This window comes from Centruroides vittatus, unplaced genomic scaffold, assembly GCF_030686945.1.
Source record: "Centruroides vittatus isolate TY-2023 unplaced genomic scaffold, ASM3068694v2 contig_926, whole genome shotgun sequence".
In the NCBI taxonomy this organism is placed as follows: Eukaryota; Metazoa; Arthropoda; class Arachnida; order Scorpiones; family Buthidae; genus Centruroides; species Centruroides vittatus.
This window is the reverse complement of record NW_027122612.1, coordinates 1,362,385-1,650,742: the sequence shown is the minus strand read 5'-3', so window position 1 is coordinate 1,650,742 and position 288,358 is coordinate 1,362,385. Positions and strand designations below refer to the sequence as shown.

The 288,358-nt window shown below is 29.8% G+C and overlaps 7 protein-coding genes and 3 long non-coding RNA genes across 21 annotated transcripts in view; 4 read left to right on the top strand and 6 right to left on the bottom strand.

The window, feature by feature from the left end:
- The window catches only part of LOC136984703 (secreted frizzled-related protein 5-like), a 19,211-nt gene extending 3,453 nt beyond the window's left edge, over nt 1-15,758 (bottom strand). Inside the window, exons 1-2 of the mRNA XM_067281796.1 lie at nt 14,560-15,758; nt 2,616-2,693 (exon numbers count right to left, since the gene is read on the bottom strand). Of these exons, the coding sequence (XP_067137897.1) occupies nt 2,616-2,693; nt 14,560-15,037 (556 nt within the window). The 5' untranslated portion in view covers nt 15,038-15,758. The remainder of the gene's footprint in view (nt 1-2,615; nt 2,694-14,559) is intronic.
- Nucleotides 15,759-16,375: 617 nt separating this feature from the next.
- On the bottom strand, nt 16,376-68,286 carry LOC136984705 (E3 ubiquitin-protein ligase Siah1-like). The gene is made up of 8 exons (XM_067281801.1): nt 68,111-68,286; nt 67,971-68,042; nt 54,796-54,869; nt 50,677-50,847; nt 44,798-44,930; nt 38,206-38,312; nt 26,514-26,706; nt 16,376-16,941 (listed from the first exon to the last, which is right to left on the bottom strand). The coding sequence occupies exons 3-8, from the start codon at nt 54,851-54,853 to the stop codon at nt 16,764-16,766; spliced, it is 840 nt and encodes a 279-aa protein (XP_067137902.1). The 5' UTR covers nt 54,854-54,869; nt 67,971-68,042; nt 68,111-68,286; the 3' UTR covers nt 16,376-16,763.
- LOC136984710 (uncharacterized) lies at nt 31,550-32,173 on the bottom strand. Its single transcript, XR_010882226.1, has 2 exons — nt 32,019-32,173; nt 31,550-31,765 (listed from the first exon to the last, which is right to left on the bottom strand). It is a non-coding gene; the product is annotated as an uncharacterized lncRNA (long non-coding RNA).
- Nucleotides 68,287-72,834: 4,548 nt separating the features above from the next.
- On the bottom strand, nt 72,835-89,343 carry omd (integrator complex subunit 5 omd). Its single transcript, XM_067281792.1, has 4 exons — nt 88,329-89,343; nt 82,861-83,051; nt 73,542-74,669; nt 72,835-73,447 (listed from the first exon to the last, which is right to left on the bottom strand). Exons 1-4 carry the CDS (start codon nt 89,248-89,250, stop codon nt 72,902-72,904), a joined length of 2,787 nt encoding a protein of 928 aa, XP_067137893.1. The 5' UTR covers nt 89,251-89,343; the 3' UTR covers nt 72,835-72,901.
- Nucleotides 89,344-101,218: 11,875 nt separating this feature from the next.
- On the top strand, nt 101,219-107,303 carry LOC136984720 (uncharacterized). Its single transcript, XR_010882229.1, has 2 exons — nt 101,219-101,361; nt 106,802-107,303. It is a non-coding gene; the product is annotated as an uncharacterized lncRNA (long non-coding RNA).
- Nucleotides 107,304-108,012: 709 nt separating this feature from the next.
- LOC136984721 (uncharacterized) lies at nt 108,013-108,812 on the top strand. Its single transcript, XR_010882230.1, has 4 exons — nt 108,013-108,308; nt 108,397-108,463; nt 108,571-108,642; nt 108,740-108,812. It is a non-coding gene; the product is annotated as an uncharacterized lncRNA (long non-coding RNA).
- A 2,120-nt stretch (nt 108,813-110,932) lies between these two features.
- On the bottom strand, nt 110,933-112,354 carry LOC136984665 (uncharacterized). The gene has a single exon (XM_067281740.1). It carries the CDS (start codon nt 112,352-112,354, stop codon nt 110,933-110,935), a length of 1,422 nt encoding a protein of 473 aa, XP_067137841.1.
- A 93-nt stretch (nt 112,355-112,447) lies between these two features.
- Nucleotides 112,448-113,752, top strand: LOC136984664 (uncharacterized). The gene has a single exon (XM_067281739.1). The coding sequence runs from the start codon at nt 112,448-112,450 to the stop codon at nt 113,750-113,752; it is 1,305 nt and encodes a 434-aa protein (XP_067137840.1).
- A 1,301-nt stretch (nt 113,753-115,053) lies between these two features.
- On the top strand, nt 115,054-116,251 carry LOC136984640 (alpha-ketoglutarate-dependent dioxygenase alkB homolog 3-like). The gene has a single exon (XM_067281708.1). It carries the CDS (start codon nt 115,141-115,143, stop codon nt 115,945-115,947), a length of 807 nt encoding a protein of 268 aa, XP_067137809.1. The 5' UTR covers nt 115,054-115,140; the 3' UTR covers nt 115,948-116,251.
- Nucleotides 116,252-119,831: 3,580 nt separating this feature from the next.
- LOC136984696 (DNA-binding protein RFX2-like) lies at nt 119,832-282,508 on the bottom strand. Of its 12 annotated transcripts, none has more exons than XM_067281782.1 (18): nt 282,412-282,508; nt 256,585-256,803; nt 227,859-228,105; nt 226,101-226,227; nt 221,066-221,171; nt 214,442-214,594; nt 206,491-206,601; nt 191,937-192,134; nt 162,006-162,187; nt 157,158-157,274; nt 156,319-156,571; nt 156,148-156,239; nt 155,941-156,086; nt 148,022-148,119; nt 144,389-144,538; nt 133,324-133,532; nt 126,580-126,733; nt 119,832-121,965 (listed from the first exon to the last, which is right to left on the bottom strand). In XM_067281782.1, the coding sequence occupies exons 2-18, from the start codon at nt 256,723-256,725 to the stop codon at nt 121,624-121,626; spliced, it is 2,826 nt and encodes a 941-aa protein (XP_067137883.1). In that variant the 5' UTR covers nt 256,726-256,803; nt 282,412-282,508; the 3' UTR covers nt 119,832-121,623. The 12 variants fall into 12 exon arrangements, with proteins under 12 accessions (XP_067137883.1, XP_067137880.1, XP_067137881.1 ...); XM_067281779.1 differs by having other exon boundaries at nt 256,585-256,748; nt 282,412-282,506; XM_067281780.1 differs by having other exon boundaries at nt 133,324-133,526; nt 256,585-256,748; nt 282,412-282,506.
- Nucleotides 282,509-288,358: the final 5,850 nt, after the last annotated feature.

Here is a 288,358-nt window from a genome sequence, read left to right as displayed (position 1 = left end):
TTTCTAATTATACAGTATAATTTTTACACTATACTTATATGGAAGAACATAACCGAACTTTAAACGTGTTGATTATTATTTGATACTATCGATAGTTTAATTATTTCTTGTTAATTAATTTTTCACGGATATTAACATTGTCGTTTGATTAGTGTCTATAGAACATCACGAAATTCAATTTTATCATGTTTACATTAACGCTTTCCTTTTAAATTAATACAATTAGAACATAAATCTGTAAATCCTCTCTCTCTGTTCTTAAAATAAAATGAAAATTAGCTATAACGTTAATGAAAAAAAAAAAACTAAAGCGGATATTAGTAGTAACGATAATTCGAAATTACGCTTTTTACAAAGGTTAATGTAATTCCTAAAGAGAAATCGAATTATTACATTTTAACTAGCGAAACAATAGCCTATTAGTTTTCTGGGAAATGTAATTGTCAATCAGTAAATCAGCTGAGAACACTCATCTAGGAAACCATCTTACATAAGCAGATTATCGGGAATTATATGAATTCCATTTTGCAAATTCGAAGTATTCTCCGCAGAATTAGAAGCGGGGGAGGAAAAAAAAAACGTAAATAGCGTCATAATTTATACTTAATAGACCGTTAATAAATTTATCTTTTAGAGATTAGGTTAGAAAACTTAAAACTGTTTACATTAATGAGTTATAAACAGGACGAGAGTTAATAAGATTATGGAAAAATGTACGTATGCAGATGAGTTCCAGTAAAAGCGTAACGCTTTCAAGTTCGTGGTAAATTATATGTATTCGTTTTTGTAGTATCCATTAATTTGAAATTAAAAAAATAAAAAAACAATAAATAGAAATAAAATTGTGATAGATCGTTCTTCCTTTTTTTTAACTTAAAAGTGCGAAACATTTTGTAAGAACTTTGGTAATTCGAAAGTTTTAAAAGTTACTTCGAAAAAAAAAGAATTTCGAGAGAGTGTGGTAAGTGCCGTACTTTAAATATTTCAAAACGAAATTCTTAATCTCATCTCCACATTTTATCTGAATTTTTCACACTTAAAACAACCGCATAAAGAATTGCCTAAAATAATCGATAAGCTTATAAATAGAAATGTAATATGTCATACATCATTCACAAAAATGAAATTTCAAATATTTATAAATCAAGTTAGTTAAAATTTATTGCTAATTCCACGAATAAGACAAACAAAAACAAATAATTCTACAGAAATTTATTATTATTATTATTATTATTTAAATATGAATATTTTAAAGTAATTAATCGAAATTATATAGTTTATGCAGTAAACTTACTTCGAAAAACGGTAATAAATTCGCATAATTAAAAAAAAAAATATATTATGTAAATATTCATTTATTACAAAATGCCACTTGATATTTTCTCATGTATTTCAGAAACGAGTGGAATAAATTATTTAAATTTTACGTTGAATAATATAAATTAATATTAATTATTCAGTTAAAGTATACTGAAATGATATAAGCAATACATTTTGTGCAGAGCAAAAAAATTATTATTATTATTTTTTTAAATGTTTCTACACTATTATTATACGGTCTGTTTTTAATCTAGACAGGTTCTCTTTAAGCTAAAATCTGTCATCTTTTCAAACTTAAATTACACGTTTAACCGGGAAAAAAATTCTATTTAGTAAAAAGTATCAGAATTCTAGAACCAGTATACAATTTAATTAATCTTTTTTAGCCTAAAATTGCTGTTACTTTTGAATTTTATAGTTTAACACGTTGCATTATCATCTTCCATTTCACAGCAGCAAATTTTTCTAATGAATGACTTCTAATTTTTGAAATAACTATAAAATTTTATCGCTATATGTATATATATTTTAAATATTTTACATGTTTCCTGCGGCTGAAAAACCAGTCAAGGTTTGTTCCCCCTTTTCTCCGTGTGACATTGAAACAATTAGTCAGGCTACACGTGTTAAATTTTTATCATTCTTTTGGCAATAAAGCCAAAACCGATTTATAAAATTACAATATATCTTAAGCAAAAGTTTCATCGATTATTACTTTAACTGCCGACAACACATAAATAATTCTATTCATCACAAAATGAATTGAAGCCGATTAAAGTTTATTATGTAAAATGTTATCATCGTTTCCTTACAAATAAATACAGTAATTGCAATTTTATAAAGAGTTAGATAAGAGAAAGTAACCATAATATTTATGGAAATATATATATATAAGCATCGAAATTCTAACCGATAACATTATCTTTTAAATCGAAGATAGCGAAATAATGACAGGACATATTTAATTAAATATAATGGAGATAATTTTATGAATGGTGACAGAAAGTAAAGAAGAAAATAAAGTTTACAATAAATTGTGAATAATGCGTATTGAAAAGAATAGGATTATATCTTTGGATTTATCTTTGCAATTATTTTAAATTATTAAAAATAAAAATGACATAATTATGAATATTCTACAGGTACCAGAAATAAATTACACGAGATTAGATTTTCTTCCTATTATATTATTATTTCCTTTTTTTTATTATTGTTTTACAATAAGAATTCTCGAGAATAATTTGCATTCGCTTGAATAAGATTTAAAAAGATTGCAGGGGAAAAAATGAACTTACCAAAATCGGCTCGACAGAAATTATCGATGATGTTCTCGTAGGTTTCTGCTTGATTGCATGCGGTACACGGTGTGGTTTCTGAAAAAAAAGCATAAAAGATTTAGAGGAGAAATGTTCAATTTTCTTGCGGGCATCAACCATTAGCTAAGCTTTATGACCCATCGAATCTTGTATAATGGTTGCTTAACAGAATTAATGTTAATAAAAGCTGATGACAAGACAACATGCTACTTGACAGAATATTTTAAAATTTTCTTTAATAAATTTTTCACACATTTAGAATTTTTATTTATTTATTCCAATTTTAATACACGCAAATTTTAATTACGTTTTTGTTTTATACACGTATGAAACGACCAAAACATGTTTCCTTCATTTCAAGATTCTAACAAGTTTTCAGTGGATAATTTACATTTAGAAATATCACAAAGTTAAATTATTTCATTAATATTGTGGCAAGATATAAAATATATGATGTAGAAAACATTTATTTAAATAAATGAGCAAATTATGTTGCCAATTTGAGTAACAACTCTGCTGTGAGTGTGCTTCGATACAAATCACAAAAAAATAATTGGTTATAAAACTCTGGACGTAGAGCCTACAGGTAATAAAATTTACACGGTAGTAAGAGCTATTTACAGAAATATATATACAGTATATATTGATTTAAGTAGCAAATTAACGACAGAACTGGAGATCCATTTGGGACAAATAGTGAAAATGTTCACTTTAATTCGTTAATATCGCATCGGTATTTTATTTATGATTTCAAAACCTAAATAGCCTTATTTATTTTGAAAGGCCAAACACCCATTATAATTTCTTATTACACTTTTCAATAAGCGCTTTAACGAAAACACCCACGTAGTTATAATTTCATTTGAAAACTTTTCTGAGAAGCCTGGAGTTATCTAATGGATAAGTCAACATAATGTTATCTTTTATGGATTAAATTCGAAAACAGTTCGAGAATAAAAATGATTTTTTCGAAATTTCATCATGGATGATAACATTATTTCATGAAAGAATAAGGGCATACGTACTGTACATACATGTTTTGTCGTAAGGGTATTTTTGTAATGGAAATTTTGTTCCAAGTAAGTAAGCGCTACAGGATAAACAAAGGAGACATTTTTCTTTCGATTCATACTTCTATTGACCCAATACGAAATGGAATTATCTATACTTTCACAAGTTATTATGGAGGAAAGAATAGTATAAATTAATCGCCATAAAAAAGATATTCGTCTCAACGAAAATAATAAGACCATTGCTTAGAATTATTTTACAGAAAATGAAACTCTAAACACAGAATTTAATTAACGTATTAATAATCTTGAAATAATTGATAAAATTTTAAACACGAAGCGGAGAAAAGCCTCAAAATAAAATATATAAAAGGGTGTCTTTATAGACACCCTTTTTTATATTTTAGTGTGTTTCTTCTAATGTTATGAATTTTAATTATTTATTACTCTTGAAGTAAAGTTAAAGAAGCAAAGAAACACTTAATTGTGATGGTATTACTTAAGTGAAATTTGTTGTATAACCGATTTAAAAATAAAAACTAAGAGGATAATAAAAGGATTTCTTTACAATCATTTTTTTTTAATTCCTTGTGTTCATAAAAGATTCACAACTTATTTAATCAATATATATATTTTTAAAATCTAATTGATGGAGTGACGGTATTATTTTCAATACTGAAATATGTGATGATTCTTTAACTACATACTTCAAAATTATATATACATTTTAAAGGTCTGTCCATGATATTAATTATCATGGACTGGTAGAAATGGAAAATCATATCACCAGAAACAATTTAATAAATCCATTACAATTTAATTTTAATTACAGTTTCTGTATTTCCTATTCTCGAAACAATCACACAAATCGAAACCGAAGATTAAAATCACCAGTTTAATTAAAATTATGTTTTTTTCCTCCCAACAAAAAGTTGGATTTTTATGCATTATTATTAATCTCGAATCATTTTTAAATAGTATTTTTTTCGTTACCGGTAGGTTTACGTCACAATAATCCAACTCTGCGCGCGTTATACAAGATATTAGGTATGGATTTGCATAATGAATATAATGAATTTGATCTTATTCAAATAGGATCGATACGACGATAATAATTAAGTAAAATCAAAATTATTGCTACCTACCAGAATAAACGTTATATTAAATTAAATATATTCTATCAAGGAACAACATAAATTTATATTAACCTTTCGTGCAATTTCCACTTGTATTTAACACAAGAAAAATTTCAAAATCAACTCAATAAATTTTAAAATAATTCTAAAAAGACAGACAGACAAACAGACATTTTCGAAGAAAATTCGTTTAGTACTTGAAATACACATAGGAATAAGTATAAAGTAACGATTCGTTTCGTAGAAAAGATGACATCTATAAAACTAGTACCGAGATAAAAACTACACAAACTATAATTAGTATTAATGATATAAACTAACCACGTTGCATGCATCTGGTATATAACAAAAATAGTGAATTCCCTCACGTAAAGAAATTTGTCCATTCGACAACCGAAGTCTAGACGACGAAGCTAATTCCTAAAGCAATTAAAATAATAATAATCTGTAAAAAGAAATTTACTTTCAGAACAAACAACAATTTGAGAAGGAAATTTCTGAAAAGTTTAACTTTATTTTATGCCAGTTATATCTTAAACCAACAGAAAGAAAATCTCTTTTTGATTTTCTAAAATCATGTCTGGTTTATAGCGTATTAAAAATTTTATTATTATTATTATTATTATTATTTAAATAAAGAACGAGAATTAAGATAAAAGAAATGAGCCTTAATCGATCGTATAATTAAATATTTCCCGAAAGAAAATTTGAAATCAATGCTAGAATTGGGATTACAATATCATAGTGATTAAAAAGAAATTGGGAATAATACTGGTATTTTCGTAGACAATCGAGACAGGTTAATAGTCTTATTTTCATAATTGCCGAGTTTATAAAAGGCCTACCTATCATTATCATTGAATTTCAATTTCACTCTGTTGTTTTTTTTTACAATAAAATATTGTTTTCCCCTTCTTTTAAACGAAGATTTCTATGAGATTAATGATTTTATAAGTAATCAAGTAGTAGAAAATAGTAACTAAATCGACATATTTGATGTATTAAAGTTTTAAACTAAGTTTTAATAATTTTGAGCTATATTTCATATGAATATTTAACTTTATAAATATAAATTAAAGTAATTTCTTATTTAAATTCTTATAAAAAATGTCAGCTGGTTTCAACGCTTTTACACAATTATCATCACTATTTTTTATTGATAAACTGTTCACAATCCGATGTCTCTCTTTAATTTATTGTACTGTAGTTATTATTATTATTATTATTAATGCAAAAACTTTTCATTTGAAATATTAAAATAATATTTTTATCGAATTTTATTTGAAAAGTACGAACGTTTTTAAACAGATGTTTTAAAGACGATTTGTATCGGATAGCAATTTCAACATCACTACTGTTACAGCCCAGCTGAAATTCTAACTTAGTGAGAACAGTTCGAAAGAATGTATTGTATTCAGCAGTTCGACGATATCTGTTGACCTTTCGTGCTATTTAAATAAACAGAAACATGGAATTGTCAAAATCAGACCGTATCATATACACCATATGGCATATTAAAAACCGCGAACCGAATTCTAGAAACAGTAATTTCATACAAAGTAATTTCAAACCCGCACATTTCTTTTTTCAACTTGACAGTTATTTTCGAGAAGTCAGATAATATAGAGCCGAGTAATCTCTCTCTCTCTTTTTTTTTGGAACAGATCACGGTTTCTAATATCGATATTTACTACAGTATTGGCATACCAGCGACGAACTTACCCACAATAAACCCGAAAATTTCTGGCGGAAAATGCAATGCAACAGATACTTTAATCGATTTTCTATATTAAATATATATACATATATATTTCAGTTTCCTAAATCGAAAAATTATTATAGAAGAGAAAAGAATGTAGATTAGATAAAAGACAGGCAAGATATAATCAGTAAAGACAGGAAAAGAAAAAAGATGCAGATAGGAGGAAAGGATAAGAGAGATGCCAAGCATATGGAATAAAACGATAATCGATCATTTTTACTCTATAACAAAATTCGGTTGTTCATACAACGACTAATCTTATTACTAATAAAGAAATCAGAGCTTTATAAAGTGGATACGGTTCAATTAAATTGATACTATTTTTTTGCTAGAGTGATGAAATCTAGCATGGAACCTTCCTAATCCTCATCGATCGTCATCTTATCTTCTGAATGACTCAGCCTGAGAAATCCCGACAAATCCTCTACATAATGGGAATTTCAAAAGAAAGCTTTTGGCAAGCTGATTTATTCTCTGCAAAAGATAACTACTATAATTCTTATCAGCTGACAATTGTTAGGTAATTCCTATTTAGCCAAAAAAAAAGGTTCCAAACAAACAATAGAAATACACAGACTTACAATAATCAATGTTACACTTAAGTTAAATTAAAACAGTGCATCAGAGATAATTAAAACCGAATTAATTAAGATTTTATCTAATACAAAAAATGAAATAAATCAGAACGATAAAACACTTTCAAACAATAACTAAATACTTTTATTCTGTCTTACCTGAAGTGTAAAAAATTATACTCTGCGGAAGTTACCACAATATTGTAAAATTAACAACAATTTTCATTGCCATTCATGTTTTATTAATAATTCAACTTTTCATATAAGAAATATTAAACTATTTCAACTGTAATGTGAAGAATCAAGCCGTCTTTTTACTGTGATTTTAAATTCAAAGCAATTTTTACTTGCTTCTCGTTTGACCTTATGAAAAATACATAACAAAATATAAATTATATATTTGCTAGACATTTTTAGTAGACTACCGAGAGTAATACAATGTTTTATTTCTGAATATTTAAATGATGAAACAGCATCAATTAAAATACAACGAGAATCTAATTTCGTTTCCATGAAACTATTATCATATTACGAGCCTATAATTGAACTAACCGTTTTATTACAATAGAAGTTCTCGTGTTATTAGCATATTTTAAAAGTTCTTTCGAAAGAACGGGGGGAAAAAAACTTTAAAATGAGCTGCTAAAACTTCTTTTTTTCTTACAGCTTTTGCTGTTTTATTCAATACTAAAACTTAAAATTTCTACGCTGTATTAAATTCCTTATAAGCACCGAATTCACCAAACGTAATATGATATACTGTATTTTATAATTAGGTTTAATATAATATACTATAATGTTTTTGTTTGTAAAACGATACGCAGAGATTAAAATTTTATAAATATAATAAATATTTTGTATAAAATTATTATTTTTTGTGGAAGAGGCATTCATTACAGCTTATGCACTGTTTGTATAGGAATTATATGATTTATGCGTAATAATTAAATAAAAATTGAAAAAGACATTAAGTCAACTTATTACACAAAAACCCATTAAATTCCATAGACCAAAATGTTTTCGATTAAATTTTATAACAAACATAGTAATTAAAAGTCATTTATTTATTTTTAATATAGAAAACTTATAAAAAGAATAATAAATAAAATTTTATTATATTCATGATCAATAAAAACGTTATTCAGACAGTTTAAATTTCAACTGCCTGCATATCAAATATTAATAGAAGATGGAAGGAACTGTAAACTGATACAAAATTAAAAAACCAAGACCGCAATTGCATATTTATTTATAACTAAAAGCCCATTCACCGATAAAAATCAATTTTAAACGTGCCTACTGTTTCATTTTGCAATATTGTTAATGTTAAGAATTGTTGCCTTTTTTTTTTTAATCTTTTATTTAGGAATTCTGTTTTTATCGCCGTTTTTAATTATGTTACACGATAGTTATTATATATCTAATTGCATTATCACTGACGTTGAATGATGAATGCAGCATTTTTATGCCATTCACTTACTCCTATGGCATTGCAACTGTTATTCTACTACTCATAACCGCTTCACTAAATAATGATTCATTTTCTGGTGAAGGGAAGAGGTTAGGTCTGGCTAACTAGTTAACCGATAAGGAATAAAACAAAAATCCAAAAAATAACTACAAGCTTAATAGATCTATCTATAATAGTAATAAAATTACCTGCTCTCATTCTTCTCCTAACTCGAATTGTGCCACCAAATTCTTGATTTTAACAATAGAAAATCGAAAATTCGGAAAAATTTGTGAATTATTTAAAAAAAGGAAGAATTTTCAAAGCCGAACCTGCTACGATTTAAAATTTAAATGGCACAACTCGTCGTTATTGTAATTGGAAGAAAAATCATTACAATTACAAAATAAGTGAAAAGCAAATTAAATACGAAAAATGCAAATTTATCGTATTTATTATAATTTTGTATCATTTCTATAAGTATTTTAAAAGAAGATAAAAATACTCTTATCGAGATCGTCCATTACAAAAAAATTGCTTTTAAAAATTCACGTCAAACAAATTCCTTAAAAAAAACTTCGTAAAGGCAAATTAATTTTTATTAGCGACTTGTAAAATAATGAAAAATCCATATACATCGATAGGCTTTTATTAGTAAAGCCCCCCATTGAAACGACTCGAAATTTTCAAAATGAAAATTACATTCTTATCTCCTAAGAACACAAGAGCATCATTACACGAAGATTTAATTGGGCATCCACATACGAAACCACTTGAATCATTAAAAAAAAATTATGAAATATCCTTTTGTCAGCTTTAATGTTCTTTTCAGATTATTTCTTAAATTACATTATATGTATTAGAATTTTGTTCGGCAATGTAACTAAGCAGAGTATCGATTTTAAAATTAATTATGATGCTACGAGAGGAACCAAATGTATACAGATAAACTAAGTACATGAAGAGGGTTAAATCCCACTCGGTCGTTTGGTAGACGATATAGAAGCAAGAAAATGATTTGCAGTGGAGAAAGAAACTTAGGAATAAAAAAAAAAAAAAAAAAAAAATGGAGAGGAGGATTACAAGTTTCGTAACGGGGTATTTGGTATTCTATCTCAGACATGACAGTCAATCCAATAAAATGGGACAGAAACCAAATCTTCAACAGTCTGGGAGATTGAGAGGGATCTGACAAACGAAGACGGCACTAACGGGATTGAAAGTCTACTTCGTCTTTCTTGTCCGATAATCCCTTAAAGGATTATTCGATCTGCAACCTTTAATGCTTTGCTTCTCCTACAACAATGTTCAATGCAAAAGATTACAGACAAATATTGTTTTTGTGTCGTCGTAATTGCTTACTAAGCTGTTACTCGAAGCTTTCTTCGTAGCGTAATATGAAAGAAATTTGAAACTGTTGACTTCTTTTAGTACTCATCTTTCAAATATTATCGTCACGCATACGTATGTATAGACGTCTTAATATAATAAAAATAAGAATATTTATATTATTCGTTCTTATTTAATATGAAAAATATATTATTAAACTCGAATAATCGTTCATATAAAACTGTCAAGCATTATATTAAATGTTTTAAAAACAATTTTTAGCAGTTACTCTTATGTTTGTAAAAACAATAATAGACATAATTTTACAAATAAACAATCCAAACGGGAATTTATTTAAGTAAAAATAAATTAATATAAAAAGTAAACAATAGACTCATCGATTATTTGATGAAATATTATTCCAAAAGAAGAATTTGTAAAATTCTAAACAAAAAGAAAAATTGCACAAGTATCCCTTCCATACGTGGCTTGTAGAATTAACATACAAATCACCTTAAAAATTCGAAATTTCTTTAGAAATTGTTAAAAAATTCTACACACATTATTCAATTTTAATATAAAACATTAAATATTATTACGAACAGGACTACTTGAAACAAATATTATAAAATATAGAAAGCGAAATTTTGCAAAAGGATGCCGAATTTTATCGTTGAAAGCTGATATATTGGATAAGCAGGATTGTAAAATTCGGCAAGAAACTTTTGATTACTTGAATAATTTGATTCTCTTCCTTTACTTTTTAATCCATTGCGGACATGACTGACTAAATTTTTCGCTAAGGTCTTGTAATATGTTTTCTACATTTCATTAAATCTAACTTGCATATCCTTTTGCATGACATTAAGTACGCCGATGTTCCTGATAATATTCATGCGTTAATATGATCGTATTTGAATTTTAATCATGGAACGAATTTACATATTTGTAAACTTTACGATAAATTAATTTAGAAGATTCATATAAATGATGTTAGAAAACATTTTCATTATATAAATTCAACTAATTTCGTTTGTATCATAAGAATTAAACAAAATTCTTTATTGATATTACAAAATTTTAAAAGTTTGTTAATTGATTTTTTCACTTAATCTATCGATTTTAAACTAAAGACAAGATCAAATTATCGGAAAATTAGCCTTTAAAAAAAAATATATATATAATATTTACGAGAGAAAGTAAAAATACATATTAACTAATTCAAATTAGAACCTTACAAGGTTAACAAAGAGTAGAATTTAATACTTAATGATAACATTTTTTCATCGCTGTAATTAATCGAAAAAATTGTCTCCATTTATATCAAATTAACTTTAATAATAAGCAAAACAATTTAAATACCGTGTGCAGAAACTTATCTAGAAATTAAGCTAACAAATAAATGGTTTTTATACGTTTTAATAATACAAACGGTTATAGAATAATAATAATAATAATAATAAATACTAGGAATTTTTCTAAAAGCTACCTTTTTCTTCCTCTAATCTTTCTTAAAGCCTAATATGATTAGAAAGAGAATTAAAGTTTTATTTATTTAAATTAGATTTTTTTTTTCTATAATGCAAATTGACATTTGAAAATAATTTATTATAGTTAATAAAATAACTTTATTAAATTTTATTTTACTCATTTTCTTAAATTAAAATTTGATTTTATTTAAACTTAGTAAATGAAGATTGAATAAAGCCATACTTTAATCTCGCATCAAACACTAACTAATGATTTACCACTTAAATTAAAACAAGAATTAACACGATAAAACCTGTCATTTTTTAAAATTTAATTAAAAATAAATAATTACATTTTATAAATTTTAGAATACCGAAGATAAAAATTTACAAATTCAACAGCAACGACATTTAATCATTTCTACATCTCATTAAAACTACTAAAGCAAGTGTTACTACTTCTTTAATTAAATTCCAGATTAAAAAAAAACAAAGTAAAGCTGAAGTAGCAAAGCGCATTTAAGTTTTTAAATTAAACAGAAACTGATTACAGAACATAACTATGTTTATATCATTACAGTATTGCGGATACAACAATTACACGCTTGGAATTTCTATGAAATATAAAAGGACAGGCGGTTTTATTTATAATATGACAAAAAAGATTTTTAAATTTTCAAGTATTCTACATATTTAACTCGCAATAAAATAGAATATAATTTTTAATATTTATTTCATGCACGAAAAAATTAAAGGAATTTTACGTAATTAGGACTAAAAATTGATAAAGGCGGGCCAAAATAAGATTTCCTTTCCTCGATTCAATGGTAACAAAGCAGAAGGGAATTGCCAGTGGATATCATTTTCATTAAGATATTAAAATTAAATTCGTATAAAAAACATCAAAATTTTATACAAAATTTCGACTCACTTTTTCATAAACGTTCGGGATTTTTAGATCTTTTTTTTTTCTTCTTAAAAGAAAAATTTAATTAAATGGATAATTTCATTTTTATTAATTTTTGATCAATTTATATTTTCGTAGACAAAGTTCTTGCTGATTTTTCATCAGGCCAACTATTTAATCAGTCCATTTCCTCTCAATTTCTTCTCAATCCAATGGCTATTCTAATTCCACTTCCTCGCGAAAATTCGAAAACGTAGCAAAACAAATTAACCTACGAAACTCGTTTATAAAACAAAGGATCTCAATTTCTTTAGCAGTTAAAATGTAAAAAAAATTCTTAAAATTCCTTACAAAACTTACGCGAAACTAAAAAAAAAAAAAATGTTCAATAAAACGATCTTTTGAAAATCACAAATAGATTGATAAATAATAATTACTACATTTTGTAATAGATTAATTGGAAATTCTTAATATTAGAATTCTAAAACGAGATCTATCGAATAAATTCGATCAATTTACTAATTTTAGAAACGGCGCCAACGTCAATTCCTATTCTCATTAAGTAAAACATTTTGAAAAACTTCCCCTCCAAAATGCATCAATAATCTAATAACAGATTTCAAGAGTTACATGTTACTCTCGATCAAAGTCAGATAACTAGATCCTATATTCTGCCGGCTATTTTCTCTCTCTCCGAAAACAATAACAATTTATTGTTATAATTAGACAATTCCGATCCAGTTTCTGTAAAGTTTCGAGATAAAAATCGGAAAACAAGAACAGGTCTCTATCAATTCCTCCTCTTTTTTTTTTTTTTTTTAATTATTGTGTAAGATTCCCTATAAACAGGACCTTTATAAATTGACAAAATATATTAATTATCTATTGTTTTATTTGCAATATAACGAAATTCCATTTCTGTCAGCAGTAATTCATCGTTTTCGGTGGGAAAAAACTCGGGTCAAATATAGAAATTCGGAATGGCAGGGATTTTTATCTATCATCTCTCGTCACAAGAAGTAAAGTTTTAAATTCCACTCATGGATTTCATCTGACGTTATCTCTCCCCCTCAAGATAAACTTCAAATACCTTACTTTTGTTCTCGCAGATAAGAACAAACCGGGGATAGCCTAATAAGAGTTTAGTTAAAGGAAAGAAAAAAAAAAACTAACACCACAGAAACCATGAAATTATTTATATACGACCGAGAAAAGTACTTTAATAAAAACTAAAAAACGTTTTCGTAACTTTAGAGTTTTGTAAACACCGGGTAAAATTTTCTATTAACCATTTTCCTAAATTAGACATTTTAACAAACTTGTTTCGCTATTTCAAACGTCAAAGATGGGTTCAGAATGAAATTCGACGACATCGATTTCTTCGGAATGGCATTCCACAAGGAATTAGCTTGTAGCATCCAACTGTCTGGACGAGATTTTCCTCTAGTCTTAATGAAGGAAGTTATTGTCAATAGTTCAAAATACAAATAACAAAGCAAACAGAAGAAGAGTGCTAAATGATTCCGGGCTGTCAAAAAATACAAATGTTTGCTTTTAGCGTCTCAGTGGGTGACAGAGAAGTAATAGATCCTCACCGTTTTAGTTTACATGTCAGTCTTAAATAGCTGTGCACTTTAGCCTTAGGGATGAACAAAAGTTCTGCAGTCTGGGTACGGGTCGGTCCAAGGTTCCCATATCTCTTCCATCCAGGTGGTCCATCCTCGTTCCCATCTATCATACAACATGTTTAGAGACTGTCTAGCAAAATAAACGTAGTAGATAAGAAAAAAGTCATATTCAATGTTTTCTATCTTGACTTTTCTCCACTTTCCCACACTGCCTATCGATTTACGCCACAATTCTTAATTCCCAATTCGCCAGGTGTGGCAGAACCGGGTAATTTGCTACAAGAAGAATGGGACAGTGAGAGATTGATAGGGTGGAGCCACCAACCTGGATTGCAACTTAATTGTCAGGGGAAGGAAGTGATAATGACAGTTGCAGGGATATGTCAACAGGTATACGCCAATGACTGATGATGGCTACTTTCTCTCTAAAATGACCTATTTGTTTCTCTATTAACACATAGTGACCATACGACGATAAATTAAGCTATGACAAAAATTTTTTCTTGATTAAGACAGCATTGATGTAAAATTTATACCATTTCCATAGTTTAAAGTTAGTAATTAACCGTTAATGTAAAACAAGCACAGTTTTCTATGTAATATGTATTAAACTATTATAAAGTATGATTAGTTAAAGAGGAATGGAAAAGTACTTACCTCCACTATCTTGCGATTGGATTGTGATGCACATGTCATTGTCGTACGGAAACTTATCACATCGAACCATGTCGGGCCAGGGAAAACCGTACGTGCTCATCCTACCTTCGCAACCACGTTTGACAGCTTCACATAGTGATCGGCATGGATATATAGGCCTATCTAGGCAAACTGGAGAGAAAAGGGAACATAGGAAGAGTTGGGTATCGGGATGGCATTTCAAATTAAAGAGAGGAACCCAGGAAATAGCCTGCTGAGACACTTCAGACATACTATCGTGATCCAAGAGATTCGGCAGCCTCATCTGGGTATAGCCTATGCCGTGACACAGCGTCAAATTTTCGGGAATATCGACACATGTCGGTTTGTTCATTCTTGTTCCGGCTGACGTCCACTCGGAGATGTAGGAAGACGACGAAAATACGCCATCGAAGAATGTCCATCCCGCCAGCAAAAAGAGGAGATGACTCGAGGCCATCGTGTCAGCCGGCGGGAAGCCAATAGCGCTTTATTGATTACTCACGAGACAGCACAAAAGTGAAACAAACAAAGGAAACAGGAAAGTAGGAAAAGTAGGGAATTAGATTTTATAGCCAGCCAAGTTATATCCGTGTAGTGCAGTGCATTAGCAACTCTTTAACTGTCGAGGGACTGGCCGTGTGCGACTGACATCCAACCCTCCTCCATCACGTGACGGAAAGCTAAGACCAATCGGAAAGCGGCGCCACCAGGAGAAAATAGGGAAAGGTAATGTGCACAGCTTACAATGTGCCACCTCTTAACACAAAAATTTGAAAGAGCAGTGCAGTTAGCCCGGGGAGACAAGCAGAGAACTGTCAACACGTCCGTTTAGTGACAGGAGGGCTGAATAAGCGGAGGTGTCAGAGCGCAACTTATCCCGACAGGGGTGTACAACCAGATGTGACAAATGGTCTTTTAATTCCGTTCCCATACAAAAGAAGGGAGGGCACATTGTCAGGGTAAATCCTCTCCAGATGAAGTGCGCGACTTCCCATAGGAGAATGCTACCTCGGGGCTGCACTTATTCTTGTTACATCCTATTGTTTGTACTTTCGATGGTTCCGAGAACTATGTTTGTATAATTGGCTCTGCAGAGATGTGCCACATAGCGGAAGAGAGGGATTACGTGCTCCGTGTTCCTTCTCTCCTTTGTGATAACAAAAGCAAATTTTTAGTAAATCTTCCTCTGTATATTTTCCCTTTAATTAACGTGAGTGATGATCGTACTTTTTACTAATAAAAACTATCCTCTAAGTGATTTTAAAAAAAACACCGGAGCGTACATTTCACGAGAAACGAAGAAAAATAAACCAACCGAAGAGAATACGTGCTATTTTTTTTTAAAGATATTTAAATCTTAACAATAATAGATTATTTTTAAATTTCTGTAGAAAAACACGGGTTAATTATTTTTAAAAAAATTAAATGATAAAATATTTTTCAATGTAACGAAAAAAAAATTAATTTGGTAACATTATTCCCAATTCTTATTGTTACACATTAAATAAGATAGAATAATAAATTTCTAAGAGTGTCATCGATCCAAGTGTCCGATTTTCATCAAGGCAAATCTGACTAGTAAACAAAATAAATATCAAATTACATGCTCGATACATATATTTTACCTTCTACTCGCGACTTCTGAGTTTTTTTTTTTTTTTTAAACATGAATATTCATATGCAATTATTTTAACCACATGACAAAATTCGCATTCCTTACTAAATTACTAAAAACTTTTAACAATTTAGATATGCAATTACACCCGAGTATCAGAGCAGAAAACACATAGAATCATTTAAATAGAAAAAAGTTATTTATTTACAACAAGTGGTTCAAACTATTGACATATGGGTATTTATAATATGCACGATTATTTATGTACAAATAGTATGATAGATATAAACAATGTTACGTTGAATGGGAGCCTGACACGGTCCAATACTTTAACCATACAAACGAATAAATAGGCCCGTACACGGGGTACACGAGATAAACGCGACAACAGAAAACAAGGTCATGCCAAATCATCCTTGGACAAATTGAAGACGAGATGGTAACCATGGCAACCGGTTTTCTAGGTACAGACATATACGAAAACTAAATAGAGGACCGAAGGAACTAGAGCGGGATCCGGGGGTGGAAGACTGGGAGTGGCCAATTAACTGTTAAAAGGCACATGGCATCAACAGACGGTGATGGTGACGTTGATACCCAGGTTACCGTTATCAGCGAAAAGCTGGGCTACGTTGTTATCGAACACTAGACAGTCGCTGTTCATGATGGCCGACTGCACTCCTTCGTGGATGCTGCGAGGCGTCGCCTCCCACATCAGTCGTCGTTTCTGTGTATTCAATTCCAACCTGGTAATGTAAGAAACAAAAGTTACAACTTCGTAAAGACCCTTCGGTTAAACAACATACAAGAAACACAAGTTGAGCCGAGTCTCACCAACAGCGCAAAATATAAAGATCGATGAGAGCAATGAAACACTTTTAACCTTAATTTTTTTCCCCCTATAATATATATCTAGGAAGAAAAGACGAAAATTTTCAATTTAAACGGAACGTACTCTTCCGGATAAAAATAGAAATAAAAATTGAAAAGTCTTCCTTCGGATTGCAATGTCAGTTGGTGACATTCCATCCAAGAAAAATGGAAAAAGCAATGCACAGTCAGAATCTATTTTCGAAGAAAGAGTGGTATGCAATGCTGAGCCATAAATTACAACTGTTCTACCTTCATCTTGACCTCTAAAGTGCTAGCCTGTAGTCATATAGACAGCATATTATGCCTAATCGTACGTTAACGATTCATTCGAATTTTAAACTTGATAGTATTCAAAACTTTATCTAAATAACTTAAAAACGAGTGGAAGGCACAATATCAACTTTTCACAGAGAGAAAAAAATCAATTCTTAAATATTATAAGAGAAAAATCAATATGAAAGCAGTATAAAATTAATATGTAATAATTCACTTTTCTGTACACGTTTTAGAATTTTGTTTATATACTTAGTGTAAGAGACACAGGAGCCAATAAAAATTTAAACGCAAGAAGTGCCATCTGTTATCCTCAACTTGAACTATAATTTATATCACAATGCTTAAAGATAACTAATGCATTAAAAACTAAAGTAACTTCTGTATCCATACAGAAATATTTTATAAATAAAGCAATTTAAAAGTTAAAGTGTTTCATATAATAATTTGCACTGTAATTATTTTACGTACATAAAGTATAATACATCTGTGTATAGATTTATGTCTAAAGTTTCCTTTGTAAAAATATAACCAAGAACTAATTTATGCTGGACTAGTAGTAATAAATTCTTCATAAATATCAAAGATTTATTACTGAAATCATTAAAACATACTAAAGTCTATGTATTAAATATTTACTTATGTTTTAGACTAATCACCTATTTAATCTTCTGGAGACTGAAACTCATAATTCAGATATAATTTGATATCAATAGGCTATCTGAATCATTCAATGAAACAAAAATAAATAGATTATTATTTTAAATAAATACTTCAAAAATTAAAAATTTCATTGCAATTCAATTTCTCTTTATGAAAAATATGATTTTTGTCATTCTTACCATGTTCAAAGTATGTGCTTAGTTTTTATAAAATTGATTAACAACAGAAATATCATCTGCATAACATTTTTTACAGATGATTTGATTTAACCAATTGACTTACTGTAATTTTTGTGGGAAAGATTAAATAAATCTTTAAAATTAAATGTTAAGAATAAAGATTAAATAATTACAGTATTAGTAATCATATTTAAAAATTTAACTTAATACTGTAGTACTTAAAAATTACGTAGATTAGTATCGTCATTGCGATTAAATAAAAAGTTAAACTGAAACTTTAAGTATGCATTATTGTTCATTATAAAGTATTACAAAATACAAAAATTTTCACTCATTTTCATAATTTCTATTATTTGATATCTTAAATAATTGTTATTAGCAAAAGACAGGTTCGTGTTAATCATCTCACTAATTGATGTTAATCCATTTTGATATACTTCTTTAACAATGTAAGCGTTTGTTTTATTAACCTGAGTTAAAATTATTGCTTTCTAAAACATTCATTTTTAGAAATTTAATTATGACAATTTTTTTTTAATTTAGAAAAGTTTTCCATATAAAATCAATGCACGAAAAAAAAATTAATTTTTTAGCTGAAATTAAAATAAAAGCAAATTTTATCAAAACAAAAGAAAATTCCTTGTCTGTAGTAAAAGTTTGTTCAATTAGCAAAAGCAGATTAAATTTTTTCTCCGCTTTCTGTTTACAACATTAGAAGGAATGTCTACACTCCAGCCGATTAAAAAAAAATAAATAAATTTATCAAAAAAAAACTTTTTTAAATTCATTTCTTTAATACCTCAGGCTGCATTTGTTTAATCTTTATTTACTTTTAATTAAAATATATTTTCAACTATTTATTTTTAATTAATATCTTTTTTAATGAAAACAGAATTAAAAAATGCAAATAGAGAATGTTTTTTGTAAACAACATAGATTTATTTAAAAAAAAAAATAAGTGTTATGCCTAATTATTCTTCTTTAATAAACTGAAAAAAAATTAAATACTTTTATTTGAACAGATTAAAAATGGTTTTAATTTGAAAGCATGCAAATTTCAAAGTAATTATTTTAAAATATATATATGTAAATGACAGAAATTAAATAAGAAAATAATATTATTATAAATTGTTTCAGATCATTTTATTTAACTTTAGCACAGTTATAATTTCAAATAATCCTCTGAAGCATTTAATATTCCCGATGTTTTTCAAGTACAACTGAAAGTTAATGATACTCACAATGATAAAACTTTAAAGCTATGAAAACTATTTATTTATTCAATTGCTATTTATCCTGTTGAGAAAATTTATTTTATATAAAGTAGTCATTAATCATGATAATTATCATTTCAGAAGCTTATAAAGATTTATTTTGAAAAAACTACATTGTTTCCTCCTTGAGTATCTTAAAAACAAAATAGCACTATGCCCATTGTGAATTTCATAAATAAATTATATTATTTATTTGTTTAATCAACAGTTGCCTGTATTGTGTGATGCAGTTATATTAGTTTTGCATAGAAGCAACATTGCACCAAATCTCATTCTTACATGAAAACCGCCTTTATAGAAGAAATGCTATCCTTGAATTGATGATAATTTTAAAATAATTCTGTTAATTCTTTTTTTTTTTAACACTATATAGATAAAAAAATATTTTGTACTCTTAACTAGAAAGTAGATAATAAAATGACTTTTAAAGTTGTACATTTAAAAACCTGTAATTATTATTAAAATTTTAATCAAATTCTTCATTAAATACAATATTAACAGATTTTTAATTAAAATCTTATCATCAAATATAAATATGAACAGAATATCAAATTATTCGAAACAGCTTGTAAGTTTTAAATAATAAGTCAATTATGTAACAATATTAAAATGTTTTACTCAGAGAAAAAAAAAATATCGTAGATTTTGTATAAGCAGGTCTAAAATTATAATTAAAAACTGATTTGAATAATTAAATTTCATAATTATAAGTAAAAATGCTTCCATTTAAAAAAACACATTTTAAATATTTGTAGCACATATTTTACTTTCAAGATGCATATTCAATGTCTATTTTCTTTTTGTTTTAATTTTGTAGTATATATCATAAATATTAATGATTACATAAATTCATTTTACTTTACTTAGATCTAAAAAAAAAAAAAAAAATTCTTGAAACTAAAGGAAAGCTGTAGAATATATTAAATTAATTTAATAAGAAACATACAAAAGTATTAAAAATACATTCTAAGTATTGATCTTATTTTTTAACTATATAAAGACAAAATTTTGTTAATATTCTAAATACAATTAATGCAAAACAGAAATTATGCATAAAAAAATATAGAATAAAAAATATTTTATTATAAAATGTATTTGTAGTACTTCAATATTTTAAAATTTTATTTTAAATTCGAATGTTAATAACTTAGTTTGATATTCATTGAAATATTTAATTAGAAATTAAATAATTCAAAAGTGATCCTTGCCTTTTCCATCAAAATATATCTATCCTTAAGCCTTTTCAAATGTAATGATAAGCATACCAGTGTGTTTAATGGATTCTATTCTCATTATGTTGTAAATAAAATCAAATCAAGTTGCAACTTAAAATATCTTTTGTAGCATATAATAAATATAAATCAGAAAAATTATTCTGAATTTTATTTGATATTTCATTAAATATTTCATATTAGCCATAAAACTGGCTATTGTAATAATTCTTATTTGAAAAACAACACATTCTTAAATAATAATAATAATAATAATAATTAAAAAACATTCTATTTCAAATTAAAATCTGAAAATTAATATAAAATAACAAAAATATTAACTAATCGAATTTAGTGAAGAAAACTGAAGATATATAATTATATGCAAAATGGAACCATCTTAATAAATAATAAAAAGATATAACAAAAAAAAAAAATATCTTAACTTTGTACTAATTTCATTATATCTAAAGCAAATCAAAGAGAATCAAATAAATTTGTATTCACAGACACTACTTTGAAAAATATGAATACATCTGACAAAAAGATGTATAAATAAAGCAATATGACATTTATAACAATAGTATATTTTAAATTTATTCATTATTTTATTTAAAATAATGTTATTGATTATTATAATTATTACTTTATAAAAATTTAAACTTTCAATTTTTGAATAGAGAATGTATACATGAAAAACAGGGAAATTTTTTGTTGTTTATTAATATTTCAATTCATTAGATTAAAGTAATTATTTTATTTTTAACCACTCGGCAGTGAGGGACGTATATATATGTCGAGGGCGATCATGTGGCAGGTGTGGTGAGGGACGTATATATCCGCTAAATTCTTTTGGGGGTATCGCCAAAAACTACCGCAAAAAAAATTCACATAAAAAATGAATTATGTAACAATAAAAAAGACTTTTCTTTACTAGACATAACTGTTCACAAATACTTTTCCCAAAACAGAAATTAAAAAATTGTGTGAAAAAATAATTAAAAAATTTTCCAGGTATATTCTCCACTACTAAGGGATAGAACCATACCTGACTCTCCTACTGCTAAAATAACCTTTCAGCAGTAGGAGAGTCAGGTATGGTTCTATCCCTTACATTACAATAATAGTTCAAAATTAACATACATTTAGTTACAAATTTAATAAAATAAACCAACTTTCAACATTTTTATAAATAAATAAATATATCACTTTATATATTTTAACTTTAATTTCGGTCCTTCAAAAGATTTTGAATTTTTTATTTTCTACTTACATTAAATATTTATTCTTTGTTGATGCTTGTAAATAATTTATTTTTTGTACACATTTATGGCAGTACTAGGATATGTGAATGGTATAGTATCTAGACTTAATTCTACATATAAGTATAATAAGTACAATATGTTCAAAAAAGTAGTAATTTTTTAATTATAAACTGCATAAATAATCAATTCATTAAATTGTGACCTTTTGTTAGGCAAAATAAAATATATTAGACACAGATTTATCTGTAAATTTACATACTGTATTTGCAATTTTTATACATTCAATCAACTACTGGGTTTAGAGTGAAATAGATTAAGTTGAGTTAGTTGAGTCTTCATGGAAAATATCATTTAATTCAGACCTATAACACAGATGGAATCTTACTAAATGTAGTTACATATTAGTAATCTGACTATTTCTGGAAAGAAATGACAATTAAATTTAATGAACTAGAGCATTAATGATAAAACTGACTATTTGAAAAATCCAGTTTTGGCAATGTACCAATAAAATATCTATTAACTAAATAAATTGCCTACTATTTAAGGCACTAATGGCATAACAATTGTGTGATCTGGAAAGTAGATGAAATATAAAGGACAAAAATTACTTAAAGTAGTGCTTTGTTATTTAATGTGACTGGTTTAAATCATGAGTGGCAAAAATTTAAGATTAATAGATGTGTCAAATGTTACTACTTTTAATAAAATTAAGGTGACTTATATGGATAACTTTACTTCAATTTATAAAAGTTTTTTGCTTAAGATACAATTTCTACATTTATTACTGCTTTACTTGTTTGTTTATTTGTTACTTTGGCTTCAAACAGTTATAAAGGACTGTTAATGAGTCAAATCTGCAGTTGAACCAATTACGCCCAGAGTCAATTATCCATATTTTTTGTATGAAATAAACTTTTTGTTAATTTGTTTATCTGAGAATTTAAGAAAATAATCTGCCATAAAATGAAAGAATAATGATGTATTATATTTAATGAATTTTTTTGACAAAGTTGTATGTAAATAAATGCTTTCTTTATGAATATAACAAATAGTATAAGTAGCTTTTTAAAATAAATTAAATATATATATTTAAAAAATATTTTCATAAATTTTTAAAACTTTAAATAAAAAATAAAACTTATTATCAAGCATTTATTAAGCAATAATATTTTAGGAAGTAAAAGTTAACTTTCTATCACTTGTCTATAATTTTAATGAATTACTAACACTTGAAACAATGACAATAACGCTATAATATTTTAATTTTCTATCAATTTATTTAATTTAAAAGTGAGCCAAAAAAATAATTACTAAAAATTTATACTTTCGTATATACAATTTATATTCTCTAGAAAATATGTTCAGAAGTTTGCAATTTTATCCAAACTTTTCATAAAATAATTTATGTCAAACTTAATTTTCAAATTTACATTTTAATTAAAACACTATTCATAAATGATATTTTTCATCACCGTCCTTGTTTTTAACTTTAATTAACTTTTTTATTTAAAGTTAATTAACTTCTAAAAAACAAGAATCAGTTTTCTTAGTTCTCTTAGCATTTTATAAGTTATCTCTAATGACCTTTGCAAATTATCTATAATTAAGCCCTGATAGTCATTTCAGTCTTATATAATGAGTATCAGTTTTCAACAAGAAAATAGTATATTATAACTTTTGTATTTTTGTTATACAGTAGTGTCCCAGTAACTTGACTCTTGATAATTATTATTGCCTTACTGTCCTTATTTAATTTCTTATTATATATTTTGTCAACGTGGACATTAATTATTATTAACAGGAACAATTATACTGGTGTTAAGCATTTACACAAGAATTGAGGAAAAAGTTCTTAAAGAAAACAGACTTTCTTTATTAAGCTACCTGACTTGACTCTTGATAATTCAACATTATGTAAAATTCGTCATGTGATTTAAAAAAGATCATCTAATTTCTACCTCTATAGCTTAACACTAGGATCAAATAAGTTTATTTATTTATTACAATTACAATTGGAAGTATCATGTATATGATGTAAGATTCCTTCATCTAACAATAGAATACATGAAATAAAATGCATAAAAATACAAAAAAAGTGAGTGAAAAGCATAAAAAAAGGAGGCTATGATAACAATAAAACAAAAATATTAACAATAAGAATTATAAAGGATAGATTTACAAATGCATTTAAAATGATTAAAATCTTTGTGTAGTAGATTTTCAATATTTGTCATGTTATAAATGTGATAGAAGTATGATCTTTGCAAAATGGATAGTATGTAAAAGGGAGTAAAAACACATGATGTATTGGGTAAATTTCATTAAGGTATTCTTAAGTATACCCAATACCACTGTACTGTACATTTCCATTAAAATATTTATGTTAAGGTAATTAGTTGAAATATTTAACAGATTCTTTAAAGATCAGAAGACCCAATCTATCAAGTTGTTATTATTCATTGGTGACATTTGATAATAGCATCAATTTCATGTGTTAACAAAGAATGCAACCGTTTTTCCAAGTTGCCACTGCAAAACACCATCATGAGAATGTCATTAACTCAAAAGTAGCCTATGAACAGCTAATAGTTTTTTTAATTAAAGTTTAACTACAAGTAGAAATAGTCACTATTGGTATGTAGTTAATACATTAAATATATGAATTTGCAAAAATTCTTCACAAAATACCTTTACAAAAATTCTGTTATTTAGACTAGCACCATCAGTACATTATAAAACTAGTCATTTTCAGTAACTAATCACCTTCTCAGTCCACATTAAGCCAAGTTTGTGGGACTCTACTATATAGTTATTTTATATATTGATTGGTATCAAGCATTGAAACATTCAATTCTTGGATTTATTGAACATTTTTTCTCTCATGATATTGAAAATCTATGGACCAAATATGTTCAGGATTGCATTTCTACAAATTATACCAAATTATAAATTCTATTCTTGTAAATTATAATATGTATGCTGTTTCCACATACACAAAGTAATTGTTCTAATCCTTCTTTCATAAAGTAGGAATTCATAAAGATGCATCCCATAATCCATAGATGCAATGTAATAAACATGTCTTCTGTTCTTAATTATTAATTTTTCTTATTGAACACTTTAATAATGTTAAATAAAGAATAAAAAAGCAATAATTAATGCATAAGTAATCTTTTATTTAAAATACAAAATGAAAACACAGCAAAAAAATATTTGTTGTAGATACAGTAATATATCAGATTACCATATATCCTAATTTTGGAAATAATACTAATTGTTTTCATATATTTTCATGAATTCTCTAATTTGTATTTCTAGTGATTAGACACTTTTTCTTCACTCTGGAAGTAGCCCATTAGAGAAGGGAAGGAAAGGAAGTTTACATTAGAGAAAAATGGAAAGATTTTTCTCTAATGTAAACAGCACAGTGTTAAATTTAGAATTCAGAAGTTGCCTACCTAACCAATTGCATCAGAAATAAAGAAGCATTTCCATTTCCAATGTTACATTTTTATCATGTTTTTGCTTTCTTTGTCTGATTTTGATTTTCATTAGCAACCTGCATCAATTTTTGGTCACATGTGGAAGATTTAGAGTTTGTTGTGTTTACTATTTATAATAATATATAGTTTGCCCATTTATATTTATCAAAGAAATTTCTTTTTTTAAATCAACTGATCATGTCAAGTATCTAGAAATAAAGTTTTATTTATTATAATATACAGAAAAATAATAATTGTTTAAGGAATCTGAAAACACATTAATGATCATCTAGTGATGTTTCAAAAATGTGGCTTTATATTGCTTGCATAATGTTAATGATTAATTTTAATTGTTCCAGATGATCAATGAATATGCTGAAGACATAATGCAAATTTACAGTCAAACTATCACAAAAATATCCATGCTTTTGTCCTGAAAAACAAGAATGGGAAACACTGAATATATTACTTTTAATACATAAACGTGTGTTTCAATTGAAAACCATGAAATGCTAAACTTAGAATTGCATAATACTACTGAGAAACATTTAAAGTGTGAGAGAAACTTTCCTCTCCGACACACTTTAAATGTTTCTTAGTAGTAATATGTAATACTAAGATTTCATCAGAAAAATTGACAAATTTTCTTTGGACTGGAAGACACAGCAAGTGTTGCTGAAGGTGCTTTGCTTTCCATACTGTTCCACATTACTATAATTTCAGTTTCATGGATTGTATACCAGAATTACTGAAAAAAATTTTCTGATTTGAAAACAGCAACTAATGTGTCAAGTGCTAGTTCTCTATTCAATAAAAGTTTTGATAAAATCTCTTGCAAATATTTCCTTTTTTGGTGTTTCAATTTATTCAACAATTTCAATTTATCAAAAAAATCTCAGAACTTTCATTTGTCATTTACTTTAAAATCAGTGATAACTATATATATATATATATAAATTATTAAGAATTTAATCTTCATAATTATAAAATTTTGAAGTTTTTTTTAATACAAAATTTAATTTTTCCATTTTTTTCTATAGCTTAATTTAATAAAAGTTTTTGTTAATTCCAAAAAATTTAAAATAATTAACTAACCTATAAATAAAATTTTCTGCTTGTTTTCGAGAGCCAATTAGCTGAACAATGGCAAAGAATTGCTGATGACCATCATATTTTTCTTGTTTTTCTAAAACCAACATGAAGTGATGACCAAAACACGATTGCATCATTACCCAGTCTACTGCTCCCGGAAGATTGATATCTGTAGCTAAGAACACAATATCTTCTCCTAGGTGATAGAAAAATTTGAGAATTCAAATTATATTACATAAAAAAAATCATAAATTTTAAATAAAAATTAAGATATATATTTTTGAAAGAATAAAATTCATTTTACTCTTAAGTTTTAATACAGTTAATAAAGTTAATTTTTAAGCAACAAACTGATTCCAATTTTTTTTTTTTTTTAACTCACAGGTATGACAAATTTCACTTTCCAAAGATGTTATTTTTTATTACCATTATGAAGTTGAATATCAAATTAAATTGAAATTTTTAGACTTACACTCAGAGAATATATCTCATTTATTTGAATTTCAGCAATCTTTCTTTCAAATTACTCAGAATAATGTGATGATGATACATCTTTAACAATATGTCTTATAATTAAAGATGACTCCATGAGTATAAATGTTAGAAAAAACTTGAAAGAGTAAAAGGAGTCAGGATATTTATTTGCATTAAACCTTTATATTAAGGCTTAATCCAAATAAATATCCTGACTCCTTTTACTCTTTCAAGTTTTTTTCTAACATTTAATATCTTATTAATTATATAGTTGTCAGCTTCTAACAATAATAATACATTAACATTCTGTAATAGAGATGATAATGTATCTATAGGATTTAGTGAGATACTACAAATACAAATTCAGTCCTAGCTTTTCTGTACAGGAAAACCTCAATTTAAGGGAATGTAGATTTAATGATTAAACAATTTCTGTCCTACAGGAAAAGGTTTAAAACCTTTATTACTCATAAACAGAGGATGCTAAAAGATGGAGATAATAATGTACAGCGAGTAATTTATAATAATTTTATTCATACTTATATATTATAACATTTTAACATATCTTACACATTTTAGGTTTGTTGTTAGCATGTTTTTAAAACATATTTGTAAAAATTTAAAGGACTTAGCAGTAGCAGACATCCTTTCCCCAATTAGTCAATTAAATTGAGGGTCTACTCTATTTGGAAAATATAATTTTTTAAATAATGATTAATATCTTACATTTGTATATTTCAGGATATTTTTAGAAAGCTTTGAATAATAATAGTTTAAACCAGTGGTGGCCAACTTCAGAATGGCTGAGGCCAATAATTCATATCTATGTTATCAGAGGAATAGAGCTTTGAATTTTGTGTCTTAAATAGCTTCCTTATGAATAGTAATAAGAAAAAAAATGTTGTAAAAGCATTACACTAAAAATTTAATATTTATTTTCTCAGAAAGCATAAATCAAAATAATTTAAAATTATTACCAGCTTATGTTGTTTTTAATGAAAACATTCAGTAATTCAAATTTAAACAACAACTGTATTTCTCCAATCTCCTCACAACTGAATAGTAAATTAATTTGATTCTACTTTTATCTAATGGCAAAAATGCAGAAATTAATGTTTTCATTTATCAAACAGTACAACTATATAACAGATTAAACAGAAATTATTCATTTCTGTCTTGAAAATTTTGATATTTTTAGCATGAACAGGTAGATAGATATATATAATGCAAAGTAGTCATGTCATGAATGTAATGTGTAAGATTTGCCAAATTATTCAAATTTCTCACTAATAAATGTACAAAGATTACCAGATGTACAAATAACTGAAATTTCATCACCATTGAAATAAATTATGTCATGTCTAAAATATTCCTTTGAGTAACTCAAGAATTAACAAATCTTTGTATGTGGATTCTCCTTGCTAGTCATTGGCTGATTTCGACTATGGGATATCGGCTGTTTGAAAGGGTGGAGCTAAAGTACTGCATGAGCCATAAAAAATGGTCTGCTGAATCAGATCTAGCCTGCATATTGCCATTTCTGGTCTAAACAATTAAAGTTTATATAAATTCCATTTGTATAGTAATAACAATATGCTTTTATTTTAATATTTATATTTTTCTCTAAAACACAAAAACAAAATCATTATATTTCAAATATAAGAGTCTAATAAAAATGATAACTTTAACAATAATGAACAGCAGCACCATACAGAATTTTGGTTTATAATTTAAAAAATTTTCTTGAAGTTAATCTAAACAATGTATTTATTTGAAAATATTTCGTATGATATGAAAATCTTTGTTATCACATGCTGACAAAACATTAGATCAGATTATTTTATTCTTTTTTAAGAGTAAACTGTATAAATTAATTATAAATCATGATAAAATGTATGTTTAAATCAATGAAGTAGAAATTTGATGTTTGATAAAAAAAAAACAATAGGATTTAAATAGATAATAATATTACTTTATAGATAATACTTTTCTAAGTAAAATAATTTTGCATAAAAAATATTTAAATAAAACCCAAAAATTGCAAAATAAATTATTCACTATCTTAACACAATTATTTGATATAAAAAATACAAATAAACTTGAATTTGTCACACAATCAACAAGATATCATTTGATATTAGTATATTAATATCAATATCAGATAATATGATAAGTATTGTAAAATAATACTCTATTTTGTATAAATTATTTTGTTAAATTAATTCACTATCATTTTATGTATTTGTCTTTAGAAGAGGGAAATTATCTTTTGTAAATAATTATTTTGTCTATTTATTCTGGTTCAGTTCACACTACAACAAAACTTTCACCTTTATGCTGAAGAAATTTTTGTTTATAACACACAAAAATTGTATTTTGGCTCTATTCATGAGCTTTCATCAGGTGGTTCTATCATTCTGTTTTAGAATAAAAAAATTCTCAAATGCTTTCAAACCAAATTTTTGAAATTATCAAATTTTTCAAAAAGATAATTATTTTGTTATAGTTGCTGTAAAGTGAAAATTGATGTTTTCACTTTACCGCTTCAAAAAACCTGAAAAAGTGAAATATCTCCAAAACAAAGTATTGCAGAAAAAAAATGTTTAAAATTGAATGTACTTGTTTTAAAGACAGAAGGGTAACAGATTTATTTATTTTTTATTTTGAGTACATTATCAAAGTCATATCAAGGTTAACTTATTTTCAAACAAAAATCTATATGTTTTGTAGCAGCAGCTGAATATACACAAAATAAACAGAAAAATCTTTCAAGGAAAAGTTATCACTTACTTTTAACAACATTTCTCTTTCCAAAGTAGAATTACTATTTTTATTAGCAATACATAAAAATTTGATGTTAATGAGTACATTAACCTAACAAGTGTTCAAAATGATGACCTTTAATCTCAACACATTTGTGGCCATCAGCCATATTGTTATATGTATTTTAGTTATGTTTTTTTATTTATCTTTATATTCGATTCTTCCCTTTTGTCACAACTTCCTTCTAGAAGCTTCTGTCTTAAATCTTATTACCTTAAGGAGGAATTACCCCTTCTCAGAACTCTTGGTAGAACAAAAGGGTAGGGGAATTATCGTTTCTTCGAATTTTTGGGGGAAACAAAATGAAGGCAAGGACCAGAGGCATAACTGCCAATGGAAGAGTCATTCTTGGTCAAGATCTCAGAGTGGACGGCAGGACAAGAGAGTGCTCCAAAGTTGAAAAAGGGACAAAGGAGACTGCAAAGCCAAGGAAAACCGTAGAGGTCGAAAAGAACAGAAAGAGAAGGGTCGTAAGGACAGTGAGTACAACTGGAGATCTACGAGGCACCGTTTTGTTTATTTTCAGAGGAGGGAGGTATCCAAAAGCATAATATTGAAGAGACATCTTCCACATTGGTACCTACCAACTTAAGAAGACCTGGATATTTTCTACCTTCCTCTGTCTACTTGACATACTTCCCTAAGTCTCTGTTTCTTTTCTTTTTTCTTAGGTTTAAGATAGATATAAGCTTAGTTGTAAGTTGGTTGAGTTGATACTGTATGTATACATGCGTGCGTTACCTATATGCTTATGAGAGGACAATAGACCATTCTTTTGTTAATTAGTAATATTAATATCTGTAAAGTTGGAATCTGTACTAAAAGAACCAGTTCAGAGAAAAATAAAGGATATTTTGTTTGTACATCTGTTTTACGTATCCCTCTTAGTAACATTTGTTGGCGGGCATTACTATCTCTCAGTACGAATAACCACACATTTTTCAATCGGTTCAAGATTGATGAAGAAAAAATATGTTTTCAAATGAAAATAAGTTGACCATGATAGGACCTTAGAACATGCTCAAAATAAAAAATAAACAAAATCTGTCACCTTTCTTCCTTCAAAACAAACATTCAATTTTAAACATTTTCCTCTGCAATGCTTTGTTTTGAAGATATTTCACTTTTTCAGGTTAAATGCCTCATCCTATATAATATGATGAATCAAACAGATCTTAAAATTATTAATACGCTACAATTCCAAAAAAAACGGAATTTGAATTTTTGCAATTACTAAGTCTTACTTTATATATGAAGCTTTCAGTTAATAAAAAAAGTTAAATAACACAACAAAAATCATAATTATTATAAAAATGAACTTTATTAAATATCTTCTATAAATTAAAATGATTAGCAAAAGTTCTAAATCTGACACTACAAATTAAAGAAAAATTCTCTCTGTAAGTAGTCTGGTATGAATTTTATTCATTTTTTAACTCCTTACAGGTATCTGTTATTGATGAGGAATACGTATAAGTTTAAATGCACTCTGGTATGACTTGTACAGAGTTAATTAAAAATTCTCTGATGGTAAGAAAACTGGAATCTTCTAGAGAAAGCATCATTAAACATTTTCTCAACGAAAAACCTTTATTCATTTCCAATAAAAATGAAAAAATTGACAAGAATTGTATATCATCAGGTGACAAATAAAACTTATCCTGGTACAACAGTTAAGCAAATTTAAATTTTGTAAAATTCCCATTATGTCCAAAATCAACAACTATGAACTTAGATCAATGTTTAATATTTCAAAAATATTTTATTAAAATTGCTTTTATAATTCAAATTAATGACGACTGTTTCAGCAGGATATTCCGTCGTAACATGTATCCCATCAATACAACTGTAATACTAGGGCAGTTGTCAGTTTTCTTCAAATCCATGAGCAACAAACAGCCACTTTTCTGATAATTTTAGGGCATGAGATATTTGACTTTGAAACTTTCCCAAATGACCTAGGAAAAAATTTTATAGTAATGTTATTTAATTTGATATATATTCCAAATAATTATTTGTAGAGTGCAAAAATTACTAACTCATATTTTAAACAATTTGAAAACTGAATTAATTTATTTTCTTATTTCTTCTTGGCTTTCTTACGTTGACTTACAATACAAATACATGCAGAAATATATAATTTGCATTTTTAAAAAATATTTATCATATTTTTTAAAAATATAATTAGGGAAATTAAATATTTCTGATTACCTAGTGCAAATCTTTTATAATTGCTGATGATGTAGATGCTGATGTTGCTGCACACTAAGATTTTTATATATTTCCTTTGTAGTTAGAAATCTAATTAAAAAATTAATTAAATTATAAATTTTAAAAACGTAGTCAATAAATCAGAATAATAAAGTAACAATTACCTGAGAATGAATCCCTACATTTTTCAGAGACTGTTTCTATCCATCAAGCATTTTTTTTTTACCTTTTATTATAATATACCTAACAGAAGGTCAAATACTTCAAGGATCATTCCGTAAAACTGAACAGAATTAAAATATATTATTTCATACACTATTAGCAAAATTATAATAAATTGTACAGAAATATGTAAGCTAACTTAACTGTTTACAGTAGTTATGATCAATTTTAATTTTGATAAACAAAGTAATGTTGAACCATGTGTAATTTGCTGCAAATTTTATTTCAGACTCAACTTTTATTTTAATTTTTTCTTTAAAATATATTGACAATAACAGTATGAATTGCAGAGAGTATAGAGGAATGACATTAATCATCACATGATCTTTTCTATTTATTTGTTGTTAATAAAGGTATTTGAAGTGAAAGTTTCTATTCATGTGAAAATCCAACAGAAAACAAGTAATATAAAAACAATTTTTTTAAGTCAATTCCTACTTAGGTCAACAAAGAAAAATTTTATTTTAGTTACTTTTTATTAAATAATTACAATTAATATAAATATGTATATACATATGACAGAATCACAATATTAAGTGACAAAATAGAAAGAGAAATCGGAATTGAACCCAAAGCATAAAATTTCTTCAATTTTATTTTTGAGAAAAATCCTTCATTCTAACCACTAAGCCACAACTGCTAACTCACTCTCAAAAATCATTTGGATAAAATGTCTACTTAAAACAAAAATTTTCAAAAATTTATCGATTTTCGCAAGAATTGAACTTGAATTCTTCACCTTCACATGAAAAATACTGAAATCCTTGCATTTTACTGATTGAGCTACTGCCTGTTGATTTCAATTTTCATTACAGACTGCTAAAACTCTATTTAAAGTATTAATAATTAAGTTAATGTTACCCGTGGTATTGAAGATAGCGACGGAAAAATTTTTTTCCCTAGATACTAGACGGCGATGGGGAAATTTATTAATTTGTATAATGCGACAGATAGTACGGGCATGCCCCCTAACATTTAGATCACTCGGTATTCTACTTCGAGATTATCCATTGTTAATCTGCTTCCAGATTATCACTCGATAATCTGATTCAAGATTACCGGAAACGCGGCCATCTCGAACGTAGGGAAAAAAATTTTCCCGTTGCCATCTAGTATCTAGGGAAAAAATTCCCTGTTGCCATCTTCGATACCACAGGTAATATTAACCAATAATTAAATTTAATTAATGAATTAATATTTGAAAAAACTATTAACATCAAGTGTCATCCACTACAAGTTTTAAAAAATGTATTTGAACTTGAGTGGATGAATAAAAAGTATTTTACGATTAAAAATTTGAACAAGATATATATATATATAGGGAGACTGTGAACTAATAGTATGAATTTAATAATAATAATGATAATAATGAAAAGAAAAACTTTTTAAACTTTTCTGTTTCTATTTTAAAATTATTTACTATAAATTTATATATGTGGTAGTCATGCGAGTATACAATAGACCACGAGAGGCAGTACACAAAAAAGATAACAATAATAATTTATTTTTTCCACGTGATTAGCAACATACAGGATTCTTTCGGATTCCAACTCTTAATGTTATACAATATCCCAAACTGGGATGAGGAATTGAACAAATACAGAACAAAAGAACACGCTTGTGACAAATAAGAAAAGACCGACTTGTAATCTTACGACTAACTTACACTAAATTATAAAAAAAAGGAAGAATAGCAAGAAGTTTTAGTATGATAGAGGAGGTTATAAGGAATACCCAGGTTCTCTGTTTGATATTGACGCTCTTCTGGTGAGGAACCACTCTAAAGTGTTTCTTGCTGATCTTTTTCGGATCTCTTCAAAGATTCTCCTTATACAAGGGATGTTGTTGTCTCTCTCTCTTTATGTTAGCAGGGTCCTTTCTCTTTCTGTAGGCCACCTTAGTCTCCCTTTGTCCTTCTAGACGATGAGCAGGAGCGTAATTTTCGCACATCTACATTCACTGAGAGTCCGACCCAAGAATAGACCTTTTTATCATTCTAGTAGCCTCAGGGACTTCACTTCCTATTGTTAACATGGTTTGTGAAAAGGGTTACCCCACCCACAGAAAAGAATGTTAATAGAAAATTTGAGAAAACAAAAGGAAGAACAAAGAAGAAAGAAAACTTAAAACTAGACTTATATCTAATATATACATTAATATGGCATATTGCCTCATATATATGAATAAACTCAAGTTTGCTCTAATATCTACTAAAAAAGATATCAACTGGCTATTATGTTATAGTTCCAATATTCCTAATTCTTGTTATCAACATAATATACTCACTGTATAGATTAAATGGATACAGAAATATTATATGTTCTTATCTCAATCACTTTCCCTAATCTGAATAATTCTTTCTGCCTCTCTGAATTCAGATTTTTAGTAGCTTATTCATCATAAATTTGTAAAAAATTTTCAATGAAGTTTTCAAATTTGTTGAAAGATGAACAAGTTTTCACACATTCCAATATATTTTAATACATTTCAATTTCTCATGTGATTGACATAGCCAAAAGATTTTGTAACCGGTAAAGTGAAAGCAAACATATTTTTTAACCTTACAATGATAAAAAAAGCAGAAAACTAATTGTAAAGATTAATGTTAAGCAGAATTATAGAGATAGCCTTATTCCCTGTGTTATAAGAAAGTACAAACAGAAAAAATAAGCACTTTCAGATAAAAATTTTAAGCTTTGAGTTTTAGAAGATTCTTAAACATTTGATTCAGAAGAGCATGTAGAAAGAAATAAGATGGGGATACCACATAGCTTTCTCAATTCCTGAAAATAAAATTTATTATAAGTAAAAATTACAATGTTTAGTAAGAAAATATTAATAACTGAAAAGAATTGTTCAATAGATATTATGTAAGAAAACGGCAATTTCTGATTTCAAAATTGTTTCTAACTACTTTTCGATAATAGTGAATTCATTACAGTCCATTTGTTCAAAAAATATCCTTTATATAAGGCATAGCTGTTAACATTTAGACTACAGAGTGTACATAAAAGATCTTTACAACTACAATTGATCATAACTTTAAATTGGAATTTGTTAAACAACTTACAATTACAGAATAGGAAGAACAAGATATAAGATCTTTATATGATTCTCTCAGTAAAATGTGTCAGGAAAGTTTTAACTGAATAACTAAACAAAACATGCAAATATAAATATATTTTAACAAGTTTCACTCTTTGTTATTAATATACAGTATTTATGAAAAAGTAATGAGTTAAAATTTTCTCCTGTAATAAAGCACTGGATAAAAGTCAAATTAATATATTATAGCTTTACATGTATCGTGTGTAGTAAAGATGTTTGATTATTTACATATGCCTTGCCGGGGTTTGCGATGGCCAGTTGAGTGCCTTGGGTAGCACGTCGTGGATGCTGAATGCGTCCCCAGCTGACATTGTAATAACCATCGACGGTTATAGCTTATATATATATATGCTGGAGGAGGGGATCGAGCCGAAGGTCTGGGTAGCATAACTGGTAATGTGTCTGCACAGATAGCAGAAGTTGTGGGTTTGAGTCCCACTTCGGGCCGATTCTTTTCTTCCAGTAATTCTAAATTATTATTTAAATTATTTAATTAATTGTAATTATTAAATTTATTAAGAGATGGCACCTAACATCTACCTCTAATGCCAAATTGTCTATTAAATTATTAGTATTATAGCCATATCTCGCCCGATTATATTCAGCTTTGGTTGGTGTATAATTTTTTGAGATAAGAGAAAAAAGATATTCCACGAATAAAATGACACCTGAAAATGTGTTACTGTAAATGTAAAGCCATATTGACCAGATTAGAGTTATTCTTGGTGTATTGTTCTCTTATAATAAGGAGGCACTTCAATCTAATGAATGAGTTAACATAAGCATATCACAGTTCGGACAGAATTTTCGCTTCAAATTTCCAAGTAGTCATATTTTGAACTAACCAAATTTCTTGTACATTTCTATATCCCCAGCTGGGACAAAAGTACAGTTATGAACTAATGGGATTTTAAACTATCCAAGTTTGAATTAAAATATCCTTTGATAAATTGTTTATATTTTTTTTATATCAATCAAAACATTGATTTTAAAATTACAGTAGAACTCTCATTCAATGAACTCAGATATAATGTAATATTGATTTTATTGAACTGAACAGTCTAATCCCAGCAAATATGCTATGTCTTTAATGCATTTTTCATTGAATATAGTAAACACGGTTATAATGGAAACTCTGTTACATTGAACCAAATTATTACAAACCTCTATTAGAGAGACCTCGATCACAGTGAACTCCAACTTTTGCAGTTCACCTGGTAAACCATGAGCTGTTCCTTTTCCTAGAAAATATTTCTTATTTACTAGAAAGTATCATACTGTATTAGTTACTGACATTAACATGGCCAATGACTCCTCATTAACCTAGAATTCTTCACCCTTTTGTATTCAGTCACATTCACAGCTTTGACAATTATCTTGCTACAGAAGGAGTCCTTGTAGATGAAAAAATTTTGCAATCTGTGATTTACACAGAAGAAAAAATGAAGGAAGATGAAGAAGAAAAAGAAAGTGATGAATGTGAAGCAATTATTCCTATTCAGAATACTGAAAAGGTCAAGATGGCACTGGAAATAATACAAAAATATGGGATTTGCTAAATTTCAAGAAAAATCGGATGCAGATATATTCTCAAACAATGTTTAATAATTGGAGAAAGTGCTAAATGAAAAGCTCATTAACAAGTACAAACAAAAGTCAATTAGAGATTTTTATTGAAGTTGTACAAAATTAGATAGTCATAATGGACAATAAAAGTGCTTCATAAATTCAGTTCTGCTGAATATTGAATGAATTATTGCAACTTTCAATGCATTTTAATCATTCTTTTGATACATGGTTATAATGAACTTTGGATACAGTGAACTAAAACTAGTGGTCCCTTGCCTGTTCATTGTATCAGGGTTCCACTGTATGAAAATTTGTCTTACAAGTTAGTTGAAAAAAATAAATTGTATTGGAATGTGAAAAGCACCACAAGACCATTTAAATAAAAAAATTTATTAGTTTAATTTTTCAGTATACATAAAAATTAATTATACTATCATTCATAATAAATTTTGGATACATTGCTTAATATAAATAATACATATTATTATTAACTTATTACAGTAAAGATTAACAAGGAAGCATATAAGCTTCAAATTATATAAATGCAATGTTTTGTTAACTAAAAAACACATCAAATAGATAATTCAAGATGTTATATCATCTTAATTATTTAACTAAAAGTGATTTTATGCTTTAGTGTAATATATAGGTTTTTGTTAGTATTGCAGAAGGCCAAGACTAGAATTTAATTTAAAAAGTTATTTTATTTAATTTGTATATAGTTAGCATACTATTAACTATTATTATGTCAAGATTTTGCACAAATTATTTATATACAGATATTTTTGTATCTGAGACACTTTGAAGATTACAGAACATATCCTTGGATCAATGTTTTATACATACAATGCTTTGTTTTAAAGGATTTCATATATTTTGTAAAATTATTACATGCAATAAAATTTTGATTTTATATTCTGTTATTTAACATTTCATTCATAATATTTCACAATATCTTTCATGTGGTTTATAAAACTGTGTAATTTTCTGATTCTGTAATATCTCCAAATGTTCTACAAGATATATGGAAATATTACTAAACATACTTTACAAATATGTATTCTTTGAATGATTTGGATTGAGGAATGATTAGTTCTAATTCTTCAGAAGAAAAGTGAGACAATATTTTTTAATTACATTCATGATTCCTTTGTTTAAATTTTAATGTTAAATATAATATAGTACATATCTATAGAGTGACTATTAGTTTTAAAGAAATAAAGAATTAACATACAAGTAGTATTAGAAATAAAACTGTAGTAATATCACTATAAGATGTAATGCCTACCTTGCAATGTTGTAATTGATTTATGAGAGTGTAACAGATGAGGCATGACTTGTTCCAGAGAGCCTTGCCATTTACAGGATGCTCCAGGACATGGACATGAATATGGCCTACAAAAAAATTTAAAATAAGTTAGCATATATACAAAATTATTTTAGAATATAATTTAGAACGTATTCATAAAACATTGAAAAATTGATTTTTCATAATAAACAAAATTCTCATAAATATTCATCTTATTTTAGTCTTGGTATTCCACTAAATATATATGTATTACTTGCTTTATATAAAATATTTATAATTGATATAGTTGAATAGAAAGCATCCTTTCTTTATGAAGTAATTCATTTATCTGTAAATGTAATTATACTTGGCATCATAATAATTAATGAATCAAAAAAGTATTGCTATTTTCAGGTTACCAAAAAAGTATATTAAATATGAAATATTTTCAACCAAATATAGAATTATTAGCACTGAATACAAACAGAATGGAATATTTTTAACAATTTAAAATTTGAAACATTTTATTCTATAATATCATTCCATTTGTGTATTCAATGCTGGAGATGATGGCCTACATTAAGCTGAAAATATTTCATATAAAATATATATTTTTGAAAACCTAAAAATAGCAGTGGCTTTTGTATTAAATGATTAATTTGATTATTAGTTTCAAAGTATTTAGAATGTTAAAAAATATATGAAGATGAGATTTATGTTTTTAAAACAGCTTCAAAATGAATAATAATAATAATGTCATTTAAAATTTCATTATTATAAGCAAGTTTTAAAACTGAATTATTATGTAAACTGAAACATTACAAATGATAATGGTAATTTTAAAATATTATTTTTTGTTCAAAAACGTTTTTGAAAATGTATTCACTTTTGATAATAAAATATGTAGTAGCTTTACATTAGTATACCAATAGATAAAGGAATAAATTTTATAAAGAAATTTTAATTTTTATATCTTTTTATTTAGAAGCATTTATACTTAAAATAATTTTATATATATATCTATATATATAATCAAGACGAGTTGATAATAATAATAATAATAATAATAATCAGTGCAGAGCCCAAACGGTTAGGAGTTGAAAGTTGAAATTTGGTACACACTTAGGGTACCAAATTTAAGTACCAAAGTTTTAAGTAACAATGGAAGTGTCAACAATGGAAATGTTAACTAACAATGGAGAACAAGAGAAAGCGACAAGCAAGATTTATGGGCGCTGGAAAAAAAAAAGAAAAAGAGTAATATGTTAGAACATATTCAATTTTCAAATTTAAACAGATTAGTTCAGTTTTTCTCAACCTTTCTTCTTTAGAACATTCGATGAAAATCGAATGATATAATCAAAACATGTGAAAATTGAACAATATTAGAACATTTGATTTTCAAATTCGACCTTTCTTTAGAAATACTTAGTTTGTTGATGAAATTACTCTTTTTCTTTTATGACTATAACGTAATAATCTTAATCTTTGCTATCATTACTTTTGCATGAGCAATGTCGGGTCTACTTGCTAGTATATATAAATTTTTGTTTTGTTTTTTTACAAAAATAGTTTTCTGTTAGATAATTTAATCAATACATTTCTGTGAAAATGAGGATATTTGACCCCACTTTGATGACACCAAATGTAAGATTTGGGTCTGTTCTGGCCTACACCCACTCACTATCAGCACGGTAAAGTGTTATTAATATAGTTCAGGAAAGATTGTTAAGGTCTTCCTTTCTCATCAGCCTGAAACCATTTAGTTATTTATGTGAATTAAGACATGTTAAATTTTTTCTTATGTTCTGAGTGGATGAAGATTTTAACAAATTTTTTCCTGGAACTTAGAAGGGTTTGTTCAATGAGTTATGTGAGGTTGACAATGGAGTTAGGCAATAAGTCATTTAACAACAGTTTAGAATATAACAAAATATATTTATTTAAACATAGCTATTACTAAAGTGTATATATGACGCGTATCTTAGATATAAATGAGATCAAACAAGTAAGTCACTACTTGATATAATCAAAGAGAATTTCAAACCTAAACACAAAATATAATCTAACTTCAGATAATTTACAAGATATGATCATTGTTACCTGACGTTAACATATGTCTGAGGTGATGGAGTTGAGAATGTGTAGAGCATCTGGAGGTTGAGAACTGGGAGTCTGTTGACAGAAGATTCTGGCACTCAGCAAGGGTGCCAAATGAGAATGAGGACTATAGCACAGCTACAGAATAACTAATGTATACAAAAGCAAGGCTAAAGGTACCTTTGCCCTTCTATATGGAATTGACATCCAGTAAGGTTGCTCAAACCTCATACTATGCTTCCGACATGAGGAGGAAGTCAGGCGGACTTTTGGCCAATAGTCAAATGAGATATCATACTTAACTATCATTTTGGGAGGAACTAAATTGTTTCTCTCCATGACACATTGTGAAAGGAAGCACTTCACGTTTACACAAAGATAAATTTTCTATCAGGTTAATTTGAAATAATATTTAAAATATTAATTTAACAAACTTACTAAAATCTCTTCCTTCAACTCCAGGTTCTCACATTTCTATTCTTAAACATACTAAAACAATCTATAAAATAAGTTCAAAATGATTTCATTCTAAGTTATCTTATTCAAACATTTAAATTTCATTATGCTTATTCCATCATTAACTGAATATTAATTTTTTTTATATTTACTCTGTTTTGATTTTTTCAACATTTTTTACAATTACTTTAATTATGAAATTATAACTGAAATATTGGAGATACTATTTTTAGACCTTTGTAAAATTTTGAATGTTAACAGTTTCTATGAATAATGTTAACAGTTCCTATGACTTTCTTGTATCGCAATGAAAAATTTTTTCTATAGAAAAATATAGTCAGTTTTATATTATACAAGGTTTGACAATTAAATTCCAGGACTGGGGTAATAAAAGGACACAAAGAACGTATAATGAAAAACCCTTTTCATATGTTTCAAAGTAATCCCCTGAAGAGCAATGCACTTCTCACAATGCTTGTACTGTACAAGTTCTTGAAACACTCGGCACAGTCACTTCCGTTGACAGCTCTCAATTCCTCGGTCACATTGCGCTCTATGTCCTCCAGGTCGTTGAATCTTCGTTCCTTCAATGTGATTTTGATCCAGTAAAGAGGGGTCATCATCATCATCTTGAATGAACTGTTGACACGCTTTCAGGCGGAGACGCTTTTGGTCCTCAGTGAGGAAGTGCAGAATGAAGCGGGAGCAGATTTTTCTTTTGCCCAAATCTTTGGTAATGATTAAGCTTGTTGTCTCCAGATTGATACCAGTTATCTCTGCTACCATCCAAATAGACATTCGACGGTCATATTGCAGCAAGTTTCTGATTTTTTCAATGTTTTCTGATGTTTGAACTGATTGAGGTCATCCAGGGTGAGCATCGTCCTCAAGGTCTTCCCGACCATCCCTGAAATGCACAAACCACACAAAAACACGAGAGCAGGATAGGGCATCAATCCCATAAACTTGCTTGATGTGGGCATATGTCTCTGTTGCACTTTTACCCAACTTGTAACAAAACTTAATGTTCGCTTTTTGTTCCATGACAAAAACGTTACAGCACTTTCTCACAGCAATATGTGAATGGAGTACAGAAAAAGAACGCGTTATGAAACATGAACAAATCTTTGCAGACAAGTAGCCAGATGGTTGAACTATTATGACAAGCTTAGACAAGTTTCTGCATGCTGATACTGCAGTGCTACATGACCAGTCCTGGAATTAAATTGTCACACCTTGTATTAAAGATCTTAATTATAAGCATTAAAGGAGAATAATTGACTTTCTCAGTGTTGCTTCTACATGGTTTTCTTATCCAAAATATAAACATATATGCATAAAGACACATTTAAATATATTGTTGTTTAAATGTGTCTTTGTAGACATAAGTAGCAAAAATAATTTTATTTATCATATTTTCTTTTATAATTTCCAAATGCATTGAAGCATATTCAATTTTTTTATTGTTTTGTTTATTTTAGTATACATGATGAACCATTTAAGTTGAAAGTTAGGGAAGTTAACTCAACTTCTTTTACAATAGAGGGTTGTGATGGAGATTCAGGAATGGGGTCCCACCATTCACTTGCTTCTGCCATTTACAAGAGAATAAATTTAAAATTATGGTGATTGCTGAAGAACTGTATCAATCCTTCAGATAGTTATAAGAAATAGGTAAAACTGATTATATCTTTCACATGGCAGGATAAATTCCCATATGTTTCGAAGATGGTTGACATCCATTGAAGAGTACAGTTGCCTCTTTTAAACCTTAATAATATAATTGAATTTGGAAGATGGGAAATTGGTTAAAAGTTGTACCTTTATAGAAAAGAAGGGTCCATCAAGATACTGCTTTTGGACTACAATTAGAAATTTTTGGTTAAAACAGTCTAAAATGGCTTTCCATGTGCCTTATTTTCTATTTGGACATCAATTCCCAGAAAAAAAAAAAAAAAGACTGAGTTAAGGTGCAAATCTGGGAGTGTGCTCTTGAGATATGGGGGTAAATATTGGGTTGTTCCCATTCACAGGCATAAATATTATTATAAAAAGAACAGCAAATAGATCTAAAGCTACAGTTGTCCTAGTGTGTTTTCCAATTTTCTTCTCGGAGGAGTTCCAGGAACCCGCGGACTTGATAAGAGCATGGCAATTTTATGGTTAGAGCTATTTGTTCAACTACTAAACTGCAAATGTTCCCCAAAGGTCCTTGAGAGGTATGACAGGTAGACAATGAGAACAAACTATATGTCCATTACCACATTGGTATACAGGTGGCTGCACCAAATTGTAGCAGATTGGGCAACTTAATAAGGCAGCTAAGGAAGAGTCATATTAATTCATTATAATGGTGTAGAACAAGTGTGTAAATGAGAGAGAAAATATACACAATATCTCTTGAAAGAAGTATATTTTTTTTTTTTTTGTGTTATCAAATTATTTAGGTTTTTTTCTGTTCAGCATGAGTTTTCACAATTGCATACTTATGATTGAGTCAGGTGTGTTGATTTCTACACATTATTTACAAATGATTATCATAACATTAAATTAAATTTAATATTATTTGAATATAAAATTTAGTTTGTTTTTTGTAATTAAGTGAGCAAAGTTCATTTCTTTACACTCATTGGACTTAAACTTCTCCTAAACAATTTGGCCTACTCAACCAAATTTTGTATGAACATCAAGTCCAGGTTGGTGAATGTCATAAACTACCCAGAATAATAATCAGATCATGTTCTTGTGAAATATCATAAAAAAACTCTGCTATAGACTTAAGTTGGAATTTTGGGCATGCAGGAGTTCAGCTCCATTTACAAGTGTAAACAAACACACTTAACTTGACTTTTGCTCAGCATTTCTCAAATTTTAAATTATTAAATGTGACAATTGAATCTAAACCCAGCTTAACAGGTCTATATTCATTTGTATATTCATAAACATCACTGGCTGGTAACATTGAACCAGCTTCAAATGCTGTTACATATGAACTGAATTAAACCATTCTGGAGACGTCTGAAAGGAATCATGTTTCCAAAATAAGCCACTAAATCAGATATTATTGCTTCTATTTTGAACATACTAATTAAACTAGATTTAAGCATAAATCTTGCTCAGCTCAATTTGCAGCTGTTGAAAACAACAAATGTTATCCTTGTTAATAAACTAATATAAATTATTTATATTAATAGTCATAAGTATAATAATATAATATATATGTCTAATGACCATATTCACAACCAAGGATTAAGAGTTAGAGTTAGAAGTTAACCAATAAGCATTCACATACTAAAAGTAAAGTGAATGGTAATTGGTTAACTTCTAATTCTTGTTCCTTGATTGTAAATATGGTGGTACCTGTACATCTTACCTCTAATAGAAAACACTATATTAAACAGATTTCAGATAATCATAAAATTCTTAATGTTAAAATTCTCTGGATATTATATATAATGGTTGAACTTTAATCCAGCATTCTATATCTGGCAACTCCCATGATCCTGTACATTTGAAGCTGCTGTCACTAGTTCATAGATCTGTTTTGTCTATTTATTTGATTCAAAACCAAAATAAAAATAAAAGACAAGGTACAAGAAGCAAGCTACATTGCAAAAGTGGATGAAGGTTACTAATAACACTGTCATTACTCATTCTAACACAAAAATCCACTTACTGCATCTCTTTTGCCTGCATTGTATACATACCTTGAAGACACTGCTAATCCTGGATACACTACTGACCATTTTATCTGAACTACAGGTACTACAAGTATTATTTTTGATTTTCGGCTTTAAATTACATAAAACAATAAAAATCTTGTCTGAAACATTAATGGTAGTATTGCTTCCTGTTTTTTAAGCTTGATTCTACATTCAATAACACTGCATTATATATAAAGAGTAAGCATATTGTTAGGTAGGTGATTTTCTTAGGGGTTTCGAAGATGAATTTCCACAATCCAGCAAAAGCCAGATCACAAAGTTGCCGGATTAAGAAGGTTCAATTTGTATATCCAAAATTTATAAACACAAACCTGAATTCACAAGCATCTTCATGTTCTGGTTTATCTGTATGAAGCAACTGTACTGTACAGCCAGATACAGAATATTTACATGGGAACATTACTGTACTAGCCACTTTCTCCATTGCTAAATTACGTATATTCCCTGTAAAAATTACAAATATATTTAAACTAAGTAACAGCTTTGCATAATTCATGATTATATTACAATTTGTATCAAGTAAGCTAAAACATTATTTTAATATCTACATATTTCAGCTTATACTTTAGCTACATCAAGAAATTGTAAATAAATGATAATTTAGTATTTTTGAGAGATTTTCAATGTTGCATAACTTTAAAAAGTAAACACATTCCAAAATTTCAGTGTTTTAATTAGAGATAAAATGCAAAGTATTATAAACTATATTAGATGTTAATACTATAATTGAATTAGTATTAGAAAAAACATATTTGATTTTATAATTGATAATGAAATATAGATAAAGCTTATAAAATAAAGATTTTTATAATTTACAAATTGTAAATTATAAAAATCTTTGCAATATAAGTAATAATTTTTATACAATTAAAATACTCTGGTTCCATATTCTTGTTTTTAGGTACACTATATGTTGTTAATACAATGTCAGACATGCCTGTAGCCAGAATTTTCTTTCAGGGGGTTCATTCCTCAAATTTTATGGTTGAGATCTTAAACAACTTGGTTTTCTGTCCATCATTTTGCTATTGGCAATAGGCTTCTACTAAAGTTCGGAGTAGGATTTAGTCCCACAAGTCCCCTCCCAGTTTAATGTCAGAGGATATGTTCCCCTGAAAGATGGAAAAATTAGATATAGAAAGATTACTTCCCTATAGAAAAATTGATTCTCCCTCTTACAAAGTGAGGTAAAGCCTCATTAATACGGTTCCATTACAAACAGAGAAAGTGAAAAAGTTTTTCACTTTCTCTGTTTGTAGTGATGTACCTTCCCTGTAGCAAACTTCCCTATTGAATAAAACCTTTTAACTTTTTCAAAATATTAATACAAATATATTTTATGTAAAAACAAGCCCTGTATGATCACATCACCCTGAACTTCAAAAATTGTGCTTATTCCTAAAGAGCCAGCAGAATTTTTACAATTTCATGTGGTTTACAATTTTTTTTTTTTTTTTTGCAATTCCAATATTCTCACTTCTTTCTCTTTTATACACTTATCACCTATATAAATTCTGATTATTAGGAAAATTATATTGGATAGGTTAACAAAGTATATTAAATCATACCAGGACATTGCATGACTTTGTTGTATCACAACAGAAATGAGACAGAGCAAGAAGAAAAAAAGCAATCTAAGGGACCATAGGTTCGACTCTAAATTAGTATATATAGGGGCAACGTTGAGGAATTTAAAAAAGAGGATTAATGAACATAAGCAGTCAGTGAGCAAAGCAGTTGATAGTACAGTCCTTGCCAATTATGCCAAGCAACAGGGCATCACGGTCTTTTGGGACCAAGCCTCTATCATCAAGTCTACTAGATCGAAGCATGCGATAAAGTTTTTGGAAAAATTGGAAATCCACAGGGAGCAGAAGAGCACACATTGCATCAACTATAGAGATGCTGATGAGCTTTCCACTGCTTAGAAGTCTTTTTGTGACGTATTGGCATAATTGTAAAATTACGATAATCCTAGATTATTTTATTTTGTTTAAGCCTATCGTTAATTTTTGTATTTTTCGCATTTACGAACAATTATTTAAAATTTAATTTGCGTAATATTTGTTCGAATTTCACATTCAATTTAACAAAAGTAACTGATGATGGATGCTTAATGCGTTTGAAAACGTTCTTAATATTAAAGAATTTGTGCTGAAGTTTGAATGGTTATTTATTTTATGCAATCTCTGCAATTGTTAGGCACAGAAGAGGCGATACTTGTTTCTGATAGACACAGACAGGTGAACTTTGCACTTGCCTCCACAAAAGAAGCAATCCTTGTACCTGTTGGCCATGGAAGGGGTGATCCTTGTACAGTACAGGTACCTGCCAGCCATGGGAGAGGTGATCCTAATACCTGCCAGCCATAAGAGAGGTGATCCTAATACCTGCCAGCCACAGGAGAGGAAATCCAAGAACAGAGCAATCAATGGCAATTGCTTTGTTATTGTATTTTGTTCATTTTTTGTGTCTATTTGGCAAGAGCAAAGCATTTTTTGACCCTAGGCTCAACAGAATTTAGGCCTAGGAGTAAAAAATCTCCTATGTGGCATCAGAGCACAGACACTGTCCCTTTAATACCTCTGTATATTGAAAATGAAGTCATGGACTTTCTATTTTTTTTACATTTAAATAGATCCCCAATATATTTTTGAATTTCTCATTGCAATTAATGGAAAATGACAAAGTTTAATCAAAATCGATCAAACAGATTTTGAGTATGAACACAATTCTGTAATCTACATAGGAAAGGCTTCACTAACACTCTGCCTCATTGATATGGCATGCACAAGATATTGCAACTTACACATCAGATATTATCAATACACACAACAGAACCAACAAATTTTTTTTTTCCTTTTTTAATTGACATTATTTGGTGGTTATACAAAAACTGTTTCTTAATTATACTCTCTCTCTCTTTCTCTTTTCATGACTTATCTAGTACTATATTATATTAGATAATAATTTCTATCCCATCTCTCATGTAGAAAGTTTTTGGAGTTATTTGCTGTTATCATAATTATATCAACAATTTCCTTGTTCCCACAATTGCTTCCTGAATATAACTGACAAAAAAATCTTTTAACTCAACTAGGAACTGATTGTGAAATTGATCGCAAGTGATAACCAATAATACTTGGTTTAGTTATAATACTTAAATTTTCTCTTTTCAAATTCCTGAAACTGCATTCTCCTATTAAAAGTGTTATATGTAGGATAGCTAAAATGATTTACATTAAAAGTCTTGCTAGATATGTATGGGATTGCAATTGTGGGTTTCTGGGGTCAGGCTTTTCTTTAGTGTAACTTGATTCTATGTTACCATTTGCTGTTCTCTCACATATCATCTTTTCATGAGCTCTTGAAATTAATTCGTTTTCTGTTTTTCCTTTTTATTAACATTTCTAGTTCCTCAACTTCTTCTGAGTCTCAAAGCTTCTCAACTTCTAGACCTTCCTTATTTTCCACTGTTGTGACATTTTGTTTTCTAACAGGTGTTCTTCTCTCTTCCTTATATTTCCTATGAGGATGAGAATCAGTTGCTAAATAATTTGTATTTATCTAACTCCCACCTTTGAATTATTTCTAGGTTGTTTCTGGGCTTTCTCTAGAGTATCCCAAGTTTGTTTCATTTCCCTAAGATTTTTATCTTTCTCTAACATTTTTTATTTAATTACTTTGTGTCCAGAACCTTGTTTTCTGAACTTTTTACTTTTATTACTCTACCTTCTTCACTCTGACATTGTTTATAATTTCCTTTCTACTCCATTTCCTATGAAGTCCAATTCATCTCAAATCAGATTAAGCAAGGCAGCAGCAGGCAGTACTTTCTTTTGAATGAAAAAAGAATTAATCCAGTAGATAAAATTGAGTGTTCTTGTAGTCTGAGAATGGAAAATAAGAATTATCATCTGTTTGCTTCATATGATTTTTGTTAGAAAATAAATTTTATATTAATATTATATTTCACAAAGATTTAAATCGAACTTTTTTGTACAATCATTAAATTTACTGTAAATTTTCAGTTTTGTATTTACTCAACTTTGTAAAAGCAAAAGCTGTATCAATAAAATATTACTACTACTAATACTAATACTATAACTACTACTTAAAATTTATGATAATTATAATTTTAATAAATTCACTAACTCCACAGTTAAAAATTTATATAATTGTGAAATCTGAGAAGCACCCCTATTACACCATATTATATAAAAACACCACCATGTTTTTATCGGGAAACACAAAACCTTCAAAATTTTTCCCATGCATTTCTGAACACGTGCAAGCAGACAGAATGTGGGTGGTTAGAGGTGGGAAGATGAGAGACAGGGAAATCCAGAATAAAATGCACTCAACAACAAAATTATACTATTGTGGCTGTACGCCTTTATTTATGTATAGTTTTTAGTTTAATTTATATTCTATTTCTATAAATCTATCCTTCTTTCCAATTTTCTTTGTTTCATTGTCTCGAGCTTCCGAGAACTCGGACTTACCCATAGCCCACCAGGAGGTAGGGGAAACGGCGACGAGCCTGGAGGGAAAAGGGACATTCCACTAGACATTCTTTGGCCGAGACATGAATGAAGAAAGACATGTGGCTGCGAACCTCAAGATTGAGAAATTGGCGAGCGCTGTGGAATAGGGCCAAAAAGAATAGATTGAGTAGAGAATCTGATCACTGGAAGAAAATGCTAGGAAACCGTCATTTTAAGAGAGAGCATACGAGCATTATAAGTGGAGACAAGGATCTGCGTCCAACAACAGCCAAGAAATTGGGTACCCATCTATCCTATAATCCTTCTTACTTCCTTTTTTTTCTTTTATCCCTTTCTATTAGTTTAAGTACGATTAAAATTCACACGCGTTAGTTAAGTAGTATTGTCGGGTGGCATTTGTGACAGAACTGTACTATGCGGATTACGGTTACGATACGAACACCGAGGAACAGCGGGAATCTATAAAGAATTTGTACCATTTATTTCCAATGCAAAATTAAATTTTTAATTGATCAACATGTGTACATGTTTTTCTTTTGTGTCGTACTTTTACACTATAACAAACTATGTTTAGTGACAAGTACATATTTTTCTATGCTTACAAACTAAAATAAATTCTACTTTACATAAAGACACCTGACAATAAAATGGCATACTTATCAATGACACATGTATCGATTTCTACTTCAAAGCTATCTTAACAACTAATTACTACTATTTGCAAGAGAGAGAGAGAGCGAGAGTTTGCATTAGGTTTTGCATGAATAAATACCTACAATGTTGAACAATGTCTTCAATGGCGACTATTTCTCTTGAATCAAAAGTTCTCTATTTATTCTCCATTTCTATCAGTCTTCTATTTCCTTCTGGGTGGCAGTTACTGGGTCAAAGGACAACTTTCATAGTGGTTGGAATGGTTGAATAGCAATGGGACTGAACAAGGACCAGTTGGCTGAACTAGACTGAAGAATGACCACTGAACTGGACATTGTAAATAGGAAAGATCATATGTCTCCTCTTTGGGCAGAACTAGTTGATTTAATTAACCTTTTGGTGCTCCTTTTATATCTTTGGGTCTATTTCTTGAATCAGAACATGTCCAAAAATGGCAATATCAGATGGAGAGGTTGTTAACAACCAATCTGAATTTTTCTCCACTACTTCCTACATCAAGTAACTATCTCCAGAAGAAGTTGTGTTAGAAAAGAAATGTTATCTTTGTCAGTATCTGTTATTTCCTTTCTCTTTTTCTAAAATTTTCTTTTCTGTTAAAATTTATTTTGGCGAAATTATAAAAATACTACTCTTTTTAAAAAAGACTAAAGCCTGGGATCTCACATAAGTACATTTTATAATTTTAAATATTCAAAAAAAGTTTGTTTTTTAAAATTTGAAATTTTTTGTTCTAAAATAATATGAATTATTCCCTATAGATGAAGTTGAACAGAAAGATTCAAAAGCATTTTTCCATTTAATAACAATATTTCTTGCTGCTGGATTATGAATATATGATATTTACAAAACAATCATCATATTAAAATAAGATTTATAATATTACCTATTTATTGATATTGAAATCTTTTATAATTATTTGTAACAATGTAAATAAATTAACAATTATTAACAAACTTTCTGTATTTGTAATACAAGAAAAAAAAAATTAAAATTTTTAAACATCTTACCCATTGGGCCTCTGCATGTAGGACAGCATGTAAGTTTTTGACGACAAGATGAGCAAACTAAATGCCCATTCTGACATTGAAGAATGGGTGGAAGAACATAGTCAAAGCATACTGGACACTCAAATAAACTAGCTAAATCGGTTGGAGGATCTGCTATAGATGAACCAGAAGCTGAAAATATCAAATAAATTTTAAGGGAAACTGCATAACTTAAGTGAAATATATAAATCTTTACATACAATACGTGAAAAAATTCCTTATGACAGTGAATATAAAATATCCACCAAATATTGTAATGTTATTTAATGCAAGATTTGAGAAAGAAAGCAATCAGAAATTTAATCTTCTTAGAAACACAATTATATTTATATATTTACATATTTATTATATATTTATATTATTAAATGTTATAACATTTAATAATATAAAAAACAAAAATATATGTTAAGAATTGCACAATACTTTTTATTAAAATTCTTGAAACAGTCACTTCCCATTCTCAAGACTGCAATTATAATTTTGCAAATCAATATATTAATAATACAGTCAATTCAAAAAGTTTAGAATAATTTAACTCCATCACAATGTGTCAATGCTTGAATGACAATAACTAGGTGAAAAAAAATTATGAAAAAAACTAAATAAGGGTATATTTAACCTTGTCATTTAGCTATATTTTCATCTAAAAATATTAATTTTAAAATAAAATGTTAGAGTCAAAATTTTTTACTTAAGTGAATATGTTGAAAAATTTTAGAATATTTGAAATTGTATTCAAAAAGTTTAGAATAATATGAAGTAAATATTGTCAAATTATAAGTAATAGTGCTTGTAATTTAGTGTAATTATGTAAATTGTATCAGAGATAGTCTTCTGTAAATTAAAATCCAGCATTTGTCACAAAAGCAGGATAAACACCATGAACAAGAAATGATAATTAAGCCCGAATTAAAGAGCCAAAATTATTGATTTACACAAACAAAATACTTAGCAACAAGAAATAGCAAGGAAAGTAAAATTGTTTGCAGTTTAAAGTACAAAAAATAATTCCAAAATTTAATAAAACTGTAAATTTAAATGTTGAAAAACTCTATGGTCATCCAAAACTTACTTCAGAAATGACAAAAATCAGCACTTAAACAAATTGTAAAACAAAATAAACTTGCAAACTTGAAACAGATGTCACAACAATTGAATCTGTGATTGGAAAACCCATTTCAAAAACAACAGTTTACAATTACTTGACGGAGAAAGGTTATAAAGCAACCAAAGCACAAAAAAACTCATCTGAGAAAAGTTCAAAAGAAAAAAATGATTAACCTGGATCAAAAAGTACGTGTTTTACACCCAAACAATGGAAAAAAGTCATTTTTAGTGACAAAAGTATATTTTGTGTTTATTTAAATTAGGTAGCCTGATAGTTCAATTAACGTTAACTTGCTTAAAATTAAACTTTAAAATTTTTAAAAACAGACAAATTTATAAAACAAAGATTAATGAAATTACTAAAAAATTTAAATTTGATTATCTTTTGTGCAATACAACACTAAAACAATTTCTATAGGTGTGTCATCAAGGGAAAAAGTGTTGCAATTAACTAAAAGAATTGTAATTACAGGTTCAAAAAATGCAGCAAAATTTAAAAAATTAATAATAAATAAACAAATTATTATTAAAGATAATAATAAAAATGAAAACTAAATTAATACTAAAAATAAAAAAATAATTAAAACTCTGGCCTTTACACTGTAACCAAAGCTAAAATTAAAATAAAATCAAATGAAAATTAAAATGTGTTTAAAAACTGTTTGAAATTTGTTTTGAAATTTTCAAATTGTAAATCAAATTAATTTTTAAATTTACATTATTTGTGTATGGCAGTGACAGAACATTTTGCTTTTAATATATATACAGATTATGGAGGAAAGTTTTTACTCAACACTGAATGAATTATGTTGAGTTCATTCAGTGTTGAGTAAAAACTAAGCTAAATCTCCAGGTCAACATAATTAAAGAACACAGAATCTATCTGAAAAGCATTCATATAGAAACTTTAGTTAGTGTTTGGAAGTTTGAAAGTAAATATTCTTTCATTAATGCAATTTCTGTTCCATTATTGGGCTGCAGTTTGAAAAAATTGTAGACCTATAAATTTTCACCGTTGTCTGTCTTTCTTTAATCTTGAGAATGAAGTTAGATAGATGAAAAGTGAGACAGACCAGATATGAAAACCTAAGGAGTGAGAGGCCCTGATTAACTATATATGAACATCCGATGCAAACCAGAAATCTTGTTATTTCAATTCAAAACTTATCTATCTAACCCTGAAAGGTGTTAGATAGATGACCAGTACAACTCTATTGTTAAAGAAAAAATATGATATACAGGGGCAAGACCCTACTAATTTGAGGAGGAGAGTATATATTTTAAATGAAATTACAGTAGAGCATCAATTATCCGACCCCCGATTAACCGACTTATCGGTTAACCGACCACATTCTAGTCGGCAAATTCAAATGTCCGCTAGTGATGTGGCACTACAATATTTGGTTATGTCTTGGCTACTTTAATATTATTTTTGTTAAAGTTTAGCATGTTTTAGCTGGCAGCACTGGCTTGCCCATGAAAGGGAAGCTAGTATTTAAACCAGGCCTAATACACTATACTAATAATGTATTTTTTCATACTTTTCGGTTATCCGACTTTTCAGTTATTCGACCAACCCCAGTCCCCAATTAAGTTGGATAAACGATGCTCTACTGTAATTAAAAAATATGATTAAAAATTGCAGTCTGGCATTGTTACAATGTCAAAATAAATAATTGCTTGTTAACAATGTATTTTTTAAAATTTTATTACATTTTAATAATTTTTCTATAAGATATTTTATGCTATAAAAATCATTGCTATAATTACCTACTCAGTTCTAATACCCAATAGCCAGTGAATTAGTGATAATGCAATCTAATATAATATTAACAAAATTAGATCAATAATCATTTTATTAGCACAACTTTTTAACTTAAATTTTTAAAATAATAAAAGAGATTATTATTAAAACATCTTACTTTTTATAATAATATATTATTTTTTTAAAAACAGTACACTCATGCTCATCCAAACCAATTTTGTTTATTTTTCTGATAGTTGTCTGAACAAAAATTAATAATAATAATAATAATCAGGTCATAATACTAAAAACTACAGAAAACACATACTCAAAGATGCAACACTCACAAATGACACATGCAGAAAATGTCACATCATGCCAGAAACTATACAACACATCACCTCTGGTTGCAAGCTCTTGGCACAGACAGATTATTTACACAGACATAATCAAGTAGCAAATATAATACACCAAGAGCTTGCAAAGAAACACAAATTAGTAGACATCCACGAACCATACTACAAATACATTCCACAGACAGTATTGGAAAACAACACGCACAAAATGTACTACGACAGAGCCATAATCACAGATAAAACAATTTACCACAACAAACCAGACATCACACTCATTGACAAACACAATAAAATCACATACATTATAGACATATCCATCCAAACACTCACAATATACAAAACGCATGCACTGAAAAAATTAGCAAGTACACAGAACTCGCCCAGGAAATAAGGCGTCTGTGGAGGATGGATGGGGTGCTTATTGTACCTGTTGTTCTCTCCTCTACAGGTATCATACCACACACACTACACAAAAGCCTGGGCACATTACAATTGAATAGAAACACATACATCACACTACAGAAGGCCACTATATTGAATACATGTCATATTGTGAGAAAATTCCTGAATACAGACACACACACTGATACACTTCTTTAATTTCTGTTTTGGTTACTATGCCTTGACTTTGGTCCGGCATAGTACACAGCCACCGGTGTTAACCGAGTATATCTCACTTAACCCAACATAATATAATAATAATAATAATAATGAATTACTTTTTAAAAACATATCAAATATGTCTGTAATCCTTTTTTACTTGTTTTTTATATAAGATTCCATTAACTAAAACAACCCTGCACAATAATTAGTTTGGATCAGTATTGTCATTAACTGAAATTATAACAAAGCAACAAAAATAATTTTGACTACCTGTATTTGTCAAGTGTCCTCTTCCTTTTGTACATGATTGAACTTGACGACTTGCCATCTTTCTCTAAATATAACTAATAATAAAAATATATGTATATGTATTATATAATAAACTACTTTGAGTATTGTTAATTTATTCAATAAAGTTGTTACACAAATGGTTATATATAGGGTAAATGTACTAAAAATGATATTAACTAACAACATTGATTACTGGTCTATAACTTAGATAATTAAGTGATACCAACTGCTGGTATCAGCATCATAGATGCTGAAGGTGGTTACCTGTTGCATCTGTAAACAGCTGTGCATATTGAATGACATTTAAGAACCACATTGAATCATATATGGGAACATCCAATGTAACATAGTGATGTTGATGATGGTGATTACATGGTTGATGTTGATCCTAGTTCCTGTATTATTTATGAATTTGCACAATATGGGACACCAATGTTCACTCAACACAATGTTCCACTTAACTGATGCAGTTTGTTCATTCCATGTAATACATCAGTACCAGAGATTCAGACCAGACCAGGGCTACTTTTTCTTCCATTAATCTGTATTTTATTTAATATAATTTTACATTTGTAAATTTAGCATTACTAAAATGTAACTAGAACAAACTGAAAAAAAACTATTAATTCTGATATAAGGTATTCTAAATTTATATGATTATTTTGTCCATTTGCTACACGTAAAAAGAAATAGAATTCTTTTCAAACTGTACTTACGAAAAATAACTACACTTTACCGACCTTTAACATGCAGTCTATTTTATTAAAGTAATCTAACGTTTTCAATCAATTAATTGACCTTCATCAGGATTGAACAATTTTTCGATTTAAGACAAACGAAACTGATTATGAAACATTTTTTAACTTTAAAAGTTTTCTCAATGCCTATTGTGCAAGTCCGTAAATAGATAAATAGAATCTACATACTGATAACGTACAAATATACACATACACTAACTATACATATAAAAATAAAAGTAAAAATAAAAATTAATAATAAAGAAATAGATAAATGAACAAGTGATTATATACTGGCACCGACTAGCACCTATCTTTTATCTGTCTGTGCTTTTTTCTGATATGTTCATAGTGCACTCGCTCTCCATGCTGTGAAGACTTTATATTATGATTATAATTAAAAAAATCTGGACTAAAGATAGATGGTTAGGCCACCATCTTGTACTAATATTAATAATAACATTAATTTTATTTTATAATTTAGAATATTTCAGAAAAAAAATCCAATCAATCTGGAGTGGAACTTAAAACCCATGCTCCTTTTGTATCACTCAGCCAGCTTAATCATAATCATCCTGGTATGGTGTTTGCATATATGTATATATAAATTACACATATATCACAAATAAAATAAATTTATCAAAAAGTCATAAAAAGGGTATGTGAAAACAATTAAAAAATTATAAGTTGAAGATTTATTAATAATAATTCATCCAATATAATTTGTGCTTTTGCTTTTGCAATAGTTCATTAACCCATTACAAGAAAATTGTCTTTTTGAATCTTTAATGATTTGTCAGCTTAATTTGTACTGTATTAATTATATCAAATAAACTACAAAATTATTTAACACTATATTTAAGAAATATAAAAAGTTATAAAATCAAATCGGAAAATGTATTTGTTTTATTTGTTGTTCTAGTAAGTTTGATTAGTTGACTTTTTATATTTGGTTATACAGGTATACCTCGACTTACGTCGATAATTGGTTCCAAGAGAGGCAACATAAGTCAAATTTACTTGTGTAGGTACGACGTAAGTCGTAGTTTTGACTTACGTCATAACTAAACGCCAATAATGGAGGAAACGCCAATAATGAGCACTTAAAGACCGCTAAATAAGACGACAACACAGGAACACAGATGTTTTCATGTTTCGTTCTCTAGGATTTATGATGATTATATTAACATTTACTGTAAATATACATATTTTAATATGATTTTATGTACTTTTAACGCTTTTCTAGTGATATTACGACTTCAATGTTTGTGGCGGACGGATTTAAAGTCGAATAAAATGACTTAAACTTGATTTTTATTTTTCCATATACTTTTTTGACAAACGACGTAAAATCGGGAACGACGTAACTCGAGAGGGACGTAAGTCGAGGTATACCTGTATAAATATTTTGAAAAACTTTAATATTAAATATTTAAAGCTGTTTTAATATTTAACACATCCTAAAAAGTAAATAAAATCTCATCTACAACAAATATAAGACAATATATTTTTGTTTTAAATAAACAAAAATCCAAATTACTAATTTTTAATGAAAAATAACATTAAAATACTACTACAGTAGAGCATTGATTATCCGACTTAATTAGGGACTGGGGTTGGTCAGATAACTGAAAAGTCGGATAACCGAAAAGTATGAAAAAATACATTATTAGTATAGTGTATTAGGCCTGGTTTAAATACTAGCTTCCCTTTCATGGTTGAGCCAGTGCTGCCAGCTAAAACATGCAAAAATTTAACAAAAATAATATTAAAGTAGCCAAGACATAACCAAATATTGTAGCGCCACATCACTAGCGGACATTTGAATTTGCCGACTAGAAGGCGGTCGGTTAACTGATAAGTCGGTTAATCGGGGGTCGGATAATCAATGCTCTACTGTATTATACAAAATTAATGTAATTTATTCTCTCAACTTAAAAAATTTAAAAGCTTTTTATTATTTTATGAAACTGCAATTCATCCTTTTTCCAATAAGAAAAATAGCTGTGATTTATGTTAAGTTCAACTGTGAATAAACAATAAATAAAATCATATGGATTCTAATTTAAAACATTTATAATTTAATAAATAATAATTTTTATTTTCAATGTGTTCTACTACTAATTTTTTTATGTAAAATTTTGATATTTTATATTGAATATTCTTGAGTAAAAAAATTGATATTATTGACAAATTTTATAGTTTTTAATCTAATCAATACTTCAGTTATATATATAATTTTTTTTCTATATAAAATTTTTATAAAAGATGTCTATATAAAATTTATTTAAGATGCATTAAATTTATAAATTATATTTAATAAGTTATTAATTTCTTAATTAATTAATTCTGAAATGAGTACATATTTACTGTAAGGTCTGTCAGGAAAGTTTTCAAGATTTTTTAATTACACACCAACTGATAATTGAATCTGAATGCAGCTTGCACAGCTCTCTAGCAGCAAGTTTTGTATACTATCTGCCAAAAGCACTTTATTCTTTGTTTGTTGTGTTACTTTCATTTGTGTAAACACACGTTGATTGTGCTTTGCAATTTTCTTTCAGTGAGTGTGAATGAAGAGCTTCTGGAACAGGCTAGGTCTGATGAAAAATCCATGAGAAACATCATCACTGGGGATGAGACATGAGTCGACCGGTATGACTCGGAAAAAAATTCAGTCATCAGAGTGGGTAGGAAAATCTTCACTGTGACACGAAAAGGCATGACAAGTTCAGTCAAACGTAAAGGTCTTACTCACTGTTTTTTTTCAATTCAGAAACTATCCTTTATCGTGAATACTATCTGGAGGTTATGAAAAGTCTTTATGAAGCAGTGAGGAAGAAAAGACTGACTGCTTGGAGAGAACAGCATCAAGACAATGCACCTATCCATACATCACTGTTGATAACAGAATTTTTGGCCAAGAACTCAACACCATTTGTTTCTCAATTTGTTGGGGCTTAGACCGGTGAACAGCATACTTATTTTTGTTTCCCAAATTAAAATCTGCTCTCAAAAGTTACTGTTTTAAATCCATTGACACCACTAAGAAATATTTGTCAGCAGAGCTGTGCAAGAAGGGTTTCAGAAAGGTCTTTTCATGATAGAAACAGTGGATTTGGTTCATAGACTCAGAAAGGGACTGATTTGAAAGCAACAAAACCAACTGATTTCTAGGTAAATGCAAACAACTTCTATTTGCAATGTTCTTGGACTTTCCAGACAGACCTCATAGCTAATCCAGCATAATACTTTAATAAATCCTCTTTGATAATGGAAAATTGCAAAGATAGTTCTTCCAGTAGTTGTTCATGTTATAATTCTTTTAACATCCATGGTATTTTTAACAGTTAAACATGTAATCAACAATCAAAAATCAGATTCTAGTAGTATCTCAAAGACCATTCATATCGCATACTTTATCTATTGTACAGAAAGTTCTCACTTAACATCAATGAGGAGAGATACAAGTATATTTGTAAGCATTTATAATTATCATTGTTGAATTCTCTTTATAAACAATAAAATTGATTCTACAAGGTAGAAAATAAATGCTACAGATTTCAAACATGATCCAATTAGAATAATATTAACTTTAAAAATTTTATTTATAAAATTTTTATTGGATGAACTGTAAAAGTGTCCTCTTTCGTTGTCTCTTCGTACACCATCAGAAAATAACAATTTTACAGCAGAGATGATCTTTATTTAGAGGCTTTACTTACAGAGGAAACTTTGTAATGTTTTGCATGTTGATGCAGAGAAATAGCTTCCAAACCTACTTTATAATAAATAAATTCAGTAATTTGCCATATACCAACAATGCTGAAGCCGTTAGAGTCCGGCTTAGATTGAGTGATTTTAAAGAATGAATCAAATATTTTGATCATATTTTATGTTTTAAATATTTTAAACGAATTTATTCATAACTTTTGGCTAAAACTAAGAGTTCCTACAACAACAACCTGTAATGATTCATGCTTATTAATGCCTTTTTATCATCTATCCTTGTCCCACATGTCATACTTCTAACAAAATGCAGAAAACTCGAAATCAGTTAAACATTTTTTACATTATGACCTTTTATGTTATAAATGAATATGTCAATGTATCTGATACAACTCTTAACTTATTTTTATAATTTTATATTATATTATATATATTCGAATAAAGGAAATATTCGAGGGGCTTGAATAGAGGAGAACTCACTTTACTTTGAATCTTGGATGAAGACGGAAGCCAGAACTTGGGAAAACTGAGGTAAACGAACAGTGAAGACATCCCCGAGCTAAAGTGAGACACTTGTGTGAGGAAACGTATGGAGCTTCATCTAAAGCTCAAGGAACTACAAAGCTGAGACTTGAAATGTTCAGTCACCTACTGGCAATCTATTGTTTGTATACTTAGCACTTTTATAGCTTAATAAGCTATAAAACTGTTGATGGCAACATTCAACATATCTAATCATAGAGCAAGTATAGCTAGAAGGTTCATTCAGAAAACACAAAAAAATTTTGTAAACATTAGTGACCCTATTGGCGGCTAACTGAATTAGTCAGAACTGCTAGATATTACATAAAGATCACATGCAAGTCCTGAATCATATGATTTAACCTTTATGGGGTACATGTGGTTTTGGTTTACACCTGAAAATTCATTCTTGGTTTCAACTTTCAAGATAGAAGACGACGAATTGCAAAAGACAAAGGATAGAATATCAAGTGTCAAGTGTAAGAGTAATATTAGCTGAACTATATTTAGTTTGGTATAGAAATAGTTAATACTATTGTTAACAAAGTTAACAATAGTATTAACTAGTATTAGTATATTAGTATTGTTAACAATAGTATTAACAATAGTATTAGTACTATTATTATTGCTGTTTTTAAAAGTACAATGTAACTTAATCAGGTTTATGTTGTTAATAAAGAAACATTAAAAACAGTCTATAAATAATTGATTATACCTGATCATGATCCATCGTGACATTTCATTTCATATTTTAAATAAAAATTAGTTTTGTACAAACGTTCTAAGAAATTAATACATATAGAAAACTGATTATTTTTTAAATTTTTATTTGTAATGCACTAAATAATTGATTTATTCCATACGAAATTTTGAAGATTTTAAAAAATACATAAAGTTTGCTATCACTGTGATAAAATATGTTTAGAAAAATTCCTCAATTCATTTTTAAGGTTATACTATTTATCAAAAGTAATTAAATGAAATTGTTAAGAATTAATAATAATCGTATAGTCAAGCGATTTGTTAGAAGTCACGTATAATACATCAAACGTTATGATGACAGCGCACAATAACGCAACGCTTGGCAGAAAGACGCTGATTGGCTGGTTTAGAGAAAACATCACAAATGAAATTACCATTAGGTGAATGGAGAGTAAACCCTCTAGACATACTTACTCTATGTATCTAATCATAGTATATAAGAATTTCAATTTTGATGCACTCTGATTAAAATATTTGTTCTCATAAATGTCAAATGTCACTTGTATCAATTATTTCATCTCAAACTGAAAGAAAGAGAGAGAGTTCAGTATATCAAATTGTAATATACTGAGTAGATGTAAATTGCAGTCACTACTATAAAAGCAATCTTAATTTACTGAATCAAACAAGGTTGAAACTAAGAATGCTTAAGATTTGTTTTATTAGGAATGTTATAACTTCTGATTTCTTTTCATAAAACCTCAAGTTTTCCAAAATTAATTATTATTTTAAAAAACAAACACAATTTTCAGTAAATAAAATACAAAGGAAATTCTTTTATCATTTCATCTAAATCAGAATTTAGAAATAGATTAATATTTTATCAATTTATCATTTACAGATTATCAATAGATAAACTTTAATATTAAAGCAATTATAGAACATCTGTCCTACTTATTCAACTTAATTACTGGTAAATATATTTGTTATCTACAATTTAATCAAGTGCCTAATTCTACACACCACTTGAAATTATGGAATAAGATGATTTAATTTTTATTACATATGTATCAATTAATTACAAATATAATACAGTAAAACCTGTGTAAACTGGAATCACACAGTATCAAATATTTTTTCTGATTTTGCAAATTTTTCTTAACATAGAAAATTGGTCTATTCCAAAGAACTTTATCCATTTAAATAGCTTTCTATTGTAGACAAGTTTTACTGTATTCTATAGTTTTTATTAATCTTGGATTTTGTGTTTTATACCAGTACTTTTTCCATTATAAATTTAATTTTTAAAACCAAATAAAAATATGCAGGTAAATTTTAGTTTGAAAATAAATAACTTAATCAATGGAAACATGTAACAATTAAATGTAATTTAGATAAATATTCAGTCTAAAAAAGTATCCTGCACATTGCATAAATATTAAATATATAAACATAAGTGCAATGATAAATCACAAAAATTAAAGTTCAAACACTGAACTCACTAAAAGAATTTTTTACTTTGTTAATTTTATTTGTTATTTTTAATTGTATTTTATTGTATTTTGGGTAAATTGTGTTATTTGGGGGTGGAAATCTACTGTTCAGATTAAATGTAAAATAAATAAATAAACTATGAGGGAAAGTCATTTAATAACAGGAATTCTATAATAATGCTTTTACAAGGTTACTTAAAAGAATTGTTTATGCCTTATTTTTTTGACATAGTTACCCTGCTTCACAATGAACTTAATTCATCAGTCTACAAGCTTCCACATGCCATCAAGGAAAAAGTTTTTTAGTGTGGCTTTTAAACAAATTTGTACTGCCTGTATTATCTTGGCACAATCAGCAAACTTTTGACTTCTCAAGCGTTCTTTTAAAACTCCAACAAATGAATACGATGCCAGGTCCAGACTATATTTTGCATGTTTCATCACCGCAAATTCCAGATCACTTAGCATATCCACTGTATGTATAGCCGTGTGGGACCAGGCATTGTAATGCAGCAAAACTTCTTTTGAGAGAAATTCCCAACGTTTCAATCGTATTGTGGATTTCAACTTCTTCACCAGCATGTCACTGTATCAAGCATTAGTCACAGTTTGACCCTTTTCCAGAAAGTGCACCAACATAGAGCAACATATGCAAACTGGCCTCTCATTCCAATGTTCATCACTGACAATTTGTTTTCTGTTTTTAAATCTTTCTACCCATTCATAGCCACTTTTCCCTAACTCAAATGACTGCATCCATACTAAACCTTCATTCTACAGATTTCAGATTTTACTCTCTCTGACCATAAAAAAAATCGAGCAACAAGATACTTAACTTTCCCAACAACATTTTAAAATATTTAAATGTTTAAACCATCTGTTGTTATATGATATATTATTAAAAATTTTTTTATATTTTTATTTATTATAAAATGGCAAAAAGCTTAATTTTGAAGATAGGGATGAGTTTCATAAAAATTATAAATGCTAATAACAAGTAAAATCATCATTACATCTGACCCTACTTGAGATATGACACATGACACCACCTTTTTCTCCCCACCCCTCCAACCTTTAACCATCAAAATTTAATAGCATCAATCCTCCTAATACACAAACTTCCCTGCAAAATTTCAGAAATTTTCAACAAAAGACACAGGAGTTATTAAGCTTCAAAGAGAATGAATAAAATTGTACCCCCCTCACACACAGAAAAAAACCTCCAAATTTTTTGTATTTCTGGACATTTCAAGGTCCAGAGTCCAAAAATGTAAAAATCTTGGGGGGCATCTTTTAACCAAAATTATCATACTTTTCCTCTGTTATATATAACAGAGCCAGGAACACTTCTTTGCTCTTCCATGGTGCAATTCAACAGTGGAGCAGCCATGTTGTTTGAAATTTTTCAATGGAAACAAAGCTGTAATATACTAACAGGCATAAAAATCATAGCGTATTGCAGATCTTACTTGCACAGGAATAATATCAGAAACTTTAATAGGAAGGAATTCACAAGTTAAACATTCAAAGTCAAACAGTCTTAAATGTAGAAGCAATCATTTATTACAGCTAAATATTCTGGGATGGCTGTATATATATCTTTAGAAATATTTATAAAAAGTAAAAAGGTACATAAGTTAAAATTTTAAAATATCATTCCAGCAAGTTGTGTCAAAATACAAGCTACTTCCTAAAGTATGTAATCAGTAAAAGGAAAAATGATTACAACCACAGCCGTAAAATGATTTCATTATAGATTCTCGGCAAAAAAAAAGAATGAAAACAACAAGTTTTATTTAACTAATATATAAACATTCTTTTATTTAATCAATGAATATGACTGAATTTTGTCAATTTTCAATTATTAGAATTTAGGTCTGAATGAAAAAACTTTAAACAGTTAGGAATAGGCTAAATTAGAATTCATATTAAAGGCTTTTCTTATATTTTTACAAAACAAAAACATTCTTTTGCTTAAGTGAAAGTTTAGGAAGATTTTATGTGAAATTTCTCTCTTATAATAAAATTTCCTATTAGCATTAAATTATGATTTTTATAGATATTCTAAAGATGAACACCAGGGTCAGTTTATAAATAAATGACTTATTTATAGTTTAGGCTATTTGATTTTCAAGATTGTCTAAATTCTTAAATAAAACTGACTATAAAAACTGCAGTGAGAAGAATAGCATTAAAAATTAAGGATATGTATAAGTATATATATAACAGAATAATATGTTGACATTCTCTAAATGTTAAAGGAAAGAATGTCATATTTAATTGATTTTATACAGAAATTGATTTTGATAAATCTAATAATAGAACGAGGATTAAAATATATCATTTAAAATTATTAAAACATGATATTATTGATATTAAGAGTTCATTCTAATTCTACTCAATGTCATGCTACAAATGATGAAATTAGTCAATAGTAAATTCCCTTTCCTTTTATTATGAATTTTATCTTAAAAGTTTTTTCAAAGTAGATCAGCAGTTATAAAAAATTTATGATTCAAAAACAGACTTATATAACCCTGATAGCTATATATTAAAGCCAAACAATTTCAGAATTATATTGGGCTATATTACTAATACTATTATTAATTAAATGGTAAGTAATTTGGCACTAGAGATAGGTATTACGTGCCATCTCTTGCTAAATTTAATAATTATAATTAAATTAATGTTTTAATAATTAATTTAGAAGGTTCTGGAAGAATTGGTCTGAATTGGTAAGTGGGAGTTGATGGTTTGAGTCCTGCTGCAGGCTGGTTCTTTTCTTCCAGAACCTTCTAAATTAATTATTAAAACATTAATTTAATTATAATTATTAAATTTAGCAAGAGATGACACCTAATACCTACCTCTAGTGCCAAATTATTTACCATTTAATTAATAATAGTATTAGTAATATAGCTCAATGTAATCCATCAATCATTTCACTTTAATAAAAAAGTAACAATAAAAAAATAAGAAAATCATCAAATTTAAAATATTAAAACTAAAAGTGTTTACAATAGTTTCACAATAAGGCAAGATACTGACATATGCATAATTATACAGGTAGAGAAAAACAAATATAATTGCTCAATTTTTTAATTTCAGATGATTTTAGCATAAAATTATCTTTTTAAGTATGAAAAATGATAAAATGTAATTTCTAAGTTTTAATATAAATTAACAATCACATATATATTTTATATAGACCTTATACACACACATTTATTTAATTTAAAGAGCTATCAATAATAGAAATTGCATTAATAGAAAATTGGTTTACCAGTTTATCAGTAATCATATAAAATAGGTATCAATAAATACACTGGTAATTTTATATTTTTTACTGGCAAATTCAGTAAAAAAATAGATATATACCTAATAATTTTTGAAGCAAAATATTTATTTGTATACACTTTTATGTGTACAGGTATCCATTGATTAATGCTACTGCATATATCAAAATTGCATTAATCAAATTTGATATCAATGTTAAGTAAAGACAACTGTTAAAGACGTGTTAATTAAATCTTCTGTCACATATATAAAGGAATTGCTGCATTTAATTTTCTGCATTAAGCAAGGGATACCTGTATTTATATTTTTATTTAAGACAGAAATGTCAAATGTTTTTATGTAAACTGTTGGGTATGTTCATCAGGCACTCTAGTCTTTATTAGGTAGAAGCTGTTGGATCTCGATCGATGCATCCTCATGGGTCAACAGAGAGGAAGAAAAATGAGACTTTCTTGATGTAGCTGACGTCACAACTCACTAGACCCTCTGGTGGTGTTTATAGGCATTTGACCCTCAAAACCATAAAGTAGCTTACGCTTACATTCTTCATCTTTTAAATTACTTCATAGTTTCTTTATAATTTTTAAAATATCATATTACAGCATATGCTGGATAGTTTGGCAATTTGTTTCTTAACCTGTAACACCTAGAGCACAATAACAATTTTAGTCAAGTAACAAAATGGAATACACTTATTTGAATGTGAGTGCTTGCATTGGCCAATTTTTATTTACAGAAACTAAAAAATTATAGCATACTATAATTTTTAGGTGACAAAACTATCTTTTCAATACAGAAAAAAACAGAAATTCAATTGGACATACATTGAATACATTTTAAAGATCTAAACAGTCTTCAGTGCTCTATGACCAATTACTAATGTGCTAACTTTTGTATTTGAAATTTAAAAATTATCAGTAAACTGGCAATGTCTTAAAAAGTTATCATTTACTGATAATAAAAAAGTTGATTAGAGATTGTAAATTTACCAATTTACAATCTCTAATCAACAAAGCAGAAAAAAAATTTTATTCCAATCAAGTAGGACGCATTTCTTTATGCAGCGCTTGAGAAGCACTTTATAGTGAACACTCTGAAACCCGTTTCTAAATGCAGCGTTGCAATGTAGCAAACCTTTTCTAAATGTTTGCTGCAAGAGATTGCTGCAGCAAAGATAAAGCAGCTTTTATTTCTGCTATGCATGTAAAGCAAAATGGATGCTTGTTTATAATACGATATTATGCTGTAAAAATAGAAAAAGTCAAAGTGACTGTTGATAAAAATATTATGTAAAGATTAAGAATTAAATTTTATAAAATGACTATGAAAGTTATCTAAAGAATAAGAAAATACTATATTTTAAATATAATTATACATCTCCTATCTCTTTACTTCGTTCAACTTTTCGGAGAGAGAAATGCTCGATTCTTTATATCTCTTTATTTAAATATTGTAATTCTTTAACTAAAGCACTACTTTCAGCTGTAACTGGAATTAAAGGATAGAATAAGGCATCCACGTTTTGCTCGAGCAGAAAGCATTTCTAAACTACGATGCAGCGACGTGTAGCGATAGCTGCTTGTGATGTCATTTTTGCTATACTCTAACTGCATAAAGAAACGTGGCCATTGTGAAAAATATCGTAACTCTAATTCATACAGCAGGATCAAAACTTTTAATATTAATAGAAGAAACAAAGAAAGCCTATTGTATAGAATTTTAAGAAATGTTTATTTAAATTTATGATAGCAATTGAAACTTAATTATAGTATTTGCAATAATTTGAGAAATGATTATTATCATATATCAATCAATTCATAAAATAACATATTCTTGAAATTAATGCATCTAAACACCAAAAACCTAGTAAATAACAAATAAACAATACAATATTCATTTCTATTTGCATTTCTTCTAGCCCAAAGATGACCTTTTAAAACAAAAAGAAATGTTTGTTTTGTTTAAATATATTCATTATTTGCCAGTTCATTTGCCAGTTAAATATATTCATTTTTTTATGTTTAGGTGTAGTTTTTACTATTTATTACTAAATTACATCAGTATTGTTGTAAGGATATTCTTGAAATTTTCAAGATTACATTAAAAAAATATTAGTTTAAAATGGCTATATGCATCTAACTTATATAAATGTTCATTTATTTCCAGATATTCATAATCTAATTAAGCAGATGCAGTTTGTGTTTAAAGCATAGTTCCTTTCATTATTTCAATAAAAATTTAATCATCATAATCACTAGACTATTCAAAACGATATTTTTAAATTCTACAACACAATACACTCCGAATCACGCTACTCAGATTATAAATGGATAATGAAAACTATAGAATTTAGTTGAAAAAAAAAAAAAAACCTGGATTAATTATATAGCAATAAACTATCATCCAACTGTAATCAAATGTCATAGTATACTTTTACATTTAAATTACTTGAATATTTACTACATCATATTATTTTTGTCCTATAGACATTTAAAGAGTCACTGAAGTGATTGCATTACTTACTTTCAGTAAAAATTTATTTTAAAGATATAACTACATAAAATTAAACTTTTATCAATTTTAAAACTAGAGAGGAAAAAAATAATAATGCAAATTATAACTTTATAACAATTCTGTATAATACACAATTATAATTTGAAGAATTTAGACTTACTCTCTCATGATTAATCCAAATTTATGATAAAAAGTATACAAGTAATTATCCTTAAGTAATTTCTGTATCATCCTGTAAAATATAAACAGACTTAATAATTAAGTAAATTAGACAATTTCGATGGAAAGACCGAACCATACCTCTAACAGTTTATTTCAATAACAATCGAACAATCGTAATTCCGATCTCGCATATAAAACCAACTACATTTGTTTTAGATTATATCTCATATCTTCGTCGAGTGAACTTCGATAAACCTACATCACACTAATAGCTTCCTCTAATAACAGATGGCGACCCTTCGTGGAATTTTTCTTCATCGTTATCAATTCTTTTTTTTTATTATTAATTTTTTTGTATTTTTTTTAAATCGGGAATTTAATTAGAATAAAATATAAAATTACTTTTAAAAGAAAATATTTAATATATTTTTTTTTTAATTTATAAATATTTTATAATGTTATCCATTGTATTATGTGAAATCGATTATAATATATTAACAATGCAAAGTTTTATTATTGATTTGAAAAATTTAATCCTTAAAAGTTACTTAAATATGTCTTAGTCTAAATAATTCACGATGATTATTTTGACAGAACTCACACTTTTTTTAAAAAAAAACTCTTTCCGTCCCTCGGACACTAAGAGGGTCGTTTTAGAAGCCCATTATGTGATCGGCCAAGCCCACAATGGAACGACGAGAAAGCGAGGGTTGGATTCGACATATCCGGATGGACTACACCTAAAATTCATTTTCCTATCCGTCCGGATACGTTACAGGTCCCATAGAGCGGTTGGTTGTCACCTTCACTGCTTGGCCACCCGCCGTTGACGGAAGTCATATCCATGAAAGTTGTTTTTGCGGTTTATACTGTGCAACCGTATTTGATCCGGTGGTTAAATATCGTAAGGTTTTATTATAACAAATAAAAATATGTAACAATAAAGCAAAAACGTATTATATCTTCATCCACGAAGTAAGCGATTCTTCTCTTCCAATCTCACAGAGATTCTTTCATCTTTTTCTTTCCAGCAACGAGTTGCATAACTTTCTCAGCTGTTATGAGATTTTGTTATTAAAAAAACTTTTTGTATTTTTAATTATTATCGATGGCGAAAAGCTTAATTTTAAGGGTAGAGATGAGTTTCCTAAGAAATTGTAAATGCTAATAATGAATAACATCTTCAAGGTCCGACCTCACTCGAGATATGATACATGACCACCCTCTCTTAACCACCAAAATTTAACAGCATCAATGCAATCTTTTTATATTGATCCAATACTGTGTTCAATACTGTGTATAATTTACCCGTGAAAAAGTACCTCCAAAATAAATAATTAAATAAAAATTTATTGACAATTTTTTGTTTCCAAGTTTTGCCCCCTGAAAAATGTTTTGCAAACGCCTATGATTGTGACCATTTAATCATAATTGGGCTGTAATTTAAAAAAATTCGACTTATAAATTTCCGCTGTCGTCTCTTAATCTCGAGAACGGTGTTAGATAGATGAAAATCAAGATTAGATATGGAAAACTTAGGGACAGGAGGCCCCGATTAACTATATAAGAACTCCCGCTTTAAGCCGGAAGTCAGGTTATTTCAATTCAAAAACGTTCTCCCGAACGGAATTAGATACATGACGCCATGACTTCGTTGCTAACAGGAAAAGTATGATGTACAGGGGCAAAACACTAAAGTGCATTGTGACCAAAAAAGTTGCAGCCCGACAATGAGACGATTTCACAATAAATAAATGCTCGTTATGTCTATTTCCTTCGTCATCCTAAATCGTACGCTTTTATAAAACATATTACAAAGGTTGTTATTATTACAAACTAAAAGTAAAGAAACGTATTGATGTTTAAGTGTTCTATGTTTTATATAAACATTTACTTTTATACATTTAATTTTATTTTTGTAATTATATGAATGCAGTAAGCAAAATTTGAATTGATTAATTATTCGAAAATAAGAATAGAAAAGAAAAATTAAATAAAAATAAGAAAGCACGATACAAAAATTAAATATAAAATTATTTTTTTCTTTATGTATCTTGCGGTATATGAGTAAATAAATATGATTTAGTATAAGAAACAATTTTTAGAACTAATAAGTACACACACACACGAGAACGTACTTACGCACGCAAGAACATTTGTACACGCATACCTGTACAAATACACGTGTGTGTATGCGCTCGCGCTTTTTAAATATATTATATACAAGAAAAAATAAATATAATATATTTCTAAGATATGGCGCGACTTAGTCGTATCGCGATAGAATTGAGGCAGAACTGGAAAGAGAAGAGATCCTTGCCCTGGCTGGGCACGGAGAGGCTATCCAAGAACACAACAATTGACGCCGATTGTTTTGTTCGTTTTTGGCACCTATTTTCCCTTAGACGAGAGCAATGCTATTTTTGGGGCCTCTTAAATTCTCTTAGGAGCGCTCAATCGCGGCAGGGAGCGTAGACATTGTCACTTTGATCTTACTTATCTCGAAAACGAACCTCCCATTTTTTATTACAATTTTGTATTCCTCATTGCAATTAATGGAAAATGGCAGTTTTATCAAACTCGATTAATCAAATTTTCAGAAGAAAGGCAATTCTGTAAGCCAAATAGAAGAGGCTCCGCTAACTGTCCGCCTAAATTATTATAAGATAGAGAAATTACATCAGTATTTTAAAATCATGTAATATATGACTTAGTAGATTACCATAGTACTATTTTCATTGGTTCTCATTTCTCATTACAAAGTTCAACAAAATTCGGCAATTCTCTACCTAAATCTTTAATAATTACAATAATAATAGTTTTTCAATCACGTAAGTGATTTTTGTATACAAAATATCTTTTATTTAGTAATGAAATACTTGTTAATTATTATTTTATGGGCTGATAACTTGTGTAATTGCCATTACATAAACTATTGACATTTTAATTATAAATTTTAATACAGTAAACTAATTAACAACAGATTATTAAAATTCACAGTAATTTCGATTTTTACCATGTTTGTAATTTAACTAATACAGAAAATAAAAATGTTATGAAACTTTATGAAAAATGAAGCATTAGAAACTTTAGTTAACCTTAAATATTATCAACTAAATAAAATTTTAACTGTGTTAGTTTTATTCTAAACGTGACCAATTTCATTCTTGTTAGTATCATTAGTAGTTTGCTAGTGAATTTCAAATAAAAATATGGATAATGATACACTAAAATTCAATATAATGAAATTCAAGGGATGTATTAAAACAGTTTCTTATATTTTTGTTACATTTTAAGGGATATTCATTCTAAAATGTAAAGCAAAAATTGATTGGGATGATTCACATACTGTACTGAAATTTGAAAATATTGAATATTTATTAACTAATCAGTTACAGAATATAAAATATATGGTGTGAAAAAATTATACAAATATGCATCATACTTTACATCGGTTGAAGTGTAAAGTAATTTATGACATAATTGAAGTTAGTTTGTGTTTCTACAGAACATCTTTTGTCACAGTTGCTTGTATACTTAAGGAGTCATCATTTATATCTTTTTGCACAGTCCTATGTTTAGTAAGTAATGTCATATCTTCCTTATGCACTTGACAATTTTGGTTGGCGATAGAATTTCAGATGCATTAATGTCATTTTCTTCTTCGCTACCCTCACATTCATGTGATGATGGCCACTTACATCATCACTTTTTAAAAAATGTTCACTTGTTTAAAAAGCATCATCTATGTTAGTCATCAAATGTTGATATTGATGATAAAATCTGATCTGACAAGTACTCATTATAATATTTTATATATACTCTTTTATCTATAAAATCTGTTTGTTGTAAATATTATTTATAGAGTAATTCATTATGTAATTTTCAAAGCCATACTAAAATACATTACACCAATCAGGTCATGATTACCATTTCATTACAAAGAATTTTAACTGTAATAACAAAATAGAATATCTCTATCAAAATTAATTATTGTTTGAAAATAAGCTAAATAATTATTTTTATGGATTTCTATTATTATTTTTTTCATTTTAAAAATGCAATTCTAAATAATATAAATGATTAAAGATTATAAATAAATTTGGCACTTGAGGTAGGCATTAGGCGCCATCTCTTATTATTGGGTTTGATGAGTAAACACTCATTTAAATGTAATTCTAATTTAAAATTCTTAATAAAATTTATATATAATTTTATATTGCTGAAAATGGTTTATAACAGCTGAAAAAGAATTAATTGTGTATTTTAATTTAGTTAAGATCATTGTTTCAAGGAACAGAGCTAAAGTGCCTAGTTAAAGCTAACGAAGCTAGCTGTTCAAAGATTTGAACAGTATCAAACAAGGAACAGTGCACTCATATTCTATGCATTAACAAGCAATAAAATCTCAAAATTCAGATAGATCATTTGAAAACTTTTCATTTTCATTACTTCAGATAGTATAATCAGTATTTTATTCAATTCAATTTAATTTGAATATAATTGAATTGAATTGAGTATAATCAGTAGTGGATAAAACTTCAAGGGCCTCCCTGTACATAATTTTATGACATTATAAACTAATTACATTAATTGTAGCTATAGAGTTATTTACAAATTATGATATACGATTGCAATGGTAAAACTGTTTTATTTTTTTTCTAATTTCAGGATCCTTAAGCTAATGCCTCACGTGCCTAGTAAGCAATCTGCACTGAATGTAATATGTATAAAAATTCTAAATTAATACACAAATGATATGTCAAATTCAAGAGAGGAGTTGCTTCAAAATTTATCTTCTAAGAATTAAAAAACAAATTATTATTATAATAACAACAAATAGCTTTATAATAAAGGTTATAACTAAACATTGATGTTTATTATTACTAAATAGCAATTGGTATACAATCAATTTTTTCTGATTTGAATTCATTCTGAAGGAAAAAATTTTGGATAAATGCTCCCAAACTTTTCAATATTGGCTTGCATTATAAATCTGAGTCTGTCTGTATATTTTTTCTCACAAATAAGTTTAATTTTTGACTCTGATTTCATTTCACTAACATTTTGAGAAAAATCTCTCCACATTCTTCCATTTTTAGTAAGTGTAAATAGAGCTGGACTAGGCACATTATCTTTCATATATTGCCAAATATCTGATAATAAACAAAACATTTCAAATGGTGTAATTGATTGAAGAATTTCACCAATATAAGCTAGAGGAGGTGGAAGTATTTGTCCTATTGCCATAACATCTATTAATCTTTGAGTAATTTCTAATTGTTTTGGACTGTTACTTGTTTTTTTCTCTTGGCAACTTCCCCAGTGCGTGATCAACACGGCCATTATTGCTCGAAGGAGAACACTGCAATAGCAGAGAGAAGGATGAGCTGAGGCTATGAGAAACAGAAGATCCCATAAAACCGGATGTTCATCGAATTTTCGCTTAATATGTAAATCCCTTTCGATTGTTACCTGAAAATAATTTTATAAGTTCATTTTAAATAATTACAATATATTCATATTAAATAACTTAACTATGTTATATATTTTAAAATTCATTAATCACCTTAAGAAAGTCTTCATCAGGCCAAGGAAGTCCATTGAACATCACATCTGGAGATACAAGTTCTACTAATAATAAGGCAACTGTTTTCATATCAGGTCCAGTCACTCTATTAGAAACTTTGTCTAATGGAAATCTCCATGATGGAATGCAGCAAGCTTGAATTGTATTCAGAAGGACTTGTCTGTTAATAACAGTTTCATTTCTAGAAGCTGCATTCGATTTTGATGTCGGCCTTAATCCATAACCAATAATACCAGTATGAAAAACAGAAGAATGATTTTGTGGTAGAGTGATTGAAGTACTATATTGCCTATTCTCAGCAAGAAGAGAACATTCCCATGTTGATTTTTTGTCTTTCAAATTTGGAAAGCATTTTGAAGCAAATAATGTATTGTTATCATCTAAAGCAGTTTCTAATAAAGTCCTCAAGATCATGTTTTGAGTAGCTGTTTGTTGACATAAATTAGTTAGCAAATTTTGGCATATTTGAAGCATTATTAACTTTTTATCAATATCTTGTTTTGACAATAGTTTAAAAAAGTATCCTACCACAGAAAAACTCACTCTAAGTAAAGAAGACATATTCATACTTTCAGGAACCACTGTTAATGAAAGTAATTCAATTACAACATCAGCATATTCACAATCAACAGACATCACCTGCCCAGCTAAAATTTCCATACTTGGTTGAATTGCCTCAATGATTTGTTTACTTCCTTCTTCTAATTTAATTAAATTAATGAAATTCTTAATTAATTGAACAGGTTCTTTTATTCGAGAACATTTTAACTCAGCCATCTGGTTAGAAACTGTTATGTATAATACCTGAGGATGCGTTAATTCCACATGTGCTAAAAGTTGTTTGATGTAAGTTACTTCAGAAATTGTACACAAAAGATGACCTAAAATATCAATACTAGTTTTATCCCCTCCATGAATGCATACAAATTTTAATATGTTTAAAATCCAGTTGGCAGTACATCCTGAATTTTCTTTCAAACAACTGCTAAAATCTGAAATATGTATTTTAAATGACTGAAGTATTGGGATATCTGAACAATCAGCATGAACTCTATGTTGAATCTCTAGAAGTATGGAATCCAGAATCCATCCTGCAGCATCTTGAATCTAAAAACAATCAAATCAAATTAATAAGTAATAATGATTCAATAAATATTCAAATTGTAATTATTATATCTAATTTCTTATGAATACTATTGTTAAATTTATGTATTTCTATGTTAATTTGTTCTTTGTAATTTGTAATTCATGTTTGGGTGAGGCCGAAAACATTTGTTTCCCGAAGTTTAAGCAGTACCGGGGATAGAGGTTCAATGAGTGAGTATGAGATTTTTCATAATATTGGTATTCAGACTAGCAGATATTGTGATTATTGTTAAATTGCATTAAGTTTTATACATGTTGAACTTAACTTCATACTATAATTAAACCATCATTACACATGAATTTTATACAGTATGAACAATATGAAACTGAAATGTTGCTTATTGTTTTTAGCTTTCATTTGTTTTTTCCAGGTTCTCCAGACCTATTGGAATTTTTTTCAGTTTTTCCCAAATCATATGAAGTAAATTGCACTTAAAGTATAAATATATAATTTACATTAAAGCATTCAATTTTATAAAAAATATTTTATATTAATTTCATTAAGTAAAGAATCTCAATAAATTATTTAATTTTTTGTAATACTATCTGAAAAATTTTAAACTTTTATTTCAGATAATTATAAAAATTCTAAGAAGAATTGCACTTTATCATTAATTGTAGATAGTTGTAATTTAATGACACATTAAAGTTTGCTATGCCAAGAAAATATTAGCATTTATAATGAATATATCTTAGTAAATAGAATAAAGTTACATGCTAAATGTTGTAGTGTCTACGAATCACTGAGGGATTCAGACATAGTGTTGGGTAAGAATACTAAGGAATATATCACACTATAACCAATATATAATACAAAGGAATATATCATACTATAACCAATTCTAACAACAGTTTTATGGCACATTTAGATCCAGGTACAGTGTACAAGTCCAAACTTCTTTCCAAGGGTTTTCCCCTTATGTTTTGTTTTTTTTTTTTTTTTTTTTTACAATAATTGGAAGGCTTACACGTATAATCTAATCTACTTATTACTCGAAATACAATTATACTTAACTAACGAGGATATTTACAATATTTTACAGTGATGAGCACATGTTGATATCCATTAATATACTGATCATTGATAGCGTAACTCAATGTCCGTTGTTACTATTGGATGGCAGTACACATTGGTGTATGGCATTAATAACGAAATACCGAACAAAACTGAAATTGGATACAGGTGAATTTCCTCACCTTCTCCAATTCCACGAAGATCCTTGGACTTTTTGATCAATTCTTCTCCCGATGCAAGTGGATTCTCTTCTCCTACCAAAGTCTGTTATCTCGTCCTGTCCTTCCAGTCATACACAGTGACCCTTACTGCTCATGGCTTCTTGGTCCTCTTCTCCAGAGTCTTGCCCAAGCATGGTTCGAAGGAGGGAAAATGAAAAGGGTTTTCCCATGTGTTGTGCCTGTGTTTTTATATCTGCCACCATCCAGGACTTCATCCTTAGACACCTGGTGTCATGATCACCAATCCCAATCAAGCAGGTAGCAGCTGCCAAAGGGGGCACACATAACAAACAAAACAATTTTACACATAGCCTAATAGCGCACAACAAAGATAAAAACCCAATATGGAATGACTACGAATTACCTAATATATAAATGAGGATAGGAATAAAATTAGTGATGGAGCACTACAATGTAGAATAAATCAAAAAAATAACATTACTGTTACTTGGTTGATTTATTTGTCTAATCATCAACTTAAAAACACACTTATGTAAGAACCAGATAACTGGAGTGGTTGATATTAGGGTCACTAACATTTTTGTAGCCCCGTCTGGGCTCTTCTTCAGGCTTTGTAGTAATATATATAAGCCATACGTTGCATTTTGAAGATATTTTCCTTTTGGAAAGAACCGTGTTTCAAATTCAGCCACGTGTAAACGTTCCAACATATTTTTTAAACGAAACGATTGCTGGTTTGTGCACCGTGCATGCGCTTCAAAAAGGTTGATGTTAATTTTTTTTAAATTATTTTCCAGCAGGATCTGCCACGCTGCTGAAAGGGCCAACTCTTCTTTAAATCGCACAGGCATGACCGTTTCCGGTCGTATGCAAGGACCACGTGGTGCACACATAGAACCATGCGTTAAAGAGCGGAGGAGGAAATCAGGTGGTGAGATGTTGTCCCAGCATATCAAGGATAAATGTTGTAATGATCCATGTGGTCCTTGTTTGTTAAGAATCCACTGGAATTTCTTTTGATAATGTCTGGAGAGGTTTCTTTCAAGCTTATATTGGAAAGTAACAATCCTCGTATGGATCTCCTGTAGTAATTCAGGATCCTGGTTGTGTATTTGATTTTCCACATTGATTACACTATTGAGTTTAGAGAATACAGTCTTGCATGTTGAGCGTATCGCCTTTCTTAAACATAATATTCTAAGCTTGGGTAACAACGACTCACATCCAGCTGAAAGACGTATTCGTTGAATGGACATGGGGAACAACCCTTCATTCCTGCACATCGTAAGGAATCTCAGCTTAGCCCTAGCCCTAGTTAGGGCTAGAACCATCTTTTTGTATAACTTAGCCAGCATAGCTTCTATTAAAGGTTAATCATCGACTTGTGTACTGGTGTAATCAAATAATTCACTCCCAACAACCTTTGAAAAAACCAGTAACGTTTTTGACCGTTAACTCAGTCTTCCTCAGGTTATAACTATTGAGATTCGTTACAATTTCAAAACTTTGGTCATGCCTGACATCAAAAACCTCATTTCTGGAATGAATGATGTACACAAGGAATATTACAGATGGAAATCTGCCTTCAAGATAATAGCTGCTAACAACCGGAAACAGAAGGATACAATGTGGAAACAGGTTTCCAAATCCAAAAAAATGGTTAAAGGATCATAACATAATCGTTCTCAAGGTGGACAAAAGGAAGGCTCTCATGTTATTGAAGAAAGAAACATACACTTCCATGATGCAAACATACATCAACAACACAGAATGTGAACGCATCGATGATGGATTTGTCAACAAGCTACAAGCACATGTGAAAAGATTTACACAAACTTGTTTAGCCAGAGAGCTGAACCTTAACAGGGCAGTGGTGCCTTTCCCTGATACCCCCAGGCTATTTGTGTTCGCTAAAACTCACAAGGATACACCATCCTTGAGACCGGTCCTTGACAAGGCAAGATCCTCCACTAGAGAGCTGGATGCGGCAGTGCACAAGCGCATAATTCACGACTTAAACAATTATCCTTGGATAGTCAGGAACCCACAAGAATTATTAGATGCATTGAGACCCCTTAACGTAACTGACCGGGCATACATCACTGTTCTCGATTTTGTTTCATTGTACCCGTCGATAAAAATCCAACCGTGCTTTTGCACGATTAGAGACCTCTTACTAATGTCGCATGGAACGCACCGTAAACTAGTCTTGGAACTAGCCCACATTCTGTGCTACACTTCCTTTTCCCGTTTCGACGACAAAACATATCTTCAGAAACGTGGTGTTCCGATGGGCAGCCCGCTGTCGGGCGATTTATGCGAGTTGGTCATTAGAAAACTGGAACAAAGAATCATACCCCTCTTTAATTCCAACATACATATTTATAGGAGGTACGTCGATGATATCTTTATTTTATGGAAAACTAAGCCCAATATAAACAGGTTCATTGATGCAATGAATAACAACCCATATGGACTCCACATCAAGCTTGACCAAATAAGCAACTCAAAGGCGAACTTCTTAGATATCCATATGCAATTAGATGGCAACACAATATCTACTAAGGTCCATTACAAGCCATGCTACACTCCGTTATTCATCCCTGCCATTTCAGAGGACCCCTTCTCTTACAAGGTAGCTGCCTTCTGGGCCCTTACGAAAAGAGCATTCACGCACCACTCCAAAATCGAGGACACCTTATTTAAAATAGAGCGCATCCAGAACATAGCCACAAGACACGGCTATGTACATTGGTTCATAACCTTGCGTCTGCATATTATACACAAATGCATCATACTGATAACACCAACAGACGCACTAACGACTCCAATATTACTCAAACACGTATCGTGGTTGAATATAATAAACACCTAGACTCCATTTACAGGGAAATTGCCGCATACACCAACAAAAAGATCACTTACAAGAGGCGTAACACTATATATGACCTCATGCGCAATTCCAAGGATAATGTAGATAAAAGAATGGCACCAGGGGTATACTCTGTTCCATTATGGGATGGCAGACTCCAAAGAGAGGTTGTATACATCGGTTCAACAAAACGATCGCTCAACAAGCGTCTACGCGAGCACAAGTATGATATTGAGCGCAACAGAGGCACCACTGCCCTCTCCACGTATGCCTCGACCCCGGGCATAAGTGCTGATCTGCAAAACGCCAAATTGATTAAACTCTCCCACTGATTGGACCATCTACGATCCCTGGAAACTCTGGAAATATACAAAGTTGGACTGCGCACAACCTGCATCAATTCTAAAGATGCGTGTAACATTTCGCAAGCTTGGAAGTTTTGTTACGAAGGGGAAGTTCCCCACAGCTCTATTTAATATACATTCCTATCCCTTTGTTTATATATGGAATGTAATTGCATTGTGTTATTGCGCCACATGTATTATGTATGTCAACAGCACGTATGATTCCATGGCAACACAAACGCGCAACGGTTCTATTCGAAAGTTTGAATACGTTCTGAAAGAGTTGAAATTGTAATGAATCTCAATAGTTATAACCTGAGGAAGACAGAGTTAACGGTCGAAAACGTTTGTTTTCAATTAACTATTACTGGTTTTTTCAAAGGTTGTTGGGAGTGAATTATTAGAGACAGTGTAAATTAACAATGGCTGTGTGGAATGAATTATCTGTTGTCCAGAGAATGGAAGTTGTGAAAAATTACAAACAATTTCAGTCATTTTGTGCAGTTGCTAAACATCATAACTTATCTGCTCAAAGAGTTTGAAAAATTTTAAAGGAATACAAAGAAAGTATGTCTGTTGATGATGGAGTGAGAGGAAGAAAGCAGATGGTAACTACTCATGAAGACAGACGGATTGTAAGAGCAGCAACTATAAATCCTAAGAAAACTGCAAGAGAAATTAAATCTGATGTCTTTGGTTATAAAAAAGAGGGTCTGTCAATTCAAAAATTCAGAAATTGATTACACATGAAAAACCTTTATGGCAAGAAAAAAAAAAAAAAAAAAAAAAAAAAGCCACACTTAACTCCTACTCAAATGAAAGAGATTGAAATTTGCTAAGAAATATGTCAACAAACCAATGGAATTTTAGAAACTGATTATTTGATCTGATGAATTAAAATTTGAACTATTTGGGGAAAGAAGTATAACCTACTGTATATGTGATACCAAAAGGACCAGCCTTAAAAACAGGTTATTTGAAGTGAAAAAATAGTAGAAGCTCTGTAATGGTGTAGAGCTGCTTCTCTTACAGTGGTGTTGGCAATTTGAACTTTATTGCCTCTATAATAAATGTTGTTGCTTATAGATATACACTAGATACCAATTTAATTCAATCGACATCAAAAAGGATCTTTGAAAGCATTAAAGACAATGAACAGAAACACATCCAAGGTTGCTACAAATTTTTTAGCAAAAAAAAAAAAAAATTATAGTACTGGAATGGTCTGGAAGTTCTACCAGTTTGAGCCTGATTGAACATTTACAGTATGTTTTGGATAGGAACATTCCTGCAGAATCATTAAAAAACATTAGTTTTTTTTTTATTATGGGACATATTGTACATAAGAAAATAATCATTAGAACACATTATGAGAAATACCATTAAGAAAAATTAATCTAAATGACTTATTAGAATATATTGGACTTAATATAGCTTTAAATTTACTCAGCTGATAAATAATGATTATAATAGTAACTGATGCAAATTTTCTGGTCATGCACCTTGAAATTTCTTATTTTCCTTTCTTTTTTTGAATTTGTCCATTTTATTGGTCTGCTGTAAAAACATTTGATATTTTTTAGTCATTGATATATTCCAGTATAAATATGTTTTAATCCAGTATCAATCATAATTTTTTGAATTAATTATATCATAGATAAGCATCAGCATAACATTGACTATATTTGAATCCATACCAGCTTCCAATTAGTCAACAATCCATAGATTCTATATTAAGTTACAAATAGTGATGTTAATGTAAAATTCATCAATTGTCAGATGAGAGACGGTTACAGTATGAATATCTCTAATAACATATAAATCTACGTATTTTAATACCACTATTCCTGCTTTACGAGTTCCCAGTTTTTCAATGTGATGCATTACTGCATTGGGGAAGATGGTATTAATCACTCTCATACACACTCGTTGAACCTTTACCTCTGGTACTGCTTAGATTTCGTGAAACCAACATTTTTGACCTCACCCAAGGTCTGTTTCCGGTTAAATGAAAACTGGATTCCAATTTTAGAACGGTTTTTTGAAATACTTTCAAACCTTGAGTTTTAAAATAAATTCTTCATGATATGCACGTGCTACGGAGCATCAGCTCTTTCTTGCTCTTTGCATAAGTAGCGCCAAGCATATGAAAGCGTCTTGCCGTCCTTGGAGTTTATACATCTTCCTGTCCTGCCAGTCCTGTATATTTCAAAGGCTTCTAGGGATCTGACGTGGTCAGTGTGAAAGGTTCTTTTTATCAGTCTGGCGTTGGATAGGTCTGCATAAACCTCTGGGTCGGTGGCATAAGTGGATAGGGCGATGGTGTAACGAGCATGGTCTGTGTCATATTTGTGCTCCTTGACTCTGTTTGATGGAATATTTAGTGGAGCTGATATACACCATTTCTCGCCTAAACCTGTCATCTCTCACAGGAATACTGTATACTCCCGGAGCTCTGAGATTGTCCTGTTTGTCTTTCACATTGTGTTTAACATATATATAGTGGGGGACTTTCAGTATGTTAATTTGGTGCCAGTTGGTGCAACCCATGGTTGACTGATGCATGAGCCACATGGCAAAGAACTAGGAGCACCTACTCACTAATCATGTTACTTATGGTTATGCTGCATTACCTATAATCATTCTCTAGAATGGTTTGTCCATATTTAGCTAATTGGCGGCATTGCAATTGTCATCATTACCTGAGCCAACCCTATTACGAAAAACTGCAAGTGCCGACCAGACTGCACAGATGAGGCAATTCTGGCAGAGTTAGAGACTGATGTCCAAGATGTAGAAGAGGAAGAGAAAGAATCAGTTCCATGTAAACTCCCCAGTATCTTAGAAGTTATTTCTCAAATGGAAACAATTCAACACACATCAATCACAATTCCTGGAATTGGAAATGAACAAATGGCTGCTCTTGATGCAGTTCATTCAACATTTGTAAATCATAGCTTGCAAAAATGATCCAAAGCAAAATAACAAATTTTTAAGACAATATAAAGTTCAAAACAATGTAGTACAATTTCCTGGTTAATAAATAATTCAGAACCAATCAGAGAGCATTATTTAAACTATAGGGGATTAATATTTAAACTAATCTTTACTTTCTTAATGATCTCGGTTCTTAAATTTCAAAACCTCACTATAATAATAATGCCGGTATAACAAAACTATAATCCTGGTCTCCAAAATACTGCTGAGGTTCAGCTGTATATCTTAAAGGTGAAATACTCTGTATATAGCTTTAGAAATGAACAATAGTGATGCTGAGAACAAAAAGATTGAAAAACAATGTTATTAGAAGACAATATAAACAAAAAATTGAAATATCATTGTATTTTTTTTTTGCTTTATTATGTTTGCTTATTTTATGTGGTTAAGTCTAACAATATGAAATAATAGAATATCAATTTGAGATTAAGAGTTGTAATATATTACAAATAATAATAAATAACAGACATATTTTCAATAGTATTATTTTGTGTTGTTAAACTTGACTACTCAAAATAATAGTACAGGATATGAAATTCAGATTTAAAATCTTGATTTTTAACAAATTATTTAGTTTAGTGGTTCAAATATAGAAAAAGATACTTTAACCTGATATAAATAATGTAACCAAATTATTAACTTTCAATATCTCAAAATTATCAATATTACTGCTGAATAAAACTTATTTGAAAATCAATATTTGATGTTAGTAACTATTTAAAACAACTAAGATATAACTTACTGTTTTATTAATAGGATTGCTGGAATCCATAGTGGTAACTATTTTCAACAAACATTTAATTACTTTACTTCCTTCATTACTTTTTAATAGCAAATGTAAGATTAATTGTATTAGTCCTCCTGTGCCAGGAATTTGAGAGGATTTCCATTGATTAACTTGCAAAGATAATTTCTGTAGCAATTCTGGTGTTACTGCAATTAAAAAGTATTCTATTAGATTTATATTAAATATCAAATCTATTAACAGTTTTTTAATCAAACAGTTCAATAATATTTTTTGAACAGATTAAAAATAAGTTATTGTCTTAAACAACTTCACAACATTTTTAATATTTTGTTGATTAATTAATATGCAAAAAACATGCAGTAATATTAACCTACTACTATCAATATTAAATATTCACTGTAAATTTCATTATAAATTATGAACTACTATATTAGAATTAATTTCTTGTTATAAAACATTAATTTTAATAGTATAAAAAAATATATTGATGATATGTTTGTAAAAACAACATAGAGAGTAACAAATAAATTAAGACTAAATTAAAATATGTTTTAATTGAGATATAACAAAATACAGAAATTGGAGGGAATATCAGAAAATAAATCTATATTTATTTTAAATTGAGATTGATTATTATTTTGTATTTAAGATGCATCCTAATTTTAAGTTCAAAAACATGTTTAAAAAGTGCATTTTAAATTTGACATTATGTAGATGTATTTAAATTAGAATTAAAGTTTCCATGGTACAAGTTATGATAAGAATGTCTATTTATTGGACTGCAGTTTGAAAAAATTGTAGTCTACAAAAAAAGTAATTTTATGCAACAAATGTAGAAAATTTAGAACTAGAAATTGTAGAATTACAAAATGACGTCACTTTAAAAGTTATTAACATGGACAAGGAATTTTGGAAATTAGTTGAAGCACCTAGATATCCAATATTAAAAAAATTGTGTACTGAAGCTAAAATCTTTTTTGGATCGACTTACTTAAGTGAAGCCACATTTTCTTCAATGCAATTTATCAAAAATACATTTAGATCACATTTTACGGATGAAAATTTGAATGACAGTTTAAGAGTAGCAGTGTCAAATTACTCTCCTGATTTTGAAAAATTATGTCAAGAAATACAGTCTCGACCTTCTCCTGTATTATGTAATAAATGTCGTTCAATAAAATTGTTATTACAAATTTTTATTATTATTTTAACCTATAAAATAAAATCAAAAAGAATCAAAATTAAAAATGACAAAAATTAAATGAAAAAAAAATCTTAAAAAAGTATAATTAAGAATTAAAAAAAAATTAAAAATAACTTTAACAATAAACATATATGATGTCATTACATATTGTTGGACCCGCAACGTTCATAAAAATTTTTAATTGCACCCTTACTTCCAAAAAGGTTGGCCACCATTGTTGTAGACCAATAAATTCCTATTGCCATCCTACAAAGAAATTCATTTGAATAGCTGTTCAACTTTTTTAAGCATACCTTGGATGCACATGGAATTATTTCATTGATATCCACATCCAAAAGTCATTAACAATTATTTTACATAATAACTAGAGTTCATATATAAGCTATAATATCTACCCCGTGCAATCAAGAGAAAACTGGATTAATTTTACTGTTGCTCCTCAGAGGACAGTATAAATGTGTGGATTGGTTTATTCGAAGGGCTCTGATCGTCATTGCTATGGAAGTTGCTGCATTTGAATATCCCAATTCATTTTTGTAACCTGTTTGCCAAGTGGTGGTAATGTTATTGCATCATACATTATTGATAAAATGGAATATACAAAAACAGAGCAGTGATTGTTAATCAAATTTGCAGCGATGGAGCACAGGTCAGCCACAGAAACAGGTGAACAACTCCGGAAATTGTTTGAGACAGAAGCTCTGAGTCATATGCAAGTGTTCCGTGAAGGCCAACACAGCATGGAAGATGATCCTCATCCAGGGACAAGTCAAGCTGCACAAACTCCCGGAAACATCAAGCGTGTCCATCAGCTTTTGGCCAAGGACAGGACACACAGCACCCAGTACATTGCAGAGACTTTGGGGGTATCAAAGATGGTCGTACTAGACAATCCTTCATCAAGATTTGGAGGAAGTGAAAGTTGTGTGTGCAGTTTGTTCCACACAAACTCATGGCAGAGCAAAAAGAACATCAAATTGTTGCTTCTGAGAATTTTGTTGCAGAAGTTGAGGCAGATTGCACGATCCTGCAAAACATTGTGATGGATGACAAAACATGGTGTTTCGAGTACAAACCACAGATGAAGTGACAGAGTGCTGCACAGCTTGGTCCCAACTCACCAAAGCCCAAAAAATTGAGGTTGCAGAAATTGCGAGTTAAGATGCTTCACGTTGTCTTCTTTAATGCAAAGGGAGCGAGTTTGCGCCGCCTGGCACTACAGTGACAAGGAACTACTATCTTGGTGTTATGAAATGTCTTCTTGCTTGAATTCACATGCCATGTACCGAGCCAAAAACTGGATCCTTCTGATTGATAATGTGCCTTCCCACACTTGTCTCAAGGTGTGCCAGTTTTTGGCCAAAACAGAGATAACTGTACTTGGACCCTATTCACTGGACTTCACTTTGTTCTCCAGGTTGAAACTGGTGCTCAAGTGGCAGCACAACATGGACCTAGAGGGAATCCAGAAGAATGTGATGAGTGTCCTTGGTACCATAACTTCGGAAGAATATTCAAAAATGTTTGAATGGCTATATGAGCAATCCTAAAAATGTATTGACACGGGAGGAGATTAAACTGAATAAAATAAAAAATTTCATTTGAATATCTTTTGTCGTTTTCTTTATATTTAAAATTCTGGTTTTCTCCCAACCACACAGTGTGAGCTCACAATTTAATAACTACATATATAAATGTTAGGTTTTTGGGCTATAAAGGTTTAACCAAGTTATAAAATTTTATTATTTAGTTCCAGTAAGAATTTTGTTTAACCAAGTTATGGGCCAAAACTATGATATTTACATATTTAATTATATAAAGTTCAGTTCTAATCAAAAACACTTGAAATAGACAATATAATTTTAACACTTTTCAATTGATATCAAATATATCCAATATATTTATATGATTTTCCTTAAGTTCTATAATATAATGGTATTTAATAAGTATTTTATAGACTCAGATTTTTTGCTCAACTTAGTATACTCTTTCTCATTCATTAAAAAGTTGTATATATCTTGTAAAAACCTCAAAATTTTGAAATATAAGATACATTTTAACACAATTATTCTATAATCTAATAACGAACAAATGTAATTATGCTTTTATTCAATAAGTGTTTGGAATTAATTTTGTATTGAAGAAATTAGAAATTTTTTTCTTCTGTTGGTTTCATATTTAAATATAGTAATGTTACATAATTTTATTTCTAAACATTATTATCTAAAATAATATTTATTTTGTGTGTTTTTATCAAGTTAACCACATGAAATAGATATAAACAACATCGCTAAACCTGATATATTATAAAACTAGACCCAACCAAATGCCGAAACTCTATTGGGCTAGTTTAAGGCTAATTACTAAATGAATTATGTACCAATTTGGCTCTAGAGGTAAGCATTAGGCACCACCTCGTATTAACATTAATAATTATAATTTAATTAATTAATTTAAATAATTTAGAACTGCTGGGAGAAAAAATTGGCCTGGAGTGGGACTCGAACCCACAACTCCTGCACAGTAAACAGGTGCTGAGGTGCAAGCAATAGTGAGCACTGAAGTGCACAACTACATGTGGAGTGTCAATCAAGGCAAGCAATAGCAAGCCTTGATGATGCAGAGAATAGGCAATATACTGATACAAGTTAAAAACTGACCTTTGGAGACAAATATCTCACAAAGGGTCACATATACAGATATGGTTCTTTGACTGTTTTGCTCGTATAGGGGATCTACAATTCAGGCGCAAAACCCCTCATTTAAAGCTTGAATTTTACTGCACTGACTATACTAGGTTATTTATTTAATTTAGTAATTTTAAATCTTAATGATCTGGCCTTTGTTCATATTTATTATCATTAATATTAACAAAGATTGTGCTATAATAAAACTGATACTATGTCATGCTTTTTTGAGAATAAAGAATATTTTCAAATAGCAGAAAATTATGAAACTTCATTTTCATGTATTCTTGTTTAATGACAATTTTGTATTGTTTTGCAGAAACAGAATATATGGAATTATTTTCTTATGAAAAGTTTTGGCTGTTGTATAGATTGCACCCTATGGAATTTCAGGACTTTGAGTATATATTTGAACTCGGGTAACCGAGACAAGTTCAACAGTACCCTACTTTTGGACCAGAGACAAAAAGTAAGAAAGTTATCATATTTACGATTTCTTGTCTTTCACAATGCATTCTACGCCATTTTAGAGTTTTCCACTAGGTGGCATTTGACTGTTCATGTTCCTGATAGACTCCTCCCAGAGGGAGCTGCCAGCAGGCTGCTGAATGTTTAACGTCACTAGTTACTGATTCACAGTAGTTCTTGAACAAAAGAAAAAAAAAAGGGAAATGTACAGTGGTGCCTCATATAACGTACTTAATCCGTTTCAGGTGCATGTCCATTAAGGGAAAAGTCCGTTATACAAAACGCATTTTCCCATAGAAATACATGTTAAAACATCTAATTCATTCTGCCGCATAAAATAACCGTACTGTACCATAAAAAAAATGAAAATGGAGCAGTTACCAATTATGCTGGGTAGTCAGTTGTTGTGAGGAGGAGGTGAAAGAACACTTTCTTCACACATTCATACAGACTTTGAAACACACTTTCTACACATTGCAGCAGGTCTCTTTTTATTGTTTTTTAATTGGAGTCAAATTCAGGAGAGGCTACTGGGACTTGCAGGGTCAACTCTTGTTCCATCCTTTGTTTTTTGGCAGCTGGCTTCTTGAAAAACATTTCCAAGGTGGTCTGTTTCTCTCTCTTCTTAAACATCTGTTTTCCAAAATATCTACATCAAGAAGCTATTCTGGGAAGCCAAGAAAGGAAAAACATCTAAAAATAGTAGATTGTCAATGGCAACGGCAAAAGAGTGGAAAAATCATTCGCACTTGATCGCAGAAAGTCCGTTGTTCGCAGTGTCCGTTATTCAAGGCACCACTGTATACTGAAGTATAAGCAGCGCCACCTAGTGGAAAACGCTAAAATGGCGTAGAATGCTTTATGAAAGTCAAGAAATTGTAAATATAATAACTTTCTTATTTTTCGTCTCCAGTCCAAAAATAGGGTATCGTTGAACTCGTCTCGGTCCCGAGTTATGATAAATACTCAAAGTCCCGAAATTCCATAGGGTACAATCTATGCAACTTCCAAAGTTTTAATGAATAGAAAAAAAAGAAAATAACTTATTTATCATTACATTTGTATATCTAAATATTTAGCTTTATATTAAAATATATTCTTACCCACTGTTACAAATTCTGAAGTAATAACATGTGACAGCATTTCTGACATTGATGCCAGATGCAATAAAAATGGAACCGTAGCAAGTTGTTCTTTAGTAGGATTGTCAGAAAAACTTTCATGAAATAATGAGAGAAGAGCCTTTCTGATATCATCGCTGTGATGTGCAGCTAGATGGCCCAAGATTCCAACAACAGATGCTATCTTTGAAACATGTTTTCCAGAACCAGAAGAATCTTCAACAGCATCCTGAGGTAGGCAAAATGCTTTTAGACCACAAGCAAGAACTCTAGTTACAACAGTAGTGGGAAAACACGAACCAATATGTGCAACTACCCAATCAAAATGAGGAGAATGTTGTACCGAAGTTTCCAACAAAGCATCGATACACATATCCGGATTACTGCCAATGACAGTAGACAAACACTGGGTAGTCATCTCGATAAGAACTCTGGTGGGCTTACAAGCCATCCAAAATTGGAGCACTTTAGGTAAATTGGAAGCATGTTGCGCTACACATTTATCTGCATATTTACTACTCAAATAACCTAAAAGGTCTAAGGCCCAAGAAGATATGATAGAAGCCCAATAATCCGGTCCATTACTAATAAACTGAGATAAAACCCCGTGTATCTCTTCCACTACATCATCATCTGCTAAAGAATCTACTAAACGATCCTCCAGTTCATACTTTAACACGTAACTGTTGACAGTCTCATCAAACAGGTTATACATATGTTCCAATACGGCATCTCGAGCCGCCGGTAGAGTTTTAAGTAAATAAATAGCAGATCGAGCCACATCAACGTTACGTACTTTAGCAGAATGAGTGGCACCATTCAAAAAAGTCCTTAACTCCTGAAGAACCACATCCTTCTGGGCGTTCAAATGCTCTTTGCCAGATTCAGGATTCAACAGAGCCATCTCTATTTACTTCAATCCATGTATTTTAAAACTAACAAAACACACGTGACACTACCATAAACAAATGGTGGACCGATCGTATTTTCGTTCGCCAGCGCCGCCTAATGAGTATAGTTTTCATGTCATTTCTGATGTAAATACGAGATGAAAGTAGTAACAAAATTTATTACAGTTTGTTCATTATAATTAGCATTTTATTAATAAGAAAATATTAATAAATTATCTAAACTAATAATAAACATTGTCTGCAATAGTGAGCCGCTTTAGTTAAGCCGCTATCGGTTTAAGCCGGTGATGAGTCTTTTTGCTTTTGACTACTTTTTCATTACGACTCAACTGTTTTTATTTGATTGAATTTTTCCGGGTCCTCATTGCTAGCTTAATTCATCGTGACAAACTAAGCTAGACAATCGGAATATAGCTACAAAAATCCAATTTAAATAAAAAAAAAAACAATTTTTTCCAATATTTTAAGAGCCCTGTCAGGCTCCCGAGTGGTATTTGCCATGGTGATATAGAAAAATGGAAAAGTTTGGGGTAAATACGTATAATATCACTTATCCATTTTACTATTAAATCACATTGATGCCATAATGCTATAATAAATAAAAATGTACATTATTATTTATTATACGATCATATACATTTTCCAGCATTATATAATATTATGGATCGTGATCTCTACAATGTGAAGAAAAAATCGTTACGATTTTAGGGGTTAAGGATATGATTTCCTAGAAAGAGCCATCACAGCCACAGATGAAAGCTGTCGCAAATGTGAGAGAACAATAGTAATGCTGACAATTCTAGCTGGACTTAATTAATTATGTAGGTTTGTAAAACTTTTCTATGATAAAAATATTATTTATTACTCTTATTTACATATCATATCAACTAAAAAGTTACATATCTAAGTCACGTTCGAAGTTTGATTCGGGAGTCATCTTAAACTATAGTCGCGTTTGGTTATTTTAATAATTTTAAAACGTTAGCACTTAACGAGTTTTTCTTTATACCCTGTGGCTTAAGATGTGTAATGGTAGGATCCGAGAACATTAAAACATTAGGTAAAATATCAATATTAGTATTTATTCTACAAGTTTTCCGGAAATAACTGGAATTTTTTTTTTTTTTTTGAATTCTCTGTACCTAGTCTTTTGCACTTTTTTGAACAACTGTCTTATTGAAATACCAAAACTATTCAACTTTTGATCCGTGTATTAAAACTTTATAAAAAGTCACGGGCATTGGATAACAATGGTAGAATCATTTATAACTTCGCTGTATCCTTCGTGAGTGTTTCGAATTTACATATATCAATTTCTTAGCCGGATGCAAGTGCTTGTAATATAACTGAAATCCGTTCTATTAGGTTCTTGTTAACACCAATTATTTATGCAGTAATGGTAGAATTAAAAAAAAAAATCTTCCAGTCTATCATTATTGATATTTCTACCATCTTGCTTAGGAGTATCCAAAAGTCCAGTTTTAGTTCTATATCTATCGATAATATTTTTCTTTCTTGTTGACACAGACTCTCTTCAGTCGAGCGCGCTTGTTAATAAAACAAATATTATAATACATAGCTTTGCGATTACTATCCATCATTACAATTGATAAAAACACTCAAAACAGCAAGCGAAAACAATTATTCAATACAAATTCGGAAACGAGACTAACCTAATGTTTCCAACGAGACGTAAAACTTATGTTTCTCTTTTGTTTGTTAACATGACGATGTCCTGTTTGCTTCAGGAGGAAAGTTTTATGGTTAGTGCAAATAGCCCGACCAAGGTGCTGATCTTCTATTTTTCTCAGATTTCCTTTACGAGAGAGGAAGGAAGTCATAATCATAGAAAAGGACAGCAGAGCTCAAGCATTGTGTCCAAAAGGAATTCGAATTGAGCACTGCACCCGAAGTTGTTGAAGTCCGCCGGTGGTTGGAGGAAATTGAGGCTGATCATCAAGTGACAGATTCAGAATTGATCCGTGTCCGTGATCCGTCTATCGGGAGAAAAGACGAGAACCTTTATTTACAAATTACGATATATAAAACTATGTAAGGTTACATAAAATGTAAATGCTAGTTCTAACAAAATATTTGCAAATATTTTCTGAGTTTCCAAGAAATTTTCAGCTCTCAATGGCTTCCTGGCGCTCTATTTGACTCTGGGCTCAAGTACTGTATGAACCATACAGTATTGTACTACCTGAACCTTACTTTCATGGTCTCTGGTGTAAGGAATAAGTTATTGTCGTCAAAATTGAGGATTTTCAACCTGCAGGCACTAAGAGAGCCTTTTTCATCAAGTCTATTGTGATTTCGGCCAAGCTCGAAAAATTTCTGGGATTGGTTTCTGGGTGCATATTTACTTTTCTTGCATTACAACGGCACTTAAAATATTTTCATTGATGCATTTCTACTCGTACAAACCATGCATACCGTGAAGTCACATTTATGTAAATTAACTCAACCTTGCTTATTTTGAATATTTATAATTCTTTCTTATTAAATGTGAGTATATAATAATCAGTAAGTAATTTTATTAGTTAAACCGGTTTTCGTTTTTATTGACTGTCAAGGAAAGGTAATGAAATGACTAATTTTTTTATATTTAAAAATTTGTTTGTTTGTTAATTTACGGCAACGCAAAACTTCGGCAATCTGCCTAGGGGATGCCTTCCGGGAGATATTTTTAAAGGAAACTGGCCGCTATTCAGGTGTTACAGATGTGGGGGAAACTCCACATGGCCAGCTCTCTCTGGCGAGACGCGAACCCATGACCAAACTCCCAGTGTTCAGAGAACAGTACCGCTCGGCCACTGGTGGGCCACATTTAAAAATTAAGCTTATGTGAAATTAATCCTAACGTAATAATAGGTGCATTCAGCGAACAAAAACGTGCAGCGCTATAAGATTAACTGCACATATGTTCGGTTCCTTAACCGACAGATTACAGTGATTCTTCAAATAAATCAAAGCTCCGAAGCATAAGGTTAAATATATATGGTATATTTCTGTATTTGTAATTGATTTTTGTTCTTTCACATTGAAGATTTCGTGTAACAAGAGATAACTTCAGTTGTAAGAGAAGAAATTTCAATCTCGTATTTCTAACACGTCCCGAAAATGTAAAAATCTTTGGGAATAATTTTTTTGACCGATCGTCATACTTTACCTCTGCTATATATGACAGCCGAAAAAGCAATAATATGAGGTCCGGAAATAGCCCCCCAAAAAAGGGGATATGTACAAATTTGTTAAGAGAAACCCCAAGATTATAACTTTTATAAGTGTCGAGTTGGTGACACCGGACTTTGACGTCGACGCTCATAAAGAGTAACGGGAAAAACAAAATTTTAGGTAAAGAAAATTTAGAAAGGAAAATATTAAAAATTTAAGACGCAGTTTAGAAAGCAAAACGAAACTAGAAAGAAAAACAATATCAAGATGAGCGTAGGTGTCATAGTCAACGATTAAACGCAAGCGGAGTCTAAAAGACAGTGTCGAGTAAACCTTCTCTAGCCGACCTTTCCCGTGACCTATACGAAGCTCCATTTACACCTGGAGACAGGTGGGAGACCAATTAGGAAGCGCAGAAGAATAATCTGTCCAATTAACTCCAAGTTGAGCTCGAAAAACTTATAAAAATTCCGACTGCAAGGAAAGAGAGCCTTCCTCTATAACATATCCAGCCTTTTGGAATCGTCGCCCTCTTCGCTCCGTGCTTCTGCTCGTCTCTATCTTGTGTTACGTATCTGTTGCCAACTTTAATACGCCGTCACCCGGGGTCCGCCATCGCTGGACGAAAGAAAACATCTGAAGACATCTAACGGACTGGACGGTGTCTGTAAGGACCTTGTCAATTATATGTAAGCATTTTTCGACAAAAATAAACGGTTTCTTTGTGAAACACTTGTCTTTTCTGCCTTCTCAAAACCGCCACCCACATACGTAGAGCCCTTAGCCTTACCGACGGTTGGGAATAAAACTCCCCCCCCCCATTTCGGCGAGCTTACAATAACTTACACGAAGCCAAGTTGAAATACACACTAATAACTTTAATCTTTATTTATGTAACGTTATGTGACTTAAACATTACAAAATATTGTATGTTCCGGCGTAAGCACCTTAAAGTCGAGTTGAGGAATTCAATTTCGTCTTTGTCTAAATCCTTTATGAGTCTCTAAACTTTCTGAAATGATGATTGTGTATCAATTCGTGAAAAACGACTAGATTGACTTTTTCATCAATTTCTTATTGTTTTAACCAGGGCTGTGGCGTCGGAGTCGTCAAAAATCCCCCCGGCTCCGACTCCTTTTTACTTTCCCAACTTGTTATGTATATAAAAAACGAAAAAGTATTTCAATCGTGTCACATTTGACTCTCCGAGTTTTTTGCAAATCTATACGTTTGGAGATCCTATAAACCAAAAAAATGTCAAATAAGGGGAAAAATTCGCGCGTCCACGCGCCTATGTTGGCGTCTAATTTGTTTAATTTCTTTATTCTGTTCCGAACTATTAAACAATATCTCAGAATGAGTAAAGTTTAAGAAACAAAATTTGGCACAATAGCTTGTGTATAAAGTGCATTAATGCTATTAAATTTTGGTTCTTTATTAAAGGTCGACAGGGTAGAGACATAGAAGGGGTCATGTGTCATATCTCCATTGTGGTCGGACTTAATGAATATTTTACTCGTTATTAGCATTCAGAATCGTATAATATAATCGGGATGGGTTAATAATAATAGTAATACTGTAATAATAAATAATCATAAGCTCAGAGTTCAAACGGTTAAGAGTTGAAATTTGGTACACAGTTTGGATACGTCATAAGAATGTACACTAAGAAGGGACTTTTCGAGGGGACACTAAGAAGGGACTTTCACCTCTCGTGGGGGGAAGAAGGAGAGAGGGTTAAGCATTACCCCGAAGAACTCCGTTTCTACCGTACTATTTTAGATGCGGTGTTTTGCGTTTTTGTGAAAAATCGAACATACTCTTAAACCCATCTAAAAATTCTCTAATTAGTCTCGGAAGAGAGGACCTAATTCTTGCGCCCAATGGAAACGGGTAAAATCGGCTATAATCTAAATATCTTAATCTTCGTTATTGTTACTTTTTGCGTGAGCAACATCTGGCTCATCTGCTAGTTTTTATTTTTTTAATTTTTTTATAAAACTCGTCTCTACCTTCAAAATTAAGCTTGAATTCTAATATAAGAACAGACAGAAAAGGAAATCTTACAAAATTTGAAGATGATATTTATTATGCACTGGAAAAAATAAATCACATTGACCACTCTTCGAGTTTGGATGTTAAAACGGCAATACTGCACTATTCAGTGGCGTAGCGTAGTGGGGGCGGCAGGGGCGGCCCGCTCCGGGCGGCACTTATAGGGGCGGCAAAATTTCACAATAAATAATAATATCTTGTAAAAATACCTAAATAAGGGGGCGGCGAAATTTTCCTCCGCCCCGGGCGGCTGACACCCACGCTACGCCACTGTATCCAGACATTATCCAAAATACAACATTGATTGTCACAGCATTGCCACCAACCAAGTTTCGGCAGAGCGTTTATTTTCCGCTCTTAAAATTATTAAATATGATTTAAGAACTTCAGTGAATGCTGACTTAATAGAAGTGATTTTTTTTGTAAGGAGTAATTCAGATTATAACAGAGATGAAAAATAATAAATTAATCAACGTGGCAAAATAAGCAACCTCTTTTTTACCAGTCTAAATGTTATATTTCTCATTCTTGACTTAGTTTGATGTATCTGTATACTCATATATTACCCAATATACTTGTGTATTATGTACTGTACAACATTTTTATTAAACTAATTTGTTTGTATAAGAATGTATTTACTATTTTTATTCATACATGCTTACCAAATACCAATGCCATCATCAAACGAGTCAATAAATGTGAACTTATATATTCGGTAGATGTGTCAAATTTTAGTGTTTAATTAATTTTTTAAAATCGTTCTATTTTGTATTTTTTTAAAAAATAATCAGAATCGTCGTCATTATTACTTTCCCGGCTGTTATACAGTAAGACCTATAACAAAGGAAAAGATTGACGATCAGTCAAAAAATGATTTTCCCAGATTTTTACGCTTTTGGACTCGGGAAGCCTCGAAACGTAGAGAAGTGCAAAAGCATTCGGGTTTTTTCTGTACGCACGGATGTTAGAATGTGTACCAACCGATTTAGTTGAACCATTTTCAAGCTTAATAACTCCTGTGTTAAACCATTCGACTCCAATTCAAAATCGTGCCTCCCATACAGTCTAACATTCGTACATACAGAAAAAAAAAACCGAATTCTTTGCAAATCTCAACATTTCGAGGTGTCCTGAGTCCAAAAATGCAAAAATTTGGGGTAGAATCATTTTTTGAATGATCGCTACACTTTTCCTCTGTTATAGGCCCTATAGGCTATAACAACAGAAAAGTAAAAATTATCGTATTGACTCATTACTTAGAGGCATATTTTAGCTTTGGAATAAAAAAGTTTATACGTTCTATCTTTATTAGAATTATATTTATTAATGCTAATATTCTGAGGTCACGTGATGACGTCAGAATTTTCGTGCCTACTTTGTTAACAAGTCCGCCCCTGTCGGAGTCGGAGTCGGAGTCGGAGTCGTGTAAAAATCTACCGACTCCACAGCTCTGGTTTTAACGACGGTTCTTCGTCGAGTTTGGGTGAGGATTACATCAGGTTTTCATTTCTGGATGCTGTCTTGTCTACGTCCAAGTTATCGACCTCTCATCTGCGTGGACTGATTTTGCCATTGTCGTTGAATCAACATACCAAAAATATTAACATTGTTATAAAGAAGAGACTCGACAGCGACATTATTAATGTAAAATATCGCCATTTCATCCGTTCGTTGATGAATGAGCTTTCTGGATTGGCTGCAATTAGCTTTGTTGTAAATGACAGTTGCGTGTTTTCGTTGAGAGATCGTCTAATTCATTCATTTTCTCGTTTCTTAACTCTATATGTTTAGATTCGAGCCGACTCATACTCGTTGATGGTAGCATTGCTCGTTTATAGGATTTAGGCATTATTTGCGAGAGATGTTTTTAAAAGATCTTACTCTTTTTGCACGCGCCCATCTTTATTTGTATTCATTGAATGGTTTTCGTTAATAAATAATTCAGAGTAGTTGGGATTATATTTTAATTTTGAATGAGATACGGGTTCTTCCTTGACAGTATATAATAACAGGTTTCTATACTTTTGCTTCTTTTCCAGTTGTTGATTATGTTTCAGTCTTTTAAAAAGTATATTGTCATTTCCATCGCTTATCAGATGTCTGTTAGAAGAAACTACATCTTTACGTAGATTCTATTCTGTATCGATTTTGAAAAGTATTGTTTTTGTTGCTACGATATATCTACGAACTTAAATGTGGTGTCTTCGGACTAGGTGTAGAATTTGTCAAAATTTTTTGAAATAACAATTGAAGTATTTTAATAAAAACTGAAGATCTTGCGACAAAAGAATCGCTTTGAAGCATTTCGACAATTTATATATATAATCGAGATGGGTTGATAAAAAAATAATGATAATAATAATAAGCGCAGAGCTCAAACGGTTAGAGTTGAAAGTTGAAATTTGGTACACAGTTTGGGTACGTCACGAGAACGCACAATAAGAAGGAATTTTTCGAAATTTCCCCTGCGGGGGAGGGGGAGAGGAAGAGGATTAAGGCTTACCCTGAAGAACTCGGCTTCTACTGTACTATTTTAGATGCGGTTTTTATTTTTAACTGCGTTTTAGTAGGGTACCATGTGGAAATGAAAGAAGTGTATTCCTTAACAATGCAAGTGTTAAGAATGGAAGCGTTGAGTAACAATGGCAGTGTTATGAGAAAGCGGCGTGCAAGATTTGCAGATGCGGTTTTTTGCGTTTTTGCGGGAAATCGAACATATTTTTTAGACCCATCTAAAAATTCTCTAATTAGTCTGGAAACAGAGGAGACCTAATTCTTGCATTCTGTGAAAACGGGTAAAATTGGCTATAATGTAATAATCTTGTTCTTCGCTATTGTTACTTTTTCCCCGAGCAACGCCGGGCTTATCTGCTAGTATAAATATATTTTATTATTAATTTTTTTTCATTTCGTTAATTAGTAGTGTGACGTCATTTGTTTGTATCTGAGTAGATTTGAATTCAATCGAGAAAATCATTTCCGGATGTTTCCAAGAAAGAAATTTAAAGTTTGTTGGTGCAATATATTGTCTTCGCAAATAGTTCAAAACTTGGTCTTGCAGATAGAAATACAAATTGCAAATATTTCGGCAACTCCTTTATAGAAAACTCTACATAACAACATAACAATTTTTGCACACTACATAAGATTTTCTTTTGAACGAGATATTCAGAATAACTATAGGCATTTGCGGGGCGGAGAATTTGACCCCAAAACTCGGCAAGACTGATTCCTCTATATATATAGTTGGAAGGAAAAGCAATGAGATATGTGACATACTGCCAATCAAAATCAATTTCATCTAGGGTACGTGATCCACCTTCGACCAATCGTACAAGTCTAACCTCACACTCCCTCAAATCGGAAGTGCTGCCATTATTTCTCCTAACTTCGATGGTTTAGGATAGGATTTCAAATAGGCTACTTAAGGCACATTTGTGTTTAACAGTTGGTTGCGATTTGCATATACAGGTACTGTACAACACAGTTTCGCTCTGACACAGTTCGAGAATTTGGTAAATCCTCCGTACAAAATTTCACAACTTTTAAGTGCAAATTCCGTTATTCGATATTTTTTTTTTTTAATTATTCAAGTAAGCACGCGTATTGTCTCAAAATTGCCCATGGATTTTAGAATATTGAAATTTTCAATTTGTTTTGTGCCTTTCGTCAGGTTTACTTTAGTTGATTATGTAAAGAAAAATTGTAAGATTTTAAATTAAAATTTTATAAGATCTTTCAAATATAATCTGTAAAATAATTCTAATACAGGTCTATCTACCATGTTTACTAGTTATCAAAGTTTTTAATATAAGCGATTATTAAAATTTTACTTCGAACTGAAGAATCTAAATTTCTTGTTAGATCAAAAAAGCAGATATACGAAACAGAAAAAAAAAATTTAAAAATTTGCAATCGGGTGGAAAATGCGTTTATAGTAGTTTAATGACGCAATTTCTAACTGGGAAAAGGAAACTAAAAATATTTTACACGTAATTGCAAAATAAAATTTATATATCGAGGAAAATTATTGTGTCGAACGTAGCAAAAAGTACAAAAGGTAAGCTTAAAGTATTTTAAAGCCTAAAGTTTTTCTTAAATAATGTGAACAGATATTTGAGTATTTGCTTTACATGATAAATATCTTTTAAAACAATTGCTCTACTCTTCAATTCTAAATTTCACACTAATCTTCCTCCAAAAAAGTTTAATAAATATTTACTAAATTTTCTATTTTGATTCGGCTGACTAATTTTCCTTGTTGGTTATTATTTCACTCCGTATATTGAGAAATATTCAAATAGTTTCCGGATTATTTAGGATTAAATATTTCACATTCTGTAAATGTAAAATTCGTCGAATTAATTACAATAAAATGGTATTTATATGAATAGAAACTTGTTTGGGAAAAAACAAATATGCCTGACACAGGATAATTTGCAAATACCTTGGAATGAGATTTATATTATTTTATTATTAATGATATCGTATTGTATATTAATTGAACCTGAATTGGATTGATTTGTTAGAAATTTGGGCATCCGAGTGGATTAGGAACATCAGGAATGTGTTATTGGCGATCTGTCCATCACCACTTATCGTTAGATGGCGGTGATCTTCAGGTTTTCATAGGAACTGGGCCCGATATATCTGGGCCCTCTTCCTTAGCTATGAAAACCCGAAGACGTAAGAGACCTGAAAAAGTCCCTTCCAGTATTCGCAGAGCAGAGAATTTAAAAATAGATCTTAGCTTAGTTTGTAATATCGGCAGAGACCAATCTTATGATGTGTCTTAGTCTATTATCCCAAAGCCCCCATCTTATGATGTGTCTTACTCTATTAACTGACCAACCTTACGATGTAACTTAATAAACGTTAAATATAATAATATAATAATAATCTTAATACTGTATTTTAAAGAATTTAGATGAAGTTCTTTTCTTAGTTACCATGTTAATTAACATGTGCATTACATTTATTTAACTTTTAAAATTAAAGGTAAAATAAATGAGCATTACTGTTATAAACTATATTATTATTGCTCAACTTCATTTTTTTTTTATTACATTTCAAATACCTGTAATTAGGGATATTTTAAAATAGCGTTTATTTATATTTGCTTAAAATTCTTATGCTTATAAAAGTTAAATAAGAATGTTATTTCACTTTTCGATTGCTTATATTTCGGCAATCCCTTTATATAAATACCCGCAAACGATCACTGAAATTTTATGTCCTTGTAGGGCCTATATTTTTAATATTTTGCACGCATAAATATTCATTATATTAATAATTACCATTTATAAAATTTCCGACCTTAATTATAATTACAGTACTTCCTCGTCTATAAATCAATGTATTATTGGATATTTACATTTGCAGCTAAATAAGCTCTTTCGTAATTGTTTTCTTTGGTGTTATTGTTATTTTTGTTTTCGGATTTTATCAATAATATTGATTATGGTAAAGTTCTTTTTTCGTATTTATTACTATTTATACATAATAATAACGAATTCCTTTGAATTTAAGATGTATTTTTTTTTTTTTTTTATGTTTTCTGAACTTAAAATTGGAATAAATTTTGAGTTTCTTTGTCACTCTTGAAAAGTTCATGAAAAGTTTATAGAATTTCCTGTGTATTTTACATTTTTTCGTAACTACATTATATTTTAAATATATTATTAACGTTGATTACTCTTTAATAAATTTATTTCTAATTATTATTTAATTTTTTCCTGAAAATTCAATTTTAAACGTCGAAATGAATCTTAAATACGGTATAATCAATTACATACATATACAGTATATATTTTTTTTCTTAAAAATTTCTATATATACGTGTATTTGAATCTATAAATCTTACAAAAGAAACAACTTAATTAGTTCTTTGCAGAGATCCTTCTGTTTCTCATACGTTTAACGTCACGAATTGAGGTTATGTTGCCCTAAACAAAATTTGAACGATGTAATATAGTAAAGAGGTGGCCAACAAAAGATGTAGTAATTTCATACAGTCATAGTAAAAAATTTTATACCAGTCGTAAAAGTAGAGTTGTAAAAAGAACGGTCATTTTTATTTTTGTTTTATTTCAATTTTTTAAACAACGAAGATAATTTCGTAATTAGACAAATATTACTTTTTAAATATTTTAAAAATAAAATACGGCTGTGTCAATAGAATTATAGCCTATTGATTAAACATTTTTAAAATAAATGCGGAACTGATTTCCAGTGATATAACCATTGCATAAATAATACAATAGTTTATAATTTAACTTACTTTAGGCAATTTTTTTTAACAATGACATTTTAAAACGTCTCCAATTACCTCAATTCGTTTTGGATCAGATTTCTCCAAGACATAGCCTAACTTTTAATTTTAACAATTTAATTTTCATTCACAGTAATGTCTTACAAGAAGAAGCAAAATGTTGGATATAAAAGTAGACGATGGAGCGATTTGTTAGATAACATTTATTTATTTATCGTGTTTGATAAACACTGGCATCGAGCCAATTCAACGTCACATAAACGTGCATTTATTACCCTACCAATGTGACTCGGTTTGTCAATTGAGAAGATTCTATTGTTGGTAAAAGGGATGGTCGCCACTCTCGCACGTTTTTAAAAACCCATTATTTGACCAGAACTTATACATTTTAATGATAAATGTCCGGCTGGTTATCGTGTGTCTATAATATCCAATTGCCATATGTGAAGTTTTTGTCGGAAATTTTTCTACGTGCGTGATTCACTAAATGGTTATAAACAAATACCTCTTTGACAGTATTAAAATTACTTCAGACTGAACCGTTTCATCGATATAAGTCATTGTACAGTACGTTCGTTACTCTTCTGTTGCCAATTTACAGGTTAGTGTAATTGTTTTGTTTCTATTTCGAATTTTTTGAGCTTCTCTTTGTAATTAATTCTGAAGATAGACTAGCATTAAAGTGTACTGTACATTAAATGAGATTTCGAACATTTTAAAATTTATTATTTATATCGTTTATTGAAACATTAAAAACCTTTATAAGTGCGGTAGAAGTGTTCAACGTCAATCGAAACACATGGTTGAGGGGTTTGATGAGTAATGATAGGTTATAAAGACAGTGTATTTGATTTTCTCTCTATCACAGCAAAGTTTTAATTAATATTTTATATTTTTAGAATATAAATTCAAATCACAATACATTAAACTCCAATTATCCGGATCACCCTCCGTCTTAATTAATTCGACAATTGGAATTTTTTTCTTAATATTTCCACACTATTTTTAACTTTTCAGTTACTTATTTATTTTTCAGTTTACTATGATACTTCATATAATTTCATTCACACTATTTTTAGTTTTAAAGAGAATTTTCGAAGAGGGACACACAAATACACACACACTCTCTCTCCATTCTACTTAATTAAAATTATATTAATTGTATTTAATAAGGAAAAAAGTCAGACCAGCAAAATAGTATATTAACAGTATCTGATTACATATCAGTTAACTAAATAGAATGATTTATTTTGCTTAAATTTATATTAATTCCTCGTTCCATGCTTTTTAGCATGTACAGTTTTCGTGATAAACAACCATCTTTTTAAAATAGTAAAAAGTAAAATATAAGATATAATTAATGATTCGAAACAAATAAATTATTTCTACATTAAATATTTAAAATATTCAAATTTCAGACGTTCTGGTGTACTTATTATTCTTTAAATCAATTTATTATTGAATTTAAATTTTAAAACATATTTATATTATATTTTAAAGAAGATTAACATATTTAAATTAACAGTTTCTATAGCTATATTAGGAAATTTTATGGAGAACGACAGGACTATAAATGGTACGACTTCCGCTAAGTATTCTGAGAATAACGCATTTAAAGTAAATTTATTTCGTGGGTTTCTATAAAACCAATAATTGTTTACTTTAATTCAAAATGATTTTTACATTTCTAGACGATATTTTATCATTATTTGTGCTATCAATAGAACATAATGTATGCAATCCTAATCACTAAATGTAGATAGTTTTAAAAGATCCGTGTCGAGGTAAAAGATCAAGGTTTCATTTTTGTGTTTTAATTTAGATTCTAATACTATAATAGTAAATAATAATTAATAATTTAATCAGTTTATTAACAGTAAAATAAATATTTTTTTCTTAGAAAATTGATAAATTTATGTGTTTGGATTGTTTTCTCTCTCTTGCAAATCTATCTTTCAGATCTATAAAATTTAAACATCTGAAGATTGCCTTTGTCGAAGGTTAATTCAAGTTTTGTTTGTCATTTTATTTGTGTCAATGTTATATTTGTTTTAGTTTAGATGGTACTGATACAGATCGAAATAAGTTTTTTTAAAAGTATGCTATCTATATTTACGGTTTTTTATACACAATATCTGAAAATTTATTCCTAGATTTTAAAATCAATAGATTGCATTATCTGTTTTCTATCATTAATTAAGGTTTTCTTTATTTGGTTAACTCCAGTTGAGTGCCAACTGGATAGTCTCGCCGTACACATCACCTTACCGTTGTGAAGAATGATGTGATATAAATCAAGTTCATTTGTAAGAAAATCCAGCAAAGAGTTGCGTAACTTTCTCGGCAATATTTAAAACTGTGTATGGTGCCGTTTGTTAAGAGATTTTATTAAGAAACGTTTTATAAAAATTAATTAATTATAAAATGGCAAAAAGCTTAATTTTTAAAGTACAGATGAGTTTTATAAAAAAAATAAAATTGTATTGCTAATAACGAGTAAAATCTTCATTACGTCCGACCCTACTCGAGATATGACACACGACCCCCTCTATCACTCCTGGATATTTAACCACCAACATTTAATAGCATCAATACCTCTAATAAACAAACTTTCCTGCAAAATTTCAGAAATTTTCGACAAAAGACACAGGAGTTATCAATCTTCAAAATGGTGAAGTAAATCGTGCACCCCATACACTAATATCCATACATACAGAAGAAATCACGTTTTTTCATTTTTTGATGTCGCAAGGTGCTCTGAGTCCAAAAGTAATCGGGATTCGTAATCGGAAAAGTATTTACGTGGACGATCATGTAAACACTAATAAGATGACCTCGTGGTCGTCCACGAGGTCGGCACGTCGAAGTGAACCCGCTTACAGTCGAGTCCTGAGTCTCCGAGACAGTCTCGTCGCAAAAATGGTTTTGCCGTTTTACTTGTTTCTATATATGAGGCATTGATGCTATTTAATTTTGACGATTAAAGGTTACACGGGTGAGAGATGGAGTCATGTGTCATATCTCCAATGGGGTACGACTTAATTAATTTTACTTATTATTATCATTTAAATTTTATATCGTAGTATAATTGAAAATTATCGGACCTCCTTCTTGGAGCCGTATTCTGGTAATCGTTTCTTGTCTTCGAGAGTATGTCTGCATTACAATCTGGTTCTGATTGGCTAAACATTTACTTACGTCCGTTATGTTACGTATTGGAGAACATTCTCCATCTTGGGAAAGATTATTTCGAGATGGAGATAACGCTTTTGATCATTTTTAAAAGCGGCCACTTTACATTTCACTCGGGAGCGCCACTGACTACATCTGTTTTTAAATGATTCAACATCAGTTACTGCACCATTGAATATCCTGTTAATCCTATTCGTTATCCGTCTCTCAAAGTATTTTTCGAAATATTGTCATTTAATTTCTCCTTAACTAAGTACAGATCAGTTCTATAGCTAGATTGGCGGAGCTAGAAGGAAAAATCGTGACTGGTAGTTTTGTTTTTTCAGCCGACCTATTAGCCATTGTTTAAGTGTAAAAATAAGTAACGGTAGCGTAAGTTTACGTGACGAAAGCAAAAACATGTACAGTATATACATATATACTGTAAATAGGCATTATCGATTAAACCGAAGGGGCTTAGACACCTCATAGTCCCAAATTTCTATTTGTCGAGAAGATACTTTGACATTAGAACCCGTAAAAGCTTTATAAAACAAAACGAAACACGTCTTTGTCAAAACAACAACGTTTCTTTTTACCGTATAATTTTGTACTCTGCATTTTCGAAAATTTTAATTTCATTAGTTAAAATTCTGTACTCTGTTGCGCGCACAATAGATCGACATGTAAAATCAACCTAGTAGAACTGTAACGTCAACAGCAAAGACGACACCGTTACGAGTGATCAGAATCGCCTTTGTCTCAGTCTCTCGTATTGACGTCATTCGTCTCCGAAAGAAGAGACGAGAGATAAATTACAGATTTTGAATTACATTACCTGATTTAGGATCTTTCCCAATCAGGTAAGTGATCATTCTGGTCACTTACTCGATTAAGACAGCTCCTGCTGCCCTTAACCTCTTGTCCGGCTTCCAAAAAAGTCGAGCAGAACCATGGAAACTTTTAGTGTTTCTTTTTACGATATTCTCTCGCAGTTAACTTTAAATAATGATAAATTTATAAAATTCAAATCGTGACGAATCTCTGTATGTAATGATTTTATCGAATTGAAAAGAAATGAATTTATTTTGCACTGTGTATTACAGTAACAATTTAAGGATGTTATTCTTTCTGATTATTTCCAAATTTGATCACTGATTTAAATTTTTATCTTCACCCGGATAAAATCTGATTATAATGTTTATAATTGAGAACGCAATAGTTTCATTTTTGGAAGAATAATTATATGTGTGATTATATTAACATCTAATCACACCGACGATGATTAGATGATAATGTAATAATATCGATGATTGATAGCAGCAGAGATTATCGCTTTATGGAAAATAAAATGAAATAAAAATAGTAATGACCAGCAAAATCCAACCGAAATAAAAATAGTAATGACAACATCCAGCAAATTATAGATTTACGGTAATTTCACTCGTTTTCATTACATGGAATATTATATTTGTATAATATAACAAATGTAAGCATATATCTTGACTTTATTTTGAAGATAATACTAAATCCGGTTTAAAAGAATAGGAATTAATAATTTATTATTATTATTTCAATTATTATATGTTAATTAAATTATAAAATTGTAATTGAGGGATGCAAGAATTGATGATAACGTTTAACATTACAGAGAAGTTGAGCTCTGTTTTAGATGTAGTAAAGAACTTATTATAGGAGGTTTCGGTGATAAAGTAAAACAGTTTTTTTCAAGCTATGAGTTGTTATTATTTTTCACAACTTTTTAAAATGTTCTTTATGTAGCAGCATAGCTTACTTGCCAAATCTCGTCAATACGAGTTTGGATCTATTGATATTTGCCACTCTTCAGTTGCCAATTACTGCATTGCGCTGCCTTTAAATTTGTTTTAAAATATTGCTTATTTATTTAACTTTTTACTTTTAAAAATCAACACTAAAATCTATTGTAATATCTGGTTGTGTTGGGAATATGTCAATAGAACTTTTCTTATTAAATTAATATCTAGTCACTTAAAAATGAATCATTTTAAAGTGAAATGCTAACCGTAAATATGAATCATCGTCAAGATCTAGATTATAATGAATCAGCAATACTTTCGATATACTTTATATATACATAAAATCTATATATTCTATCTATAAAATATGTTATGTAAATTATCAAATTAATCGAAGTTTTGTAAAAACAAACGTCCTTCGATGTACAGTACAAATGATTGCCACGTGTACAAAAGAAAAATCACGTAAAATAGTTAATTTAAGTATTTATGTATGTAAATTTTTTATATCAATACTATTGATATAAATGTACAGGATGGTCTTAATTAAACTTACACTACTGAAAGCCTTGTATAGCTCGATCTGACAATCAAAATGGTACTAAATTTGGGGGAACTAATGGGAAGAAGGATTCCGCGAAAAACTGTGGCAAGGGTTCACTAAGGAGCAATGAACCCACTCCACCCTGGGCGCTCTATACAAGCTCTCGACGACCCCTTACTTCATTGTATGTAAGATTATTAGAGTCAGATTATATTAGCAAAGAGGAATTCGTTGATTTTGTTGAAAACTGAAAGGTCACTGTTAGTAATGCCGAATTGACTTACAATGTTAGATTAATTAGTAATTGTAGATTACAAAATTTGGCTAATTGAAACTCGAGTTAGCTACTAAAGACTCGTCTTTCGTAAGTTGAAGCAAAAGTTTTATTTATGTAAATTATGTGTCTTTTTTATGTAAATCTTGTCCGAGCAAAAACAGATTTATATTCTTCAAAATACACTGAAAAATAGAGAATAAAAATTTATTATAGAAATATCATTTTTTTTCTTTCCTGGAAGAAATAAACAAATAATATTTTTTATTTCCAGCATCCTGGTTTGAACAAAGCTTCGTTTTCGCCAGCCAATGTCTTGTACCACATATCACATAGGGCAGGAAAACAGTAGAGCAGCAAGGATGACTGTTCCATCCTTTCGACCCATTCAACCAGGATTTAAAAGTAAACAGTCGCGCAGAAAACTGAAAAAAATTGTGGAGAAATACGGAGAAAATCTGCCACCAACGGAAACAGAATTCGAAGATCAATCGGAAGAATTGGATATTCTTTGCGAAATGATTAGAAAAGACTTTGAAACGAAAAGATTTTTTGAAATTCGAGGATTCTGCTGCCATTGCGGCAAGAAATTCGGAGGAGAATACGACGTTTGTTTACATGCTAACAAGACAGTTTGCGGTGTATGGAACTGCGTTAAATATAAGTTTACTCTGAATAGGACAAAAGTAAAGATTTGGACCGCTTTTCTTTACGATTCGTTTTGTCATGGGTGCGAGAAAGAATTCGACGGTTGGACGGAATTAGAGAAACACAAAACTAACACCGAATGCGGACAAAAGTATCCAGAATTGATTATGAATCGGCAATTACATCTCGTTATTTTTATGAAGAAAAACAGTTATTTTTCTTATTATAAATTGCGTTTTTTGAAGACATTTCGCTTATAGTCTGCATCAGTTTTGAAGAAACTTTAATATATTAACGATATTAAATATATAATTTTTTTTAATGAAATATAACCAAGATTGCCAAAATTGTAATGAAGTATTTAAATTACTTTATTAAAATATCCGATATTTAGATTTTTATTAAATAATTTTTGTGTAAAATATTCTATGAGAGAGTGAATGTTCGACTGGAAGAAATCAAATCCGCTTTCCCAAGTTTTTTGAATTGCTTTTATGCTTATACAGTAGACCCCTATAACACGGATTCGTATAACACGGCGAAAATCGGTATATTTTTATTTGTAATAGAAATTTATTATTTATACACGGAATGACACCGCTACTGCTAAACGCCACTAGAGAGCGTCTGGGCTAATAGAATAGAAGGATTAGAAGTACAAAGTAATCTAATAATAGCGAGGTTGAGGCCGAAGTTTTCAACGCGAAAACGTGTACGTCGGACGTTCGGCGCCGCTTTCCTGCAAGCCTAGAAGTTTGACAATAATGTTTGAAAAGTCTGTGGAATCGTGCTCAACATTCCAAACGCTATTGTCAAACTTCTAGGCTTGCAGGAAAGCGACGCCGAACGTCCGACGTATACGTTTTCGCGTTGAAAACTTCGGCCTCAACTTCGCTAATATCAAGTTGTGATATTGGAAAGACAGACAATCGGACGGCAGTGGAAATTTATAAGTTTACATTTTTTTTTTTTTTTTTAAATTACAGCCCGATTAGAAGCTTTTGCCAATAAACTGCGTAATTTGGCTTTTTAATTTGCATTGAAGCGGTTGGCGTGTGAGATCTGTATACGGAAACAACTCTAGTCACTATGTAAGGGAACTCCCAGATAACATGCCGGTAGACGAATTTCAGGTATATTTTTTGTAAATACGATCTGTAGAGAATAATTTGATACATTTCCACAGATTGATATTAAAAACTTTTATGGAATTTTATAAAGATTCATGCTGTTGGACTACTCGTACTCTGGACCGCACCTAGTTCGAAAGATAGACAGTCTTTAATGGGTAATGTTATTTTAAACTTTTAATGAAAAAACCCACGTTTTTAGTTATTATATAAATGTATATTTAACATTAATTCCAATATACAAGCTCTTAACACCAACATTTAGGAGGTAACAACCCGCAATAACTGCTGTGCTGTTTGTACACATGTATTTGTAACACGTACAGACAATTATAAGGTACGTTTTATGGAGTGTTGTGTATGCTGTTGTATTGTTTACTTTAAATATCTGTTTGTACTCTTTTCTTATGTAAAAAACACCTTTTGTTGTTTAGTTGGCTGAAGAGGGGCATCGGCCCGAAACGCGCGATGTAAAAAGCGTTCCAACCGAATAAAGGATGAAAATTTGCCCAGTGTTTTAAATCTACTGTCACTGCATTGTGTCTTCGCAAGAAAGAAAAAAAAAACTTACCATACAGCACTTAGATATGCAATGGTCAATAAAACGATCATAAAACATATATTTTTAGTCAGTACAACGATAAAAGTACCAAGTTTTATAATTTGTTTTATTATACTTTAAATACATACTTTCCTTCTCTTGCTAGGAAAATATGTTGTGAAGAACTTTACTAAAATCTTTGGATCAACCCAGCCACTTGCTACAAAATTGAGCTTTAAGTGATTTATATAATTTTGTGTGGTTAATCGTAAAAAATTGGATTATTAAGACAAGTTGTCACCATATTCTATCTTCGGCCATGAACTACGATTCTCTAAGAGTCATCTTCGTACACATCAACTCCACTATACGTTAAAATTTTACTTCTGTGCCAGTCGACGTCTTGATTTGTAGGCCTAAGAGTTGTTAAATAAACTAGTAAAAAAAATCCAGCAACGAGTTGTGTAACTTTCCCGGCTGTTATGAAACCTTAATATAAATTTTATACTATTAAATAAATTTGTGTGTAGCACCATTATTTATGAGATTTTGTCAAAAAACTTATATTTTTAGTTGTTATAAAATGGCAAAAGGCTTAATTTTGAGGGTAGAAATTAATTTTATAAAAAATTGCAAATGTTAATAATGAGTAAAATCTTTAAGTCCGACCCTATTCCAGATATGATCCACGATCTCCTCGACCTTTAACTACCAAAATTTAATCGCATCGATCCCCCTAATATACAAAGGGCGCATTTTTTTATGCAGCGAAAGTGTAGCTAAATGACGTCACGAGCAGCGTTGACCATTTAAAAACTGGTTTCAGAGGGTTAGCTGTATAGCGCTTCTCGAGCGCTGCATAAAAATACGCTCCCAAACCTTCCTGCAAAATTTCAGAAATTTTCGACAAAAATCATGGGATTATTAAGCTTCAAATTGAGTAAATAAAATCGTGCTCACTCTACACACACACACATCCATACAAACAGAAAAAACCGCAACCTTTTTCATTTCTCTATGTTTCGAGGTCTCCCCGAGTCAAAAAATAAAAAATGTTCCAATAGTTTCTTCCCCTCTGTTATATTAACAGAGCCGGGAGAGTAAAATGCTTGTTTTACTAGCGAAGTTGAGGCTGAAGTTTTAAACGCGAAAACGTGTACGTCGGACGTTGAGCGCCACTTTCCTGTAAGCCTAGGAGTTTGACAATGGCGTTTGGAAAGTCAGTGGAATCATGCTCGACATTCCAAACGCCATTGTCAAACTTTTAGGCTTACAGGAAAGCGGCGCCGAACGTCCGACTACACGTTTTCGCGTTTAAAACTTCGGCCTCAACCTCGCTACTATCTTTTACACGTAATAAACGTTCAGACGCAAGCCAAACTAAATATGTACATCTGCACAAACACCGCGGTACAAATATGGCGCAGGAAGCGGAGCGATAACGATTTGGTCACATGAGATGATGAGATTATATGATTTAATATCATTAATTTTTACGGTACCATCTACCAGTGCGTCTGTTGAGCGCAGTTTTTCGGCCAGGAACACTCGGGCAGCGGAAAAATTGTCGTCGCTAGCGTTGCTTTCGATAGAAAAAGAGCTTTTAAATACGTTGATGGAGTCGACGACCAGCGACTTTTATGATAAAGTAATTAACGACTTTGCGGAAAAAATCGCCGAATAGAATTAATTTATAAAAAATTAAAAAAACAAGTTTTTCTATCACTGTTTGTATCATATCAATTTGTATTATGTATGTATTAATATAAATCACAACCGTACCCAGCAGAATTAAATAAAAAACATAAACCAACACCTTAATGTTCGCTGAGAGATTTTTTAATGTAACAAACGTTTTCGATCTATTCGTTAGATCATCGTCAGGTTAAAAAGAATATTTCTTAAATGGAACACCAATTTCAAAATTCAAACCATTAATAACCAATAACATTAATAAAATAACTGATACATTATAAAAGATACAACAAGTGTAAAATAAGAACTCATTACCCGTACCCAAGTATTAATGTTACCTATCCTAACTAGAAATAATTCAATTTAAAGTATACTAAAGTTCAAGCGCCTCCTATAAGTTTTTAACGGAATATTTCCAAGCCGAAGGAAGACCCTCCGCGTCCCTTGCGTTAATGCATTTTTCTTTTAGCTTGCTTCTGTAAATTTCCATCTTTTCAGCTGTTCTTGCCAAAGTTGGGGAATGTACCTGTTTTATGATTTTCGCCTCATTCCACCGTACCAAGGATCCTTCAGCTTGCCCCATCTGGGCTAGTACCGTTGTATTGGACCCTTTTCTAATATCATACTTATGTTCCTTCATCCTTATTCCTAGGTTTCTAGTGGTAACCCCCACGTACTCTTTATTAATACCTAACAGCTGGTTCTCGTAGGGAATCTTATACACACCTGCCTTATCTTCTTTTTTAACTAACCCTTTATCGTTTCTAAGTATTTTATACAAATTCGGAGCCCTTTTTAAGATCACCCTTGCATCCTTCATGCTTGCTATTTCTTTCATAATCCCTCCTAGATATTTATTGAATGTAAATTTCGTGTACCTATAAGGCCCTTGTCTAGTGTCTTTATCACTACTGGTCTCAAATTTTCTAATAATTCCCTCGATAACTTTCCTCTTATAACCTAATGTTCCTGCTATCCGTATAATTCTTTCTATCTCCGTAACTCGGTCTATCACATTTTCACAGTATATAAAGGCCCTTCTAATCAAAGCTCTAAATGCCGCTAACTTATATTTATAAGGGTCATAAGAGCTAGCAGGGATATATAGTGGGCTATGCGTTGGTTTAATGAATACGCCAGTGGATATATGCCCTTTGTTAAATACGATATTAATGTCTAAGAAATGCAACATCCTGGAGCTTTTTTGCTCTAGCTTCAGGTTAAGGCCTTCTTCGTTTTCGTTAATTCTATCCACAAAGTTAGCAATTACCCGATTGTTCTTCCATATTATGAAAATGTCATCTACATATCTCTTGTAGTATACTATATCACTTTCGAATCCGCGCAGCACTTTTAATTCTACTTTTCTAACAACAAGTTCGCAAAGGAGCCCCGAAATTGGGCTTCCCATTGGTACTCCCCTTTTTTGCTTAAATGTTTGGTCTTCGTAAACGAAGAAGGATTCGCAACATACTAGGTTAGCCATTTCTATAACCTCTTTTCTGTGCTGTGTTAACGTTGGGTTTTCTTTAAACAAGAATTCCAACAGCGCTTCTACGCAGGATTCAACCTTAATAGACGGGTACAAACTTTCGTAATCTAAAACAGTTCCCACTTCTTCATCCATCAAAGTGATGCTGTTTAGATCTTCAACTACCATAACAGGATCCTTTACCACAAACTTATTACTTTCCATCAGTGTGGAGACGTATTCTCGCAATCTTTTTTCTAGGAAAAATGTAGGAGCTTTTCGTTTTTCCACAATAGGCCTAGACCAGGGCTCCCTAGACTCTTTGCATTCGCTAAAACCCATAAAGAGGGTAAGGAAATAAGGCCTATTGTGGAAAAACGAAAAGCTCCTACATTTTTCCTAGAAAAAAGATTGCGAGAATACGTCTCCACACTGATGGAAAGTAATAAGTTTGTGGTAAAGGATCCTGTTATGGTAGTTGAAGATCTAAACAGCATCACTTTGATGGATGAAGAAGTGGGAACTGTTTTAGATTACGAAAGTTTGTACCCGTCTATTAAGGTTGAATCCTGCGTAGAAGCGCTGTTGGAATTCTTGTTTAAAGAAAACCCAACGTTAACACAGCACAGAAAAGAGGTTATAGAAATGGCTAACCTAGTATGTTGCGAATCCTTCTTCGTTTACGAAGACCAAACATTTAAGCAAAAAAGGGGAGTACCAATGGGAAGCCCAATTTCGGGGCTCCTTTGCGAACTTGTTGTTAGAAAAGTAGAATTAAAAGTGCTGCGCGGATTCGAAAGTGATATAGTATACTACAAGAGATATGTAGATGACATTTTCATAATATGGAAGAACAATCGGGTAATTGCTAACTTTGTGGATAGAATTAACGAAAACGAAGAAGGCCTTAACCTGAAGCTAGAGCAAAAAAGCTCCAGGATGTTGCATTTCTTAGACATTAATATCGTATTTAACAAAGGGCATATATCCACTGGCGTATTCATTAAACCAACGCATAGCCCACTATATATCCCTGCTAGCTCTTATGACCCTTATAAATATAAGTTAGCGGCATTTAGAGCTTTGATTAGAAGGGCCTTTATATACTGTGAAAATGTGATAGACCGAGTTACGGAGATAGAAAGAATTATACGGATAGCAGGAACATTAGGTTATAAGAGGAAAGTTATCGAGGGAATTATTAGAAAATTTGAGACCAGTAGTGATAAAGACACTAGACAAGGGCCTTATAGGTACACGAAATTTACATTCAATAAATATCTAGGAGGGATTATGAAAGAAATAGCAAGCATGAAGGATGCAAGGGTGATCTTAAAAAGGGCTCCGAATTTGTATAAAATACTTAGAAACGATAAAGGGTTAGTTAAAAAAGAAGATAAGGCAGGTGTGTATAAGATTCCCTACGAGAACCAGCTGTTAGGTATTAATAAAGAGTACGTGGGGGTTACCACTAGAAACCTAGGAATAAGGATGAAGGAACATAAGTATGATATTAGAAAAGGGTCCAATACAACGGTACTAGCCCAGATGGGGCAAGCTGAAGGATCCTTGGTACGGTGGAATGAGGCGAAAATCATAAAACAGGTACATTCCCCAACTTTGGCAAGAACAGCTGAAAAGATGGAAATTTACAGAAGCAAGCTAAAAGAAAAATGCATTAACGCAAGGGACGCGGAGGGTCTTCCTTCGGCTTGGAAATATTCCGTTAAAAACTTATAGGAGGCGCTTGAACTTTAGTATACTTTAAATTGAATTATTTCTAGTTAGGATAGGTAACATTAATACTTGGGTACGGGTAATGAGTTCTTATTTTACACTTGTTGTATCTTTTATAATGTATCAGTTATTTTATTAATGTTATTGGTTATTAATGGTTTGAATTTTGAAATTGGTGTTCCATTTAAGAAATATTCTTTTTAACCTGACGATGATCTAACGAATAGATCGAAAACGTTTGTTACATTAAAAAATCTCTCAGCGAACATTAAGGTGTTGGTTTATGTTTTTTATTTAATTCTGCTGGGTACGGTTGTGATTTATATTAATACATACATAATACAAATTGATATGATACAAACAGTGATAGAAAAACTTGTTTTTTTAATTTTTTATAAATTAATTCTATTCGGCGATTTTTTCCGCAAAGTCGTTAATTACTTTATCATAAAAGTCGCTGGTCGTCGACTCCATCAACGTATTTAAAAGCTCTTTTTCTATCGAAAGCAACGCTAGCGACGACAATTTTTCCTCTGCCCGAGTGTTCCTGGCCGAAAAACTGCGCTCAACAGACGCACTGGTAGATGGTACCGTAAAAATTAATGATATTAAATCATATAATTCTTTTAGTACGTATTTGTTCGGATCGACATTAATTATAATATGTTTTATGTTTAAGAGTTACTTGTCAATATAGTCCGGACACGAATATAAATATTGCAATTCGCTACGTAATTTAGATAAATCAAAAAATTTCCCATAAAATTTACTTAATTTATAGAATTAAAACACGCTTGAAAAAATTGTTTTTCATAATATTAAAATTATTAACATCTAAAAGTGATAAAAATTCTAAAGATTTTATGTCTGAAAATCTGTCAATATATTTACAGTATAATTTTAAAAAAATTATAATCAAATATAACTTTGCAAACAAAACGTACTGTACATAAAAATAACATTGAATACTCTCTACTTTTTAAATCTTAAACAATTCACTTAGTCAGATAGCTCCCTACCCAGTGGCTAAGGGATAGAATCGTTGGAAGCGTTACACGTGTGTAGCTTCCACCAGCTAAATCGGCTGAGGTTGGTGCTCTGTAAAGCCAGAGTCATTAGATTAACCTACCGACTCTATGATTCGAGAAATAAAGAAAAGAGTAAACGACCTTCAAATCATTACGACTCGCGATTACATAATATCGAAGCGCAAAGCAGTTATGAAAATGTGCAGTCGACAAACAGCTGCACTTTGTAAACAATGTACACGATGTTGGATCACAACAAATTTATCAGTTACCTAAAGAGCTAGGTGTATTGGATTTCCAAACAAAAACTGGACAACTGATCAGAAATCTTTAAGTGATAATTCTTGTTTGGACCATGGAAAAATGTGCCAAGAAAATCTTGAGAAAAGGGACAAAAGTTTAAAATATGGAAATGATCTGAGTTATAATATGAGGGAAGTAACTCTGGCAGATAATTCAAAAGCAATGGAAAGTGCGACATTTACAAAAAATTTATTTATGTATGAACCAACAAAATTGGAAGAAACAGTTAAAGAAAAGAAAACGAAAAGGATTAGTGATCCAAGATGGCATACATTAAGTACTGAACCTTCTGGAAGATCAGAAATTTATTTTAAGCAGGATTTTATTAATGAGGTTTATGAGAAAGCGTATTTCAATCATCTGAACAAATATATCAAATGGGAACTTAAAGAAGTATGGAATTCACGTGGAATAAAATATCCTCAACCAAGAATGGTGGCTTGGTTTGGCCCTTTTCCTTATAGTTATTCTGGAATGATATTAAAAGCAAATAAGAAGTTCCCAGAAATTGCGTTAGAAATTAAGAACAAAATAGAGGATTTGTTGAAGTTGCAAGGAAGAACTGTCACATTTAATTCTGTTCTTCTGAACAAGTATCGTGATGGAAAAGATGGAGTGGCATGGCACAGTGACAGCAAACTTTCTATGGGAGTTGATCCATTAATTGCTTCTGTATCTCTTGGTGAAACGAGAAAATTTGAAATGAAAAAAAGGTCTGAAGAACCTAACAAAGATTCTGCAGATAATGTAATATATTTAGAATCTGGAAGTTTGCTTTTAATGGATGGTGTTATGCAGCAAGATTGGCTGCATAGAGTACCAAAAGAATATCATGATAAAAGTACAAGAATAAACTTGACCTTTTGAAGAGTATATCCTATTGATTAGAAAAAGATTTTTCAAAAGTTTTCAAGGGAGTTTGATTGATTTGTTTGTCTGACAATTATTAAAAACAGTAAATTACAACTATACATATAATGAACTTGGAATAAGCAATACGTTACATAGTTAAAAACTTTATTAAATTTAAAATAATCAACAAAATATTGAATTTTATAATAAAATTTTAAACTGTATTGTGTATTGTCTGTGAAATCAATAAGATAGCAATCTAGTTCACATTTGAGAAATTATTATGCAAATAAAATTATTATAATTTTATAACTGCTGGTCAAAAAATAAAATAAATAATTATAAGAATGTACTTGTTATAATTAATTCATAATAATATGTGGGTATAAAACCACAAGTAGCTAACTCTAAATTTTTTTCTGTTTTTCAATAATAGAGTACTGTATTCCTATTATATTGAGCATATTTTATTTAGGACCATAAGCAGATACTGTATATGAAATTCCAAACGATTACATAAAATAGTAAAGTTTTTGGAGTGATTAAAACTTATTATTTTTGGTCAATCCTGTTTTCTGAAAATTAGATTCACAGTTAGCTACTTATGGTTCTATGATAATGCTTTTCTTGATTTCCTTATTTTCAAAATTTCTATTAACTGAATATTTGGTTACTACAGTTGTCCTACCAATCTGAAAAGATTCTGTATACTATCATATTACTGAAATATTTTATTTACTGTAAAGATTATCACATAATATGCTAATTGAAATATGTAAAATAGTATAATCTGGAAATTTTAATCAGTTATCTGTTTATTATACTATGAAGTACAATTTATTCAAAAATTTCATCCATGATTTCTGAATAGAGTATTGAAATTAAATTAATGTGTTTATTGTCGGAACGAAGTGACGACTAATACTTGACTTCATGCATTCCTTGTCAACACATAACTCTAGAATGAGTTGTCCGATCTTGATGAAATTTTCTAGGACGACTCATCATCACTCAAGTATGAACTGATTAAAATTTCAACTCTCGAAAATGATCCAATTTTGTAGAACTGGAGATAGGGGTCAAAACGAAGATCGCGTTTTTCTTCAGTATGGCTCATTTTTGAGAGTAGAAATTTTAATCAGTTCATTCTTGAGTGATGATGAGTCGTCCTAGCATCATCAAGATCGGAAAACTCATTCTAGAGTTATAATGTTGACAAGGTTGCATGAGGTCAAGTGTTAGTTGCTTCCTGCACGCATGTGTGGAAGCGTCATCTAGTAGTCGGAAAATATGACAAGCATTAAAATGGTAATTTTGAAAGGTAAATGTTATCGCTAACTAGATACACAACAAATATAAAGAATATTATAGAATAATAAGTTTTCTTTTTGAAACGTGGAGCAGCAGCGATCAATATTGATGGCTTTACGATCCATTTTCTCCTTCGTCTTCCTATCGTTAGTACGAAATTTCGATCTCTAAATAGAGAAGCTGCACAGAGATTCCAGATTGAGATGAAGTCTCTCAAATTCATCATCATCGATGAAATGTCAATGATTGGTGCAAGAATGCTTTACATGATCGAGAGAAGATTGAGGGAGAAAACCCAGAGAAAGATGAGCCGTTTGGTGAATTCTTTGTCTATTTGTTTGGTGATTTTCGTCTGCTTCCTCCTGTTAAAGATACTCCTCTCTACTCGAGTGTTTTTACAATGTAATGTCCCAACAAGATAGGGACCTTGTTGGGACATTACATTACATTTGCATTTGATTTGATTCTTTTGAGAAGTTCATTGAACTTAGTAATTCTCATAGACAAAATAGCGCAGATAGTTCCTTCACAGATGTCTTACAACATCTAGCTTCGGGTGATTTCTCTGATACAGATCTGAACATTCTGACGACAAGAGATTGAGCCTATTTATCCAGAGATGAACTCGATCAGTTCCAAACAGCAGTAGAGCTATGTCCAACAATTGAGCAAGTTAAACAAAGCAACGAAGACTACTTGCAGTCAACTGGATGCCCTCTTGCTTATATAGCATCTGAAAACACTTCAGATATTGCCCCGCTTTCGTCCAAAGATGACTCAGCTCTTGGTCTTTCCAAATATTTGAATCTCTCAGTTAATGCCAGAATCATGCCGAGAGTCAACTTATGGGTGCAAGGAGGTCTCATCAATGGTTCACTAGGAACTATATGCTACATTATATATGCTCCTAATGCTCGCCTTCCAGCTCTTCCTCTGTTTATTTTAGTGAAATTCGATAGCTATGGGGACCTTTCATCTATAATAATCTGTTTCCAATAATCCCCATAACATGCTCTTTGAACGATGGCAGTATATTGCCATCTCGTAGACAGTTTCTCCTTACCTTAGCATACTCGATGACTATACATAAATCATAGGGATTAACTCTTCCAAAAATCAAAATAGATATAGGGAAAAAAGAGACAGCTATCGGTCTTACCTATGTTACATTGAGTCAAGTGAAAAAAATAACTGACATAGTATTTTTAGAGTTACAATAAAAATCGCTACCAGTCAATCTGTAAGTCCAAGGCCCATAGTGATAGACAGAATTTCATGAGACGTTGGTATAGCAATTAATTAATGGCTTATTCTGACCTTATATTTGTACCTTTAAATGATCCAATAGAAATCATATATATTGTTGAGAACGAATGATTATTTGTTTCTTTTTTTCCTCATAATCTAGAAAATAAAGGTGTGAGTAGCTTTGTTCCGACTACATGCTGATACAGCATTACTTAACTAGTTTTAAATGGATTAGAAAATTATGATATTTATTCACAAGGATAGAGAGCTATAATATTGCATCATTTACAATATAAATAAAATGTGTTTAATGTAGAAACTTAAAATGATCAGATAATATATACTAAATCCTAAGGCAAACTAAAATTTATATAGTAAAGTCACCAAGGAAAGTAATTATCTATAGTAGTAGTGTACAATCTCACAGATTTATTTAAGAAAAAAAAAAAAAATACAAATCTTTGTGAATAAACATAGTTATCTAAATAAGAAAATGCAATCTCATAAATAAAAATGTCTTTTTGCTCAAAATTGTCGTTAAAACATTTTTTCCCCCTGTCTAAGTCTTGATTTGATGAATACACACTAACAATTAGTTTTACACAGTAGAGTCTGTATTTCTGACTACAATATAAAGCAACGAATGTAAATTATTAGAAACTGGTTATTTCACGGTTCTTCTTTGTTACTGGAGATACAAAGAATAAAATATCATTTGTTATAAGCAAAAAAATATACAAAATATGATAAAAAGTTTTGTGAAAATTATACTAAATTTTCTTCATAAAATTATTTTACAATCAATTGTAAACTTTCCTTTAATATCAAGTTCTTAATGTGCATTACATAGGTAAACAAAATATTCCTTTTGATCTTTTGTGTTAACAAGATTATTTTCATTAATGAGGGCTAAACAATGTTACTGTATGAACAAACTTTTTCTCACAGAATATTTTAAGAAAATTCAGATATAGATTAAACTTATCTATTTTGCATTTACGAAATTCAGAATAATTTACAAATTTATTTTTTAAATTCCATTTAAATTTAGTTCATATACCCTGTTGAAAATTCTCAATATGGAATACAGAAAACAATTTTCTTTTAATAATCAATCAAAAGCCATATTAGATATGAATAAATATATATTTAGTTGCAACTGATAGTCATCATTATTTATAATATACTTAATTTCAAAATTTGCTATTAAATTTTATCAAAATTATAACAAATTTAGAAAAAAGTTTTTTTTTTTATAAATTACTGAAAATATCCATTTTTTCATTAATGAAGAAGAAATGAAAGTTTAGTTATTTAAAATAATTCTCAAATACACACACTAACATGTAAAATGTGATTTAGATTTTATTTTTCAAACAGTTTTCAAAACATTTGTTTGAACATCTACTCACACCTGCTGAACATCACAGCACTTCATAGATGCTGGCACAAGGATACCTGTTTTTTATTGATGCATTTGATTTATCAAATGCCTTTTTTATTTTTTTATTTTTAACTTTGCAAAAATTGGAAGTGGCTGATACAAAATATGCCTCTCTTGAAAGAAGCAAAGGGAAGCATAAGTGCTATGGAAACATTACAGTTGTAAACCATCAGTGAGAATTGCAGGCACATTAAGAAATGGCAATTATTTCAAAATTTTATTTTATTTCATATTTTTTTTAATGTATGAACCTTTTGTTTATGAATTCAGTGATTTTTTGATGAATGCACACTAAAATTGCCGATGGTTATAACTGTATCGTTCCCTTACATGAATTACAGTATGTGACTGTCAACACTGCATCAGCAGTGCATGTTGCTAAGACACCAAAACTGGATGGACTCCTGTTGAGCAAAGGGATCGGCACTTGAACAAGAATGGGATGAAAGTCACTTTTGTCATAGACTGAAAAATAGTACATGTACCAATGTTTCTTGTCTGATTTAAATGGAAAGGCTCAGCTTCTCTTATATATGTGTATGTATGTATATATATAATATATATATATATATATTTAAACAGTTCTGGCTTCCATGACAAATGAGAAGTCACACACATACACACACATGCACACATTTTTAAACAACATAATATGAACAAGACTGACTGTGTGCTTCAAGGAACATTGTGGGGGAAAATGAAAGCCCTTGCAAATATGAAATGCACTATTAATTTCCAACAGCAACATTTTTATACAACAAATCATGCACAAAAAAAAACACTAACACAAGATGTACAATCACATGTGGTGCATATGACAAAACATACCACAAAATTCATCACAGTAATGACTATGTCACAACTTAATACTGGAGTAAAATTTTCCACTGTTATACTAAATAAGTACCATTTCTGTTCTGAGGAACATTACAGTGAAACTACAAATTCATTGTGACTTCTTTGGCAATAGTAAATAAGTTATTTTTCATAAAATTATATAACTCTAAACTGATTTTTTATACATTCTGCTTTGCACACAAACAGAGCTAGCTTTTTAACTGCTCTATCTCATTCATTCTGTAAATTACACACAGGAGATTAAACTCCTATTTATCTTTCAACTATACTATATTATAGTTCACCCATTTTGTGTGCTTTTGTGATCAACTATCACAATGCTCTTTAATATCTTTGATATGTTCTAGAAGAGCACTGCCATGGAATAAGTGCTTTTGGGTGTATTATTCTCTAATCATCCAAGGCAGTTTGTGCAATTTAAGTGAAAATTCTGTGTATATTCTATATCAATTCTTTTAGAAATTACAGCTAAATTACTTTTTTTCAAATAAGCTGTCTAAAGAGCCACACAGAGTTCAGGCTTAAAAAATATTACAAATGTGTACAATTTTTAAGACACCACATCATTAAAAGCCAATAATAGCTTGGCTTTTCTTGGCAAGGAAAAATTTAAGCTGCAGATTACTGCAGTTGGTCAAGGGCCATTTTCTGGCAATAATTTATCTTGAAATAATTTATATCCATGAGTGATGACAGCAACTGCAGTTGCATGCTTGTACGTATATATACATCCATTTGTTCTTGAGTTTTCAAACAAATTACATTTGATAAAAAAGGAAGCAGCACTGGTGAAATGCTGCCGTTTCCAGTTTCTAATTTGAAACAATACATTAAGTAACTTTCAGCTTTTTTGCACTTTGTAAAACACCTTCTCCTTCTACAGCTTCTAACATATTACTGGCAATTGTTACTTGTGGTTGACCAATGAGACCTGGCTGTAACGCTGCATTCAGTTTTGTAACAGTGTCCTTGATTCCATTAGTTATTGTTATATTGGAACAGCTGCCAATAAAAGAGGAACTATGAGGCACATTGCTGCAGTTTGAATCCATTGAAGAACCATTTTCAACAATAATTTTTGTACTATGTGTTGATGAAGGAGTGACTAAATTCTTCTGAATTGAAAGAGGAGCATCTTTTCCACACCTTAGTTTTGTTCCAAGCCCTATAAACTATAAAAGTAACTATTAGATTAAAATTTTAATCATAATATACTACTATTATGGTTCTCTATCATTCTTCTTTATTTAAAAGTCATTAAAAAGATTTAAAGAAGTATTTTTCATCCCCATTTAATTAAAAGTACCCCTGTTCAATGCTAAAGTATCTAGAGAGAGAGAGAGACAGGTTTAGTAGTCTAAATGCAACCAAATTGGTATAGTGACATTTCAAAATATACAGAAGACATTTCCAAGAAAAAATATTACTACTAAAACTTGCCACTACGGCACTTTTGGCTCTACAACATCAAACATTTTATTTGTACAACACACTCATGCTACATAAAGATGTTAGCAATGCAGGGAATGATGCTCAATGTGTCTCCATTCTAAAGGTGTAGAGCCTGAACAGTCTGTTCAATGGCCAATTGTAATAACATTCAGGGCCGGATTTACCAATCCAGGGGCCCTAGGCACAAATTCGGTGGGGGCCCCCTTTAAGAGTAGGCAAATTTGATGATTTAGAAAATTTACACAAAATACTGTACTTTAAACTAGATTTCAACTAGGAAGTTGTAAATTTCATTTAAAAATAAGGTTATTGTAAGCATATACATATTTTATTGTGTAAAACTAATTATTTTAATTTAATTGAAAAATACCTATGTAAAATTTTTTTCCCGAAATTTTCCGATGTTTCGTAGGTTTTTTCCAGGGTTTGGTTTTCTTTGCCTGTGGCCCTCATGATTAGGCCAAGGCCATACTAGGCTGTCACAGTAACAGGAAAGAAAAGTTATGTTTAAACATAGTTTTGTGGGGGCCCTGGGCACTGGCCCCAAATGTCCTTATGTAAATCCGGCCCTGATAACATCATATACTGCATGCAATAAGTATCACAAAGGATCAATTGCAATTGGCTGTTCATTGCCTTCAAAATGGGAACCACATTGAACAACATTCCTGTATCACTAAAATCTTTGTACAGAATGAATATATTTTGTTCAAATAAAATGTTTAGCACTTACCATAGTATTGAGTTTTGGTACCAGTTTCTTTATGGAAATGTCTTCTGCATAATCCTGAGGTGTCATCTTAGCAATTCAAATGCAGCCAAATCTGGGAAATCTCTCTCTAGACAGGAACTTTAATACAATCACCCAGTTAAAAAAAATACGAAATAAAATAAAATAAAAAAAGAGGGGTCTTGCTTGTTTGTCTTCTGTCCGTCCATTTATCTTGTCTAGTTTGTCGTTGTGTTTGTTTGTTTACACACTGTCACACTGTCTAGCTGTTAAGTAGTATTAAGATTTGCAATCGCGTTCAGTTTTATTAGTATTAAGTAGATATAAGTCTTCCTACTAACAGCCACTTGGCACTAACTTCTACACTTAGCTATTCGTGGTGGCACTCAATTAGTGGTGTTTGCTACACTCAGGTTTTCTTAATTTTTCAAATGTATCATTTGAAAATTAATTTTGAAAAATAATTAGTAGTCAGAGTCAATAGTTCCTTGTCATTAACAATTTTTCCTCACTGTCATAAAGAGTTATTATTGTATAAAAAAGAAGAAACCAGTATAACCATGTCTACAACATTAGCAAACCAACACTGTTTTGAACGTAGGTGGGTCAGATAATTTGTGCATAAGGTTTTCACACAGTTTGACTATAGAAATTGACTCTTGTTGCAGAATCTTAAAACAAAGAAAGAGAATACATTTAGCTAATTTAGTTTAAAAAAAGGTTTCCCTAAATCACATCTAATCAATGAACTGCAAGTAGATTGAAAAATCTTTTTTCAATTCATTAGACAAAATTCTTAAATTAATGTCATCACAATGATATTGAAATAGGCTCCAAATAAAGAGTGTACAGAGTATAATTAAATAAATATCACAGAAAATTGTGATCTATAATATACAGTAATACCTTGGTTTTTGTTAACTTTGGTTATTGTCAGTTTCGATTTTCGTCGACATGCTCAAGTGACCTCGCTGCTAATTTTGCAAAAACAAAGCGCAACCCACACATTTTCTGACACAGTGTGGCGGAAAACCATTTCTCATTGTGTGAACATTACCCCACGATGACCCACCATTTGGCAACAATTCCGTTCCCTGAACACTGGGAGTTCGGTCGTGGGTTCATGCTTCGCCAGGACGGGCTGGCCACATGAAGTTTTCTGGGTTTTCTCCACGTCTGTAAAGTCTGAATAGGGGCCAGTTACCCTTAAACGGATTTCCCAGAAGGCATTATTCCCACGATATGAATATCATAAATGCATACAACTAATATTACACGACAATTACGTCACACTTTACCATGGGGCGATATAGGCTAGAAGCTTGTGTCCAACTAGCTTTTACAAGACAAAACATTACCTCGTGTGTCTAGCCGAACAATTCCATTGCTTTTATCTTAATGCTAATTATCTTATCTTTAATGTTAATGCTTTTATCTTTATGTTAATTAGTCTTTTATGTTAATTTCTTATTGCTTTTAGTATTTAACGCTATATTAATTCTTTATAAAATGTGTTTTTGGTATGTATTTTGGAGTGTCTAGAATGAATTAATTAGATTTACATTGATTCATATGGAAGTAATTGCCTCGGTTTTCGTCGGTTTCAGATTTTGCTGATTGTTTTTGGATGGATTATTGATGAAAACTGAGGTATCACTGTACTTCAATTGAATAATATATTATAGAAATCCAGTAAAATACAAAAAATCTTGTAAAATTTAGAAATTACAAATTCAAAAATTTGTAATTTCTAAATTTTTTAAATTTGAAGTTTTTTGTCTATTTGCTATTAATTTAAAATAAAGAAATGGGCTATAATTTTCAAATTGTAGACCTACATATTCTCATTGTCATCCATCTCTCTGTCCATCATTAATCTCAAAAACAGTAGGATGAAAATTGAAACCAGATATGGAAAGCTTAGGACTGGAGACCCCAATTATACAAACTTCTGATCTGGACCAGAAGTCACAATAAATAATTGCTCACCTGCATCATCAAGGATTCAATAAGAAATCCAAGAATACTTCTGAAAAGATTTTTTTATATTTAAACAATATTAATAAATTGCATTAACATGAAAAAATTTTTAATTCAATTAAATCAGTTATTTCAATAAACTATTTCTTTTAATTGTTAATTAATTAAACTAAAAATGAAGATGAGCATTAAATCAGTATCATTAAGACAACACACACACACACAAACACACCACACACACACACACACACACACACACACACACATATATATATATAGCTTTGCCATCTATTCTTTTACACTTATTTTCCACTGCATTGTAATTGAAATAATTTATAACTATTATTACTTTTCCATTTTTGGCTTTAATTACAGACAGATATTAAAATAAATGAGCAATTATTTGTAGTGACAATGCCGGGTTACAATTTTTTACATCTTAACACACAGTGCTCATATCCTGCCCCTGTACACCATACTTTTCCTGTGCTGGTCATCTATCTAACTTTGTCCTGGAGAAAATTTTTAAATTGAAATAACATAACTCCCAGTCAAAACTAGAAGTTCAAATATAGTTAATTGGCGTCTCTGACTCCTAAGCTTTCCATGTCTTATCTTGACTTTATCTAACTCAATTCTCGAGATTAAGGACAGATGCCAGTGAAAATTTATAAGTCTGCAATTTTAAAATTGCAGCCCAATAAATAAATATTGCATTCTTTACCATTTTGATCAATAAACCTAACCCAATCGTTTATGTAAGTGATGGATTTAAATCCATCATTTTCATAAACAATTGTTTTCAGTTACATTAGTAGACATCACTTGATTCAAATATAGAACATTGCTAAAAATACAGAATAATTTTAAAATAAAATACAATAAGATTATTTCATTAAATAATATCTAAATGTACATTGATAAACAATAACAAATATAAAGACGTACAACATTTATAAACACATGTGTATATATAGTGCATTATTACTTACATAAATAACTCTAACCAATGCAAATATGCATTGGATAGTTATTTAAGTAATAAAATACACCTTAAGTATTTTAAGTAATAAAGTTCTTAGATGTTTGTTACATACACATAATATGTTTTAATAAACATTATGTATCTTTATATTTGTTACATTTAGATGCTACTTATGAAGTTACTATTTATTTCATTTATCTTAACATATTTTATTTTGAATTTATTTTATAATACTTGTATACTTAACATGATGATGGCTACTAATAAAGCTGAAAACATTTGTTTATTAAAAATTAATGCTTGATTTTAAAGGATTTTTTCATCAAGCCATGTAATCTTTATAGATTATGCACATGCACAAAGAGAGAGATTGGATCTGAGCATTATGTACTTGTTCACTCTCTAAGTTATATAAATTAATCAAACCACATTTAGTCACATCTAGTTTATGAAATATTAATGCTTCATTTTATATTTTGAGAATTTTCATAAATATGAAAAGATTGTTGCAAATATTCTGAATTTCAACAAACATAGACAAAAAACCTAATATTGCATTTTTCTAGTGATATATTAGATATAAAAGATTACTTTTTCTACATTTATAATTTAATATTAAAAAAATTAAATTAGTCTCACCTCCCCCATAACAGCAATAGGAGTTTCACCAATTGCTTTAGCCACACAATGTTCTATCAAATAAAACATGTATTCATCATAAAGTAATCTAATTAGATGAAAAGATCCAAAACTGGCAGCACTTCTTAATGTTAGATCACGAATAACCATTGAACTATATATAAAAAAAAAATGTTTTTAAAATATGTAATTAATAACGAGAACATTATATTATAGTATATTTTATGTCAACATTTGATAATTTTTATAAATTTATTAAATTACATTTATCTGAAATCTGGTTTTAATATGTAACTTAGCATTTCTCTTTAAAATTCAATTATCCTCAAACTGATTTTGCCATTTGAAAACTAAGAAGGAAAAATAAAATGCAAATTATAAGTTCTTAATTTCATTTATATAGGTACTTTTGTTAATAGGATAGATAAAAGGATAATTGAATTTTTCAATAGATTTCAATTTTACTTTTCCAATTTTTAATAGTTTATTGAAAAATTGTGTGTTATAATTCTTTCCACTAAATTAACCATTTTGGCTCTCTTGGGATATTTATAACCCACTAAATGTTTCTGAATCCCTGTTAGTTAATATTCGTCCCATATTTGCATTATTTTGTACTGTATCAGTCTTTCTGAATATGTTCTGCAGCATTTGTGCTGGCAACATCAACAATTGTCAATATGGCTGCATGCTAGAAGCCCTTTATTTTGACAAATGTCACCTTTTTAGTTCTAGAGTGGTAACAATCTAATTTATCACATATGAAATTGAATAATATTGCAAGGTTTTGGATCATTTATTTTTGTTTTATTCTTTGAAGTAATTTTTTTTACTAATATTATCTGAATTATTGTTATTTTTAATCTTATCATGCATTGGGAAAAGTGAATCCCATCAGCTGCATTGCATGCACTCTTTTGGGACTCTTAGATTATTACATGTTTATTCATTTAAATATTAAAAATTGATTTTCAAAAGGTTTGTCTTTCTCATGAAGTTATTATGAAAGCAATTTACAAAAATAGTGGTAGTTAAGAGGAACTTTTATCTGAAAATAATCTGTCAGACAGAGATTCTGAATATAGACCAAGAATGATTTCACAAGTAAAAGTGCCAAAAATTATTTAGATCAACCAAATGAAAAGGAATCCTTATACTCTGTAATCACTGAATGATATCCAAGCCAGTACATCAAATTCTACTCATCTTGTCACACAAAACCAAAGCATCTAATTAGAAATATCTAATTTTCAACCTAGAAAAACTACACCATATCCATAACCATATATTGTTATAATCAATGTAAACCATAGCTGTGATCCTCTTCAAATGTTTTCAAGTGTCTATTACTTTTATCTATTAGTTTACCAATGAAAAAATCCAGTTCTTTTCAGAAATGAGAAAGATGGTGTGTTTATGTCCGATACTGACCCTAATGAAATGAAAACTGTTAGAACAATATTAGACATGTCATACAATCATCTTCCCAATTCAGCTTCCTATTGGTCTGAGAAGCCACCAAAAAGAAACAAAGTCATAAAAAAAGCAATATCACAAGACAGATGCTTGAAGCTTATTTCAAAGATACACATGAACAATCCATAAAACCAGCAAATGTGTTTAAAACATTATGTAAATGAGCTTCTAGTATGTGTAAAATACAGATTTCCAAAGTGCCAAACTGAGAATCCCCTTCAAAGTATTAATGAGAGTATGAAATGAGGGTTTCTCAAACAGGATCTCGAGATCCCAGTTGTTTTTTAATCCGAGAAATTTTTCTTATCCCAGAAAATCCTGCAAATTTCTTAAAAATTCACTTTTTTCTTGTTTTGTGTTAAGGTTGAGGAAATTTTGCAAATAGAAAGCATAATTGACTCATAAACTGTCAGAATACATTTGTATTTATATTAATTTTAAATTTACTTATTAGTTATTTAAATGTTTGCTCATTATGTCACAAATGGTCAATAATCAATATGTAGCTTATTTGTGGCAGGACTCTGAAAATTCTTTACTTGTCAGAATCTGTAATATCTGGAATAACATTGCTTATGCTGTCTTAATTTTTAACCATGCCCAGTAGCTTCAAAAACTATGTAACACCAGGTTTTGCAAATTAGGCAAGGATTCAAACGAGTATGAAGTGTGCAAGTATGAAATTTTTCTTCATAAACTTGATTATTAGACAAATGAACTGCCAAATTATTGGGCTATAAGCTTAATGTTTCTATTAAAGCAGTCTAGGTAGACAAATCAAGAATACTAGAGAACAAAAGAAATACTACAATCTCAAAAACGAACTAGAAATCTTCCAGGCTACAGGTGAAAATCACATAACATCTGTCTTCTCTTGAATGCATTAAAAACGATTCCACCCACATCAATTGAATCAGAAAGGGCATTCTCGGTAGCAAGACTTTTCATTACTAAAATAAGAATTAGATTGAATGATCAGAGTATTGATGATCTTTGCTTTTTAAAATCTTATAAAAATTTACAATAATACTTTGTATTATGTTTTATTTAAAAAACAAAAATTACCTTCTAAGTTAGAAGTTTGATCTAAGTTTATTTTATTAAATTTTTAACTCAAATCAAAGCATTTTTTTGTTGTTATCGTATGCGGTTTCTAGCAAACTTTAATAATTTTTTTCTATTTGTCAATATTTCTATGTAATTCAAAGGTAATTTTTAATATATATCTTACACAGCATTATTAACATGATTTTGGAGGTTACAGAATGTATTAAGTTACTTTAAAAAATTGAAAAATAATTATATTATTTGATTCTAAGATATTTTGTATATCTTAAAAATATTTCTATCCTGGGATTTCCCGGGAAACAGTTCACTTTTATCCCAGAATCCTGGAACAAGAAATACACCGGAAAATGAGAAACCCTAATGACAATGTTCAAGGAGAGATCAATGCTGAAGGAATATAATTTATGCTTATAAACCAGTAAAAAGGAGGATAAAGCTTGGATGATATGTGACTCAATGACAGGATATGTATATGATTTGAATGTGTATTGAGGTAAAGAGAATTGTCTCTGCTTTGTCCAATACATAAATTTTCAATGGAGAAGATTTTGATGAAAGAGTAGTGTTGAAATTGGCAAAAGGAATTCATGAACATACTGAATAGTAGCCGAAAGCTTATTCCTCTTCACTGCTGCAGCTTCTTGATGGGTTGGGAAACAGCAATAGTAAAGAGGAGAATGAACAAAACTGGAAGACCTGCAAAAAACACTAAATATATGCACAATCGGGGATCATCTGAGGAAGGGATACCCGAGGAAGGTAAAATATAAAGATGCAGATGTTAGAAAAGAATAAAGGAACAAAGACAATCTGTATAAGATATAAGGTTCCTCTTTGCAAGATGTCATGTGTAAAAGATAATTTGCAATGAGATATAAAATCTCTCTCTTATAATGTTTACAAATTATAACATGTAGAGAAATGAAACTAGAATACACTACAGTAAATTGAGTGTTCTAGTCAGCTATGCAGGGACACACAAGCCTCACTTAAAAAATCTGATGAGCCTCATGTGCCCCATTTGTTAATATATAAAAAATAAAATACAAAGTATTGGAATTTTTCTACACATTTCAAAGGCACATGACTGTCAATTAATACAAGAAAGGAAAATAAAACCAATTAATAAAAGAAACCCTTCTAACCTTTTTTACCCGGTGTGGTTCTATTTTTAGAATCGCTTCGTTCTATTTACAGATTAGCAAACGTTTTCACAGCCCCTCCTGGGCTCTTCTTCAGGCTTCGTCGAATAGGCCGTTAACATTCGAAAATATTCAATTTAAATTTCTTTCCGGAATATTATCACGTGCGGCAGCTGGATATTTGTACTGCGCATGCTCGATGCTCCTCTCCTTTAAACGCTGTTTTCTAGGACAACCTGCCATGCGCTCGATAGGATCATTTCGTCCTTATGATTAACGCAGGTGTTACGTAATCCAGCCTTAAATATCTCTATGGCTTCTAGCCATTTCAATTGCTGTGGGTTATAGCTGGGTATAATGATTTTTGCCGCATGCAGGTCCGCCGTTATCTCCTCTTCCGACGCGTACGTCGCCAGGGCCGTGGTGTATCTACCGTGGTGTATGTCTGACTCGTGCTCCTTTAATCTCACTTTTAACGCACGTTTCGTGGAACCAATGTATGTTAATTGTCTATCGCACCTGTGATCTTCTAGTGGTATCATATATACTCCCGGAAGCCTGTCGGGGTTTGGTGGGTCTTTGCCGTTGCTTAATATTCTGAAGAGAGTCTGACATCTTCTGTACACGATGTTAATTCCTTGACGGTTGGCCACGGTTTTGTAAATGGATTTCAGCACTGGATTGTATGTGATAGGTATCCTTTCATTTTCCTCCTGTGTGATATTCAATGGTTGTGCTGTTTGCTTATTTTCCTTTTGGGAGTTCTCATGTCTTCTAGACAACTTTTCAATGAGCGTTTTGCTGTATCCATGGCTTATAGCAATATTTTGGATATGATTGAGCTCCGTTTCGAGCGCTTTTTTTGTAGAGGAGTGCGTATGAGCCCTTCTCACTAATGCTCGGAAGGCAGCTATTTTGTATTGAAAAGGATCATATGAATTTCTAGGAATATATGTGTGGAACGTGCTAGGCTTTCGGTATACTGATGTAAGTATATTAGCTCCTTCAAAGTTGATATCAATATCCAAGAAGTGCACCCTCGATGAGTCGTGCTGCTCCACCTCTAATGTTAGCCCGTACGGATTACTGTTTATGGCTTCGAGGAATAATTTTATGTCCGGTTCTACTTTCCAAAATATAATAATGTCATCTATGTAACGTTTGTACAACAAGATGCTGGGCAAGAATCGCGGTAGGATATTGTTTTCCAATCTCCTAATTACCATTTCGCACAAATCACCCGAGAGCGGGCTGCCCATCGGGACTCCTTTGCCTTGCATGTACGTGATCCCTTTAAATTGGAAAAGAGAGCCGTAGCATAACAAATGGGCTAGTTCGAGAATATGTTGGTGCATTGTGTTGTCCTCAAACTATCGAAAACAGAAAGTCCCTTAGTTCGCAAAAACATGGTGGACTTATAGAAAAATTGAAGAAGATAGCAAAACCAGCTTATGCTACGGTCTTAGACTTCAGATCGTTGTTTCCGTCGATAGAACTACCACCATGTTTTTGCGAACTAAGGGACTTTCTGTTTTCGATAGTTGAGGACAACACAATGCACCAACATATTCTCGAACTAGCCCATTTGTTATGCTACGGCTCTCTTTTCCAATTTAAAGGGATCACGTACATGCAAGGCAAAGGAGTCCCGATGGGCAGCCCGCTCTCGGGTGATTTGTGCGAAATGGTAATTAGGAGATTGGAAAACAATATCCTACCGCGATTCTTGCCCAGCATCTTGTTGTACAAACGTTACATAGATGACATTATTATATTTTGGAAAGTAGAACCGGACATAAAATTATTCCTCGAAGCCATAAACAGTAATCCGTACGGGCTAACATTAGAGGTGGAGCAGCACGACTCATCGAGGGTGCACTTCTTGGATATTGATATCAACTTTGAAGGAGCTAATATACTTACATCAGTATACCGAAAGCCTAGCACGTTCCACACATATATTCCTAGAAATTCATATGATCCTTTTCAATACAAAATAGCTGCCTTCCGAGCATTAGTGAGAAGGGCTCATACGCACTCCTCTACAAAAAAAGCGCTCGAAACGGAGCTCAATCATATCCAAAATATTGCTATAAGCCATGGATACAGCAAAACGCTCATTGAAAAGTTGTCTAGAAGACATGAGAACTCCCAAAAGGAAAATAAGCAAACAGCACAACCATTGAATATCACACAGGAGGAAAATGAAAGGATACCTATCACATACAATCCAGTGCTGAAATCCATTTACAAAACCGTGGCCAACCGTCAAGGAATTAACATCGTGTACAGAAGATGTCAGACTCTCTTCAGAATATTAAGCAACGGTAAAGACCCACCAAACCCCGACAGGCTTCCGGGAGTATATATGATACCACTAGAAGATCACAGGTGCGATAGACAATTAACATACATTGGTTCCACGAAACGTGCGTTAAAAGTGAGATTAAAGGAGCACGAGTCAGACATACACCACGGTAGATACACCACGGCCCTGGCGACGTACGCGTCGGAAGAGGAGATAACGGCGGACCTGCATGCGGCAAAAATCATTATACCCAGCTATAACCCACAGCAATTGAAATGGCTAGAAGCCATAGAGATATTTAAGGCTGGATTACGTAACACCTGCGTTAATCATAAGGACGAAATGATCCTATCGAGCGCATGGCAGGTTGTCCTAGAAAACAGCGTTTAAAGGAGAGGAGCATCGAGCATGCGCAGTACAAATATCCAGCTGCCGCACGTGATAATATTCCGGAAAGAAATTTAAATTGAATATTTTCGAATGTTAACGGCCTATTCGACGAAGCCTGAAGAAGAGCCCAGGAGGGGCTGTGAAAACGTTTGCTAATCTGTAAATAGAACGAAGCGATTCTAAAAATAGAACCACACCGGGTAAAAAAGGTTAGAAGGGTTTCTTTTATTATTACAAGTTCCGGTGAATAGAGAGATTATATAAAACCAATTTAAAAAAAAGTTGAGTTGAAAGGGTTAAATAATAATAATTAATAAATTTAATAAAAAATTTTGATTAAATGAAAATTTAATTTCTTACCTATAAAAAGACCATTTTAACAAAAACTGCCTTGCAGCTTTAGGAAAGTCAGGTTTGCCTTCATACGGCTGTAACACTACAGCAACAACACCTTCCAGCCACGCTGCCCATTGTTCAAGTGAATTTTGTTGTTGTAATGTCAATTTAAAATCTTGTTCCAGCCTTTGAACCATATTATCTTCACACTGGCACACCCAAGAAGCCTGTTCCTACAAAAACGTAAACTGTTAGCAAGATAAGTTATTACAACAAAACTGATTAATGAAAGAAAGTTCACATAAATACATAGAAGAAATCTTAAAAATATTTAACTGAATTTTACTAGTCTGTAATCAGTAGGAAGCAAGACTCATTTTGATCATTTGTGAAGCAATTGTGGAATTTTACTTCAATTTTATTTTCCTACTTAAACTGACTAACGAGATTCTGATAAACTCCTCTTATAATAACGCAATGAAATTTACCTTAAAATTTTACTTAAAAACTATTTTTATGGTAGAAGTAAAATAATTTAATAGATTAATTGTTTAATATATAAGAACAACTTTACTGAATGGTGAAAATATTTATTTCTGAATTCTCATCTAGTTTGTTCTGAATATATTTAATGAGGTTGAAGCTAAGGGTTTTTAGTTCCAATTAGAGTTTACTTGGACTTGATACTTGATCTAAAACTCAATGATTCCAAGTCCAAAATTTGTATATTTTAATAGCATTAAATGGAATTCATTAATCATTGAAACATTATAAATAAAAATGTAAAGAAACACAATGTAATTAGTAAAGATAAAATACAACTAATAGGTTTAGTCTAAATATAACTAGCTTAGTTTTGAAATCATATCTATAATACTGACTGACAGCTTGCACAACAGAATTTTTATGTTGATATGATACTTTGCAGTACAGAAAGCTGAAAACAGTCCAAATCACAAAAAGAAATTGCATGCCGATTCAGAAAATAACCAAATGATTTTTCACAAATCTGGCAACACTGTTCACAATATATGAGTACACGTTTTGTTCATTTATTCATTTGATAACGATTTAAACAGAAAGCAGATAGAAGTAAAAAATATCAAAAAAATCAAATGTTTGGAAATTCTTCTGGCCAGATGGCTGAGGTAGTTGAGGCATCAACTTATCATCTGGGATCAAGTCTGGGACAAGCAACTTCTCAGGAATTTTTTGTGGGCAGTCTGCTTTGGTTAAGTTGGATCCTATTGATTACCATTCAGATGCTCCACTTTGGGCCTGGCTGAACATACAATGAGTATGAAAAAAAAGCCCTCTTAGTGCAACAGGCAGAGAAGATAAATAAATAAATAAAAAAAAACTAAAGTTTAAATGAACTATTCTTAAGTGAAGTAAACTTTCTAACTATTTAAGATATCTTGTTTCATGAAAAAATATTATTGCAAATAATAATTTGGTAATTATAAGTAAAGAGGCATTTGCAAAACATGGTATGAATTTTAATTATTTCATACATTTAGCAAATACAATTTAGTACTTTGTACATGTAAATGTAAATCTTGATATATAGATCTGAATAAAAAATAAACTAGATAAAATTATTATATTTGGACTTTGAAAAATATATAGATTTTTCATTGTTTAAATATATTGTAGATACCAATGTTCAATAACAGGAACCAATATAGTATTTACAGGGTTCCTACAAAAATTTTTGTTTTGAATTCCCTGATTTTTCCTGACCAATTATGTCTGAATTTCCTGACTCACATTTCTTGCAATGTGGAATATAGACATAATAAAACAGCATTTTAGTAGGAAGTAGAGTTCACTGTGTACGTCGTTATTATTAGTTTTTCTTTTTTCTAGCGCTTTCAACAAATATATTTTTGTTATCTTCAGGCTAAATAAATTTATTCCAAAAATCTTTTTTATTTAAAATTGTGTGTGTTCCTTTTCTGTTTCAAACGTTTATGTTTGATTTAAAAGTTTTATTTAGCTGAAGATGATGAAAATATATTCGTTGAAAGCGCTAGAAAAAATAAAAACTAGTAATAATGCCGTTCACAGTGAACTCTACTTCCTACTAACTACTATTACTTGACATGAGTAGCATACTAAATTATATTAACAACATTTTATTTACTGCGAACATTGAGTATATCTATCCCTCTTTTTGCACAGTTGATATGTTTCAAAGACTGTCACATTAAAAAAATACAGTACATACATCCTATAGAAAAATGTTTGATAGAATCCACAACTTCAATGTAATGAAAAAATAAGCAATTTACAAATGAAACACGAGCCTTTTATTTTATCATTATTATTTGTATGTAAATCTAGTAAGTACAAGGTAGCATAAAATCAACAAACAGTATTCTTTGATACACAAACAGTACTGTACTGTGCTTAAAATGAACTCTTGACTTAGAAACACATAATTTTAAAACCAATCTTTCAACAAAAAGAGTAACTTTTTTTTAAACAGCAACATAATAATTAAAAAAACTTAAATTTAAAAATTTTGAAATAAAGCATTTTTCCCTCATAAAAAAAATTGATCATATAAAAAATGAATTAGTTTTCTTTTGTCAACCACATTATTTCAAAATTGCATAAAAATAGATTGTGTATAAAGAAGGATAGGTGTTAATTTATACTACAGCTTCTCTAACAATGTATCTAATTTATTGTAAAATATTTTTATTTTTTACAAAATGGACAATCAAAATACAGAGAAACTTCTTAGTATTAATTCTCTTTTTTCAAAATACAGATAATTATAAAATAAAAAAATTAATTACAATTCACAAAACACAAGAACTATATTAGGAGAAGACGGGGTAACTTCAGCATACGGGGCAAGTTCGTCAATTAAATTTTCTTTGAAACAAAATAAAAGGAGACTCTCTTTAGAGGCTAGACAGTTGAGTTTTGATGACGGCTTGTTGAGTGTTGTGTCTGTGTTGTTCTCCAACAAGCATAGGTGAAATATCAAATAAGTTGTCTGTTTCATTCAATTTCCTATTATATTTTGCTTCCATTTATATAGAATTGGCATGTTTTGTTATAATTCCACAATAACGAAAGTTATTTTTCCTGTTAGAAGCATAAAATGTTAACTTATTCACGTGGCCTGGTCATGGCTTGGTACCGTATTCTCAGGGTTCCATTTAATGTTTCTAAATCATGACTATTGGGGCATCTTCGGCAGTGTTGTCGATCTTGTTCCTGATTGTGTTTTGCTATGGTATGATTTGGCCGCAAACAACAACAAGCAGAAGAAATAATTGGATCCTCACACAAAGCCACACTAGAAGCCAAGTTAAAAAAACAGGAACTTGCAGAAGGGTAATGGATTTAGAGAAATCGGATTCGAAGTTCACTAAAGGAAAGGGGCAGAAAAGTCCTAAAGACCGGAAAATGAAGATGAAAATACTTATTGCATATATTGCAATGAACTACTCAGGAAAAGTGGATTATGTGCTGCAAGTGTGAACTGTGGGCTCATGTGGCTGTATAGATGTGGAAAATGAGTTAGTTCAATTTATTTGTGATATGTGTAGGGCATAAACATTTTGCTGTTAAACATATTTAATTTCTAATGTGAGTTCACTAATTCATTTATATTGCTTTAACTTGCATTAGGATGTTTTCACTTATTATCTGCTTGATTTTTTAAATTACTTTTTGTTTATGTTTTCTTTACTTTAAATATGCCTTTGAACTTGTATTTCGTTGTTATAATATTAAATAGGTTTTTGGACTTGTATTTCTTTGTTTTAATAGTGAATTCCAACTTATACATTGTTAATAACACAAATTTACATACCTGCTTGTCTTTCCCCATTATTGTTGCTGAGGTTGCCCCTGGTATGGGGGCAACTTCGGCAATTGCTATCATTTTATAAAGTTAATATTATTATGATTATTTTTATTTCCAAACTAATTTTAATCAGTTCTATGGTAAGGTTACCTTCTGGTAGACAATAAACAATGCTTTTCTTTCAGTTTACAGCAGTATTTATTACACAAAATTTAACTTATTCTTAACATGCCAAAGTTGCCCTGTCCTCCTTATATTAACGCAATTTTACCTTTTTTTCTTCAAGTATATTTAATTTCATTTCAATCTCTTTTTCTTCCATTTTGTGACTTTTTCTTAACATTTTCTTGTGTTGTTTCAAATCCTAAGTTTTATTTTTTCTTCAGCCCTCAATGCCTGCTGCTTTTGAATATCTTTTTTCTGTTGCAGAGATGCAATATATTGCTGTCTAGATCCTCTGACTGTTAACAACATTTTCTGGTCTATATTTATTTGATCAACATCACCTACAAAATGGATCCCATCATAAACTAAGCATTGAGCAACTAAACTTTCTTCCTTAAGATTTTCACTCAACAGTGATTTGTTAACTGAGAAACCACTCTCAACACTTGCATTCCCATGTGAGAAAGAAAGAGAAATTTTGATAATAGACCATAGATCTTGCAGTTGCCTATCATCCTTCATAATTTCACAATACGATGTGTCCAGACCATCACCATCACTCCTTTCAGATATAAAGTCCTCAAACTTTGTAGAATAGGGTTTTATTGCAGAGTATATCATATTGTTCTTTTGCTTTGTCAGCACATTTCTCATCAATCCTGTTTGTATCATGTAGAATCTCCAGTAAAACATTGAAATACAATTTTCCAACATTTGATTGCATTTTAATAATTTCTGGGTCTAAGCTGCTCAAAGCCTTCATACATTTGTACTTCACAGGTTTCTTCTCAATAATCTTTTGTCATCACTTTCAGCACATTTTGACAATCTCTTAGAAAACACAGAATATCTTTGTAGCTTACTTTCAATTCTTTTAAAACCTTTTTTGCTCCAAAACCAATATCCAAATTCTTCAGATGTACGAAGTTTTCATTACCATTTAAATCTATTTTTAGAAACTGTTTGTCGGTGACCCTGTAATTTTTCCCAAACTTTCTCATCAGGTTCATTAATAATTGAACAACTGCTTTATAAGATAGGGTGCAAGAGGTTTGTTGCTCTGAAATCAGGTGAGAAAGATCTCACTTTGTGTACATATTGACCAAAAAAATAAAATTTTAACTTTAATAAAAGGATCATTGAGTGCCTGTCTCAAGAATGTAGCCACCTTACTGTCTTTCAACTTTGTACTGTTGTTTATGTATGTCTTCACAGATTCAATAACTTCTGCTGCACGTTCTAAGCACTCTCCATTCTCCGACCACCTTGTTGAACCAAACTTTTTGGGAAATAATCTGCTTCCACTTATAGCAATGTATTCAGCACACTGAGTGGGTGAGTCTTTTAGCAAATAGTACAAATTCCATAGCAGTGGTAACAAATTCCAATCTAGTACTTTAAAACCAGCTTTTATAGCACCATGAACTACATGTAAACCACATGTTCCCATTCTCACAAATGATTTACCAACATTCTGTGTCTCCATGTGATTTTCTAATTTATTCAGAAAACTTATGTTTACATTTGGTCTGTCCATAGATATGAAGAATTTTTGCTAGATCAAGATGACTGTCTGAAAAGCAATTGAGAAATGCAGAGAGAAGATCATCTGCTATACTATGATCCAGAAAGACACTATTTAAATATCTGGTCATAAGCTTATCTTTATTCTCATCCCAGTATTTTATCACAAGATCCATTTGAGTTCTTTGAGCAACTTTGTTTAGTGATTCGTCAAAGGAGATAGTAATATTATTGCAACTTGTAACAGCATCAATCAATTTTTCTCTGAAATAATGGGCTAGGCCATGATTTATTATATAGGAAGCTCTATCTGGATCCAATTGAAATTGTGTGGTTATAGCACTGTCAAGGAACATTTTTTTGAAAATGTTTTTAATATCAGAGCATGAATTGAGTGACATCTTTTTCTTTACAACTGCCAATGTCCAAGTTATCTCTGCTTTTATTACATCATCTTTTATCACAAAAGGTGTCAATGTGCTACTAAGAAATGTTGATTTGGTGAGAGACTGTTCATTAGTGATCTTAGATCTATCTTCCACAACAGAAGCCATTTCACATACATTTTTTTGACTATTAGAAGAGTTTGAATTTGTTGAGGTTGAAAACCTTATCAGTAAAGTTTGTTCAGACTTCAATCTTTTTGTTTCAATATGACTAGAACTATTTGCATGTGATACTAATGCATGCTTTCCCATATTACTTAATGAGAAAACTTTACAACAAATGCAACAAAATGCTTTTGTATCATCTTCTTTTACAGTTCCTAACCAGGAATTGATTTCTGGATGAATAGCTGGATCCAGCCATTGGAGATTAAACCTCATTTGTTTCCATGCCATTATAATTTAAGAATGTAGAAAAACACAAATGATCAGATCAGATAGCAATCTGTCACAACACTACATAAAATATTCAAATGACATCCAATCTGCATCTGTATATATATTAATTAAAAGTAGTGTTGTCAACTCAAAATTCAAATTTACAACTAGACATTTTAATAAAAATACCCAAACCATACTGTTTCCATTAGAATTTTGATTTTTTTTAGCTAGATTGTTCATAAATCCACCAAATCAGCAAAAAAATTAGCTGAATTGGCAACTCATTAAAAGAAAAGAATGTTTCAGTTGCCGCCATTTTGATTTTGGTTTCGGTGTACAGGCTAGAATTTTAATAATTATTTTTAATAATTTTTATTTATTATTTATTTAATTTTGCATTAAATTTTGTCTTTGCATAAAATTTTCTTAAGAATGCAGACAAAATTTATTTATTTTAACCCTTAATTACAATTCTTATAATTATTGCAAATCATATCACAAACCATCTTTCTCACTGTTATAGCAAATTAATTAAACAAACTAATGTTTTCAGCCATCTTAAATAGCCTTCCCCAGGTTTTAACATAATTTCAAACATAATAACATAACGTCAATTAGAACATAAGATTTGAAACTTTGAGTTTCGTTTGTGAGAGATATGACGACTCTTTCCCTTTGAGAAAATAAAGAGGATAAAGTTAATTTTCCCAATCCCTTCTTAAGAAATGGCTTAACAAGCATCTAAAGATCATATTTCAGAAGCCTGTAAAGAAAAAATTGGAAAGATAGAATATGAAGTATCAGTCTCTCGTGATCACACATATTGTTTGCCATCTTCAAAGAAGGTGCATGAATTACTAAATATCGAACCTGTTACCGGTGTAATTTGCGTGAAAAAAATCTTCTTTCCACAAACGTTTTCGAGCTCTTTTTTTTTTTTATTTTCCCCACGCAAATTACACCGGTAACAGGTTCGATATTTAGTATTTCATCCCCGGTGTCGGAGTGAAGAGTAATTTTACTTATGAATTGTTAATTTTAACAAGACAGAAATGTGAACAGCCACAAAAGAAACTTAAATATAGCAGACAGTCTAATAAAAAAAATTCAAATAAGATTGTCAATTCAAAAAACCTTATTCAAAGGCTCAGAAAAATGCTTTCTAAATGGACTGCTTCATCACCTCTTAAAACATCAGCTTTTTGGTAATATAGACAATGAATATCCAGAAGAAGTTATCATCCTTCAACAGAAGAAATTAAAGTTTATGCATTTCTTGACATGCTCATATGTTGAAATTGATGAGGAATCTTTTGGCTGATCTTAAAGTTCTAAAGATGGGTAAGAATGATGACAGAATTATTAAATGGCAATATTTTATTCAGTTATATAACTTACAGAATAAAGAAGGTCTTTGTGTCTCAAATAAATTAAAATCATATCATATTGAATGGTGGAGAGAAAAAATGAGATTAAATATAGCAGCACAGACATTAAGTAGATCTGTAAGTATTGCTTTTATGTTTTGTAGAGAAAATTGCATAGAAAGCTTTAATAATGTTCATGCAACTGCTGAATTCACATTGGGAGAAAGAAAGAAAGAAAGAAGATTCCAATAACTGGCCTAATAATTGATTAAAAAAATATAGAACAAAGCAAATCAACATGTTTGGAGTGAATTTTTCATAATTCCTATTAACTATGTGTGTCAAATGGAAAGTATTAAGATTACAGATGCACACTTAAGACAAATGTTTACAAAAATGTTTATATTTAAAGGACAGTGTGAGGACTGGGTTAAGCCTGGCCCAAAACCTTTTCTTTGTTAAACCCCTCGTGGGAAATTTTACAAAAATTCGAAATTAAAAAGATGTTCAGACTTCCTCCATCAGAGAGGGCTTCCCGTCACTCCGGATTTAAATCCTGAGTCACGGAGAGTTAATCATCCCCCTTCACAATTGGTGCTTGACTATAACATGACCCGCGATATATAAGGGGGGAAAAGGCTGATAACGGTATCGCTGAAGGTCCAAATAAGACTCCCGACCCGTCTGATCCCAACTGAGAATCCGGAGCCGATACCTGAGGACAACGAAGCCCGCCGACGAGCCGCCACAACCGATCCTCCTGCTGACCTCAATGACCAGAGAGAGACCGATCTAAAGATGATTATTGAAGACGATTACTATTCCAGTCCATCCATCCTAGGAAGAGGTATGACCCTGAACATTGTAAGCTCTCTCTCTTAGCCCTGCAGTTAGGAACTGGACTATTTGTGGTAATCTCGATCTCCAATAAACCGTTGTTTTGTTTAAATGGAGTTGATTATTCGAATATCGCCTTAATCTTATCAACGAACCCACATGCTTCCTTCACTCGACCTGACAATTAATTACTTAATCCCGACAAGTTGGGATATCAGAAAAAATCAGCCATCCGACAGTGGGGTGGGTCTTGCCGACCTGTTAGCTGGAAAAAAGGAGGTACGACTCCATCCTACCTCCTGGCGTTTCCACAACAGTGATACTCATTATTTTTTAATACGATATATAGTATGTGTAATATATTTTGATTGCACTGTAAAACTATATGCTTAATATGTAATGTAATGTCAATATGTGTATATTAAAATTAATTTTTATTATTTAATAAAATTATTATAATTTTTCATTTGTAAAATTTTTCTAAAAATCCAGAAAATTTTGCTGAAAAATTTTATGAAACAATATAATATAATTATGATAAATTTTACACAATATATTTTGATAGATTGTATATGTAAAAAAACAACTTCATTAATTTATCTAAATTGCAAAATATCTTCAGTTATCATTAACTTAAATTTAGTCAACAGAGGGAGTCCACTGAAACTGTCATGGCTGCCACACTTCAATTTGCCTCAGCTGTAGTAACCAGTTTAGCACTCTATGTTACTCTATCTTATTGATAACTATGGTATATCTATTACAAGTATGATCAATGTTGCCAGTTTTTAAGCCCTAAATTTGCCAAAATCAGTGATATTTGTTACCCAATGTCATTTCTGTTAAACTAATTATTAAACTATGTATCTGAAGTTGTGGAAATTAACGGAAGAGGGGGAAAAATACACTTGCAGTACAGTACTTTCAAGGAAAATCGTAACAACAAATGTAAAAAGCACATGCAAACCACAAGTCGGCGGAAGCATTTTACTGTAAATGTTGGGTAACTATTTATAATTTTTTATGTTGTGTAGTAATGTTTTAAATGTGAAAAACGATTAAATTACAGATTTTTACTGATCAATTTAGCTATTTTGAAGTAAACATTCTAATAAATTACGATTTCAACTTTTAAAAGTTTGCAAACAAATTTTTAATTAGTTATTTTTTATTCTAATTAATAATTTCATCTTTTTATAATTGCTGAATTATTAAAATTAAAAATTAAACACTATTACATAAAAGTAGTTTATCCTGTTATTAATCCACAACTGTAAAATTATATGGCTTCAGAATGGTGAAAAAGCCATTTCAAAATGGATTCTGGTATACAGTATTTTCTTATTAAAAATTGCAGCATTATTTCTTGCTGCCTGCAGATGGCTATGCTTGGTCAGCCATATTCAGCAAACAGAATCAACAAGGCAGCTAAGGAGACAAATTTCCTGACTTTTTGACAATTTTCAACAAATCCCCTGACTTTCCATGACTTTTTCCAAACACTAATGAAGATCCATGATTTCCCCTGACTTTACAGGTGTGTAGGAACCCTGTATTTAAATTCAGACTTGTCATTTTGAGACTATTTTGAGATAACTGGAGGTAACTGGTTCATAAAAAACTTACACGTTGATAAATCCAGCAACAAATTTAATAAAAATTAAGAATGTTTTCAATCAGATTCACTGACCTTCCTCAGTTACAGAACATAACGAAATGGAAGAATAAAAGAATGAAAATACAAATTTAAAAGAACAAGCATTTGAATTTAAGGATGTTACATTAAAAATAATAAAATACATGAATTAATAAATAAATGAACACAATAAATAAATAACAACAAATACATGTAAAATTAATAGAATAAAAATAAAATCCCTGAATAAATAATTATTTAAACAAAATTTAATTATTTTGTCATTTTATTAATGAATACTTATTCAGGAATTTTTATTTTATTAATTTTCCAACATTAAATTTTGTCAGCGTTTAGGTAAAACACCTACGGAGATTTTAAACTTGCTAAGAAAGGTGTACGGTGATTCTATGGTGAAAGGTCATGGTGAAGTCGAAATGTTGGAGGTTGTTCTTGAAACTCCACTTTGATTACGTCGCAGGACAAAGGTAACTATCTCCGGAAAAAAACAGCAGCGCTCGCGGTTTAATCACATGACATGAGTGAAATTAACCTGAACATGTAGAAATGGCTTAGTAGAATCCATTTCATATGCTGTAACTTCAAATACATGCTTTTGTTGTCGTAGATTACTGCATTCCCTGAACTTTTGGATCGTACCACGTATAATCAGATAACTAATAATTAAATTTTTAATTATAAATCAATAAACATAATGTCTGTAAACTACTGAATCAGCTAATTTCTTGCATAGCTTTTGTTTAGTAGTTGAAATAAAAGATAAAATTTGTTTTTAATATATTCAAAATTTTTACAGAAATACCAATAAAATATATTCTAAATCAAATTAATTTGATTACATAATTCATTTATATCATTAACTGATAAAATGCTACTGACTCACCTGTACATTATGGAAATCTACTCTATTTAAATCTGACAACATTTGATTAATCTGTGATGTGTTTTGTAATACTGCTCTTGCCGCTTGAGCTAAATGATTCAAAGAAGTATACCGGCGTAATGTCTGGGCAAAGGCACTTACAGCACTTAACTATAAAAAAACAAACAAATAAACAAAATAAATTGTTTAATTGATATTTATTAAAATTATATATTCTGGTTACAAAAAGAATATTCACATAAAATTAGTGAAAACAAATTGTTATAAAATAATTAATTCATAAAGATAATTAGCACTTCTTTATTATATTCCAAAAAGAAAACTTTTTAAGTAAGTGATCATGTACTAATTAATAAAATCACTTAAAATTTATAATTTTTTTGCATCAATCATTAAATATACATTAATTCTTAATCAAACACTAAATAAGAATTCCATAATTTATAATTTTTTTAAAAAATACATATATACTATGATAGATCAAATGAAAATGAAAAGAATCTTCTCTTTTATGTTACCATAAAAGTGGAAAGATAGAGATAGAATTTCATGACAACAGAGTATACTATATGTCCATGTTGTCTGGCTTACAGCTGAATGCACAGTGTTATTGGTGCACCATAAGAAGTTGTAAATTTTAAAAAATGTGACATTGATATACATGTGAACCAAAGAGAAAATGTGCACCATTATAAGATTCCTTGTTGCACCATATAAACCCAGCAGAAATCTAAGAAATGAATGATAGTCATAAAATTACCATACAGCAAAATTCAGTGTTTTATTTTCAGTTATGTATCCATATCTCTCTTTTTAAATTAGTTGTATCTGATCTTCCTTAATAACTTTTCAATAATTAAAAAATCAAATAGCATGTAATAAAATAGTTCTTAATAGGAAATAGATGGTATAATGAAATATTTCCAGATAAAAAGTTAATTTTATTTCATGTAGCACTTATCTCCTGCTTCTGAGTATTTATACATTTATTATTATTTTCATTTCCAATAATTCTCCATGAAAAATTTCTTAATATGACGAGAATCTGTAGCAGATGATGATAAACATAATTAATAATATATGTAATGTTTAATAGTTTGCTAAATGCAATTAATAAATTATCTGAATTTCTCTTCTACATATATACATACACACATTTTTTTTATTTATTGTGTATAAATGGATAAATCAATACTAACTGAGTGCACAATCAATTTAATAATCTGTTTAAATATTTATGCAATGCTAATTAATGTATAATTACAATTTATTAATTGTGTATGGAATATTTTATTCTGTAGGCAATTAATAAAGCATTTTTTGAGTAATACTTTTTTAAATAATGTTTAACAACAGTAACCTCAGTGTCTTTTTTCAAACATTTCATTCTTCTGAACTTAATATAAAATAACTATTTTCCTTAATTAATATATTTAATTAAAAAGGAGGGGTGAGTTGGTCATTGAAGGTGTTGATGAACTTTTCAGCAGAGCTTAACAACAGTGTTATTACATACCAGGAATTACAAGTAATTGAATTTTGATAAATTTAAGGATGTGGTTATTCATTAATAGATTAATCTTGGAATTAATCATATGTCTATTATTAATTCCTGGAATAAAACCTAATCCAGGCCCTCTTCCCTGTTCTCCCCAACATTTGAGTCAAATAGACATGCAAAAGAGGGGGTGTGGTAGGCCATGTAAGCAAAATTTTAAAGAAACAGTTAAAGAAAATCAAGTGGAAGATTTATTGAATAAAGAATATTTTCCAATTGAAGAGGATTCCAGTGGAGGTAGCTTTGAAACCACAAGATTTACGAAAATACCTGAATACTTTGAAGCATTAAAGAATAAGGATCCCCTGGTACAGGAAGAATCACATTACACACTTAAATCAATATATGAACCAATACAAAATAATTTTTCATAGCTTAATAGAGAAATACAGGGAATCAAGACAGAACTTAATTTAATGAAGGAAGAAAATAAGCATTTTCAAGGAGAACTAGGAAACTGTCACAAAAAATGAAAGAAATAGATGTATTATCCACAAACAATAGCCATTTAAAAGGTATGTTTGAATTTGAATTAGATAAGTTAACAAACGAGAAAACTAATAAAATATTATAGTTATAAATTTTCCATTTATTTCAACTGATTGTTAGGAAAATCCATCAGTTCATTAAAGAGGATTTAAAAATTAAAAATAGCTCTATAAAAAGCATAATCAGGCTAAATAATGATGGAACTAACCCTATTATGAGAATTGCATTAGATTCCTTGTACAATAGAAATTTGATGTTGAAAGAATTTTGGAAATTAAAAGTTAAAGCTAATAGTGAAGAAAAAAAAAATAATTTTTACTGTTGACTTATGCAAAAGATCTAGATTAAGAAGAAAAAAAACTACAAACTATAATTAAGCAAGAAAAATTAAATGGAAACAAATTAATTATTAGAGATGATTATTATATTCAAGAATAAAAAAAATATTCATGTACAACATTAATTTAGATAAAGTGATATAACTAAATAATTTTTAGGAAGGAATTGATTAAATTCTCTAGAACTAATATTGAAAGATTCGAATGATGTCTCAGATACTTAAATGATATAATTATAAACCCAGAAATTAGAATTGGACAATTGGAAATTGGAAATATGGATATATAATTAGTTAATGATAAATTAATAGGAACTTCCCTTTTATTAATACAAAATGTATGATCTAATAGGTATTCTGGAACATTCAAGTCTGCAGGGAAAGCTTCTTAGTGTTGCCTTGAGTGAATACATAAAATTTTACTCTATCATTGGTTTTATGAAGTCAAGGTTAGCTGAAATGTGTGTGGAAGACAAGAAATTTCCAGTACAAAAGCATACTGTAGTAATTAGCAAGGCGTATAGGATCAGTGGAGTTTTCAATTTGCTGGTATTAAAGATGGACAAATCAGTTTATTTTCCAAAGCAATTACTACTAGAAGGGAATACAGAAAAAGTAAATATACTGCAGGAGCTTATGTTTTCACTCAGGACAAAATTGGGAGATGAGAGAAAAAGTCAATGAACAGGGATTTCAAGGAGAATCTGGAATAAATATTAATGCTATACAATCACATGAGGAGATTAAAAACCTTATAAGAACTAAAGTAACTTAATGGCGTTACTGGAATCGTATCGATTTAAAAATATAAAAGAATTAATACAATAATTTGTTATAATGTAGGAATTTTCCCAAATTTACATAGTTTGTTTTTTTAAAGAAGTACTAGAGTTACAAAATGGATGTTACTTCTGTGTGTTGTTGAGCATGATTATCAACGTAAAAATATCAAGTACAAATTTCTTCTCATACAGCAGAACTGTAACTAATTATTGTTTAAACATTTTGTTAAAATCCTTGTAATCAAGTTATATAATATCTTTTTAGTTTATATTAATGAAAATGTGTATCTATGTTAAACAAAAATAGATAAGATGTATCATATGAAATTAATATGTCATTATATGATTGTGATTAGTTAATATTTGAAACATCCCTTGTAACAGGTTAAATCCTAATATAAATAAACATTACTTACTTACATATTTAATTAAAAAAGTAAGCCAGTTTTCTGTTTCATTATACAAACCTTTACTCTGATCATTTCTTCTGGACAACCAATCATAGATGATGCTAGCCATCCTTCTAAACTTTTGGCAAAATTACGAATTGCCTGAGTAAGAGAACCTAAAAAAAATAAACATTCATGTATACTATCATCAAATTTATTTTTGTTTAAAACAATTAAATGATAAAAACAATTATAGATTTGATATAATAATTTATAAAAAAATAAGTCTATGTTCAAATGTCAAATATAAATTACTCTAATATAAATTTTAGAATAATTTATATGATAATTTTTAATATGTATAAAATTTATAACATGTATTCTAAAATTTAAGTTAGAGTAATTTATATTTGACATTTGAACATGGACTTATTTTTTTTACCACCATAACACTGGTGCCATCCACAGATCTGCTTTCAAACTGGGTCCACACTGCATTGTGCCGCAGGTGGAAACCCTGGCCATTGTCAAGGTGATGGATCATGTCTATTCTGAATGGTTCCCTCGCAACAAAACTATCACCATTTACACTGACAGTACAACAACCCTCCATTCCAACTTCAATCCCCGTAATAGGGGTAAAAGCATCTTGAAAATCCATTATTATCTTAGTATCAATAGCCACAAGCATGTGATTTCTTTTAGATGGGTCCAGGGACACACTGGTGTACCTGGAAATGAGGCAGCTGACCAGCTGGCCAAACAGGTTGCTGCTTCCAGCATTACTCCTTGCTACAACAAAATTCCTGCTTTAAAAATCAAGCAATGGACTTGGGAACTCGCTCTTAGTCAATGGCAAGAAGAATGGGATAATGGGTGTACAGGTAGGTTACGCCCACCTTTATCCCAAGTGTTAACAAAAAACTTAAATGGAAACACTTTGAGCCTACCTTCTCCATGACTCAGTTAATTACTGGATATGGTAATTTCAACAGTTATTTAAAAAGGTTTCATCTTAAAAACACAGACATCTACACCTGTGACAGTACTTCAATCCAAGACAGCCAGCACTATCTGTGGGACTGTGAACTTTTCAAACAGGAGAGAGACAGACCATGGTGCTCCATGCCGGAAACAACTGGCCATGCCCTAACAGCAGACTCATGGAAGATCCAAATGTTTATCAACATCTCATCAAGTTTCTGGAAACAACAGCAGCACGCAACCCACCAACAGTCTGCTAGAAATGATTGATCAACTGGCTAACTTTTTCTCTGACAATTGTTCCAGGCCTCCAACCAGTTATGCTGCTCTATTGGCTATCGCTGCACATACATAGACTGTTCTTCCATTGTGTAACAGGGTAAGTAGCGTCGTTTTCTATTGTGCAAACGTGCTCTTGCACTCTTGCTACCTGTGTGTTCTGTACATGCATTCCATGCTCGTCTACTGTAGTGCAGTGTCATCTATATTTCTTTGTATTGTTTTTCTGTAATCCACTGTAAATTTTGGGCATTACCATTCTGTATACATCACTGATCTTATGTTTGTGTAACTTTTCTATACTCACATATCATTAACCTACTCACAAGTTATGTACTTTTCTCTGCTACTGTATTTTGTACAATGTCTAACACCAATTGTAAACCTCTTATGCAATTCATGAGGTATATTATTGTTACTCTTGTCTGCAATGTACTACTATCTGTAAACAGTTACTCACTGTACATTACTGGCTTTTCCTATTTTATACAGCACCTCTGTCTTGTGTTGCTGTGCTAGCATTTGCCAGTAATTATCATATTTATTAGGTACTTTATCTTACCAATGTATTCTATTGTAATTATCCGGTTTTAATTGTATAATTCTCTCCACCTTCATGTTAATTACTGATGTTTATCCTCATGTTTTGCATGCTTCTTGTAAGTGAAATCTCACTGTACTGTACATATCATGTTAATTATTATGTATATTTATGTTGTAGCTGTATACGTATACATTTTTATGTACTCACTGTTGTCTGGCACACATCAATGTATTTCAGTCAATTCTTTATCTGTAATATATATCGTTATGCTTTTAATAGTTGCGGTGAAGGTGCCATGTACTCTCACCTGTCTCCCTCACTTTGCCCCCCTTTCATTCCCTATCCTTCATCTACCTCACTCCCATTTCACTAACTTTTCTCCTCCAATCTCCAGGTCGTACATATGAGTGGAACCTGGAGGCAACCCCCCTTCAATTAAAATGTAAATGTCTGTGATCATCATTTTAGAATCAAGTGCTAATAGTTACTCCCTGAAAAGTGAGGATGTCATCCATGACTTAGCATTGTTTCTGTATGTATACAGCAGATATTTTACACTTTTAAAGTATATTTGCCTATCATAAGTGGTAAAAGTTTTTCAGACCCATCACTGTTTGCACAAAAAAAGTACTTTTAAGCATTCTTTGCTGCACTTTCCACTATGGCAAGAGTCTCCTTTAAGTGCTAGTGTTCTATCGAGGAGCATATTGAAAATTAGTCCTGTCTCATTGTCATTGAAAATGTTTCTTGCTTTGTAACTGTGTGTTAATTCTGGAAGTTTCAAAATCAATTGTTTTCCATTGCAGGGTCCACTCCATCTGCCTCTCTAGCTGTCTTTAGTGATTCCACCTCTTCTTAATTAAACTGCCATAACCATTTGATGCCTTGTGTGAAGTCGCCAAATTCGTGATATCCAAATGTCAGGACTTATCGTATGTGGGGTGAAGGAATTTGAGGCAAATAGCTGCAGTGACAAACAAACCCGTTTATTTATACAATCTAGTGTGTCTTGCGTGTCTTGTCTTCTGGTGGCTCTCGATGGTTCAGTTGTTGGCCCCGGGGCAGACAGTTGATGCTCGACCGTGGGAGGTTGTGACGAATGGTGAAAGCCCGAAGTTCAGTCGGATGGTGTCCACTTGTAGAGGCAGGGAAAAGTCTGGACAGTTGATTATAGTTGTTAGCTGGGAGAAAGTCTGAACAGTGGGAGGCAGAGAAAAGTCTGCTTTGCCCTTGAGATCCAGGTTTTTATAAGATTTCTCTTCCCTGGATCTCCAGCTCCTGATTGGTCGGGTTCCTGTATCTAGACAGATGACCGACCATTTCGAGCTACTAAAGGTTTAAATTCGACACTGTGTTTTAATCCGATCAAAAGAAATTAATCGCAACTTGAAACTTATGCTCGTATTTGTTTCAAATCCTTATAAGTGTGACACATAATAGCACTGCATCTCCTTTTAAGGTTATTTAAAAACATTTTTCTCTCGATTAATAATTTTAATATTTCCTGATTTTATTTAAAGTTTTCTTCCAATTTCTATGAGCATTAGAAACAAAGCTTGATCCCTTGATTTGACATTTTTATGATATTTTTAACACATGAGCACGAGTAACACTCAGGCTTCACACTTGAAATCATTCATTCCAAGTTTTCTGCTTCTTCCCATGCCTTTTCTTGCATCATTGGACCATTGACTGAAATAGAATTGTTTCTTGTTTCCATCAACCAATCAAAAAGTTTTCTGTCAAGCTCATTGCTTGTGCATGGTAGTCCTCTAAGTCGATGTGATCCTATTAATGTTGCATTTTTCTTTTTGTTTTTTTCATATGAAACTATTCTTGAGTGGCTTGATTTTGGAATGCCATATTTTAATGCAATATCCAATTTCTTTTCCTCTGTATCAACCACTTTCAAAATTTTCAGCTTCTGCACTACAGTGAGTTGCTTTTATCTTTGTTCTTTTTCTACCATTGTATCAATATATAAGATTGTAAAAAAGAAAATCCTCAATACTGTATGCATCAAAATTTCAAAATTTAAATTTACAAACTGATTAAAATTGAGTGGTTTTTTCCCTACACAGCAAATTTGTACAGTACTTACCAGTGAATAAATAGTGTGCAATGGTGATCAATACAATACATTGAAATTTTGTGAAATAAATATGCAATTTAATTACAAAAAAAAATTGTCCCCTCTGTAAATGAAAACTGGTTTTTAGTCCCTGTTGATCAAGCATTTTGAATTCCAGGATGGAGGACAACATGTGAAATAGAGATTGCTCAAGTGGTATCTAGATTATTCAACATCTGATGGTGTTCATATCATATGACTAAATGCAAAAGTAAGATACACAAGGAAAACAAAAACAGTTTGATAAATCTTTTCCTCAGATTCAGTTGATTCGCTAATTTCGATGATTTTCTATTGAATCAGCAAAAAGTACTTTAAAGAAGATGAAAAATGCATATAAATAAATATAAAATGGTCAGTACCTAAAGAAAAGTTGTAAGTTGGTTCATTATACAGGGTGTTCGTTATTAGGACTTTTCCTATACATACACACACACACACACACATCACTAAATGTCTTAATTTATTTAAAATACATATATCTGTTTACATTACACACATTTTATTCATTAAATTAACTGCAAATCATACTAAAGAATGCATATTTGAATGTTGCAATAATCTTTTTGTTATTAATTCTTATTGTCCATGGAGAAAATACTGTAAAAAAATCTTGAAGCATAAATATAGCAGAGAATCTACCGGGTCTTTCAACAAGAGGTGTCATTTTAAATTTTGTGCCATTTTTCAACTTTCAACATACATCTGTTCATTGCGGTGACATTGACAAGTAAAAACTAGGAGGTTTTCAAATATGGATTGATACACAGTCGCACAATGCACTGAAGTAGTGAAAATTCACTACAAAAACGCTGAAAATATTGCAGAGATGGGTCATAAAGTTCATACTACTTTTGGTCCTCATCAAGTGCCTTCTTGCACAGTTATAGTGAATTTAATCAATAAATTTGAACATCTCAGACAAGTTAGTGATGTGAAGACTCCAACTCGTGCTAGTCCGGCCAAATCACCTGGAAATATCGCCGCTGTAGCTGAGAGTGTGGCTGAAAACTGAGTTGACTGACTGACTGAGTTGAAATCATGTTGATTGATTTTTTTGGCCTAAAATTGATGCTATAGATGCAGACGAACATTTATTTTCAACAGGACAGTGCCACCTGTCACACAGCTTGTGAAACAATGGCTCTATTGCATGAAAAATTTCCTGGACATGTGATTTCTCAAAATGGAGACTTCAATTGGCTGCCAAGATCAAGCAATTTAACATCATTAGACTTTTTTCTTTGGGGCTACGTTAAAGGTAAAGTCTACACCAATGCTCCAGCAATGATTCAAGCACTCAAAGACAATATTACAGCTGCTATTGGAGAAATACAGCCACTATTATGCGAAAATGCAATAAAAAATTTCATCAAAAGAATGACCATTTGTAAGAAGAACTGAGGAGGACATTTGGCAGATATTGTATTCCATTACTAACCTCAGAGTTTGTACTTTGGATTAAAATAAAAATATCACCACTTTTCACAAAAATATTGCATTTTTCTGTTGATTTAAAATGACACCTTGTTGAAAGACCCTATACTATTCAAAACTTTACCATTATGAAATGGATACAATTTTTTTAAACTTTGTTGTTGAGCCTATTGATCATAAACTGAGAGCAAGATGATATTACAGCAACCAATAAGTACACAATTACTGTAAGAGATAGTCTAGATAATTATATAACTTTAACTTTATTCTAAAACAAAAGATTTATTTTAGATGTCTCTTTTCATATGAAAACCTAACTGAAGACATCCAATATTTCAGAAATGATACTTCCAATCACGTAAAACATCTAAATATTTAGCAACGTATCTCCACCTGAGTTGGAATCTAAATAGAGAAACTATATGATAAAATGATAAATTTTTATTTCTCTGAATTATAGCAGTATGGTCATTAGTTATCTGCTTGAAAGTCTTCACATTTGTAAACAAATTTAAAATTTATATGAAATTAGACATTGAAACAAGCACGATTATTTTGATTTTAACAAGTAACAATACCATGTTAATAGTTAAGAAAATCTGTTTTAGATGAAATCATCAAAATGAAGAGATAAAATTGTTAATTCAAACTACTTTAAACTAATACTCAAGAAAATGAGCATCTCAAATGTCTCAATAGTTAAACTTATGAATTAAACAAATACAATCACCATTGACAAGAATTTAAAATATTTTTAATATATTATTTTTGGAATTTTTTACATTTTATCTTTAAAATTCTACTTAAAAATTTCAGAGGATAGAAACTTTTAATCATTTATTGGAATTTCAAATATTTCTGTTACATTCATTGTGATGCCTATAAATAAGAAATTTCAAATTATCATAATTAATTATATGTTTCACCTGACAACCATTTCTTTATTAAAACTAATGCAATACATTCAAAATTTAGTTCTAAATTGTGTTTAAACAATTTGCTAATATTAATAATTATAAGCAATTATTCAAAAGCCTACTCAAACATGTAAAAAATAATATAAAAAATTCAAATGTTTAACCAAATATCACAGGATTTTTAAATCCTAAATTAATTATTAAAATATCAGGTCAGTCCATAAGTTCATGTGTATTTTTATCTACAAAAAAAAGCAGCAAAAAATTTTAATTAAATTTTATTTCAATCTATAATGTATTCACCATTATTTTGTACAATTTCTTGCCATCTTGATGGTAGCTTTTTAATCCCGTCTTCATAAAATGATTTCGGTTTTGAATCAAAATATTCAAAAATAGCCTTTTTTTTACCTTGTTCTCATCCTCAAAAGTTTTCCCTTTTAAAAAATTCTGCAAACTGCGAAAAAGATGATAATCACTGGAAGCAATATCTGGTGAATGTGGTGGATGAGGTAAAATTTCCCAGTTGTAGCTTTCAAATTTCTGTACAGTTATTTTTGCAGCGTGTGGTCTGGCATTGTTATGCTGCAAGAGAACCTGCTTTCTGTTCACTAACGACGGTAGATTTTTTTTTCAATTTTTCATTTAAATGCTCTAATTGCTCACAATACATTTGAGCTGTAATTGTTTGATTAGGTTCTAACAGCTCAAAGTGAATTACACCTGACATATCCCACCAAACAGACAAAAGAAGTTTTTTTTGGATGCAACCACCTTTTGCAGTCAGTTTTGGCTGCTTGTCGCGATCCATCCATTGTCTTTTTCTTGTCACATTATTACAGAGGATCCATTTTTCGTCTCCAGTAACCAGCCAACCAAGAAAAGGTTCTAAAGCAATACGGGATAAAAGAGACGTGCAAATGTTTACACGTTGTTGTCGGTTAGCTATTGACAGTTCATGTGGTATCCATTTTCCTAGCTTTGAAACTTTTCCGATTTGTTGTAGGTGTCTATGAACAGTTCCATGGAATGAATTTAAATGTTCCACAATTTCATAAACTGTTAAAGATGGTTCTGCTTCAACTAGTGCAGAGAGAGCATCATCATCAAAGTCAATGGGTCTTCCAACGAGCCTTATCCTCCACACTAAAATCATTGTTTCTAAATCTTTCAAACCACTTCTGCACAGTCCTTGCACTAATTACAATTTGATTATGTACAGTATTTATTTTTTTGGCTGCATTTGTAGCATTCTCACCACTTAAAAATAAAAAGTACAAAACATGTCTTTTGTATTCTTCTTCTTTCACAGTTTAATATGGAGATTATAGATGTCTTTTGTATTCGTTGGTTACTTCCATTTTAACGAAAATAAACAACTGAAATGTTCACAATTCTGAACAGTATTATATGAATGAGATCCAATTTAACACTTCAGTGTAAAAATTATCACATTAGACTGACATGTTTAACAGCAAAACAAGATTTTTCTCAAGGTCATAAAAATGCGCATGGACTTATGGACTGACCTGATAAATGTAAAAAGGCAGCATTGTCTACTTTTAAGATAAACTACTTAATAATTATTTCAAAATATAGCAAAATTATAGACCATTTGGCAAATACATATAGCAACTGAATTTCACTATATCAAAACTGATTTATTATAATCTTAAAACAAAATTCAAGACAGAAAAATAATTACTTGGAATGGGTCGTAAAACATCCGGAATGAGCACATCGACTAGATTTTGGTAAAACTGATAATCAGCTCGACGAACGAATTGTTGAACTGGTTCACACTTGCACAGAAGGTATAATTTTGACTTGCTGAGTAATTTTTCATACTCACTAAAAAAATTTATAGTTTTTTAAAATAGTAGGACATAATTATCTTCTAATTTCAACTTACTTTTGGCCATGGCTATTTTGTGTTCTCCAAAACGTCTGCCATAAGGTTTCTACCATACAAAACTGAAGATTTACTACAGCATCTAAAAATGCCTTTAAAGATAATAAACTTATAAGAAACTTATAATAGTTACACTTATTTTATATTCTTATATTTGTAATTGTATCTTACTTCACAATGTTCTCTGTACAAATTGCGAAATTCAAGTAAATCATCCTGATTTATACCATCAGATAATGATGATGTTTCAAAATCAATATCAATAAAATTCGGAATTGCAGCTGAAGCATCACCAAGAAATTGCTGATGTTGTTGTTGAGGCTGCTGATTATGAAGGCCTTCTGCAGTCTGTGATGTAACAGAGCTACTAGATGTACTATTTCCATCTGAATTATCAGATTTTGTGGAATTGTTCGGTTTTAACCTTGAAGAAATTAAAACATAAAAACTTTAATAAGTTATCTTTTAATAAATATTTAAGTTATAGTTGCTGTAAATAATTTAACATTGAAAAATACAGTGAGTCCTTACTTAATATCATCAATACATTATAATACAGCTTGATCCTCATGCCAAATGTTAAATAGCAGGAAGGAAAACTCACTGAGTATGATATTATTAATAGTTTTTTATTGCTAGCACTTTCAACAAACCTATGTTTGTCATCATCAAGCAAACAAAAATTTAATGCAAATTTGCATTAAACATTAAGGAATGAACAAAAATTTGCATTAAATTTTTATTCATTCCTTCTGCCATCAATAGATTCTTGGAAACTAATGTTAAGCATTACTTTTTTACAATTTGTTTTGCTTATTATGTGAATTACTTATTATGAGAGGTACTCATTAAGCAAGGTTCCACTGTACTCAAAAAATATTAAACTTATATATAAAATAACAAAAATATAACTTTATCAAATTAATTTTTAATTATAAATTAAAATATTTATTACTTATTCTTAATTCATTTGGTAATTTAATAAAAACATAAATATATAAAAACTTTACCTTTTTGTTTGTCCTAAAGGCTGTTGTCTAAGAGCTGTTGTTACATCATCTGTTATTTGATTAAGTGGAGAATTTGGTTTTACACGTATCCCATAGTAATGGTACTTTGAATTACCTCTATTAAAAATAAATATTGAATTATTGTATAGAAATCTTAAATTTTCATAGTATCTTTTTAGTGTATATGCAAATAAGAACAACAACACAGATAAAATTTTCCTATGAATATCAAGTTTATATGCTACATAAATGATTTCAATTATCTGAATACATATTTTCAGGATACAGGTAAGTCAAAAATAAAAACAGTAATTCTGATCAATATATTAGTTATTTACGTAAATATGCTCTAAATCAAATTTATTTAAAATAAACAACTAAGTATATTAATGATTCATACTTCAACTTCTTGCACAATTCCTGGAAAGGATAAATCAACACACAAAAAAACGTTTTTATATCCCAGTATGAACAGATTTAGACAAAATTTTTAAACACGTTCAAATTTGGGTTTCAAATTTATACTGGTCAATAGCCTGATGAAGACCAAGTTTATGGTTGAAAATGTTCATTTTGTCTAAATCTGTTCATACTGGGATATAAAAAAAGTTTTTTTGTGTGTTGATTAATTCATACTTCCAATGCAGAAAAAGAAAAACAACATGAAGAAAAAACTAGAAAGTTCATTATTAAAGGAGATAGTTTTTTTTACAGAAAAACACTACATTATTTAGGAGAAAACCAAGAATAGAAGAATTAAGTGATAGTGGAAACAGTGTGTACTGAGAAAATATGGATTTATGATACAAGAGTGAATAATAATGTTTTCTATAAGATAGTCTCTCATTGGCATAAAAGTTGCTAATTTATACAAAAGACAATATTAAAAGATTAAAATGTAGTGCTCTCTTGCTAATTCCAAACCAGGGGCCATATTCTGGTCACTGTCTCTGGTCTCTCACAAGCCTGTTATTAATTGGCTAATCCAAATGATTAGCCAATCAGCAACAGGCTTGTGAGAGACAAGAGACCAGAGACAGTGACCAGAATATGGCCCCAGGTTTGTACATTAATTTTTGAACCACAAAAAATTAAAAAAACAAAAAACAAAGTTTAAGGGCCTGTTTGACTGAAGGCGGTCTCACATTTGTTTTTCAGTTATTCTCAGTTTTTTAAACAAATTAATGTAAATAAAATATGTAATATCACATATTAAATAGAATAGTAGAAATTTCTTTAAAAAAGTCATATTAAGAGTACACTTTTTGAAGGCAAACACATTCTAATATAGATTTGTTAGTTAGTGTACAATGACAAATTTGTGAAACTAATAGATACTATTGTAAAACTGTACAACTGTAATATAACAACAACTGTAATATAAATGGAAATAAAGTGAAAATTCTTCATAGAGAGAAAGGGGCTTATAACCGAAAATTCAAAGAAAGTATAGAGATCATCAAAAACAAAAAGTGTATAAACAGAAACCTAAGTATGAAAATAAGTGAGAATTGGTTGAAAATATTGTAAGATTAAAATATTGTCAAAAAAAAAACGATAATTTTATAAAATTGAACTTTACTTTAATGGATAGTAATCATCCAACAGGTGGCGTATCAGCCACATAGAAATATTTAAATTAGCATAACTCAGCAGAAATAGTACGTGTTATGAGAAAGGAGACCGAGATCAGAAGTTCGCTCAAAAACAAGGTTTCTATAGTCTAGAGAGAACCAGTATTGGCAGGAAGTTTAAAGGTTCACCATGAATTAACATGCCAAATTAAAACCAACGAGCGTCCAAGTTTTATACAGTCATCTGAAAAACCAGACATTACGCAGAACGCCTTTCGAGAATAAAACAGCACATGATACTCGAACACAAAAAGGTATGTCAATACGGTTTACTGAACTTCACTCGGTTCGACCATTATAATGAATTCTTATGTCGGTGCAGTTCTTAACGAACATTACTTGTTTTAGCCAATCTCTGCAAGATAAATGTCAAGAGGAATGCCTCTAAAATATTCGAATATAAAGTTCGCAAAACCCTACTGGTTTGTTCAAAATATTTTTTACCTTTTGTAAGATAGAGGTTAAGGAAGAATGTTTACATATAATGTCCGTAGAGGTATGTATTGACTGTTTAACAGTATGGACTTATGCAAAATAATATAGAATTAACTTTAACTGATTTATGTCGGTTTTAGCCTTACCAGACCTTTCACAAGAACCTGCAGAGATTGCAGTTATGTGATAATGTAAACTGCATAGATTTCCAAGGAAAATCCTTAAAGATCTGAAGTCTTATGGTATGTTAGCATAGTCATAAATAAGCTCTCGCACATGTAAAAGTGTTTTATGTATATATTTTATTTTATTTTATCTTATGACTGATTTGTGTGTATTATGTTTTTTAGTCGGCTGAAAAGGGGCCTATGCAGCCTAAAACTTACACAAATACAGGTGTATGTACTGACTGAAATAAACTTTTTGATAAACATTGCCAAGTGTCCATGTATCTAAACCTTATGGAGTTTATGAATCAACAAAAACTACCGGCACGGTTTCAAAATACGTCTAATAGATACTACATAACATACACTCTTCAAAAATGAAGTTGCAACATTCCAAGGGACTATGCATAGCCACACCAAATGATTAAGTTTGTGTACACATAGAGTCTTGCGATACCCAATTTTGGGCTATAAAGGACAAGACCGTGTTTAGTAACACAGAATTCTAACTTAGTCAGGTTGTGCCACAATACTGAACGATATTCTTAGCAATTCTGACTCCACCCAGTGTAAGAATTCTTACTCATTTACTCAGACTACTTTTAATTGACTTACTGTGTTTAGTGACATCACTCCATTTTTTTTTTTGTTTTTACTTTGATGAATTTTATGCTTATGATTGTAATAGCAGCTCATGATGGATTAAATAATTTCATTTTTAAAGATAGAATTACTATTTTAAGCTTTTATTATATTTATTTTTATTTAATTTTAACTTCATCCACCAGTTTTCATAGTTGTCTAGCAAAGAATAATTGTTCAGTGATGCTCAGAATATTGTTAGCTTTGCCCAGTAAGCCACTGAAAATTCTGACTTAATGATCTGCATTACTGAACACTGCTCTGTAGTTGGCTCAGGCTGTAAATACTATCAGCAATGGGTTGTAACAGCCAAACTTTTGAAGTAGTATAGAAAATGCCTTGGAGACAACAGCGAGCTGAATACCACCAGTTAATGGTTAGGTAATGAGACTGTATCCTGGAGTTGCATAACCTCAGTTTATTGATGCATGCAGTTGCCACACATGTTGGACATGATATGAGTACCATCCAGTGTTGTGTGACATGATGGACACAGGAACATCTGCAAACATGCCGAAGAGAGAGTGGATCACACTGGTGCATGACAGAGCGCACAGACTGGCAGATTTGCTGAACAGTCTGTTGGAACCCATTCACCACAGCATGACATTTGAAGCTGCCTGTCACTGTCAACAGTGCATCTATGGTCACCCAAACCATTCACAACAGGTTGCATGCATGCATGGCAACCAACAATGGAGGTGCCATTAACTGCTTGACACAGGGCTGCATGCCTGGCATGGTGTCATTGTCATTGCATCTAGACCACTGAATCGCATCGAGTATTATTTATGAATGAATCACATTTGTCTGTGGACAGATGTGATGAGATCCCAGAAAACACTACATGCCAGCTCTTTTCACTGAGTATCACACTGGCCCCACATTGGGCATTATGGTTTGGAAGACATCATGTTAGATCAGTGGATCACATTTAGATCAGCCCTGGAACACATTTCTGGTACTCTGACAATGGACCAGTATGTAATACAAATTGTGGGGCCTATGGTTCAGCCACTGGTGCAGACCACACCCGACATGGTGTTCCAATACGACAATGCCTGACTGCATGTTGCATAACAAATTCTCACCAGTCTGAATGGAATTCACATCCCAGCAGCCTCACCAGATCTCTCTCCCAACAAACATCTGTGAGACCTCATCTGACATGAGGCCACTGCTATATACCATAGATGACATGCATGCTGCAGTAGACACAGGTTGGCAAAGGATACCTCAGGCAATTACTAATTGCCTCATTGATAGTATGTCTTGCCGTTTAGCTGCCTGTATAGCTAGCTGCCTATGAAGGTCATATTAAAAATTATTAATTTAATTGTAGGATTTCGTCTGGTGGCTAAATTTTTTGTAAATTGAAGACACAGTCGATTCTAGTGTTCTAGCACGTATAAAACTTTTAGACGACCTGACCTTCCTTTATAGGCTACTTGGCCATCTCTAGTTAAAACACAAAAATTTTATCCAATTAAAAATATAAATTTTAAAAAATTAGAATTGGTGGATCATACAGCGTCTTCCGGTTTTCCATCCTGTTCCATTTGGGAATTCCGGCCCTTTATATACACTAGAAGAATGCACTGTTAAATGCAGATTTTTTGGTATTCTCTCTGGTGACGAATTATTGCAAAAGGTTTGATTGTTCGTTTGATGGCTAAATTTTTGAATTACTAGAACACATATAAAATGGTGGTGTTCAAGAGAATTTTTTGAATCGACTGTCTCTTCAATTTACAAAAAATTATTAATTTAAATTAAAATTTAAAAATTATTTGACTTTTACATTCCCTTGAAGATGAGTATTTAATTTCATAGAAGCTTCAATTGAAAAGTAAATTTGTTTATTTTATGTTTTATCGTATTTTATAATATAATATTAAATAAATAATAATATACTAGAAATTTCAAAATATAAATTTTAATTAATGAGAAATTATTCTACATTAACATACCTGGTACCTAATCTTCTCGTTCTTAAACCAAGAAATACAGATCTTATTAATTTACCAAATGATGCTGCATTTACTGGTTCTAATTTATGTTCTGCACAATGCCTTAAGTAATGATTATAGAGTGTACTTCTAGGTAAACTAACACCTTCTGCAGTTTCATAATTATCTATTAACCATTGAACCTGAAAGAAATGTAACTATTGTAAACATATTACAAATAAAAATGATATAAATAGAGATATAAGTAGTTTAAAAAATATTAAGAAACTATACAAACATTTTAGATTAACAGTCTACCTCATAAAAATACATTAATAATTTTTGTAATAAAATATTAAAAAACAATACTTTATTCAAAACTTTTGGACTGTTGTTTAAAATATACAATTTCTTGAAAAAGGACTAAACAAATTTAGTTGTAAATCTTTAAAAATTTCTTCTTGATAAATTTTATATTCGAAGTTTTAAATTTTTAAAAATAAATTTAAATAGAATTTTAATAATTTTAATGCAATGAGAATAAGTTTATAAAAATACAACAAAAGCCAATTAATTTATTGGCTGCAATTTGAAAAACTGTAGACCTATAAATTCCCAATGTTGTCTGTCTGCCTGACCTTCCTTAATCTCGAGAACAGTTAGGTAGGTGAAAGTCAAGACCAGATAGGGAAAGCTTAGGGGCAGGAAGCCCAATTAACTACAGAAATTATGTGATTTCTGTAGTTAATTCAAAAATTTTTCCCAGAATGAAGTTACATATTTGACTGACATGACTCTGTTGTTATCAGAAAAAGTATGATGTACAGAGGCAAGATACTACTAATTTGAGATTGAGAGCATATATTTTAAATTAAATAAATTAAGAATATGATTAAAAATTGCAGTTCAGCACAGTGACAATGTCACAATAAATAATTGCTCATTTTGAATAAAAACTATTGATAAAAAGATTATATATTTTTTAAACAGTTCAGTGTTACAAGTTAACTGCTAATGATAAAAGTATTTGCTGGTGATATTTTGCCCTTGGAAATTCATTGTTATTATTTCACAGCATTAAAAAGCAACTGTTTAATATGAAAATTATTAAATATGAAAAGCAAACAAATTATAACATTTTTTCAATTTTCAATAAAGCATTTCCTCCTAAAGTTAGCATCAGCATCTTAATAACTTGGCAGTTACTTTTTTTAAAATTTCAATAGAAAAATTGAATAATCCAATAATTTAAAATCAAGATACTATTAATCCCAGATAATGCAAATATCAAAATATTTATATATTTTAAACAAATAAATAAGCTGAAACTTACATATAATATAAAAATCATACTTTCCACACATTTTCCATGAAAAGTGTGTGGAGGTGTAGTTTGCTGGAGAAAAAAAAAAAAAAAAAAAAAATGTAATTGATTGGCCATCACAGAGCCCTGATGGCCAGATATGAACCCGATAGATAATGTTTGGGGAATTATGAGCCATCTTGTTTATGTCCAAAACAGACAATACAACACTGTAAATGAACTGAGATTAGCTATCATGGATTGTTGAGAAAATATTAAACAAAAACAACTTCAAAAACTATTAAAATGTATGCCTGATAGAGTATTTGAATTAATTAAATCAAATGGTGGTCCTACAAATTATTGAGACATCACAAATCGATTTTTTGTGCACCTGTGTTTATACTTTGAAACAATCAAAAATTAAAAATCTGTGATAATTTTTTTTGTATTATCAGATTGCTGTAAAAATTTCAGAAAATTTTAAATTGATGTTTTAAACAACTTAATAATATAATAAATACATTACTATTGTTAATGTTTTTATTATTGAGAAAAGTTGGATGTGTTTATAATTTTGAAACAAACTGTATATATGGAATATACAAAATATTTGTGATCCATCTAGAATTGTAGGATTAATGGGATAAGACAACACAATACATGGACAATCTGCAAAAGAGGAGTGCCTCCTGAGAAGACTTTCTATGATGAACTGATCCCTATTTAGGTGATAGACACATGAAGAAAACTTGGAAAACTCCACATGGATTCGTAAGATGTGAACCCATGACCCATCAGTGTTCAGTGGTTTTATCCACTTGTGACTGTTGGGTGTGGCCTGACTACCTACAAATTACACTGATCTCCATGGTCATGAATAATTGGGATTGAATAAACCTTCATGAACATTGAATTCTCAAAGTTTGAATTCCATTTTCAAGGTCAAATTTGTAACATATTCCAAGACTTCGTGTATTACTGCTGTTTAAAAAAATTTCAGAAAAATGAATAGTTTTATTAAATAAATATACTATGCAATGGTTTATAGTGCTGCAAAAGTCACTTTATTTAAGCTAAAAGAAAAAAACCATAACATAACTTATGACAGACACCATATGAGTGACTACAATGATCTTTCAGCATTTTGCTTGCTTGAACATCCAATTTGTACAGGTGCCAACTCCAGTTTATAGAAGTCCAAGGACATAATCTGTCATTTCCCAAAGGATCAAAACTTTTCATGAAAAGTTGAAATTTTCGTGCATGAATTTCTGATTTCAAATGATTTAATTCCTGAATATTGATGTCCATGAACATTAATGGTATAGTGTATATGCAATTCGGCCTGCAATTGAAAAGTTTGGGTATGGTAACTACCTTACATAATAAAATTCATTTAAGTTCCTTTTGAAGTTTACATAATAAACATAAAACAATAATTTAAATGAGTTGTATTATAAAATCATATATTTACAGGCTTACTTTAAAGAGCATGACAAAATGAATCATGTTTCACACTGCAATAATCCTGAACTGTGATTCAATTCTAAAAGTATTTCTCAATTATTTTAATGTTTATTCTAACAGAGTGACAAATCAAACTAGAAATGAAATTTTTTTAAGAATTTAGATTTCATAATTTTCAATATGTATCCTTCACATCATTTTATCATGGCTGGCATTTGAACATAACAATAGACATGTTGTACTGCAAAATTAATGGTAGACAGATCATCCTTTCAGCAAGTGGTTTGCCATAGATGGCCATATGATGTATGGTTGTTGTCACTTTTGGAGGGTGCCAACTTGATAATGGCACTGTATAGCAAAGGACAGGCAATGTGTGAGCAATGTTGCTAGGTCTGGTAATTTATTGTAAGATTCAGTGATATTTCAAGCCAATTGGTGATTTGGCAACAATTTTTTCAATCTGCAATTTTTCTATACTATTATAAATTTATTCAAGATGCATTCAAACTTTTTCCTAAAAACACTGCTGGAGTCAGATCTAGGCAAACTAGATAATTACACTGTCTACAGCCTGGATCTGAAAGGCACCTCTACATTGCTTTATAAACTTTTATTTTTTTATACTTAAATTTAAACAATGACAATAATTTAAATTTCAGCATCAAGTTCATGTCTAAATTGGGAAAATCTGCTTCAGAGATACTATCAGCCTGCAGCATGTTTATGGTGATACTATATTAAACAGTTTATGATTGGTTTTCATGGTTTTAAGAAAGGATAGGCAACATTGGATGATGAGTGCAGGCCATCCAGATCCAGAACTGAAGAAATGGTTGCCAAAGTTGCCAATGGTTGCCAGAAGGTTTGCGATGCCAGAAGGTTGCCAGATGGAAAGTTGCGGGTCCAGATCAGATTAATGCTGACATCATTCGGAAGATCTGGAATGCCTGGGCAGACCTTCTCAAAATTTTCAATATCTGCCTGCAGAAAGGCATCTTCCCTTGTCCCTGGAAAAATGCGCAATTTTATTATCATTCCTAAAAAGTGCGGAAAGCCACTCACAGTTAGCAACATGCGAAACATCTCTCTTCTGTTGTCCTTAGGCAAAGTGCTAGACAAACTTTTATTTAACAGGCTTTATTGGTTCTGGGAGTCTCGGAGACTTTACCATAGCACCCGGTATGGATTTAGAAAGCAAAGAGGATCATAGATGCCTTGATGAACCTCAAGACCCACATCAAAGATCTACTTTCTGAGCATGCCTACATGTTTGGACTTAGCCTAGATTTAAAAAATGTTTTTAACTTGGCATGGTGGCCGCAGATCCTAAACCAGCTGAGTGAAAATGGATGCCCAGAAAATTTATTCAATTTAGTAAAGGACTTCCTTAAGGATAGAGTGGCCACAATCAGAATAGGTAAACAGCTCCAACAGGGATGTCTGCAGGGCTCTGTTTGTGGCCCACTGTTTTGGACAATTTTGTTTGACAGCTTTCTCTGGCTTCAGTTTGATCATTGGTGCAGGGTCTTTGCCTATGCCAATGATGCCTTTCTTGTCTTTCTGGCCAATTCTAGGTTCCCGATAGAGACTGCTGCCAATGATATTTTGACAAAAGTAGACAAATGTGGTGTCAGTATTAAGTTAATATTCAATGCAACAAAGACTAAAGGCATTGTTTTCACAGCTGCCTACTCATCAACAAATTTGTATTGATGTGTTTTGTGTGTATGCTTCAGAGACTCTTCCATTAAAATAGAGGAACATTTCCTTGGTGTGATCATTGATCACAGGCTAACCTGGAAGAAACACATTATGTACGTAACTAACCGTACCAACATTGTTTTTAATAATCTGCTTCAAGTTGCCAGGAACAGCTGGGGACTTGATCATGCAGTTGTCAATGCCATCTATGACTGGTGTTTTTGCCCACTATTTGTTATGCTTCTGCTTTATGGGGAGAGGTGGCCTTCCATTCCCATAATCATCGGCATCTCAAAACAGCACAACGCCTGGCACTCCTGTGCCTGACCAGATGTTATTCCACCGTGTCTAACGCTGCTCTTCCTGTGCTTGCAGGGAAGCCCTCCATCTTGCAGCAGATCCAGTGCTGTACAGACAGATTTATTTTTCCTTGTGGTAAAAGTGTTATTGTCTCAGGCAACGTGTATGATGCATCCTGTTATGAAATAAGTAGACTTTAGCAGACCTCCCTCATCCTGCACTCAGAAGGGGCCTTGGGGCTCATGACTGTGCTACCATCATCAAAGTTTTTACAAATGGCTCCAAGACTGCACAAGTCACCACAAGTGCTTTTGTTGCGTATGTTGGTAGTGAGGAATTTCATCACAACGCCTTTTCCCTGCACTCGGAGTGCTCAGTGTTTCAAGCAGAAATGTTTGTCATCTTTAAAGCAATACAATTCTGTAATAAAACTTTCAACAACTACAATATTACTATTTTCACTGACAGCCAGGCCATGGACCAAGTCTTGACTAACAAAGATACCACTCACCCCCTTGCTAGGGATACTTTGTTCTCTGCAGATCAGGCCAGTAATAATTATCATATAAAATGGATTAAGGGGCACTGCAGCACTCCAGATAACGAACATGCAGACTTCCTCGCATGTGTGGCTACCTCGTTCAGGGACATCAACCCAGTGTACAGCCATTTACCAGTCTCCATGTTAAAGCAGTTCCTCTGGCAACATACAATCGTAGTGTGGCAACAAGAATGGGAACATATCCCAGCAGTTCTCCCCGAGACGTAGCAAGATGCCTCAGCTGGAAATAGATCCACCCTCAATACCAGATGTCATAGCTGCTTTCAGAACATCAGTAAATTCAATGTCTACTTACATCATTTTCTACATAGTGACACTGACTGCTGTCCCAACTGCAATTTGTGTGATGGAGTGAGGCATTATCTTTTGTCTTGCCCATTGCTGGAGGACATAAGGTACAAGCTCAAACTTTATGTTGAAGAAGATAACCTCAATTGGCCATGTAAACTGGAAATTTTAGTGTCAAGTAAAAAGTACTTTTCCCTTTTTCAAAGGATGGTCAAACTTTACTTTAACAGAACACTAATACATTGATAAAGGTTTTTCCCCCACTTTGGTATCTTTGTGTTGCTGAAGATCTTATAATATCCTTATGCCTATTGTAGTGTGCATTTACTCTGTGTCTGTTACAGTACAAGGTCTGTACACCATTTTCGCCCTGGTGTCCGTGTTCATGTGTAGTTTCATTTGTTTTGTTCAGGCCTTTATCAATGTAATTTCATTGTGTGTCTAAGTTGCACTAGGGTTGTGCAAAGACTATATCCTCTCATATTGTACATATGTGAGTTTTTTGTTTTGACTAACCTTCACGCAAACTGCAATGTCTTTGGTTTCGTGTTTTACCACATGACTCAGGATGTCATGATTTTATATTTACATGTATTTTGTTTTCTTTCCTTTTTAAGCCTACTGTCAGTTTTCTTGCTCGTCGTGTTACCTCTATGTACACCCTGTATATATTCATCCCAACTGTGCCTAGCGATGTCGGGCAGAATAAAGTTTATTTTGTCTGTCTGCCTGTCTGTCCTTCACTCCTTGTTACATCTTCCTCCATCACAGCTAAAGCGTCTTTATCTGCTATATTAGATAAATTTTCCCATAATAAGTATAGTTTCTACAAGATGGATGTTGTTGCTCTCTACCCCTCAGTACCTCAGTTTGAGGCTGTTATGCTTCCAATACACTACTCATCAAGGAATGCTTTTTAGCGCAGCAAGTCTTAGAGATACTTAGGGGTTACTTTTTGTTACCGAAAACAATTATTTTCTGTTCAATGGGAAAATATACCTGCAGAAACAAGGGGTCCCAATGGGCTCACTGCTATCTGCTATACTAGTGGAATTTCTCATGAGACATGTTGAGCAAAGGGTTTTTAGTTTTCCCCCTATGATAGCATACCCATTGGTATATCTCAGATATGTGGACAATATTCTCGTGGCTTGGCAAGACACAGAGGAGGATTTCCTCGTCCTCAAAAGCTTTCTTACAAAGGTTTACTCTACCATCAATTTTACCTGGGAAAAAGAAAATGGGGGAAAAATTGTTTTTAGATCTAAACATCTCCAAGTTCCAGGGAGGTATATTGTACTCTTGTGTTCCATAAATTGAACAACATACTCCCTTTAATCTCTGCCACAGCATACCAGCTGCAGCATGACATCAATGCAGCTATAGCCCCTTTAATTAGACATGCCTTTCTGTTGTCTTCCACACAAACTGCTATCAATATTGAACTTACTGCCATTCACTTTGCAGTAAATGCAGTGGGTTATGCTAATTCCAATTTATAACCTGATTTTTAAGGCGATCGTTGGTATTTCATTATATACTCATCAGGCTTAGTGATGTTTATTTATATTATCTTGAACAGGGTTAAAAGATCTCTTTTTCCCACCACCACTTTACACATCCGAAAGGAATTCACGATAGTCCACCCCTCATTACTGTTCTGTGGCCACATCACTGTCTGCATTTGCCATATTTTTAAACGACACATGCTTTTTCTACTGGTCTCTCTGCAACCAAATCTCAGGAGGTTGCTATGCAATGACAGGGATGTTGCTTCCATCCTAGAGAGGTCCAGGATTTACTCTATCCCATTGAGAAAATGCAACATCTGGTATTCATACCCACTACATAGGAGCAACAACCAGAAAGTTGTCTTACCGCATCTCCAAACATCAACATTCTATCAGGGCAGGCAGGTGCAACACTGAGCTAGCAAGAATGGTGTTACAACACCAACACACCCTGCTGTGAGACTATGTAGCAATGTTCAGATGTTGCGATGAGAGGAGTCTGGTGTATGTTTGGAGGCCCTCCTTACTGTTTTACTAAATCCATGCAACTCCCCCGTGCCTGAGTTGCCTGCTATGTGGGTCGATTTGTATAAAAGGTTAAAACACCATCTCTAGCTCCATCTTGACGCCTACTCAACATATTATGGCACATGAGATTATGTTCGCCTGGAGTTTGGATCGTTAGGTAGTGGTTCTATGTGCTCCGTCTTTCGATCGTCGCATCGGCGTCAGTTTTGATTAATCCTAGGATATATATACATCGTTGGAATCGCATTAACGAGCTCTTTCGTATGGTATATGGATTTTTAGGATCGGACGAGAAGTTTTCGAATTACGACTTCCGGAAATTCTTGGACTTCGTACAAGTTTTTTTTTTTTTTTTCTTTTCGGCCCGCAACTACAAGTAGGTCTTTTCTTCATATATCGCTGGATAGGGGACAGTACGAGGATCACGTAGGTGTTCCCAATTTTCTATTACGGCCGACTGTTTAATTGTTATAACGGTTTTTATGTTCGTTCTTTGTTCGGGTAACATCGACCCCTCTGTCTTATTATCGGGGATTTTGTAAACGGTTTTTAATTGTCATACGATAGTCTACATTTGGTGTAAATTTAGTTATAATCCGAAAATTAATTACTTAGTTATAACGGTTTTTGTGGACAAAGAACTGTTTATACACGTGTATCGGCCGAGAGTAGCCATTCGGTGCGTAGTAAGCCGTTTGGCGTGTAGTGAGCTGCTCGGCGTGTTCTGAGCCGATCGGCGTGGCTAGTCAAGTCGGCGGGCTCAGCTTATCGGCGCGGCTTTTCTGCGTTTAGCTGTTCGGCTTTCTCTTTTTCGTAAGCGGCTCTTTGCATTATATTTCCTGGTTAGTATCCTAGTGATGGATGACTCAACCTCCAACAACAGCTTTGTTGAAGAAGAGCTCATTAGCTCCATAAATGACCATTTAGCTACAATTCTAGGCTGCATCAACACAGATAGTACCACTTCAATAAAGGTGGCTGACCGCGCCCGTGCCCGGGAAGCGGCGGTACAGATGCATGCAAAGGCTAACCAGATCTTTGGTTTAGTCCTTGGATTAAGGGAAGCTATAAAACACAAGGACCAGACGCCTAGTGCTAAAACTATCTCTTACTCTGAAGTTTTAAAAAAGAACATACGCCCCATGAGCGCAACCACTAAATTAATTGCTGAAAATTCTGCAAAGCTGGATGGAGTTAAACACCCGTCTAAGAGTAGTTATAGCGTAGTGGTTACCCCTACTACCCAACCGGGGAAGGCCACTCCAATAGCAGAGGAGACTATGAACCTCCTTCAAACTTACATCAACCCAAAAGAACTGGGCATCAGAATCAAACAAATAAGACCACTGCAAAGTGGATCGTTGGACATTAAACTCTCGGAGGAGCGAGACTGTAAGACACTCCAGGAAGCAATCCAATCCAACTCTAACTTACATGGCAAGATATCCATTAACAACAGAAACAAGAGACCACCGAAGTTAATATTATTCAATGTCCCTGATAGTATAGGAGACGAGGAACTGGCTGAGGAAATCCTCAGTCAAAACACACAAATAACGGAACAGGCATACAGCCCGGAAGGAATTCCAGTCATAAAAATAAACCGTAGTTTTAAAACTAAACAAAATGCGGAAACCAGACATGTCATTCTCACAACCCAACCACACACAAGAAACATTATTATGCAAACTGGTCGAATTTATGCGGGATGGTCCTCGGTAAGGGTGGACGACTTCATTCCCACCCTCCGCTGCTTCAACTGTTCAGGCTTCGGCCACACATCTCACACCTGTCAAGAGAGGCAAAGATGCAGTTATTGTACTAGGCAGCACAAGTTCAAAGACTGCCCGAACTTGCGAAAAGACCCAAGGTGCGCCAACTGTAAACTGTTTAATAAAAATGTCCCTGAGGAAAAAAAGATCAGGGACGACCACAATGCGTATGATAACAACTGCCCACAACTAAAAAAGTACAAGGCTAATCAAGTGATTAGGACAAACTATGAATAGCTATACTTAGCCCTCAGCTGCACTTTTGAACCATCATAATGGCTTCTAATAAGGACATCAACCTGAACTCTTCCCATAGCCAGTTGGACGATAAATTAAGGATTCTGCAAATTAACTTACAACGTTCTAAGGCGGCTTCCACGGAAGCCCTACAGACAGCTCTGGACCGGCAAGTGGACATACTAGTCATTCAGGAACCCTATTGTTATAATCAGAAAATTGCTCTTTTCGGCAGTCTCCCTACCTACTATCATGACCATCCACAGGAAAACCCCCGCACTGGGGTTATCATCATCAACCGTAGCCTCAATGTCCAGCTTGTTTCTCAACATACTAATAAATATTTCACTACCACCCTCATCAACTGGGCAAACACCACCATGGCGGTTATTTCGTTTTATTGTCCTCCGAGCGAGGACATTACCGGTCCCCTAGACGACCTGTACCAAACCACACATCAGCTGAGCAATCTCCCGACCCTCATTGCTGGGGACTTTAACGCTAAGTCCCAAGTTTGGCATAGTCCCTATGAGGATCCAAGGGGCTACCAGGTGGTTGAACTTATTAACAGACTAAATCTTCAGTCTCTCAACACGAGTCCTTTCCCAACCTACTCCTCCCCAACGGGGGAGAGTTGGGTGGACATTTGTATAGCAAACCGGCACCTTCTACAACGCAGCATCTCTTGCAACACACTAAGCGATCATTCGGCCAGCGATCATGGTTACATCGAGACCATAGTGGACATACCAAGCATTACTAGGAACTTAAGGATAAAACAAATTACAAATTGGAACAACTACAAAGAAAATGTCAGCAAATACTGGAACCCTGACTCCATAGCCCTAATCGAGGATACAGAAGATCTAGACGGGATTATAAGTAATCTCCATTCAGTCATCCATAAGGCCTATCTGAGGGCCACAAAAGTAATTGCAGTAAATAACTCCGCTCCCTGGTGGACAAAGGAACTCAGCGTACAGCGGACCTCACTAAGGAGGGCCAGAAAACGGTTCAGGCGTGAGGCTGATCCAGAGAGGCGGCAGGAACTTCGCCACGCATACCTGGATCTCCTTAGGCATTATAAGACCAATATTAATAAAGCCCGGACAGAATCCTGGAGGCGGTACTGCACTGAGGCCGGGAGGGGGAACCCATGGTCCACCCCATACTACATCGCCACAGGGAAAGTGAAAAAGACACAAGTTCCTCATAATTTTAAAAACAACACAGACTACAGTATCTCATTCGACAGCACCTATTCTGACATAATTAAGGACCTCTTTCCTGAGGACGATCCGTCAACTGATAGTGAGCAACAAAAAACTGTTAGAATCAACAGCTCAACACCCACCTCCATCTCAAACGATAAAATGTTCACCTACAGAGAAGTCGACCGGGAATTCAATAAGCTTAAACTGAAAAAGGCCCCCGGGCCCGATGGTATTCTCCCAAAACTGGTCAAGCTAGCTTACGAGGCAATACCAACTACCTTTGTCATTATTTATAATAAGTGCTTGCAGCTGGGCTACTTCCCCACATTGTGGAAGACTGCCTCTATCAAATTGATTCCCAAATGCGACAACCCCTCGAAACCCACCGATTATAGGCCCATCTCTCTCCTACCGGTCATCGGAAAGATCCTAGATGGCCTTATGGCCAATAGGCTTCAGTTTCACTGCGAATCCAACAAATATATTCACGATAACCAATTTGGTTTTAGGAAAGGGAGGAGTACGGTTTCCGCACTGGACTCAATAGTTAATTACATTCGGGCTGCCAAGAATAAAGATGAGCACACAATGCTCATCACAATAGATTACCGCGGAGCATTTGATCATGCGTGGTGGCCGGCGATTCTCATGGCCATCAAGGACGCCAAGTGCCCAAGGAATCTTTTTGCTCTTACCAACAGTTACCTACAGAACAGGACCATCAAGGTCATAAATAACAACGTCACTTTTCTCGAAAAAAGGATCAATAGGGGCTGTCCCCAGGGCTCCAGGGCGGGTCCCTTCCTGTGGACAGTCATGTACAACAGCCTATTCGATATTCAGGGAAAGGTTCCAGCAGATTACAATCTCCGAATCCAGACATACGCAGACGACACCATCTTGGCTCTGTCTCACAGGAATCAAGAAGTACTACAATCGAGAGCTAATGATATCCTGAAGTCTGTCTCCCAATGGAGTCAAAACAATAAGCTAATTATCAACAGTGGAAAATGTTCATGTACGGTCTTCCCCAGGTCGACCCCCCTAAAAAAGGGACCCACTGTCAAAATAAATGGTAACAAAATTAAGAATCAGGATACGGTCAAGTATCTAGGAGTAATACTAGATAACAAACTGACATGGAAACAACACGTACACTATACGTACGAAAAAGCTATTAAAGTCCATCACTCCTTAGCCTCCATAGCCCGCAACAAATGGGGCTATAATAGTAGAGCGTGTAGACTACTCTACACTATGGTGATCGAGCCCATTCTCACGTATGGCTCGGAAATCTGGGGAGTTTCCATCTCCAAAACACATATCAGAAGGAAATTGCTCTCTGCCCAGAGATTGGCGGCAATAACAATCACAAAAGGGTACAAAACTGCACCTACGGATGCCCTCCTGGCAATTGCCAGCCTACTGCCTGTGGACCTGGTCATCAGGGGAAAATACTGGATCTACAACCAGCTCAATCTGACCGCCGATAATAGCAGCCAGAATTATTTCAATGAAGTAGCTACCCGCCTTGACATTAACCCCATCGCCATTGATATTCACCAGCATCTTACAACCCATAATCTGGACCTAAACCAACACCATCAATATAACTTCCATCCGTCCTACTCAATTGACGACCTTTTCTCCCCTGATAACACTGCGCCCCATTCTGGTGTGTGTATCTACACAGACGGGTCTAAGTCTGATTCCGGTGTGGGGTGCGCGTTTGTGATAATGAGCGGGAACTCCACTTTGCACCAGGCACACTACAGGTTGGCAGACCATTGTTCTGTTAATCAGGCCGAATCTCTGGCCATCTACAAAGCTCTCTTATGGATATCGACTAACAGCACGCAGCATAACATCAAGAAGGCAACGATTCTGAGCGACAGCAGGGTCGCCCTGCTCCAGCTCAAGAAGCTTAATTCCAGCCTCACCATCATAAGGGATAGTCTCACTCTACTGAGTACACTAACCAGCATTATTTCTATCAACTTCGCCTGGGTTAAGGGCCACTCGAACGTTATCGGCAATGAGAGGGCAGACCTCTTGGCCCGCACCGCCCCTAATAGAATTGTTAAATTCCACTTCAATCTCACTCCACTCTCCTGGGTGAAACTCAAGATTAAAGAGCATTCTTGGATAAGCTGGCAAGCCCGTTGGGACAATAGTACAACGGGAAGACTCACGCACAACTTCATTCCCTCTGTCAATCCCCAGAGCACAACCACCCACCGGACTCCTTCCTTCAGGACTACACAACTACTTACTGGTCACGGAAACTTCCGTAGTTATCTACTGAGGTTTCATAATAAAACAGACGGAATGTGTCCATGCCCCCTCAACGAGGGAGAAGACCCACAACACATTATTTACCACTGTCCTCTGTATACGCAACAGAGGAAAAAACTCTACAACATCATCCGGAATGAGAACGAGCTGTGGCCACTGCCTTTGAAAACTTTTATGGTCAACAAGAACATTTACATGGCTTTTGTGAACTTTTCCAAGGAAATAGGCATTCTGGACCGAACATCATAGTTCTCTTGTATACTGGGTAACCTTCGTTATTGCCTACGGGTACTCCAATTTAAGCCTACAGGTACTCTACACTTCTACACGCGCATACCATTGTCGTCGATCTCAATGCTCATTTAACTGCTTGTCGGGAATATTTTGTAATGCATACTCCACCCTACTGTCGCGACCCAGGGGACACCTTATCCCTCTCTGTATTAGTCTGTCCCCCACCTTTGTAACCAATATGCTCTGTTCCCCTTTGCCCACTCAGACAGTCTATATGTCGCGCCTACTCGTTTTTTGTACATAACTATATATTGTATATATTTTGTCATTTGTAATTTTAATTTTTCTTAATAAATGCGATGCAGGCGCTCATGAATCCCAACCTCCTTCTCCACTATCCTATCAACCTTCCCTTCTCCTTCATTCTCACCTCTTCAAACACCTTTCTACCTCTTATTTCCTTTTCCGGCTTTTGGGCTATACCTCCGAGTGCGGCTCCATCTTGACGCCTACTCAACATATTATGGCACATGCGCATTCTCACCATACACAGGTCATTTTAAATTCTTTACATTTGGTTGTTCTAACTTTAGTTTTGTTCTAATGGACTAATGTCGTTAATTTTAATTCAAAAACTTTTGTTAGAAAAAACATTTATTTGAAATTGTCTGCCTGAGGATGATGTTTTATAGCGTGTCAAAAGAGCTAACAAATATAACAGTGTTCATACATATTTAACTCCTTTGTGATATTTTTCTTTCCTGTTACTGTGCTTATCTTTGGAGTAAACAAGAACAGAAATGACAACAAATGTCTTATTTATCACTTCATCTTCAGGTTTGGAACTGTTCAAAACATCAGATGCTGAATCATCAAAGTTTCTGAGATTTCAGGTTTGCTTTTAATTCTTTGGATTTTTTAAAAGTTAAAGATGTCACTACTGCTGTTGATTCACAGCAAGTTGACAAACTATGTAAATTGATTTTCATAAGCAGTGTTGCATTGGCCAGTAGTACATTAGGAGTATTTGCAGTTGTGGTGTCTTCTCTACTGACAACTTGAATGGAGTTCCTAATGTTCCTAATACCTGTCCCCTGTGCGATATTGAGAACACATGGGAAATAATAATAAGCACAAATGATGAAATTAATATAACTACTTGCATACAGAAAATGCATTTCTCTGGATGATAGTCATTACATAAAATGGCATTAGACTACAGTTAAATGTATTCCTCATTAGTAGTCTCTCTTTGACTTACTACATGCAAGGTTATACAGTATGTAATATTGCATATTGTACCATAAAGTGTACAGAAAAAATAGAAAGAAAAAAAGAATAAAACGAAAGAAAATGCACAGAAGTATATTATACTAATGTTACACTCAGAGTAATCTTTCAAATATCATAACATCCACTAGAAAAGTATGCAATAAAAGTTTATTATAGAATCTTAAAAAAAATTAAAGGAGATGTCGGAATATTAGTTGCTGAATGAAGGAGATGCTATGGCAACAGGACTATTGATATCTTCTTGTGAAGCATGCTTTCAGACTGGGATGTTACAAAGCACAAGCTGCTTGAATTCAAATTCTAACAGTTTTCACACTTCCGCTTCACTTGCATGTGCAAAACATCATAAGGCAAGGAGTGTCTGTATATACCACCCATCTTAAAAATATACCAAATTTTAAGTGATCTTGTTGAAAATTGCACTTTCCTCTCACTCACCAATTTTCTTGAAAAATATCAGCACAACAACAACTGAACTTTTATATTGCTGCAGACAGACACAATGTTTCACAGGATATCACACAACAAGATTACTGGTTTAGAAGTTAGTGATGCTGAGATAGTCTCTTATTGGACATAATGACAAGAATCATTGATAATGTTGCTATTTAAATGAGATTTCAATGCAATGCAGGAAAGTTACTATTTCCATTTTTTAGTATACATCACAACTGAATCTAAATCAAATTAATTAATAAAAACCATGTTAATTGACATTCACATAATATAAATGGCATCCAAGAATTTGTGTTTGAATATACTTAAGTTAAATTAAATAACAAAAATTTATTAATATATTATAATATTGCATTTGTAGACATTTTAATGCACGAAATACAGGTAAAAAGCGAATAAAAGGAGTCAGGAATGGATTAATCCATTTTATATTCTTTCTTATGGAAAAATTTGTTTCAGTTTTAGAACAACTTTTAGGAATGAATCATGTTCAAAAACTGAGATTTGACTGTATTCAATATACAAGAATTTGGTATAACAAACTGTTTTCTTTTATCTCTCTTGTCCACGTATGAAGGCAAAAGACAATACAATGAGTGCCAACTGATATATACAAAAACAAGGTATACTAATCATTTGTGTAATGACATTAAAAATTCTTTCATACTTTGATTAGATGTCTCATAGATTCCAGTCTCTATTCTCTTTGTTTTGTTCATGTTATCTTTTTGTTCACTAGTAGTAGTATTTCATGCATTCCACTAGGATGAGCATCTTAACATAGTTGTACAGTTTAGTGAACTTTATCATTACATTTCAGATTCTTCTATTGGTGATACAATTTCATTAATTAAAAAATAATTTTATTTTAGTCTATTTTACTTATTTTCTTTCTACTTAGTGTCTCTGCTAACTTTTGTTTTCTTGCCATTAAATAAAGAAATGTCTGATAACTTATGATAACAATTGCTTATATCTCATTTTTTTATTAGTCCCTTTTATATTGGTGAATAATCTATTCTACACTTTCATTTATTTTATTTTACTTTATTTAGAATCATTGGTTTACAGATGATTATGTGTTGTATAGCACATATTTGGAAAATATGTATAGTTTAACTGAGTGATGCCAAAACAATATAGAAATTTTGACAGAAATCATGGAAAACCTTGTCTCTGTTTACAACAGGTTTTTCAGGAACAAGGTATGCTCATAAATTGGTGTTAAATTCAATAAAATTTAAATATTCTACATATTGTAATTTGAACATTTGTTAATGATGTTTTCAATCACAGAATATTGTTACACATTGTATTTGAAGCTTATTATAAATTAATTTAATATAACTATAGTTATTTTCAATAATTATCTGATTTCTCAAAATTCAACATAAAAGGATGTTTATCTACTCTAAGTATTTACTTGTAGGTGTCAATAACACTGGTGCAATGTGTGTGAGCACGTTTGATCCAGGCATGAAAAGCTGCATATTTAAAAATAAGCGCCGGACCAAGCACTTATTTTCCAGTGCTAAAGTCAAACCCATATGGTTTGACTTTAGCGCTGGACCAAGAAAGTGCTTCTAATGTAAATTTCCTTGATCTTTCAATCACATGCAAGGAGGGTCAAATATGGACGGACGTTTATAGAAAACCCAGCTATCAGCCCATTATTATACCAAAAAATTCTTTCGATCCGATGAATTTTAAATATGTATCCAAGTATTTACAGTAAATGATAAATAACAAAAAAGTATAGTTAGAAGAAACAAATAAAATGTGCTTTATGAACTGAACCATGTTAGTATAAAATGCATTTGATTACTCCCATATCCTTCATATAGCTATAGATAATATTGAAATATTAAAATTATTGTAATTTTTCTCCAATGAAATTCTATAATTGCACTGTACATAATTTTCTTTTCAGAAACCTTATTTAGTGACAAAAGCTTGAAAAAATTCGAGCAGTATAGTAACTTTCCCTTACTTGATAATTTCAGACATGAAAAATCAGTTGATTTTTCAGATATAGTTTTTTCTGATGGCATTATTTTACTAGAAACCTTATGAGTAACTTACTAGAATGTTTATTTATAAAGATAACACAGGGTTAAAATAATTGCTATTATAAATAAGATTAAAATAATAATAATGACATTACATATCAGAAACTATACAAATTTATGTAAAAATACTTTAATCAAAGAAATAAAAATAATAGTTTAAGTATTTTTAACACTAAAAGATGATGGTTTTTATATCAACTTTAAACAGAAGAAATCATTAAGAAATAAAATAAAATTTACTTCATATTTTTATTGCAGTATATTTATATATAAGATATGGAGATTTTATAGAAATTTTTAAGTCCAAGATATATATACTTATATATCCTGCATCACTTTTTTCTGTTTAAGTAGAATCTATGACAGAAATCAATTTAAACAAAATAGTAATAAATATGTTTATTATTTTAAGTATATGCAGTCATCACTGGATTTTTCTATGTAAAAATCAAATACTTGCTTTAATCATAAAAAGTGATATTAAAGATTTATTAAATAATCACAATACCTATAGTAATTGTTGTTATGACTATTTTCAATTAACATGATAAATTTTTTGAAAAAATAATTTATTATGTTTTTTGTATGACAAAAGGATATAGTTAAATATATTAATTATACATTTTCAGTCTTATATTATAAATAAAATTTTAATAAAAAAATTTATTATTTTCTGATACCTGTTACTGATTTCATGTTACTAAAAAATTATTTCATCTAGAGAAAGTTCTAATTAAAAATTTATAGCCGTTACTGTTATTTTACATAATTATGTTAAAATAAAACACAATTATGTAAAATTAATAATTTTTAGTAAAAAAAAATTTAATTCAAAATATATTAATAATTTTCTTACTAAAATAATAATGACTTAATGAAAAATAAAAGAATACTATATATAACAAAGAAACAACAAACAAAACCTAGTGAACTTTCCTAAAATAATTTACTATAAGTATCAAAATCTCAATTAATAAAATTCTATGGAACTGATTTATAGAATAGTTCTTAAATGATGATAATCATATAAGATATTTGTGAGAACTGTTGCTAATAACATTAACTTTCTAAGAAACTCTGGCAAGGATATAAGTGATCTATTTATGAATTTCTAAATGTTATCAATTTATGGACAATATCAAAATATTCATAAAAACTCATAGGATACTCAATCAAATATGTTTGATAGATTGTCTGTTTTAAGCAATTTAGAAGATTTCTAGTGTTTAACAAATCTACTATATTTCAGAAAACATAAATATTCAGCTAAGTAGCCATGCATTGTTTTAAGATATTATTCATTCAATCCCATCTACTGTTAAATATTATCTGATGTGATATCCCAGTCACTGCTTGGGCCAAAGTCATTTGACATTGCAAAAAGATTAACAAAACTTGGAAACCTCATATGAAGAAGATAGCAAAATTTTTAACAGATTTAAATCTATCATAATATTCAATATAATGAGAAATAACAAAAATCAAGCTAATTAGATTATAATATAAATTGCACCAAATATCCAAATTGGAACAAATTGGCAAAGATCTTGCCAAGAGGCATAATAAAGTCAATAGTTTTTTCTAATTATTATTATTTTCTCTTTTAGATTATTGTATAGTTCTTATGAAACAACCTTAAACATGTGGTTTACATTAACCAATCTAAAATAATACAAAATCCAAACGATAGCATCAGAATTTAAAACCATCAGAGGAAATGTTACTCAGAGATATATATAAACAAAGAGTAGAGAAACAATTCAAACATTTAATGTAATTTATATAATAAAGTGTCCATGAAACCTGATTTTTGCTACATCTCATATATATATATATCACATTTCCTTGATGATTCAAATAAATTCCAATCTTCAAATAAACCCAGAGAAAAAAAAATGCTGCTAAAAATAAACCCCATATTGAAAAGCATGAAAAATATCCTTCAAATGGATGGTTTCAGCACTAAAAGGATTTAAAGTTCAAATTAGTGACCCCTTAATATGCTGCTCTGCAGCACTACTGAGCTGTGGGATAATCTCAATCATATTATGAACATAGACTGAATTAAAATAACTGAACTTCCAACTAGCAAACAATATTAAATAATTAAAACATAATTAAAATATATTGCATGAAAAAACTTATTTGCAACTAATAAATGTCTCATAATCTTCTAAAACTGAAATTATTTGAATGTAACAATTTTTAACAGAATTTACAAATATAAACATCAACCAAAACACAATGCATAGCAAATAGACACCCACAATTGCCGTAAATAATCAGGCTATATTTTGTTCATAATAATTATATATTACAAATAAATCTGGCACTAGAGGAATGAGTTAGGTGCCATCTCATATTAAAATTAATAATTATAATATTTAATTAATTAATTTAAAATAAACTGGAAGAAAAGAATCGGCCCGAAGTGGAACTCTATCCACAACTCCCGCTTACCATGCAGATGCATTGCCAGTTATGCTACCTGGACCTTCAGTCCGATCTCCTCTTAAGCCTAATGTATAACCATCGACAGTTAATATCGTTTTATAGTGCCAAATTTATTTGTAATTCATAATTATTATGAACAAAATATTGCCTGATTATTTATGGCAATTGTGAGTGTCTATTAACAGAATTTTTTAAAAACTGACTTCTAATATTCTAAATTAATAAAAATATACTTTTACAATAAGTGATTTGTACCTAATAGTTATAAGATAAAAATACCATTCATATAATTATACAGATAAATGGATAATCTATTATTATAAATCATCAAAGCAAAAATATTAGTTTTAAAAATTTTTTAAAAATCACTGAAAATTGTATAAAGTCATACTAAAATGATTATGTAAAAGACTATACATAATATAAAGACATACAAGAACCTTCATTATTTATAGAGTACAGAAACTCTGTGGCATTTTCTTTTAATTAAACTGTAAAATTAAAATTTACCTAAAAATGCAATTTTACATTAAAAATGCCTTACATTCTTTTATCTAGAATATTTACATAGATGATTTTGAAGCTTCATAAAGTAAATCCTAAGGGAAAAAAACATGACAACTATCAAAAAATGATTCTAATATTCATCATTTATTGATAGATAATGAATTTATTATATATTTATTTCATTTATTAAAATCTTTTTTTAAGCACAAAAAAGGTTTGTTTTTTCACATTCTGTCTTTTTAATCAATCATTCTATACTAAACACAATTTATTTTGTTATGCTCTTTTATACAATAATAATTGTAAACTGCATTCAAATTCATTATGATTTATTTTAGTAGTTTTATTTTTAATTATTTTTTTCTTTTCAGTCGGTTGTTTTCTAAAATGAAAATAATAATTGATTTTTTTTATAAATCGAGTAAAATTCTATTATTTTTTTTATATTAGAAGATAGCTGAGAAGTTTTCATAAATCAATTTTTTCACATTTATAAAAAAAATTTTCAGTTTATACATTTCTACCTATCAATTTTTTTAGAAAATAAAGGGAAAATTAATTACCTCCAGAAATGAACGAACTCAAGTTTTAGAATTAGTCTGGTATCAGATGGGATGTCACAAATCATCACATTATTCTTAATTTAAATCTGCAAGAGAGATATCAATTACTTCTCAGCACTAAGTGTTTGAAATGTGTTTTGAGTATAGTAAGAAGTTAATCTCTGATAAGAATCAAAATGATTTTTCATTTACTAGACAGAGAAACTTCTTAAAGATTCTTAGAGAATAAGATATTTTTTCTCAACACTTTTTTATGTTTAAAATAACAAAATCAGATATGAGTTTAAATTGTCAAGAAAACTCATATTTGATATTAAGTATAAAGATATGATTAAAACAGTTTTAAAGTCCCTTATTGAATATATGAATATATTCAAACTTAAAGATATTTATTTTTCATTCATATCAATTTAAGTTTCTTCTGGAATTATTTCTTTCCTTTAAAACTTAGGGAAAAAAAACATATTTGTGAAACTTAATATTATTCTAATAAATAAAAATAAAAGAGAAGCTATCACAAGATTTAAAGATATAGAAAATGTAGCTGACAGGAAGAAGAATCCATAAATCACATAGCTGAAGTTTTACATCTTTAGTTTTTATGAATGATTAACAATGTTTTTTGAAGCTTTCTTATTAAATATGAATAACAAAATTTTTTAATTCAATTTAAACATTGAGCATAATTTTAGTAACTCTTAATATTTATTATGTTTGTTTATATATTTGTTTTATCTATTCACTATTATATATTTTTTAATTGAAATTTGAATTGTATGTATTTTATAAATTATTTTAAAAATATTTTGTATTAGTTGAATCAAAATAAATCCATTTCAGCAATATTTATTTGCTAAAACAGTTCTTTATGAACTGATTCATGTTTATTATATTTTAACTGTTGTTATTGATGATAACAAATTTAAAAATTATCTCAAACCAATTATTCTCATAACTGGATTCTATATTCAGCCATTCAGGTTGAATGATCATCAGAATAAATGAGCATCAACCAATGGTTGATATTTGTTTAACATGAAGATGGTAGATGAAGGTATCCAAAAATATTCATTAATGTGTGTTTGAAGAAATAAGCTGCTAGATAAATAATAAAGATTTGGATAGTAATATATCAAACAAAAATATTTTGTGATATAGATCCTTATAACAATGTAACAACACTAAGTTTATGAATAAACTGTCTAGAATTTTTACTATGTAGTACATAATAATAATAATTCATAATTATTGTCTGTATGATCATTTGAAAATATATTGTTATTAAAACCATGTACAATTATAATTAGATAGCTTACTTGATAATTTTGTTATAAGTTGAATACTAAAAGTTTAAGCAAGTATATTAATATAAAAATATGAATCAAAAGCTTATTGTTAATTTTAAAATCACAAAAATCCAAATCATTTGGCATCATATTACAGATATAAAATCCTAGATGAAATTCAGAAAATATCACTGTAAAAATGCTTTCTGAACATTGAGAATGTATTTTAAAAATTTTACAAATTCAATAATGAAAAAATGCTATTAATCATTCTTTATTTTAAAATTATCATCATCATTTTGAGTAGTTTAGGTACAGTATTATATCTTTTTTCCCATAAATTGTGTAACTGTTTTTTAAAACATAATTCCTTTTATAAAAGAAAAAATTCATATAAACAAGACAAAAGTAAAATAAAATAATTTAAAATTAATTATAACAGTTAATTTAAAATTTTCATTATTAATATTAATCTTCAAAAGCAATAAAAACAATAAATTAAAAAGCATTTGTCATGAAATGAACTTTATATAAATGAACTGAAAAAAATTTTTTAATGTGAACCAATACTGTTTAACAAATAACTTGCAAAAGGATGCTCATCATCTTTTACTATTATTTTATCTGAAAACAACATAATATGAACTGATAAAATTCAATGATAAATTTTAATGTGTAAAGCAATACAGATAATTAATTGATTATTTAAGAAATATTTTATATTTTATCATTTTTGAGAATCATTCTGAAGTTTGATATATTTTATAATTTAAGATTCATATTTTATTTACATATCCAACATGAAAATCTATAAAATGCAATAATAAAAATTGGTCTTCATCATAAGGTCATCATTCATTTTATTAAATTATGCATTTCTAAAAACTATTAGTCTTCATCATTAAACTCAAATAACTTATTACATTTAATATAATCATAAGATAATTTACTATTACTTATAACTGCAGTATTTTATGATATAGTTTATTATTAAATATTTACATAAATTGTAGACTTCTAAAAAATGACAATTAATTTTTGAAATATTTAATCTAAAAACAATAAGTTCTAGAAACAAGAGCTGGTAATAATTTTTTAAAAAATGCAATTTGTATTGTTGAAACTTGTGTAAAAGTTACAAAGTAGATTTAATCTGAAATCATTTTTTGAATATTTAGATTAAGTCATGAAATCATCTTTCTACCACAATATGATCAAAATTTCAATAACCATAACAGCTACATTTTGTTTATGTCAAATATGAAAAGAGCAATTGATTAAATAACTAGTAACTAATAATTTCAAAATCTAATAAAAAATAATCAATCATAAAACAAAAGGAAATGTAACTTAAAATTATGCAAAGCAAATTAATAATATAACAAATAATAATAAATAGTTTTAAAAATAGACAGGTGATATTTAAATCAATCAACATCACAGATGCTGTTACATTTACACGTGGCAATAAGGATTGAACTTTGACACAAGTTGTGCATAAAATGTTTTTTTTTTTCATTTTTTGTTTTTAGATTTTGAATTTTTCTGGCAACATACTCAATGTCCTCTTTTGATTGTAACATTTTGTTTTTCTGTACAAAGTCTGCTTCTACTTAAACATTTTATTTCAGTGAGTCAGTAAGACCAATGTACTGTACCTTAATATACTGTATTAGACATTTTAAAGAAAAATTATAAAAACCATTATTATTTTGTTTCTAATTTCAAAGCAATACTTTTCATAAAACATTGTATAAGATAAATACTTAATTGCATTAACATATTACAAAAATACAAGTGTAAAAAAAAATTCAAAAGTAATGCTATTTTTATATAATAAACTATTTAAAATTACTACAAGAATTCTATAGCATTTAATCTCAACTCTTTATGAATCATGTAACATTTACATGTTATATGATTTTGTTATTGTTTAGATAAAAATAGTATTATGATATAATACAACTCCTCTAAAAACACCGGACTATAAGCATATCTTCCATTCAAAAACCTAATAACCGGTGCAAAACAATTATATTTCTGGCTAACGTTTTCGGTCACTCCACTGAGACCTTCCTCAAGCCTATACTTCTTCTTAAACGATCTTTTTCAAAACGATTTTCGAACAATCGAACCTTTAAATTTCCGTTATGCGCGTGCCTCCCGATTAAATCGAAAAAATCGAACATTTCTGCTTCCAAGCGTTGAAAAACTTCCGTAAAACTTCCAAATCCTAACGCTTTAATCTAATAACTAATCCTATGCTAATTACGACCGCTCCATCATTCCTCTAAAATGATCTTGCCAACCCCTTTTATTACGATGCCATACACATTCTTTTTCAAAATTTATTCAATTTCACCAAACTGCCCCTCCGATACTTCGTTAAACTTCCCATTTATTCATTTATTCCGTCTCGTCTTTTTGCAGTAGGACCTGCCAAGCCATCGATAACCTCATTTCATCCTTTGCGTTTATTGGCAGTGACGACTGGAACGCTTTACAAATTTCTATCTGTTCTAACCATCTAATATGCTCCGTATGAGTGGTGGTGGCCAGCAATTTTGCCGCTTTAAAGTCCGGGATGATTTCCGGATCCGATGCATAAACCGTCAAGGAGGTGGTATTTCTCCCATTCTCAATGTCCTTCTGGTGTTCCCTCATTCGAACTTCCATAGCCCTTTTGGTGGATCCGATGTACACCAATTCTCTATCACATCAATTATCGGCTAATGGAATAGCGTATACGCCCGGAAGTTTGTCCTTATCCGGTCTATCCTTATCATTCCTTAACAGTTGCATCATGGACGGGCATCTCCTGTAAGCTATGCCTACCCCTTGCTTTTTCGCAATCCTTCTATATAACTGTGCCAAGTACGGGTTGTACGTAATCGGTACGATATTCTTTTCCTTATTCCTATTCTCCGGTGGATTCTGATTGCTGGCATTTACGTAATCCTTTTCTAGTTGTGGTACCAACCTGCCGTAGCTGTGCCATTTTGCCACTTCACTCAAATATTCGATTTCTTTCCGTACAGCTTCCTGGGTGGTGCTATGGGTGTGCGCCCTTTTAACCATGGACCTGAATGCCGCTCTTTTATACAGAAATCGAATATTTGAGTGAAGTGGCAAAATGGCACAGCTACGGCAGGTTGGTACCACAACTAGAAAAGGATTACGTAAATGCCAGCAATCAGAATCCACCGGAGAATAGGAATAAGGAAAAGAATATCGTACCGATTACGTACAACCCGTACTTGGCACAGTTATATAGAAGGATTGCGAAAAAGCAAGGGGTAGGCATAGCTTACAGGAGATGCCCGTCCATGATGCAACTGTTAAGGAATGATAAGGATAGACCGGATAAGGACAAACTTCCGGGCGTATACGCTATTCCATTAGCCGATAATTGATGTGATAGAGAATTGGTGTACATCGGATCCACCAAAAGGGCTATGGAAGTTCGAATGAGGGAACACCAGAAGGACATTGAGAATGGGAGAAATACCACCTCCTTGACGGTTTATGCATCGGATCCGGAAATCATCCCGGACTTTAAAGCGGCAAAATTGCTGGCCACCACCACTCATACGGAGCATATTAGATGGTTAGAACAGATAGAAATTTGTAAAGCGTTCCAGTCGTCACTGCCAATAAACGCAAAGGATGAAATGAGGTTATCGATGGCTTGGCAGGTCCTACTGCAAAAAGACGAGACGGAATAAATGAATAAATGGGAAGTTTAACGAAGTATCGGAGGGGCAGTTTGGTGAAATTGAATAAATTTTGAAAAAGAATGTGTATGGCATCGTAATAAAAGGGGTTGGCAAGATCATTTTAGAGGAATGATGGAGCGGTCGTAATTAGCATAGGATTAGTTATTAGATTAAAGCGTTAGGATTTGGAAGTTTTACGGAAGTTTTTCAACGCTTGGAAGCAGAAATGTTCGATTTTTTCGATTTAATCGGGAGGCACGCGCATAACGGAAATTTAAAGGTTCGATTGTTCGAAAATCGTTTTGAAAAAGATCGTTTAAGAAGAAGTATAGGCTTGAGGAAGGTCTCAGTGGAGTGACCGAAAACGTTAGCCAGAAATATAATTGTTTTGCACCGGTTATTAGGTTTTGAATGGAAGATATGTATTATGATATATTTTTAATGCATAAAATTAAATAGATTTAGATATTAAATAAAACTGATTTATCACCAAAACATTTTTTTCCTTCAACAGATATAAAGCAATCGATATTCATAGTAAAATTTGTAGGAATAATACCATTAATATTTGTAAAACTAGTAACTTCTTAATAATAATGAATAAAATATACAAATTTAAAAACATGAAACAGTAACAGGTAATTTTACTTTTACCATTAAATATTTCAGACCAATAAATATAAATATTATATTTAATAGTCTACATCTAATCATGAAATTAGCCTTGTTACAGCCTGACAAATAATCCAGCAGTTTGTTTGAAATTAGTAATTAAATCAGGTTGATGTATATGTTATTATAAATATAACCATTAAACAATGATAAGAAGTACAAAATGAATTTAGTGTATGAGATTACAGTAGTGAACTATTTTCATATTTTAAAAATATAAGTTACAAATTATTAACAGAGAACTTTAGAAAATTACATCAAAACTGGAGTTCAATCAAATCATTAAACAACATTGAAGCAAAACATCAACAGAACTCTTTTTCCAGTAAAAAATGGAAAAACATTTTTCAGGCTCCAAAATTCATTTCTCATTCAAAATGTCAGCATTTTCTTTTTTAGAATGTGAGATTTAGATTTATTTAATACAACACCAATAACCTGTGAGATAAGATCAAAGTTCTAATGAATGGGAAAAAAAGATTTCCTAGCAGAAATGATTGATAACTAACATTTCAGATTATAAAGGCTTAAAAAAAAAATTTAAATTGTATAACTTTTTACAATTAATTTTTAATCTGAAATATGATAAATTTAATATAAATAGAACTAGTCTGAAAATATTATACATAAATTCATTCTTTTCATATAATAAAGATGTTTTTTGCTTATCAACTTTAATTATTTTCATTTATTAAATTAAAAAGCATAAAATTAAATAGTAATTAATTGAATTAAAAAAAAATATGCAAATAAAATAGTTATATAATACATAATTATATATCAATTATTCAAAATTTTTAATAAAAAGCAATAATATATATTTAGATTTAAAAAATTGATTCAAATTAAAAATTTTGTTTTAACTAAAATTTTAAAAAATAGAAAATATTTAAAAATATTATATTAGTCACCCAAAATAATTTAATACAAATATATTACCTGAAACATGAAATGCCAATACATTTTCAAGAAGGCAGAAATCCAAAAAGATAATTAGATTAATAAATTATATTTGAGTTAATATTAAAATTATTGAAATAAATTATTAATTTTTAATACATATTTAATAATTTCAAATTTTTAATTTTTAAAAACTATGATTAAAGTTAAATTTTATTATAAAAAAATAAATTTAACACTTAAGTGATTTGTGAGAATTATTGATGGCATTCTAGTATCATAAATGTTTTATTATTACACTTTAAAACTATTCTACTAACTTCAAAATTTTCATATACAGTATATATTTTTCTTACTAAATCTGACAGATATTTTTGTAACATATATTTAAAAATCTCATAATATACAATTCAAATTATTATGTTTATAGTTTTTATCCTGGATATCAATAAATCTTGGTTATGATCAAATTATACTAAATACTTAAATCATGCCATTTAAAATTAAAAAATGATAAAAGTAACAAAACTTATTATTTCTATAATATTTCAATTTCAGACTTCCAAGATCAAATGAATGAAAACATTTAAGTTAACTATTTCTCACTTTTCTGCTGACTATGAAAATCAAACAGCTTTAAGAATAGCTATGTAATTCTTAAAGCTGTTCAAATCCAAAAAAATGAATTAAATTTGTTCCAAATGTAAAGCTGAAGCAGTTCTTAAAAGAGAAAAAATTTCTCTAAGTAAATAAAATTTTGAATCCTGAATTAAGCATTCTGTTTTGAGTATTTGAATCATATCTTTATATCTTCAAATATTTTTAACATATTTATCAATAATTGTGCATTTACTACTTTAAATAAAAGTGTTAAATATACTATACAGTATATATGAAAAAATTATATATATAAACTACTTCTGGAACAAAAATTTTATTCTACTTAGCACTTTTAAACATTTGCTTGCCCATCATGAATGTATTAGTGCTCAGGTTTAATGATTTATATATACTCTTCCGTAGCAGATTTTCTATACAGGACAGTATGTAAAAGTTAGAATATTTTTCCAGAAAACAGCGCATGTTGAGGTTTATGGTTAATATAAAGTTTAATACAGTAAAATTTCTCTAACTCAGAGCTTCAAAGGGCAGGAAAAAACTTTAAGTTACGAACGATTTGAGTTAAAGAACAATAGAGTAAAAACTGCCAATTCTGAATAGATTTGTATTTTTACTTCTCTTGCACTATATAAAGAATCTTTGATAGTTTTTTTAAATAGCATATGTAATGCCTTTTAGCAAAATGTTTGATGAAACTAATGGAAGTGAACAGTGTTGCAGATACATCTTGAGATAAAGCAAGAGGACTGGATCATTGTCTGCAAATGGTTCTTGGACAGTAGATACAACTGTCTGAAAATTTCATGGAAATCTGATAATTAGGATCACTTTGGATAGAATAAATATTTAAATTTGAGTTGGGGAAGTTGAAATTAACACGAATCAATATCGGAAACCATGAAAAACTTCAACTTGGAGAAAATTTGAGTTAAGAAATTCAAGTTGGAGACATTAAATCCCTATGCTATTCCACTGAGATCTACCAAATGCTTCGTTTTCTTCAAATTACAGATATTTGAGTTAGAGAAGTTTTGCTGTAATTTACATGAATATTTTTATATTCAGTTAAATTTTGAAACAAATATAATTTCATATTAACTAGTAAATTAATGTATATAATATTTGTTTAATTTTGAATATATGATAAAATTTTGTTGACTTTTTATGTTAAAATGTCAAAAATTTGGCCTATTATTTCTAATATTAACTTCAAATTTTTGGAGGGCATTTTTATTTTAATACATTATATAAATTATTTTCAATAATTACTTTTTGTATATTATATATATATTGTATGACATATATCAAATAGTAACAAACTGACAAAATTAATATAAGAATTTCTTTGTCACAATAATATTTTACAGTAAGCTCAATCACTTAAGTATTAAATATAATTAATGTAAATAAGCACTTAAATTAGTGCAACAAAAAGGGGATGGAAAAAAATATTTTTTTGCCAGCACTATAGCAAATTTTTATTTATATAATATTTTCACATGCTACTACCATGCAATTGTGCAATATTTAAAAAAAATAATAATAATCATAATAATAAATAATAATATTTTAAATAAAATTATACAGACAATAATATCAATGCTTTAACAACAAAATAACTCATGCATGAATAAAAGAATTTAGCTAAATTGATATTACAAGTTTAATAATATAAATTAAAACTTTATTGCTAGTATAAAGGCTGTGTATTTAAATACAATGCTATTTTATTACGGTGCATCTAAAATAAAATCCTAAACTAAATATTCAGAATTAATAATCAGTTAACATAAGGAAGAGACAGAAATAGAGATGATCAGTATCTGATCCAGAACAGTCAAGAAATATAAAATAAAGGTTTTATTAATTTTGCTGGCCAGTGCTCATTCTACTTGCAATAAATTTTACAAGCATAAAATTTTTTAAAATCTTATCCCCAGTTTTGAGTAATTGATACCAGACAATTATAATAAACAGCTGGTACACTGGGGACCTACATGAATAATGTCCATGTCTCGCACATTTTGATGTTGAGAATGATGGGATGATGGGGAGTGATCAGGTTGTGGCTGAGGCTGAGGCTGTTGGGGTGGGAGCTGCAGCTGAGTATTGTCATGGGAGCTGTGCAAGGTCTGGATCACACACTGATCATTAGAGTAGTGGGATATGATGTCGGTGACCTTTCGTGGATCCTCCTGAAAAAAGTTAGCGCACACAATCTAATGCAAGTGAATTTATATGGATAAACCACCCAAATCACATGCATAAATTAAATTAAATAATTAATTTATATGTTTAACTGAGATTTGTGAAACATTATGTTGTATCATATATAAATTAAAAACTTAAAAATATGCTCATTCAATATAAATTATTATTAAAATTTCACAATTTTACATACATCTATACACAATTTATGTATACTACATAAATACATATTTATATATAAATAAGAGAGTTGTCAGAAAAAATTATAATTTATATTTATCAATCTAATTCTTTATCATACTAATCAATAGGATGATTTTTACGCCAAATACTGTATAATAAAATGGAGAAAACACTGAGATCGGCGTTATATGTACATTTTCTTATCGCAAGCACTTTCAACGAACCTATAGTCGCCATCATCAGGCGAATACGGAAATTTACTAAAAGTTAAACAGAAATAATCCGATGAAGAACAGAACGCTTAAAATTTAAATTAAAACTTTTGTCAAAGCTGTTAAGAACATGTAACAAATATTCAAATGTGTTTGAAACTGAACGAGCTGTAAGCTCTGTGATATGCAAAGCAGCACATGCTTGGATCCAGGCTCATGCTATATGTATACTGGAGGATGCTAATAGTTGCTTAATCACTTGTACAGTGTGATCCATACACTGGGCAGGTTGAGGGTAGGAGTATTGCATGTATCCAAGGTGGGTAGTAAGAAGAGATTCCCATATAAAAACGAGTTTCCAATTTTTACAGCTCTTGAGCATAATTGATTGGGACCATAGTGGGTTGTAACCCTGCTCAAGTACCTTTTTCGTAAGTTCTGTGGTGTGCCTACCCCTCACAACATCGTCTTGGTGCTCCACAAGGCGGCTGGCAAGCATTCTGGTAGTGGCTTCGATACACCTTGTGTTGCAAGATTCTCCAGTGGAACAGCATAGACCCCCAACTTCTCCAGAGTAGAAAACTTGTCCCTATCATTGCAAATGAGCTTGCGTAGATTTGGAAGTGGGGATAGTGATAGGACAAGGTTACACTGCTTAAAAATATGGCAAATGTGTATAGAAAGGGGTCCAAGGTATAGCAATGATGTTTGGACCACAGAAAATTTCCTTTTACTGCATATCGTAGTGCTTGGAAATAGTGATATTTTTACCATATTGAGCACGTGTAAATTTGGCACGTGAAAAACCAGCAGTGCATACCGCCAAACTGATGTCATCTAATTGAATGATTACCACTGCTTGCGAAGATGATAGTAATAAAGCCCTTCTGATGAGGGCGTCAATGGCGACATTAACATATCATGAAGGCTGAAAGGCCTCTGCTGGGATAATGTGTGGTACTATGTTAGATTTGTAGTGAACCAGAGAATTGTGGTCCTTCAGGAGATTTATGTATGTGCAAATCTAAGAGTGTTATTTCAGCATCATTTTCTTTCTCCCAAATAAAAGTGATGGAAGGATATATACTTGAAAGTTCTGCATAAAGGTGAGAAACATCTCATCTTTATCTTTCCATGCTATGAGAATATCATCAGCATAACGCAAATACAACTGTGGATAGTGGATGGCAAGCGGGGAATTGAACATTCCGTGCTCAATCTCTCTCATAATGAATTCTGCTAGAATAGCAAATAAAGGGGAACCCATAGGGACCCTTTGCTTTCGTAAATAGATTTTCTGATTGAAACGAAAATAATTATGCTTGGTGACGAAGGTGAGTACATCACATATATCATGAACCTATTGGATGTTAATGTTAAATCTTGCAACGGGAGTAAACACAAGGTGTATCGAGGCCACTACCAGAATGCTTGCCAGCCGCCTTGTGGAGCACCAAGACGATGTTGTGAGGGGTAGGCACACCACAGAACTTACGAAAAAGGTACTTGAGCAGGGTTACAACCCACTATGGTCCCAATCAATTATGCTCAAGAGCTGTAAAAATTGGAAACTCGTTTTTATATGGGAATCTCTTCTTACTACCCACCTTGGATACATGCAATACTCCTACCCTCAACCTGCCCAGTGTATGGATCACACTGTACAAGTGATTAAGCAACTATTAGCATCCTCCAGTATACATATAGCATGAGCCTGGATCCAAGCATGTGCTGCTTTGCATATCACAGAGCTTACAGCTCGTTCAGTTTCAAACACATTTGAATATTTGTTACATGTTCTTAACAGCTTTGACAAAAGTTTTAATTTAAATTTTAAGCGTTCTGTTCTTCATCGGATTATTTCCGTTTAACTTTTAGTAAATTTCCGTATTCGCCTGATGATGGCGACTATAGGTTCGTTGAAAGTGCTTGCGATAAGAAAATGTACATATAATGCCGATATCAGTGTTTTCTCCAATTTATATTTATCATACTAATTATATAAAAATGTAAAGTTCTGAAAAAATTCAAAAAGTTAAATCATTCTTATTTATTATCTGATTTTACTGTTTCTCTTACTACATTGTTTAGAATTTTATCTCAAAACAAATATATTCAAACAATATAATGAAAATAAACTAACCCAACTACTATTACAATTAATCAAAATGGACTATTAAATTCTGTAAACAGTTTTTTAAAGTTAAAAACAAATAATCTCATTCATTTTATCATCTCATACATGAATTAAAAAAATAATTATTGAAACAGAATATTCCAACATATGTATAGTTAACACAAAACCATTTTCAGACAATAGATAGGATTTCAGTATCCTATATATTTATCATATATATGTAAATATTTTTACATATAAATATATATTTTATTTCTTTTAAAAATAAACTAGTATAAAGGCCATCTTCAAGCTTCATAGAATCAAATTATTGAACTACTTAACAGCTTTCAGCAGAACATATTATAAAATTTGAATCAAGCTGAAAGTTAAAACATTCCAAATATGAAATATTTTAAATTTACATTATTTTTTAAAATAACCAATGAATTAATTAAATATAAAATAAATACATAAATACATCTAAATAAACATGAATAAATATATAATATTAAAAACAAATAATAAATTGAACAAAACTTTCCAAGTAAATATTGGTATAGCTTAGAATGCATTTATTTGGAAAGCTTCATTTAACTTGTTATCTGTATAAACCAGTGTAGTGGAGTCAGTAAACAAAAAGTCTGACTCTGACTCCAGAAAATTTGCAATGTATAACTTCAATTTCAACCTTACCCTTTTTTTAAAATGTCACACTACAATTTCTTTTGTAAGAAAGATACCACCAAGTATCCGAATATTTTTATGTAAAATTTCTCTATAAAAAGTTGCACTAAAATTGATGGTGCAAATCGAAAAATGGATATAAAAAATTTACCTTGAAAAAACTTTCAAGTACATAAAGAAACACACTACATCTTAATAGCCAAAAAGATTCCATTTTTATTAGTTAATTATGAAAAATTGATTTAAATTTAATTATTTTCAAGAAAAAAGTTAAATACAATAAAATGCAAAAAATAACAATTTGATGAATGACATAATAAATTGGTCCATAAAGTAGTTTCTCCCACTCCAGCTTTAATGGGAAACTGTCAATAGGAAATTAACTAGTTTCCTATTGACAGTTAACTAAACTAAAGTATACAGTAGAATTTTAAAATAAGAGATATGGAAAAAATCAATCATCTTGAACCAAAGGATGCATCAGCCCTGAGAACTTAAACTAGTGAATAATAAGCTGAAACAATCCTATTAATTACATTTTGCAGTTTTGTCATCCTCTTTTAGTTTGTTGCAGTTAGATTCTGATCTGAGATTTATTTTTTCATCATTTTTTTATTGAGTGTTTTAAGACTAAATTATGTTATTGAAGCTATAATAGTCGTAAACAACTCAAAACCAATAGAAGGGCAGTAAAAAAATTAATTAGTCAAATTTCTCAAAAAAACAATTAATATCTAAAGTAAAACATCCGAGATGTAAAAAAATATTGATTCACGTAAAAGTTATGGCACTCAAATTAAAGTAAAATTTTTTTTTGGGAGCTTGAAGCGATACTGTAAGTGTTTACTTTCCAGGAGTGATCCCACGACTAACTACAAGTGTTCAGTGGTTTTATACAACACTTAGCTACTGGTGGACCTTAAACTAATAAAAACTATTTTCTGAAAGTATAGAGCATGTCATGTAAGATGTGCATAACATTTTGCTGTGAAACAGCCTTTATGGGTTAATATTCTATCATTGTAGTGTGTTGGAGTGCAATGGTACAGCATACAAGCTGGAATATTAGTCAAAGATTATTAGTTTTGCACAGCATTCGTTTTGTGATACTTTTTTCATATAAAAATATAATGGAAATCGTATAAATTTATAGCGCTTTCAGTATTGTGTACAGTATATCCCAGATTAAAATATCACAAACTGTTGGCTGAGAGAAGAGTTTTGAAGAAAAATGTAGCAAGTACTTCAAATATTTCTAGTAACAGGAGACCAAAAAGGTGGCTACCAATGAAGATACAAATTCAGGCACCAGCACTATTTAAAATATTGAAAGAAAAGAAGTTTAATCCTTTACATTAATTGTCAGTTTGAATTAAGTAACAATACAGGCTTTCCATTATTAATCTATTTATCTTCTTCAATAAATTGTTTTTGGTGTTTCTATTTGCTGTTTTATCTATGATATATACCTGTATTAAAAACTGTCATAAATACAACATTTTTTACTAAGGTGAAAAGGGTTCCACAAAATAAAGTTGGGAACCGCTGCTCTATAGATACCATATACACTCAGATCTATCTCTAACTTGTTCTCTTCTTTCTCATTTTTCAATGAATCAAATAAGATGATATTCCTTTTATACATCATTCTTTTCCTGATCACCTTTTCTAATCTCTCATAAAAACCTTATCTAATTTTTTAACATATGGACCAGAACTCATTTTCCATTCTCCCAGGTTACTTCTATCTCATCTTGTGCCTTGTCACCCATCCCTTTTCTTGATATCTTGCACCATCCTCCTGAACATTTCTGTGGATGCTACATGTTGTCCTGCTTTCACATCCAGGTATTTCCAACTCATCTTTCAACACTTGTCAATTAAGAAGAAAGATTAATGGTCTTCTTACCAACACTTCAAACACTGATGATCTATACTTCCATGGATTCTTAGAGTTGTACATAAATTGATCTAAGCATACCCTTTCTATATACTTTCATTCGTAATTGTCTATTTCTTTTCTAACCCAAAGATCCAAAGATCCAAAGAGCACTTTGTTTGTTGACTTCTGATCTTTTTCAAAAGTAAGACCAAACTCCTACCCAAAAATTCAGTGACAAAAGTACATAATTCAATCTCATGGTAATTCTAAATAATAAGTATATTATTCATGTATTTCTGGTAAAACTTTTAAGTTCCTGTACTTCCTCAATAATTTCTCTTCCATCTTCCTAACAGAAAAGTGTTCATATTAGTCAATGTAGAGATCAACTTATTAGTTAAAGATTTAAATCTTCTAATAATAAATTTATGTTTTTAGACAAATTATTTTAACCAATTCATTAATTTTAACTTATTAAGGTTTTATTTCAATATCAAGAATATACAATTCAAAAAAGTCAAATGTATCTTTTACAATCTGATCATTTTAAATGGCAAACATTACATTATGATTTCAACACTACAATATGCTGCAGTTATCAATTTGATTAGTCATACTAAATTAGAAATAAAATTATTTTTCATTGTAATAGTTGTTATATTTAAAATATTGACTTAGTTAGCTAAATAATAATATGAATAAAAATAAATAATTTTACTTTCAGTTTTTTTATTATTATTAAAAATATTATTATGTATTTATTATATTAATATTTATAAATGTGCATTAACTAATTTTAGCACTAATGTTATGCATGATGAAACTAGCCAGTACATATTGAATATTAATATTAAGTGATTCAAATATAGAATTAAAAACAAACATATTGAATGAATAATTTAACTTAGTTTATAGTATAAACCTTTTTAATCTAACAAAATTATTGCCTATCTTGAATAGCTGGAAAGGTTCATTTGCTATAATTTTGCTGGATTAAAAAAAGACTTCTACTAGAAATTAAGTTAGATTTTAATGTATTCAAACTTTTATGGATTATTATAAAAGAAAAAATTATTAATAATAATAAATACATTCCACTAATACTGTAATAGCAATACATAATTTATGATCTTATTGAAAAAAGATATTTTAAACATATATTAAGTAAATGAAGATATGTAAAGAGAAAATAAACTATTGATTTCAATAATTAAATTTAAATATCATATTTTCTGACACTCACTTATTTATGTATACAATATGTATGTATACATATATATAAATTATAAATAAAATACACATATGCATTATGCTCATGCATATATAATTGTATGCAGTAAATAACTTATAAGATAATAATTAATAACACAATCTATTTTTTATACATACATATTAATTATTAAAATATTTCAAAATAATATAGTTACTAATCATGAATGAAACACTACAAAAAGAATTAAAATTATATATAATATATATACTACAAAAATATTTTTGTTTTAGAAAGGTATCTTATAAATCATTTACTAAATTATCTAATATAATAGTCTCAAAAAGATAAAATTACTAAATTATATTTTAATATCTCACAAGAATCTTATATAAAGTTTTTGTATTAAATAGAGGCAAGCAAATTTCCTCAATGATGTTAAAACTTTACAAGCAATTGATACGAATATTAGTAAATTTTTCACCATTAATAAAATAGAGAAAACACTGAGATTGGCATTATATGTACGTTTTCTTTTTTCTCCATTTTATATTATACAGTATTTGGCGTGAAAATCATCCCATTGATCATTTTCACCATTATTAAGGTAAAAAATTAAATAAAAAACTGAATATAAAATATGATTTATCTTGATATGTTTCACCATATGATTTAAAGAATTTATAATGTATTAGAAATCTTAAATGTTTGTTATCATTATTATTAAATTACTGTTCTGTCATTTTTTTCCAGCTTAAAAAGTTTTAAATTTGTTTTATATGTATTTTAATTCTATTTCTAATTCTGAATTCCGAACATATTTAACTATATCTGAAAATTTCTCATTGAAGACAAAAAGTGTTTGTACTTGTAAAAATTTTTTATTTTATTATAAAGTTAGCATTGTTTTGTGACTATTATATTAGATTAGTTAGACAACAGTACAAAATTAAAAATTAGATTTATTAAATTCATATATATATAAAATATTTTCAATTTTAATCAATTTAAATATATCATCAATTATACTAATATATATATTATATTATATGAATAAATATTTATAGACATTTTACAATTATAAATTAATAAAATTCACTCCATCTTTATTTATTAACATATACAAATATATTTTCTAATATTCATGTTTAATTTTGTTATTCCATTCTCATTATTTATATTTAAAATAACTGAAAATATAAGTTGAACAAAGGTTTTTAATGCTTTGCAATATAATATGCTGAACAGTTTAATGTGCCTAACATGGCTCAAGTTGAGTCAAAGCTATTACAGTGTTAATAAACAGAGATTTGATTTCCTTAATCTAGTATTATTTACGATTAAATGTTGGAAATGTTAAAAAAAGTTTACTTTACCCTAACAGAATAAGATAACCTCAAACAATGTATTTATATTAATAAAGTCTTCAAACCTATTTTTAGTTTAAAGTCCTTGACAAATATTTTTCTGATATTAAAAATTTTATAAGCAATAAAATAAAAGTATGTTACACTATTACAATATGCTCTTCTAGAAAAAAAGAATTATCAATAATGAGTTAAAAAATATTGAAATGTAAGCTAAATCTATGGATATTGATAATTAGTTCAGTAATTATTTTATTTATAGTATGACTAGGAGACTTTGCCCTACTTGCTTTGCTCATTTGCCTCAAAAGCTTTGACCTCTTATTCCTAATATAAAGAGGGTCCGTAACAAAAAGTTTGTGACAATTCATTGATTCCTGATACTGGCATATTTATTTATTTATTTATTTATTTACTTTTTTTTTGACAGAAAAATGTTTTTGACAATTTTAAGCTAAGTATTTTATATATGTAAAATAAATAACTTTTATAAGATCTCTAAAATTAATTAAAAATTAAAACAAAATTAAGTTCTGTTTTTTTAATAGCATGTGAAGTATTTATAAACGTAGTATTTTAATTTTTTAAAACTCTGGAAATTAGACAAATAATAGTATTACATATTAACAAACTTCTCTGCTTCTTATAACATAATCTCCAAAACTTAGATTTAAAATAATTTTTAATGTTTAATATAAAGTTTTGAAGAAAAAAAGCATAATAATAATGTTTGCCTTTTATCATTGTTAAATTTAATAGTTGAAAATCAAAATTCAGAAATTCAAGTTTCTAATTTTACTGGAATTTAAAAATAATATCTATAAAATATTAACTTCATTTTATTACTATTATTATTACTTAATAAAATACTTTTTTCTTATTTGATAAAAGCTTATTGTGCTTTCATCAATTCTCAAAAATATATATATATCATTTTTTTAAATAATAATTAATTATATACCTTCTATTCTTAATGTAGAACAATAAAACCTGTGTAAACTGGAATTGTATAGTGTATCTAACAATCTTTTGTTTTGGTACTTTCTGTTTTGAACAGGTTTTACTATTTTTCTTTCTTTTATCTCTACATTACACCCAATAATTGTCACATGTTCAAAAAATGTAAAAAAATGTACTACTAGGCTTAATCCAAAGTAATTCCAACTGAAAATGGAAGTATTTGAATGCAAGAACTGAGAACTATTCAATTGAGAAGTTCTCGTTGTTCCCAAGAACTTGTGCTAAGTATTCAAATTCTTTTTGGCATTGTTCTTATGAGCTCACGTGACAGCAAACAAGACAAATAAAGTACCAAAAACTATCATGTTGCTCTGTTGTTAGAAATTCTAATCACTTTACAATAATACAGAGACTTAGAAAAACATTAAAATGTGTCTATTAATTTTAAGTGATTGCTTAAGTGTCTAAGCCAGTGGTTCTTAACCAGTGGTCCGTGGACCACTGGTGGTCCCTGAAAGCACTCGAAGTGGTCCATGAAGTCATCCTAAAATTATTAAATAAATGACGACGAGTTTTGTCAGTTCAAATTTCAAATACATTTTACTTATTTAGTGGATTTTTTTGCACAAACTAAATAAATTGAACCTTCAACTGCAACAGTCAGGAAATATGAAACTGGAGGACACTAGCAATATATTTGCATTTGAAGATAAAATCAGTATGTTTATCGCTAAAATTGACCTATTGATCAGCAAAGTTGAAAGAGAGAATTTTTCTGCGTTTGATACATTGAACCCAATTATTGACAGACAGTGTGCTGAGATGCCCACCAGTGGCTGAGCGGTTCTGTCGCTAAACACTGAGAGTTTGGTCGCAGGTTCCCACTGCGTTCGGACAGGCTGGCACGTGGAGTTCTCCGGGTTTTCTCCACGTTTGTAACACCTAAATAGGGGCCAGTTTCCTTTAAAAGACCTCCTGGAAGGCATTATTCGGAAACTGATCCACAATCCTTTCATAGTCAACATTTCTGAGGTGCCAGATAAAATACAAGAAGAGTTAATTGAAATGTAACACGATAGTAAGTGCAAGGATACTTTCGAGACAGGAATTAATCGTGAAGATTTTTGGAGCCATAAAGCTATTGCTTTCTCTAAAATTCAAGAAATTGCTTTACGGTACCTAACTTTATTTTCAACCACATATTTATGCAAGCAAGGATTCTCAGTGCTTTTGATAATTAAAAATAAACATCGAAATCGGTTGGATGCCAGTGCCAACATGCGTTTGGCTTTGAGTAGCACTGAACAAAGAATCCAGCAGTTGGTAAACACTATGCAGTTACAAAAATTGCACTAAAATAATATAATTAATGTAACATTTTCGCAAATAATATAATACTCTTGGTTTCGAATAATTTTATACATGTTTAATTTATAGAACAACCTTATAAGAACTTATATTACTGCCAAACAGCTCGTGGTCCATGGCAAGAGAAAAATTTTGATAAATGGTCGTCATCACTAAAAGGTTAAGAACCACTGGTCTAAGCAATTATTTGGGACTACTTGGACTGGAGTACAAATTTATGCAAAATTTTATTATGCAATACTTGCTGACACAGAACATCTGTGTAAAACAAGATTATAAATATACTGTATACATTACAAATATCAGCAGGATCATCCTTACAATCTCAAGTCTGCTCTACAATCTGAAATATTATGTTTTGAAGGGCTCCCTTTAAAGCTACCAGAATCCAAAAAGATAAACTTGTGTATATAAAGATAATCAGAAAAAAATTATTATTTAACCAATCTGTTTAAACACACATATTGTAATACTGCAAAATATAAAATACAAAATTGAACTAAACTGTGTTACAACAGCTAATTTGGAACCAGGATGGTTTTGGTGGACCATAACATAACTTAATTAGTGCATTAAGTTCTATTGCCATGTTTTTGGCTATCACAACAAATGTCTGCTACTTTTAGTTAAGTTGTTCTTTATTTTATGGGGACCCTGATTAATAAAGCACAAAATACTTAATATTTTAAATTAGAAATAATATAACTGTCATTGGTTGCCACAGAAATAAAGAAACCTGCATTCAATAAAACAAAAGGATATATTTACTGTGGACTGAACTCCCAACTTGGTTTAATTGCTGTGCAGTTTAATATTTTCATATCTCAAATAGGTAAGAAAACTTCAAATTCTTGTACCAAAGCACCAAGTATATTTGCATGAACCTGATATTTATCATTGTAATTTTTATTGGGTAAAATTAATTTGGTTTTTTACTTTTTCTCAAAATTAACTTTATTGGTAGCCCTTACATCTACAGAACCCAGGTTAGTATCTCATGTGTCTTTGCATAAGTATAGCCTGAAAATTGACCAACAAAAATTTAGAAACATGTCCTGACCAATATTTTTTTATTGAGAAATTTTGTTTATATCCATTTTTATTAAAAAAACTGCTAATAAATGTTTGATTCATTCTTAAAATTTACTACTAATGTTTTAAAAATTTAACATTTTCAAATAACAACAATTAAAAAAGAAAAATAATATTGAAAATTAAAAATTCATATATACATTACATAAATCAAATAATGATAATGATAAATAAAAATATATATTTATAAGTATTGACATATTTTTAATATAAAAACTGGAACATACAAAACTAATATTCAAACATTAATAAAATCATATTAGAAAAAATAAAATAAAATAAACTTGAAACTAAGTAAAGAAAAGAGTCACAAGTGTTAAATAGATTAAGCATTTTTTGAGATTTTACAATTTCATTTTCAAATATACTACGTTCAACATTAATATTCTGACAGTACAAAACAGAACAACTGCATAAGCTTAAAAATTTTAACTAAATCTTTTCTGCTTGGTTTGATTCAAAAGTTTATAAGCACATGCAGTTCTGTTTGAATCTCAGAATATTAACATTGAATGTAGTAATCTGAATATGAGATTGTAAAATCTCAAAAAGTGCTTATCTAATAAATAGTTGTGACTCCCTCAAAAGTTTCAAGTCTTTTTCTTTCTGAAGTGTATACATGGAGTTTGTTTCTGTTTCATATTAATAAAATCAAATAAACAAATAAATATTTCTAATAATGATAAACTAACATGTATTAACTACAGAAATGCTTAAATAATAAAAAAATAAATCAAATCAAAGTTACACCTTAATCAACTTTATGAATTTTTAAATATCTGAGTTTGTTTATTATTACAAGAAATAATACAGAATTATATAGTATGGAGTTGTGGAATATAGTGTAGAATAAAAAATAAGTTATTTAATATGAGAAAAAAGCATACTCAAATTCTAAATTTAATAATTATTTCATAGAATCATTTATTGCATTATATAGTAGACTTTGTTTATTGTAATCATGGATATCATCATCAGTTGTTTAATGTTATCAAAATTAGCATATTCAAAAACTTATAAGTTAAACTATACTTATAAAACTTCACTTGTAATCAGAATTGGGATTAGTGTTTCTTTAGATAAACAGGTATGAAAAAGAAAAAAGCTTATTTTCAAACCAGCAAATGATTTTAATGTATAGACAAACATTTTCAGCTTATTAATAAACCACCATCAAGTCAATGTTTTTATATTTTCTATTGTTAAAATGTATTTGAGTTCTAACACAATTTTCTTTTTTAAACGGGCATTTTCAAGCTTATTTTTAATAGTCTTAACATGTGGTTAATAATATGGAATCACGGTGTGATACAAAAAACATTGAAAAAAATGAATGTTTTTGAACCCCTTCTGGGCTCTGCATCAGGTTCTTAACCATTTCTAGATGGATATTTGATTATGGAATGATGTTTAAATAAGGTTCTGAGTGCAGCATTATCATTAATTCAGTGTGGTGAGTAATTATTTAATATGGAATCGTTATCAGTCTGAACCAGAGTGTCAAATATTACATGTTAATCATTATTTGCTTATATTACAGTAGTTTAAATTTCTGACATTTTGTCAATTATACACTAGCTGTTATTAAAAACAGAGGTAAACAATAATGGATAAATTACATATTAATTATTAAATCTTCAAGTCCTATATTTTTAACTATTTTAACATGTCAATTAATGTCAGAATGAATAAAGTCAGAATTTTGCTACTACTATAGTTTTATTTACTTCTATTGCTTAATACTAAAGGTATGGACAAGTTCCAAAGTTATTACAATAAACAGATTCTATTGTATATATTTTCTTATTGGGTTATTAATTATCTTTTTAAATTTCTTTCTTTTGAAATTTTTGAAAATATATTTTAAAAATTAATTTTTTATTGAGTAATAAATATTTATCAGATTTATGAAAATCTACTAGATTAATCAGAAAATAAACAAACAAAAAATAATTAGTGGATGGAAAATTGATCTATTAAATGCAAGATCTGATAAATAAGAACCCACTAAATCAAGGAAATAATATATTATTTTTATAAGTAAATCAAAGGGATATTTTTACATTCAATTTGGTTCAAATGTGACTTTGCCTTAAAATAACAAATATTATTTGAACAAACTAAAAGATATTTAAAAACATTTTTTACTGAAAAACATTTTATTATTTAAATTCATGTTTATTTGTATCAACTTTAAAAAAAAAAAAAAAAATGTTTTTCCCAAAGAGAGTTTAAATGACTAAAGATTTCATAAATTAAATCACCACATATTCAGTTATTTATTACAGACCCTGAGGATGGTCAATAAAGTTGACCGAAAACGTTAGATTGTTTGTGATAGTTTTAGCTGCATATTAAAGGTTTTCAAAGTATTTTTTCTGTTTCAGTTATTTATTTTCATCTCAACCTAGTCTATAAATTTTTTTCAGTTCAAATAAAAATATTGTATATCAACTTTTTGTTTAAGTAATTATCAAAGACAAATAATAATCTACTGATGAAATATCAATGTGATTTGATTAATTAACTAAAATCAGGAATACTGAAAATATTATTTATAAATAAATATTAATTGCTTTTATTTCTAATTCATATTAATGAATGGTAAATTATTAAGAAATGTTAATAATGCTAAACTAGCATTTTACTTAAAATTTATATCAATTTCAGAATTCAAAATAATAAATCTAAAATTGATATATATTAAACTATTTTTAATATAAAAAATTATATAAACAGTTTAAAAAAATAGAATAATGTGATGCAACAATTTTTGTTTTTTTTTGTAATTTTTATTCTAAATATTTCATTTATTTTCAAATTATTCACATAAAATATTATTATTTATTAGAAAATGAATATTTGTATATATTGTCAGAATACTTTTCAAACATAATTAAAAATTATCAATAAATGATATTAAATAAAATATTTATTAAAACAATCTAAAAAAAATACACATTTAAATTTAAATAAAACATTTACATTTATTAATGCAAAGCACACACATTATATTAAGATTTAAATTTCATTAAAATTGTTTAAAATATTTAAAGCGTTCCAGCAGAAAATTAATTTAAATAAAAAGCTTGATAGAAAATATTTTAATAAAATTAATTTTCATTAAGAGAAATTTGAAATATTAATGCAATATTTATATAAATAAAAGTGCTATTTATTTGAAATTATATTAAAAGACAGAAATTATAAAATGCATTTAACTAATGAATCTAAGAACACAGCAGTCAAGCCCAACAGTTACTTACTGTTACAGGAGAAATACGAGTAGTATGGGTAGCAGTGGCAGAGGCAGTAGCTAGGTTGTGATGAGTTTCTCCATCCATCATTTCATTCTGTACTTTATAACCCCCACTTTCCTCCATTATGTGGACCAGATGGGAGGAAACAGCAAAGACAAATGGCAAGCACGCAAGCACACACTCACACATTAAGCAACATTAAAAGTTAAAATGCTCATATATATAATTTTAAAGCATGCATTATTAAAAATTATTATTAGTTTTAAATTTTAGAAGTTATAATTTATGAAAAGGAATTATAATTAGTAATATATTTTAAGTAATTATAAGAATGAGAAAAGAGTTAATAATTGCATGCAATTTGTTTTGTTAGCTTTTAAAATTTATTTAAAAGGTTAAAAAAAAAATTGTAATAATTAGTATTTTTTAAATTCTGATCATTTTATTAAGAAATTAAAGACTAAACTTGACATTACAAAGGCAGCAGAATATTAGGAGAAGTAGCAAAAGTAATGAAAGAATAATACTGATATTTAAGTTATTTATTATATGTTATATATAATATGGAACTGTTTAAGTGTAATATTACTTATGCTTTAGCTATTTATATATACATATATGTATTATAGTGTTTATCTCAGGGCTGCAGAGTTGATAAAAAACACTCGACCCGACTCCTGATAATTTTAGTAGGCCAACTCCGACTCCAGCAAAATTAAATACAAAGTCATTTTATGGGGGGAAGGCAGAGGCACTCTTAGGGGGTACCCTACTCTGAACTCTGAAAGGAGCCTGGGGCATTTACCCAAGTACTGTTATAGTTAGTATTTTTAATATTTAACTAACATTAATATTTATTTGTATAAAAAAAATTAATTTTTAACAAATATTTAATAAGAAGAGAAAGGGGGGTGATAAAATTCTATATCTACATATCTTAATTCTACAGCATTTGCACTTCAATTTCACCTTTCCAGAAAAACTTTTTAGTCTAACTAAAAAGTGTGTGATCTAGCTACATCAGCTTGTTCAGGAAAGAAAAATATATACTCTGATCAATTAGTCTGGCTCATTCATAAAAATAGAGTACTTATTTAGAGCAGAGATAATAAAGGAATGATTCAAAAATATTCAAATTCAATTGGGTCAAAATAATTAACTACTAAACACAAATACTACAAAGAAAACTACATATTTAATAAATTAAATTGCTGAATTTTGTATTTAAATTAAATGAATTATAACAAAATGCAAAAAGATTTTAAAAAATTAATAAATGTAAATAGTTTTTTTATTTAAATGAAAGAAAATTTAAGTTAATTTTGAAATGCTGGAGTCAACACATTTTTTCTGACTCTGACTCCCCTGGCCAGAAATTCTTCCCGACTCCGACTCCACAGCCCTGGTTTATCTGACATATTTTGTTAAATATCATGCAAAATAACATTAAAATTTTTGTAATAAAATACTTTACAGTTTACTACAGTAACTCTCACTAACTACACTAATTAATCAAAGGTCGAAAACATTAGAGTTTACAATAGAATATACTGGAATTTCTTTTAAGGTTCAGTTGGTTGCTATTTTTATAATAATACACTCATCAAAAATACAGTTCCTTTAGAAATTTTAATGAATAAGAAAGACTAATACCAATAAATAAATAATATGTTATATGCCTTATAGTTAAGTACAGAGTTATATTAAATTATTTTCAGTTTGAGATTTTTTCTATAGAATAAACTTAAAATATTTCAGTGTCTAAATTTAGTAATACAGTGTACAGTACCTTGGTTAACGACGGCCTTAGATAATGATGTACTTGATTAATGACGAGTGGCTGTAAGAAAAAAATATCTTGGACAATGACGCTTGATTATGTGACTTAATTTGATTGATGTTTCCATTCATCAGTTGACACAAAGATATTTTTTTCCTGCATGACAGCAAAGCTCTATACAATCTTGCACACAGCCACACATGGGAGGACATTGTTTAACAGAGAACAGCCACATAGCATAGCAATGAAGCTCAGATATGTTTGACCCATCAGAACCAGCTGTTTATGTTTTCTGATGATTCTATCTTTCTTTGTCATGTAATGTACTTTATTTTATGTGGTTATAAATGCAGTTTATGACAAAAATGAATTTTTAAGCATTTATTTTTTGTGTGTTTATTCATATAGACCAAGGGTCAGCAACTTTTCAGCAGTGTTGTGCCAAACCTAAGTTATAGAGTTATTCTGGGTACCAATATAATTCTACCAATTTTGTTATATATTATCAAAATTGGTCTGGCTATAATGGACTTTAAAAATACATAATTTTGAAGTGAAGTTGTTAATTGAATTATGTTCTTACATGTGGAGCATATGCACATGTAGATGGCGATATGGAGCATAAACCCATGCACTGTAATATAAATATACAAGCAAGAGATTCATTTTTAATGTATCACGACTTACACTAAACTATGGCTTCCATTTAAATGTGTAATTAATAATTAAAATATAATTTTTACTGCATCTCTATTCAATCAGAGTGCCACTGAAAATCATCCTAAGTGCCATAGGTATGCAAACCCTAGACAATGTTTTTCACAGATCCATCTGACAAAAAACTCCCAAGATAAGCCCAATTGTCCTTCTGGTGAAGATTGATAATTTAAAACTGTTTCATGATCTATTCATTTTATTAATGTTAATTTTTTTGTAGCAAATATAAATGACTAAATGATATCTAAATGATATGTACCACATTTTTATGACATTTTAAATGAGTTTTATATGCATATTTGATATGTACTATGTTGTGGGGAGGAGCTGGAAATTAATTGATTTCCAATTACATCTTATAGGAAATTGCACCTTGGATAATGACAATAATCCTGGAATGGATTACCATTGTTAACTAAGGTACCACTGTTTTTTATTTGAAATCACATATCTGAGACAGATAAATCACTCATTTAAATCAATTACAATGTACTCTGCATATAAGGAATAGGCATGTAATTAAACAATCACCTTATTTAAGTAAATAAGCAAGAAAAAACAGAAAAAATTAATTATTTAAAAAAATATTCAATAAGGAACAAAAAAATTATCAAATGAAAATAATATATTTCAATTTGATGGTATTACTACCTGAATACATAGCTCTAATAATAAGTTGTACTAATGAAAATTTAGAAATGTGAAATGAATATCTAGGCTGACAAGGCATTCAACATTTTGCTGGACTGTTTGTAATTTTGTTTCATTTAGATTTTTGTCCAGCACATCCAGCATTTATGCAATTATTGTAAATCTAGCAACACTTCACATCAAACATTTGACAATATTTGGCAATATGCATCTAACACCACCTCAATGATTCATCACTCTGGAATTTTGTGACAACAGACAGTTAGAGGATGAAATGCAAGTGAAACTGAGGTTGATAATAGATGGGTAAAAATATTTACACATTTCAAAAGTCAGAACATTCCATTTGCAAATATTTCTCATATAGTAAATTATTTTTGATTTTATCTGGATCAAATGCACCAACAAAGAGGGTATTTTCAATAAGAAATAACTTTTGGACAGATGAAAAAAATTGGTTAAATATGTATATTCTAAAATTCCAACAACAAGTACAATTTTTCATCAAATCAGGTAAATAAATATTGACTAATTAAATTTAGTTTTCTATTACAATTATTTTTTGTATTAAATATATATAGATGTTGATTGGTTTGTCCAATATTGGAATAGAGAAAAATCTAATCAGCCTATGAATATCTGAGGGATACCTACAATAGTGGTGACTGATAAATAATCAATCGCATTTCTTGAATAATTTTTCAATAGTATATCCTGTAAAAGTATATGAAATTTTGGACTATATTTGATAATATAAAACTATGGCATCAGATATATGGAAAATAAAAATCTATATTGAAACAAATTCTAATGAAAAATGGGCATAATAATTATATATGATAATTTTTTTACATTCTTCCTTTAAGATAATAAATTTTATGATAGATTACTATAACAACTTATTGAACTAAACTTGTAAGTTTTAATTATGCAAAAAAAAAAGTACTTTTTTCTAGTATTTCAAAAATAATGTTACAGATATATATTTTTATTTTAAAAATGAAAAATTTGTATACCGTATAACCCAAATTAATTGGGGTTCCATATTATCCAAGATGAATACACTATTTTTTCTTATTGGGTTGCAAAAAGTAGTAGACCTATAAATTCCCACTGTTGTCAGTCTATCTTTCCTTAATATCAAGAACAGAGTTAGATAAATGAAAGACAAGACCAGACATGGAAAGCTTATGGGCAAGAGGTCCCAATTAACTATGTATGAACTTCTGGTGCAAACTGAAAGTTCATACATAGTTAATTGTTATATCAAATCAAAAATTTCCTCTGAAAGGAGTTAACCAGATGTCTGGCATGACTCTGTTGCCAGTAGGAAAAGTATGATATATAGGGGCAAGCCACTACTGATTTGAGATGGAGAACATATACAGGGTGAACCAAAAATAGGTGGACAGTAGGTGGAACAGGGTTTGTGTTAGGATAAGATTATAACAATGGTGTATATTTTTCAACCATAACCAAGGTTGGTTATGGTTATGGTTGAAAAATTACATCAGATGCATTTCAAGAAATTAATACACAAAGATACTTGTGCAAAAATATTTGTTGAAGTGTGAAGTGGTGAAATGTAGACTTAAAAGTTGTGTAAATTGTGATGGAAAGCAGTTTGAGCACCTGCATTGATAAAATTGTATTGTATTGTATTGTATTAGTAAATATAATTGTATATGTAATCTCAATAAATGGTATCATTTATCATTTACTGTCCATCTATTTTTGGTTCACCCTGTATTTTAAATTAAATAAATTAAAAATTGCAGCCTGGTATTGTGACAATGTCACAATAAATAATTGCTTGTTTTATAATTTATAAAAGCTTTGCTGTAAATGCACCATGTATGCAAATAATGTAGTACTTTTAACCTTGGCTGTATGAAGTGATTTTTTAAAATCCTTTCTGCCCTCTGGGAACTAAGAAAGCCTTTTCTCCACACCCATCATGGATTCAGCCAAATCCACAATAAGGGTGGTCAGATGATGAAAGAATCTTTCATATCTGAATCAGATCTGTCAACAAAAATAATGCTGAAGTGACTGCAGAATATTGTGGCAAAGAAGAGAGAAACCACAATAAAACAAATAATTTTAAAGGACTTTAAAAAGTCTTTTAGAATTTATTTATTTATTTATTATTATTTAGTATATAGTCACATGATTTATTTAGTATATAGTACGTACATGATTTGCAAAACAAATAATCAAAATGAATAGAAAAAATATAAATTATAATTATAATCAAATAATAGAGTGAGGATCACATAATGAAAAACTGTATTATGAAAAGTATGATATACAGATGACTTTTTGTCATCTTCAATACAGTTGATAATAAATACTCTAATTGCAAATATAATATAAAAATCATTAAATCCAAATTGTATTGAAAAATAAAATGTCATTTTCTAATTTAACATCATAAGAAACAAGTTAGTATCTCTATAAAAATTCAACATCCACTACGACAACAATAAAACCTCACTGTAGAATTATCATCTTTATACTGAAAAGTCAGTGAAATGATGATGCTGGTATATTTAGTTATCTAATTTACATAATAATATGAAGTAAGATGATTTGTAGCAATGTAAAACCAAAGAAAAAATGCTCAGATTATTATATCAAATTGAGATCAAACTGATTCAAACAAATAAGGATCAAGAAGGATCCAAAGTTGGAGATAATGACTTACCACAAGCTTAGGATAATTGTCATTGGCAAAAGCAGGAAATTAGAAGTCTAGAACCTAGATGTCTCTCTCTGAATGATTGGGGCACCACTAGGCTGGCAGTTTATCTCCCCCCTTTCAAACAGAAATGTGGCCAGTTGACTTGGGATGCTGCCTCTGGTACCATCTGCAATCCTGGATCTGTCATAATATGACCTTAGTAGTGATGAATGCATACTCAATTCATTCGGAAGTATAGAGAGCTTCATATCAAACCTTTTGTATAGAATGTGTTTTAGCTGTATGTCTTGAGTCCACCTTACCCAAGATAGTAAACAGTCCGTCCCAAGTAGGGCTAAACTTGTGACAGTTGGAATGATTATCTGAAACTTGGACCAAGATAGTATCATTGGTGTGGAACAAAGATAAATCATATTTGGCATCAAATCTTGTCTTCCTGTAGTCTTGGTTGTCTGTAGAACACTACTGCTTGTAGCCAGGTTTCAGTTAGTGTTATGCCACCTCGTAGATTTTTACTGAAATGAAGAGCTTCCAGAGAAAAGCCAGACACTGTCTGGGGTAGTCTGTTATAAGTGGCAATGGCCAAATCTAGAACAGAAAACCAATGCATTTTTGGGTTAGCTATTAGGTGATGTTTCACTTTATTGTCCATTTGCCCTTTCACAAAGGCCATTTGTTGGTGGGTGGTAGCAGTAGATATAGGTGATGCTGATGTCATTTCTTTGCAAATGTCTGTAATTTCTTAGATCGAAAATTGGTACCATTATCTGAAATGAGTAGGTGGAGCCTTGGTGGTCCTGCCTGTTAAAATGTTTGTTTTAATAAAGAAGTGATGCTGGAAAAGGTATGGAAGGTGTCTTTTAATAAATGACTGATAAAGATTTGATAAACTGTAACTATTAGACCAATCCAATGGGATGCTAAAATTCTGTTTTGTTCATCTCATTGCTGTTTAGAAAAGACTAACCAAAAATTTATTTTACTAGTTTCTCTAACTTAAAAGTTATTTAATTAATTCTGAATGGAAGTGCTGTAATGAAAGAAACAATGCAATGAAACAAAAAATTAATTTTGATAAATTTTTCAGCCAGTTGAAAAATATTGCAATGAAGCAGCTTGTCATAAGGTTTCACCAAGAATTCATCACACTTTCAAGATAATTTTATGATCAATGGAAGGATTTTTGGAAAAAATGTAAGAGAAAAAAGTGTCTTATTTTTTCAAATATAATCCAAATTTAAATATACTACATTCTATTTTCATCCAAGGCTGAAAGTTGAATTATTTAATTCAACTTTCTATTTCTGGCTGCTATCAGAAATTGAAATTATCACCATTTCATAAAGTGTACTTGATTTACTTATCAAAATTTTTAGGATTTTGATAAATTCACTTCCTGTCATTTTAAAAGGGTATATTATGGGTAGTCTGTGTCACCCTTTATATACTTCTTATGAAGTTTATCAGCCAGGAATCCAGAAAAATCATCTGGTTTGTGAATTTTATTTTGAATTAAATATTAATAACTTTGCAACATATATATATGAAATACTTTAATACATGCATTAAAAAAATTAAAATTAATTGAATAAGATTTCTAGTATTTTAAAGCAACTAGCATTATTTCAATTTGTAAAATGTCCTATATCTATATATAAATAAGAATCCAATTATTTGATAATGTTTTTTGAACCATCCAATTTTTTATTGGCTGTAATTGATTATTAATGTAGTTTTATAAAGAACATTTTTAAAGTGTTCCTTATAAAAAAAAAATGAAATCTAAGTTTAATTATCACTAATGATAAATAAGACAGTTTGAATAAATGTTTTTGTTGCTACTTATACCCATTTATAGTTTCTACAATTTGATTGGTTCTGGTTAAAGTAATGTACAGAAACAAATAAATATCAACTATTTTACATTTCAAAATTAAAATAATTTTTTGTAATTGATTTATAAATGTAAAAACCATAATTTATTTACTTTATTCTTTCAGTTATTCCATTTACATATTCTGCTGCCTTAAAAATAATATAATTTTCTAGTGGATTTTCTTCGGGAATATTGATATTATTATTGTACTTGTTTAGATAGCACTTACTGTTGCTGGAGATGCACGGGTTGTATGTATCAAAGAATGCCCCTCTCCATCTAAACTGCTGCCTTGTACTAGGTATGTTCCACCTCCCTGATGAGCAAGAATCTGACCTTGAATTCCAACACCCACAGAACCTTGGTTAACATTACTGCTCACCTGAGATAAATATCAGGATCACGCAAATGGAAGTAATGTTAGGGATATTTATAGCTATATATATACATACATACATACATATTTCAGGAAATGACACATTTTTAATTTTCAAAAGATGAAACTTTTATAGGATATTCTTTCAAAGCAAAATTGAATCTTATTCAACTGAGATAATGTGATATAACTTTAAAGAAGTAAGGTTTAAAAATAACATCACTTTTAGGAATCAATATTGATGTTCAAAGTTTACTTTTGAAATTAAATAAGCTTGTACAGAAATAAAATGATTCTTGTTTAGAAATCTTTTTATATAATTCATTATTTAAAATTACATATTTACATAGTGTGTCATTAAAAATGCAATATAATAAGAAAATAATAAAATTAAACTTGATTTAAGAAAGGATAATACAATAATAATAAATGTATTGCTGTAGACATATTCAATAAATCCAACTTCCTACACCCATATTCAAAGAATACAAAATTATTTTAAAAAATTTCTTTTGCTTTTAAATTCAATCTCATTATCAAATCCACAATTATTAGTTCTTGTATTTATATTGATAATAGAATCAGCATTATTCAATGTTTTGTACACTGTAAATTGCTTTACTAATAGTAAACAGGGGTCACACTGTATAGCATCAAAATTGCACTTAGTGATGTTTTCATTAAAGTGGCAATAAAAATATAATACTGGCAATAAAAACTCTAGCCCACTTATTTCAATGTTCAGTGTGAAATTGAATTAAAAAGCATGCTTCAGGAAAAACAGCTGAAGTTTAATTTACAATGATTTGCTTAATAATAGTTTTTCAGAAACCAATGAAGCTATAAAAATAAGCATCTATTATAAATATAAGAAAATATAGTGTTAATAAATACTGAATATGTAAAAAAGTTAATTTACAAACTGAAACATTTCACAGCATTATAAAACACACAGAGTTCAAAAGATAAAAATGCACCCCTGTTAGATAAACTAAAATTTTAATACAGATATATTATTGAGAAGCTAGAACACTTTAACAATAAGCAACTCCACACTATCCATACTATTTAGTCAGAAAAACTCCTTCCAGTTTGTTCCATTAAAAATTTTTTTGCTGGAAAGAGTACAGAATGTGGAGTTGCGTATTAAAAACTTTAATAGTTTCGAAACAATTCCCCTTCTTGAAAATACTGTGAAAATCTGAAATTGGTTTCCTTGCATACTACAAATAATAAATCAATTGGCATAGCACTATCATAAATAATATTACAAATATATATATATTTGTATATAAACGAAACAAAAAATAATTAGTAGTATATATGTAAATACATACATACATATAGTTTATCATTTCTGAATATTTGACTCAAGTTTTATAACTTTCTAGATTGTACTTACAAGTTAGTACAGTTATATTTATTAATTGTAGATTTTGAAAAGTTAAAAATCTGTAAAGGAAAGATTAAAATTTTTTATTATCAGTTAATTAAACCAATTAATAGTAATTTTATGAAAAAATTTCAGGATATTGTCTGTTTTTTAAAATTTGTTTTCATTTTAATTGTTCATCTTAAAATTCCTCAGTAAAATTATAAATAAACTTTACCTAGAATAATATCATGTCCAAATTTATTTTAAAGATTCTCATTTTCTTTCTCAGAAAGACAATTAACTTTCAAAATTCACATCAATCAATACTGTGACCATTAATAGTTAATAAATATGTACTTATTTTCTCCATATTTTTATTCATTATGAATCAATGAAAATCAAATATACAAGCAATAAATTATCAGTTATTAACAACTAATTACATATCATCATTCATTTTTTCTAAATAATTTTTAACACATGATTTATCATTAACAGTGTTTTTCTCAATATATTTAGAACTTTTAGAGAGAATTACATTCAAAGAACTTTTAGAACAATATAAAAACATGCTTGTATTTTATGAACTGTAGTTATATTTTGGTATTCTTTCAGTTATAAAATATATATTGGCAAATATATCTAAATCTGAATATCATCAGCACCATAAAAAAAACCATGTAATGCTAAATGATTGCTTTAACCAACTGATAAAGTTTTTCAGTTTTTCTTTCTCAGATTGAACTTTCCAAAATCCATAATTAATATACATTTGCTATTATGCATACAATGAAAAAATTGTATATAGTGAATTTTGAAGCATTATGTTTTATATACAAATAAAATAAATTACACTTAATCACTGAAATTACATTTAATGTAATTAAATGTATGTTCAAAGCATATAAGTTAAAATACTTTATTAAACACTGATTAAAATAAGCAAAGTTTATAAAACTTCACTTATTTTAATCAGTGTTTGATTATTGTTGTCATTACCTTTGGGTAAATAAGCATTTTTAAGCTCTTTTTGTTATCACCTGTATATATGCTAATAGCACGTTATCATTATCAATCTTAATCAATGCTTTGACTGTTAATTGCTTTAATTGTTATTTGCTCACAATACATTAGTTTAACTCTTTAAGCTCTGAAAACTTTCTCTTACTATGTAGCTAGAGACTAAATTGTTTTTACCCCTCAGGCTATAAAGGGAACTTGAATAGAAAAATCAGTCAAACAATTTTTCCATCGGCCGATTTTGTTTTAAATATACAAGGCAAATTTTGTGTTTAAAGAGTTAAACCAGTGGTTCTCAAACTGGGTGCTACAATGCCCATGGGCAGTGAGTAAATCTAGGGGGCAAAAAGAAGCAAGTGGGTGACAGGAGGCACTGGAGCATGGCCACCTAGATACCAACCAGGCCTGAATCTGACATATCATGACATCACAGGAAGAGTTCATATTGTAAATGACTATTTTATTTAACTATTGTAAAAACTTGATATTTTGAGAATGAAAGTTCATGTTTCATCAAAATTATCATAAAACATATCTTAAGTAACATTAATTTGATTTTGGATTTTAATAAACTGGGAGTTAATCTTTTTTAATTTGCAAGTTTTTATATTAACATTATCATAAATCATAACTCAAGACTATTTTTAAATTTCAAACAATAAACTTTATTATGAGACAGAGACATAAACTTTACAAATTATTCTTTAACAACTTTATGATTTAAAATTTAAAAAGATCCTAATTTTTTATAAGCTAAATGTGTTTAGTTTATATCATTTAATGTTTTTCATACTTTTATTTATAAATTCCCAGTATTATTAAAAGTAGAAAGTTTTCTTTTTTCCCCACACATTTCATTTATTATACATCATTTTTAACCTTACATTAATTATAATATTGCATAAAACAGTTATACATTTAACTAATGTGTCTTTCTAACACTGATAATTAGTATCCCAGTCCAAACAAAATTCAAATTTTTCAATATATAAATGTTTTAATGCATTTCTTTGATTTTTAATATTCAAAACTCTTCTTCAAATTCTGTTATAGTTATGCAATTAATTTAAATTTCAAAAACCTTTTCATATATACATGTATATTTGCTTAACTATTAGTTTTAATTAAAATACAATTCATTGCAATATATAAAACTCAATGAAATTATGTTTTTAATAAAACATGATTCAAAATAAAATAGTATTTAACATATAAGTGTTTGATAAATCTATATTGGGAAATAAAATTATATAATAGTTAGCAATAAAATGGAAATCAGTTATTATGTTTGATTTTTCCACTTATCTGTATAAAAACATCAGTATAATTATACATAAAAACAATTAATATACAAAATATAAAATTATATATCAGTTATTAAATTATAATTATATGTAAAAATTATGTATTAATAAGAATCAGAGAAAATTTTAAAGTTAATTTATCTGTAATAAAATCAGTATGAGTGTTGAACGAAGTGTTACAATAATTCAAATAATAGCATTCTCCATTTATAAACATCCCCTTAACATCATTATAAAATAAAAATTTACATTTATGTTCCAAACTCTTTTTTTAAATGTACATTCATTCATATTTTTACATGTAACTCAAAAAATATTATGTCTAAATTAAATCCTATATACAGTATATTTTAATTCTGTTTTAACAATTATTTTGTTTATTACCAAATACAATAAGCACACTTCTATTGTATCTTTCAAAAAATTAAAACTTATTTATAGTTTATCCTGTTTTTCTCAACTAGGCATTTACTTGGGCAGTAATATTAATTGAAATAAATACTTTCTTTAATTAAAACATTACATGTATACAATATAAACTCTTTATGAAGAATGATAATAACCTTATATATTCATTTTAGATATTAATTTTGCAGAGAGAAAATATAACTTTAATTCACTATCGTTTGGAAAGTGTTAAAATGATGGTTTAAAGCACCCATCCTTCTACGTCACAAGACCTGTTGTGGTGTCAGGTTCTGGCCTGATAGGTATCTAGATGGCCATGACTGGAGGCAGGATACTAAATGGTGTCCATAGACAAGGGTTGGGGTCACTGACAACCTTTCCCTTTCCTCTGTTAAAACAGGTAAGAAGAAACATTGTGTTTAATGATTTCCAGATGTGGAGAATGATGTACAGTAAGAATACAAAGTGTAAGGTTCACAGAAAAGTTTTTTAAGAATATTTCCAAGCAATATTTCTCACACAAGAGAAAATGGGTTAGGGGGCATTGAGTATAAGTTTATCGAATCAATGGAGCAGTGAATTGAAAAAGTTTTAGAATCACTGGTTTATACTTACTTCAATTATATTCCCTGAAATTCCATGAATTTTTCTGAATACTAATGAAAATCCCTGACTTTTCCTGATTTTCCCTAACTTTCTAGATGTGTAGGAATGCTGTACATAATATAAACACAATGAACTTAAAATGAATGGATATGTCCATTCTATGTCTATTTTAAAAATATAATTAATTCAGTTAGATAATCAAACTTGTTTTCTAAATCTCTGTGAATACTCTATATGTTACAATTAATGATATATGTGTATAAATTAAGGATAAACTACACTATTAATTATTAAACTACACTAAAAGATCTGAATTTCCTGTTTTAGAATCACTAATAAGAATATAAACTGTTTGACTAATCAACACAATCATAATATAAATAATGTTTTGGTAATCATAAAATCAAATATTGTTTAACTTCAAATATTTTCAGAATTTTATTTACAAAAAATTTTAAGTTAAAAAATTGTATAAAAATACAGTTAAACTTAGAAGTTATATATGAAACATCAAATCAGTAATGATGTTATCACTTGGAAATTGATATAATTTCCAAGGAAAATTTTTCATTGGAAATTATCACAATTTCCAAATGAAAACTTTGAATCATCAATTTTCTAGATAATGAACTTTTCTATTCTGAATTTGTTTTTATAATGTGATTCCTTATTCAAAATCTGTTAATATTAAAATTACTATCAAATACTTTTAAAAATGGAGGCCTTTACCTTAATGAAGCAATAGAAAAATATTCCAAATTTGTTGGATAACAAGTGACATTAACTTAATTGACATTGAAGAGGTGATTTGCCAATGTTAGAAATTAAAAAGAAAACAAAAAATCAACAGTTATCTTTTATCATATTTCACAAGATGGAAATTTAAATTAATGTATAAGATCAGCTTTCAAGAATTTTATCAAAAACAAAGTCATAGTTGTGTATTTTATTTAGATGTAAGTTATTGAAATACTTGTTATTTCTGAAATACAAATTCTTTCCTCATTTATTTATTTTTGTGTTAATGGTATCAGATTTTACAGATTTAAAAATACAAATAACAATAAATTTCAAATTTATCAAATCTATAAAATTTAAAAATTCTAATTACTTACTTTATTTTAGATCTTTCAATGTAATTTAATAAGCTATTAAATATATTTATAAAATACATATTGTTACAAATAATTCTCTCAAATATTAATCAAGGAGCCTTTTTTAAACAAAATAAAATAATCAATCCCATGATAAACAATTGACGACATTCAAAAACAATAAAATGGATATATTCAAGTTTTTAAAGTTGTATTTCATAATATTACTAATATAGTTCATATATTTTGAAATAAACTTTTCTTCGAAACATATTGTAGCATATGTTTTCTTTCCTTGTGCTAATAAAGCTATAAAAACTTTAAAAAAATACAAGTTTACAATATAAGAAACTTTAGGATCTAAAAAATACTCAAAATGAAAACAAGCATACTACTTATAGTATAAAAATGCATTAATGTCAAGAATTATGCTTTGTTTTCATTTTTAAAATTTCTAATTAATAAAATATATAATAATAAATTGTAATTTACATTTAATAAAATCTAATTAGAACTGTTAAAAAAATTAAGTGTATATTTTAATTTAAAAAATGAAATAGTAAATGCTCTAACATTCATTTGTAAGTAATTCATAAAGCTAAAAGGAAGATTAGTCTTAAAAACAAGCTGTATTTAATTTTTTTAAATATTAGAATAAACTTTACATTACCTGAGAGTAAGTAGATGGAGTTCCACTACCAGTGTTATAATAAGATGCAGTTGCAGGAGTATACATTGTAGATGAATCAGTGACATTATATACAGAATATGCTGTCCTAGAAACATAATTATATTAGTGAATATTTTTTCAAATTTTAAAATTTATACAGAATATAAAAAAAAAGACATTACACCAAGTTATATCTTATATTTAAATAATATGTAGCAGAAGTAAGTGCATGTGTGTACAGGTAATCAGTAGTAGACTGTTTAATAGTCATGCAGAGAAGTCTCACACAGTTTATCCCATCTATTTTTGATGCTGTCTAATTGCTTACCCTTTGAGTATTTTAACCAGACAAAAACATTTTGTACAAATTTTGAGACACCACGATTAAAATGAATCACTATCTTTCATAGGATCTGCAATAAGATTTGGTCCCATGAGAAGGGAGTCAGGGGTACATGACAACTATGCCATTGAATACAAGTGCACATATGTATAGGTAATTAGTATTGATTTATTCCATGACATAGTTGCCACTGAATAGCCCACTACCAATTATCTATACACATGTGTAATTGTATTTACCTAATACATAGGCTGTTGTCTTTTTCAAGCTCTGATGGTCCATAAAAAAAGACAAGTGTAAATAACAAAATGAATTTATTACCAAAAGTTAGGTACAAACATAGTTACTTTTCGACATAATCACTGTGAAGATTGAGGCATTTGTCATATCTGTGCATGAGCTTTTCCATCTCCTTGTCATAGAATGTTGCCTCCAGTGAATTGAGATGGCCCTAACAATGTTGTTTTGAAGATCATCATTAGTCTTGAACCTTTGCCCTCCTAGCCACTTTTTCTGTTCAGGAAAAGAGGTGGCAATCCCTCGGCACTAAATTGGAACTGTATGCTGGGTGTTTAAAGGTGGTGAAGACTTCCACCTTTCAAACTTCTACCCAGCTTGGAACTTTTTAATGTGTAAAGACTTCCACTGCTTTCCTGAACTGAAAACATGGCTAGCAGGGTAGAGGTTTGAGACTAATGATGATCTTCAAAACAACATTGTTAAGGCCATCTCAATTCACTGGAGGCAACATTCTATGACAAGGGGATGGAAAAGCTTTTGCACAGATATGACAAATGCCTCAATCTTCATGATGATTATGTTGAAAAGTAATCATGTTTGTACCTAACTTTTGGTAATAAATTCATTTTGTTATTTACACTTGTCTTTGTTTTATGGACCATCGGAGCTTAAAAAAACCACCCTCGTATGTAGCAGAAACAAGATAAACATGGTGCAACATTTTTGCTTACATCCTATATGTTTTGTGAAAAGAAGATATCAAAAAGTTTAAAACACTAAGAATTAATCATGCTTCCTAAAAATATAAATCTATTTATTTTTATTTTATTCAATATTTAATTCTTCTATAATTCTTGGTAATTTTTACAGTTAATTTTTACTTAGTTGATATATTTTAATGAACTTTAATCTTATCATGAAATTAAAATTAAAATGATAATTCTGAACTGAACAGCTTCTCAGAAAGTTAGTTTAATTTTCACAGTTTAGATATTAATAATGCAAACTACATTGTAGTTAAATATAAATAATCTTACAAGTTACTATTGTGTAGTGTGTGTTATATTTACTGCATGCATATGTAGTGTGTGTATATTTTAACCGTTATTATCATAGATTATATCATAGTATACTACATATTTAACAATTGTTGTCATAATATTAGCAAGTGAAAACAAATTACTGAAACTCAAAAATAATAGTTTTAAATATCAGTTTTAGCTAATGTAATTACAAATTGTCCTAACTTGGAAGGTCATATATCAAGAACTGACTGTATCTGTTAAATTGTGACTCCCTTTTCTGTAATATAGATAAAACAAATAACACATCCTACATACCAAAGAAAACAATACCTATAAAAAAAATAATCCATCTATATACTGCATAGTACATAATTTTTTAAATTTTTATTATTTGTAAATAAATCAAATAATTTAAAATACTAAAAGCAAAAATTTATATTTGAATTAATAAAACTAAATGAAAAAATTCTGTTCAAAATACAGTGTAATCAAAAAAGGATGTCCAGGATTTCATTATTAAATAATAACTTATTTAATTAAAAATAATGCATTTTATTATAAGTCACATCAACAATACAAAAAATCTTCCAAGTTTTAAACATCTTAGTGTGCTTCAATGTGAACACCTATTGCTGCTCAACAAACATTTAAAATGAAAGTCAATCTCTATCCAGATGTACTCAATTATTTCAAGTATGACAGTTCTGATCAGTGATGATTCTATCTCTCAAGTGTTGTAGATGACAAATCTTCTCAGCATACTGTTCTTAAAATGCAATATACCATATTTACTCAAATATAAGACGATCTCACATATAGGACGAGGTGTGACTTTAAAGATCAAAATAAAGAAAATTAGATTTATTAATACAATTCTAATTTTATTTTGTTTAATAACAAATAAAATATCAAATGCATGTAAATGCATACATTGTCTCACAAAAATTACTGACATTTTAAACTTCAAGGAAAAATCTTGAAAAATAGACAACATATTTTGTTCTGTAAAGCTGCACAATTGGGAACTTTCTTTTTGCCAATTCTTAACAGTCAAATCCACTCTTCATCAATTACACTTACAAGTTTCTCCAAATTCTGATTTCCGAATAATCATCTGTTTTTATTGGAATGAATTAAAACTTATATCGTGCTCCTGTGGGATTTTGGAATTTCAATCTGGAATTCAATTCAAAAGCTTTGCTTTTCCTATTGCTATTCATCTTTACTCCTGACTAGGGTTTGAGAAGTCTCAACATTTTCAAAGTCCCAGGACACGAGACAACCAACGATCAAAATCCCGGGACATCCCAGGACTTCAAGACTTCTCAGAATAAAATTAGAATCGAGTTCATTTTTGGCGAAATGTATCAATAAAAAAGCAATTTTAGTAAAATTCAACATTTATTGAACATAAAATCAAATCCTAACATTTATAACATTAATTGAAGTCTAAACAATTCATATGTTTCATTCTTATAATCATAGATTCCTTTTTTGACAGTAAAATCTTATAATTATAAAACCAACTTAATCATACTAATCAGTAATAATCACCTACTCTCTATTCATTAGTCATATAAATAATATAATAAACTAACAATTAGACTTCTTTTCTGATTTAATAAAATAGGCATTTAAAAAAATCAGAGCATTTACAGCTTTGTCTGAAAATCTGTTTCTGATTTTTGTATTACCTCCAGACAAGGAGAACACTCTCTCGTTTTCAACAGATGTCGGTTTTATTGTGTTTAAAGCTTTATAAAGAAGTTCCAAACTTTCAGTACGTTTTCTGGTTGTTTCAAATAACTGGAAATTCTTTTTCTAATGTTGCTCTTGATCTTTTTGCAAGAATTTTGGGTACATTTTCTTCGATTTTTTTGATTGCCTGTTCCATTTGACTTTGAAACAACTCATTGGGTTCGTCGTGTACTGTAGAGCTGCTGGTACTGGGTTCGGTGTCCATTATTTCCAAATCTGGCGTTTGGATACAAGGGATATTTTCAAAAAGTCTGAAATACAGATCTTCCACAAAAGCAATAAGTGCAGTTTTATTCAAATTCGAAGTAAAAAAAATTCGTATTTTGCAACTGTGAGCTGTGGTGGCCAGTGTGCAAATATTTTAACAAACATATAACCCATTGTGATCTTCTTCCTTCTAGACAGGCTTTCAATGTTTCAAAGAACCGTACCACCAGATTATCATTTTTCATTGTCAATTGAATTTTTTTCAGTAAAACGTCAATTATTGCTTCAGCTGTGAGTAATAAAGAGTTTTGTCTGCTTAAGGCTTCTACAGCTATCTTGACTGGCTGCAATAAAGTAACAATTGACTGCAAAAGAAGAAGATTGTCTTCATTCCATTTGTCTAACATGTTTAAATCAATCAATGCTTTCTTTACACAATTTTTGAACTTCAAAAATTTATACTTTAATTAAGCTTAATTTAATTAAACTAATTAATTTAATAAAGCTAATAAATTTTATTATGATCTTTTGAAAATAAAATTATTACAATACAATTTTGACAAGCGTGTCTCAAGTCTTGACCCAAAAGTCCCAGGGCCCAAGACAATTAAATTTAGAAAAAGTCCCAGGACTTCAAGACATGAAATATCCCGGGACCCAAACCCTACTCCTGACAATACATAAGAATGACTGAAATGACCAGATAAAATACTATTGTTTTTAAACACCAGAAGGTGAGAATCCTGTAAAAAATGCAAATACACAGTTTACAAAAAGTATACAAAAATGAAAAGAATCCTTCACTTGCACGTATAGGACAACCTAGGTTTTTGAAGCAGTGAAAAATGGATAAAAACCTTGTCTTATATGCAAGCAAATACACTATTTAGGCACACACAGAACAAATAAAATGGTAGTAGTGTCAAAACATTGAAAAACGCAAAAAATTGGATCGATTAAAATTTGACCAATTACCATACTTTCCCTATTAGAACTGAGAAAGTAAAAAGCAAGAAATAAATTGCAACAAATTTTAAAAAATTTCTATAAATTATATAATTGATTGAGTACTGTTAGTGACAACACAAAAGCATGATTATGCTTTCTCTTATAAGAAGTGTTGATATGATATGATATGATATGCCACTGTAATGCCTCAGATTTCCATTTTATCTTTCTTTGGTATTGTATGTTCTGATGGTATCAAGTGTAGTACTCTGTTTTGTCTTTGACAAAATAAAGGTTTCTGTTCTAAAAGTTTCTAATAAAGGTAAATATTCTAAGTGAAGCAGTACTGTATGTGTATCCTTGTCTATAAGCTAACACTTTTCTTGACACCTGATCAAAATTTCTACATATAATTCTGGCATTCTAATTAAGTTAAATATATACGTATAATTTAATTAGATTAAAATTTATTTCTAAATATACATACAATTCTTTTAAATAAATGTGCACTTACATTTGACCATTAGCAGCAGAATATAGTGCTGCATCTCCACTTCCATCAACATACTGTACATATGCAGGATGAACAGGCTGTGCTGATTGAAGTGTGACAGTACCCTGATTCTGATTTTCTTCTGAAACTATATAATAATTTAAAACAATTACATAATCGCTACAAAAAATAGGGATGAAGATGAAATAGTAATAAAAAATAGATAAATAATATTTTTACTGCAATGAAAATTTTGATAGAAACAAATCTTTCTGATGAATTATCTAGTTATGTTTATGATTATTACATTTATTTTAAAAAACTTGAATATAAAATACAAATAAAATGAGACAGAAGCTGATATAAATAAAATCTTAAATTATAAAAATTGTATGTTATTGTAAATTATTATTTTTTTTATTTTGTATTCAATATGTTTTATAAATTAAAACATTAAAATGATTGAATATATTTGTTAATCATAAGATATCTATCTGTGAAGAAAACATTCTCTCTATGTTTTTAACATCAAAAAATTTTAAAAAGCTGGCAAAGGTTGCTGCTCAACTTTCCTAGCACTTAAACAGGAAGATAAGAGGACCAGGAAGAAAGTCTGATAATAATCAATTATAAAATGATATAAAATTTAAATAACTACAAAAACATAAAATGTGACATAATTTTGTTGAATTATGATAAATTTATCTAAAAAAAAGATTTAAACTTAAAACACATTAGCTCAAAGTTAAAATTGTGTGTGGTACAAATATAAACATCATTATGAAACCTGATACACTACAATAAAGCTACAACAACTGCTGTATGACATTGGGCTAAATTATTTAATTAAATTATAATTATTAAATTTAATATGAGATGGCCCCTAACACCTCCCTCTTTGGTCAAATTTATCAGTAATTTATAATTATTATAGCCAATTTTTAGCCCAATGTCATATAGCATTTGTTGTAGCTTTATTGTGTGTAGTAACATGTTATAAAATTTTATTAAAAATTTTTATATGATTAACTATTAGAAAAAAAACAAAAGGCTTAATTTTGAGAGTAAAGATAAGTTTAAAAAAAATTGTAAATGCCAATAATAATTAAAATTTTCATTAAGTCTGATACTATGTAAGATGTGACACATACCCTTCTCTATCTCCCCATCTCCTTGACTTTTAAACACTAAAATTTAATAGCATCAATGTCTACATATAAAAATAGCCCTGCCAAGTTTCAAAATGTTTGATTCATCCAGTTTCCAGAAAATGAAAAATAGATGCCTCTCCCCACGTACACTTTTATAAGGAGTTCATATATATATATATATATTTTGGGGGGCTCATGGAAGGTCAAAATGTTAAGAAATGCAAAAAATCTGGAGTTCAAAATCTGATCATTCACCATGCTTTCCCTATGTTATATTCTTTAACAGTGAAGAAAGTAAGACATTTTGTAATATGCATTTAGAAGAAAGAATTATAATATCATCTCTACCAATAAAATTTTAAATTTTATGATATAGAATTCTTATAGGAAAAAAAAAAAACACTATTATATATAATAATTATTTTGAAATAGCAACTGATCGTGAAAAGCAAAACAAAACAGTCAAATCATCCTAGATCACTTAGTCATAGCCATAACATATTAATTTATAATACATCATTTGTTACAGATAATCTGTTAGCTGCTAATTTGAAAGAATAAACCTATTCAGATTTTAAATAATTAATTATACATTAATTTTTCAAAAAGATTAATTTAAGAAACAAACCTGCAACTGTAATAAACTGAGGTGTTCCTGGTGTTGAAACTACAGTACCACTTTGTTGCTGACTCTGTGACTGCTGCTGTTGAGAAGGAGAATGAACAACAGGTACTGAAACTTGAGTTACTGCAGCTGTAGCAGGAGTTGAAGATCCTTGAGAAGCTTGTAATTGTTGCTGGCTCTGGGTTACTGAAACTACTGTCTGAACAGAAGCAGACTGGCTAGTTGATACTTGAGACTGAGTTCGAGAAATCTAGATTTAAAAAAATATTTTAATATTTAATACAATATAATTTTTCAAATATCAAATAGCCAGATCCTTTTTCAGGCTATTAAGACTATATAATTATTAAGTAATTCAGCAGGAGGCAGGCAGTTAAGGCTGCCAACTATTGATAGATTTAATAATTATAAATTAATTAATTAAATCTAATTTAGAATATTTTGGAATGAATAAAAGATTATTTACCATATAATTTTACTCATTTTTTAAATAATTAGATAAAATATAAGAGTTATAAAATGATTAACTTTTTTATTCATTATTTTATAATTTCTATCAAATTATAGATATTCTAAAATAAACATTTTTTTATGAACAGACAGGAGTTTTGGCCAAATATCAAATAATTATTTGGATGTCACTGTTGCTGAATATGAAATACAGAATATTCTTGCCTTACTGAATGCCTAAAACACTAAAAATATTTAATATTACAAACATTTTTGTCCAAATGAACAAATCTCTATTTGTCCTACTGAATACCAAATATTAGCCGACGTTTATTCAGAACTGCTTCAAACAGAAGCCTTAGAATAAGAGGACAGTGTCTCCTATTTGATAATAAAGATTGTTTTATTTTATTTCTACATTTTTATTTTTTAAAAATTATTACATAATTTTTATATATTACATATAATATATCTATACACATTTTATATTACATTATAAAGCCCCATAAGGTAGTATATTTAGTGAATGTACAATATGTTAAGCAAAGCTGAAAGTATCTACAACCAACAAAATTGCTTACTTCTTATGAATGCAGAAGCATTAATGTTTCTTCAAGATCATTTATTAAATTTATATTTGTTTTGGTAAAGGAATAAATAGCAATATTTTTAAATATCTGAGATTCTAAATCTTATATTCATTTAATTATGTGTTTTACCTTCCTTTTCTCTCTCTTTCTCACCCAAAACTAAAATTACATTATTTAGCTGAATAATTCAGCTTTGAGAAAGCATTCAGTACAAATATTAAATATATGTGTTTAGTATTCAGCCAAATACTTACTCGATGACTGCATATACTCAAATACCAAATAAAGCCAAATATTCAGTCTAACACCAGCTTTTTAGATTAAAAATATACTTACTACCCAAAATTCAAATAAAAAAAAATATTAAAGCTTAATGAATAAAAAACATATAAACAGTTTCAAAACTCTTATCATCAAATGATCATATTCATATTTTCATAATTATAAAATGATATTAAATAATGTTCAGCACAAAACTGTGCACATGGAAAAGATTTTGAAGATTTAATCCTTCTTATTTGAAAAAATAGAGATATGTTAATAAAATAGTATATTATATAAGCAGGAGTTGCGGGTTCGAGTCCTGCTCCAGGGCGATCTCTTTTCTTCCAGTTAGTTCTAAATTATTTAAATTATTTAATTAAAATTATAATTATTAAATTTAGCAAGGGATGGCACCTAATGCCTAACTCTAGTGCCAAATTATCTTATAAATTATTTTTATTATTATAGCCATTTCTAGCCCGATAATTTGGCTTTGGTTGGTGTATTGCTTTTCTGATGAATTTTGTTTATTACATATAACTTATATTTATTATGTACTCTATCTTCTTCCTTATTCTGCTGTATAATGTTACTCTATATATCTACATTATAAAAATAAATAAACTATATCATGAAAAATAATGTGGTTTTATAAAACACAACCTTTTTGAAAAAGTCTCTGCAAGGATGGACCTGCTTCAGCATTAATCTTTACAAATAATATAGTAGTTGTCAATAATACAAAAACTATTATTTAATATGATCAAATCCATAAACATTAATAGACACAGATAAAGAATGCAAATAAATCATATTGATTTACAAATTGCAACTAGATAATAATTACATTTAAAAAAAATAACATTTAGACAACAAAATTTATTTAAAAACAAATATTTTTGTTTTATAAATAGTCTTTGTTTAAATTTACTAATAATAAATTAAAAATAAAGAAATAAACAAATAAAAACTGAATTCCTCAAACTAAGTATTGTAGAACGAAACAATGATCTTTGCAAATTAAAAATGTTCCTTAATGTATGATACCCGTTCAGTAGATGGGTATATTAAGTTCTTCCCAGTCTGTCAGATTTTAATGAAGATCTTTGTTTGGAGGAACATTGTAGCCATTGTGATTTTGTAGTATAATGCTTTTTCAAACTTAAGAAATTACATTTATTTTTAAATGAATTAAAATAATCCCAGAAGTCTAAAATTTTAACATAAAAAGTTCTAAAATAAATTAAATATATTTAATTTTTACAAAAGCATCATAAAGACATTAGAAAAACTATTTAGATTTTTATCATTCTAGACCTAGCTACAACTCTTAAAATATTCTTAGTTTTTATTAAAACTATTTTTAAATCAAAATTTATAATTTATTTTTATCTCTGAAACATCATTCACTTATGAAGAAAATATCTAAAATGTTACCAATTCTTTGGTCAAGTAATTTTAATATTTCTTTTAAAATTTTGACTGTATAGTATGAGTTTGAATTTGTTTCTTATTTGCAAGAAATGGCACCAAAAATATATATCAGTATCAATACTTCATACCAAAATGTTTTAAATATTTGCATAATTTTAAAAACTGTAAAGCACTACTGACATGCCAAATGCATCGAGTATCTTTGTTTTAATAATGCTGTAGGCTCTTAATTTTTATCAGGCTAGATTCACATTATAACTCACTATCAGGATGGTAAACATAAGTTATCTCTAGTCTGTATAATGATTAACCTTTACATTTATATTAATAGGATCTAACAAAGTAGTCTGAAAGACAGGTTGGATAGAGATCCAAGTAGCAAAATTGATGTTGCATCTGCATAGTAATCAGAACTTGCAGATTTGAATCCCATTTTCAGTTGATCTATTCTTCTAGAATCTTCTAATTAATTAATTTAATTCAAATTTAATTTACTATTACAGCAGAAACTTGATTATTCAAACTTAATAAGAGCACAGGTCAGAAACTTGTTTTTGTTTTTCAGATACAAAATCTAGCACTGTGCATTTAAAGTTTCATGAACTATAAATATTAAATGGAAAAATTGTATTTGAATATGTAATATTACATATTCATAACATTTGTAACATGTAGTATGTAAAATACCAAATTTAATTTACTTAAAACTGAATGTAATGTTACATATGGCCCAGTTTCATGGTGTTACAATCAACAGAGATTTCTAATTAAATGGAGAATTAGGTATCTGTATATCTCTATGGTACATCAATACTACACATTCTGTTTTCATTTATTTATTTTTATTTATTTTTTTTTGTGAACTGTTTCAGATAATCAAGTTTCTACTATATTAAATTTAACATAAAATGACTGGTATCTTTGTGAAATTATATAAAAATAATTATAAAACAGAGAGAATGAAGTTCACGTGCATTTTTATTATTATTTTAATTTTTAGACTAAATTAGCAATAATAATACAATAACAAACTTTGATCCTAATCATTTTGAAAAAAATAGGTTTGTGGGCTGTTTTCATATAAGTCCCTAGACTCAATTGCTAGTCCATACCTGGTACTAAAGTGTTTAAATAATAAAGAAAAGCAAAAGTTATAAAATAATAGGATTTTAAAAACTTTTATATACATTTTGAAATAGTTTTAATGAAATATATAAAATTATAAAATTTTTAAGTGAAATCTCATTGCAGCTCATTAATAAACTGTCTACAGACTACAGTGAGTAGCACTGACTTAAATAACTTATTGTATAATATATTCTGATTTCATAATAATAATAATAATGATATTCCAAAAATAATTATAAAAATGATGGAGTCAGACTTTCTATTCTTCTTACTTGTAAAATATGAACTGTGTACGATCAAACCTACTGAAGAGGCCTTTCGTGAAAGGCGAAATGCATTTGGGAAGTTTATTAATGTAAATAAAAAAGTTTTTTTCTATGCAAGTTGATTTCCTTCCTTAACTTTAATCTTTTTATTCATTGTTTATACAATGTTTTAAAATTTTTTTAAGTTATACAATATCCATAAGTCAGAACTGGAAGAAAAATATAATTTTTTCACATATTTTACAAGAAGAATAATAATGAACAAAGAGGAGAAAAGTTATCAGTGAAATTAATGTGAAAGTCACAACCTAAAAATTAAATAAAATTATGTATTTAGATATCTGAGTATTGTATTTAATACAATATACAATCAATAGTAGTTGCAACTGCAATTTATGTCCAGCAAAATATCAATAAATGCAAATAAATAGCTAAGATCAGAAAACTGACAATAAAGAAAAAACATTACTTTTAAGAGAAAAATATTATTCCTTCAATATTAAAGGTGATGAAGTTATTTGGATAATCAATGAAGACATGTAATAATTCAAAAAAAAAAATTAGCTAAATTGTTGAATATGAACCAAAAAGGTATAGAAAATGAAGAATTTACTTGCATACTTAGCAAAATTTTAAAGATCAAGTGCTAATTTCAAGCCAGCCCAAAGTTAAATGCCCAAACTTGATAAATAAAGTAGTTAAGCTTTTATATAAACTAGGGAATCTACTTTTGATCATTTTCAGCACTCAAATATCTCATAGCATGTCACATCACTTTAAGCATTTTTGTTGTAATTTATATAATAATTCTTCATAAACAATATTAGCTATATATAAAATAATTCAAAAGTAGTAGATAAAATTTTATAGGGTTTAATTTACAGAAAAAAATTTTAATACAGCTCTGTCTGGTTCTCAAAGATAACAAAGATAAGCTAAAGCAAAAAATCTTTACTTCAAATCATTTATAGTTTAAGTCTAGTAAACACTGAAAAACAACAAAACAAATAAATTAGTTGCTGTCACATTATTTTCAAAAGTGTTAGTTTTGTCAAAGACCCAAAGAAATCATAATGTATGCACTTCTATTATCCTTAGAGGTAAAGCTTGTATAGCCAGTGATGCATCTCATTTTAATTTATCTTTAAGTGATAGTTAACTAAACATAACCTGTTTCTAAGCTAGTAAATGTGAACTGGTAGTTCATACTACTTAATGTTGAAATAGTAAAATTATTTGGAATAAAGATTTTTCTCTGTAACTCAGTTATCTTTGAGAAGTAGTTACTTTGGACATGATTATATCAACATTTTTTACTATAAACTGAATTATCATCATCCCAGTTTTTATCCACCACTTTTGAACCACCCTGTATGTATATAATATATACATACAGGGTGGTACAGTACATTTATATTATAAATAGTCTTTCAAAAACCATACTCCATTTTTTCATTAAATTTTATTTCTATACTACACATCTCAAAACATATTTTTTAGTATGTATGTGATCTATGTGTTAACATTAATACTAAAAATAAAAACTAAAATTAACAATAAAATAAAAATAAAAATTTAACGAATATATTTGTTACATATCTTTACATATATTTGTTACCTATCAGAATTAATTGATTTTTATTTATTAATGTTGTTGAGATTGTCAAAAAAGAACTGCCAAACATGTGCCTCCTCCATAAAATTGATACATTCCCCCTTTAGTTCAGCTTTACAAATTTCAAGAGCTTCCAAAATTTTGATCTGATCAGTGTGAAAGGAGCATCTAATGAAACTAGCATGCTGTAGTTTAGTTTCCACACCAGTTTCAGAAGCATATATTGCTAGAGTGATGGTCTGCATTTTGTTTTGTATATCATATTTGTCAAACCAATGTACATCAGATCTCTGTGAAATCTGTCATCTCTCACCAGTATACTGTATACCCCCAGTGTATTGTCAGTGTTAATGGCATCTCTGCTGTTTCTTAATAACAAATAAACAGACAGGTTATGTCTATATGTTATTGCCCACCCTCTATTAGTAGCAATTTCTTTGTATAAAGCTTTTAATCCCTGGTCATAATCAATTAGTATATGTTGATCTGTATGCTCTAAATCTTTACTATCGCCCCTGTTAAGATTGGAAATGGTGTGATCATTCATTCTCTTAATATAGTTCTCTGCTAATCTTTGCACCACTGTTCTAGAGTAACCATGTGCCATTTCTTCTTCAGGGATTTGGGACAGACTACGTCTTCAAATTAATTTTCATAAAATTGCCATCCGACGAAGTTCTGCAATTGAAACTTTTGCAAAGATTCGTCACCAGGGAAGCTACAAAAACCTACATCTTCCAGTGCATTTTCCTCAGTAGATATAAAGGCTCGAAAATCCTCAAGTGGTAAGGATGAAAAGAAAAATAAACATGTCTGTAAGATCCCCCAGTTCTAATTTTAACTTTGTAATTTTAATTGGATATTTTTCTGTGTTTTTTAAAGAAATCTCTTTAAACTTGACAGCCAAGCAGCCTAAAAAGAAAGGTCAGGTAGTCAAGTGTTTGTATTCTGAAACACAAGAAGTGAATAAATGGTGGTTACTAATTTGGAACAGACTACGTCTTCAAATTCATTTTCATAAAATTGCCATCTGACAAAATTCTACAATATTCAGACTATTAAGATATAAACAAACATATTTAATATAAAACATATTTCAGGATTTTCATTTGAAACTTCGCAAATAAAAAGTATTTAATACATTTTTAAATAATAGTTTTATAAGTTGCTTTTTTTTTCTCACAACAATGTAACTAATTTATAGCTATATCCATCACTCAGAGGAAAATATTTTAATGAATATTGCTATTTATAGAAATATGATATTTAAAAAAAATTAGATTAATATTCATAAATAGCTGATTTTCCAAGATAAATGGATTGAATTAATTGTGCTTTTAATTGTGGAAGAATGATTGGGGAAACTTTGACAGCTTAAAAATTAATACTGAAAACTCTTAAAATACCATAAATAAATTCAATTTAAAAGTATATTATTACTTTTATTTATTTTTGATAAACATTATTTCAATTCATTTATATTAATGTACATGTCTAGTTACAGAAATACCATATCTAAAAATTAATCACAACTGCTAAATTTGTTATATTATAGAATAATTTTAAAAGAATACTGCCTTAATACATGTTCATATGTTAATAATAAAATTTGTATTGTTAACTAAAATAAAAGGTCTAACAGAGAAGTAATTTCATTTAACACAAATAAAACATGGAACTATTATTAAAGTTACACACAAATACAACTGTTTAATTAAGGCAATTATCTTATGTTTATTTTATCTGTTTTACATGTAAAGCTGTGTAAAACGTAATTTATAAGCAAGGGCCTGTATTCTAAAAATCTGGACATATTTTAAGTTATTTAAAATTCATTATTTATTTTAAAATAATTTCTTTTGAGTACAGATAGATTATCAGGATTGCAATCAATTAAAAAACTTGAAATTTAGTCTTAACCCATCCTATTAATCTCCAGAAGTGATCAACTTTGATCCTGACCTTCAACTCCTTTGTAAATCCAAGCTCTCCAACCATTTTCATAAACTTTTTGCTTCAGTTAGTACAAAATCTCTCAATTGGTTTTAGTTGCAAAAATTTGGAATGTTAGCTTCATAACTGATGTATCAAATTCTGTAATGGTCAACTTGGCAACTATCTTATGAGCATAATGGACAGTTTTATTGAAAAAGAAATATTACTGTGACCAAGGATATGTCTTCTGGCATGTTTGTCCAGAAGACATATCTCCTTGGCAGAGTAGTATTTCTTTAAGAAGTGTACTAGCCTCTACTAAATACATTCATTGCCATACACTTCTTTAGTGATGGAGAGTTGCAACAAGACAATGGCCTGTGAATGTCCCTTTGGACTGATTCCAACCAAACCAGAAGCTTTGGCAAAAACTTGGAAATGTTGTTTGAATTTGATTTCAGCCCTTCTTTGGTGAAACAGTACTTGCTACCAGCATATTCACTTCCATCAGAAGTGAAATAGGACTTGCCATCCAAAACTATATCAAGATTGATGTCTTTGAGATGCCATTACATAGCTTTCACAGAAGTGCTTTAAGTTGTTTCATCATGCATTTTGAAGCAGATTTTCACTTCTTGAAAGTCATTTGACATTCCTTCAAAATGTGGCAAACATGTCCATGCAAAATTTTGAACTTTCTTCCCAATTCCTTAGCCATTTGTCCAACTTTTCCAAGCTATTCTTCCTTCAGTTCTCAATAAACATTCTATTGTCAATGTTTTCAATAAATGAAATTGAGAACATTCTAGAATGAATATATACTGTCTAATGCACAGTGCAATTATTTGAAATTACCAGAAAATGTGGTTGAAATTTGTGCAGATTTTTAGAATATAAATCTATATCTGAAAAATGAATATTTAAAAGCAGGATTTAGCCATCATACAATGAAGAAAAATGTTATCAATTATACCATACCAGCACTTTTTAACAATCTGTTACCAGATATATCAGAATTCAGAATAATATCACATATACTTTTAAACATGTTTGTAAGAAAAAATAGTTATTTACATCTTTCAACACTTAATTCAAATTTATTAATTATGTCAACTAACTGTATGCACATCCAATTGGTTTATTTTGAATTTGAATTTTTGTTCTTTGAACTATTCCATTTTAGAATTTGTATTATACCTGATGCAGATCTTAGGTGAAAATCAAAAATGCTTGTTTCTACTGTGAATTAAATCTTTTGCCAGATCTGATAGACCAAGTTTGTGTGGTGTTGTATTCTGTTCCTCATCTAGTTTGAGTGAGTTATTTTACTCATATCTTAATAATTCTTTAAAAACTTTTAATTTTAATGAACTAATGTTAAGAGATTTTGATGGCTAATAGATTAATTATTACTTTTTTAACATTATAATTATTCTAAATGTTATTTTAAAATACTTATTTATGAGAAATATACATAGTTATGCATTTTGGACTATTTCAACTATAGTCCCTCCTGACTTTTGATCTTAATTTCTTTTTTATCTTCCAATAAAATACTTTTTAAACAGTTCTTTTTTCTAAAGACAAAATGATTATCATCCTTTGCTTTTTATAAAGAAAACCTGTGTTTAACTTATATTTTATTGGAAGATAGAAATAAACTATGACATTGTGTGACTTTATTGTATTGCGATAAAATTGAGGCAGAGCTGGAATGAAAAAAACAATCTTTAAATTTGTCAGGAACAAACAGGTGAACAGGTGAACCTTTCACTTGCCTCCATTGAGAGACAATCCTTGACATTGGCTGCCATAAAAGAGGTGATCCAATAACAAAGCAATTGGTGTTGATTGTTTTGTTATTGTGTTTTGTTCATTTTTCCTGCCATTTTCTGTTAGGTGCAATTACACAGTATGACGGGTGAAAACATTTGTTAAAAGAGAATTAACTGCTGATTTATAGGTAATTGCTTATTTACATATGCATATCACAGTTTGGGCAGAATTTTCACTTCAAATTTCAAAGTAGCTGTATTTTGAACTAATCAAATTCTTTAACATGTAAATCTCTATATCATTGGCCAAGACAAATAGTACAGTTATGAACTAACAGAGTTTTGAACTATCTGAGTTTGAATTAACAAGGATTTCCTGTACTAGTATTTTTTTTCTAAAACTGAATCAAGAAACTGGCTTAAAGTTATATCTCTTGGCAGTAACTTATGATGTTGCTATAATATATACAGTAACAAAGGCAACATGGCAGCAGTAACCAATAGCAATTGTATCCATCAACACATGTATAACAGTAGCACATAATCTCATTACAAATCAGTTACATAACACAGAATTTTTCAGTCAGATATAAAGATTCTGTAAATTATATTTTGAATATTTGTAAATATTTACATTTCTTGTGAAATGCTGGCTTAAAACTTATAATGAAAAAACTTGAATTACAATGTATTTGGAATTTATAGTTCTTAAAATGTTAATTTAATTAACTTGTATATATGTGAATCCAGATGACATCTGGCCCAAATTAGTCTGAATTTTTGATGCTTCAATATAATTAGAAAGCTCTCTAAATTTTCAATTGTAATGTTTTTGGACTAAATCAATTATGAGCATTCTGAATTTCATTTTACTTAAAATCTTGAACTGCTAGATGGCATAATTATCAATATTTTTTAAAAAAATTAAAAATTTTTCTGATAAAAACATGGAAAAAATATTTTAAAATTCTAATCAAATAATAAGCTGGATTTCTTATAAGGCTACATTTTGGCAAATTAAATATACAAAATGCAACCTGATAATAAGTCTAGTTTGTTATTCAATTTATAAGTTAATTTGGGTTTGGCTTCATATATTATTTCATTTAAAAATTCGGTTAGATTTTGTTGTGACCACAAGTATTTGAGTTGTTGACAGTTCAATTTGGCCAAGTAATTCTGGAGATATATAATGTATAAACAGATTTATAATTTTCTTAAAATAATTGCACATGTACTGTATATATCACTCTGAAACTTTATCAAAATCTTTTAAAAATCGTAGTACTCAACCGAATAAATTTTGATGCAAATTGATTTCTATAACAGATTCCCTGTGGAAAATATTATGACTTTATATCTAATTGTATAACTTGTTTGTACTTAGTTAAGTAAAGTGACATGAAAATTTAAAAAAATGTCCATTTATAAAAAGTTAAAAATAGTTTTTACATTGTATATGGTTTTATATATTTAAATTGGTTTGAAATATCAATTTATCAATAATTATCAACTTACAAAAAATATTTAAAAATTCAATAACTATACATTTAAATTTACATTTGAGTAAATAATCTTGAAATATATGCTATCAAAAATTTTAAATAATATATATTTAAAATAATATGTAAAAACCAGCTCTTGTCATTACAACACTCAGTTTAACATTTCTAAACTTCCAAACTGTTGAATATCTAGATGTTGAGTATTTTGTATCTGTATTTTTCTCTAGATTAATACCCAGTGATTGTAATTAAAGTATCCCTATTCAACACTGTCTAGAGAGATATTTAGCAGTCCAAATGCAATCAAATTTGGTGTATAACATTTCAGACTATGCAGATGACATTTCTGCTGTAATAAAAAGGAAAAAAAATTAATACCAAAAGTCAGCACTTTTGGCACTTTGGATGTTAATCTGTTATTTTTGATTATGTTCTTGATAAATCACACTTAAAAAGTGAAGTTTATCAAAGACATGTTGCAAATTTTGTAACCTTAAAAGACAGCATCATAGGCAACCAATTATCATCAGCCATAGAACACAATGTTACCATCTTCAGAATAAGAACCATATTGAACAGTATCCCCTGCATCATTATTTTCTTTGTATAGCATGACTGTCTTATATAAATAAAATGTTTGTTGCTTATAGTGCCATAAGATGAGTTTTGGTACTAATTTTCTCTTTTTACAGAAATATCTTTTGCATGTCTCATGTCTTAAAATGTCATCTTACCAAATTTGGTTAAATTTAGACTGCTAAGTATATCTCCAAACAGCATTGAATAAGGATATTTTTAATTAAAATCATCTGGTATATTAAAATATAATCATTATAACTAATATATAATTGTTTTTCTTTACTTTTCATAAAAAAAATTATTTTATTTGATTTTCACTAATATACATATTAATTTGAAATTTAAAAGTTTGAACTCTTGATTGAAAATAACTATCATCTTGGTGAAAAATATAAAATTTTGCATATTTTCTTTATTAACAATAGATTGTTATTTTTTAATAGAAACTGTTATTTGTTAAGTAAAATCTTTTATATAATGATTATCTTACTGTTTGACTCACTCAAAAGAGAAGAACAAATATTATTGTTTTGACTCACCATTATTTCCATTTCAAATTATACTGACAGATATCTTCATCATAATAGGACACTTGATGTGGTAAAACATGTTTTACAGACACTGTAACCAAATTTATTTTAGAAATGATTTGAATCTCAGAAATTAGGAATAGAAGAAAAAATTCTAATTATTAATTAATATGCCTTTGTGTCCTTAACTTAATTTAAACTTATCTCGTCTACTAGTACTTTATCAATATTATTTCTGATCTGTAAGAACTAATTGCTGCATCCATAAATCCAGTATAATAAGTCCTGTTAATTGATAAAGTACTAGTAGACAAGATAAGTTTAAAAAATTCTAATTATTGTTTATTTACATTATTTTAATAATTGTTTTTCATTTTACAATTAAAAAGTAAATAAAATGGAAAAAAAATCAACTCATAAATTATAAAAAAATTCTATATATAAGGAAAAATGTTTATGATCAAGCATTCTTCATCAGATATAATAAATTATTATTTTGAATAAGGAAATAAAAATTCATAAGTGTAGAATTAAAAATAAATTATATAGAATGCCTAAAATTGTTTTCTTTAAAAAGTAAAAGATTTAGTCAAAGTTAATATATTAAGAAATGCTTAAAAATTATTTATGGAGATAAACTATTAAATTTGATTAAATCATATGCCTCTGTGTCCTTATCTTATAGTATAGTATTTAAAATGTCTACTCGGATTTGTTTTATTAACAGGACATATTATACCAACATCTTTGTTTAGCAAAAGTTAAGAAAGCTTATCAGAAAAAAACAAACAGTCTTTATTTTCCATCTGTTCCAACAGGTGGAAAACAAAGACCGTTTGTTTTTTCTGATAAACTTTTGCCAAACAAAGACGTTGGTATAATATGTCCTGTTAATAAAACAAGTCCAAGTAGACATTTTAAATACTATATTAAATTTGAATTTGTTTTTTCATAATTAAGTTCATTAAAATCCTGTTTTTCGTGAATCAATTCTAATTTGATAATTGATATTTCATATTAAAATTAAAAACAATTTAATATGAATTTTAAAAGTAATATAACATCTATTGTCTACATCATAGTTAGATAATAAATTTTTTATTACTTTTGTTATTTAAACATAAAAAGCACATCTCACATCTGTTTTTAGTATGCAGGAATTTATGAACTCCATCGTAATTTATTTACCATGAAAAACCAATACACAAATAAATGTTCTTAACTTAATATGTTCGAAGAATACTCTCAATTCCACTTTTATATATATATATATCACTAATACATTATAATTTCCTGTGTATAACCCATAGCAGTTACACAGAAACTTGTAGAGAATGAAAATAAAAATGTTATATAACTATGATTTATACTTTGCTTCTATTCTGTTTCTTTAATCTCAATATGTAACTGGTTCAAACACCTTAATTTTCTAGGAATTATCACATCTCAGAAGTTGCAGCAGAAAAGTTTTCATTAGCCTGTATTTAGTTTAAAAGGTATTGTCTCAAACATTGTGGTTTACCCTATCTGTTTTATTTTTATTAGCAATTCAGTGTAGATATAATACAAAAATAAGTGAAATGGAAAAAACAAAATATCTGAAACAGAACCAGAACTGACTAAACTGCACTCAACCAAAAATATAAAATGGTGCAAAATAACTAAAATTTTTTATCATTTTATTTGATTTTTATTTATTAATAAAATACCGTATTTACTCAAATATAAGATGATCTCACATATAGAACGAGGTGCAACTTTAAAGATGAAAATAAAAAAATTATGCTAATACAATGCTAATTTTATTTTTGTTTAATCACAAGTAAAACATCAAATGAATGTAAATGCACACACTGTCCCACAAAAATTACTAGAATTTTAAACTTTAAGGAAAAATCTTGTAAAATCGACAACATAATTTGTTCATGTAAAATTGGACCATCAGGAACCTTTTTTTGCCAATTCCTAACAGTCAAATCCACTCTCCATCGATTACATTTATGAGTTTCTCCGAATTCTGATTTCCAAATAATCATCTGTTTTCACATGGGAATAGATTAAAACTTATATCATGCTCCCATGTGATTTTGGAATTTCAATCTGGAATTCAATTCGAAAGCTTTGCTTTTCCTATTGCTATTCATCTTTACTCCCGACAATATACAAGAACAATTCAAATGACCCAGATAAAATACTTGTTTTTAAATACAAGTATTTTATCCAAAAAATTAACAAGAGGGTAAGCATCCAGTAAAAAATGCAATACATGGTTGCATGGTTGCATGGTTGCATGGTTGCATGGTTTGCAAAAATGCAATACATGCATTTTTGCAAACTTATTTGCAAAATGCAAAAAATCTTTTGTTCGTGTGTATAGGACAGACTAGGATTTTGAAGCTGTGGTAAATAAATAAAAACCTCGTCTTATATGCTAGTAAATATGGTATATAATAATAATAATCTCTTAGCACAGGCTATTTACATAGGCATAATCAGATAGCAAATATAATACACTAAAAACATGCACACAAACACAGATTAGTAGACACCCTGGCACCATACTACAGATATACTCCACAAGCAGTATTAGGAAATAACACACAAATTATACTATGATAGAGCCATAATCATAGATAAAACAATGCATCACAATAGACCTGACATCACTTTCATTGACAAATGCAATAAGATTGCTTATATAATAGATATCTGTATTCCAAACACTCATAAGATGATAAATGCACACACCAAAAAAATTAACAAGTACATTTTTTTTTGCCCAAGAAATAAGGCAACAATGAAGAATGGATAGGGTACTTAGTGTGCCTATTGTCCTCTCTTTTACTGATATCAAATCATATATACTAAAAAAGTCTAGAAATATTAAACCTTAACAATAACACAAACATGACACTACAGAAAGTTACAACACTGAACATTGTTAGGATCTAGATGTAAACATATACCAATAACAAGGAAGCTTAATGTTACACATGTTTGGGAAGCTATGGCTTGACTTCAGTCCAATATAGCACTTGGCACTGGTATCAACTTCAGACATTTACAACATAATAATAGCAATAATAAATGCTAAAATTACTTCAGAAAAATTAAATAGAAAAAAGATTTTAATGTTGACAATATCTAATGAATTATCAAAACACTTTCTGTTGCTGAGAAATATTTATTAAACAAACACAACATTGACAATATCTACACCAGGGGTGGCCAACGAGTCGATCGCCAAGCCAATTTTGGTAGATCGCTAGCGATGTCTTGACTTAATGTATTATATTTGTAACCGAACGCAACTGTGTGCATGCAGTTATGACTCGACTCACAAGAAGTGAGTGCACTTTGTACTGAAACAGTATATAAACATAGTATGTATTTCACACTTCCCCTCCCCACTTAGACTATGCCTATGACAACAAGTCGATCGCAACACATTTTTACGATAAAAAGTAGATCTTATGTGCACAAAAGTTGGCCACCCCTGATCTACACAATACATAGCATTTATGCATCACCTGAAGTCATAATGAATCCCAAGTAGTAATGTGGTTAACATTGCTCTTGGACTGATTACTGATCAATTTCAGTGACTGGAATATTTTTTGGCATTCAAAAATTTGATTACTGAGTGTATCTCACTACAAGCAGAAAGTTTAACTTTAGATGATATTTCAACATACCAATTATGAACTTCAAAAACTTAAAATGTATCAGCTGTCATCTGCTTCATCATCATGACAACAATAGGCAGATGGTAATCAATAACTAGTGTCATTGCAATTTGAATGTGCAATCAGAACTTAATTTCTGAACTTGCCATGTGAATACATATCAATTATATCAAAGCTATAAACATACAAAGAAACAGGGATCAAGAATACTTATTAAATTTCAAAATTTGTTTTCTTCTTTCAATGTTATATCTATTAGTTATGACTGCAGAAAATTTGAAAAAATCTGTTATTACAACATATATAAAATACAAAAATGTTTAAAAGTTTGGGTAAATTTTATTGTTGTGCAATCATAAGAATTTATAATTAAGCTTAGATATTATTTCTGATATTATATATTAAATACTGGAATAATTTCAGGCTATAAACTTGGCAATATATTAACAATACAAAGAAGTTTAATCTAAAAGTAAGCACACTTAGGCTGCCATCTAGTACTTAAGAATCCAAAGATAATCCAGCATTTAATAATTTGATTATCATAAAATTCAAACTTGTTTACACATATATAAATATATTTCTAAAACGTTATTCAGTATAAAACTTAATTTAATTTTTAAACAGTCAATTTGTACCCTACCATATTACTAATTATGTTTGACCATTATATTGAAAAAAATCAGCTATTTATGTTGTTATTAATTTGTCATGATAATTTATTTATACAAATAAAATGTAAGTTAAAATATTTTAATGAATATTTTCACTTTGATGATAATATACAGTTAGGCCGCGACTCCACTAGCCGTAAAATAGCCGTAAAACCCCTCGCCGTAAAAGCTTTTAATCACGTGACCTATTTGCATTTGCGCTCGGATTGCAGTGGAGGTCCGGCTAGCAAAGCTTTTTACGGCGACAGTATTATTACAGTATATACGTGATATATCGATATAAAGACAATAATTATATTCTACGAGTTTTCTCTGTAATATAATTACAAATGTAGTAAAAGTAATATCTTTACTTTCATATATTGACTTTATTTATTATATTATTAAGATAATATACAGCACTTATAAGCTTAGCTTTTTTATTATATACTCCTCTAAATTGAAGGATTTTCCTTTGGCCATTCATATCGCGTGTTTTAGGCATCCATTATTATAATCGGGATACCTCTTGTCGTAGATACATGAATACTTTCGGATGTTTTCGATAAATCTTTCCAGATCTTCTAGAGTAGCCACGAGAGAACGTACACAAAAGCTCGTTTTCCACCATTTTCGCACTGTGTCACAATGACCTAGATTTAACTGACTTCTGATTGGTGGATGGTACCGGTTTACGGTCGTATTCACTTTGAAAGTTGAACACTGCTCAACTCACTTTTACGTTGGTTTTACGACTTGCTCAGGCGTAAAATATCATGGTCATGTGATTAAAAGCTTTTACGGCGAGGGGTTTTACGGCCCTTTTACGGCTAGTGGAGTTGCGGCTTTAGTTCCACACTTCTAAACAAAACACATTCCTAAAAATGCATATTAAAGTTGAATATCCAAAAGTTATAATAAAAGACGTTTCCCAAATGCACATGTTAAAAAATTGACAAATAAGTTAGTTTACCTGTTTTTACTTAAATAAATATATTTGCATAATTAAAATTAAGTATGTATGAGAAGTTTAATTTCACAGAAAAGTTTTATATATGTATTATTGTTTATGTATTCACTATAATTCTGAGACTAATAAAAAACTATATGATATAAATTGAAATATATATGCAAACATGTTTTGGAAAATATACTTTAATTGTATTTAACTAAACAAATAAATAATGTTCTTTAAAAAAAAATCCTATTTATTTGTCTTCAAATGAAGATATATTGAAACACTCCCAGGAAGACATTAAGTTAAGAGTGGTGAGTCTTGGATTTGAGGAAAAATAATAATAATATTTTTAAATCTTTTAAAATTTTTAATCAGTTTTTAATCATATTTTTAAAATTAATTTAAAATATATGCTCTCCACTTCAAATTAGTAGTGTCGTGCCCCTGTACATCACACTTTTCCTGTTAGCAATACAGTCATGCCAGTCATCTATCTAACTCCTTCCAGCAAAAAGTTTTTGAATTGAAATAATGTGACTTCCAGTTTGCATAGGAAGTTCATATATAGTTAACCACGGCCTCCTGCCTCTAATCTTTTCATATCTGATCTTGGTTTTCATCTATCTAACTCCATTAAGGAAGGACGAACAGAGAAAAAGATGACAGTGGGAATTTATGTCTACAATTTTTTCAAATTGCAGTCCAATAACCTGTTAATTTAATTACATATAGAAAGCATTTTAAAATTAACAGGGTGTTAATTTTCACATATACAGATTGGAAATTTTATCCATTAAATCTAGTCCGTTAAATTGAGGTTTTATTGTATTAAAATCATTAATTAAACAGAAAGCAGACAATAAAAATTAGTTTTCACAAATGATTTTGATGTTACCAAAACCAAAAATGGCAGAGTCTCAGTGCCTGATAGATCTTAAATTTTTGTTTCTTGACTGAAAATGCATGAAAATGCAAATTTAAATATGAAAAGTGATTTAAGGATATCAAAGTATTATGTATTAATAAAAAGGATGAGTTGTCTGAAACTTCAATGTCCAAAAGTGAAACACCACTTATACTTCAAATGTTATAAAGTGTACAGATGGTTCAATGAAACCTTGCTTAATGTTATTAAAATTTTCCTGTCAAGAATTTAAAACAGGTATTGCCTTTGTAATAATAATACTAATAATGCACTTGTAAAAAGACAGAATCAGAAGTCTTCTAACAGATTAAGAATTAAAAATCAACAGTAATTTATTGTAATTTCTTAATTTTTAAATTAAATAATTTAATTTAAAAATTTAAATAATATATTGAAATTATTGAAACAAATTCTTTTTTCTGTAGTAGAAATGTTGTATGACATCTATCATGGCATATAACCATTCCAGCTATAAAACATGCTGCATATATGGCTGTTTAAATCAAAAATTTTCTTTAACAAATTATAATCAAAAAATTAAGATTTGAAAATGATAAAAAAAAAGTAAAAGTATATAGAAAAATACTCAGAAAATATAAGTCAAACACCAATTTCTTTCCTAAAACAATTACCAAATATTTTTCATAGTATCCAAACTGTGCAATGCAACTTCTGAAGGATTAATAATAATAAATCTGAATAAGAAAAGATTCATTTTAATATATATATATTTGTAAACATAATAACTACACATTCTTAAAATAAAAAGATGTAGAAGGAAGGAAGATATTTGAATAAATACATTCTTATCTCTAACATCAAATGTACTGAATTAGAATTCCTTATTTTCTTATCGTTCTTTAGGTAAGAAAATTAGTTTTGCTCTTGCAAAATTATACGATGATGAATTAAGAAATGAATCACTCAATTCATAAATGTTCTAAAGAAAATAATATACAATCAAATTTTAATTAATTATTTCAAGGGAATTTGGATAAGAGAATTACCGTATTAGCCCGAATATAACGCGATATTTTTCGACCATTTATTTTCCGTTAAAAAATCGACTCGCGCTAAATTCGGGGTTTAAGTAATGGAATGTAATATAAACAAGGACATTTTCCTACAGAGATTGAAACGCGACTGAACGTCAGACCTAGCTCGACCGACCACTTCAAAACAACCATGTGATCTAGTTAGTAGGCCTGCGCTTTTGTTTGCATAGCGCTACTATAGTAAGGCTATGTCTCCGCTTGTTCGAAGTTCATTAGTCACGTGATTTTTCGACCGCCTTTTAGTCACGTGGGCTCTCACAGACGCCATTTTTTATCTTAAAATTGTGAAATTTTTGGCTTCGCTCGAAAAATTATTATTACATCTTTCTTTTCTTTATTTTCTCTACTTTTAAACAATGTAAAATATTTCTATATTGACAAAAATGCTTTATTTGTGTCGAATTTAATGTAATTTGATACGTAAAACGCAAAAAATAAACATATCAAATTTCAACTCGCTGTAATTTATCTCATGTTTCACCGATTGCCATCGGGTTTGTTTGTAAATGGGGAAGAAATATGACTCATTCAAGTTAAGTCAGTAGAAATTTCGTACTACTGCGAGAAAATTTGTCAATAGACCCGCTTTACCCCCTAACGCGAAAGTCAATAATGAATAACGGAAGTCAATGAGTTCTCATTCTGAAAACAGTTCAGATTCTGAATAAGCATTTCCGTTTTTTGTTGTTACTTACGTAATATTAATTTTGTTTTACATTACTTAATTTTATTGACATGAATGTAACCTGTGTTATTAGCTATAAATACCTAAATAAATGCTTATCTGATTGAATTTTACTTTCTTTGAATTCTTTTATGAGTATTATTTTTTTTTCTAAATATCTTTATGAAAATTTTGGAGTCGCGTTAAATTCGGGGTCGCGTTATATTCGGGCTAATACGGTATATTAGATTCCAGTTAATAGAACCATCAGTTAATCAGGGCAGCCATTTATTTGGGGCAAATCAAAATCCAAAAATAATAATAATAAAATAATTAAAATTCAGTTATTTGGGATACCATGCTATTTAATCAAGACAGTGATTGCTAACTAATATGAATAAGTCATTGCAGTGTTTTCTTCAAAAATTTTGTTTTTGCCAGTGGTCAATAAAAACTGACAGATGAACCCTCTCATTTTTATTCTGTCTTGAACAAGGTTATTGATAATAGCTTTGATGTCCTGCTTTGAAATTGGTCTTGTTGTTTCAGAACTGTTTCTTTATCTTGGTCAATTTCTTTTTTTAAGAAAAAAACTAAGTAAATTATTCTGATTTGACTTTTTTTTGTGTATTCCTTATTTACAGATTTTTATTAATTTTTAATAAAACAAAAAATTTTCATGTTTATGTGAACACTTTTATTAAGGGTATTAAATACCTTTAATAAAAATATTCATATAATCCTGTCTTTAGTAGGTATTAAATATTTACTAAGATGTGTAAAAATATTTTTTAAAGATATTCACATAGACAAACTAAAATAATTTTAGAAATATTCACGAAAATGTTAACTGATCTATTCAAAAAAATGAATATGTCCTGGTAAATATATGTTAAAAATGGGATCAAACTACATTCAGGGAAAATAAAAAATTCAAACTTTTTATATAATAAATACAGTATATTTCTCATAAAAGCAATCAGAAATCATCCAAGCAGACAGTGTTCTCTCCAGCAAAAATGGCCTGGAGAAAACACTACTTTGAATGAATACTGGAATAATAAAAATATGCATATTCAGGCATTATAGTTATTCTGCTTGCAGTAAGCTAAAGACAATAAGAAACATCCCAAAAAACAAAAAAATGGAGGCAAGAATATAAGCATTAAAGAAGCTCTCAGCCAATGGTGCTATGTCATAACTGAATTAATGTGAATGTCATAACTGAATGTGCATATTAGTATTCCAACCAAGTCAGAGGAGTTAACTATAAAGCTGATTTCAAAGAACAAATGGGAGCTTATCTCAATAGAAGTTTAGGCATGACATTAAATTTAAGAAAGCCACATAGCAAGAAGTACTATGATAATGGTGTTAGCACTAAAGAATGGATATCCACAAAATGTGCAATTTGTATCATATATTTTGTGCAGATGGAATCTACAATACCAATGAAACAGGCCTATTTTATCATACCAAGCCAGAGAGTTGCCTGAGCTACAAATATTCAATACTGTTGGATTTAAAAGAAGCAATAGATTGTGCTGTTGTATATGTTCTGTTTAAACATGTTAGAAAGTAATAAACTGAAGATTTTGATTATTGGAAAAAACACTGAGCCACAATGCTTTAAGAGGATGAGAATGAAAAGTTTATCAGTTCTGTATTATATTAAAATAAAAAAAGTGGACGATTTTTAAAAGTTTTAAGAAATGGCTAATAAGTTGGGACATAGAACAATAGCAGAAGTCAAAAAATTTTGTTGCTTCTTGTCAATTGTATAGCACACACTCATTTAGATTGTTTAAAAATATTCATGTACAATTTCTCTCCCAACACCATATAAGATTGGTACAGTCAATGGAACTGAGAATCACAAACAATTTAAAAACTTTGTATCACAGAAAACTGATAAATCTGCATGGTAAGCAGATGTGGGTTCAAGTCCTTGCTCTGGGCCAATCTTTTCTTCCAGAATATTCTAAAATTAAATTAAATTTAATAATTATAAATAACTGTTACCTTCTGCTAAATTACTTATGATTATTAGCCTTGATGAGCCTTAATAGCACAATTAATGTTTGATACATATATTAAATTAAAAGTATTTTCAACCTAAATATTTTTTCTAATCTGTATCATTTGTTCCAGAATTTAAATATTTTGTTATTCAATAAATAGTAGTCTGTCTTTTATTTTATATTTTTCAACATTTTAATGTAAATGTCACATAATTCGAGCAGCTACTTAATTGGACCAAAATATGCTAGTCCCAATGTGTCCCGATTAACTAAATAGAATCCATTGTAATTTTAAAATAAAAAATTTTTAATGTTTTCATTTTTGTAGAAAGAAAATTTTCGAAGATGAATAGAATACCTAGTATCTTGAAAAGATTTAAAGCTTTTAAAATTAGATCATAAATATAGATATCATTACAACAGAAACTTAAATACTAAATATTAATAATTTTGAAAAAATTTTGGCAAAACTATTAATATTTTGTATTTTAATAACTGCACTGTCATATTACATTTGTGTATACCATCCCAGAATATGCAAGCTATGGCTAATCCAGTGTGACTTGAACGGTTTGTGATTAACATTATAAACTATAACTAAGTACTACATAAAACTGGATTTAATTAAGTTCAACGCAAATAACTTAACTGAACTGAATTTAAAATAATTTGTTGTCATTATTGATGTCAGTGTTTTTTCAGCCAATGACATAATTGTTCCATGCATTTTTAAATGACATTCAAATTTTCATCTTGATGTTCAACTGTTTATAACCTGAAGATGACAATTTAAAAATCATTGAAAACGTTTATTTTCATTATTTTTAGTAAGTATATTTTGTGCTGGATATTTCTGGTATAGTGTCATGTGTTGATCATAAATTCTTCAAATCACTAATTTCTATCATAGCTAGGTTTACAGTTGGGATATTTATCCCAATTTACATAGTGATAAGTAACTGTTAATGTAGTGTGTACAGAAATTTCAGAGATTAGTATAATAGATTACAAAGTGGCAACTAGTCACATATTAAGCAAGAATTAGAATTTAAAGTAACATACTAAATTTTTGTTTTTAAGAAATGCCACAATTTTATGCAGATAACCCTTTCATCATCTTTAAATCACACTAAACTGCTAAATAAAAAAACAAATAATCACCACAAAAACCTTTCAGCACAAGAAAATTAATCAACAAATTTTTAAGGCAAAAGTTTTCATTCTTTTTAATGGCAATCAAATCAAATTGAATACAACAAACAGAATGTATAAAATTATGAAATGAAGAACAATATTCAAAATTAAAAGACTGAAAAATTAATACACAGGTGGTTCAACTTCTATTCAGACTTTCAGTAATCACAATGTGTGTGGAACTGTGTGTATTACATAGTACCAATTTATGTTTTTCTCTCTACATACTCCTCCTCTGCACATTAACACTTCTCCCAGCATTTTGGAAATGTTAGTATGCTTGCAGAATAAAAGTATTTTGACTGATATTGGAACCACTTAGGGATATCAATTGAAGCCTTTGAAGCTTTGAAAATTTTTGGCATTTTTAGGCTTTGAAACTTTGGGAAAAAAATGAATTAAAGTTATGAAGGCAAGAGTAAAAATAAAATTTTAAGGTAGAAGAAATTAAAATGTCAGTGTTGGCACACAAAAATAGTGAAAATGTAGAGAAACTTTACTTAGCGTTCAAAACCATTGAACCTATCTCAACCAATAGTGAAAGGATTTTCCCAATTTGTAGTAACATTGCAACAAAAGTAAAGAATCAATTGCCTTCTCATTTTTTAAACATTTTTGTATTCTTAACTTTTTATTTCAAAGAAAATCCCAAACATGTTTAATAATCAAACAGATTTGAAATTCTAAATTGAATCTGAATAAAGCTTGTTTCTAAAATTTCTGGTCTGTATTTATGAATTTAATTTTAAGAGTTCTCAATATAGTCATCCAATCAATTCATAATAATTAAATTCATTCATTTCTAGTAACAAAAAATTACTATGGCAAAAATGTTGGTATTAAAACTTTTAAAACTTGGAAGATTTAAAAAGGCAAGGATTTGATATCCTTAAAACCACTGCATGATAAACTCTGAAGTTCTTCATGCAGCAGCTCATCTCCCAAGGCCTCCTTTAAAGGACCAAACAGGAGATAATCAAATGGTGACAGATCTGTACTTTAGACCAGGTGATCCAGAATAACCTAACCATAACTAACCGCTGATCACCTTCACTATGCACAGGACTGTGCTCTGTATGTCAACATAAGTACCAAAATTAAGACATGAAATAGTCTCCAGATCTTAAATTTTGAGTTAGCAAAATATGATCTCAAAATTACTTCAACTTATAAAAATAAAAAATGCATTGAGTCTATGAGACTTATACAGAATTTTGAGTCAACTTATCAAGGGTATATACACTGTACTATTATTAATTGATAGATAAAACAAATGAAGCAACATGATAAAAAAAACTTTATTGTTTGATAGTCACTTTTATTCTTAACACAATATTTAAGAGGTTCCTTCTCAGTATTGTTGTTTTTGTTTCACTTATTTCATAATTATAGCTATTATGAAGTGTAATAGAAAAAGACATTTTAATGTTTGAGATAGTATTTTCTAAACACTGCATACCAGTAAGTATCATGCTTTCAACAGCTGCTGAAGAGGGATAAGCTTTATCAAGGGTTGTGAACTGACAGCCTGCGGAATGGATACAGCCTACTAAAGCTTCATATCTGGCCAACAGCCTCAATGATTTCTTTTCTAAAAAATCAATGTTCGAACGTCTTGCGGGTATTAAAACAGAAAAAAATTCTAACTTATAAATGTTTACATAAGTCATAAAGGCCTGACAACAAAAGGACCTTTGTTAGAGCTATTTTTTTAGTTTGCTATATGTTTTGGTTTACTGAATAATAATGAAAACAGCCCACATCCAATATACGTCTACTTGACTAGCACTTTGTTGTGTTTGAGTTTGTGATTCTTGGTGTATATGATGGGGTGAACATTTTGTTTTATTTGCATTATAGCAATTTTCCATAAGATATATTCTGTTGCAGATTACATACCATTAAGAATTATAATGCTTAAAATTATGGTAATTATGTCAATTTTAATCAAGAAAATTTTGGCATATTTATTAAAATTTAAAATTGGATTATACTTAAAAATCAGATGGTCATTCTTATGTTTATAATAACTGACTATACAGAAATGTAACATATATTAATATTTCACTGTGAATTTAGAGCTGTTTTAAGTTTGCACCAAATATGTTGACATGAATTATAAAAAAAAAACTCAATTTGTGTTAAATTGATAAAAAAATCTACAGAACTTAATATTCATTAAACAAAACTTATATATTGGATCCGAATATGATACTACTGTATACATTATCAGATGACCAAAAATTTATGTAATTATTATACTAAATTAGCATTATTGTCTATATAAAGTTACAGAATAGCACAAGTCCTCTATCTACTCTTTTTTCATTATTAGCTGATATAGTCATGTAAAATTATATACAACAATTTAAGAAAGTGATTCCCAACCAGGGGTACATGTACCCTCCAGAGACATATGCTTACTGGTTTAGGGGTATATGAATAATAATAATAATGGCACATATACTATAAGAATATTTGGATTTTGTGTTGTGGCCATTAGTAATGTCATGGCACGCAATGCTTAGTTTTAATTAAAAATATAATTATATTTTTATTATATTTATGTGTCCTTCCTCTGATGCTTTTCAATTTTAAAAAAATTTTATTACATGTACAGCACTGTATAATTGACCAAGGTGCCACTATTTCACAAACACGCAAAATAAAAGTTAGTGGAAATGGGAAATAAAACTTAGGAAAATGGGCTGCTGAGAGGTACGCAAGTGAAAGAAAGTTGGGAATTGCTGGTTTAAGCCATTCAAACTGTTTCAGAACAAATTTACCAAAAAAATTAAATGTTGATGTTTTGCTATTTCTACTCATTTTCATATCAGAACTAATAAACATAGAAAATTTCAAAAATCTTAGTCCTCTTTACCAAATAATTAGTTGATATTAACTTTTTTAAAAATTAGTCATATATGCACAACATATGTAAATAAATTGCAGAGAAAAAAACTTTGAATTTAAAACAAAAATATTTATTGATTTCAATATGCATTATATACATTATATGATTACTTGGTGTAAAAAAAATTGCAAACAAAATCTTTGTTTTAACTGGATACATACAAATTAAATTTCAGCAGATTGCTAATGAGTTCATAAATCATAAATCACCTATATCAAAACACCAAAGTGCTAATGAAGCAAAAAATCTTAATGGGTGCATACCTTAAATCCTTACAAAAATTAAATTTATGATCTACTTTTCGCTTCAATAATAATAATAAGTTCCTTTAAAAATTAAGAAATTTCATAACATTTTTTTTTTATTTTGCCTTATTAAATTATCCATTTGTCATTATAACAACTTCATTATATTTACAGATCTAACTTTATCTTATCTTTGGAAACTAAAAAGATTTCTAAAATTTATTATCTAAAAACACAAAAATAAAAATATAATCAATTACTAATTTCTATCAAGTATGGCATCAGACTTGCTAAAATCATACAGATATAAATAGATTATATTGTATAGACTGTATAACATAATGTATAATATAATCTTTTAGCAGGAAATAGTATTTATAAGATTAAATAAGTTTATTTTCTTATTAAGTTATCACTTATTTATATAATATTAAATCAGAGTAAATATTGATTTAATTATTATTGCACATGTACAAAATGTAAAAAAAGTCACAACAATGGCAAATTAAGAGAAATGAAATGTTCAAAAAATTTGAACTTTTAACATTAAAAAAAAACCAGCATATAAATTTTCCTCCTTTAACTTTTTAATCTTATAAATATAAGACAACTATGTTTACTTACAATTATAGAAATATTTTCTTTTTAAATATATAATTCAAAATTTCTTCATGTATCTTAAAATGTATATCAGTACTTGGTTATAACCCATAACTAATAAAGTTTTTTATAATCGTTAATTAAAATAAAACTATCAGTTTACTAAATCAACATAAAAAATTTGAATTTAAAAAAAAAAACAAATATCAGTCTAATTCAATAGCTATATTCAACTAGACTAAATACTTACTTAAATACTTAATTTTATCTAAAATTATCAAGCATTGAAATAAAGTTCTTTGTTTTACAACACTAAGAAATGTATATAAATGATATGATAGAGAAAAATCAAATTTATATATACTGTTCTTGAAAGAATTCATTTACACAAACTTTTATACAACTGGAAATCACTAAGCAGAATTAAAATCATGATTATTTATAACTATTATTACTCTTTACAAACTCGCTCAATCAAAATTACAAACAGAATACTGTTAGAAATAAGACACTCAAGAATTCATTTGATTTAAAACTAAAATATTTAATATAGTGCTATATAAACAATAAAAATTAGTGAGATATAATAGAATTTATAATCTTTATTAATAAAAATTTAGAAAGAAAAACAAATTTTAAACAAAATTAGTATTCATGTACTAAGACAGGTTTAATTATTAATTTACTCATATAGAGCATTATAAATGAAGTTTTCTAACAGAATTATTTATTTTTTAGAAATTATAATATATAAAATACTAATAAACATTTTAGTAAATATACAAAATACAGAAAACTTTGAAAGTTTATTTTTCAAAATACATTGCTGTAGAACTCTTACATTTATATATACAAAACCCTTAACAGATTAAATGGAGGAAAGGGGTATGCACTATTGCTGAAAAAGTTTGTTAAATATAACGTATTTTGAAAACATGTATTAATAACAAAATATGGAAGATGTGTTAAAATGTTATTATAAAGTATGACTAAAGTACTAATATAATAATAATGTACAGTATATTCAGTAATTTATACTCATTAACTCGTTGTTCCAATCTTTTAACTAGCTCTATTTGTGAAAAAAACGGGTCTAGATTATTCATACATGACAGAAATTTTTTGTCTGTTAAAAATGAAGTTTGTTAAATCAAGTTTACTTTATTCCATTCCGTGACAATTTTAAAATATAATAATTATGGACTTAATAAAAGTCATTTCAAATTTGATCAATCTGTAATTGTAATTTGGAAAAACAAAATCAATTTAATTACTTTTGTCAATAGTAAATAATAATCTTAAAAAGTCAAACATGTTAACAAATTATATTTCTGTTGCAATTCTGTTTATATTAAATATACAGAAACTATGTGAAACTAAACTTATTCAAAACTATTTTTAAATAGTGAATAATATTTCTAAATTTTTATATATTAAAAAGTAAAATAAGAAATTCATATTTTCAGCAAAATAAATTATTGATTTATATTATTTGTTTTAGACCTACTTTATAGAGAAAATCAAACTAATTTAAGGTATAAAACTGATCTGAAAATAATTTTTATATTATTATTATAATTATTACTATTATAATCCATTAAAAAATTTAAAGAAACACAAACTAGCAAGTTATAGATTAAGCTATTAATACTTCTACAACTACACAGGACAACAGGTATATTAAAATATGAAACTATTTTTATATTGATTAGATATGCTTAATAAGAGTAATTAAAAACTTACTGGACTCTGTTGAGATTGTTGACTAGATTCTACTATACTAGTTGCACCCTGTGTTGACTGTGGTTGAGAAGCAGGTGAGTTCTGTTGTATCCTGCCTGGGTTGAGGGCCTGCATGTCTGGCATGAAGCTCTGAGTTGCCATGGCAACAAGGCCCAAACTCTGCACTGGTGAACATAGCAACCAAGTAAGGATGTGTGATATGCTTGTTATCAGTAAATGCTAGGTCAAAAGTACAATGAAAGTCAAAGAGCTAATGGGTGAGCCCCTAAATATCAGGTACTTGCAGTTATAAAATAAAAATAAATAAAAAAATGTTTAATAGAAAAAAAGAGCAACAAAATGATACGTGCTTCATTCTATGGTCTGTTTCCATAGAAACACTAACTTCACTAAACAACGAAATGTTTTCATTAGATGAATTAAAATTATTTAAATTAAAATATATTTAATACAAATAAATGTTTTCTTGTTATCCAAATAACGTATTCTCATATTTTGTTTATTTTATTAATTATAAAATCATTTTTTAGTTTTTATATTATTCCAAAAGATTCATTCTGCAAATTGCTACTAATAAATTATTTTTCCCATATAATTAGGTAAATAATAAAATGGATTTTTTATGGGTAAATACATAAAAGACATTTAAATTATAACATTTATACTATGATAATTATAATATTTATGTATCTACTTATTTTCAAAAATTATATTTATTTATTTATCAGTAACAATTACAAATTTTAAAACTGATTTTAAGTAATGAAAAATTAATAGAGACAATAATTTACTCACACAAACTAACAAAAAAATTAAGGTTAAAATTAATCAAATATGAATTATTATTACTGTAATTATTTGAAAGTAAACAAAACAATATCTAGGTTAATTTCTGGACAGACATTTTTTTATTTATATACAGTCATTTGAATTTATTATGTTCACTTAATTTATCTACAGAATAAGATTTAATTTTTAGCTAATATTATCAACAGTAGCAATTTCCATAAAATATGTATCAAATACATTAAAAATAAATTATACCATATATATACACTTTTAAACAACAAAATAGCTCTTAGAAAAACACATTAAGGTATTACAATTGATCATACACTTAAATTTTTCCTAATAATTTGTCAAATGATTAATTTTCTTAAAAATAAAAACTAACAAATAACTTTCTTGTTCAAAAAAATAATAAAAATATGTGTTTAATTAAAAACTAACAACTAATCATATTAATTACAAAAATCACAAAGAAATTAAATGAATAAATTTTTTATTTATTCTTTTAGATAGCCATTATTCAAACAATTAAAACTTTTAACTTGTATTACATCTTCAAGATTTTAATTTATTAGTTTTCTTTTTAATCTAATAGAGTAGAAATATTGTAGAATGAATAAAGCAATGAACAACTAGATAGTCTTCAGTATAAATAGTTATAATCGCTCGCAACATATAATATTCTGAACACTTGCATAATGAAAAGTTTATTTATTTTTCAGATTTCATTTGTATCCTAAAATTTTTATGTTCTAAATTTAATGGAGGTATTTTTCCTTAAAAAAAAACAAAAATAATAATGTTATAACTTTTCTAAGATTTTTTTACAACACATTTTAATTTTTTAACAATAATTTAACATATTTATAGCATACAGAAAATTTCAATTATAACATATTTAATAATTTAACTTGATTGTAATATTTTAATAATAATATAATACTATTTAATTTTTATTTTGAAAGATTAAAAAATAAAACTTGTTTTTCATAAGTACAAAATTCATTATTGTAGTTATAATATTCAGATGTTACAGATATTAAAACCAACTGTAAAAGATAGGTAGAGCATTATTAATAATAATATATGTAAATATATAAGATAAAACAAGTCATCAGTTCATAAAAATTAATTGCAGTTATTATTTTCATAAATTATCCTAACTTCAATTCTTTAAAAAAACTTTAATGGAAAAACCAAAAAACAACAATCAAGCCTCCCAATTCATCATCAAAAGTGGAAAAATGTATATAGATAAGTAAACTAAAAATACAGAATAATTTCTTCCACTTTCTTCTGCACATGTGTGCAAAAAAATTGAACATGCAGATTTTCTATTGTACTTGAGTTATTTATTCAATTCTGTTGACTTCTTGTTTTGAAAATTATCCAAGCTTTTAGAAATGGAAATCCTAAAAGATGAACATAGAAAATCACAGAAAATTTTTATACTAGAAATTTAATGAAGGATAATCTTTGCACTGTGGAACATTTTAAATGTACAGACATCTCAGAAAGCACAATATATGATATAATTAAGAGAGTGAAAGTAAGAGTTAAAATAACTGAGAAAAAGAGCTGAAATGGAAGAAGAATAATTAAAATTAGCTAAAGTGAAGCATAAGCAGCTAACCAATACCACTATCAGTAAGATGGGCCAATCTCTCCATAACCTGGATCAAATATTCAAAATATCCCACACACATATGAGATATTAAAGGGAAGGGATACTGCTATTAAGAAAATAATTTCTGCATCCAAGTGCAGTGGAACCTCGCATAACGAGCACCTCACACAATGAGTATTTTGCATAATGAGCAAAACAAATTGTAAAAATTTGCCTCACTTAATGAGCGATATTTCGCATATCGAGTGATGAAGAGAGGGGAAGTCCCGAATTGTGCATGTTTAGTACTGCTAAACACAGACTCCATCAGTCTGTGTTTAGCAGTCCTTCTGTTAGCATCTTAGTGTCGCTTGTGATTACATATTTTTCAAACTTGTGTTCACACATATTACTTATAAACATCAACAACCATAGCCTGTTATATAAAAAACACACTCTGCTATAATACAAACTTGTTGTTCTTTTTTAGTTTGTATTATAGCAGAAATGCAATGCCACAGGCTTTGAATGTCAAAATGGCATTCCATTTCTGCAAAAATTGTAACTTGAAGGTCTTAGATGTAGACTGAAAACATTTGTTTTTTATGGACTTTCATCACTCTGCTGGGAGAATTTCATAGTTAGAGAATTTTTATCTTTACTTTACTTCCTTTTTATTTTGTTTTTAATATTTTTTGTTTGTCGATTAACTTTTAAGCAATTTTTAAATTCCTTATTAATTTACATTCCTTATACTTAAAACAAATATATTTTGTTTAGGAACACTGAATTTAGAATATTATTTTTTTTCAAGCAATTTGGAATTGCAAATGTTGTGAAAGATGCTAGGTGTAGGGCAAGAGTGCACTGGCACCCTAAAATCTCTTCATCCATCTGTCCATCCACTCTGAAATAATTTATTTAAGCCTATCTATACTGACCATTAATGGAGGGGTTTCTTTAAATACAAATTGAATATTCCCCAATACTTACACATTCAGGCCCGTCTTTAGGTGTGGGCCTACCGGGCCTGGGCCCAGGAGCCTCCTAACATTCAAGACCTTGAAAATAATCAAAATTGAATAAAGCAACAAGTAACAAAATTATTATAAACAGTAAACAATCAAAAGATATGTTTGATAAATTTTATTAAACATAAATATACCGTATTTTACGGACTATAAGATGCTATGGACTATAAGACACACCTTAATTTTTAAGCAATTTTTAAAAAAAATACCTATAAGACGCTAAGGACTATAAGACGCACCTGAATTTTGGAGGCAATTTTTCGAAGAAAAAAGTGCGTCTTATAGTTTGTAAAATACGGTAACAATATGTTTAAGAGAGAAAGCTAATTGAAAAAGTTATGAACATTAACCCTCCATTACAAATTCCTTAAGGGGCCTCCAAGCTTTTCTTGGCCCAGGGCCTCACATGTACCAAAGACAGGCATATACACATTCACTTTTTACCATTATATGTCTTACTGAAAATCAATCACTAAATTTTATAAATCAGTTTGTTTGATGATAAAATGTACAGATAATACCTACCTAATTAAAAATTTTTCACTCCATCCCCACCTTCCCAGAATAAAAATTCTAGTGTCATTACTGCAGAAAATGTTCATCTTTCTAAAATTAAAACATTTTCTATCTCCTTAAATGTTGAGGCATGCATTTGGTATTTACTGTAAATTTAGGTACCTGTATTATTCTTTGACTCTTCAGTATCGTTTGAATTAGTCATTATTAGAGTTCATCATTGCATATTTTAGATATGGCATTCCTTACTTGATGTCTGATAACACTGGTAGTAAAAAGTACTCAGTATATCAAAATCTCCTTTTAACGTATCTGAATTTGTCACCCACAAATGATAACTGAAATCCCGATAATTGTTAGATTGTTAGATTGAGATAGTAAAGTTGATAACTTATATGCATTATATAATTTCTGCAGTAATATTTATTTCTGAAAAACTAGACAATGAAAATGAAACATACCTTTCTAATTGAATGACACAAAAATAATTTTGTCCAATTCATTCAGACCGTAGTACAAAACAAGTTGCAATTTTCTGTCTTTAGTATCACTGGATCAGGAGATATACATAACTAGTTTGCAGTTCAGGTAAGCTGCCCATTTCTATGACATCATGAAATTATACCAAGGATAACTTATATATATTAATAGCAATATGCACTAAAGATTAAAGCATTAACCAGGCAGACCACTAGATACACTAAGGTTGATAAGTCAAAAAGTTTGCCACCATATTAAGCAGAGAGTTGCCACATTGTGCTGTGAATGCTATGAATGCTGTGTTTGATATGTTGAATGTGTAGCTGTAATCTATCAGAATAAATTATTGATAGACATCAATTATGCACATGTACAGAATAAGCATTTTCTTTATTTTCTTTTATATACCAGTTCCATCTCCAAATGAGTTTTCTATCTTTGTAAATATGTTAGAACAGTGATTCCCAAACTTTTTTGATTCTCAGCACCCTTGCTAAATCCAGATTTTCCCAAGGCCCCTATGTCAAATTCTAAAAAGTACAATTTATGAAATAGCAAAATAGCCAAAATTTTTTAAATTAAGTAAAATTATAAAAATTTTATAACATTTTGTGGCACCCCTGTGAGGAAGCCACAGTGCCCTAGGGTGTTGCGGCTCACACTTTGGGAATCACTGTGTTAGAAACTTTAATGGAAGAAATTTAGAATTATCAATATCTATGGAATATTTCTGCTGAAGAATACAGTCAAACTGGGACACATTCAAGCAATAATATTCTTTGAATTCAGCTTCATGTTTACATAAATCCTGAATCAAATGATTAAATTCAATAATCAGATCTCTTTTCATTCAATTTATGAATTTACTTTTTTTACTCTTTGAGCAATGATAAAAGTAAAATATCATCAACAGAAAAACCAGTCCCTTAATGTGTACTGAGCATAGTGTTTAATACACTATGCTCAGTACACAATTGAACACTATTCCACTATCATGAAGACTGATGGAAAATAATCACAATGTAAATTTCTTTATAGTCACCCAGTGTAGTGTCCATAGCAACTGTATCATAATAGCTGGTTTGGCTGAGGCTCAAATACAAGATACAAGATACAATGCTGTATCTTGTACAAATGGTACTGGTAAAAATGTGAATGGTTTAAAACCTGACATAATAACGATAAATGATGTTCTCTCTTCTATTTCAATAATACTGCATATTTTAATCTACTTTTTCTCATGAGTACACATTTATAATAAACTTGTAATTATTATAATAAGATAAATTATTTCAAACTAAAACTTTCAATACATAGTGAAAAATTATGCATATGCAAAATATATAGCTTCAAAAAATAATAATTTATTCCATATATTTTTTTTAATTTTAAAATAAATATATATTCACATAAGACAAATTTATAATGCCAAACTCTTTAATTTTTGGTATAAAAATATGCTAACTTTAATTACTAAATAAAAATTATTTATTGATTAAAGTTAGTATATTTTTAATATTAAAGTTAGCATATTAATATGTATTTATTTCAAAAACAATATATGCTAAAGAAATTTTTATAAAACAGAAAATCAAATATACAATAGAATCAACAAATATCAGAGTATGTTGAATCTGTATAATATGAGAAACATGAATGCTACAATTATAAAAGTCAATGCTTTTTATTCAGTTAAACATTTTTTGGCACTTTCCCATCCCATCATCAAACAAACAAGTTTGAATGAAACATCCATATGGATACAAAAAAATTTCTTTAATCAGAGCAACATTAAAATTAATTAAATAATTTTTCATGTAGTATGTACATGTAGATACCAATAAAACAGTTTCCAAAGTCTAAATATGCTAATTGAATGTGTATGTTTTAAGTGTCCTCAATTAAATGTCCCTGAATTAGTGAAATTATAAGCTTATATAAAATTATTTTCTGAAACAAGAAAATGCAAAATATCTAATAAATTTAGTAAAATTTGATAGATTTATTACATACTCTATTTCTTTTTACATTTCATTAACACATAAAACAACAAATATTTTCATTTATAAACATTGATATTAATGCAATAATATATTTATAATCATATATTGTGAATTAATAAAATAAATTGTTGATTTCTTAAATTTTCATTAAGTAAATTCAGTTATTTTGTAATTATTTTCTTTTTCAATTTTAATCATTCTTATACAGTTGAACCTCTCTATCTCAAATCAATGGAAACTAAAAAAAAAAAACTTTGAGAAAGACAGGTTTTGAGATATAGAGGTTCCTACATCATAGATGGTAATAGGTTTGATTGGAAGTATGGTATTTTATTATTTTATTAATACAATAGCAAGTGCAGTAGATACTTGTATTCGGTAGAAATAAAACATTTTTGACATACCTTAACAAATAGTTTGTCAATAGTTTTTGATACCCAACTTGCTTCAACAAATAAAACAAAAGCCAAACTCATAGCCAGCATACTCAAGAGAAAAAGAGCATTAATTGCAACTACAGTATGTACTATATTGCAAGAAATGTTTCTCAATTACAATTTATGCTATCAAAATGTAGTCACTGAACTTTGAATTCCTAACTGACACTTCAGTCCATAATTTGAGATATAGAGGTTTTGGAAGAAAATTATTTGAGATACACAAAAAAACATATTGAATTTAGATTGAAAATGCAGTGGAAAAATAAATTCAAAAATAGAGAGGTTTTTGAAATAAACATGCTTGAGATAAACAGATTCAACTGTGTTAATTTTTATAAATATTTTTATGATTAAGTTCTTAGACCTAAATAAAAATTTGTTTAAGCACTTAACCATAATGAAAAATTCTAAATCATTTTACAATAAATATATACAAAACTTATCAGTTCTGTCAATTATTATTTATCTAACAAGTTCAATAGAGATTATTAAATATTGCTATTATTAATTTTTGCAAGTGACTAAATGTAGAGAAAAATATTTCAAATGCATTTTCAAATTAAAAATTGACTCTTCATCTCTGTATGTTGTAACATCTTAATAATATTTAAAAATCTATATTGTTTTATTTGAATAGATTTATTGACAAAAATGATTTTTTTCCAAAACTCAAATAAAGTTTACAAACCCATGAGCAATAACTAAAAAATTTAACATAGATATAATAAAATTAAAGATTAAAAGGAGATAAAAGTACTGATAATTTATTGCAATAATTTAAGGGTAGAATTAATAATACAGTAATTTTGTTTATATAAAAAATAAATAATACATGATGTAAAATTTCTATTATTTTTCTTGTAATAAATTGATAAATTAACCCGTCAATTCCCAGTGTCACCCTTCAGGTGATAGAGGTTCACGATATTTTTAAAAATACAAAAATAAGAAAATGACTGCTAAAATATTCAAAGTAAATACCGTATTTTACGGACTATAAGACGCACTTTTTCTTCGAAAAATTGCCTCCAAAATTCAGATGCGTCTTATAGTCCGTAGCGTCTTATAGTCCGTAAAATACGGTAGTATTTATTCCTTTTAATTGAAAACACTGGCATCAAGTCATCTGTCAAAATTCTTCAAATTTTATGCAATGTTATGCAATTTTGAAACATTAGTGTGTTTTACAATATTTATACATGAAAAAATTATGACAAAAGGTTAAGTATTACAATATTTTCTATTATATGTTATTCTTGGAATATTAAACTTATATTATTGCTATATTGTACTAACAAAATAATATATTAAGTGACAAAAATATCACTTAAGTGGCACTGGGCAATATTTGAATTAAACTGCTTTATGGTGTGGGCATCATGGCCCCCACATGGTAGTGACTGACTGAATCCTAGTCAGGGGCCCAGTATAAAGATGGCCAGCTTGTATTTTTTGCTTTGCTTGGATTTTCTTGTGGAATATTGAATTCAGTTTAATTGAAGTATTTAATTCTTGACATAGTTTAATATTCTAAGCTACTATAATTAACTTAATATGACAATCATAAAAGTATAAAAATTATTTTCTGAGTCACAAGGAAGGCTGAAAAAACTTTTATCAAATTTTTCCATTTACAATTATGGCAATTGACAGTTGAACAATATCTTCCGTGACTTTTTGCCATTTTTATAATTTGATAATTAATTGGGGGATCTTGCCAATGATCCTGGTCTGGAGCCCCACTGTAGGATGTTGGGGCCATGGTGGGCATATAATAGTTCATTTATTTATTTATTTTTTTATTTGACTTGGAATGTGATAATTGAAGTATTATGGAATGAGGAGGACCCTGGTAACATTATTTTGTTTTCACTTGAGGATGGTGAGATCACCAATGAAGATAGAGAAAAGTATTAGAGCAATTTATTTACTTCCTAGCTGAATATTACATTTGCAAGTGAAAATGCAAGCCATGGTTATCTATATACATTCTAAAGATTAAAAATGTAACCACTAAACCTGTTGCCAAGAAGAAAAAAGAATTCATAATTAAAAAAAATGGTTCAACAATACAACTCTTTCTCTTCTTATGGGAAAGATGATAGCAAAGAGGACAGTTTTTGGCAAATGTCAAAAAGATCTAAATGTCACTGAATAGTTATAATGTTATTATATGGTGAAGATAATGCAATAAGGATAAACATTGAAAGATTGTTGGACACAACAGCTGACCACATAAAGAAGAATGCTTGCAATGATTATATTGTTATAAACACACCCAAAAATGTGCTTGAAATGTAATATAGATTTGCATAGAAATGTTAAAATTACTTAATGTGGAATTTATAGTAAGTCTGAAGCGTTTTCTTATAATAACCAATGTTTATTCAAAAATAATTATTTTCTTATCACTGTCATTATCCACATACTAAGTGTTATATAAGATACATCATACAAATATTGCTCAGTGTCACTTTATGTAGGTGACCTCCATTTTCCAAAAAAACTAACGGATATAATTTTTTTCTTGATTCTATGCTTCATTACTATGAAATGTATATATAAATGTGTTATGAAATTTTTTACTTTTCTCCATAAGTTTGGACATTGGAATTGATGGGTTTACTGAAGTTACTTTTCATATAGTATTATGAAATATTTACAAAATTTCTTATAAGTTTATAAAGTCTTTTAGATAATTATTGATTATTAATCACCTTCAATCATAATTACCTGTATCTTATTACATTAAATTACTAAGGTTATGTTATTATTATTATGTTGGGTTTAGTGAGTTATACTCAGTTGACACCGGTGGCTGTGTGCTATGCCGGACCAGAGTCAAGGCATAGCAACCAAAACAAAACTAAAATTAAGTAAGTGTATCAGTGTCTGTATTCAGGAATTTCGTAACAGGATGCCTTCTGTAGTGTGATGTATGTATTTCTATTCAATTGTAATGTTCCCAGGCTTTTGTGTAGTGTGTGTGGTATGACACCTGGGGACCTATTCTGAGTAGTATCGTTAAGCTAACGAATACGATAAAAACCAGTTCCTATCGGAACCACGTGATTCGCATTTAATCAACTGTGAAAATGCTATTCCGAGCCGTACGTTTCGTTTTCAGTGCCGATAGCCACGTGCGATAACTAAGCTTTTTATCAGTCACTCTTGAGCTGCCGTTAGGAACATAACGAAAGTGAAAACAACATGGCGTCTTTTCGGGTAAGAATGATTTTACTTCACAAGCAATTGGAGAGAGGGGACAGCAGTAACACCGATTAAATTTAATACTCTTTCTTCAACTTCAGTTAATTTTTGATTAACTGAAGGCCCACCTCCTGTTTGAAACGTTGATTTTTTTTATTTGTGAGGCTTTACTTTCAATGTTTGCTTTCCAGTCACTCCATGTCTATGCAAATAATAATTACATTTAATAAGATGTATTGCATTTGACGTTTAATCATAATACTAATTCTAATTTGGTTATAAGGTTTATAGAAGTAGAACTTGTGGCAAAATTAAGTTTGTCATTTTATTCTTAATGAATGAATTAAAAATACATTAATTACATGAAGTTATATAGAAATATACAAAGAAACTTAGACATACTTTGTATAATTGTAAAATGTTAGCATTATGTAATAATAGAAATCTTTATTTTGTAGATTTTATCTAAGTTTAATGTCGGCTTTAATTCATTAGTTTTAGTATTAAAAAAAATACATTCTATATACGTAACTTAACAGTAAACTATACACTATACATAAATGACTATCTATCACATAAATTATAATTTTTAAAAACAAATATTTGCTTAACGGATGGGCTGACAAAATAGACCCAGACATTTTAAAACAAAACAAAACTATATCACTAGCGCTAGTACACAATAATGCTAAAAGCACGTGCTTCGCTTAGAAAATGGCGGGTTGCAGTCACGTGACAAAATACAATGTTAACTAAACTGTGATTGGTTAAAGCGTAATAGCTATCGATAGCATGGAACCCAGACACATCTCGACCGACTACCCGTAGCGAAACCCACTTAACGTGGAGCACAGAGTAGCGATTTGTCTAAGGTTTGTTAACTGCCTTTCGCTAAGGGGACTTATCGAATGTCCCATGTATCGCTCTCGTTCAGTTATTGGAAGAGCTCAGAATAGGTTCCCTGTAGAGGAGAGAACAATAGGTACAATTAGCACCCTATCCATCTTCCACAGATGCCTTATTATTATTATTATTATGAGCAATTATTTATTGTGACATTGTCACAATGCTCAACTGCAGTTTTTCATCATATTTTTAAAATTTATTTAATTTAAAATATATGCTCTCCACCTCAAATTAATAATGTCGTGCCCCTGTACATCATACTTTTCCTGTTTGTAATAGAGTCATGCTGGTTGTCTAACTAACTCCTTTCAGGGAAAAATTTTTGAATTGAAATAACATGACTTCCAGTCCTACCCCTAAGGTTTCCATATCTGGTCTCGTCTTTCATCTGCCTAACTCATTTTCAAGATTAAGGAAAGACAGACAGATGGACAATAGTGGAAATTTATAGGTCTACAACTTTTTTCAAGTTGCAGCCTAATGAAGGTTTCTACTGTCTTTTCATACTTGTTTTCATATCAGAAATATAAACAGAAATCAACATAATTATCTAGAATAGAAACAAATTCACATTACAAATACTGTAGTTCTGCATACATTGAATGACTAATTTCAAACGTTCCAGACTTCAAATGCTAAATTAGAGAGAAATTTGTGTCTAAGTCATCTCTTGCTTTATGCTTGTGTTTTCAGTGCTTTTTAAATTTATTTTTGGTGCTTGGTTTTATATATATATATAACTTCTATCTATTTACCATGGCATCCAAGAAATATATAGAAGCAACAAAGCCTAAAAGGAAGGTTGTAGTATCAATGATTGAATGGAATCAAAAATGGAACTTAACCACAAAATGTGAAAGCAGTATACATGTGGCAGATCTGGTAGCCACATTTAAGATGTCAAAGTCTGTATCATTCTTCAGAACAAGGAAACAATGAAAGCAGCAAATGTGGCTAAAGGTGTGACAATGTTAACCTCCAGGAGATAACATATTATTGAGGAGATGGAAAACTCTTCCCAATACAGAAAAATGAGAAGTAATTAGCTCATGATATTATCTCCAAAAGGATTATTTGTGAGAAAGCTAAGCAATTGCATAGTAATCTATGAAATAGGACTCTGCATTCCTAACTAAGGTACAGTAAATACAGTAAATACTCAAATTAATAATTCATTTTCTTCTTTCTCTTTGGCCTTAGTCCCGCTTGACAGCGGGGTCAGCACAGGTGAATTTCATTTTGAATCTCCATTTGGATATTGGCCCACAGTCCGCAGGTTGTGGTTAGCATGTCCAGACAACACTGCCTTGAGCAGCCCCTCGAGAGAGACCCAGGTACCTCCAAAATGAAGGCCCATGTGAATGACGGAATCAGTGTCAGCACAGAGCATATGGCCATAGAGGTGCAGGCAACACTCGTGTGCTTTCTCACTGATCTCAACAATGCCATGCTGGGCTCTGATGTCAACGTTGGATACTCGGTTGAGTCGGGTAATGCCACTCATCCATTGCAGCATCCTGGTCTCCATATTAGCAAGTCGGAGATCGACGACCTTCGTAGTTGGCCTACATCTGGTGCCATACAGTGCAACAGGCTGGACGACAGTTTGATAAATCTTTGACTTTAGTCAGTCCTTGATGTGTCAGTCGCACAGCACACTTGTAATTGACCGCCACTTCAGCCAGGCGGCATTGACGTGTGCAACCACCTCATGGCACAAGTCACCGTCGACAGAGATCACAGACCCAAGATATTCGAAGTGCTCAGCTCGGGGGAGGCCAACACCGTCGACAATGATTGTGCCTTGCTCAGTCAGGTCTGTTGTCAAGTGCTCCATCTTCCTCAGGTTCAGTTGGAGGTTGTGTTGTGCAAGGTGATTACACCACATCACAGTTTTCATTTTATTATACAGTAATTACATATTTTAAATATTATTTACTGCATTTAATTATTATTTTTACCATAAATTGTGTGTATTTGCTTTGTACAGTGGAACCTTGCTTAACAAGCAATGTTTCGCGTAACGAGTGATGAGGAGAGGGGAAGTCCTGGATTGTGCACATACTCCATCAGTCTGTGTTTAGCACTCGTTCTACTAGCATCTTAGTATTGCTTGTGATCAAACATTTTTCCAAACTTCTATTCATACATATTACATATAAACAACAACAACCATAGCCCGTTATATAATAAACATGCCAAATTCTTGGGCTGTGTAAAGGCTATAATTAAATATTAGAAATTAATTAATTTGACTAGAGTATGTAGCCATCTCGTATTAAATTTAATAATTATAAATAATTAATTTTTAATTTAGACATTTTTAAAATTTAATTTGGAATTGATCATTAAATTTAATATGAGATGGCTGCATAACTGTTTACCTCTAGTCAAATTAATTAATTTCTAATATTTAATTATAGCCTTTACATAGCCCAAGAATTTGGCATATCGTTTCGCGTGTTTATCAGACATATTATCTGTGATTTTTTTTTTCCTGCAAATCAAATTTACATTCCAGGTTGGTTCATTCTGTGCTAGAAGAAAAGATGAAGATGATTCATGCTCCTTAACAGTGTATATTGTATAATTTTCTTTGAATAAACATTATACATAAAATATTTGAATATATTTTTCAGCATGGAACGCATTATTGTATTTTAAATTAATTTATATGGGAAAAACTGTTTTGCTTAACAAGTGTTTCACATTACGAGTAAGATTCTGGAACAAATCATGCTTGTTAAGTGAGGTTCTGCTGTATTAGACTAAAGTGTGTAATCTATTTGAGAGGGGATGCCAGAACAATGACCTTAGAATGGCATCCAAACCAGGTTGAGGTTAATAGGCTTGGGGATCTTTACAATTACAATGCTATTAATTACTTCCGAAAAATTGTGAAAAGAAAAAAGTGATCGACATTAGATAAATTCTTTAACCCCCACAAACAGAAAAAACATGACTAATAAGAATGCAAGACTGTGTATATGTATTTTTATTATTACATATAAATAAACGTAGTAAGAAAGTATATATTTTTTATTTTTTCTGAAGTTTCCAGAACGAATTAATCAAATTCCCATAAAAACCTATGGTAAATCGATAATCGGTTAACAAACAATTCAGATAGTGAACAAAGTCTTGGAACAGATTATGTTTGTTAACCAATCACCCACTTATATATATTATGGTTAAATTCTTTAACCCCCACAAACAGAAAAAACATGACTTGCAAGCACCTCACTGTATATATAATTAATAATTTATTAAATGTACAGTTAAATCAAAATTAACTACTTTATCCATTTATTACATATATGTTACATTTTCAAATATTTACATTCATTTTAGGCTGACTATATATAGTACATATACTGTATTTAAAATAAACATTTGTCAAAATTTCTGAAGGTACTGTCCAAAAAATATTAAAACTCAATTATAAATCAAAAAAAAAAAAAAAAAATCACCTGTAAAACTGATTCATGTTTACATTCTTGTTTATGATGACAGAAGAAATACTTGAAATGCTTACAAGAACTTGAGCCTGATTAGTATAGTTAAAATAAATATTTATAAGTTGCTTCAATAATTTTTTTATTTAAAATATAGATCATTTGAAAATGCAAAGTTCAGGTCTCTCAGTAGATTTTTATTTTGATAAAGACATTAAGCTCTGCAGAAGCAAGGTCCAGTAAGTTAGGAGGCTATGAAAATATACTGTCTGATGTTTTTCTAGATGTTCATTAACTAGGAAAGTGTAATGCATTAGGGTATTGTCATGTTAGACAGTTTTTGCTTGCCAGGGACGAGACTCTCTAACTGCATTGAGGGAAACTGAAAAGTCAATATAAAATATTAATATGTCTACCATCAAGAACAATTAACACATTGGGACTTCCACATAAAAGAAAAGGCAATAAGCAATCCCTTTCCATTGGATCTGTCAGGACAAAATTTTTCTTCCTTGATAGACTGATTTCTATATCAATGAGATATTTTTGCTCTTTAGGTCTTAAAAAAATACCACATTTCATTGCCAGTAATTACTCTATTTAGATATCTGAGTCTCTCAATTCTTAATCAGTTCTTTATTGAAGAATGCACGTTCTTCTTGTTGCTCATTGTACTTCCTTGGAAGAATGTGAGGTGAAAACAGACATGATGCATTTTCAAGTCATTGTGAAAAATGGCATTTATAGAGCCTTATGAAATTTCCAAAATGTCAACCAGATCATCTATTATCTTTTGATCTATTTGCACAAGGAAAATCATTTCTTTGTTTCAAGCTAAAGTTGCCTACTTGGATGAGGATTCTTTTCTGTTTCATGGCCTTTAAAACACTTATGCCATCCATACACTTGCTTATGCAACATGGTATCATCATTATATGCTCCCTTAAACAGATTAAAACATCAAAGTATTGGAGTATGTAGGTTTATGCTGTCAAAATTTTGAAATGATATATCATGAGCAGCAAATCAACATGAAATTTTGTAAATAAAATAGCAAATTAAAGCATGGCCGTTGTTATTTAACATTTAATAAATGTAGAGTACAGAGCATTCATAAAGGATAAGACCTTTATTGTTGCCTTTTCTTTCCCGTATTGTGATAGTGACAAAACACCAGAGGACGTTTTACCATCTTTGCATGTTTGTTGCAGAGGCAGTAGCCTATAAAGGAAGGTCGTCTCCGTAATTTTTTGTAATTTTCGATGGACTACTGATGGTATGCAACGATGGGAAAGAAAAGGCAACAATAAAGGTCTTATCCTTTATGAATGCTCTATATTCTACATTTATTAAATGAAATTTTGTATCAAACTTGGTTAAAACTTTATTTAAAGTTTTAACCAAGTTTGATACAAAATTTCAATAACGGTATAACATTTGTATAAAGGGATGAGCAACTTTTTTCTATGTAAGGGCCACATTTAAAACTTTTGAACTGACACAGGCTACATAAAATAGAAAAATAAAAAAATGATGGTAAATCACAATTATTTATTCATAGGCTATATATTAATTTATAAGCATATTAATCACTGCTAGTTTTAAATTGGTTTTGATGTACGTCTGTTAGCTGATTTCTTGTTTTATTTTTTATTAAATTTAAGTTGTAAAATATAGCAATAGAATTTTTGTTGCATCCTTCCTTAAGGTGGAAAATTGATATATTTATTAAGTTTGTGCGACATGGGCCACACAAAATATTAATGCATGCTGTAGGTTGCCCACCCCTGATATAGAACATAACTTTCTAAGACATGGTAAGGCATGCATAGTAAATCTTAATAAGAACAAAATGAGCAATTATTTATTGTGACATTGTCACAATGCTAGGCTGCAATTTTTAATCACAATGCTTTCAATTTTAGTAGTGTCTTGCCCCTGTATATCATACTTTTCCTGCTAACAAAGTTCAGATTAGCAGTATTATACATAAAGAAAAGGAAATCAAAAAGAACAACAGGCAAATCATGTACACATCTACCAATATAGAATTTTTACATGTTTATATTTAAACTGTGTTTGTAAAATATTAATTTTACAAATTTAATGGGCTCTTCAAAGAAAAAACTTTATTTCATTTTTGTTTTTGGCTGGGATATTTAACAGTGAAACAAAAATTAGTTAAATTAGTTAGTTAAAAAAAAATTAGTTAAAAATTAAAATAATAAAACAAGGGTAGGGCATAAAAATCCCAAGCATTAATACAACATGAATCACTGAAGTTCAGTCATTCAATGGAGTTTAGTAAAAAATGGAATATTCCAGGAGTTGTAAGCATATTTCAGAGTGAATAGCATCAAAGACTCACAGAATTTAAGCAATGCTGCTGCAAGAAAGTTTTCAGTGTTACAGTAAAGTATGGGTAAGGGACAAGCTTTCCATCAGTATGTGAAATAGTTGTTCAGAAACTCAATGACAGATCTTCCCAGCATAATATTTCTTAAAACTTGAATGTGTCCAGTATATAGTTTTGAGATTATATGTTCCAAGACCGTGTCTTCTTTTATTTGTTTTTTCCTCACGACTAGGTGTATTAATGGACACAAGGCATTCTTACATCATCTTTATTTCTGAATCTTCTATATGCCGATGCGCATTTCGGGCAAAGGCCCTCATCTGTCGGCTACAAAATAAGACATATTATAAATTTCTTATATTACAAGTGTTTTATCATAATAAGTTATGACATACCATGACATCCAGGAATTTCTTTTTGTTGTGTTGATACATATACATTTTGTTTAAAATTACGTCTTTACAGTTAAAAATTGTTAAAATATCGTTGCAGTTTTTAAAATATATTTATGATTTAAATTACTATTATGATGAAAGTTTCATGGTTTGACATTCAGCTTCCTCCATTCTAGTTTTGAGATATCATAAAATGTTAGAAGATGTGAAAGTTGTCCTGGAAAAGTTGCAGGCAGGAAGAGGAATCTGATCATTCAGTTCCTTCACCTGTTTTGTTGATATCTTGTCATGAACAGACACATTTCCATTGTTGATCTTACAATATAGGCTAGAAAAAGTTTTAGGAAGGATGTCTGAAATAATTTGCTGATACATCTGAAGATGCAGGTATGGATTCTATATTAGAAGGAGAAAACCTTCCCTCAACAAATGCTAGCATGTAGCATGGGCTAGAGTTCATTTGAAGCAGACGCTTTATCAAAGGAAACATGTTTTGTGGTCCAATGAATCAATCCTTGAGATACGATATGGTTACATTGGACAGAAAGTCATTTGAAGGAAACATGAAGCCAACAACCCTTCCTATTATAAATGAATGGTAAAAAAAGTGACCTCTGTGATGATGATGGGCTTCACAGCAGCACAAGGAGCAGGCAGCCTACTGAAACAATAAACTGGATACATTTTTTACTGGAACAATAAAGGCAAACAAATACAGTCAAACCTTAGGTTTTGAATGCCTCTCTTTTTGAACAATTCAGTTTACGAAAAAAATTCTGAACACTATTTGCCCGGTCGCCATACAATAATTGTTGCCGACAAGAGTCAGCCACAGATTAGGGACACACAGATGGTCAATTCCCTATACTTCCTGTCTAAAAGAAAGTTGGTGGCCCAATTAAGTAACAGGACTACCGATTCAGAAGTTTGTGGCGTTGTGATTGCCTTGCGTCATTAGATGTCACAACACAAATCATCAAAGACATTGTTATTCAAATTAGATTTCAATGCACTTGCAGGTAAGATAATATTTCTGTTTATCAGTACACACTGCAATTGAATTTAAATCAATTCACAAAAACTGCATTGACATTCGCTTAATATAAATGACATCCACAAATCTGTGTTTGAAGGTGCTTAATTCAAATTAAATAATAAAAATTTATTCATATTATATTAATATTAAACATATAATATTAAATATTACCATTTGACAAAGTTATATTTTTATTAAACTAGATCCAAATTATGAAACTGACAGTATTCAATTGAATACTGTCAATTTCATTGTGAAATATATACTTTATAAGCAAAGACATTATGCATTAACAAATCATGCATAAAATTTTTTTCTAAATTAATAACATTTTATTCTTTTTGCAATTATAAATAAATTCAGAAAAATATTTCAATCAAAAAGAAAATAGAAAGCAAGCTAAACAGATAAACATTACACTCATATGCATATGTAGGCTTAAAGACTGAAATTGCTCATTGAGCGAAAAAAAACTACCACAACAAAATTTGCTTTGTGGCATTTTTACAATTGCCACGAAGCAAAATTTGTGTCATGACTTTCATGATATTTAACCATGATGCATTCTGGTTAGGTTAGGTTAGATTACTGAGACAGGTTGAAATTGGTTCAAATGTTTTAGTTAAGGTGCCTGATATTGATCGGGGACGTGCAGCTCTCAGAAATGATTTAGCTGTTGTTATGAGCATTAATCCATCAGGTCTCTATCAGTTAAGAAATAAGGGTCTTCTTGATCGACTTTATGCTCGTAATAAATTTATAATTTCTGACAGTAACTTTATTAACATTCAGAACATACCCTCAACTTCACACTTTGCTCAGCATCCACATTAACATCTGGAAGTAAGCAAGGTTTATAATGTGTCACTGTAAAAGATACTGTATTGATAAAAAATGGAAATGTTGCTTAAAGAACACAAAATGCAACTTGAAATGTCACAGTAATAGTTCTTGTAAAAATAAATAACTCTAAAACTTTTTTGATTCTCATTTAAAAAAAAAACTGATTTATTAATAAAATCAATTAATAAAAGTTCCTGACAAAGTAATTATTTTTAGTAAATTAGTTGTTAGAAAACGTTGACATATTGAGCACTGCAATAGATTTTCACAAATGATTACATGTTGAAAAGTAACCAAGTAACCTAACCTAACCAGAATGCGTCGTGGTCAAATATCATGAAAGCCAAAACACAAATTTCGCTTTGTGGTCGTTTTGAATTAGCCACAACGCATTGTGACCATTTTTACAAATGCCACAATGCGAATTTCACTTCATGACTGTTTTGAAATGACCACATGTTGTGATCGTTTTTTTCGTTCAATGAGCGATTTCGGTCCGAGCCTAACACATATACACTACATCTTCAATGTTCATGGATGACAGTGTTCAAGGATTCTATCATTTGTGATTGGAAATTTATGCAAAAGTTGAAACGTTTCACAAAATTTCAACCTTTCAAGAAATGGTAGATTATGTACTACTGCAAACTGGAGTTGGTGCCTATGCAAACTGGATGTTCAATCAGGCGCAATGCTAAAAGATCACTACACTTACTCATTCATATGGTGACTGTCATAAGTTATGTTACTATTTTGTTTATTTTTTATTTTGGTTTAAATAAAGTGACTTTTGCAGCACTTCAAACCACTGCACAGTAATTTATTTAATAAAGCCATTCATTTCTGAAAATTTTTTAAAACAGCAGTAATACAGAAAGTCTTAAAACAAATTACAAATTTAACACTGAAATTCAATGTTCATGAAAGATTACCCAGTCCTCACTCAAACATGAAAGATCAGTGTACTGAAATACTATATATGCAAAACTAGATCCAAAATTAAAATAATTTCTTTCTGTTCATATTTTAGTAATAATAAAATCAACTGTATATAGAGCAAGAATATTTGAAAAAATATGAGTAAAATCAGTTATAGTTTATCTTGAAAATCACATTAATGTAATAATAAATTTGACATAACAATGAATTTGTATCTGCATACCACACCAGGATAAATATAAAATAAGAGTCTCTACCAATCAATAACCGATGTGAAATATGATTCAGTGTTGAATAACAAATGTTTTCATAACCCCTATTGCACTCTTCCTCAGATCTAAATTCTAAATAAGCTGGATCTTCCAAAATCATTCATATATTCATATACATAAAATCTGAACACAAAATAAAACTGTAAGACAAAGAGTTTGAATAACGAGACCTTATGCAATGTGTTCCCTTTGTCATCTTTAAATAAGAACAAATATTAAATATCGTTGTCAAGTAAAGCCTGCCATGCCATTGAAAGACACATCTCCTCCCCTTAAAAATCTTGACAGCTTCTAACCATTTGAGGTGTTCCAGATATGGGGTAGAGTAAGAATGATTTGGGCTCCGGAAAGTCTGCCGTAATATCAGGGTCAGTTGCATAGGTGGAGAGTGCAGTGTGTATATCAGATTTATGCTCACGTATCCTGACATTGAAACCCATTTTCATTGAACATTGAGTAGACCCAATGTATACCATTTCTCTATCCCATCTAAGGAAGAGCCCAGAAGGGGTTATGAAAACATTTGTTAGTCAACACTGAATCATACTTTACACTGGTTAATGGTTGGTAGAGACTCTTATTTTATAATGAATTTGACACTATTATAATAATATACTTGTTTTAAAAAATCTATTAAAGAAATTTATATGCTCTCTTAAAATTTTAATAACAAACAATAACAGCCTTTGAGCACTACTGATTAATTTTCCAATGACCATACCATTCATTAACATGAAATTAATACTACTAAAGGCAGAGACTATCACAAATTTGATATTTACATATAGTTTATGATGTAATTTATAATAATATGTATACTCTAAATTCAAAATTAGTATTGTTTAACAAAGCAAGGGATGTTGTAGATGCAATATCTCAAGATTTCAGAAAAAATTTTATGTACAGAAATACATTATTGATATAATTCAAGAATATTTTAAAATCATATCTATATTGCTGCAATCCTTTTAGAATATCATCAACATATCTATATCAGATAATAAGGAAGGTATACTTTAAATTCTTACTTAAGATTAACATTCTTGTTTTATATATAATGGTGCATTAAATTTTATTACTGTATTTTCTAAACAATGTAACACCTTTAACCAATAGTAATATTTCTTATTATATATAAATTTTTAATAAAAATGATAATTTTTACATACTGTATAATCATAATACTAAGTTTGCAAAATAATGTATCGTAATATTAAAATATATTTGTATAAAGATAAATTCATATATAATATTAAAATTTCAGATCATTTAAATCCATCAGCACTAACATCTTATCAATAATATGTAGAAATTAGAATACTCAAGATTATATCAAATTTATCAACAAGTGGTTAATCCATATTACATTTAATTAGATTATCAGTATGAACAGTTTGAAATTTATGGAATTTTTCTACCATATACACTCATTGACAAAGAAGTTACTCATCCAAAGAAAACTGACTAATTTTTGCAAAACAGCATACATCTATCTCAGACAGATATATAAGTAATAACAGTGGTGGTCCAACTGCACAACAAATAATGCTACCAGCATCCTGTAAACAGGTTCACAGAGGCTCAAAATTCTGAATACAGGTTCAAATTTTTGGTGTATCTGTTGTTTGAAAATCTTCAAATATTAGGCATGACTTTATGACCCAATCAAAGACATTATGCACAAATGATGGAGTTTGCAAAAGACTACATCATTAGACTGAGGGAAGCAGGATGGCTGTATTATACCCCGTTCGCACCGAGAATTTCAATCTAGATTGTGACCAAGGTCGGTGACTATGCCTTGGTGCGACCTCTCTCGACCGTTTCAATCTTGACTGAAACGAGATTCAATCGCAATCGACTCAAGAGAGTTCTTGAAACTAGATCCAGTCATAAGAGAGATCCCACAATCCCACGCATGCGAGAAAATACAAGATGGCTGCAGAACATGTGTTGGGCTATCGACAGAGATATAAAAAAGATATTTGGAGAGACGATGACATCTGTCTGTTATTAGATATATGGCAAGAAAAAGTATTTATTTCTAATCAAAACTTCCATTTTGTGTGTTGGTGTTCATGACTTACCGAGTGGTTATGCCAGTTTTATCATCATGTGTAATAGCTGGGTTCTTCTCAAGCAGACTGCCTGTGCAAACAGCACGACGTTCGACTGATGGCAGTCACAATCCAGATTGTAGGTAAATTGAGATCGAAGTGAGTCATGGATTGTGTGCGAATGTAGTATTACAGAATTATCTACTATCAGTAACTACCTTGAGCCAATCTGACCTGACTACAAGTGTTTAAGACAGTAGATACAAGACATGAGAGTGCATACACAACATCAGGACTCTGAATGTCCCAGACAGACCACCAACAGAGATGATGGTCTGATCATGAGATGAAATACAAACTGCAATGGCTTCTTTGTCCACCATCCTGAAAAGGGTGGAAGCCTTGCTATATATCACTGTCTCCCAAAAGCATTGGCAGACTATTAGCCAAAGCAAATTTGCATGCATGAAGACCACTATGCATCCAGCTTTTAGCATTCTAATATCAGCTTTGTTTGCAGAGCACCATGACAAAGCATGTACTGCTAGACTGGCAGTGTAGTTATCTTCTTTAGTGACAAATTCCAGTTTGGAAATGGATATCATCATGTTAGTGTGTAGCAAACCATTAGTGAGCACTTCAATTTCACCTTTATTGATGAGCAGCATACTGCATCCACTGCTGGCATACCAGTCTGGTAAGCCATCTCACATGACATCCTTAGTGGTGGTACAAGTAATATTGAGACACAGTGATATAGGTTCACAAAATCCTGTGCCTTCATGTGTTGCCTTTCATGGGAGGGCTGCAAACAGCCATTTTCCAGAAATACAATGTTTGGGCACACACAGCTAGGATTTCTCAGAAATATGTCACATTGTTAGACTTTCTTGTCCTGTTCAGTCTCCAGATTTGTACAATCAGATGGAATGTCAGCTTCAACCAGCCCATCAAATGAGAGGGATCTTGAACAGCAGTTGCAACACCTTTGGGGCAAATCTGTCATAGGACAGTATAATGCCTGTATACCTCCATGCCTCCTGATCATGCATGTATCCAGGAATGAAAACAGGTTTAACAATGTACTAAAAGTTGCTTTAAATTCTACTACTGTTCTACAAGAAATTGTTCCTTTACTATGATACTGTAATCACTCATTACCACCGTCATCATATTAACACTAATAAAGTTTCATGCCTTCTTGCTGAGTAACTTTTTTTGTCAACAAGTGTTTCTAGGCCTACTACAGATTACCTATCCTTTGAAACAATTTCATACATGAGTTGTAATTATAGTAATTTAAAAAAAAAATTTTAAGATAAGTATGTAGTCAGTAATTATGCTAATTTATTTAACTATTATCTTATAAATTTCATTACTGTATGTTTGTTTTTATATTTACTGTATAAAATTCTCAAAATACATGTTAAAAAAACATTCAAAATCACCTTTGAAAATAAAACTGATTCTAAGTAATAGAATTAGTTTTATAAGTTGAATAGGTAAATTTTTTAGTAAGTTTAATTTTATTAGTAATTTTGAAATTTGGTAACTGACAAAAAAGTTATTAATATATTCTAAATAAGAATTTTTTAAATTAATCTATGAAAAGAACAAAAACAATTGCATGGGTAGAAAAACAATTTTTAAAGTACTTAGCAAGTATATGTAATTTGTAAATTTTAATTTCTATGAGCATATAATTTAACTGAGTAGTTGAAATCTATTATATTTTGAAAATCAAAATATAACCTCGTCATCATTTATCTAATGTTTGTGTATGTGTTAATCAAGCAAGCATGTTATTAGCACTACAATATAATGCTAAAATAAAAAATTGTTTTTAAAAATGTTTACATTGGTTGCTTTATCATAATAAAATTTCAGAGCTTTTAATTTTTGATATTTTTGTTATTAAAAAAATATTTATTATAAAATTATTTATTACAGTATGTTATATCTCTATTTTCTACAAAAAAAAATTGATCATTACACTGATTACACATTATTTCTTCATAATTAACTTGTAAAAACATTTAAAAATACATTACAAAGTTTCTATATAGTGCACCAACATAAAAATCTTAAAATTAATTTAAAGTTTTATGAAATTTTATTTTCATTATAATTTTCACACAATAAAAATGCATAGAATAATTATTTTTTTTCTACTTTCAACACTTTTTGGTATTTGAATACAAAAAATCAAATTTTTTATATCAAAAAAATGTATTTGGACATTATAATTATTTTTATAAATGAAATAGTCTTCCTAGAGAGGAAAAAAATTAACACTCAACTATATCTTTTAGAAAATTCATCAACAAATTATTAGCAGATTCAATATCAATACTTATATATTTTAATATCAGTGAACAGTTATCATGAATAAGACAATAAACTGATAAATATGTTTGTATATAATTAAAAACATCTCAAACAGAAGAAAATTGAATGTGAAATTTTCTGTTTTATGATCTCTATAACCTATACATTTTTTGGTACTTTTCTGTTAACTGGGTACCAGTCATTTTTATTACTATTTTTAGTGAAATCGATATTTTATTTAGTAATTCACACATGTTTAATATTACAATGAATATGTTTATACATCATTGTTTATACACACGTTTATACATCATTGCTTATACACATGCTTATACACTGTGTATAAACAATGATGTATAAACATGTGAAATTAAATGTCATTTTTTTTTAAAACTGGATTGAAAATTGAATGGCGCCCAGTTAACGGAAAAGTACCCATTTTTTTAAACATAAAAATCACCAAGTAAAATGTGGAAACACTGGAATTCCTTATCTCTAACGCTATCACAACTTCATTTTACATAAGATGTTATCTGTGAAATATTAAAAGATTATATATTGGAAAACACAAGAAAACATTTAATTGTACATTTCAATTTTCGTATGTTGTGTGATCATAAAATTCACTTATATCATCAAAATATTTTTATTTTAGAAACAACCATAGAACACATGCAACATGCAAAAACTAAACTAGACTTAGAAGCCCACCTCTTTTTTTAATTAATATGAGAAAAAATGAAATAATATATAACTAATATATTTTATTTTAAAACATAAAAGATACAAAACCAAATCTCATCTTTACATTTAAATATCTATTAAAATACTCAAATGGTGCAAAATCAGAAGGACATTTTTAGATCTTATTATTACTACACTAATACATTCACAATGAAGATTTTAAGCTTCTTATTCTATAATTTCGATTAAATTTTTTTCTTTTTCTAAATTTTTGTTTTAATCTCGAGTGAGAATTACCGTTTAAGGCAGAAAACGATCCATCCTTTAGATGTCCAATCGCCATTTTGCATTCAACCGATTACTCATCTCGGTAAGCATTGACCGAAATTATTTACATCATACGATGCGTAGATGTTGACAGGTTATCCTAACAGACAATCACACACAATTACGTTAAAAACGATCTTTCAAACTAATTCACCTTGAATGTTGGTTTGTTGACAGAACCAACTGACTTTCGTAATGGCGGCGTTTGTTACCTTCTTGGCAACAGTTGCTAACGGCCTCATCACATTTTCCGGACTATAATAATCATACGCTCCGGTTGCGTAGTAAACACTCGTGAATATATATGACGCTATTGATAATACCTAAAAATTAAAATCGAATAAATTTATTTATTTTTCGTTTTTTCTTCGTTTTCTTAAGTGCTTATGCTAAATTTTATATTTTTTATAAATTAATATTTGGTACTATTTTAAGGTGCGTAGATGGAAAAATTTGTGTGAATAGTTTGGCTAGCGACAGCGGATGCTAGGGACGCTAGCAGTCGAGCGCGTGCCCGACAGCACTTGGCATTATGGGTTAATTGAAATTTTTTTTTTCTTATTAATTTAAAATATTATTCTTATTATTTGGATTTTTCGATTATTTATAAATTTCGATTTTTTTTACAAATATTAATTTTTAATTTGTTATTACAAAGATGAAATTGATTAGATTCATATTTTAGAAATTTTGTTTCAATTTTTTTATCATTATTTTATCAATTAAAATCTTTCTTTTTAAAATCTGAAAAAAATTATAATTATAATAAATTTTATTTATTAAAACTTTTCCTCATAAAACAAATTTTAGTAAAAAAAATGTTATATATCTATGAATTCTGTAAGCTTATTTGTGAAACATACTATATACTGTACAAGTATATAGTATGTATGTACTGTAAAGTATATATATTATGTATTATGTATATATATATATATTGAATAATATTTGTAATTACAATGTTTTTAATTAGCTTTATGCTGATTTGCTATGCTGAGCACAATTATCAATTGTTCTTTGGCTAAAATTTTGAATTTATTTATATCCATATCATAAAGTATAATGCTCAATCTGGCCAATACATGGCCTAATAGACGGGGATGGCCGAGTCGGAAAAGAGTCGGCCTACTGTTTCGAGGATCTGGATTTAAATTTGGGTCAGAGATCTCAGGAAAAATAGGGATCTGTCTCAGATATGTCAAGTCCTTTTTTGAGAACCCTTCTCGGCCGCTCTCATTATGGTTCCGGAGGAAAAGGCTCTTTTAGTACCTACAGGAGAAATTACAAAAAACAAAAAACAGAATTTGCTTTTAAAAAATTGTAATGATTAGCAATTGCTTGTAAAAAAAGTTCGTAAGAAATGGAAACTCTCATAGAACTAATGCGAATGTTTTTTGAGTAACACCTTCTTCTGGACGATAAGAGGAGCATTAATAAGATATGGATTTGGGAGATGGTACAGTTCACTAATTCTGAAAGATCCTGGCTCAGCTGCAGATTTCTACCAGACAAAATTTTAGTAAGAACAGAATCCTACTATCCTAGTTTCCTATCAAAGAAAAAATATATAGGATGTTCACTTTAATATTTATCCAGATGCGAAAGATGTCTTTTCAGCATTTTATAAGTATATACATATAGTGAATTAGTTCTACTGAGATGTTTGCAGTAAAATAAATTAATTCGTTAAAAAAAAAAAAAAACTATTAAATTTTACGATAGTTCCTTGAAAACATGTAAAGTTTTCTCTTTCCCGAACGCAGAGATAGCAGACAAAAATAATTTTAAGAAGGTTTAGCATATAATATACCAGTACAAAGTATCTGACTGTAAAAAATAAATACCAATATTAAATTTATGTATATATATATAAATGAGGACGTTTGTTTGTTTGTTTGTTCGCTTTACACTCCTAGGCCGTTCGACCAATTACTACGAAACTCGGCAGTTACGTTCAAGTACAGTACTTCTAACTTAAATCATGTCGTAAATCCCACCCCAAAATATCAATTACATTTTTATAAATCAATTAAATTCTATTTACATTCGATTTTTTGAATCACGCGTACTGTCATCTATCGGCAAAAAAGTTAAAATGATTAACTAAATATAATTCTTACAAAAAAGTTATATTTTTAAAAATATATATATTATATTCACTGAATTACTGCGACGATGATATAGCGCGAAATAGATGCGCCATTACGCCATTACTGCGAGAGGTAGCACATAGCACTTGCCTGCGTGGAGTGTAGTATTGCCCCTGTACATCGTACTTTTCCTGTTAGCAATAGAGTCGTGCTAGTTATGTATCTAACTCCGTTTGGGGGAAAATTTTTGTATTGAAATAACGTGACTTGCGGTACAAATCGGAAATTCGTATATAGGTAATCTGGTCCTTTCTCTTACGATTTCCATGTCTGGTCTTGACTTTCATTTATCTAACCCCATTCACGAGATAAAGGAAGATCAGAGACCGACGGACGACTGGGAATTTATAGGTATATAGTTTTTCGAATTACAGCCTAATAAGTATACTTCAGTAACCGAGTGGATAAAACCACCGAACACCGTTAGTCGGTAGTGGGTTCGCGCATGGCCAACGGAGTGACTAAGTGGAGTTTCATGGGTTAGTAACACATCAATTGGAGCCAACTTTACATAAACGTCTTTTCGGAATGCATCCTCCTTGGCAGATCGCTAATGTGTCGCGTTGCCGTAACCAAATAAGCCAAACTAATTCTAACGAGCGATTATTTATTGTGGCATCGTCACAATGCCGGGCCGCAACTTTTTGTCACAACGTTCTCAATTTTTTAGTGGTGGTCTTGCCTCTGAACATCATACTTTTCCTGTTATCAATAAAGTCGTGTCGGTCATATATCTAACTCCGTTTGGGGAAAAATTTTGAATCAAAGTAACGTTAACTGAAAGTTCGTATATAGTTAGTCTGGGCCACCTGCCCTAAGTTTTCCTCATCTGGTCTCGACTTTTATCTATCTAACTCCTTTCTCAAGATTAAGAAATGACAGACAGATAAGGGAAGACAGTAGGAATTTATAGATCTACAATTTTATCAAATTGCAGCCCAATAATTTTTCTATAAACACGATATTTAGAAGAACATACTTCCCACGTAGTTTATACAATCTATGGCAAAATCTATGGCAATATAAATACTTTATTATCACATAAAAGCAATTATTTTCGCATTTTTACAACTTTTTTTTTTATTTAAACAAGTCATATGAAGTCTTTCGGATGTTAAGGTTAGCAAGTTCAATCACATGCGGAGTCATCACAGCCTGTCTAACACTGATCACTTTTCAAATAGTAATAGTACACCGGTATTAATGAGTAGTCGTTGATCATCCTCTCTTCCGGGAGCAGGTTAACGACTACTTTTGGTCAAATTACTTCAACTCTCGTCCGCAACAGTCTCTTCTTTCTATCGGACCAGCGATATGGTGGCATTTGAATAGGAAAATTACATAATAATCCGTTACCGGCATGCAAAAAATATGTTTTAAGTAGTTTTTGAGGGTGGAGAGTTTAAATATTTTTTGCGAAATTTGACTGATTGGCAGATTCTCATTTGATATTCGCTGTAAATGGTAGTTACTTACAGTTAACATTAAGAAAAAATATGATATCTGAAAATGTTTAAAATATATTTTCAATAGGTGTCTACTTGACCAATGAAATTGTGCCATTTCATACCATCCGTGTATCTCGATAAACGTGACAATGGTAGGCTGAAATAATCAAGCTCTTTATAGGGTTTTCGTTTTAATGTTTGTTATATTATAGTATTTGATTTATATAACTACAAAGGTTATCTTACGTAAGGTTTATCACGCCAAGTAATAAACCCTATATAACAGATTTTAAAAATTATTTATTCCTCTACTGTACACAATTTAAAGAATTTTAAAAATGTGTTAGGGTTTATATTAAAAGGTTATACTGTATTACGTAAGAATTTATCGGTGATAAACTCTTACGTAATATAACCTTTGTAAGTATAAATCAAATACTATAATATAATAAAGATTAGAAGTACGAAATAACCTTAACATCTGTTTTTTTTTTTCCCAGACAACGCCGGGCTTACCTCCTAATGTTCTTATATTTGAAAAATTTACATATTGCTGTGGCCTTCCTCGTGATTTATACATGTTTATTTTTTTAAATTAATTTATTTACTTTACTGTGAAAATCTAAATGAAACTAATGCACACAGTGGGTCGCGAGAAAATTTTTCTCGCGACCCACTGTTTGCGCACCACTATTCTAGAGCAATCCAGTCGCATAGTATAAGTAAACGATTAATAACCGAGCACTCTTTCTTAATATAGGCTAATAAAAAATTATAATAAGAAACGAAATAATTGGTTGAGTTATTATTTATTATTGGTTGAAATATTGAGTTATTCATTAATAAAATATAATTTTAGATTTGTTCTTTAAGACAAACTTTTGTAGTTTAAATTTGTTCCTAAAGTCTCTTAGGGTTCTAACAGCCACATCACCCCCAAAAGTATGCCACAGTATATATTTTGCTTTATATTAATATCTCAAGATTCCATGGACTAAATATTTTGAAATTTTGCAAGTGAAATCAGACGTAATGAAGATTTTACTCGTTGTTGGCATTTACAATTTTTTTAACACACTCCTGTTCCACAAATAAGGCTGTTTGCCTTATTTTCTAACTTTTACAAGTTATAATTGAAAATTCTCGGACTTTCTGCTCTTAACCACTTGTTCGAGTGCCGAGAAAGTGGTGCAAGAGTCCTTGCCAGCTTTTTTTTTTTTATGAAAACAATAGTAAAAGCATCAATTGAATTATAATGGGGTTTAACTACGTGGTGCATTCTTGTTCTAAGGTCTCTCATTTTTTTTTCTCACAAAATACTTACACAAACAAATTGAAACTTCTGCCACTTTTCAACATAATCTCCCTACTGACGTGCACATTTTTCACAACGTCGACGCCATGACATTATGGCCGCTGCGAACGCTTCTTTAGGGATTTGTTTTGACCACTGGAAAATCGCTGATGCTAGAGCGGCATCAGCGATTCAAAGTTGTTTTCGCGTTGAAACTCCTGTGTTAACATCGCCCGATGAGCTGGAGCATTGTCTTGATGGAAGAGCACACGTGCAGTCTTTTTCGGCCATTTTTCTCTCAATGCTGGAAGCAATTCATGATGACAACATGATTGCGCGCGTGAAGCAACTCTCTCCATGAGCACAATCATGTTGTCAGACCAGCTGGTGCTCAAGCATGGATATTTCGGTTCGTTGTCACACGATGTTCGCCCTTCTTTGAGCTGTCGCACCCAAGAACGCATATTTTTCACATCCATGACACCATCACCGCACATGTCACTCAACTGGCAATAAATTTCAGTGGGTGTCACTTCACACAAGTGCAGAAAACGAATGATTACGCTTGTTCTTGTAATGAAAACATCCGCCATTTTAAGAATCAAAAACGCCTCTCACTCGAACTGTTGCTGATAGTTTCGTGCGTCGTGCGGTGGTACTCTCTGTTATGCGACCACAAACAGTGTCCGCTTCTTTAAAAAAAAAAAAAAAACCGCATGTTGCTATCTGTTTTCTTCCCCTACCTCACAACTTGAATATTGGACAAGCGAAAATCATATAGGATGACCAGACGTTCGTATTTAGTCAGATGGTTCGACTTCTGGGCATTTTGTTCTCCGACAGGAGGCTCTTCGAGCCGGACATCGGATCTTAAATTTCCTCTATTTTAGGGTCTGCCCAAAAAATAATTATATATTTTCTAGGAAAACAAAACCGAGCTCCGCGCGTAGGTTTTTCTGTTTCGGCTTGACATAAAAACGCAAAAGTAGCGACATGCTTCTAACGTTCTGTCTAAAGCAGTTTATGTATGAAAGAGCGAGTTTATATTTGAAAGTCAAAGACTGCCCCTATTAAATACATATACATTGTTATCCTTTCTGTAAGTTTGGAAATGGATACTCTAGTTCGAAAGAAGACTTTCTACAGGCCAGTTTCCCATAGAAATTCTCCTGGGAGGCATCCCATTTGGCAGATCGCCCATTGTTACGT

What these genes read in the sequence shown, in the direction of transcription:
- LOC136984705 (XM_067281801.1), bottom strand. Translation starts at nt 54,853, where the DNA reads ATGGCAAGTCGTCAAGTTCAATCATGTACAAAAGGAAGAGGACACTTG. An exon ending in AGGACACTTGACAAATACAG is followed by an intron (nt 50,848 to 54,795) that starts GTAGTCAAAATT and finishes TGATATTTTCAG; the next exon opens with CTTCTGGTTCATCTATAGCA. An exon ending in ATCAATTACAACATTGCAAG is followed by an intron (nt 26,707 to 38,205) that starts GTAGGCATTACA and finishes TCTATCACCTAG; the next exon opens with GAGAAGATATTGTGTTCTTA.
- omd (XM_067281792.1), bottom strand. Translation starts at nt 89,250, where the DNA reads ATGGCTCTGTTGAATCCTGAATCTGGCAAAGAGCATTTGAACGCCCAG. An exon ending in GCAATCCTATTAATAAAACA is followed by an intron (nt 74,670 to 82,860) that starts GTAAGTTATATC and finishes GATTGTTTTTAG; the next exon opens with ATTCAAGATGCTGCAGGATG. An exon ending in CTGATGAAGACTTTCTTAAG is followed by an intron (nt 73,448 to 73,541) that starts GTGATTAATGAA and finishes AATTATTTTCAG; the next exon opens with GTAACAATCGAAAGGGATTT.
- LOC136984665 (XM_067281740.1), bottom strand. Translation starts at nt 112,354, where the DNA reads ATGGGTTTTAGCGAATGCAAAGAGTCTAGGGAGCCCTGGTCTAGGCCT.
- LOC136984664 (XM_067281739.1), top strand. Translation starts at nt 112,448, where the DNA reads ATGGAAAGTAATAAGTTTGTGGTAAAGGATCCTGTTATGGTAGTTGAA.
- LOC136984640 (XM_067281708.1), top strand. Translation starts at nt 115,141, where the DNA reads ATGTGCCAAGAAAATCTTGAGAAAAGGGACAAAAGTTTAAAATATGGA.
- LOC136984696 (XM_067281779.1), bottom strand. Translation starts at nt 282,499, where the DNA reads ATGAGGCCGTTAGCAACTGTTGCCAAGAAGGTAACAAACGCCGCCATT. An exon ending in TGTACAGAGAACATTGTGAA is followed by an intron (nt 156,240 to 156,318) that starts GTAAGATACAAT and finishes TTATCTTTAAAG; the next exon opens with GCATTTTTAGATGCTGTAGT. An exon ending in AAGAAATGATCAGAGTAAAG is followed by an intron (nt 144,539 to 148,021) that starts GTTTGTATAATG and finishes GTTTTTTTATAG; the next exon opens with TTAAGTGCTGTAAGTGCCTT.